Genomic DNA, 252064 nt, shown 5'->3' with positions numbered 1-252064 from the left:
AACATTTAGAACTTTGTTATGAATCTATATCAATTTTATAGTATAATATGTCTTCATATGTGAACAGCACATAAATTGTTAACTAGTACAGAGATCAGATTAATTTAAGCTTATTTCTGAATAGTTGAGTAAAGTATCTTATTTAGAGTATGATATACGGTTTAGAGCAGGGCGGCAAGTGTGGCCCACAGACCACATCTGGTCTGCCACCTGTTTTTGTAAATAAAATTTTATTAGAACACAGTCATGCCATTCATTTACATGGTGTCTGTGGCTGCAATGTGAGGGCTGAGAGCCCCATGGCCTGCAAGGTCTAAAATATTTCCTATCTGTCCCTTTACAGAAAACAGTTTGCTGACTCCTGAATATGATGAATGAGTCTGACGGTGAGTTAAATATTTCAGTTGCTATTCTAATAAATGCCGTTTTTACCTACAGGAATTCTCTCTTCTAGTTTTTGACTAATGTGTCTAAACGATAGGTAAGATAGCCTAAATGTCCACATTAGTCCATTCATAGTATATTTACTGCAGTAAATGTTTTTTATGACCTCGTTATAGCCATACCTATGTATATTATCTATATATTGAGTATATATATATGCATATTGCACTTTTGCGACTTATCTCAAGGACTTGTGGCTCATCTGAAATCATGGTCTCAGGTTTTTTTCAAGTCTGTGAGCCATAGGTTGGTTTTCGATATTTCGAATCATACTTCTTTGGCTGTGAGATAAAATACATTTCATGGGAAGTTATATTATAGTTCAAGAACTGGAGGGAAAACAATAGCCCACCCTCTTTTCTCTGCAGTTTTTAGTCCTCACGGAGTGAAATATAAGTCATATGACTTAAGGAAACCTAAACAGAAAAATCATGGTAGCTAACATCTACTGAGCCTCCATTACATGCCAGGTGCTGGTCGGTACTCTATAAACATTCTCGCATTTTATCCGCATATGCATAAGAAACAGGTTGGTGTGTTTCCCCATTTTACAAAACAGGAAACCAAGGCTTAGTTAAGACACTTGCCCAAGATCACACAACCATAATCCACATAGCCAGGAGTCTCACATAGACTGTCAGATTATAAAGTCAGGGCTCTTAATCTTTCCATTAAGTAATAGGTGTAAGTATTTCTGCACTTTAATATACCTTCACATGTCGTCTAACATGTCAATACAACCAAGCCTGGGTAATGGAATTACCCAGTAAATGGACATGGTTTTTTCCTCTCACTGGTAAATGTCAGTGGGAGAATCATTCCTTGTTCTCATTCCTTCCTTCCTTGCCTTGTCTTCCTGTCCACTCCCAGCACCCTAACCTATATCATCTGAGACAAGCCGGGAAATCCTGCCTTCGGGGTCCCTGGCATCTCATCCTACTTATAATCCTCAGCCTGTCTTTATTCACCAGCTTCCGAAGGAGAAGAGATGCTGCTTTTTCTATGGTGAAAATCACTAGCTAGAAGGCAATTTATTACAAATGGGCAGGGTGGTCTGTCTGATGGAAAGGAGCAATTGTGTGGAGCTTACAAACCCACTGACCACAGCAGCCCTTGTGGCTAGTGAACGTGAGAACAGGTATCTGCAGGGTTGGGGAATTCTAGGTGATCTGGCTTCAGGACCTGAAGACTATTACCAAGATGGGAGGGCATTTACAGATATTCCTTATGGTATGCACTTGGATAATGCATATTTAGGGATACGGAAATGGACATAGAGTGTTTCATGTGAGAAATTTTCAATCTAGAGACCTCAAAAGCAAACAGGATAAGATCCTCTCTTCTGTAGCTCATTTACTTGAAAATGGTACTATGGCTTCCTTAGGCCCAGCCAGTAGAATGCCTCTTACACTTGTGAACCCTGCCGTTTATTTCAGGAATGTGCAGATCGTCCCTCTATTCATGTAATTGTACTTGGGGATGGAATGGGTGGCAGCCTAAGTCTGCATCCTACTTAATGGATGAACAACACCAAAGGTGTACCGATGTAGAGAAACATAATAAAGAACCTGTCACTACTTCTATTTACCACTGAACATTGTACTAGAAATATTGGCTAACACAATTAAGCAAGAGAAAGAAAGTAGAGATAAAAAAAAAAAAATTCAGCAAGGACAAGATAAAATGATCTCTATTTGTGGATGAAATCTGATTGTAAACCTAAAACCTCAAAGAGAATCAACCGATAAAGTACAAAGAGTAAGAGAATCCGGTAAGACAATCCAGTTTAGGGAAGGGGTCCAAAGTTAATGAGTAGCAACTAACAGCTATTTTGAAATGGTGTCTCTGACCCACCTGTTGATAACTGTCTCTACAACTGACTGTTTTGTTTAGATTTTCTGATTCAAAAACAAAATGTTTATCTTCCCAACTGTTCAAGTCCGGGTGCTCAAATTACCCAGCAGAATCTTCCTGAACCAATACAGAGAGCAAGGTAAGCTAATTAAGCATTTTTCCTAAGCAGCTTATTAAAAAAACAAAAACAAAAACAAAAACCTGACGGAAGTTTCGGCATGTTCTTCATCAGAGGGCCACCGCAGTTTGTTCCTGCCCCTATCATAGCGTTGGTTCCCCCAGAGCCTTGTCCATGTATGTGAATTGGGTCTTTTAAGCATTTTCAAAGAAAAAGTAACTTCCCAGGCAAGGTGGTTGTAGCTATTTCAGTAATCATTGTGCATTTGTCTCCTGTAATAATACTTAAAATCAGATGATGCTGACCCAGTTCGAGCTAAGGATTAAAGAAATCTGCTTAGAATTGAGCTGAGTCCATTGGTGCAACTGCCAAGAGAAATGCGTTCCACAGAATGCCCTTCAGAGAACCTCTCACTAGCCAGACTGCAAGGCTTCGATTTCTTTTCACTTGCTACACAACTGCCTGGATTTTGTTTAAACATGGATGTAATACATGCTCATAGGCGTTCACAGCATATTTGTTTAAGTCTTTCATTTCTCCTGGACAATATGTTCAGTCTTATGCAGAATTCAGTTATTTGTAGCTTTATCCTACAATAGAAATTGAAGACCATATAATTTTAATACAAATTGTATTTGTATTAATGCTCTGGCTACTTCCTTTGTGTGATTTTTATATAACCACCAATGCATCAGAATTATGAAAAAGTTAAAGCATTGCCTTTTAAACTAGAACCAGGTCTTGACTATAAGCTTTTAATTTGAAATTCAAAAAAAAAAAAACAAAAAACCCAGCAGAATCTATTGCTCCTCCCATCAACCAGATGGGACAGAATCTGCCCAGAAATCTGTGTTTTATCTAACCACTACCAATTCTGCATTTATCCTTCCATCTATGCATTGCTTTCTATGTAGAATTAGATGTGATCTGTCACAATTGTGTTTTGTCTATAATGTGTTCTTAATACATGTCCCCTGCCAGATGTATGTATATCAGCATCATCCAGTGTAAATTAAAATTCTAAGAAGGTAGGATTTTTAGCACCATGGTCTTGAGCCTTGCATTAAACACACTTGGGGCGGTTTGTGCATTGAAACACGGGTGTTGCCCCCAAAGATTCTGATTCAATAGATATGAGGTGAGCCCTTTCTGCAATATTTTGAAAAAGCTTTACCAGTAATTCTGATGTCCAGCTAAGAGTTAAGGGGCCCTCTTTTTAATATGATGTCTAGTTTTATCCATAGTACCCAGCGTACAGGCCTGGCACAGAGGCAACCCTCAGAAACGGGGTCTGTAATTTGACGGACTGGTTTGAGAGAGAGCCTCACTTGAGGGGCACTCACAGTCCTTGCTTAAGTCCAGCAATTAGAAAGGTCTAGAATGTTGACAAAGCCACAACTGTACTTGCTTCATTTGTGTCACTTGAGCCCACCAGATTATTGATTTAACCCGGATAAGAAGAACCTCTTTTGTAATTAAAAAGGTTTTTTGGGGGCGCCTGACTGGCTTAGTTGGTAGAGCATGCAACTCTTGATGTAAGGGTTTTGAGTTTGAGCTTTGCATTGGGTATAGAGATTACTTTAAAAAAATAAAATCTTAAAAAAAATTTTTTTTAATTAAAAGATTCTGGTTGCTAACAATCTAAGATTGCAGAAAGAACAGGCTTCTGTTGTCATAAAACATTCTTTATATTTATGGAGTTCTTTCCCTTAACTTAAAAATAGATAAATAACCATCCATTCCAATAAGAGGTTCACATATAAGATCCCAGAGTTGAGTTATGTGACCCGGTAAGTTAAAATTCCCAGAGGTTGGGATGCCTGGGTGGTGCCGTTGGTTAAGTGTCTGACTCTTGATTTTGGCTCAGATTGTGCATGATCTCAGGGTCATGAGATGGAGCTGTCCATAGGGCTCGAGCTCAGTGTGGGGTCTGCTTCAGATTTTCTCTTCCTCTGCCCCTCCCTTCCCCAAATAAATAAATAAATCTTTAAAAAAAAATTCCCAAAGATTTACCAGTGATATAATGGAAGTCAGTATCACATTTTCTTGCTATAAATCAGTTCCACCCTTGGTGGCTCCTACAACAGCAGTTCATCTGTAGCCATCCTAAAGCCACAAGAATTAACTGGACTTAGATGACGGGGCCGGAAGGCAGCCCTGGTCCCCCAGTGGAAGAATGGCCTGTTTTTCTGATCTCCGTGGTGCTTCACAAATGCTAGCGGCATCAGAATCGCCTGGAAAGCTGGTTAAACCTGCAGATTCCAAGACCTCACCCTAGAGATTTTCATGGAATGGCTCAGCCCCAAAGCCTGGGAATCTTCATGCTCCGCGGCCACTTCACAGTGATTCTGAGGCAGGGGATGTGACACCTACAGGAAGACCATGCTGGGTTGTGCTTTGTTTCCTTTTGTTTTGTTTTTCACTTCCGGGATCTGAAGGAAACTTACAGAAGGCCTTAACAACCTAGACTCGCATGGGAGTGGTTCCTAAGCTAGGCGTGTATTCAACTGTTTTTCTAACCTGTTTTCTAACAAATGTATTTACACAGCCAAAGAACCTCATCTGCCCCTCGGAGACATTTATTTCTGGTTGAAATTCAGTTTCAGAGCCAATGTTTTCAAACCCAGTGAATTAAACTGTCTTACCAAAGCTATTGGGAATGTTTTTACAAGTTCTACCCTTAAATCTGAGTGAAAATGACATATAGACTCCACTAAAACAACTTCAAATAAAGCTCATCATCTAAGCAAGAGAGAATACTGCTAAGTTCATCTGACAATGTGTTTTCTGTAGTGGGCAACAAGTTGGTAAACGGTGTTGTGAAAATGCTCAACTCAAAATGGTGGTTCTGGCTGTGAGGTCTCTGTGGGAGGAGAGGAGAGAGGAAAAGGGCCTTTCCATTGGCTTCCATATCACTGAGATCTTCCCTCCTCTGGGCTGAGGTACTGGGACATGGACCTAAGGTAATACCCTTCCCCACCTCCACATCTGCTCCTTTCTCCCCATTTACCTCTTCGCTCTCCTGTCTTGGTTTGCCTTACTTTTTCCTCGGAGGTGTAGTGAAGTCTGGGACCCAGAGCCCTTGACCTTTGAAAAAGATGGCGGTGATAACAATTACATGCAGGATCTCAGTCCAACTTCTCATCTTCATGACTAAAAGGGCACAGCAGCTTGGAAAACCAACCCATCTTTTCCTCCTTTTGCATGCTCACAGTGGTAGTTAAAGTCTATCGTGATACTTCCTGAAATGGAGAGGAAATGGGAAATTAGTATCCCAAAACTGAATTAGAACCTCAGACAAGCTGCCAATGTGCGGATGAGTCACTGAAAAGTCTGGGAGCTATTTGCCATCTATCAACACAGAAGGAGGTTAGGATGGAAATAAGCGAAAAACAAATGACTCAGTTTTCCTTTTTAGAAAAGGCTCATTTCCAGTGACCTGAATTCCCTGTTTAAATAAAGGGGATAAAACCATGACCAGCCAATGGCAGTCCAGGTTGGAGTTAAGGACACCTTCCTAAATTGGTGTTCTTCGAAGAGGGGATGCTATCTGCACCCAAGTTCACTGGGTATCTTTTTGCAGAAGCTAATGACATTTCTGTACCAGGAAGAGGAGATGCAAGTCAAAGGAAGATTCAACCATGTATTTATTTCCTGCTTTGTCGGAGACTCATGTGGTTGGAAAGAATGAGAAGGCCGTGCGTTTCCGTCCCAACTTTTCTGTTTACACGCTATGTGACCTTGGCAGGTCATGCAACTTTTCTGAGAGCGTTTTCTCATCTGTGAAATGAGAATGGCATCGGCATTACAGGGCAGCTGTGAAGGGTAAGTGAGTTAGTATACCTGAGTCAGTGCACATTTTTAAGTCCTATAAAAATGTAAAATATCTTTGCAGCCGTGAAGGTATTTGGAATGATGGCCATGGTCACTGGGTCATGAAAATGAGGCAACAGAGACGAGAGTGCACTATGGTGGCTTTGAGGGGAAATGGTAAACATTTGAATGGACATCCCCATTATCACAAGTACGTTTTCCTATGCATGAAGATAGGCATCCATTATAAAAGCTCAATCATGTCCATCGTTGATTTCAAATTGTTAGGTAGCCAATGCGTCAACAGCAGACCTTTCTGATGAAAGTAATAATACTTCATACTCTCTTTAGACCCAACACAGAGAGAAGCTCATTTTTCAGATTATCTCACTTAATCACAGCCCTGTGAGGTAGGAGTTTCTCACTGACAGCCTTGTGCATCGAGTGTTATTCCCACTTTACAGATGATGAAACTCATCAAAATTAAACTTTTACAAACGTTTCCAGGGTCATACACTATTAGGCAGTGGAACCAAGTTTCGAACCCAAGTGTGTCTAAAGAGGTACATATGCGTTAACCACCAAAATCTTGAAGAGAATGGAAGCCACACTGTTTTCCACTGAATTGGAAGAGAAGTCCTATCTCCGTGACAAGCTGGCCTTGACTTAAGTTCCTATCTTTGAAATGGGTGCATGATGATGACCGTAAAACACGGGAAAAAAAGATCAACATAGAGGGCAGGTGCCTTTAGGAAGCACTGATAGGACTTGCTGCATTTGGAAACAGACTTCTCTTGGAGGAGTTTGTCCAGGTTCTCTGTACCTGGTATCTACTGATCTCTGCATATGTTCACCAGCCAACATTGTAACAGTAACGAGGCCTCTGAACATTCTTCCCAGAGCTCATCCTGCACCCACCTCCCCCTGCTCTGGCCCAAAGCACTCCATATAGAAGGAAATTCAAGCCCAAGGGCTGCTTTATTCCTTCTCTAAGAAGTTGTTTTTTCACCCTGCATGACTAAGGGGATCCAAACCCAGATGTACCTTTTACACAAAACATGAGTCGAGTTTAAAAATGTACTTTTGATATGCTCAAAGTCCTGATTCAACATGTTTAAGAGAGAAAGCCCAAGTGCTCTGGAAAAGGTTTATAACAGCCCTGCTGGGATTAATTCCTCAGTTTAGGTCTTAAGTGTTTGGCCATTCTCCAGCTGCAATTTAGCTGCTGAAGGTTGAAAGCCAGTGATAACTAGTTTACTACAAGGTTGGCTTTGTCTTTGATGACAGGACTTCCACTAAAGATAGCTTCTCCAGGCCTTGTTGAGAAACCAGGATTGACATGATATGGCCTCTTAAAATGGCAACATCGTTTTCTGTATTAAGGAACTTCAGCAGACCGTGTCCCATCTTTCTCCAGATATAATCTAATTATTTAGAAAGTGGCTGAAAGAAAAACAAAGAAGCATCATTTATTAAGAAACAGAAACCTTCATGCATTTTCTCAAGGAGCTCCTAGTTTAATGCAGACATTTTTTCTCATCATCTTAATAGCAACATCTGGATTTAAGACCAAGGGAGGTCTAGGGATTCGTCAGCAGCACACCGATAAGGGGCAGCTCTGAGATCTGAGCCCAGTTCTTTTGGCTTGCAAAGACTGTGCTGTTCCACCACACCACAGTTTTCAACTCCTTAGTGAGTGATATCAGGCATAGCGTTTTTAAAGAATTTAATTTCATTAAGGAGTAAAGAGAATCAGAATTTGACAAAGCTATGGTGATGGAAGCCACATGCATGCACACCATTCATGGGCTCTCCAGGATGATCACAAAGGGGCAGAGGGTGCTGCCCGGTCCCCAGTGCGGCCATGGCTGTCTGTGTTCACTAATACCTCGGAGCAGGGTTCCCACCGGGTCTGAGCCGGAGAGGAGTCCAGGCCAGGAACAAAGGCTGACACACCTCTTCCCCGTTTCTCCTTACCCTGCCCAAAGGTATAAAGAGAGAAAGAAGCAGAGGGCCAGGGGTGCTGTGAGTCATTGAGGAAGGGAGCGATAGGGCACTGTCTGAAGGGAGAGATTTCCTCACCCAAGAGAGGTCCCCCCACCCCGACAAATTTAGCTGAAGGAATCTGACAACAAACCACAAGATTTCTTTGTGGGACTGAGCAGGCGAGAGCCATGTGAAGTATTTCCCATGCTGCTCCCACCCCCTCCCAGACTCCTGCCTAAGTAATTTCCACTTTCCTTCTGTTCCCTCCATTCTCAAGGTCAAACAGTAACCGCAAGACTATGTTGCCTTTGGTCATTGTTTGGTTTTGTCACTTAGCCAGTGAATGGACAGGAGCGCCTCCAGACCATTCTCCTGCTGCCGGGCTGCCCAGGAGGCGGGCTCCGCACCTGTCATGGAAAGTCAGGCAGACGCCTGCGGCCCCGGTCTGCAGAGATTGCCGTTGCCTATCTCCTGATGGCAAATTCCCAAGGGTGGGAATTGGTTCTGAATTAGTCCGGGTCCCTGGTTTCACAAATTATTTTTGGCCCTCAAATGGCTCTTTTCCTCTGTTCTCTCAGTTTGTCTTTGGTTGTGCTGCTTGCCTCTAGCCAGAGCCCTTTGGAATGCCTGTCCCTTGCAGCTGAGCCCTTGATGCCCTGAAATTGCAGAGTGGCAGGACTGGCCCCAGGAGGGAGTTTACTCAGGTGTTACCAGATGCCATGTTCAGCCCATGGCTCAAAACCCCACAAGAGCTCACGTGATACCTGCCCAGACTAATGGTCTGCTAGGAAACACTCGCCAGCATTCCCCTAAACTCTGTTATCTGCGAAGTACTTTGCACTTGTAAAATCTCTGGGCTCTGGTGGGTATTCCAAATATTAAGTCAGCAAAACTCAAAGCAGCTTTTGAAGCAAGTGTATAAAATGTGCTTGGAATAGTAATTTGCCTCTTCGTTTTGAGTAGTGGCTTGACTGTGTTTTCTGCTAGAGCAGTGTTCTTCACACTGGGGTATGTGCACAGCTTTCCCCACCACCACCACCACAAAGTCTGCAAGGACTTTCCAGAGGTACCAGGCAAGATAGTTTACACAGATGCATTGCTAGACCTTTACTTTCCATACGAATAATTTCCCCAAAGTCATCTGCCTTCTGAGGTAAGGGTGCCCTGGTGCAGTCTAAAGAATGAGAAATAAGTGGAACTGACTTCAGAAATGTGAGCTGGGCTGGTTATCCAGGAAAGAGAGAAATACAGGGAAAGCAACAGAGGGGCCTTGTGGGGTGCAGCATAGGTAAGGTGGAAGGTGAGATCCAGAAACTACGACCTTGTCTTCCTTTGAAAACAGCAGACCTTTGAAAGAGACCAGTTCTCTTAGAGCAGAATTAACTGTAATTGGGAAAAGAATCTCCAGAAAACATTCCTGTTGGTGCTGATTATTGGTTTAAACTGTTAAGCTGAACCGAGTAACAAGATTCTACCTGTGATTTGCCAACTAATTAGATAAATATAATAGAGAGTGGGGGTGGGGTAATCTACGGTGGGAGAGCCGTTATCCACAACTCATTTGGCTCCCAAACACATTGTCTATAAGTTACTCTCCCATTATATACCCTCCCTATAAATTGGCGGGTGTGTTATAATTTCTAATTCACAAAGTATTTTCACATTATCTCACTTAATCTCTTTATTCTTCCTCCACCATAGTGAAGACCAGAGCCGCTAGGGTGAGCTCCCTTGTCTCCCAGCCTCACCTTTCTGAGTGAATCTGCACCTGCACCTCCCTGGCCTCTTTCCCTGTGGTGTCCTTGGAATGCAGAGTGCCCCATCTCCTGCCCAAGGCTAATTCCAGCCCCTCTCCTTCCTGGGGTCCCCATCAATCATCCCCCACTCACTTCAGCATCTTTCTTTCAACTGGCTCTTTCCCACACACTAACATGGCCAAATCTCTCCTGTCTTCGGGGGAAATGAAGACCCGATGTTCCCTCTGGCTACTGTCTCCAGCATCTGCCCACTCAGTCAAGCTACGTGACGGCAGCTGCCTGCTCCCGTCTCACTCTTCAGCTCCCTGCTTCTGGGTTCAGCCTCCTCAAAGCCGTTCTCACAGGGGCCGGTCATCAAATCCAGAGGTCTTTATGCTACCTGCTCTCCTCCAGCCATTTGCAACTGAGGAACAATGCCTCCTTTCCATGGCTTCCAGGGCAACCTTCTTTCCAGACTTTTCCCTTTCATCCCTATCTCCTCTAGCTCAGGCTTCTTCACTGAATTATGGTCCTTCACCTGCTCTTTAAAAAAACGACAATTATTAAAGTACGATATACATACAGAGAAGTGTACAAATCCCAAGTTTACAGACTGATTTTCACCAGCTGAACACACCCAAGTAACTGACGCTCAGATCAAAAGAAAAACTGTTTCTAGTACCCCCAGAAATACCCTTTGCACCCACTTACAACCCTCCATCCTCCCAAAGTGTAACCACCATCTTGATTTTGAACATCAGAGATGCGTTTTGCTTGTGATTGAACTTTATGAAAGTGTGGACTATAAATGTTTTGTGTCAGGCTTTTTTTTTTTTTTTTCCTCAGCATTGTGGTTGGGAGAACTATCCATATTTTTGTAGGTGTAGTTTGCTCACGCTTACTGCTATAGACTATAGGAGCTTTGACGGAAAGAATACCCCATAATTCATGTATCTATTCTGCTGTGATGGGCATTGGGAGAGTTTCCACATTTTGCTATGAGCAGGTGTGCCAGATAAAACACTCAGTTGCCTGCTTCTTAAATAGTGAGCTCCCTATATTTCCATTCTGGACTGTTCTATGTGCTCCCTCAGAGGGGCTCTAGATTATTTTGGAGACAAAGATTGCTTAGACATGAGATCAGCCTCTTCCTCCTCTCACTAAGTAAGAAAGAAAGCCCATAGAAATGTTCCAGGTAAATATGTTTTCAAATGGTACTATTTTCACATGCTAAAATTTAGTATCTGTAGACCATCTGAACAATAATAACAACCTGAAGTCCAAAATTCTTACAGGAAAGATTAAATTAGTGCCAACTATGTGCAAGATTCTCAGAGGAGAGACTGAATTAGTGAAATATAATTTATTTCTCAGTCTATGGAGCCAATGATTCCATAATGCCACTGAAAAATGCTTAAGTTCTATTTGTTTGGTCTTAATTTCTACTCCACAATAACTAGTGATGGGACCTGGACCTCTTCTATGACACTGTGTAAATGTTTTTAGCAAGGCAAAGGAGAAACTGTGCATGTCTTTCTCACTGCCTTGAGTGGCCATGTCAAAGCGACAGGCAATAGCTCCAGGCCCCAAGACTCACCAATGACACTATGTCAAATAAGAGTCAAGACTGATTAATACATGAAATCAAACTGTAGAATAGTTTAGGTAAAAGCAAAGTTCAGAGGTCACACTCACATCAAGTCTGTAAAGAAATTTTGGCATTTTGCTATTGCTTAATAATTCAGAAACTATTTTTATTTTGGTATAATCATTCTCAGTAAAAATATAAATTTAAACCTAGCAATTAGTGCTTCATAGTAATAGACATTAATTTTATACTATCCTGTGGAGGTAGGGAAATGTGCACTACCTCAGTTCTCATGATTTCTAATTTTTTCTCCTCCAGAGATATTTTTAAATATGGGACTTTTAGACATTATTTTTCTGGAGAATTTCCTCTACTCAGTGCCAACTGGTTTTGAAATAGTCATCATTTCTCTCTGATGATAAACTGTGGTATTACTTCCACTTTTAGAAACAAAGGGGAAAATGTGTTTACAGTTTCACTTTAAGGCTCTTTAGAGAGAATTCTTATAACAGTGAGTGGTAAATAAATTTTAGACAAAAAGTAGTTCAAAACTGGGAACAAATATCCATAGCCCACTTGACTCACTGGCCACCAAAGTGTTTGGAAAATCAGTTGATATAATTCTCAATGTTTGGATCAATTGGAAAGTGGTTTAGTCCCAGCTAATAATGCCTAACGAATGATGTGTTTTAAACCAACCACACATCTTCCCCCTTGTTCTGCCTTCACATGGCTTCACATGTTTTAAAACATTGTCAACCCTTTCCTAATAGACACAGGGACTGACAATATTGAATATGTTGGAGTTCTTCTGCTTCCTTAAAAGATGCTTGTGACAGTATAGTTCATCTCTTTTCAACTTTGCTGCAACTCTTTTGAGTTTTCTACTTGTGTTAATAATGCAGTCATGTCCCTACCGAGGAACTGTATTCAGATACATTCCAATAGGCTGCAAATAGTATTTTGGGCTCAATGTCAGTTGGACCAGATCGGATCCTCTCCTTGATTAAGATAACTCACAACAGGCAGAAATCTTTTGGTTGCCATTGATAGGAGTTGCATGAGCTAATTTAGGCAAAGGGGGATTTTACTGGAAGGATTGGGGGTAACTTACATCTAAATTGCCTGAAAGAAGAGCAGGGGAGCAGCTGTGTCCCAAGGACAGCTGGAAACGGGGACAAGGCCGCAGCTGGGACTCTGCCTCTGCCTCTCTGTGCATTCCCTTCATTCCCTTTTCCTGCAGATCAGATTTCTCCGGTGATGGGGTCCACAGCCTCGGGGCTCTGCCCGCCCCTATGGCGCTGCTCTGGGTGGAGGCCACCTCACATTCGCATCACATCCTTTGGTGAGCAGAAGGCCCCTTTGTGAAAAGAAAGATGCAGTCCTCTAGCAGGGCCCACGTTTCAGTGGGCAGAAGCAAGTGAGATTTCAACCTGATCTCTGCTCCTCGCCTGGGGGCCTTTGCCTGAGGACCCACCGAAGCTAGGGTCCCCACACAGCTGGAATTTCTCATAGCTTCTGTCCCTTTGGAAGGGGGCTCATGCTTCCTCGGTTCCCCATGAAATGCCCCCAACTCCATTTACCAAGAGCCCAGCAACTCTTCACTTTCTCTTTCTCTTCCTAAGAAGGAGCCAACAGAGTGGCAGCCTGCTTTCCTCAACAAAGGGTTTATGTGAATTAAAAGGGATTATGCTTTGAAGGGGGAAACGAGCCTTTAATCACCCCGAGAAGGACACAGCAGCCCAAGCCCGAGGTGCCCTTAGCGCCATTTATGTCGGTCGCTGTCCCTCCACAGACCGAGGGCTCCGAGGGATCTATCTCCTACTCGTGCGGCTCCCAAGCATGGGCTTTGTGAGACAGATCCAGCTCTTGCTCTGGAAGAACTGGACCCTGAGGAAAAGGCAAAAGGTAACAAGTGCAGTCTGCGGTCTCAAAGTGAGGTGTGGAGCAAATCAGCAGGGTGGGGGTGGGGAAGGCAAGCTCTCTCATGGGGCTCCTTGCTATTTAGCTCTAAAGCAAAGGCTTTAGGTGGCTGCTCCGTGAACCGCTCCGACAAGTGTCCTTCGCAGGAAGACCTGTTTCTCTGTCCAGAGAGGGACACTTTGCACTTGCAGCCCAGCACGGCCACAGTATAGACTCTTCTTTCTACCTTCCTGCACGTGAACCTGTTGCCTGGCCCTCCCTTCCCCCCACCGCCTGGTTTTGAAACCTGCCAGTCCAGCCCACAAACTCTTGAGCGTCCTAACGGTGCTGTGGGAAGATCCTAAGCCCCGGGAAGATCCTAAGCCCCGAAGAACGGGCTCAAAGGAAAACAGAACTCTCAAAGAGCCTCCTAGACCAATGACGCTATGTTTCATTGATTCTGTGCGGTACACTGGCTTTCCCACATTTTCACATTTCTGACATAGGTCTGCAGCTCGTATTCAGGTGACAGTTTAACTAGACACGTCTGTTTCTTTCTTAGTGTGCAAAAAAATTTACAATTGATGGTGTCTTAGATTCAGTGAGCTGCAATAACTTATCAACCAGCAAGACGTTTACCTGAGCCCTTTCAGGGAGCAGAAGATAATGGCTGGGCTGGACCAGGGATGTAAAAGCAAAAGGAAACAGATTCAACCCTGGACTCATTTCTAGTCTGGCTGGGGAAACCTGAAGGGTTTTGAGACCAAGAGTAATAAATGTACCAAATACCCTCCAGGAAGTTCCGGCAAGAGGCACAGGTGAGCACAGGACCCCAAGAGTGTACATACAAACGCCAATGGGCTTCTAATTTTTTCTGGAAAGGGGTGAAGAGTGAATATGTGACTATATGGAAACATACACTTTGCTGCAGCCTTGCAGTCTTGCAAACACTAAATGACCCCAAATGACTAAAGATGCCAAAAGAAGAAAGCGGGGGAGAGACGGAATGAGGGGTGAGTAGAACTGAGATTAGGCAGACAGGATGTAGGCAAGGCTGGGAGATTTTTGGAAGGAGAACACGGAAGAAGATTGGCTGTGAGGAGGAGGAGAATCGATTTGTTCAAAGCCTCGATTTGAGATGGGTTTATGCAGGCAGGAAAGGGTTTTTCTGGGTGTGGGAAAAAATGTTAGGGAAGAAGGGAGCCAAGGAGTGGAACATCTGAAGGCCTGTGATGGAGTGTCTCGGTCAGGGTTCAGTCAGAGAGAATCGGGAGTATAAAAAGGTGTTAGCTAAGTACAAGGCTAGTCACTGTGAAAGAGGACAAGGATCATGGAGGCAGCTATTGTAGGATGTGGCTTCCATCCCCAGAGTTGAGGGAACCAAGGGAAGAATATGGAACTCCTAGCACTTGGAAACACAGAGGAGATGTTGGTGGAAACATAACTCAGACCTGTGGGGGAGGGGCACAGTCAGGCTGCTGTTTGGGTCTCCCACCAAGACCCATGAAGACAGACCCTGGCTACGTTTGGAGTGAAGGGACAATAGCTTAATAATTAGTCCAGAAAAAAGCAAATAGCAAAGGACATACACAAACCATGTGCACAGACGGTCAGTCCTTTCTGCTGTGTGTCAGTGGGACAGGACTTACAGAGGCTACAGAGGGAAGCCAAGTTAGGACCCCCTCGGACATGGGAGACACCGCTGTCCTCAGGCTGCTTTCCTTGTCAAAGTTACTCTGATTTTCAAATTAGTGTTGAAGTCATTTGTCTCCTTCAGGAGCCAAGAGCTAATAGTCATCCGAGGCTCTGTCCCTTGCTTCCAAGAGCTTCCCTTCCTGAATGAAAATAGATAAAAGTTAAATAAGATTCACTATTAAGTTCATGTATTTATTAATGTGTCCCTTCAATCAACAAATACTTAATAATTACTAGGCACTGTGCCAGGTCCTAGGTACCCAAAGGGCAAACAAGACAAGCTTAGTCCTTGTCCACATAGTCTTTAGAGTCTGTGAAATGCCAAGGAAAATCCAATCTGCAACTATTTCTTTCTCTCTTTCCCATAAGAAATTAAGATTCAAACTTAGTTCTACTCTCAATGTGCTCTTTGCAGCCCTCAAACAATATCCTTGGGGACTTTACTTGATGACATGATTCCATTTCTGTGGCAAGCATGTCGCTATTACAGAGAATGACCCTATCTTCAAAGACCGTGTTTAACTCAGAGGCCCTCACCGCCCCTTCTCCCTTTCCCTGGTGTTGGCCAGTGTCCCCTGTTCAGGGATTCCATCTTTCCCAGAGTGTGCTCCAAGGGGGAACACGTTGCCAGCCTCTCTATGGTGAGACAGGACTGCTCAGGCTGAGAACCCCGGCTGAGCGAAGCTCCCAGAACTAGACCTGGTCTGGGCTGACATTCATTTGATGCCATTGGGTGGCATCGTTGGGCAAAGCTCGTTGGGTGTGCCTCCTTTCCCTGAAAGCTCCCCGTGTTGGGGCTTCCGGGTGTCATCCCCTTGTCCCAGCTTCCATGTTAGTGCAGGATGTTTGGGGAGGCCTGAGGACTCATGAGAGTAGGGGCGTATTATGTCCTGGAGAGCTGGTGCGGCTGCAGGCTCTGAGCCGGGGCCCAGCATTAGGCGAGGGTGCAGGGAGGCTGGGCAGCCTGCTGCAAGCGTGCCCAGGTCCTAGGTCTGCATTCATCCAGCCAAGAATCCTCGGTGGGTTGTGGGTTCGGAAGGGAGAATTAAACAGCTCGCTTCAAGCCTCAGTTACCCACCTTTAAATTGGAAACAGGTGAGGAGGGACGGAAATCTAGCTGGCTGAGATTTGAAACAACAAGCACAACGCTGCCCTTCCCAGCAACCCCTCCTCCCCTGTGTAGATGGAGTAGTAAAGAGGGGGAGGGGAAGCAAAAAAAAAAAAAAAGAGAGAGAGAGAGAGAGAACAAGGAAATACCAGTTTGGGGGGAAAAAATTTCCATCGGCCCCTTCTGAGCCTTGGCTGGGTTTAATTAAAGTTACAGACATGTTTAAAGGGAAAGGGTGGGGGGAGTCAGAGCCACCCTGAAAACATGTTTTTAATTACGCTGTGGAATTTCTCCCTGGGGTATGCCTGCGCACAGTTGTGCATCAAGGACAAGGATGCCGCTTCGGGGTGGGGCTGCGGAGCACGACTGGGGCGGGGGCCACAGCGAGAGGTTGCTGGGAGGACCTGCCAGGCCGGAGAGGAACGGCCCGTGGTCTTTGTGCAGGAGGGAGTGTGCAATGCAGCCCCTCCAAAACAAACCCTTGCAGAGTCAGAACAATAACAGTGACCTCTCAACAAACATTTGCCCAAGATTACCGAGATGACCTACCCCAGGGGGTCTCAGCCCCGGCTGCACGTTGGCATTACCTGGAAAGTGTTAGAAACAAACAGGAAGCAACCTGTTGTCCCACGCCCAGAGAAACCCGGGTAACTGATGTGGGGCATGGCCTGAGCTCCCCCAACCTAATTCCAGCTGGCAGCCGCCTGGGAGCTGCCTTCAGAGAAGGTGGTCAAGTGAGGAGCAGGCACTCGGGGCAGAAAACAGCAGCCATAACTCAGAGATTCGGGGAAGGTGAACACCTGCAAGGTCCCACTTGTCCCGGGCCCGGGAATGAGAATTCTGATCTGGTCTGCCACTGAGGGGGGCTTCCAATCACAATGCCTTGTAAACACCAGATGCTTCAAAAATACAAGAATGAACGAGTGAGTAGAGGAGAGTGCATGTGACGAACACGCCGAAGAGGGTGGGGGTGCACCAGCTTGCACCAGTTTGGGTGTTTTATCCGTGGACTCCTCCCCCGGTCCAAGCCCGCACACAGGTAGAGCAGGGGACAGTGGGTGGTGAGTGTCTCAGGAAGCCCTGCGTTTCCAAACTGGCAAATGAGCAGTCTTGAATCCAGAAAGGGAGAAGGGCAAGAAAACTGAATGCAAGTGGGGGGCCAGCCTAAGATCTTACTGGTCATTTTAATGATACCCCCTTCTTCTTCAGCCTGTACAGCCTGTCGTGACCTAGAGCGTCCTCACGGTCTTTGTGGGAAGTGTGGGTCAGGAATAAAGGGCTTGTGTTTAACTGAACATTACCTTGTGCCAAATTCTGCTTTGGGAGGTGGTTCTGGTACCAGCCCCATTTTACAGACGAGGTCCTGAGGCATGGAGTGACTAGACAGGGCTACCCAAGGTCATACAGTTAATAGGGAGCAGAGCAAGATAAAACCCATAAGACTGACACAGTCAACTCTTAGGGGATACTGAAGGACAAAATAGTCTCATTTCACAGATAGGAAAACTGAGCCTGGGTGATGAAACAAGCCCTAAAGTGATTCTTAGCCCAGATTTTCCTATTCCCAAACGTCTGACATACCAGACTACTCCCAGACAGACATTGCTACATGGAAGGAAGCAAACCGACTTGGGAGAAAGCCAAGGTTGCACACAATTGTCTTAAGGGGAAGAATCAGATGTGTGGAATCTGGACTGGTTGCCTCACTTCCTCGGCGAAGACAGCACAAACGACTTCCGGTTTCAGCGCTTGCTCCTATCCCTCTCCCTGTGATCTTGCCAGGCTTGTTCCCTGATCTTACTTGTGGACAGAAGGACCTGGGATGGAAGGCATGAAGCCAGTGTACAGAACATGCCTCCGGGGGTGCGGTTTGTTACATCAGTTGGTGACCTGAGCCTCACCTTCAGCTTTCCAAGGAGCCTCCTAGACCCGTCCCTCACAAAGGCTCACTCATTCCTTATTTATGGGGCACCTGCTGTGAAGCTGGCCCTGTGTCTGTCAGGGTGCTAGAATCACAGTAGTGACAGGGAGAGACATGGTTGCTGCCCTAAGGCAGCTCACCATCAGTGAGGGTTCCATTTTCATGGAGTGATGACCCTCATTTACAATGAGTGATAAGACAAGGGAAGTGCAGGGTGCTGTGGGAACAGCTGTGCTGGTCTGGTAAGGGTGAGAGAGTGTTAATAGTGAGATAGGGTCCCTGGGTGGGGGAGAGGCTCAGCCCCTCCCCCCCCGCCGGGGGTGGGGGGTCGGGGGGGTGGAACAGCCAGCATTCCAGTGGCTAACCAGGGCGCTTGGGGTCAGTCCCTGTAACAGGGGATGAGATTGTCCCATACTGATGTTTTGCCATCTTGTAGGAGCATGTGTAGGGAGAGCCCTGAAAAGTGAGTGCCTTAAGGAAAATCTACCTCATGAATAATATATAATAACATTTTGGTGTGGTTCTCTAACATATCTTCCCTAGACATATTTTGAAGAAAACATTGAGTAAAACGTTACAACTGCTTAATCACCAACTGCCCTAAACATTTTTTTGTTTTTTCTTCAAGGCCCTATCTTCCCTCCACCCCCCTGCCATTACTTTATGTTACAATTTGCAATAATTCTGTAGCCAGCAGACTCTACGAGAAGGAAAAGAATAGGCATTTACTGAGTCCCTGCTATGGAGTCTACCACTTTGCTGAGCATTTATGTACATTTCTTTGAAAGGAATGACAAAGGGTTAAAGACTGTGCAAATGGCCCCTAGCTGGTCTAGATATATTTACGTCTCTCTCTTAGCCAGCGGAAGAAGTTCTCCTTCGGATCTCAGGAGTTTCCTTCCTAGGGTTTGTTTCTGGAGTGGGGGTTGGGTAGAAAAACTATTTCATTCCCCGAATTACATTCCCTCCTCCCAGCCCTCCCACACAACCCTCCCACACCTGCAACCTACCCCTTAGGAGCAACACCATGGAGTGTGGCTCCAACAACCAAGTGTTTCTTCCTTTGGAATCAAGGGTCCTTAAAACTCTTGAGTCGAACCTAATTTAAGTACTGGCTTTCAACCATAGGTCGTTATCAGCAGCTTCCGTCAGTACTGTAAAAACTGACCGCCGTATGCCCTGCTTTCTTCCTTTAAGCAATAAGAAACTGTGCAAGGAAAGATGTTGGTAAACCCTTATTGACTTTGCTATGGATCACAGTGTTCAGAGTCCTTGGCTCATTCATTCAGTGGCCATGTATGCAAGGTCTAGTGGGAACTAGAAGAAGCCAGGGCAGTAGGGAAGGGCAGAAAGTGCACATGAGACATGTGAGAGCTGGTGCCCTACAGAGCAGAACCTGGTTTCAGGTGCACAGCAACATCTGAGGAGTTCTGAAGCACACATCTCCATCCTTGATGAAAGTCTCAAGTCAAGGCAGTTTCCTGAAATAGAGTAGAATCCAGATGGACACAAAGTCTTGTGAGCCTAATATATCAGGGTAGGGATAGTAAAGGAAATGGGACAAGAGAAGGAAGTCTGGGGCGCTTGGGTGGCTCAGTCAGTTAAGTATCTGACTTGATTTTGGTTCAAGTCATGATCTCAGGGTCATGAGATCAAGCCCTGTGTCAGGGCATGGAGCCCGCTTAAGATTCTCTTAGATTTTTTTTCTCTCTCTCTCTCCCCCCGTCTGTCCTCTCCCCCCCTCCCCTGCCACCCCCAGCACTCTCTCCCTCGAAAGAAAGAAAGAAAGAAAGAAAGAAAGAAAGAAAGAAAGAAAGAAAGAAAGAAAAGGAAGTCCTTTAGGAAATATACCACAACCAAGATCTATGGCACAGACACGTGCTGAGCTGTGTGTCCACTCTGGGTGTGTCTTCTGTAATTTCTTGGCATCACTGGTCTTTCTCTCTTTTTGTCTTGTTTTTCCAGATCCGCTTTGTGGTGGAACTTGCATGGCCTTTGTCTTTATTTCTGATCTTGATCTGGTTAAGGAACATCAACCCACTCTACAGCCAACATGAATGTAAGCATGAAGAGGGCAGAAGGGGGGAACCCTGGCAAACCTTTCATTTAGAAAGGTCTTAGGTGGGGACGCCTGGGTGGCTCAGTTGGTTAAGCAGCTGCCTTCGGCTCAGGTCATGATCCCAGCGTCCTGGGATCAAGTCCCACATCGGGCTCCTTGCTCAGCAGGGAGCCTGCTTCTCCCTCTGCCTCTGCCTGCCATTCTGTCTGCCTGTGCTCGCTCTCTCCCCCTCTCTCTGATAAATAAATAAAATCTTTAAAAAATAAATAAATAAATAAATAAATAAATAGAAAGGTCTTAGGGGTTTGGGGTGCCAGGATTGGATCTACTTATCATCATTTCATGCCTCCGGTGCAGAAAACAGATTCATTGGCATGATACAAATGAACTTTTTAATCCTACATCTTTGCAAATACTTGTATGTGGTTACTGAAGAATTGTGAAATTAGTTTTTGTTTTTGTTGATTTTTTTTTCTCTTACTAGTTTTAAAGGGAGCATATTATAAATGGGCTCCCTAAAATATTCTGGAGACCAGTTTAGGGAGTTGATATATATAGTGCTGGACAAAAATGAGAAGGGGTAGTACACAGCCATGTGTAGTAATATATCATTTCTTGGATCTCAGAGGTATCCTGGGACCTGGGATGAGCCTGTGAATGCCCCTTTTATTCTCTGCTCCTGGTTTCCAGCGAGGATGACATCTTCTCCCTCTAGGTAGCTGATGTGCAGACCTCAGGAACAATATGAACATTCTCAGTGCCTTATTTTTACTCTTCTCCTTCTTGTTCATGAGTTTTAAGCCCCAAGTTCTGGATCAGTCTCTTGTCTATCAAACTCTTGCTCATTTACCTTGCTCCTCCTGCCCCCTCTTCTCCCCAACCCATCATCCCCCCCACCACCACCACCACTGCTAAAGGAGCCCATAACTTGCAACCTTCTTGTGTGCTTGGGGTATGTGCTCATAAAAACAGTTGTGGAAAGAGCAGGTGAGCCTCACTTCCTAAATCATCTGAGCAATGTTGTGGAGCCATCTTGGGCTAACATCCCTCCACCATACCCCCCTCTATTCCCCCCCGCGCTGCCCTTCATGCCTCCATCAATTGTCTATCACCGCACTGCATGGGGAGCTTGAGAGGAGAGACCCTGTCTCGGGCACTGGGCACATGGCCTGGTATATATTAGATGCTCCTGCTTCTTAAATGTTGATGAATGAAAGAAAACACCTGAGGGCTGGGCTCCTTCCTGCAGAGGCCCAGCAACTAGAAGTGGCATCCCACATGGTTTCCATAAGTAACTCCTTGTCTTCATTTCCTGTCTTCAAGGCCATTTTCCCAACAAGGCGATGCCCTCAGCAGGAATGTTGCCGTGGCTCCAGGGGATATTCTGCAATGTGAATAATCCTTGTTTTCAAAGTCCCACCCCGGGAGAATCTCCTGGAACTGTGTCAAACTATAACAACTCCATGTAAGTATTGAGATGCCCCAAATCTCAGGATAGGGCTTGAGGGCATTGGTTCTAAACCTGGGGGCGGTTAAAGACCATCCCTAGAAGCTGATGAAAACCGATGGCCCCTCTTCCCCCGAAAATGGACACACACACACACACACACACACACACACAAAGCATTACATTGTGCATAAGATTTCTGGGTACTTGAGGACTCCAGGTTAATGACCTCTCCTCTGGGGTCTATTTTTAAGTCAAATCCCATAAGAAGAGAGTCTATCTTTGAAATTCCCTTTCAGAGCAGGAGGTAGGAGAACACGATATGAGCATGTCCTAGAGATAGAGGCTCAAGGATGTGCACAGGGTCATCCTTCACCCCCTGGGCTGATCTTGAGTTTACCTGAGGGACATCAACAAGGCTCATTTGGGAGTGGGCTTCACTGTGCTTATATAAACACCAGGTCAGATGGAAACAAGATACCGGGTTACTCCAGTTTTTTTGTTTTTTGTTTTTCCTTAAAGTAGCTCTGCATATAATTCCTCTGGGACAAACCTGCATTTGACTCAAGAAAAGGGATACTTGACAAGTCAGCCCCATGCTCAGAGGTAGCCTTCCCCACTGGGAGCAAACTATGATTGCTTTTACCCTATCCTGGCAGAGTAGGGTAGTCCTGATAGAGACTTGTGCCCTGTAAGCCTGTAATACGTATCTGTTTGCCAATCTTTGGAATATAAAAAGATGGAAGAGGGAGCATCTGTCTTCCTGAGACTGTCTGGAAGGTGACATTTTAGCTGGGAGTGCAGGGCTACAAACACTTCCTGGAGGCTCTAACTTGCAATCTCTAACTTCAGCTTGAGTCCCCTAGAGGGGTTTGAGAAGGAACACTTCCCCATCCATAGAGATGGCGTGGGGTCGCCCAGAGGGATCAGGGAGCCTGGAAGACAGCTCAGTGGGGGCTAGCTGGGGCTTTGGACGGACTGGCACTGGTGGTGTCTAGAACCTGAGGGAGTTGGGGAAGGACGGCTTCTGACTCCAGCTGTACTCAGCATTAGAACCAGGAAATCCAGGTTTCACATTTCGCACCCTCATTATAGGTGAAATACTGGCTTATTCAAGGCTCTTTTGCCTGCAAGCCACAGAAGCCCATTCCAACAAGCTGTATGTAGCCCTAGAGGGAAATAGATGATATGGACACTAGACCTTCTTGCAAAGCCAGGGGAAGTCAGGCAGGCCTCAGGAGGGGTGGGACAGGAGCTGGATGGCCACAGACCTGCTCTCCCCTCTCTGGGCCTGCACGGTTCAGCCTCTGTCCCTTTGTCTGTGCAACAGCTATATTTACCTCTCTCCACCGACCAATGTCCCTACTTCTCAATGCCCGTGCTGGCTCTGGTTGCCCAGTTCAGAGCACCTTGCCTTGGGCAACTGGAAGGACATCTTTCAATACCATTCAAATTCCTGGGAGCAGAGATGTTTGGTTCAACTTCATTTTCCTCATCTGGTCAGCCATGGCAGAGGGCATGTGAGTGTGTATGGGTGTGTGGGTGCCCACTTACAGGGAGGAACTTGTGGATTAAGCATGGCTGTCCATGCCTATGAATGGCTGGCCAGGTGAGGTCTCCAAGAAGTGGCAAACTCTGGGAAGAACCTCCTTTGAATGTCATCTTTGAATGTCATCCTGCTGAAGGCTTCTCTGGGTGGGAAAGACATAGAGCATGGGGTTAAGAGGTGAGTTGGCCCTGCTGAAGCTGGAAAACTGAACAAAATGCTCACCCGCCCTATGAGCCTGTTTGTACAATGAAGTTGAAATAGCCTTTTCTCCTTTGGCCTTGGTGGTATTAAAATGATACGTAATGTCATAGCTAGGGCAAGCATATGGGGTCTCCAAAACTAGCAAGCAGTATTATTACTATTATGAAAATGACAATATCTTTGCTAACGAAGCTTTGTCTTTCTTACAGCTTGGCGAGGGTGTTTAGAGATTTTCAAGAACTCGTCATGAAGGTACCAGAGAGGCAGAGCCTTGGCCATGTTTGGAAGGAACTTCAAACCTTGTCTCAACTCATGGACACCCTCCGGACTCACCCCGAGAGAGTAGCGGGTATGCTGGGCTTGCTCCTTCTCATCCATCACTTGCCTCTCCCTTGCCTTACCTGTCAGAGAGACCAAAGGCACAGGAAAGAGAAGGAGATTTAGTGCGGAAAGATACTAGAGGTGGCAGGAAGGAAGGGCTCTAGAGGTGGCATGAAGCTCACCTTGGTGAGGACTCCTCTTTCTATCAGTTTAAGAGTTAGGAAGTTGAGGAGGGCAGGAAAGTTCTCGTTCCCAGCAAGTCTAGACTCAGAAAGGAGAATGCCGGAGTGGTTGCGCTCTGGGAAGGATGAGGCTAGGTTAATTCTGGAAGCAGGAGGAAAAGGGTAAAGGGAAAGGTGTAGGAGTATTTTCATGGAGCACTAGAGAGTGAGCTAACCAGGACTGCGTGGAAGCAATGCCAAGTAAGGGGCCAGAGAGGTCAGAATGTGTATGTTTAGCATGGTGTAAATACGCACGATCATTCCATTTCTTCCAGGGATATTCAGCCTCCCGGGCCCTGAGGCACAGCAGATGTAGAGGGAGATGATACGGGGCTGGGGGTTTTAAGGAGGTACTGCAGAAGGTCCAGGAGGCAAGGGTGGTGACTGGAAAACAGGCATCGGGTCCAGGCTGCAGAAGGATGGATGGGGAAACCAGAAGTACTGAAATGGCCTGGGGAAGATCAGGGGACAAGGGAACAGAGGCCCCTGGGAGTTCCATAGTCCTGTGGACAGTCCCCTCTCAGCCCCTGTTTAAGGACGGGTGTGCTGAGCGGGATAGAGGGCTTGATGACTGTGGTCAAAGAGTGAGCTCTGCAGATCCAGGATTTCAAAGGTAGGCAGGAGCAGGGAGAAGAAGCCCCTGGGTATGGCCGGGGTGGCTGAAGCAGGGCAGAAGTGAAGGTTGAGCTGATGAGGATACCAAGGGACCAAGAAGCCAGGCTGTTGGGAAACTGTTTGTGTGGGCAAGTAGGGGAGATGGTTACCAGGGTAGGACAGTCACTTGGGCTCAGGAGCAGTGAGGGCCGGACGTGGCAGAGGCTTGGGCACGAGCTGGAAGCCTCCCCCCACTAACCCTCCACCATCCCCAGGAGGGCAGATGAGCAGCTGGGAGGGAGAAAGCCCCGCCAGAAATCTAGGGCTCTCTGCAGTCCTGTAGGGGAAACGTGACCACCAATGGGGGAAGACTGTGAAGGCTGGCGGCTTAGAAGCAGTGAAGAGGTCCTGCATGCATCCTATGTTGCTAGGACAGGGGGGCAGGGGGGACTCTCGGGATGGCCTCCGAGGATGACGGGGATGAGCAAGGGGTCTACCAAGGGGACGGAGAGGCTGGATACAACCGTTCCTGTTCAGGGTTCTGAACAAGAGAAGTGGGAGAATGGTAGGAATCAGCCCTCCAGGGGTCCTCACCCATGCAGCTGGAGAGACGGATCAGAGCGGGTACCCACACTGAAGGCTCCCAAAGCAGAGGTGGAAGGACAGAAAGAACAGTGACCACACCTTGGGGGGGAGGGTGGGGGAGGGATGTGGGGGGGGCGGGGCTTCAAGAGAACAGAACTCCAGAGGGGCAGTTATCTTTAGGAAAGTATTATCCTCTTCCCACCTGGCCACCTTTTCCCTTCTCTCCCTGTGGGAGCAATGAAGGACAGGAGTATGTTCAGAGAGCATGTTGAGATGACTTCATTACATTTTAATTCTCTCCAAAATAGTAACACATGGACTGTAGGTAGTAATATTCTACAAACCAGATTATAAACATGACCTTCTGTGCTGCCCTGGATAGAAGAGTTTACTCAGCTCGAGCTGGAGGACCTTCTAAGGTGTGAGCACAAGCAGAATTTTCGTAGTAAGAGAAACAGGGGAGAGGCAGCAACCGGAAAGCACTGTTTTCCAGGATTCAAGAAGCAGATGAGACCATGGGCTGTCTAACCCCTGGAGTGATTGCCTACCTCATTCATCCTGTGGGATCTGGAAGGAGGCAGACATTTCGTTTTGTTGTCTCATTGTCAGATGGAGTCCAGCTGGGAGGACATGTAAAGGAAATCATTTCAAACCACAATTTCTCTGCGGTCTTTATAGTGTGTATATGAGAACCAAAGTCACAGCTTCCCAACCTCAACGCAGGCCTAGTTTTGAATTGGCATACAGGTGGTTCCTTCTGCGGGCCTTCAGTCTGTGGAGGGAAGTTCTCTAAAGGAGAGCAGCTTCAGAGGTCTGGAGAGACAGGGTGGGAAAAGGTCAGCCAAGGCTCCCCAAAGGAATCTGGGGGCTGGGAACAAAGATTCCACAGCACCCCTGACCTTGGTGGCCATAAGAGGGGACAGGGGGCCATCCCCAAAGTCTCTGAAGGAATTCTAGGCCAGGCATCTAAGATTTCCCAAGTATCCACCATCAGGATGGCGGACTATTTCAGGGTCCATCCCAGGGTCACTTGGGGACTTGCTCACTGTCAACACTGAATCCTCGGCCCAAAGCCCCTGTGGAGGGTAAAGCCTTGGGGAACGAGGTGGGCGGCTGTCATTGGTATGTGCTTTTGCCTGTCAGTTTCCAGTCACCTGGGAAAGTATGCCGATGGCTGACCCAGGTGGCCTTTTCTTTTCCTAGCAAACCTGTTGTACAGCATTCTCCCCAGGGGAGGATTAATGGTAAAACACCAGACATGAAGCCCCCTCCCCTCTCAGCCCCAAGCAAGCACTGTGGTCTCTCAATCATCTTCAGACACCTTCTTCCCACGAGCCCCACATGTTCTCCTGGTTTCTCTCCCACCCCAACCCTCAGGTCCCCTCGGCTCCGGGGGCCTCAGCAGCCCCCTCCCCCAACCTCTTCCCAGGGAAGCGAACAAGAAGAACCACATTTTAAACAAAATTTATTTTTCTTTCCTCAGGCCCCCAGTTCACATTTCTCCCTCGGGAGTCTAGTGGAGCTTCTGTCTGGTATCAGCCACCTCTTACATCTTGGGCCCCACACTCTCACTACAGGGTGACCCCCACCCCTCTCTGCGGAACCACCATGCTCCTGCCCCTTACCCCATAGAGCCACAGCAGCCCAGTCACCTGGGTGAGGCAGAGGGAATGGCTTCCCTCCCCAGCAAGATATTCTTAGGCAAGGTCAGGCGAGTGAGTTAAAGAATAACGAATTGACAAACAGTCAGATGGGTTGCCGACTCTCAGGTCACAACCACAAGTATTTATTGGGTGCCTCCTGTCATTCCACAGGTGTTCGTCGAGGCCCTGATTCCACGTCAGGCTCTCCTGCTTCGTGTCAGAGAGAGGTGTCCTCAAGGGCTTACCTCTGTGCGCCCAGCATTGCTAGCATGATGAGGGATAAAATGAAGGCAGGGTCCTTAGCCCCCTCCTCTCCAGAGACTCGTGTGTGTGTGTGTGTGTGTGTGTGTCCAGGGAGCCCCTGAGGCCAGTGTAGGACATAATGCTGACTATGAAGTGATTGTGAGAAAGAAGAATGACCGAGCTGGGGTCCAGCAGAAGGAAGAAAGGAAGCTGGGTTTGGAAGATGACAAGACTTATGTTATCAGAAAAAGGGGAAGGCAAGAATAAAATAGAGCAGCCCTTTTCAGACCCCCTCCTGCTCCTGGGATCCCTCCTATATTCTGGTTTCCCAGGGGCCTTTGGGCTTTCCCCGTGGGAAAGGTGGTAACACTGCCTGGTAACACAACTCCCCAGAGTCTGTCGTGAAGCGGAGACTCAGGTCTTATTGTCCCTGCCCTAGCTACATGGGCAGGTCCCTGACTTGACCCATCCCCTTTGAGGAGGAAATGAGCAGCAACCTCCATCTGGACCAGGCCCTTCAGGGAAGCACACAACCTGAAGACAGAAGGGAAGGCTGTCAAGCGCTCAGGGGAGTAGGTAGGCCTCTTGGCTGCCTGGTGAAGGAAGAATTTGGGGGAGAGAAGATGGGGTGCTGGGGTATTAGGAGCAGGAAGGAGCAGGAGCACTGGATAATTAGAGTTAGACAAAGGAGAACTAAGAGGTAAGTAGTCAGCCAGGCTCCTGGGGAAGTTGGGATGTACACATGGGCACTTTCATGAAACCCAGATGTTTTCCCTTAATGTTGAAATGATTTCCTAAGCATCTATGAAGGGGGCCCATGTTTTCAGGCCTGGGAGGCCACTTCACAGTCCTTAGCCCAAGTCACCCTCACAATATCCCTGTGAGGTGTGCAAAGTACAGACACAAAGCATTCAATCACTTGCCACGGGGTCACCTTAACAGCTAGGAGTCCTTTATGCCTCCTTATAAAAAATTTCTGCTTTTAGTACGTCCCGAGGAAAGCCAGGGAGAATGTAACTGGGGCTGATCAAGGCACAAAATTATAAGTCCAGGCAATAGACCATCTCCTCTTTCCCTCCTAAAGCTTTTCTTGCCCCAAACAGGCCCCTTTCTTCTAGTCTATGTCAATACCCCAAGCTTAGAGTCTTAGCTGAGATGACAGAAATGCCAGGAAGAGCCGTCTAACCCATGACAACACAGTGTGGACACGGCATGTAAGTCCTCTCATTCCACACTAGGCTTTTTCAGCCTTAACACTAATGATATTTTGGACCAGATGGTTCTTTGTTTTGTAGTGGGGAGGGAGTTATTCTGTCCACTGTGAATGTATTACCAGCATCCCTGGCCTCTACCCCGTAGCACCTCCCCAGTTGCTGCACCCAAAAATGTCTTCAGACATTACCAAATATTCCCAAGGGAGACAAAATTACCCCACTGTACTTCCTCACCCCCATCTGGTTGAGAGTCGCTGTTCTAGACCAATTCTACAACACAGCTGAGGACCTCTCCCCTGTCCTGAGCTAACTTCTTCCACTTTTTGTGCCCCCTCACTAAGTTTTGCCTGGCTGCATCATCAGTAAACGCTGTGACTGTGTTGGTGACCGCCTAGGGGCAGGTGTCCTGACCTCCAAGCTGCCTTGGAACCCAAGAACAGAACCTTCTGCTGAAAGCTGATTAGAAATGCTTCCAACATGTTCTACATGTTCTCCCTTTTTTGACTTATTCCCCATTTGACACCCTGTTCTTTCATTCATATACAGGAAGAGGGATACGAATTCGGGATGTCCTAAAAGATGAAGAAACACTGACACTATTTCTCACGAGAAACATTGGCCTGTCTGACTCAGTTGTCTACCTTCTGGTCAACTCCCAAGTTCGTCCAGAACAGGTAGGTGGAGATCACTGGCCCCTGGAGGGGAGGGGTGAGCCCTGAGCCTGAGAAAAAAACAGGGGAGACCTTGCATTATTTTTCCTTCTTGTTTCATGTTCAAAATCCATGATTTGTTCCAAATATTCAGAAAAATACCGGGGGGCGGGGGGGTCAGTTGAAATAACGAGCCTTCCTGGCATAGGATTATGAAGCAACCCATCCTGGCAGCACTTCAAACAACTCAGATTTGTATAACTGGAAAGAACCTCGGAGAACACGTGGCTCAGAATCCTCTTAGAACTGAGGAAACTGAGGTTTACTCACGTATTCATCAAATATTCAGGGACATCCTAGGTACTAACATACAGTGTGAACAACATAGGCAAACCCTTCACGCTGGGAGCTTATAGTCCTGCCGGGACAGCAGGTGATCCTCAAATAAGCAAAGATACATATGGAGCATTTCCGGGTCAAGATAGGTGCTGAGAGGAAAATCTGGCAGAGCTGGGTGTTGGGGAGGGTCTAGGAGGCGTGGGATGGAGGCAGTCTGAAATGAGATGGTCAGGGAAGGCCTTCCTGCTGAGATGGTATCTGAACCCACCTGCCTAAGCAGAAGGCAGCGGTGGGAAGCGCTGGGAGAAGAGAGTTCTCGGGTGAGAAATGGGCTGCGCATGCGCAGTGTGTGAGTGCACGGAGCTGATCTTCCCCTGGCTACAGACCTCTGATTGCCTGCACGTTTTCTTCTCAGTGCCAGGCAAGCTCCTTCTTCTGTCCCCACTGCACTCTCTGACCCATGCTCCTCAAAATCTGTCTCATGCATTTCATAATCTCCTATATGTATTCAGAGTGTTTTTAAAACCCCTAATACATGACTTTCCCCATCTGTGGGAGTTCTGGGCCTCAGGGGCTCCTGCCCAGCCTCCTGGGCATGCGGCTTTCTGGCTTGATGAACAAAGTGAGAATGCAAGATAAGCAGGGGCCCAATAGAGCAGACACCCCTCCCGCCTCTCCTGGCCAGGTCTGCACCTCCTCCAGACTCCAGGGGAGACTGAGACATAAACAGAGAATTTCAGGGCCTGTGTCAGTACTGAGATAAAAGTCTGCACCCAGAGGAGGGAGGGGGTACCCCAGACGCCTGGGCAGGGCTGGCTCTGTCCAAAGGGGTTTTCGGGCTGGTCCCCTGCAGCGTGGTGAAGAAACCCATACCTGCTTTTCTGGCTTCTTAGACTGTGAGATTTCCCCTGAAACCACATGAGGGGAACTGAGGGTCAGCCCTGAGACAATGTGTCAGAGCCTTTGGGAGAGCAGGGCCTGCACTGCCCGGGCCCTTGAACTCAGACCTGGCTGCCCTGCTCCACTCTCCCTCCCACTCCCACCTGGGTGGGGGCAGGGCAGGGGACTGGTGGGCCAGCATCCACAGCTCATTCTCCGCTTTGCTTTCTCTTAGCTCATAAAACTCAAGTCCTGGAAATGCCTGTGATGACTTCCAGTTGGTAATAAAAGGGAGATGAGATAAGGGCAGGAATTTAGGGGAAATTTCTTTCCAGCTCCTCACTGACAGGACATTTGGGTCTCAGTTGCTGTGCTGTTGGCATCAGAGCTGAGCCTTTCATGTGGGGGGAAGGGGCCAGTGTCACTGGATTTTGCTATTGTGTAGGGTTGCTCCCTCTGATTAGCTGGTGCTTCCCTGATTAGCAAATGTCAGAGCTTAAGAGGAAGCACAGAGCTCCTGCTGCTGGAAGAGGCTGGTCCTGTTGTCCCAGCTCCTCTGGGCCCTATGCCCTCCCTGCTTCTCAGCATGGTCGCCAGCTGCACCTGCTTCCCCATCTCTGTCTCAGGCCTCCATCCAGTTGTGCCACTCCTTACCAGCACCGTCCACCACCGTTTTCCTCCACGATGGAGGGGGCTCACCGTTATCAAGCCCGGCAGTTAGCCATTTCCATAGTGGTTTCCACTGTTAGCCACAGTAGCTGAGGAACTGAATTTTAAATATTATTTAATGTTGATTAAACTTAAATAGCCACATGGCGCTTACAGCTCTCTGCTTAGTCTCAGCAAACATGGGATTTTGTTCTTCATCAGGACTGCGTGCCTCTCTGGGGTCCTCTCTGCCTGGTACCGGAGATCCCCCTCTCCCCATCTAGGAAATTGTTAGATGATGAGAGTGGAATCGTTGTTTGGCTCATCACTCACTCCACCCCCCAAGCCCAGCCTCGAAACTCCTGGACTTGCTTCAAGGCCCAGCTCAAGTGTTGCCTCCCTGGTGAAATCATTCATAAACCCTCCCTTCTTTGTTTTGCCCACTCCCACTTCCCTACTCAGCAAAGAGCTAACGGGTAGTGATGAAGCACAAGCTCTGGGTTCAAATCTCAGCAAGGCCACGCAGTTAACTGTGTGACCTCGAGCAAGTTAAACAACCACTCTGTGCCTCTGTGTCCTCATTTATAAACTGGGAACAGCAAAAGTGCCTATGATTGTTATGGGGGTCAAAAATAATTAATATATGTAAAGCACAAAAACGGTGCCTGGCACACAGGAAACACTGAAAAACACTGGCTGTTCTTAACACTCCCTCTTCTGTGCTCTGGTTTCACTACGTTCAATTTAACACTTACCACTCTTTAAATGCCTGCATGTCCAGCCAGCCGGTAAGCAGCTTGAAGAGCAGAAAACTCACCTTATTCTCTGTATCCCCCGTAACTGTTCTAGTCCTTGCAGAAAGGGACTCAGTGAATAGGCATTGAATGAATGAGTCACTTTGTGAAAGAAGGAGCTGGGACCTTCATGATGTTCCAGCTTTCCCACTAGCCTGCTGTGTAATTTCTCCTCCATCACATTTCTCCCCTAGAATATTCGAGGTTTGGACAAAGTGAGCTCATTGATTCCCTCCACCTCAGAATGTTTTAGACGCCAAGATTAGGGTTGGGGCTGTGAAGCAATGTGTGGCCAAAACAGGAAAGCTCTGTTGGAACGTGAGCTTGGTTACAGTCCCCTGAGATTGATGGAGTCCACACCAACCCACTGTCAGCCGTGACCTCATTTAGTGGGAGGTAGGGTTGGGGTCATCGGATCACCCTGAGAACTGTGTCATCAGAAGCCCTGGGGAGACTATAGAGGCCAGGGAAGGCCATGAACCTGTTCATGGTACTTGGGGGTTGGGAGTCCAAGACTCTAGGAGGCCAGTTACTATACTAGGTGGCCAAGGATCTCTAGCTAGGGTTGTGGCCTTCTTGGTCTTGAGGCCATCATAGGGACTGTGATTCAGTCCAAGGGTGATTGTCCTTGAGCTCCATAGGAGCTAGAGGTTGTGCTAGCCAGCAGTTGGGTGTGACCCAATAAATACAGGATACCCACTTTGGTTTTCATTTCAGATAAATGAATAATTTTTAGCATAAATATATCTAATTTGGACCCTATTTGGGACATACCTGTACTAAAAGCTGTTCACTGTTTATCTGAAATTTAGATTTAACTGGGTATCCAGGATTTTTATTGGTTAAATCTGTTGAGAAAGGAGAATGGGGGCTGGTCATTTGCCATCACTCTAAATCCATTCTAGCCACTACCTGTCCTTAGCTTCAGGGGAAAAGGTCCTGTTGGTACCTTAGCATTATGCTAAGAAAGAAGGCTCATCTATTAAGTGGCTTTCTGATGCAATGAGGCTTGGGAGTGTGTTAATTTGCTGTGACTGCTGCAAGAAACCACCACAAACTTAGTGGCTTCCAACAACACCAATGTATTCTCTATGGTTCTGGAGATCGGAAGTCTGAAAGTCCAGGTGCTGGCAGAGTTTCATTTCTTCCTGGGAGATCCAGAGGAAAATCTATTTCCAGTTTCCAGAGACTCTCCAGGCTCTCTGGCTGGTGGCCTCCTTTCATCTTCAAGTCCCACAGTGGCCAATCAAGTCTTTCTCGTGTCACATGACTTTGACATTTTTTTCTTCTTACTTCCTCTTCCACCAGCTTTAAAACAAATAAGATAAAACAAAACAAAACAAAAACCCTTGTGATCACATTGGGCCCACCTAGATAATCCAAAATAACCTCTTTATTTTCAAGTTGGCTGATTCGAACCCTCAATTTCATCTACAGTCTGAATTCCCCTTGCCCTCCAACATATAATGCTTTCACAGCATCTATGGGTAAGGACGTGGCCATCTTTGGGGTAGCTGGGATTCTCCCACCCAGGGAGTTTTCCAGTGTTGCTTCTCCTCCCTGCAGTTTGCTCACGGAGTCCCAGACCTGATGCTGAAGGACATCGCCTGCAGCGAGACTCTCCTGAGACGCTTCATAATCTTTAGCCAGCGCCATGGGGCACAGACGGTGCGTGACGCCATGTGCTCCCTCTCCCAGGGCACCCTGCAGTGGGTGGAAGACACTCTGTATGCCAACGTGGACTTCTTCAAGCTCTTCCGTGTGGTAAGGGAGGTATTTAGCTGCTGACCCCTTGGAAGGTGATTCTTGGGTGCAGGGCGATCTGGTGGCAGGTCATCGGGGACTCGTGAATTGACGGTCAGGAGGGCATGAGCCTGTTGTTCAAGACAGTTCTTGAGGAAGCTCCAGGCTCCAAAGACCCAAAGAATCTTTACCGATATTATTTTTAGAGCAGCAGCCCAGGCACCCAGGAGTCACTTTAGGTTCACCATTAGTTATGCAGTTGTGGCAGGTCTGAGTCCTTCCCAGTGTGGGATAAATCCTCTCTACCACCTCTAGCGGTGTGGAAAGGAGGAGTCCTGATTTGACTGCCTGTCCTACTATTTTCTAAGACAGTTGACCTTTGCTGGCCCCATCGCTCATCTATGTAACAAATACAATACTTTATAGAATGGCAGGAAAGGATACATAAAAAAAAAATAGATGCAATCATTAAATAAATTTCAATACATCAGAGCGTCACACTCTGGGTCTGGTCTTGACCACAGAGATTGCTGTTTCCGGGTAGAAAAAAATAACAGAAAATTCCATAGTTTCAAAAAGTTGGAACGCCCTCATCTAGTTCAACCCCGTGTTCTAGAACTGCATCCTAGATACACTTCTTGGGACCTGATAATACTTCCTCTTTTGCTAGAAGGATGAGAAGGAATTATAAAAAGGAGGTGAACAATAGCAGTTCTTACGCTTCGAGTGTATGAGCATCACGAGAGAAGCTGGTAAAAGATGCAAATTGCAAATTGCCATCTCTGGAAACTGATTCAGAAGGTCTGGGCTGGGCCCGGCATCTGCCCTGTTAACCTTAGGTGGTTCCAGTGGAGGTCATTGTAGGCCATGTTTTCAGAAACACTCAAAACTAAAATTCTTCAGAGAAAATGACATATGTAAAAATATACATATTGTTTCTATAATTATAAAATGTTTCTAGGATCCAATTTTTTTTTCTTGTGCCATTTTAATTTCTGAAACTGTTATAGGGTATGCCAATCATGAGAACTTGGTTCAGGAATTTGTGTTTTGCCTTTTTATGGTTGCTCTCTCAAGTCCCAGAAAACCCACTCTCAGCTCATCTTAAAAAGAAAGTTGAAGGCTTTTAAAAACAACAACAAAAATAAAACAAGACCCCTCAGTTTCTGGCAGAGTCCACACTTGATTCCCTTCAAAACGTGACTTGCCTTTGGAACATTCCTCCACAACGTTCCCAGTTCATCAGGGTGGGTCTCCAGCATGGCAAGAGGGGTTAGTACTTACCTAAGCCATCACCCGTGAGAGCCCAGGACCCCAGATGCAGGGAGAATAAAAAGGCCTGTGGTTCAAATGTCTCTGTCTAAAATTCCAAAAGGAAGTCAATTTTATACGTACTGCTTGGTTTGTTTTCAGAATCATAAGTGTGAGTAAGGTAATAAAGGTCCTTTATGCTGGGCTGCTGAACAGCAGCAAAGCCAAGGACCAGTACCTGTGTTTGCAGAGGTGTTAATGTCCCTGGGCACCCAGGGTCGTGCAATCCCCTGGGCAATAGAAAAAAGGCAGAGTTATGCATCTCTTTTTTTTTTTTTTTAAGATTTTATTTATTTATTTGACAGACAGAGATCACAAGTAGGCAGAGAGGCAGGTAGAGAGAGAGAGGAGGAAGCAGGCTCCCTGCTGAGCAGAGAGCCCAATGCGGGACTCGATCCCAGGACCCTGAGATCATGACCTGAGCCGAAGGCAGTGGCTTAACCCACTGAGCCACCCAGGTGCCCTATGCATCTCTTTTTAAAGTGCCTCAGCGGCTGGTGCCAGAAAATGTAGCCTTGGAGTATAGCCGGCCATACCGGGAGAACAGTTCTGGCTGTAGCAGGATCAAGGGAGACCTGGGTAAAACTTTCCATGAGGGGCTGGAACCAAGCTCAGATCACTAGCTTCAAAATGCTTATCACAGAAGAAAGACCAGAAAATCTTTCCTTCTACAATTGCTAGAGTTCAGGAACCAGAGAACTTCGGCCGGTGGCCCTTACTGACCTGAGACACAGTCCATGTGCTTGCTCACTGTTCATGAGTGCATGCCTTCAAACCTGACCCAGGTACCTTCAAGGGGCCAGGCACTGTGCTGAGGCTGAGGCTCCAACCATGACCCTACCACCTTCACTGAACTCTTAGCTTGAGAAAAGCAAAAAGGCCATGTCATAGCAGTTGGTGTTAGAAACACCAAACACCGATAACGTTTGGGTGCTGGAGCAATGGTTCCCAGCCTGGCTGCACACGGAACCACCTAAAGAGCTTTTAAAAACTACCAATGCCTGTCCCCCAACCCCAGAGATTTTGATTCCATGGGCCTTTAGTGTTGTTGTTGGTTTTTTTGTTTGTTTTTAAGATTTATTTATTTATTTGACAGACAGAGATCCCAAGTAGGCAGAGAGGCAGGCAGAGAGAGAGGAGGAAGCGGCTTCCTGCTGAGCAGAGAGCCCGATGTGGGGCTCGATCCCAGGACCCTGGGATCAAGACCTGAGCAGAAGGCAGAGGCTTAACCCACTGAGCCACCCAGGCACCCTGCCTTTAGCGTTTTTAAAAGCTTCCCAGATCATTCTAATGTCCAGCCGGGTTGGATTCACTGACCTAGAACATAGGAGTTTGGTTCCCAGGTTGAGAATCACTGATCTAGAGCATAGGAGGTTGATTTACAGTCTCAGTTTCCATATATCGAGCAAAATAATAATACCCCAAATGCCACCAAGACCTCAAAGCACTTTCATTTGATCACCCATGAGACCAAGGTGCTGTGGACCAATCCTCCCTGCCATTCTCTTAACAAAAGTAGTGTGTCGCCCCAGAGATAGCCTGGAAGGGAAAACCCAGCAGGATTACTGCTACCTACCCTCTTTTTGCTCCGGCTCATTTCTGTGGGGAAAGACCAGACCAAGACAGAATCCATGGAGCACAAGCAAAGAAGACGGCCACCCTTTCCGGTGCCCTTGAAATGTGTTTCTTCATTTGACAAGTGGACAGAGTGGCTAATCATTTTTTTTTTTTTTAATAAAAATTACTAATAAGGAAACCCAAGAGAAACTGCAGGCATGAAGACAGGATTTTTGCTTTTATCACTCCTGTAACCCATCTTATCCGCATTTTCAGAACAACCCTGAGGCACACAGAAAGGCTCACGGAAGATCTTCAGACCCTGGGAGAGGGACATTGAGAGGGACTTCGGGGAAGCAGCGGCAGCTTAGAGGCCAGGGGCGGGGGGCCTCTCTGGACTAGACTGTTATTGCAGCTGGTTGGCGGGCAGCCACGCTTAGCTCCAGTACCGCGGAATGCAGTGCCTTCTGTTCTCCTGGACTGTTTGTTTCTCATATGCATGTATACCAGTGTGCAAATAAGGTTTTATTAAATGCCAAGGCAGTGCTCATTAACAAAGAGGGGCAATGTCAGTAAGCTGGGGTGATGGCCCTGGGTCCCGCTGTGGAAGGAGCTGGGTCCCAGGTGGGTGGGAGTGCAACCTCCAGACCTGGCCCTCGGAGCTTAGGGGATCCCAGAGGACGGTTTGGCTGTTAACACCACCTGGGGCCAGCTGTGTTTTCCCTCGGACCCATGGAGATCAGAAGCCAGTGTTCTCATCCTCAAATAATCCCAGCACAGTCCCCGTGGCCTCACTCCACCCCACCCGTCCCCATACATACAATCGCGCACACCCAACGCGCGTGCCTGCTGGGGCACGCGCACAGGCACACAGGCGCGCACGCGCACTGGATGCGGGGGTGGAGTGGGGGGCGCGGGGGTATCTAGGTGGGCTGCCAGGTGCTCTGCTGTTTCTCTGAGAAGCTGTAGGCACTCTTGGTCGGCGTGGCTGAGCTTGCCTCCACCTGTGGTCCCCTCGGACTTGACGCCCCCAGCTGGAAAACCGGCAGCGCCCCCCCCACCCCACCCCCACTCCCACCCCCACCCCGGTATCGGTATCATGTATCATGCCAGCCAACACTACCTGAAACATTTCACACCTCGTAAAAATGGTATGTCAGTTTCGGGTGAGGGGTTGGGACGCTTCCCATCTGATTTGGCCCAGGGCACGAAGGCCCCTCCCCCTCCCCCTCTTCCCTCTGCGGTCCTTCCTGTTTTCTCTCTGACTCTGGAGCCCAGCTTTGAAATCTTGCTGAGAAGCAAATCTGTCCCTTCTGCTCTGAATGTTTATTTGTGGAAGTTCGGCAGGGGAACGGAGGCTGTGCCAAGACCTGCCACACTGCTGGGAAATCTGAGTTTCCCTCCCTTCCCCCTTCTCAGTGGATGTTGATAGAGGAAATCTGGCCTCACCGGCATTTTGGCCCCCCCGTGTCCCCCCTTCGCTTCCAGTGTGGCATGATTCAGTTTTCTTTACTTGCCCTCAACCACTGTTCTGTCGCAGTTTTTACTTTTCGGATTTCATTTCATCTGTGTCTCTTTGACGGTAGGGTGGCTGAATATTGATTTGGGAGGGGCCACAGGACCCAGTCTTGGGGGTGCTGACTACATGTGACTTTCAATGTCCTGCTTTGTTCTTGGCTCTGCTCCCTAAATTGCGGAATAAATGTGGGTGGACTGCTTGCTGCCCAGGGTGAGCTGGCCATGGGTTCTCTTCTCCGGGATCTTTCATTGCAGTTTGTTAAATTCAACTGAACCATTTCAATTTTCGGACAATATTGCCGTGTCATAATTCTCTGGAAAAGCCCCACATCTCCAGGAATTTATAATGAGGTCCCATTAATGGCTTAACCTCATGATCTCCTCTCTCTTCTGATTCTGAATCTTTGGGTTGTCAACTTTCTCCCACTTCTGTGTGAGGGTTTTGAAAGGGAAGAAGGAAAGGAGTGATACCCAGTGCCAGCAGTGTGAGGTGAGGGGTGGCGGTGGGGGCAGCAGGGCTGTTGAGTGGAAAATAAAATTAAGTCAGAAGATAGGTTTTTTGGGACTCCTGTGTGGCTCAGTGGGTTGGGGCCTCTGCCTTCGGCTCAGGTCATGATCTGAATGGAGCCTGCTTCCTCCTCTCTCTCTGCCTACTTGTGATCTCTGTCTGTCAAATAAGTAAAATCTTTAAAAAAAAATAGGTTTTTTTGTTTTTTTGAAAATTATGAAGCCCACAAAAAGTATATTTGATATAGAGCATTAGTATTTATTCTGCTTATAGCTATGAAACTTTGTGTGTGTTTTAATCAAAATCTTCCTTGTGCAAATGAATTTCAGTAAAGAAGAAATAAAAAGGAAATAGGAAAGAGAAATATTAATATACATTAAATGGGCCTTAGGCATGTGGGCCTGATTGTCATTGGCCTGCTTTGATCTCTTCTGGGCTCCAGACACACAGGAGGCCACAGCTTATTTCATGATAGATTAGGTGTTGTTTTTATGAATTTAAAAAGAAAAAATATGGAGAAGCAAAATGAAAATGACTTCAGACACAAAAAGACCCCTGTGAAGGCTGCTGTTTCCATAATGGTTCCTGGGTCTTGGCCTGTATTTAGCTGATAAAAGGTTGACAACCAATGTTCTGTGGATGGGGTTCTCTCCAGCGTAAACTGGTTTTGAGAAGGATTTCGTCTCTGATAGTTGGTCAGAACAGTACTTCTTCACCTTTTTATGAATTAGGATTACCTTTGAGAATCTGATAACAGCTCTAAACCTTTTCTCTAAAGAAACACAAGTTCACACAAACAAAGTATAGGGGCTCATGGAGCCTCTGAAGCCAGGCCCCAGCTAAGAACTTTTGTATTAAAATCTCTTTCCTGCCTACCATTAATATATGCTCTTTCCTAAAGTGCCTCGCTCAGGATAGCCACAGATTCTCCCTTAACTCCACTTATGAAGTAATCAGCTTCTCCCTGTGAGCATGGGACCCAAAGGTGAGAGGCCCAGCTGGGCAGCCTGCTGGAGCATACAGAAACCTGGTGGTCAGGACACTGGGTTCTGGCTCTGGGTTGGCCTCTAACATGCTGTCATTTAAGTGACCCTTGCTTACTTGCTTTACTTGCTACACTCCCCTTCTGTAAAATCAAGTTAGCAAGAGCTACGCTACCTATCTCAGAAGATGATAGCAGAAATTCACATTAGAGAAGAGATGGAAAAGCACTTGGAAACAAAAAGCATTTTTGCTTTTACCAAAGCAAGAATGCAGCCGCTTGGCAGAGGCCCCATTGTTCCCTTGTCATTGCTACACTCCCGGAAATGTTCTTCTCAAACACTTAGGTGGGATGTTCTTCTTTCTCAGACCTCTCAGACTAGCATGAGTTCTGTCTCATGCATTGACCTTTTGGCTGCCCCTAGATTCCAAACGCTGTTCTGCTTTCATCAACCACAAATATCAAGACTGAAGTCACAGCAGAGAAAAAAAAGGCCTAGTTTCTTTTGAGCCAAAGAAAGTCCCATCACTTGTCTGTTCACATACTCCAGAGCCCACCCTCTCATCCAGATGCTCTGTCCCCTTCAGTCCTGGGAGATGACATGTCTCTGTGACCTCTCCTGGTAGAGACAGTTTGGCATTTCCCCCAATCCAAGTGATTTAGTCTGAATTCTCCATTCATGACGCATTTCCTGGTACTAAGGGTGTCCCCTCCTGGTTGCCCCCTCACCACTGAAGCCCGGCTTCCTCTCTTTTCATCTGATGCTTAACAACTGTCAGGTTGCAACAAACATACTTCAAATCCACATTCTCCCAGTTGCCTAGCAACAACTTCCCTCCTGGATAAATCTGGATTTCCTGTAGCAGCGGCCTAGGACTGAACACAGCAAGCCTGTACTGCCTGTCCACAGCGTCGTCTAATTTTCAACTTGGTTTGGGTGCTTTTAAGACAGTAGTTCATCCTTCCATCAGCTCCCAACGGCCATGTCATCCATGTACACACACTTTTAACCAAAAGCTACCCATTTATCCTTGTGTTAGGTACATCCTCAGCTTAGAAATAATACTGTTTACTGGATGGTCTTCTTGAATCAGAGAAAGTAAAACACAACAATTTCAACTCACAAAACATTCTTTTGTGTGCTGGCAGAATGGCATATGTTTGATTAATCTATTGGGTCTAGAGCATCATCAAATATTGCTCAAACAAGATTTTTTTTTTTTTTTTTTTTTGTAGCTAACATGCTTCATTCTGCCCTAAGTAAAAACCATTACATAGTCTCATAGGAGAGATATATTTCTTGTTCCTTGAGAACCCAAACGGAGATCTAGTGTAGTCAGAATCTTCTTGATTGCCAGCTATAGCCTTCAGTCCATTTCTTTGAGTATAGATCAAGGCCCAGGAATTGCCCTGCCCCCAAAGGCCAACCATGGCTGATGGGAAATGATAGAGACACACCCTTTCCATGGCCTTATTTATATATCCAGTCTTTCTTCAGAGGCCTAATCAGACCTTGAAATTGGGTTGACAGGGCTCAGTCCAGTTGTGATATGGAAGGGTTACTTGTTATTCAGGAAATCAAGAGAATTTATTGACATAGGAAGCACTGGTATGTGTGTGTGTGTGTGAGAGAGAGAGAGAGAGAAAGAGAGAGAGAGATGATACTTGCCATTTTCGTCTATGACCTTTTTTCCAGAAATGTTTTTGCATTTCCATTCAAATAAACTTAGAGCTTCTTCTGGTTCTTTTGGCAGGAACAATCCATGTGAATTTGAATAGAAAATGGGGGAAGGAACTAAAGGAAGAGGAGAGCCCTGGGAAAGTTATTTTATAATTTATGGCAACATCTGTCAGATGGTTGGTGGCCAGATGTATATGGAAGGGTCCCTAGGCAGGCCAGGCACTGTTCTGAGATGTAAGTGGTAACAGAGATGTGAATCCAAGACCCTCATCACTTACTATCTCCACCAGAAAAAGCCAGGAAAAGAATCGCAACTACGGTACCAAACACATGGCTATAGAGACATACCTCATGGGACCTAAAACCTCAATAGGCTCTGTCTTTTTCCTACAGGATTTTAGTTACTCATTAATTAATATAACATACTTACTGAGCATCTACTTTGTACCATGCCCTGAAGACATAAAACAAAATAAAACCTATCTTTATGCTTATTGAGTGGAAAGACAGAAAGTCATAGCAAACCAATACAAAAGTGATAAGTGGATGCACTGAGAATTCTAGTAGGGGCTAGGAGGAGGAAGGCAAGGAAGAGCATGGAGTGAGGGAAGGAAGGCTTTCTGGAGAAGCTGAGGTAGTTTCGGATGAGTTGACTCTGGCCTCTGGGGGTGGTGATGAGGATGAAGTGGAATGGGGTGAGTTGGCGGTTTTATTTATTTGGCTCTAAAGTAATGGGTGTAGTAGCTTTGCAGAGGCCTACAAGAATGTTTGAGACCTGAAAATTTTAAAAATTATGGCTCTGAAATACAAAGAAAATCTTTAAACTGAAATCAATAAACATTGCATTGAATGTTTTAGGAAGGTAATATTGTTCAACTTTATTGTTAAATCTAGTGTTCATAAAATTTGAAATTCAAAAAACCAGTTTATCGTTCAGGTTTTCCCACTTTGCAAACATTCCTAAGTGTTTACAGTGATTGCGGAGAAATCAGATCATTCATTAAATGAGTTACTCAAAGCCAAATAATTTCAAAAGCAAAATTAGAAGCCCTTAAAAATACACAGAAACCTATCTATATTGATATGTAGATATAAGTATTTATAGATATGACAGAGACACGGGTGCTTTTCAGTGTGTTGAATCTGATGCAGGGCAGAGTTTTAAGACCAGCATGTGCCTACAGGCTATGGAGGTAAAGGAAAGGAGCTGGAGAGAAGATGCCCACTTAGTCAGAAAACAGTCACGGATCATTTCCAGCTCAACGCCATGTGAGGAAAACAGACAACAAACTCACAAAGAAAGGGAAGTAATTAAAAGCAATTGGAGCCAGTGACTAACTGACGTCCAATCTCTCTGGACACATGAATGTGACATGCCTTTATTTTCCATGCTCTGAGTTTCTAATGCCTCTTAGGTCCCTTCCCATTATGTAGGATCTGGTGATTTTTTTCTCTGCACAGCTCTTGGGACTCCAGTCCTGATTCTAGCTTCCTCCAGTTTTTCAGATACCCCTTGGCTCCCCTCTTTGCAGAAAGGGGGCTCATCCTGCCCCACATCGAGATCCAGGATCAGTTCCTAGGTCTCCAGGCTGGGGATTGTGCCAAAGGGATAGGGATGGGGAAGAATCAGTGATGACTTTCAGACTTTTAGCTTTGGTGACAGGGGAGAAGGTGATGCCACAGCGGGAGAGGGTGCACAGGACAGAAACTAGTTTGGGAAAGGTGACATGATCAGTTTAGGGTGAGTTGGACCAGGCAAAGGTCCAGCTGACACAGGGGGTTAGAGGTAGATTTAGAAGTCACCAAAAAGGTAGCAGATTAAGTGATAAAGGGATTGAGACTATCCAGGGAGAGTATGCAGAGTGAGAGGAGCAAGGCCACGGAGCCCCTCAGGAACCTCAGCGCTGAAGGAGAAGGTGGAGACAGAAGCTGAGAAAGATCAGAGCAAACCAGACAAGAGCAGTGTCACTGACATGAAGGGGTGGGAAGGACATAATCAAAAGTGTTGAGAGCAGAGAGATCTGAAAAGACAAGCACCTCCTAGACTTAAAAACTAGGAGGAAACTGGGAATTTCACTAGAATGCTAAAGTGTCTCCATTGAGCTGTGAGTGTGGAAGACAGGGATTTTGGTGAGAAACTGAAGTCCCTGCGCATGGACTGCTCTTCCAAGAAGTGTGGGAATAAAGGGTGGAGGAAGGCAGCTAGACTGCAGCTGCAGGGAATAAGGCATCAGGAGTAATTCTTTTTTTCACATGGGAGAATCTTGAGCACATATATGTGATAACAGTGAAGGGAAAGCTGAAGATACATCAGTGAGACTCTTGAAGGTAAACTTCATAAAGGGAGAACTTTGTTTTCATCATTGCTATGCCCCCCAGCCACTGGCACACAGCAGACAATCTGTACATATTTGTCAAATGTTAATTATGTCATTTAGAAACTATAATTGGCTACAACAGAATGCTAAAAAGAGTGACTTTCCTATTCCTCCCAAAGCCAAGTCCTGTGGTGGGTCATTCAGGAGTGGTGTGGAGGCTCCACAGATTTTCTCAAGAACCCAGGCTCCTCTTCTTTTCCATCACCCGTCCCTAGCTCGTGGTTGGTATCTGGTGATCCTGAGATGTCTGCTCTACCTCCTCCAGCACATCAATGTTCCCGGCAGGCAGAGGGTCCTCCTTTAATAGGCCTTCCCCCAAATCCCCAGTGTGTGACTTCTCCTGATATCTTATTAGTCAGGATTTTGTCATGTTACCATCCCATGTACAATGGAGGCAGAGAAATGTCATTTTTTAGTCAGGCATTATCACCATTAACAAAATTAGATAGACATACGTATTAGGAAATGTAGAAGGAAGTCCAGCCTGATGGAAGAGAAGCAACAGAAAAGGTTAGAGGTGAAACCATGTATGCCCAGTGCTGGTACTGACCTTCTCTTCTGGAGGCAGTAGGGAGCCATGTAAGATCTTTGAGCAGGAGAGATGACATGGTTCGATTGGTCTGTTAGGTAACTCAGGCTACAGTGTGGGGAGTGCATTGGAACGGAGAAATCTAGAGACAAGGGGCCAGCAAGAATGGTATTCTGATGAAAATGTTCTGGGAGAGAGGCAAGGAGAGCATGAGCAAAAGCAGTCCTAGTAAGGAAGAGAAAAAAGAGAGGAGAGAGTATTTATCTAGTATTCATTCATTCAGCTATTTATTCTTGCACGCAAAAAGCCTCTTTTTTATTTTTAAGTTTTTCTATTACAGATGTAAGTATAAAAGAGACAGTGTAATGAACTCCCATGGATCCACCAGACAGTCAGCTGTTTTCAACATTTGTCCATTATTGTTTAATATGCCCCTCACCTTTTTTCCCTAAAATCTTTTTTTTAAAGATTTTATTTATTTATTTGATGGAAATCACAAGTAAGCAGAGAGGGAGGCAGAGAGAGAGAGAGAGGAGGAAACAGGCTCCCCACCGAGCAGAGAGCCCGACGTGGGGCCCGATCGCAGGACCCTGGGATCATGACCTGAGCCGAAGGCAGAGGCTCTAACCCACTGAGCCACCCAGGCGGCCCTCCCTAAAATCCTTTAAAGCAAATCACAGACAATATATTCTTTCACCCTTAAATACTTTCTTATGTAAAACTTGTGTGTTTTAACAAAACCACAATTCTGCCATCACACCCAACAAAATTAACAATAATTTCTTAATATTATCTAATACCCAGTCATGTTCACTTTCCTCTGATTGTTACAGCTGATTTGTTCAGATCAAAATAAAGTCCACACATGGCATTTTATTGCTGTATCTCTTAGATCTCCTTTCATCTCTACTAGATCTTATTGGAGTAGTCAGGAGGTGAATCACAGGAGTTGGTGATAACTTGCCACTGGCACACATTTCTACCTGCTGGCTTCCTCCCTACCTGCGTTCTCAGCCCCACCCTCTCATGGAATTAAAGCAGGAATTAAAGTGCTTTGCCCAGCTTTCCCTGAAACTATTTCCAAGGAGTTTGAAAAGAAGTCCTGGCAAGACCAATATCTAGGGCCAGTGTGAAGGTTAAATAGAGAAGATGCTTCTCAATGGTGTAGTTGCAAGGGTGGTTTTGCTGCTACTTCCTCTGGCAAATTATTCTCCCATCTGCTTTGTGGCCCTCATAACAAAGCCTTTCATTTAACAGTTAGGAAATGAACCAGAAATGCTGACGTTCCATGAAGTGTTCCCGTATTCATTCTTCAGTATCAGGGCCAGAGAGACTGCGAGGGCCCCCCACCCCTACAGCAGGGAGAAGGGAGGGCAGGACCACTGCTAGAAATGGGAGGCTGGACTGTTCAAAACCTAACTCCACCTGCTTCTCAGCTGGGCTGCAACCTGGTAAGCCCACCCATCACTGAGGAGAACCACCCTGGCAAATAGAAAGCTGAGGCTTGTGGCTTGTGGTCCACAATCTTTGAGTCAGAATTACACATCGATCTTGTGAAAAATGCAGAGCCCTTGCAGACATACTCAAGATGCACACTTGAGTTTGAAAACCACTATCTTAAAGCTTAGCATTCAGCCCTAAAAGACGGAGGATCAGGGAGTCCATCAGTTTTGAAACTATCAAGAACAAAGTCATTCATTAAGGACTTGAACTTGGTTTCCAGAAACAAGTTGTTCACACTGGGCTCAGGTTTGCAACCAGCAGACTTGTGGGCTTCCATGTTCCCTGTGTAGGTGGGACGTGCTTGAATAGTTCTGTATTGTCTCAAGGGCCTGGGGTCAGCAGAACACTGCTGTCTATGGATAATCTGCAAGAAACCTCTCTTCAAAGCTGCCAGCAGCAGCTTCAAAAGAAAGATGATATAACTAGCCAAATGTTCCATGTAAGAAAGTAGTGTTGAACAGAGGAAGAGTCACAATCTACCTGAAAAAGCCTCAACGGAGCAAAGATGTGAACGGTGAGGAAGCCTGAGTGTGTCTGAGGAGCCCAAGGTGCCAAGATGGGCACCTCACCACACAGCACACGGCCTTCCTTTACAGTCCGGCAGCTGCATTGGTTTCCTTCCTTCAGGAGGCATGTTTGGTGTTGCTAAAGCAGCAATCAGAGTCACTTTGGCATATTTGATATCACTGTGAAATTATTTGTGATTGACTAGCTCAGCAGGGAGCTGAGCCTGGAATCAGACTTGGAATAAGAGCCTTTAATTTTCTCAACTAGATAAAACAGTGTTTTTGAAAGCAATCTAGCAGAAGAGGTCCTGTGATCACAAAAAAAAAAAAAAAGGAGGTAATGTTTTTTCAAGTATACAGAAGATCAGATAGCACCCATGTGTATATGTATAACTTAATACATGTATGTGTATACACACACATACATTTTATATTTTTCCCCTATCAATTACAGCTTCCTACACTCTTAGACAGCAGTTCTCAAGGTATCAATCTGAGATCCTGGGGAAGAATATTTTCTGATATGTCGCCAAGAATTCAAGAGGTAAGTGGCCAAATGATACTAATGATAATGTAATACCTAGTGATAATATCTTTCCACCATTTTACCACACTTGCTATGTCAAACAATCTAATTGTACCTCAGACCTGTTCAAGGAGAAATACATTTGAACTTTCTGTCTAGCAGTTTCAAAGCACCTGTTCGTATCCTAAATTATCTGTGCTCCTGAGTTGGAGGCAAAAGGAAAGGAACCATCCTTCTGACTTCACGCCTAGGAAGAAATGCCACCATGTCTTGTGTGGCAGAGTATCAGTGGACTTATACTGAATCGAGGTTTTTCCAGTATTGAAGTGGTCCATCCTATTATTCTCTTACAATCCACCTAAATCTATACTGCTAAGAGCAATAGCATTCACTTACAAGGTGCTTACAGGCATCATTTTAAAATGTCTTAAATATATTGACTCATCCCATCACACACACACACACACACACACACACTCACAAATCCCAACATTTTTGTGTTGTTTTGTGAAGGATGTGCATGTTTCAATTAACATCTGGTTGCACAAGCCTTTACCTGTATAGAAATTGATTCTCCACTCATACATGAGAGGTGCTGGGGGCGTAATGATGAAGAGGCCGCTATGGCCACTTCCCTAGTGAAACATACACTCAAATGGGGAAGAGTAATGTGAAAGAAACAATTATCTTTAAGTGATGTGTACTATGAAAGGGAGACAAAAGGCGGGAAGCATAATTTTCCCCAAACGTTCTCCCCTCCAATATCCTCAGCTGATTTGGGCTTAGCCAATCTTGAAAATTACGTTGTGGAATCTGTGTTCATAAAACTAAGATCAGCCTGGGCAGAGTGTAAGTGCTGCTGGGCAGGGAAGTTAGAGAAGGGCCCATTGTACTGATGGCCACCTGCTCTAGTGGGAGTCTCCGTTTAACATTCTTTTCTTCATGAGCATTTAAGAAATTCTTATCAGTATAATAGGGTTGAAAATGATGGAGAATGTGAAAAAAAGTCCCCAAAGCATATCAACACTCCTCCGTCTATGTGGGAGTTCCAAAATGTTTCTTGCCTGGCTAGATAGCAAGTGTAAGCATTTGTGAACTAGGTTGTAGCAGATGGCTCCGTTTATATTAACTGATACTAGACCATTTGACCCCAGAAAAGCCCCTTCATCTCCAAGTGCTTTGCTTAAATGAACAACATAATAATGATAATAACCCCTTACAAGACTGTCATAAGACCTACTGTTGTCGAAGCAATTTGAGATTCCAAGTTTATTATTGAAGCCTAGACTGTGATTATAGACATGACTCACAGTGTGGATCCTACACAGCACCCAAGAGTTTCAGAGGGCAAGTGTTGGCATGTGGACAAAGAAAAGGGATGACAGGTAAACATCACTTATTGAAGTAGGGGAACTGTTTTCAGTCTCACCTGACTGAACCCTAATGCTTTTTTAAATTCCCAAGTGCCTTTGAAAATTACTAGTAAGTGTGTTTGAGGAATAAAAGCGGCACTGTTTTTATTTTGCATATTCCCCTAAAGGAAAGCCAGATGACATGTGGGCGCTGAAACCCTGGTGACTCTGGCAGTCCTCAGCTTAGTTCTCAGCATTACAGATCTGCCTTCAAAGGATGAGTCCAGCAAGGGCCATGGGTACTCATATGGAGAGAAGACTACCAGCCTCTTCTTAGTCTGGTGCAGAATTTAAAGGGTTCTTCCAAGGATGCCTGGGTGACTCAGTTGGTTAAGCACCTGCTTTTGGCTCAGATCAAGATGCCAGGATCCTGGGATCAAACCCTACCTTGGGGGGCCTGCTTCTCCCCCTCCTCCCTGGTGCTGCTACTCTCTTGCTATCTCTGTTTCTCTCTCTCCAATAAATAAATAAAATCTTTTTAAAAAAATTAAAATTAAATAATAAAGTGTTCTTCCAAGAATGGAGACTTCATCTGTCCTGTATTTGCTTGGATTTTAACACACACACACACAGAGGAACCACAAACCACACATTTCAAGGAAATGGAAGAACTCACATTTGGTAAAATTAAGCTAATAAAAAGATAATTCTCTAAATATAAGAAACTAAATTCTAAAAGACTTGACCAAAGAAATTTGCTGTGATCTTGCTTTTCTAGGGCAGAGCCATTCCTCCATCATTTTATTTCCCATTTTTTCGCCAGTATTCCCATCTTGATGGGATAACCGAACCCAAGAACTGGCTTATAAAGAAATACTCCCTACATTTGTCCAAGGACACATTCCCAAGGAATTCAGATAAAGGCGACTAGAAGGAAGATATTAAAATATGTTGGGATTTACTCTTTGATTTTATTTAAGGTTCATTCTAGGCACATTTTAGGCCCTGAATAGATGGCAATAGATTATTTCACAGCTGGATTAAGAACTACTGAGAATATGCATGTTTTCTTTTAAAATGTGGAAGTCAAATGCATATGTGGAGGTCTCCCCATACTTTGGAGCTCTGGCATCAGAGTGATGATGATTCTAGCTGCCTTAAAATAACCTGAAGTCTTTGCCTTGCTCTAGTTCATCCATCGACCAAGTGTTCAAGACTTGCTGTGGGTGGCCAGGCCTCTCATGCAGACTGGTGGTCCAGAGACCTTCACACAGCTGATGAGCGTCCTGTCTGATCTCTTATGTGGCTACCCAGAGGGAGGAGGCTCTCGAGTGTTCTCCTTCAACTGGTATGAAGACAATAACTATAAGGCCTTCCTAGGGATTGACTCCACAAGGAAGGATCCTATCTATTCTTATGACAAAAGAACAAGTAAGTTTTCTGGGTCATATATATAAAACGGCATCTGATGTGAGTGAAGCTGATGGTTTAACACTTCCAGGGAAACCCAGTCCTGGAGTTAAATTGGTCTTGTTGAGGGGCCTTGAGCAGAGAGGATTCCACTCCCAGAAAGTCCGCTTCCCCTTGTGGGAAAGGGGCAGTGCTCATAAAGAATTCTGGATATGAGCCATGGAAAGAACTGAGACCCACTTGGAAAGGGAACAGAGGGGACATTTCTCACTGATCTGATTGAACTAGGGTTAAGTTCTAGAGGAAGGGAAGAAAGATAAATGAGGAGACAACCCAGAGTTGCAAGCAAAGCTCAGGACCCTGGCGAGTAAACATGGCTGTGGGCTGTTTTTACAAACAGTGCAGTGAAAATCTCTGTGTGCTCTACTGAGTTACGTTCCAAATGGTAAGTCCTTGACAAACCATCTTTCCTACCTTTTATTATTTGGGGAGGGGAGGCTTCTGTGGGGTAAAGGAATACAACTAGGTGAACTTTGAGTTAAAAGTTAAAAAGAGGCAGCAAGGCACGCACCAAAAGTAGTTGGACCCTCAGATAGCCCACATGACAAAGAAATTAAGCAGCTATGTGAAGGGAAATTATCGAGGCTGAAGCTGAGATTCCAAGGGGAGGCCTTATTTGGCCTCTTGTCCCTTTCATGTGAGAATGGCATCCGCTCCTTGCTGTAATCCCAGGCAGGCTTCTTAGCCTCCTTCTAAAGCAGAATAAACCACAGGGCAAGCCCTGTTCTTTGTTTCTCTGATGAGGCCCTTATTGAGATGCACTGTGGCATTTTGTTACTTACTAATGATGAGCTTGTTATTGGTGGGGTACAGCCTGTTAATTCAGGTTATTTGTCAAATCCTCCAGCATAGAGTTGAATGAGACATGTGATTTAAACACACTAATGACTATGTTTAGCTCTGAGCAACAGGGGAGTTTCTACAAAATCTGTCCCTTCTCTCCTGGCAGCGACCTTTTGTAATGCATTGATCCAGAGTCTGGAGTCAAACCCTCTCACCAAAATAGCCTGGAGGGCAGCAAAGCCTTTGTTGATGGGAAAAATCCTCTTTACTCCAGATTCTCCGGCAGCACGCAGAATACTGAAGAATGTAAGGTCCCAGCTGGTCTTGTCCTTTTTACCCTGGACCTCCCGGAAGAATGAGAGAGTGGGAGAGAGAGAGCGTGCTAGCGCATGCACTCGCGCCTGCTCCTGCTCACGGCTCATAGGCTCCTGGTAGCAAGCCGTGTGTTTGTGTTGTGCTTACTGGAGTCTTGGGTTCCTCCCCCATCCACATTCATCCTTGGAATGCTTTGTGCCCTTGTCCCTGCCTGGGCCCTCCCTTCTCTACAAAACCTAAGATGAGGTTTTCTTCCCCAGCACCTGAATTTTATCCCTAATGGAAGGGCTCACAGTTCTCTGAAACTTGGCTATCTGTAAGAGACAAAGGCATGAAGGGAGAAAGAGCATTTCCTTACAGGGTGTCCAAATCTAGTTTAAATGAGGCTCTGGGACAATGACATCATCAGTATTACATGTGTCTCTGAGATATTAAGAAACTAGATTCTGGCAGTGTGGAAGTTAGGAAACAGCAGATTGTTCTGGGAAATATCAGTAGACTAGAAAGTAAAGACACTCCTTGAAAAGACTTTCCCAAACACTGAGGGTTTGTGACAGGAGCAGGGAAGGCACAATCAAAACTGCTCTCTCACATTTTTCCTCCCTGTTCTTGTCTCTATATGTCTCTGTCTGGTTTTAGGCCAACTCAACTTTTGAAGAGCTGGAGCGCCTTAGGAAGTTGGTCAAAGCCTGGGAAGAAGTAGGCCCCCAGATCTGGTACTTCTTTGACAAGAGCACACAGATGACCATGATCAGAGTACGGATGGGGGAGGGGAGGAGAAGAGCCAAGAAAGTTCCATAAATTTCCTTTTCTCGGTAAAGGGTTTGATAAGCAGGGGCCTAAGGCGCTAGTTCTGGAGGCACCAAGTGGAGATGCTGACTTTGGGTGGGAAATGTTCTTTGAATTCTGGGGGAAATGTAAAAACTGATCAATGGCTTCCTGCAGTTTCTTGCTCTTTTCAGTTCACTTGAGGGCCTCAGATTCAAAGGGACATCTCCTCAGGTGGCCAGCTCTGTAACTGCAAAAGTAGTTGAGTATGTCTGAAGGCTGTCATTTCCAGCTTTGCAAAACCAGGAGATTAGAGTCCTATATAGCAGAGATAATTAAAAGAGAAAAACAAAAAAACATTAAGAAAGAAAGAAAGAAAGAAAGAAAGCTTCCTATATTACCATTTTCCCTGTCCTTCTTCCCCAGCCACAACATTTACATTTTCCTTCTAGAGAGAACTGTGTATTCAGGGGAAATGGGATATGGATAGGCATGCCTTATCATGGTATAAAACCCACTCACTTTTTAGGGAGGATTAACATCTATCAAATGGCGTGAAAACAAGACCAGAGATCCTGTGGTATTTCTAAATACTACAACTGTCTTGTTTCCTCCCAAGGACACTCTGGAGAACCCAACAGTGAAAGCCTTTTTGAATAATCAGCTTGGTGAGGAAGGTATCACTGTAGAAGCCGTGCTGAACTTCCTGGATAGAGGTCCTCAAGAGAACCAGGCCAATGATGTGGCCAACCTCAACTGGAAAGATGTATTTAACATCACGGATCACACCCTGCGTCTGGCTAGCAGATACCTAGAGGTGAGGCATCTCCTTTTCCTCTGCTAATGAACCAAGAATTCTCACAGCTCCCAAACAAGGTGGATCCTGTTCCCTAATAGCTCATCCACATGTAAAACAGATCCTTTCCACATCTCTGCAGACCGGCTCTCCATGGCTCCCTGACTCCTCCTGGGCTGGTCCCCCTCCCTTGTAGCCTGTGAAGTAGTTGTGTCTGTCCTCCATCCTCTCTTGTCTGCCATAGATTCCATCATCATTGGCCAGAAACCGCAAGTTCTCAGGTCCCACTCCTTGCTGGAAACTCTCACCTCCAGCTTTTACAGGCATAGCATGCTCTGTGTAGCTCAAAATAGATTTGTGTTCTCCTTCTCATAGAACCTGTCTTCCTATAGCATTTCCTACCCTGATCTCTGTCCTCAGCCCTTATTCCAAATTATCAAGTCAAAGACTGTGGGGTCATCCTTAGTTATCTTTCTTCCTCCCCTTCCACACAGCAGCATTATTTATTGAGGATTTCTTTGTGCCACGCTCTGGGCTCTGCTTTCGTACACAGTAGCTCATTTCATCCTTGCAAGAGCTCCATGAAGTGTGCGCTGTTATCTTTCTTATTTTAACAGATGCAGAAGCTGAGGCTTAAAGAGGTTAAATAAGATCCCATTCCATAGCTGTTCTGTGTAGCAGAATACATCCAGATCTGGGTGTGCCTGAATTCAGAGCCTGCCCTTCTGACCCCCCTACTGCCTCTTTCATGTCCGGTCAATGAGGACAGTTATATACCAGTTCCAAAACATGATGGTTTTTCCCATACCATCAAGAGATTCTTCAACAACAGCTGTGTGTCCTGTAGTTCAACTCAATGCTGATGCTACCTGGAGATTGCTTCAGAGCCCCTAGGTTAAGGGCTCAGTCCCATGACACTGGCACCCACCCCCTACTTCTGCTCACAAATTTAGCAGGCAGGTTCCCATGACCCCTTCTTGGATTCAATTAACTTGCTAGAGTGGCTCACAAGACTCAAACATTTTACTCATTAGATCACTGGTTTATTATGAAATGATATAACTCAGGAACAGCCAAATGGGAGAGATACGTAGGGCAAGGGATGAGAAAAGGGTGTGGAGCTTCTGTGTCCTCTCTGGGAATACCACTCTTCCCAGATCTCCACATGTTCACAAACCGGAAGTTCTCCAAACCATATGCCTTTGAGTTTTCATGAAGACTTCATTACTTAGGCATGGTTGAGTAAATCATGGCCATTAGTAACTGAACTCAGCTTCCAGTCCACTCCCCACCTCTCCCCTCCAATCCTATAATCACACAGTTGGCTCCTCTAGCAACCAGTCCTCATCCTTAGGTGAGGTCCAAAAGTCACCTCATCAACATAATAAAGCACACCTTAAGGCTGTTCATCGCTTAGGAAATTTAAAGTGTTTTAGGAGCACCACCAGAAACAGAAAAAGACAAATACATATGTCTTATTATAAATCATAGTATTACACTGAGGTTTGTCTCTCTCCTAAACATGTCTCATCTCCATCTCTTACTTTTAAGGCTCTCTGAGTTCTGGAAGCATTGTTGTCTGTCAGCCTGTTCCAGTGACTTCCTCCTTGGGTTCCAGGGTCCAGGATCTGTTGGCTCAGACATTTCTCCACACTACCACCACACCTACATTTCAAACACGGCAGAGTATATGCAGTCATCACTCTCATGCTAAAAATCTCACCGAGCCAGTCCCCAGGGACCACAAGTGCCTTCCACAGCCACTGCAGCCCACCCGCCCAGCCAGCGCTCACCCACACATCTGCTGCTCTGCTCCACTGACCCTTTTGCCACCCTCAGGCACACCCTAACTGCTCATGATCTCGCTCTTTGCAAATGCTGCCAGTGATTAGAGCTTTTTTGCTTAAACAAAAAAGAGAGTTTATTGATTGATCTAACCTGGAAATTCAGGGGATCTAAGGACTAAATGCCACCATTGTGCACGACCCTTGTGCCCTTCTATCTCATGGTTGTGCTTGCTTCTGCCGGGCTTCGATCTCAGCCAGGCCCTCTCCATTTGGTGGTGTATCAGCTGTTCACAGCCCTCAGTAGTCAGCTCTACCCCCAGAAAATCTGCAGAAAGGAGTGGCTTTCCCATAGCATAAGCTATACTCCTGGACAGTTTTCTGATTGGCCTGACTCTACCTATCTCTGAGTCTCTGTGGGGGGTCATGTACTATGATAGGGAAGTGTGGGTCATACGCTCACCATGAAGTAAGGAAAGCCAAGTTAGCTTAATCTGAATCTCTGGGACAGAGCAGGATTACTGTGAAGTGGGGGAGACTGTTTCCCCCCAAAGAAGAAACATAAGGCAGAAAATCCTGAAATGCCTTTTCCTTCCCCATCTGTTGAGCTTCCATTCATTCGTTCTTTGAGACTCAGCTCTCACATGTCACTTCTGCTTCCACATAAGGTTAGCCATTCACTCTTCCAAGCATTCTCTACTCCATGTGTCCCCATCCCTGGCCATGTCACTACCACCCACCTACTACAGTTATAACATAAGCAGGGCTCTGGGAGAGGGTGTGGATGGGAGAAAAGAGCGCCGTTCTTTTACTCTTGCAGAACGGAGTTCAGTGGTTCTCACAGTGTTTTTGCTGAGTACATCAGTAGTAAAGAATACCTCTTGTCTTTTGTTTGACTTGACATTTGCTTGGTGACATAAAGGTCTCATTTCTTGTAGGATGATTTTTTCCATGTAGCTTATGTTTCATGTAGTACTAGGTACCCAAAAGGTACTTAATATATACCAACTGCTTAGATGGATAAGAATTCAATTTCTAGAATCAGACTGCCTGGGTTCAAATCTCTGCTATTTGTTCTTCAGTTTCTGAATCTGTAAAATGGAGATATTAATAGTACCTAGCTAATAGATTTGATGTGAAAATTAACATCAATTCACAGTTAATTCATGCAAAGTACTTGGAACGATGTTTGGAATATAGTAAGCTCTTTAATATTAACTTTTAACAAAATACAAACCAACCAAAAATACTGTTAGGAGGAGGACAGTGGCATTAGTGAAATCAGACCCAGCCACTGAGCTGTTCCTGGTGCCCCTCTAGGGATTATGAGCAGCTAATTATATCCTGCCTCAGCCACCAAGGCTTCCAAGGGCCTTGCAATCCCATTAACTGAGCCAAGTGCTCCTAAGTAAAAGCCATGGTGGCCACAGGTCAGTGGCCTCCCACAGGGGTTCTGAAGAGGGGTTTTGATGGAGGCAGAAGTCCAGCAGGTGATTATGATGAGGTTTCTGGTCTTCCTGCTCTTGCAGGGGTCAGAGGGAGGAAGAAAGCAAGGGAGTACTGAACTGAAAGAAGAATGTAGGAGGGAAGACAAGGTGATCTTTTGAATCAGACATATAGATATTTGTGTACTGTCTACTGCTTTCTTCTGTTGATTCATTGGCTCCAGATACGCATTGGGAGGTTAGAGAAAAATCAAAGGAGAGGTAGAAAGGGTGCAGAAGTCCACACCACAAGAGCAGTGTTATTTCAAGGGCCATGAACTAGATCACATGCAGTGACCTTATTTTATTGCTCTTCAGTTTTTCAGAAGCATAGAGTGGGACTGAGGCAGGAGAATGCAGGTGAGGTGTGGGCTGGGTTCATGGGTGGAGGGAAGGGACTTGTATCTGAGGCTGATGTGCCCTCTCATGCAACCCTCTTAACTGCCTGCCTGTAGGTGCAATTGTTTTCATTTTACAGAATTAAAAGTGGAGCCTTAAAGACTAACTTGCCCAACAGCACAACAGATAAGTGTGGGATCCAGAATTAGAATCCAGACCTGTCTGGCTCTAATGAGGAAGTTCTTTCCTCCTGTAATATGGGGGGCACATTAGTAGAGGCTCAGTATGTATTGTTTGGATAAATTATAAAATGAGTTGGATGAAGATAACAATTATTTTGTAATACTCTGAATAACACACACTGTTCTGGCTGGGTCTTTTCTTCATGAAACAACTAGATTTAGAGTACGAAACCAAAAAGATTTTGGCTGATTTGGTCATTCATATATTTGCATGCATTGAACCATCTACATCTGAATAAATACCCGTGATCCCTGGTCCCTAGAAGCTCATATCTTATTGGAAGAGTTAAGCATGTTATTAAATAATGCCATATTAATGATCTCTCAGAAGACTACTAGAACAATAATTCAATCAGATGGAATAGAAACAAACTACACAAACCCAATTTCAAGTGTCACACGTCATCTAAGAACTGTCAGTTCTTCCTCCAAATTATCTCTGAAATCCCTGGTTCCTCTCCCTCTCCACGTATGGCCTCTTTACAGAGTTTGGTACCATCTCTCCTAGCTGGTCACTGGACCTCCATTCTCTGCTGCTTCTGCTCAGCTCCCACATTGCCTCCAGCAGGATCTTTCTAAAACCCATCTCGCCATGACATTCCTGTTTAAAGCTCCTTAGTGACATCTGGTTGCTGTAAAGGTGAAGTCACTCTCAGTCTAGCCCCTTCGCAGGTCTTCCACATTGTGTGAGCTGGCATGCTGCGGGGCCTCCAAACTGTGCCAGCAGACTCCTGGCCTCCTGCACCCCTAGCTCCCTTCAGAGCTCGGCTCCTGTATTTCAGGCCTCCCACACCATACTCCTCCATCGTAGCCCTTGATAACTGTTCATACACCTCCCCATCCTGCTAGACCTGAGCCACTTAAGGGCTAAAGCTCTGTCTTACTTATCTTTTGATTTCCCATGTTAGGTTGGTGGAGCTGTAGTGACATAAAGTAGACACCCATGCATGCCAAATTAAGACTGAAAATACATTTATGCTGGGTCTTAAGGACTGAACTTGCTAGCTAAGCAAGGCAGAAAGACAATTTCAGACAGAAGGAGAAACATAAGACCCAGTGCAGAGGTGTGACTGTAACATTAGGGTAGTAGGTGGTAGGTGGGGTTGGGGAGGAGCATTAGGGTCCGGAGATGCGACTAGAAAGGTCAGCTTTACCCTGCAGGCTTTGGGGTGCCATCTCCAGCGCTTGCTTATGGGTTCTGTAATTTGGGGCGACAGTGCTGTTCCACTGCCTGAGAAGTGAAAACGACATATTTTGCTACAGTCCGGGGAGGGCTAACCGCTAGGGCAGAACTGGCTATTTGCAACCTGAGTGTGTTCTCATTCGTCAGTGTCTGACTCTGTTGATCATGAAATATCTTTAATATAGTAACACTGACCTCCCAGGGTTGGTGGAATGATTAAACCAGAAAGCTTTGAGAGCTAGCGTCTTCTGCAGTTACCAGCCAGGTTATTGCGTCTTCCCTAGGACCCAATTAGAGAGAAGCATTACCTGGTGGTGTACATCTTGGCGATCCAAGTTGACTTTTTGTTCCATTATTTATTTATTTTAGAAACAGACGTATTTTAACAGCTGTGCATTTCCTGTCCCTTTGTTTTCAAGTTGTGGTGCATTTCCTCAGTCTTTGTGGTAGAAGGTTTCAGATGTCTGTTTCTCAGTGCCTAGTGTGTTAGATAAAATTTATGGTAGTGCCTTTGGCCTCTGTCTCACCATCCCAAACAACTCAAACAGCTCAAACAACTCAAACAACTCAAAAATATAAAACTATTGTATTTAGTGGCTTTTTCCATGTGGTTGGACATGAATCTTGAGTGTTAGAGCCTAGATCTGCCAGGAAATTCATTCTGGGATGTTTGCCCACATCCACTGGCGTTTTTCAAAAGGAGCCCCAGGTATCTACATTAACACCAGCAGGATCACTTCAGGCCTCCATGGGCATTCATCAGCTGCTTTGTTTTCAGCCTACGTATGGAAATTAAAGATGTAAGAGGCACGATTATAGAGCCAACGTCTCTAAGGGTGCAGCCCCTCCCTTATCCCTGGACTCTCCCCTGATACGTCCTGGGTGTATTAGTCAGAATATGTCAGCACAGGGTGCCATTCTCCTTTGATTATCAAGTTCACACAAAAAGGGAGATTCTTTTTTTCTTTGCCTCCACTGGGCAAGGTTTCCCACTTAATATATAATTTAATTCATCTATTACTTAATGTGTTTGAATTTAGAGTCTGGCAGGTCAGAGTCGAAGAAGGAAGCCTGCTGCTACTGCAGCTTCTCCTCCCAAGGTGGTGGTTGATTTATCCGTGTAAACAAATGACTGCATTCTCAAGAGGTCTTGAGCACAGCTGTCTGCCCCGGAGAGAGCTCGAACCTCTTCCGCTAGGATGAACTCTGCTTCCTGGGGAGTACCAGCAAAACAACAGATGAGGAAATGTAGGACTTGTGTGGACTTCAAATAGCAGTGGCCCTGCCACCAGTATTTAGCTAGAGCAGTTGGGAAAGGAGGAGAACAAGGAAACCTCTTTCTTTTCTGCCTTTTGCTAGCATAGGGCAGGCAGTGGTTCTCTTTCAGATTCTGAACTCCAGTTGGAAAACTTGCTCAGAATTTGCCTCTGAGGCCATAAGACACTGTCTTTTTATTCACTGAAGATGCCCTTTGAATTTTTTCCCATTAGCAGTGCCATCTTTATTTTGTGCCCCCTAAATTAGCCTTCTTATCTACTTATATTATTCTTCCCTAACATCCATGACCAGATGGTTTCTCTCTGAATGGAACCAAACAGCTTTTTTATAGACTCCATGACATCAGCCTTATTAGAACCTACTATGTTTTCATTTGTAAGCTAATCAGACCAGAACAAATATGTCAAAATCCATGACCCTGGCTATGGGTTGAATCATTCATCCTTGCCTCCCAGACACACTCATGCACATACTTACATAAATATATGTGCCTGTTAGCCAAGATTTTAACTCAGAGACCAAAGCAGTTACCACTAGAGAGCAGTTACCACTAGTCCACTTTTTCTGAGGGAGGTGACTTCTCCGTGAGAATGCAAGGGTATATTATGAGTCATACCTCAGAGGATGACCCAGGAACTTCTGAGTTATCTCCAAAGCAGTTTCCATAATTGCTGTGCCTTTACTTCAGGGAGATCTTTTGAGGATGGCATTCTAGATGGTCTTCATAAGCCTTCCTCTGGGTAGAGTTGTCTGACTTTCACTTAATGGCCAATCAGCAGCTAGTGAACACCAGTGGTTTAGGACTTACCTCATCCCTATCCCTACTGTCCAGGTGGGATATGAGACTTTGACTTTAGTCTTTAGCATTGTTCTAACCAGTTGAGATGCTGTAGATCAGCTTGGGATGGTTTGTGTTCCTAGACATATTGTTTGAAGAAAATAACTGCCTTCCTCCCAAACAGCTGTTGCAAATGAAAGGTAATGGGGCAGGGGCTTAAAAGCCATTAGACTTGTTGACTTATAAGATATTTTTCAAAAACAGTAATAAAAATGATATTTGTCAAGTTCTCATTATTTATGAGACAGTTTAATATCCTCCAGAGGAAGGTTGCCCTGTTATGCCTCCTCAGCAAGCTTGGAGTGATCACTAACTGGCCTCATAAAGTGGTGGTGAGGGCTCAAGGGCCCTTGGGCCACGTTGGGTGCATAGTGAGCCTCAAGTAAGCACCAGCTTTTATTCTTACTGGGAGGCACTGGCTGGCCCTTCCCAGACTTCGTCATGTGATTCTTAGAACACACATATGGGGTAGGGTATATCTCAGTTCTGCAGATAAGGAAACAGACCATACAGTTAGAAAACAGCAGAGTAGGGATGGCACTCAGGCTGTCTGTCTCTTCAACTCTACACCATACCACTTTCCAAGATGAGGAAAATAACCCAACTTTGAAAATGAGTCGAGTGTTTCAGGATAGAAATGAGTGTTTGAGAACCTTTTTAAGTTTTGTTTTTTCACAGAGTATCAGGGTACCAATGTAGGGGGACACAGCAGGAAACATGACTATGAATCAGCGGCCTGATAAAACAGCCAGGATGGGGCCCACGTCATTGTGGGGCTCAACAATGTCATTGAAAACATCAGCTGCTTATTCCAGTATGGATTTCCCTTTAAGACATGAAAGGAGAGTTCAAAGAGAATAAGCTCGATGGCTCAGAAAGCCACATTATTAAAATTTATTTGTTTTTGATAGCCTTTTTGCTTCAGTGAAAATTATATTCTCATTAACATTATACCAAAAACTTACTTTTCACTGATTATTCCTAATTCCTAATTCCCTGAATCAGGGTGTACAGGGTTATGTTCGAAATACAGGAGGAAAACTGGATTTCTTGCAGTGATCAAGACTTCTAAAATCAGTTCAATTTAGTAAACACCCACTGAGTCCTTTTCATGAGAAAATACTTCTCCAGAGACCACAATGAACAAGAATGGCCCCTGACTTCCAGGAACTACTGTCTCTAGAGCAGTGATGACCAGCATAGTAACCAGTGGAGTATGGCTTCCTCTTAGAGTAACATGTGGAAACAGCACCACCCTTCAGACTTGACATTTGAAGACATGGATTCAGAGTCTGCTCCTGATCTGTACCGACCTTGGGCAAGGCTGTTTCTCCCTCTGAAGCAAGACATTAGATCATAAAACCTCTCTGACTCCTGTCTAAATGCTCTGTGATGCTGTGAGTGAATTGGTAGAATACTCCATGTGTGTGTCATAACTCACCTCCACTAAAAGAAACCACAAAGAAGAATTTCCATCTCCAAAATAACTTTTTCATTTTAGAAAGTTAATTTCAAATTCACTTTAATTTAAATTCAAATTAAATACTAAAATTCTATATATGCAGACCTAAACTTGCTAAACCGATTTATTTATTTTAAGATTTTATTTTTAAGTAATCTCTACACCCAACATGGGGCTTGAACTCACAACCCCAAAATCATGAGTCCCATGCTCCATCAACTGAGCCAGCCAGGTGTCCCCAAACGGATTCTTTTTTTAAGAATGAGATTCCCCTATTACTCATTTTTGTAGAATAACCTCTCCCCAGAGGAAACTTAAACATGTTTCTTTTTCTTTCCTTCTTTTTTTTAAAGTACCGTAGCAGTTTAGTTTTGATGCGTCCTTGCCCAAGCAGGTTGCCAATTCTCTGTCTCCGCAGTGTGCTATTAAGTACTGACAAATCCTAAGAGCCAGGCCCTTGATCTTCAACTGTGGTGAAAGTCTATATTCCCCACCAAAAAAAAAAAAAAAAAAAAAACCAAACCTAAAACCATGAAATAGCAAACCCTATGTTATTCTGAGGAAGAAATAAACATGTATTAAGGACTTTCGGTGTCATGAGGTACTTAAGTCCTTTATCTCATTAAAGGACTAACCAGCATTAGACTGGGTGAAGTCTGTTTGCATAAGAAGAGCTGGGTAAAGAGAATTTCCTATTTTTCTTGGTTCTATGATATGTGACTACACTTACTGGCATTTTTTAAAGAAATTCCACTTCCATTTAGAATATCGATCTTCTTAGTATGGTGTCTCTTAAGCCTTGGCCCTCTGTTATTTTCTCATTACCTGTGTTCCTCTTTCCCACATCAGCTATAATGTTAACAGTTTCTTTTATTTTCAATCTTTTTATCTAGAAGACTGAGAACATTACCTGGGACCTTCTCTTAGGATATGAAGCCTGAGGTGGGACAGTTTAGTTCCAGAGGCCCAAAGACCAAAGAGGGTGTGGTTTGCAGTCCTTTGTTTTGTTTTGTTTTTAATATTTTATTTATTTATTTGACAGACAGAGATCACAGTGGGCGGAGAGGCAGGCAGAGAGAAAGAGGAGGAAGCAGGCTCCCCGCTGAGCAGAGAGCCCAATGCAGGCTAGATCCCAGGACTCTGGGATCATGACCTGAGCTGAAGGCAGAGGCTTTAACCCACTTTAACCCAGGCGCCCCAGTCCTTTGTTGTTCAGACTCAGCTTCTCAGCACGGGGAGGCTTCTGGCTCACCCTCTGAGGCTGCCTGAGGGGGACTTAGCAGTGAGGGGGTGGGTGAAGGAATTGGGCTTGCTTGCTTTTTACCAGGTTGGCGTGAGCTCAGCCCACTGAAAAGCTCCTTATGACTTGTCCACCTTCCTTGCTTCTCTACTTCTCCTTGTATGAGTTGTGGGATCAAATGAGCTAGGCTTTGACCCTAATCCACCACTTTGGGGAAGTGACTCAGCCTCTTGGAGCCTAAGTTCGCTGGGCTGCAAAGGGAGGATAAATAATAACTGTGCTACCCTATAGGACAGTTGGGAGCACGTGGAGGGTAGTGGAACAGGCTGTATCCGTGCTCCTGATATGGAGAATGGGTTGGGGAGAAGTCGGGACCTCTGGCAGCTGGGGAGGCAATCCAGGGCCAGCCACATGCTAGCTGTATGACCTCTGGCAGTCTCCTATAGCTCAGGTTCCTCTTCAGTAAACTGAGGATTCCAGGTAACGCACAGGCTCTGCATGAGATAATGTATTCCTTTAAGCCTGTATTACAACAGTCTACTAACCAAGCTTCCTGCTTCCCCCCCTGCCTGGACCAGCGATTGTTTAGAAACACAGTTGGATCTCACATGTCCTACCCTTGCTTAAAACCCTCCACTGGTTTCTTAGGGCCTTTTAGAATTTGCCTGGAAAGCTCCTGATTTTAGCATGGAAAGCTTCGTGTCCTAGGAAGCCCCTTGTTGATTGGTTACACTGCAAGTCCAGCAGGGCAACGAGGGGGTCGCCACCCACCTTCCTAGTGCTCACCTCTCGCCGCTCATCTCCGGTTACTTCTGCTTCTCGGCACAGTGCAAAGACCTAAAGAGCATTCAAGAGAAGCATTCTGAGAACATTACCTGACTTTTGCTGATGCCCTGGCCCTGACTTTTGAGACTCTGATTTCATTGTTTGGAGTGGGCCCTGAGAGTAGGTGTCTTTTTAAGGCTCCCCAGTGGTTCTAAGCACAGCCAAGGATGGGAAACTCTGCTCTCTTCTTACAGGTCTCCAGAAACCCCATCTGTTGTTCTCTGGGCTGGAGCTCACCTTCCCCTGCTCTCTTCCCTTGGCTAATTCCTTCTCATCCTCGTTCTCCTCAGGAGTCCCTTCCATCAGGCAGCCCTCCCACACTCCTTCAGGTAGACTTAGCTACTACTGATGGCTCCCAGACCACTCTGGGCTTGCTTTCATCAGAGCCCCGTCATTTTTGCATTATGATTGTTGGTTCCTCCACACCCCTCCCTCATTAGGTCTAGAGTTTCTTTCAGGAAGAGATTTTATCTTTCCTCCTTGTATCCTTGGAGCCAAGTAGGCTCTGGCACATTACAGGCCTTCAGTAAGTATTGGCTGAACAAATTAATCAAGACAAGGCCATCTGACCTCTTGTGAGTTACATTCTAAGAAAGAAACATTGACACAATAACCCTAGTGTATTATAGGAACAAGAGGTTAAGGAAAAACCAGATCCCAGGTAGCCTAATACTTTAACAAATCTATAGATTTATTGGACAACCCCAATATTCAAATTAAAAGAAAATCTTAGTTTTGCTCTTCCGTAGATAATGATTTTAAAGAAGACCTATTAGGAAATTCCTCACCTGCCCACATTACCAGTCAGAGCTGTAACTGGAAATGATTTCTCTGACTAAATCGTTTTGGTTCTCTGTTATTTTCTTTCTTCTTCCTTGCCCTTCCCTCAGCTGGCCACCACTGAGTGTTTGCTGAGAAGCAGGAAGGTTCACTGCTATGACTGCTTCTCTCTCTCTCCCTTTAAAACTCTATCGGCTTGCTTTCTGATCTTCAAAGCAGCCTGTATCCCGCCTGACCCCACTCCCTTGCCTCCCCATCCTGGGGAGTGAGAGCTGGGAGTCTTTTTGTCATTTTGAAGACTTGCATATTTGGACAGCCTCCAACAGCCCTCACTAAATCTGCAGGGGTGAGGGCAAGTTGACATTTGTAAGCCCCCTTTACCCCCAAATCTAGATATAAGGACAGAGTGACACCAGACCTCACAGTGGAGCAAACAGTAAGTTTCTAGATCTCCTTGCATTTGACCCATCCCCCCCCCCCCCCCCCCGGGCATCACCCCTTATCCCCTGCCCTTTTCCTGCAGTTGAGTCTTTGCTGTTGATGTTCTTCAAAGCTCTCAACCTTTGTGATTATCCGTAGTGCTTGATCCTGGATAAGTTTGAAAGCTATGATGATGAAATTCAGCTCACTCAACGAGCCCTGTCTCTGCTGGAAGAAAACAGGTTCTGGGCTGGTGTCGTGTTCCCTGACATGTATCCCTGGACCAGTGCCCTGCCGCCCCACGTGAAGTACAAGATCCGGATGGACATCGATGTGGTGGAGAAAACCAATAAGATCAAAGACAGGTGATGTGTCAGGCAATCTCAAAGACCCTGTGCATCCCAGGAATGTGTGTGGCAAGGAGCAGAGGCTACTCTGGGCTCAGGTCTCCTTTTCCATGTAGGGAGGAAAGGCACAGAAACACTTGGGTATCTGAGAACTAAGCTCACTAACCAGTTGGCACTGTTGGTTGGTAGAACCAGGAGAACTCATTTACCTTGTCATCACGCTCTCAGTTTAGCACTTGTCCCTGGCTGGCCTTTGGGCAATTTGAAGTTGGAAACCTCTAGGTATTGAATTATCTTCATGTAGATGTTCTGCAGATGAGGTTTCTCCAAAGTCACTGGGAAATTACATTTGATACAAAGTGAGGGATTGAGACAGGACTCAGCCTAAAAGTCAGTAAGATTAAGTTAAGAAGAGATAAGATATTTTATAAAGCTGATTGTAGAGTCCTTGAATTAAAGCCATTACAAGTAACAGTGGGCATTATTCATAAATGAGATTTAAACTATGACTAGAAAACAGAATTGATTTGGAACATTTTAGGGGAGAGGTTTCACGAGTGAGTTTCGAGTCCCCTTGTGCTGTGCAGTGTCAGTTAGCTGCCATTCTTATTCACAACCATTGTCCCACCCTCTGGTTTCTCTGTAGGTACTGGGATTCTGGTCCTAGAGCTGATCCTGTGGAAGATTTCCGATACATCTGGGGAGGGTTTGCCTATCTGCAGGACATGATTGAACGGGGGATCACAAGGAGTCAGGCCCAGGTTGAGGTTCCAGTTGGAATCTATCTCCAGCAGATGCCTTACCCCTGCTTCGTGGATGACTCGTGAGTCAGAGGCTTCCAATCTCCCTCCCAGACACACTAATCAGGTTGCTGGGGTGGGACAGGAGTACTCCCCAGGCTTCAGTCTCTTTGGAAAGAAACCCAGGGAGTGGAGCCAGCTTGAAGTGAATGGAGCTGTGAATGATGAGCGGCTTCTCCCAGATCACAGGCAGGGCCAGATGGGCAAGGGAAGTGGTAGGGAGAAAGGAGTTGGTGTTGTGGGTGGGAAAGGGAAGGTGAAAATAAAAGCAAGGGAAGTGAGGTTGGGAAAGGGGACAAAGGCTATTTAAGATTCCACTACGTAGTATGTTTGGTATGTGGAAGAGTTCTGGTCAGAGTGTTTGCCCAATGATTGCCAAATCAGCAAATTAGAACTCTGCATTGCAAGTAGGTCTGGTTCCTAGGAGCCTCAGAATAATGCAGCTCATTCCCTAATTAACATTCCCATGGTGCATGCTTAATGAGAAGGTAGAGGAATGTGTTGGATGAGCTGGAACCCTCCCTTCCTGCCCACCCTCACCCCCAGGCTTATACATCTGTTGGCCAGTAGCAAGCTAAGCAAGTAGGCTACTATTTTCTCAAGGTGTTTTGGGGAGATGTTAGAGAGAGGGACAGAGAAGAGCGGAGTAGGTGGGTTCATTTACCATGGTGGATGGGGGCAGGAATACACCCAGGACAGGAGCCCAGACCGACAAGTGGCTTAGGGTTCAACCTCTAGGGAAAAACTGGGAAGTTCACCGTAGTGCACATTGTGTCAGTAATGTTCAGGAAGGAGAGAAACACTCACAACCTGAAGAAAGGAAAAGTTAAATTGCCACCTGACCAACAGTTAAGATAAAGCCCAGTATGTGCACAGGAAACCCTCCCTCTACACCGTAGTGCAATTGGTTCCCTTCCTCAAGTCTATCGAAGACTAAAGAGGTAACAGCGGCAGTTCTGTAGTCAGTTTGGGTTTGGACGATAGAGATGGAATGCGGAGCCAGGGGCAAAAGCCCAGTTCTACGTTTAGGATCAGCAGGGTAGTGGGGTGCACAATAAGGAGGCAGTGGGGAGTCTAGGCATTTAGACTGGGAGAGCCCTCTGGTGGCAGGTCCCAGAAGTGCAGGCCTTATGAATTTCTGGTTCTCTCCTTAAGGCCATCTTGAGAACCCTCCTGCTCTGGAATCAGCCCTTCCTGTGACAACCAACAATTTGTACTACATAATAATCCCAAGGACTTTACTAGCACATCAAGCACAGAGGAAATATGTGTAAAGTTCACAGTAAAGTAATTCCAGAATACCAAATCTATCCTGCTTGCTAGAATGAATATCCATGGAATTACTCTACTGGTACATGGCTGGTAGAGTTAGCCGCTATTGGATCACTGATCGATTTATTGATGGGTTACTTGTCTTCTGAAAGAGCCACACTGAATAGTTATTTTGTGCCCCTTCCTGCATAACTTCAGTTTGATCCTTTGGGATAGATAGTGCTAAGGAGAGCATTCATCTGGACTAACCAAAAAGCTACCCTCTTGCTCTAAGGAACAAGTAATCCTTTAGGGCAAAGTGCAGCGTATTAAAAGAGTCAAGCCCAGTGAATGCCTGTGGGGATTTTCTGCCTTTCCCTCCATCTGGGCTTTGTTCTCAACACATCCAATCAACCAACATTTACTCCACCTCTACCAGGTACGGGGCATTCTACGATTCTGCTTCTCTCCTCTTGCTTCAGTTTTATGATCATCCTGAACCGCTGTTTCCCTATCTTCATGGTGCTGGCCTGGATCTACTCTGTCTCTATGACTGTAAAGAGCATCGTCTTGGAGAAGGAGTTGAGACTGAAGGAGACCTTGAAAAATCAGGGTGTCTCCAATGCAGTGATTTGGTGTACCTGGTTCCTGGACAGCTTCTCTATCATGTCAATGAGCATCTTCCTTTTGACCATATTCATCATGGTAAGCCAGATGGAGAAGGCCCAGAAAATCTTGAATAATGTTGTACCTCCCACTTTTCCTCCTGTTAATGAACTCATGCCTGCATTAGTCATCTGGCCACCAAGGATGGCCTGACATGTAACTAGCCAGCCATTTCAGCCAATGTGGCCACATGCAGCTGCCCAGTCATTTCAGCCAAGGTGGAAAATACTCAGAGTGTCTCCGTCTGCCAGGAACCCCGGTATCATGGCATGTTCCCCACTCCCACTTCCTGCCCAGGGAGCCGCAGTCCACATAGATTATCTAGCCCTATGCTGTGGACTATCTGGAGAAGCTGCTGTTCGGAGAGCCCACTACAGCGTGACTGTATGTGCAAAGGGTTCTCTCTTTCCAGGCAGAAAAGAAATGAGTACAAAGAGTGTTTTCCTGGGATTACTGTCTCAACTGGCAGCTGAGATTGGCATGTGAAGAGCCTTTTCATTGTATTAGGAGAGCAGAACTAGACTGTTTATTCATTACCATCATGGTCACACCGTTCATGGCTTGACCAAAGATGTTCTGCTGTCTGAAAAGGGTCCGAAGCATTTTAAAGAATAGAACTTAGAGTCTGTCTTTTCTCAGCGGTAGGAATTCTTATAGCTGCAGGCAGTACACATAGGCCCATCATCTGCAAACCTGCAGCTCCCTCACAAGCTAGACTTGGAAATAAAATATTATTTCATAATATGTTCTTTCCCCCATTTTTAGTTCCTCCATAGTAGATGATCTTTTATACTTGTTAGATGACAAGTTCATAAATTTGGGTAGCTTTTTATATTTATTTGATGGGATTTGGTATAAATGTCAGATTTAGGCTTTGCATGTTCCTGTTATGATGTTATCAAGCTTGTTTCATTTTTCTACCATAATCATATTAGTGCCCTTCTACACTGAGCAATATGTGTGCTGAACCATAGACTCTCGCTAAGGGTGTGTTTAATCCCATGCTGGACCATACTAGTGCCAGGAATGTTCCTGTCCATCCAGCAGATATTCAGTTAAACCAGATCCTACCCCATCTCTTTGCAGTAAGATGTACTAATTCGGAAGGGATTTGTTTTCAGCCTTAGTCAAACCCTGTGCTAGAGTCCTATCAAAACCAATGCTGATAGAGAGATCATTCTGCTCAAGCAAACTAGCTTTAAATTTGTGGCTTTAAATTTGCAGGGTCCTTGAGATCCACAAAGATGGGAGGAGAAGCTGCATTCCTTGTGTTCTTCTAGGGCTCCTTTCTTCCTTCCCATCCTTCAGTCTGCCCTTTTTCCCATTTCCAAGATGTTTTGTGCCCTCCTAATTAAAGCAGTCAAAATGCTACGCGTCTGACTTACGCAAAGTGCATAAACATGTATGATATCTTTAAGTGTCTGTTCAGTGACATGGAGATCTGCCTTCCTAAGAATGGGCATTAAGACTTCAAAGCTTTTAGGACGTGAGGTAAAGAACGTTCACCAATAGTTTCTTGCACAAAGGGGTTTCTCCTTGTGGGAACCAGAATATTGTTCCAGGGATGACGGAAACAGAGCTTTGCACACAAAATAGGATTCCTTACAATGACGCTCCCATCTTTGCCTTGTCCTTCCTTCCCACCTCAACAGTGCAGGAAAGAAGCTGGAAGCTAGGACAATGGGAAGGTTCCAGTTATTCAGGCTGTTAGGAACAGAAAAGAAAAGTGGTCCTTAGAGGAAGCCAAGGCCTGTGAGGCTATTGGGTCAGCCCAGTGATTTTCTTTCATCTCTGCCTGAAGTCATTGAGAGACTGTAGGGGCCTAGAAGCTTGTGGAACTTTGTTTTGAGCTGGGATAAGACACGGATTTTATTCTTCTGAGAATACCAACAACCATCTCAAAGTTCTTCCAACCATAGTCAGGTATTCAGCTGTGGGCTTACTTTTACTGGGCTGTGAGATTAAGTAAAAGGAGTGAGCTTTCCAGGGTGATGTGGAGAGCTCTTTGACACACAAAACCAGGAGCTCTGAGTCCCAATTTTGATTTTCATGATAGAGTTCCTCAGAGTTTGGTTCTAGTTAAGCATAGCCCTCCTCCACCCTCCTTTGTCATTTGTTTTGTTCTATTTTTCAGTCTGTTCCGTTTGTGCCTGGCAGGCACAAGAGTGTGAATGAGGGAGAAAGAGTAGCAATGGCAGACAGGTGACACATTTGTGCCTCTCAGCTCTCGCACAAGCAGGACAGATATTGCTCATTGTCTCTTTTTTCTATTAAGATCCCAGTGCTTTAGGACGCTACTAACAATTGATTAGAACCCATTCAAGAGATGAATCTATGTGTACCTTTATGTTCCCCAGAAAAGAACAAGATGATGTATATGTATTTGGAGTTCTGCTCAAAGGGTAAAATTCCTCATAGGAGGTCTGTGTAATAAAGGAGGAACAAGAAGACCTAATAAATTTGAACATTTCAGTGTATCCTGTAATGGAAGTAGGAGCTCACTTAGTGAAAATGGCTAATTTGGTCGTATTTTCTACAGAGCCAAAGTGATTGACTCATGAGTTAATAATGTCCAAGATACTGAATATTGCCCCAGGTTCTATGTATTTGTATGATAGTGACAAAGGGGGAGGATTAATCTACTTTCAAGTGATATGGATTAACTGCTGATATTTTCACTATTGTGAGTGGTAAATCTCAGAATATAACTACACATGATTGAGTCAGGCCAGGCCTTAAGCAAAATGTTACAGATTGTTAGGGGGGTCTCCTACCTCCTTTTTTGTCCCTCATCTACTCAGTGTATCTTGGAGCTATTGATGCTCTAAGATCTTTTTCCCCTTCCCCTAGCCCCTATAGGCTTAATTCTCCCTTCCCACCAAAGATTTGCTTACTTAATACATACTTAATTCATAATGATTACTCATGCTGATAGGCAGCCTAATGTGTTGCCCTCCCAGGGACACCGATACTCAGAGGAGTAAAAGAATTCAACAGCATTGAGTCTTAACTGTGGAAATTTGGCACCCACGAGAGACGGTGGGAGAGGTCACTCTGGAGTAGAGGGCTTCTGAAGGCCCAGAATCACAGCACAGAGGTTGCCCCCTGGGAGGGATGTGCCCTGGATATGGGTGGAAAGTACTGACTCAGATGGTCTCTTGGTTTCAGCATGGAAGGATCCTGCATTACAGCGATCCATTCATTCTCTTCCTATTCCTGTTGGCTTTCTCCATGGCTACGATCATGCAGTGCTTCCTGCTCAGCACCTTCTTCTCCAGGGCCAGCCTGGCAGCAGCCTGCAGTGGCGTCATCTACTTCACCCTCTACCTGCCCCACATTCTCTGCTTCGCCTGGCAGGACCGGATGACGGCTGACCTCAAGATGGCTGTGGTGAGGGACCTCAGGCTTGCTCCTAATATGCAAAATGTTTTCACAAAGGCATCTGTAGTCATTCTGGAAAACTGGCCTGCCCTTTGTGGGGACCCATTTTGCCTTTGGGACCCAAAGGACATAGGTATAAAAAGGCACAGGGGCAAAAGTTGGGGCTGCCTTCATCCTGAGCTACCCAGCAGCCCCTCCTTTCCAAACCTGCCTGATGAGTCTGTCCTGGGAAGCAATCAAAAACCAGTTTAGGGTGCCTGGGTGGCTCAGTGGGTTAAGCCGCTGCCTTCGGCTCAGGTCATGATCTCAGGGTCCTGGGATCGAGTCCCGCATCGGGCTCTCTGCTCAGCAGGGTGTCTGCTTCCTCCTCTCTCTCTCTCTGCCTGCCTCTCTGCCTACTTGTGATCTCTGTCTGTCCAATAAATAAATAAAATCTTTAAAAAAAAAAAAACCAGTTTAACTCACTGGTCCTTTGTGTTCCCACAAGAGGGAAACCGCCTAGGACGTTTCACTCACTTTTCTTTTTACAGCATGTGAGAAGATGCCAAGGGAAAGGAGTGTGCCCCCAACTGCTGGGTGCAGAGAGATGTTTCCATTCATTAAAAGAGTTTGTTTCTCTCCATAAACACCTGAACCCAGTAGTTTACAGGGGATCTTTGCCATGCTGTACCACTATATGCAGAAAGGAGTACAGAAATGAACCAGTTAGGAGCCAAGCCCTCTTGCCAGGACAGGACTCTAGAAATGGACTTTTGATTGTTTGAGAGACAGGCATCTTGGTTCACAATTCTCAAACTAACATCACTGTCTTTTTCTCTAATCAGTTTCAAATAGGCCATTTCCACCCTCTTCATTAGCCAGGCTTAACTGGCTTCTGGGTTCTCTAGGGTACAGCTTTCCTTGTCCTCCAGAACTTCCCTCTACAGTTCTTTATGCAGTGGTGTCAAGAGAAGACTACCACCTGCTTCTTATTGGGAAAGATCTAAGATATACGCTGCTCTAATAACCCAAACTGATTAGGCTACAGAGCTGCCAGGGCATCTGCCTTTTACTTCCCAGGTTAAACAAGGAATCAATTGCTGCTATTTATAACACCAGTTTTCTAAAATGATCACAATGGGCTGGTAGCAAAAAAATCCTTATGACTCAGCCTATGGGCAGAACTGGGCTAACTTAATATCATGGGTAGATATCAGTACTTTGAGGCCACAGCTATCTTCATGGGAGTGTGGATCCACCAAGAAACTATAGTTCTCACAGTGTGTGGACTGGGGCTGAGCTGAGACTTTTTAAAATGGCTTTTGTGAATATACAGCTGGGGAATCTCTTCCTTCTATAGACAGTTTGAACCCCACCCTGAGTCCTACAAAGTGCAGAGAGACCTCTGAGCAGAGGAAATGAGAATGGCCAGTTGCTCTTTCTGCCATGCTGGTGACCGCCTGTGGGGGACTTGGCTAGGGACCCTCCTCTTCAAACTCCTTTTGCACACCACCTGTTTAGTTGACTTGTTCTCTCTACCGAAAACCCAAGGAAAAGATTGGTCTCAGTATGGAGAGGAGAAAAGATGACATCAGTGGAATCTGAGGTTCTTCTGGCCTCACTCTTAGACCTTAGGAGGTCATAGGACCATCCCTTGCCTGGCACCCTAGGACACTAATGATTTTGTGGACCCTTCTAATGGGAGTCACACAAAATAGCTCAAGCTATCTTCTTTGTTCCATCAAGAACTGTGTGATCTCAAGAAAGAGGTAGGAAGAAGGGGGAAATGGTAGGAAGGCGAACCTGAGCTCCTTTGGTCCTTTGGTACGTTGGGCTTTTGTGGTGTTTGTTTTTCCCGTTACACGACTATCTTCCATTGAACAGATGGGAGGTGGCTTCGTGAGTATTGTGTGAGGTCCCTGGGCATTTCCAGAATTCCCTTTCCTGTGGGAAAACTGCTTTATGCCCTCCCTGGGTTATCCTTATACCTGGACACGAGCCGGACCGCTCTTTGGGGCCTCGTCCCTCCCCTGTGGACAGCTGGTGGCTGTCGGGTGGGTTGGAAGTCCGCCGCTCATCTAGTGTGCTCTCTTTGTCTCACTGCAGAGCCTGCTCTCTCCTGTGGCATTTGGGTTTGGCACTGAGTACCTGGCTCGCTTTGAGGAGCAAGGCCTGGGGTTGCAGTGGAGCAATATTGGGAGAAGTCCCATGGAAGGGGATGAATTCAGTTTCCTGATGTCCATGAAGATGATGCTCCTCGATGCTGCTCTATATGGCCTGCTTGCCTGGTACCTTGACCAGGTGTTTCCAGGTAAGGGCCAACTCCCATAGGGTAAAGGTACTGATATCGGGTTCCTCAGATCCCCAGCCTTCCCCCACCTTTCATCTAGTTTAAATCTTATCCTTTCTAAGCTCTTTTAATTTGGGCCTTCAGAGCCAGCATTTGAAACTTAAGCTTAAATCAAAAATCCATCAGTGAGTGCTGGTGTCTATACTTGAGAATTAGGTCCAGAATCTGATCCCTTGTCACCACCTCCACCCCTACCATCCCAGTCCAAGCCTCCATCCATAATCATTGCTGCCAGTCTGTTCTCCACACTGTGTTCAGTGACCCTTTCCGAAGCTGGGTCAGACGATATCTGTCTTCTGTTTGCATTCCTGCGGTGGCTTTTCCTCTTGTTCAGAGGAAAACCCAGTGTCCCAGTCCTGGCCTCTAAGATGCTTCATTATCAGCAGCCAACTAACGGTCTTCCTCATTTCAGGTCTTTCCCTTCTCCCTCATGTTCTCTGCCCCAGCCACATCCACCTCCTTAATGACTGTTCTTCAATACACTCAGTGCATTTCCTCCTCAGGACATTTGTACCTGTTCTCACTGCCTGCAGCAAGTTTCTGCATCCCCCATACCTGCAGGCTTACTTCCTCACTTCTGTTCAGATCTAAGTTCAGATGTCACCATATCACTGGGATCTTTTCAGATTGCAAATATCTAAATAGCTACTCCTATATAAATCACAGTTCTTCAGTGCTTATGCCCCCTTTACCCAACTTTATGTTTGCGACATCACTATCTGACATGACATATCTTAACTTGTTTGCATGTTAACTCTCTACCCCATGAGAGCAGGCCCAGTCTGTTTTGTTTAATATTATAGGCTTGATGCCACAAGTAGTGCCTGACTTTTGGTGGACATTGAATAAATACCTGACTGATCTGCAGCATTGAAAAGCAACTCCTGAATCAAAGTTGGGTGTTCACACAGTTTCATAGTTGCTTTGTAGAAATCAAATTTTCTTTTGGATTATTATTTCCTGGTAGCTGGAGAAGTCTCACTTCCATTTGAGTGGGCTCCAAGTCAACCAACAACCACCTTGTGCTGTGGCAGCCGTGGCCGGGAGCAGGCAGGGGAGGGTGAGGCTGGGTCCAGTCTCTGGGGAAGGATGAACTCACATCATCTCAAGGCAGCCTTTTTTGGGAGAAATATATTGGCAGCAACCCTGGAATAGGAGAAAGATTGCTAGGCTGAGCCAGGAGGCCTGAGTTTGGATCCTCGCCGTGTAATTATATTAGTTTCCTAGGGCTGCCATAACAAAGCACCACAAACTGGGTAGCTTAAAACACTACTTTTGGGGGGGGGCGGGGGTGTCTCACAGTTCTAGAGGCTAGAACTAGAAAATCAAGGTGTTGGCAGGGCCATGCTCTCTCTGGAATCTGCAGGGGAAGGAGCCCTCCCTGCCTCTTTCAGCTTCTGGTGGTTTTTCAACAAGCTCTGTCTTCACCCGGTGTCCTCCCTGTGCCTGTATGTCTGTCTGCACACAGCCATCTTTCTGTAAGAACACCCGGTCAGATTGGATTAGGCTCCCACATAGTCTGGAGTGACTTAATCTCAACTAAGCACATTAGCAATAACTATTTCCAAACAAGGCCAAGGGTTAGGACTCTGGTATCTTTTTTTTCTGCTATCAAATGTGTCAACCCCTCCCCTTCCAACATCAGCTATTTCTCTAATGGCAACCAGGTGTCCAACAATCAATTCAGTTTTACCCTGTTCAGTAACCCCCCAGAATTAGCACAGACCCCACAGAAAGATTCAGCCCTACAAGACTGTTCCCACTTCAGGGGCCAGATGCAAATACAGTGCCCAGGCTCCACACGCTTTTGTCAGACTGACTACAAATTCAGGAGTTCTCACAGCCACCACCCACCTGATTTAGTAATTCACTAGAACGAATCACAGAACTCAGGAAAAGTAGTCTACCTGCAGTTACAGTTTATAATAAAGAATACAGCTCAGGAGCAGCCAAATGGAAGAGATGCATACAGGGAGGGGCAGGAGGAGTGGTGCCTGGAGCTTTCAAGTGCACAACCCTTCCAGGGCCTTGATGTGCTCAGCAACCTGGAAGCTCCCTGAATCTCATTCCAGAGTTTTTATGACTCAATCTCCAGCCCCCTTCTCCTCCCTCAAGATAGAGGGTAGGGCTGAAAGTTTCCATCCTCTTTTCCCAGGTCTGGTCTGGTGACCAGCCCCATCCTGAAGCTATCTAGGGACCCTCCCCTGAGTTACCTCATTAGCATAAATTCAGGTATGGTTGAGAAAGGGGCTCAGCTCTTTGTGAACAACAAAAGACATTCCCATGGCTCAGGGAATCCCCGGGGTTTTATAAGCTGTGTGCTGGGAACTGGGGATAAGACCACGTATTATTTGCATTCTTCCATGGGCCTCAACATATCTTTTTGATGATTTTGGGGGGGGGGGCGGACACAATGCAACCCATAATGCTGATTTTGAGCAATACATTTGACCTTGTCTTCCATCATCTTTTCTATCTTACTATGCCACTAGAAGGAGATACAATAAGTGAAAACTAGTTGGATTGAAAATGCAATTTGTCTGTAATTCAAGAGCTTTATTTTAGCGAAGCTAAAGCTTTAATTTGTCCAGTAACTATTTACTGTTAATTTGTCCAGTAACTATTTACTGAGCCGAGCCTGTATGTGAGGCTTAGCACTAGTTTTGGGGAACTAGACAGACCCAAACCTGTCCTTGAAGGTCTGACAGTCCAGTGGCCATGGAACATGGGATAATATTAAATAAGCAAAGATCATGTGTTCTCACAAAATTAACACTTTATAGGGAGCAAAGTCTGCTAAGAGAGCTAGCCAAGAAATTTGGGAGTCTTTTCCTTGGGATCCAGTACAATGGGGTGGTTGAGATCAGGGATATTAGAACGAGATTACCCATTTCAGTACCTCTCTCTGTTTAATTAGCTGTGACCTTGGGCAGATGATTCAAAGTCAATGTGCCTCTGTTTCCTTATCTACAAGAATACTACTACCTATCTCTTAGGGTTGTTTTGAGGATTAAATTTTTAACTCATGAGAAGTGCTTACAACATAATGCCTGCCATGGAAAGAGCATTCAACAAATGTTAGTGACAGTCATCATCGTTATTATTATCTGGTAATTGTTGAGAAAGGGCATGACTAAATTCTTTTTTTTTTTTTTAATTTTTTAAAGATTTTATTTATTTGACAGAGCGAGATCACAAATAGGCAGAGAGGCAGGCAGAGAAAGAGGAAGGGGGAAGCAGGCTCCCCACTGAGCAGAGAGCCCGATGCAGGGCTTGATCTCAGGACCCCGGGATCATGACCCGAGCCGAAGGCAGAGGCCCAACCCACTGAGCCACCCAGGCGCCCCTAAATTCTTTAATAAAATGTTTTTTTTGGAAAGCTGTTGCACCCAAAAAAAGTGCCTTTTAAATCAAAACACATTGGGAGGAGTAGTCTTTGTGTCGTAGCCCATGGATAGCTATGTAATGCTGATGAACTATGGCTATCTATAGCTATACTCTGAAGTTCAAATAGAAAAATTCTCGATTTTGTAGAGCTGTAGTAGGACTACCAAAGCTTTTTCCTTATTTCCCTGTCATATCTAGGGGACTATGGAACCCCACTTCCTTGGTACTTCCTTCTACAAGAGTCCTATTGGCTTGGCGGTGAAGGTGAGTTATTTAAAATTTTTCAATTAAAAGCAACGCCCCCCTCCCAAAACCTTTAGTGTTTGAAACTAGCTCCTTTGGCTATGTCCTGGATATGTGTGGGCTGTAGAGGGGGCTCCTGACATCAAGTGTGTGGCTCCTGCCACTGTGGTGCAGTATCATAGCCTCTGGGAACCCACTTTCTGTAGGTGGCCCTTCACTAGGCCAGGGTGAAGGGCCGAGCGCTGATAAACCCTTGTTTCCCGTCCAGCTGGTGCCTAATGGATGAAAGAAATTGCCCTTGTGAAAGAAGGCCAAACCAGTTTAGGGTGTAAATGACTTTTGCAACTCCTTAATTTGAAACAGAGATCTGCAGAATCACGAAGGAACCTTTGCACTGGTCTTCTTATGCCTCCTCTCCTGCTTTTTTATTCCTTTTCAAAATATAAATTAATTCATTCTCCTAAGGTGAAGGCCCAAACAGAGGCTGGGGCAGAGCTATGACCTTCAAGGCAAACACTCCTAGACTCTCCTAAAATTCATCTTACTTTGTGACTGGGGAAGAGGGCCAAGGAGCATTTGCCCAGAATCCTTCTTAGATCAAATTTACCTTTCCTATTGAACAGGACAGGAGGCCCCGGGAGAGCTCTGAAAGCTCTATAGACTCTATTGTGACGTATGAGCAAGCAAGAAATTCCTGGCCTGAGAGCTTGGGGACTTCCTTGGAGCTGGGAGTTTCTGGAAGCAAAGGAAATACTTTCCAATCTGTTTGTTCCTCACCTACCTACCTTTTACTTTGTATTTTTGGATCTGAGCCAGGATTTATCCTTTAAGCACTAAGATAGAGGTTTGTTTTCTCTAGGGGGTTAGCCTAGGGCCTTTAAAAGGCTTGGGCCTTTGTTTTGTATTTATGGTTCAAACAAATAGCACTTTGACAGCTCAGTATTTTTCCATTATGTTGGTTTGTCTGTCTTGTCTATGAACTTTTAAAATTTCTACTACAGTAAGGTTATAATCCAACGGGGATTTTCAACAGGGGAATATGTTTTTGGAATATTTCTAATTTCAACGAATATCAGGACTTGTGGACATTTTGCCCCCTATAATCTCAGCAGATAATCTGCCTCTCAAAAGAGAAATTCTTAAGACAAATGTGCTCTTTCAAAAATGAATCACATATATTTTTGCCAACAGAAGCCAAATATTTTTCTCCTGCTTCACAGGCTAGACTGAAATAGATTCCTAAATCTCTCTAAAACCAAAAAAAAAAAAAAAAAAAAAAAAAGGAGCACCTGGGGGTCTCAGTGGGTTAAGTGTCTGACTCTTAGTTTTGGGGCTCAGGTCGTGATCTCAGTGGTCCTGAGATGGAACGCTGCACCAGGCTCCACTGAGCATGGAGCCTGCTTAAGATTCTCTCTCTCCCTCTTCCTCTATCCCCCAGGCTCTTCCCCAACACTTGCAAGCACATATGCCCTCTCTTTCTAAAAAAAAATAAATAAAATCAGAAAATAACTGAGTTTCCTCACCAAACACCCTCCTCTCACATACGAAGAAATGGAGCCCAAGAGGACGAGTGTCTTGCCTGTGTTCCTGCTGCTCATTTGGGACGAAAACCTGAAACTGGGAAACACGTTTCCTGGCAAGGAACTCATCCCATGACTAAACTATGTAGAATATTTTCCCCTGCTATTTTGTTGCATGCCCGTGCAGTCGGAGAGCTAGTAAAGTGATCAAAGGCATTGTGGGCAGTAGAGTTGAAAATCCTTCAGGAGGCAGAAATAGAAGTGCTGGAGGAGGCAGGTCCCTGACCACAAGGCCCATTCCTTGCTGCTCCACCTTCAGCCTGCAGATCTACGGAGGGCAGCCAGGGTTGAGGGAGGCCCTGGTGGGCTGCCTCATTAAAAAACTCCCCCTGCCCACATCTGTGCTCTGGAGGCCAGAGCCTTTAGATGCGTGGTGACAGTGGTTTCCTCCAGCCCCTGCTTTCTTCTCTTGCTGGTTCCCTCCACTGCTCCTCTTCTCCTTCCAGGATGTCCTGATGTTCTTTTAAGCATCAAATGCCAAGTTTATTAGAAAAACAAACAAGAACAACAACAACAAAACGACCTGTGTGTGTGTGTATGTGTGGGCATGTCTGATGTGTGTGAGAGAGTATGTGTGTATGTGTCAGTATGAGAGTGTGTGTGTGTGTGTGTGTGTGCATGTGTGTGTGTTTATACTGCACTGGACAATTTATATAAGCCTCTACCTCAACCAGGTTCAATTCTGGTGTTAGTCACAAAAGACTCGAGTACCCATAAAAATGCTCAGGTGAATTTTGTCTCAATCAGTAATTTAAGCTGGCCATCCATCATATCACCTTGAAGGAGCTTTTCTCAAGGCTCAATATGACTTTGACACGTTTTTTATTGGAGCAAGAAGTACTGTTAATGAAGTAAAGAAAATTAACCCATTGCAAACTCAGTCCTGGTTTTGTGAATTTTTTTTTTAAGATTTTATTTATTTACTTGACAGACAGAGATCACAAGTAGGCAGAGAGGCAGACAGAGAGAGGAAGAAGCAGGCTCCCCGCCGAGCAGAGAGCCCAATGTGGGGCTCGATCCTAATACCCTGGGATCATGACCTGAGCCGAAGGCAGAGGCTTTAACCCACTGAGCCACCCAGGTGTCCCTGAATATTTTTTTAAAGTTATAATTTCTAAAATGGTGGGCCTTTGCTGGCATGTTAAGAGGAGGAGGTGAAACACCTGTTATAAAACTCCATCTGGGCTCAGCAAAGCTTGATAAGCCAGCTAGCCAGGAGGCACTGGCAGCCATTTTCAGGACTTTACAGGCTCGCAGGTCAGTGGGCAGCAGGACCAGGTTTGGGTCTGGTCCCCCAGAATGCTGACTTGGCCTTTTGAGGGAACTCCACAAAGTTGCGGTAAGAAACTCTGCCACCCCTCCCTTCTCCCCTCCTTTTCCTGCCTTTACTGCTTGTTAGCTCTCACCAAGGGTAACAGTGGCTTCTGGTTGGTGCAGCGTGTTCAACCAGAGAAGAGAGGGCCCTGGAGAAGACGGAACCCATAACAGAGGAAATGGAGGACCCGGGACACCCAGAAGGAATAAATGGTAAAACAAACAAACAACAAGGAGGAGGTGCAGAGTACTGTAAAGGATGGAGAAATACACTTCATGACTGGGGTGCTGTGGACCCCAGGAAACAGACTCTGTTGACAGGAGTTAAACCTGAGAAGCTTCTCAAGGGCCAAGCCGCACGTGTGGGGAATGAATGGTCCAGCCAGACATTAACGCATATTTCCTGGAGAAAGCAAATCCCAAGTATGTGGTGTGTTTGTGCCCTTGTTAGGCAAGTCCCGAGTGAGTTGCACAAATGTGCTGACTTCCGAGGATTTAGCAAGAACAATAACTTGGGTCACTGGGACTTAAAGCGGATATGAGCTATAAGGAAAGACAAAAATAAATGCTTCTGTGCAGAGGAGGAAGGAGTCTAGGGGAGCTGACTACACTTCACTCGTGGTTTACAAATCTACAAATCCATTCATTCAAACCATCAAAAGCCTTTCCTGACTGTGGAAGTTACCTAATAATTCCTGAAGTGATGAATTAGGTCTGCAAGTTGTTCCCTGGCTTTGCCTTCCTTACCTACTCTCCTAGACCAGTTCTGTACTTCTCCCCATGTTCTTCCTTCCCTAAGCATGCATACTTCTCTGTAAATGCTACAATGCCCTTGCTGTCCTCTCCTCTGGACTTTGCCTACCACTGTGTGAGAGGGCCCAGCCTCCAGGCCTCTGGGCCAACCTGGTGCCATTTCACAAAGCTGAGTTCAGTGACCTCTGGCTCCTTGGAGAGCTGGTCTGCAGTCAATAGGGCCTCTGGGATAGCCCTCCTCCCAGAATGGAATTCCAAGGTCAAAATCAGAGGGCTGGTCCCCGTCTTAGTTACAGGAAAGACCAGAAGGCACACATAGGAGAAGGATGTTATTTTGCAAGGGAGTCAATGTTACCCAGCTACAGTGTTAACAAAGTAAGTAGTACTGTACAGAGTGTACTCAAGCAGAGGGGGACTGGAAGTTGGGAGAACTAGACAGCACGGTCATGAGGGTCTGCACTGGAAAGGCATGGATGAGTTAGAGGTTTGGAGTTCGAGGGACAGTGATGAGAAAGAGTGGACCATCCTACTTAGTAACTGAGAAACTCTCAAGTTCTAAGGAGCTGGAAGTCCCCTTCAGACAAAATTAACACAAGAGCTTGAGCCAAGGTGACCAGGAGAACAGTTACAGGAATGGACATGGGAGAGTCTGAGGGAAAGTTGTTTTGGGAGGAAGATAAGGAGCCTGAGCTGCTACCAGAAGCCCTTGAGGGTATACCCTACAGACTGTTGGAAATGACAGCCTGAGCTGAAGATTGAGCTTCGGGCTGACTCTCCGTATATATGGTGAGTGCCCTCTGGGTTCAAATTCCAGCTGTGCCTTTCATGAGCTGCGTGACCTTGATTGGATATTTGATGTCTCTGTGCCTTAGGTTTCCCCATCTATAAAGATGGGCATAATAACCTCTATCTCCATAGAGCTTCTATAAGGGTTAAATGAGGTAATCCATATGAAGCACTTAAGCAATGCCTGGCACATAGTAACTGCTCAATAAATGTTAGGTACTATTATTACCATGATTATTTTGTAGTCATCCTTACAAAGGTCCCACCTAAAGTCATGGGGCCAAAAGACAGTGGTCTGGAGATCGAGCCTTGAAGGATGTGTACATTAAAGCATTATATTTACATCATGTTCATTTTTTTCTTCCAAGATTCCTTCTTTGAACGTGAACTTCCAGGCTTGGTTCCTGGGGTGTGTGTGAAAAATCTGGTGAAGATTTTTGATACCTACAGCAGACCAGCTGTGGACCGTCTTAACATTACCTTCTATGAGAACCAGATCACGGCATTCTTAGGTCACAATGGAGCAGGAAAGACCACCACCTTGTGAGTTTTCAGGCAAAGAGCCTGGATTGCTCTTCTGTCGTATCATTTTCTGGCTCTGTTCTGCCTCATTAGCTGCAGTCTACTCTTTTCCATCGAGTGTTAGTGACAAAAATGTACTATGTATTTGTGTCTGAAGAATGTGTAAAGCACACCGCAGTATTCAGAGTTCATTCGTGTATGTTGTTTTATTTGATCCTCACAAGAAGTGGGAGAGGGAGTTGAAGTGAGTTTACTGCCCTCTTTGTGTGCTGGGAAAGTGGACATCTAGGGAGTTGAACTGACTTCCTGGGGTCATCGACTTGAGGGCAGGAGGCAGGTTTTTTCAGCTGTGTGGTCTCTCACACTGTAAACCTGTCCGCACATCCCACCCTCTCCAGAGTTACCGCCATCAGTGATGGTGCTAAAGTCACGGCCATCACCATCACATGCCCTTGGTCCATAGAGAACTACTTATTTTCAAAGAGGATTCTTTACCTACCTGTTTTGGAGAAAGTAAAAATGGTATGCTCGGTAGAGGGCCCTGTGAGGTAACACCAGGCAACTGAAGATAAAGTTCAGGGAAGGTGCAAGCTCTGCGCTGAAAGATCTGGAAGCTTCCCTAGCTTTTTAAGGGCCCAGAGCGCCATCTGCTGAGAAGGAGAACATGGCTAGCTAAGGTGTCCTAAGGAGCGGCAGAGGCAGCCCTCTCAAGGTGCAGGGAAATCCTGTGTTACACGGTCTTCAAGTCCTATGACCTCTTCCAGAGCGCCAGGAAGGAACAGCAGTATACACCCTACGTTGGAATGTTCTCTGAGGGAGGTTCAGTGTGAATGGAATGTGGGGCTGGTGCCATTACATTTGGTTCTGTTTCCCTCTAGCGGTTGATCAACAGAGATTTCAGCTTCTAAGTACAAGTTCAGGTAACCCGAGATTGTATCTGAACTCGCGGGAGGGAGCTGGCTGGGCCAGGCAGCACTAAATTCAACTGACTGCTCACCTTGTTGACTCATACGATCAGAAGGCCCAGAGCACCACCCAAGACCTCGGGGCTTCTCACAGCGAACACAGTCCTGCATCAACTGCTCAAAAGCCACTTCTCCTGGGGCCTGAAACACACTGTTCAGTAAGAACAGTCCTAATACTTTCGAATTTTGCTTTATGCTGGCCTGGCACGGTTCTAAGTGCTTTACAAGTATAAACTCATTAAACCCTCACAACAAACCCATGAGGTGTGGGCACCATTATTTCCCATTTTACAAAAAAAAAAAAAAAAAAAAAAAAAGGCCGAAGTGGATATCGAGCTTTTTGTTTTGAATCCAGAAATGATATTGTTGGTGGTAATTCCTCTGCCTGCCTTCAACCACTTCATCAACAAATACGTATCGAAGGACTGAGCTGTCACTAAGACCCTCCCCTATGCTTCATAATCATGATACCAGGCACTGTACTGACCTATGCTCTGCACACCTTCCACTGAGCCCTACAGCACCAGGCTGTGATTACCGAGCCAGACAGGGTTGTTCCGTAGGGAATGTTGGGAACCCTGAGGACCCATCAGGGCCTGCCTGGGGCCCTAGGAATTAAAGAGAAGCAGAGAGGGCAGATGTGGACATCCGCAGTAGGAGCTGGATATACACACTGAGTCTAAGGCCTGTCTGGGAAATTGTTGGTCCCCACAGCTGATCGTGGTTTGGGTTCAACTGAGAGTCAAGGCAGAAGTCACTGTGAGAGTCCTCAGCAACTCTGGAGTCTGGGGCTGCCAAAGGTCATCTTTTCTGCCACTGACTCCTGCATTTGGCAGGTCAATCCTGACGGGTCTGTTGCCACCAACATCAGGGACAGTGCTCATTGGGGGAAAGGACATTGAAACCAGCCTGGATGAAGTCCGGCAGAGTCTTGGCATGTGTCCGCAGCACAACATCCTGTTCCACCAGTAAGTAGTACAGGAACTGAGACCCTCTCCATTCCTTATTCCCACCCTGCCCCCTACCAACACACATGTTCTCTAGGCCTGAGCTCGAGGATGCCAGTATGGGGGCCAGGAGGCAGTATTCTTGTTTGCTTTCCCACTGTTCAAGGTCCTTGGTCGTGCTTGCTATGAGAAGTGTCCTTCAGAAAGTCAGACTATGCCTCTGGCACTGGGAGTAGAGGTCTACCCCCTCAGAAGAGTAATGCACCCCACTCTCTGACAGATGCCCCTCACTCACCCTGAAATACTCCTTCTCAGGGAACAAGAGAAGAGACCATTGTTCCTTTTTCTCTCTTAAGCCAGGCACTAAAAACTGACTTTTCAGGAGGCTTTTCAGTTGCTTTTTCCCCAAACTTTTATTTATGATTTAAAAGGGGATATATGGGGGCGCCTGGGTGGCTCAGTGGGTTAAGCCGCTGCCTTCGGCTCAGGTCATGATCTCAGGGTCCTGGGATCGAGTCCCGCATCGGGCTCTCTGCTCAGCAGGGAGCCTGCTTCCCTCTCTCTCTCTCTCTGCCTGCCTCTCTGTCTACTTGTGATCTCTCTGTCAAGTAAATAAATAAAATCTCTAAATAAATAAATAAATAAACGGTGATATATGGGGTGCCTGGGTGGCTTTGTCAGTTAAACATCTGCCTTTGGCTCCAGTCATGATCCTGGAGTCCTAAAATTGAGCCCTGCATCAGGCTCCCTGCTCAGCGGGAGGCCTCTGCTCCCTCTCCCACTCCCCCTGTTCGTGTCCCCTCTCTCACTGTCCCTGTCTCTGTCAAATAAATGGATAGAAATCTTTAAAAAAAAAAAAAAGGAAAGAAAGAAAAGAAAAGAAGGGAGGAAATACAGATTAAAAGAAGAAAATAGAAGTCACCTGTCATTTCACCATCCAGAGATAACTATGGTTCACACCTTGGTATATGATTTTTCAGAACTTTCTCCTATGCATGTATACATATATATATATTATTTAACATGATAAAGGAGAGTAAAGCTCTGCATATAATTTTGTAATCAGCCATTTTTAATGCGATTGTGTTTTTTTACTCAAGATACGAGCATTTTCATGTTATTATATATTCTTCAATAAAATAATTCTTATGTTTATATACTACACCATTGTATTAATGTACTGTCCTCTCTTGTTAGATATTTAACAGGATCTGGGTTTTGTATTATTTTTTAAAATATATTTTATTTATTTATTTATTTGACAGAGAGAGAGATCACAATTAGGCAGAGAGGCAGGCAGTGGGGTCAGGGGTGGGGGCGGGAAGCGGGCTCTGCCGAGCAGAGAGCCCAATGCGGGACTTGATCCCAGGACCCTGAGATCATGACCTGAGCTGCAGGCAGAGGCTTTAACCCACTGAGCCACCCAGGCATCCCTTGTTTTGTATTATTAACAACACCACAATGAACATCTTCACTGCTAAAACTTGGTGCTCATCCTTACTTATTCCTGTAAGGTGAATCATTAGAGGTGGAACTGCTGAACTCATTGCCTCTCTCACTGCCCTGTCCCCTAGCCTCACAGTGGCTGAACACATCCTGTTCTATGCCCAGCTGAAAGGGAAGTCTTGGGAGGAGGCCCAGCTGGAGATGGAAGCCATGTTGGAGGACACAGGCCTCCACCACAAGAGGAACGAAGAAGCGCAGGATCTGTCAGGTGCTTGTAATTGGAAAAAGAGAGGGCTACAGATGGCAAATCCATTGTCTTCCAGGACACCGACAGAAGGGGAGGCTTCTAAGAAACCTCCTAAGAGCAGGAGCATGTCTCTAAAGTTACTCTGTGCACCTTAGAGGAGCCTACCTCTGGATCATTTCCCTCATGGAACCCCACTGTCTTGTAGCAGCATAGGCTATATTTGTTCTGATGTTCGTGGGTTTGAACTAAAATGTGAGAATAGCCTTTAAATGGTCTTATCTGTTCCTGCACTTCTGCATTTCTTGCCTTTTCTGCATTTAAAGAGGCCTGCACACCACTAGGTTTTGAACGCTGTATAAACATCTAAGGAGGCAGCATCAAGCTGCTTCTGGACATAAGGCACGGTCCCCTTTATGCCACCAGCCCTGGGCCTTTCTCCTCCCGTCCTCCATGGCCCTGTGACCCTGTTGCCTTGTGTCAAACTCTAGGTGGCATGCAGAGGAAGCTGTCTGTTGCCATTGCCTTTGTGGGAGGTGCCAAGGTTGTCATTCTGGATGAGCCCACCTCCGGAGTGGACCCCTACTCACGACGCTCAATTTGGGACCTGCTCTTGAAGTATCGTTCAGGTAATGGCCACTGCTCGGTGCTCTGAGCTCTCACAGTGCCTTTGTCTGTGACCCTGGCTCTCACCATGGTGCTTTGCACCTGAGCATACTTAACAGCCATGACTACACTCTGACAGGGTGCAGCCAGTGACCTGAGTGAGCCAGAGTCCCATGGAAGCCTCCTGAAATATTTACACCAATAGAGACAGGAGGTCACTGATGGAGCAGCCTACTTCCCTAAACATTCTAAAAGGTTCTCTCAACCTGCAGCCTCTCTGTCTGGAGCAAGGTATGCAGCTCTAGGTGAAACTCCTCTTTGACTAAAAAGATGCAAGTCACATGCAGACATCTAGAAAGCTCCATGGCTGTCAGAAGGTCACTCAGGACAAGGTGTAAGGATGGCCTGCACATGTCCAGTGCTCCAGAGGACCACAGCAGATAGCAGAGTCTCAGAGGGGGCCATGCTTCGCTCTCTCCCAGCACCTTCTAACCAGAGGGGGTAGGTCCAGAAAGATGGCAGGCAGAGCTCAGAGGGCCTGTGAACGTGATGGCATGGCTCAATCCCACGGTCAGTTTGCCATCCTGGCATCCTCACTACTGTTTTCTTCTAAGGACATCTCCCATTGGTTTCCAAGTATGTGTGTGTTCTTTGCAAAGACTGTAAGTGCAGTGCCTAATGATCCAGAGAGTACATACATATGGCACTCAATAGATGGTGACTGTAATAAATATGTCCCCTACACAGTGATTTATTGGAAGCAGGTCCAAAGTCAGAAGAGGTACTGCACGTGACAGTGCTTGACAGCATGCAGGATGCTAGAAAATGTTATTGTTCTAGTATTCTGGACTTTGCTGCTGAATACTCTTTTTTATTGATCCACTTCGAGTTTTCATGACCATGTCACAGAGAGACTGTTCCACATCCTTTTCCCTCCAGCCCTGCCCGGGCCCGCCTGGTGATCCCCTGACCTCTGCCTTTGCAGGCAGAACCATCATCATGTCCACTCACCACATGGATGAGGCCGACCTCCTCGGGGACCGCATTGCCATCATTTCCCAGGGAAGGCTCTACTGCTCGGGCACCCCGCTCTTCCTGAAGAACTGCTTCGGCACGGGCTTCTACTTAACCCTGGTGCGCAAGATGAAAAACATCCAGAGCCAAAGAACAGGCTATGAGGTATGTGTGTGCCCAGGACAAGAGCCCATGTTGGGTCAGGAGAAATGCGCGGTGTGGTGATGCTATCCCTGGCATCTCTACCCCCGTCGGGTTCTAGTGCTCAGGATCAACCTCCTTGTTCCTGAAACTCTTGGCAGATTTTGAAAAATGGACATTCTGAGCCCTCCTACAGAGATGCTTTACCCCACATGAAACAAGCTGAGATTACGGTACTCTAGAACGCGGCATACTCATGTGGCGTGTAGCCACAGAAATGTCTCGGGCTGCAAGGTGGCATGCTGGGAATCTGAGAGTGGCTACTGAGGCCTCCTATGTTTCATTCCAAAGCTGATGTTCCCTAACTAAACCCAAAGTCCGCTGGGAAATGAAAGCCAAGGAAAGGCGTTCTTGGGAACTATATAACCTGAAAATGATAGAGCCAGACAATACCCTTTAGCAGAGACCCCCTCAGCATTGGCAAGAGACCAGGTTTGGGTCTGGGTAGCTGAAAGGTGGAGGACTGTGTCATCACAGGCAAATTCCTTAATTGCTTGTCAGTGTTGGTTCTTCACACACAGTAAAGGAAACCGATCAGTTCAGCTTCTGCTTGTCAGGGACATGGAGACGATAAGTGAGAGAAAGCATTAGGAATGCCCTCTGGCCTCCTGGAGACCAGGCACCGTTCCTGGAGTGGTCAGGCTGGTTACTTTGTAGCATGACCTAGGCCTCCGGCTCCCATGATATTAGGGTCAGGCTGCCTCCAGGTTTTCCTGTCCTGGGTGGACGTCCACAGGCCAGTGGGCATCCACAGGGCCAGAGGAGCAAAACGTCTTGCATAGGCCGCCTACAGCTGTCGCAAGATAATGACAAGCCAGGGGTGCCTTTCAGGTGCTGTTACTCTCTGTGCCTGACCCATACACTCAACCAGGATAAAATCAAGTAGCCACACCCTCAGAGTGCTGAAGTAATATATAAAAATATGAGGGAGAGGGCGCCTGGGTGGCTCAGTGGGTTAAGCTGCTGCCTTCGGCTCAGGTCATGATCTCAGGGTCCTGGGATCGAGTCCCGCATCGGGCTCTCTGCTCAGCAGGGAGCCTGCTTCCTTCTCTCTCTCTCTGCCTGCCTCTCAGTGTACTTGTAATTTCTCTCTGTCAAATAAATAAATAAAATCTTTAAAAAAAAAATATGAGGGAGAGGGGCAAAATCTGTTGACCACTTTTGGCAGCAAGAAACAAATGAGGTGCAGTGAGGAAGGCATTTGGCCTCAGGAAGATGCTGTTGTTCAAGCGACTGACGCCTGTCTGTTGTAGGGGAACTGCAGCTGTGCGTCTGAGGGTTTCTCGAGCAGGTGTCCAGCCCACATAGATGAGATAACTCCGGAACAAGTCTTGGACGGTAAGGCCCTGGGGCAGACTGTGTCTTGGTTCTTGTTTTGTGATCATCTCTTGAGATGGTTGGGTGTGTCCTGTTGTCAAACATAATGGGAGAAAAGAGAACACTCTGTGTATCTCTCAAGCCCATGGTCATGAAGTTGCTCATCTTTCCCTTTGACCTTCTCTTCCATTCCCAAAGAGACTTTAAAGCCCTGGGCCTAAGGGCCTCCTCCCTTAATTGATGAATCCAGTGTTTGTTCACTGCTCATCAGTGGCCCATGTTAAGCCTCCCTCCTTGTGTTCTTCTGTCCTGGTTCCAAGCAGCATTACTTAAGTATGGGGAGAAGGGCTACTGTAGGTCCCAGATGAGGCCCTCGGGTGAAGCCATAGTGACAGACGGCTCTCAGAGTGAACTTTTCCAGAGAGTCGGACTGCACAGAGTAGACAGCAAGTCACGCATCCTTGTTACACTCCTGACTTTTGCCTCAGTATCCCAACTTCCTAACAGTTCTCTCTTGAGTAAGGGTGTGTTAAACCTCGTCAGGGGCTCCTCCAGGAGATGTTGAAGAGGCTCTCGCTGGAAGCACTCATCCCACAGGATCTGACCTCAGGGACCCCAGGGACCCAGAGTGCTTGCCAACAACTCTTGCTGTCTTCCATGAAGGCTCACTTCCATCCAACATCTGGGGTGTCTTTGCAAATGGAAGACCACACACCCCACATCCCTAAAAAGGAGCAAAATGAGACCCGTGTACTGACCCAGGTTGATGATGCGATGGTGGAGGAACTATCTGCTTAGCAAAGAAAATACAGAGTTCTCTATTTAGCACAAATTTTTTTTTCTAAATCTGGAGAATTTGCTAACTGAAGTCTGGTGAAAGAGGAAAAGTAGACACTATTTATATACCATGCTTGAAATTTGAGGGAAAATGCCCAGACCTGCATCACATTCACTCTGTTACCCATTCTTTGCATGGGCAGAACCTGCGGCACCCAGGAACACATCCTTTCAAGGTGACAGCTCTGTGTCTTTTCCCTAGTCTGCCTTGCCGTGGGTCTTTCCCCGCTCGCTGAAGTTCCCTCCCAGGACGAATCTTGGTCAAGACATGGATAATTTTTAAAAAACCAATACAGGAATGTACCAAAATCAAGTTGGAAACAGGGCCTGCTGGCTAGAGTAATTTTTTTTAAAATATTCCTTTATTTCTAAACAAATGTCTGTTTATTTATTTATTTTACTATAAGAGGGATGCTGTGAACCACAGGAAGGAACACAGTAAGTCATTATGTAACAAATAAGAGAAAGAAGATCATTCTGCTCCCCAGCTAGTTCCTCTCGAGGCTTTTCCTTCTCACACAACCGTCCACCACACACACGGAGACCTCCCTGCCAGGCACTACAAGCCTGCTGCCCTCCAGGACTCCCTCTGGAAGGCTGACACACACGACTAAGACACAATTCCTGGGAATCCAGCAGCTTCAGCTCGATTTCCTTCCTCAGAGAACAATGTGCATGACCCCTGGAGAGCTGTTTAGGGCAAAGCTGCTTCCTCACACAAGGAGCCCCCCAGCCCCTGTGTGAAGTCATCCCAGAGCTAAAGACAATTGAGTCCTCTTTGTAAATCTGACATAAAACAAGCCTTCCAGTCCAGTTAGACAGAAGGACATGGATTGAAAGCCATGAAATCCCTCCACATGGGTCATTTTTAAAACAAAGGAAGCAAAGAACCCACCATGTGGCCTTAATTGAGAGGACTACTTGGCAGAAATGCATGAGACCTGGGTTCTGAGTCCCTAGAATCCCTCTCCCTTTGACCTGCTTCTCAAGATAATAGGGAACTGTCTTTTCACATACAAGCTTTAAAATTTTTTAACTAGATTTTTAATTTCAAAGTAATACATGCTTGTGCATAAAAATAAAAATTCTGACTGTATGAGTGTGTCGGGTAAGTACTTGTTACTGGACATTTCCTCATGCCCCACATTGTACACCCCACACTCCATCCCCCCCACCCCAGTCTGACGCCACAGCTTCCTGCTCCCCTTCATCGTTTCCTGGATCAGGGTGTTAAGGTTGGTTACTTTGTTAGTTGGAACAGGCAGGTGCAGTCTCAAGGGAAGCAGCTTATTCCTTCGAAGAATTAGACCAAGCACTGGTGTATGATTTAGGAAGGCGAGTTCTTCTCCAGCCCAGGTATGCATCTCAGGCAAGTGACCTATAGCTTGGACCAGACAAGGAAAATGAAAGCAAATTTGACTTAACCTTCAAGCCTGTGTTGAATTAAAATGAGCAACAATAATGATAAGAACTTTCTTACTAGAGATGATGTTCATGATTAGGGTAGCCCCTAATATTTACCTAGGCACCAGACATGTTATTCCAAGTGCTGTGTGGGTATTAACTCATCCAGTCCTCATAAATAATAAGAGTAAAGTGAGTGGGTGCCACTGTTTTCCCCTTTGAACAGATTTAAAAAACAAAACTGCTTGATGTTACATAGTTTGCAAGGGACAGAACATTTGATTGCACAAAGGAGAAAACTAGCAGAGGAGCATTGCATGACCTCCCCAAGTTTTCCTGACTGGTTAAGTGGGGAGTGTTGTGGCTTCCCTTTCCCTCTCTCTCTCAGTGCCCTTCACAGGGCGAAATAAGCCAAAACAGAAGGGAGGCAGCATTATTCCTCTGCAGGAGTCACTACTGAGGAATGAAATGCCCCTTCCTCAAATGGGAAGTGGAAGAAAGTAGGGGATGTGAGCAAGCTCGCAGTCTCCCAGGTTCAGTTCTGGAAGACAGAGTTGATGTCAGTCTCTCTCTCTCTCTCTTTTTTTGTCCTAGGAGATGTGAATGAGCTGATGGATATGATACAACACCATGTTCCAGAGGCAAAGCTGGTGGAATGCATTGGTCAAGAACTTATCTTCCTTCTTCCAAATAAGAATTTCAAGCAGAGAGCATATGCCAGCCTTTTCAGAGAGCTAGAGGACACACTAGCCGACCTGGGGCTCAGCAGTTTTGGAATTTCTGACACTCCCCTGGAAGAGGTAAGCCAGAGATCCCAGCTGGCTTCCATCAGGAAGCAGAAAAGGAGCTTCTTTGCAGAAGTCAAATACTAGGGGGACGTTTCATAAGGGCCAAAAGCCATAACTTCCCACCCAGGTACAGCAGCTAGTTTCATTTTTGGCTCACTCCCTCAGGCCTCTGTCCATACAGAAACAGATTTCACGTGGCTGAGGTCCCTGTGTGCATACACTTTTATATTGCCAGAAGACTGTGTTCTTAGATTAAATCACAACATATTTTCCTTCCATTAGGAAGTAGTACCCAACAAAACTGAGCTAGGGTTGGATTTTTTTCTGAGAATGGAATTGCCTAAACCAAATGTTCTCTTTTTCCTTTTTTGACAGATTTTTCTGAAGGTCACGGAGGATTCTGATTCAGGACCTCTGTTTGCTGGTATGGTTCCAGAGTGTGTTCCCTCACCATACACCCCCAAGCTCTGTATTGAAAATCAAAGGAAAATTTTATGAAACATCAAAGCAGGAAATTCTCCTCCGTTGTATTTATCTGACCCTCCAATATCCCACATTTTGCATTCTTAGTTCCTTTAAATGACAGAGGAATGACAAGTGGAATTAGATCTGGGTAGAAAGACTCTAGATGAATCAGGATTCTTAAGGCGGTCAAGCTGGGAGCTTCACCACCCCGAAGCTTCTCATCCCACTTCCGGGTCTCCTATACCTGCCACCTCACCATCCTCATCTGCTCCTCTTATCTCCACCAGGCCTCTGATCCACTCCTGTCTGCATGAGTGACAGCTCACGGAGTCCCTAGAGATAATGGTGACAGTGAATACAACCCAGATGCCAGCTGGCATCTTCTGGCCTCTTTGAGAGAGAGATAAAATTATTCTGAACCTTCATTTAGTGCCCTATGGAAACTTGCCACTGTGGAAGTCATAACTTCTGCGGATTTGGGGGTCTCTCTTCTACATGTGTGAGCTCGGGCACCAACTAGCCCCTCCTGTGATTTCTACCAAAACCCCAGAGGCACACAAAGCATTCATGAGTCAGTTTACTCTGAAGCATAGGGTATAGGGAGAGGGACATACAGGTGGGATCACCTGCCATGACACAGGCCACTTCTGACAGAATAAAAGGCATCCACCCTCACTGATAAAATCCTCTGTCTGGCTCCTCACTCTCCATTCTGTTTTCCTCTCTCCTGTTCACGGGCAAAGCTGCATGCCATTCTCCTCTGATGCCTTGGGCTCCTGCTACTGGTTACCTTTTTCTACCCAGTATAGTAACATCATAGTATTTTCCTGTGCAAAGACCATTTCCTCCCTGTGAAGTTTCTGATGCCAACTCTTAAGATATATGGTTTTCATCTTGCTTCATAAGTGGTCTCAGATGTCTGTTTAGCAGCTATGCCTAGAGCTACCAGTGTTCAAATACACCAGCCCAAATGTGCTGCCTGGCCCAGATGAGTCGTGTGGTGGCCAGAAGAAGCAGGAATCCTGACAGAGTTGGGAGGGAAGGGCAGTCTGCCGGAGAGGGCAGGGGCAACTCACCATGGGACCCAGGTGTTCTTTCCAGCTTTAAAGACACAGAAATGGAATTTTCCAGGTCACCCAAAAACGAAGGCTTACATTAACCAAGACGAGGATGAAAATATACAAATTTATATCAGAAGCTGTGATGTTTTCAAGAGTTGGGGCTTTCATCAGCCCAAAATACTCCTTAATAGTTAGATCTTCTCAGGTGAAGAGAAACTGGACATCAGAAGACTGGTCAGCCTGGGCATAGAGTAGGGTGTTCCAAAGAAACATGCAGGGATTGAGGTTAAGAGTGTAGCCTCTAGAGTAAGAGAGATCTCCATAATTGGCTCCACAATTTGCTAACTGAGTAGCTTTGGATAAATGCTTAGCATATTTGTACCTCAGATTCCTCATCTGCAAAATGGGGCAAATAATAGTACCCAAATTTTAGGATTATTCAATTGAATGAGTTAATATGTGCCAAGTTTTAACACAGTATGTGATTTCTGATTAAGATTAAGCAACATCCTAATTTACAACTCATCTTTTACTTCAAAAATTTTAGCCCTTTATACTGCATAGAGCATGTAACACCCATTGTTTTGATTGTTACTATAATTGCATGAGGCCGCTAAGACAGGGGTTAGCCCCATCTGGGGGAAACTGAGCTCACACAGATTGGATAACTTGCTTTAAAGTCAAACAGCCTTCTGAGTCTAACTCCCTGGCTTTAGCTCTCAAACTAGGACCAAGTCCACACTCTCACTGCCTCCCATTTTTCAGATGGATAAATGCATGTTTAAATTGGCTCAGTTTTAGAGGATGACACTTTCTGATCTTATCTCCAAAGTCTGAAGGAACTTGTAGCTATCCATTGGGGTACCAAGTTTCAAGGTACCAAAAGGCTGTGTGACCTCACAGCCACTGACCACTAGAGGGCAGCAGGAAGCCAGGAACAAATGGGGTTTTGACTGCCCTCCACTGGCACCCTCAGCTCTTGCCTCCACAGTGGTCTCCAGTCTGGATGGGCCATCAGAGAGCAAAGCTCATGGGATCCTACCAGAAGAAAGGCCAACCACAGCACACAACACATATGAGCTCATGGGGCACCTTAGTGACTCTGTCAGTTAAGCACCCAACTCTTGGTTTCATCTGGGGTGATGATCTCACAGTAGTGTGATCTATAGCCCTACATTGGGCTGCCTACTTAGCAGGGAGTCTGCTTCTTCTCTCCCTCTCCTTCTTCCCCTCTTCTGCTCGTACTCTCTCACTCTCTCTTTAAAATAAATCCATCTTGGGGCGCCTGGTGGCTCAGTTGGTTAAGTGACTGCCTTCAGCCCAGGTCATGATCCTGGAGTCCTAGGATCGAGTCCCGAGTCAGCCTCCCTGCTGAGCAGGGAGGCTGCTTCTCCCTCTGACCCTACCCCCTCTCATGCGCTCTGTCGAATAAATAAAAAATCTTACCAAAAAAATAAAAGAAATCTTAAAAATAAAAAAAAATCTGACCCCAAATTAGGGAAAGGAGGTAGGAGCAATGGGGCTCTGGCACTAGATCATGAGTGAACCTGAGGAAGCCAGGTTGCGGCATTGCAGGTGTCCATGCGTGTTAAGTGGAAGGATGACTGGGCTGACCCAACTCCCTTTGCAGCTGCCCTTGTGCTGGGGGACTTTAGGACAGGTTAGGAAAGCAGCTAGAGACCAACGAGCGGTCCTCTATGTCCAACAACACTTTCTACAAAATTAACATTAATCAGTGATGATGAACTATAGCTTCAACACAACTAATGACTTGCAGTGAGTAGTTCTTAAAGCATATTTACACATTAGCTCGTTTAATCCTCATAACAATCCTGTGAAATGTTTTTATTTTCATTTTACAGAGGAGAAACCTCGGATTCAGACAGTCCAATTTATGTATCTAGTAAGAGTCAGGATTCAAACCCAGGTCACCTAACTCTTAGCCTTTCCACCACTTCTCAGTGGCCTCTAAGAATTTAGAAAAAAAAAAAAAATCAATTCTGACTTTTACTTAAGTCCACAGGTTACACATGAATGTATTGTGCTGTTTAAAAATTCAAATAATACAAAAAAGGCTAAAATCACCCTCCTCCTTCATCCCCACCCCTTATCCAACTCTCCTCCTGCAGTGGTAACTTCTATTAATAGTTGGTAGGTGTTCCATAAGAGCTTTTCTCTTATATATGTATGTGTTTATATGTGTATAGCATATAATTTGTTATATATGATATACGTGCTCTCTAACACAAATGTGATCTTATTACACATATTGCTCTGTAACGTTGATTTTTTTTTTTACTTAGCTATATGTTTTAGACCTCTCTGTCAATGCATTTATATGGTCTTCTCTTTAGCTACTGTAGAGAATTTTTAAAGGATTTCAGGTAATTCTGTCTATAGATGATTTACACTAAAAAATAGAATTGTCATTTTATTTTTGTTTATTTATTTTCTTTTTAGTAGGCTCCACACCCAATGTGGGGCTTAAACTCATGACCCCTGAATTTAAGAGTCATAGGCTCTGCTGACTGAGCCAGCTAGGTGTCCCCCAAAATAGAATGTTTAAAAGCGTATTAACAGACCTGGCCTGATACTTTGTTGCTAATTTAAATGAAAGGGAAAACCAGAGCAGTAAGAAAATAAAGAGCACATGAAAGCCATAACCTGCAAGTAATTTTCTAAATTTATTAATTCAATCTTCCAAATCAGGTGGCACTCAACAGAAAAGAGAAAACGTCAGCCTCCAACACCCCTGGCTGGGTCCCAAAGATAAGGCCAGACAGATTCCCCAGGGCTCGGATGGCTGCTCTGCGGAGCCAGCTCCTCCCCGGGGGGGCCAGCCCTCCTCGGAGCCTGAGCCTGAGCACCGCAGCCGGCTCAACACAGGGGCACCCCTGCTCCTCCAACATGTGCAGGCGTTACTGATCAAGCGGTTCCACCACACTGTGCGCAGCCACAAGGACTTCCTGGCCCAGGTATTACTGTCGGTCCTTGCCTGCGCTTGGCTGCCTGCCCTCTCCTGGCCTTTCCCTCCTCTCCTAGGCTTTCTCCTGTTGGAGCTTCAAACAGGGATGGGCACTCTCTTTAGGTCTTGTCAGCTTTGCTTGCTCCTTGCCACCTTGATTTCAATTCTTAGTAACATAAAGATTCTTCGTGTTCGACCTGCTTAGCAGAGAAAATAACAGTGAATGTATTAAGACATTTCACTTCTGGGTGCCTGGGTGGCTCAGTGGGTTAAAGCCACTGCCTTGGGCTCAGGTCATGGTCCCAGGGTCCTGGGATCGAGTCCCACATCGGGCTCTCTGCTCAGCAGGGAGCCTGCTTCTCTCTCTCTCTCTCTCTCTCTCTCTGCCTGCCTCTCCATCTACTTGTGATCTCTCTCTGTCAAATAAATAAATAAAATCTTAAAAAAAAAAAAGACTTTTCACTTCTACAGTAAAGGGTAAAGCCATATTTGCATTCATTTTTGCTATGACCCTACATATCAACGTTATTGGCCTCTTTTCTCTTTTTACTCTTTTCTTAAATTAACTTCTTAATTTTAACTCCAGTATTATTAACCCACAGTGTTATATTAGTTTCAGGTGTACAATACGGGCAGTGATTTCTGCAATTCTGTATGTGACTCAGTGCTCATCATGACCAGCACACTCCTCAGTCCCCATCACCTATTTCACTCCCCACTTTGGTAACCATCACTTTGTTCTTATAGTTGAGAATCTGTTTCTTGGTTTATCTCTCTCTTTTTCTTCCCTTTGCTCATTTGTTTTGTTTCTTAAGTTCCACATATGAGTGAAATCATATGGTATTTGTCTTTTACTTATTTCACTTAGCATTATACTCTTTAGCTCCATCCATGTCATTGCAAATGGCAAGATTTCATTCTTTTTTATGACTGAGTAATATTCTATTATATATGTCTCATGTCTTCTTTATCCATTCATCTACCCTTGGACACTTGGGCAACTTCCATAGTTTGGATATTGTAAATAATACTGCACTACATACAGGGGGCCATGTGTCCCTTTGAATTAGTGTTTTTGTATTTGGGGGGTAAATATACAGTTCTGCAATTACTGGATCATAGGATAGTTCTATTTTTCTTTTTTTGAGGAATCTCCAGACTGTTTTCCATAGACGCCGCACCAGTTTGCATCCCCACCAAGGACTCCTTTTCCTCTACATCCTTGCCAACACCTGTTTCTTGTGTTTTTGATTGTAGCCATCTGACAGGTATGAGGTGATATCTCACTGGGGTTTTGATTTGCATTTCTCTGATGATGAGTGCTGTTGAGCATCTTTTCATGTGTCTGTTGGCCATCTGTCTTCTTTGGAGAAATGTCTGTCCTGTCTTCCGCCCATTTTTAAATTGAATTACTTGTTTTGGGGGTGTTGAGTTGTATCAGTTCTTTATATATTTTGAATTCTAACCTCTATCAGATATGCCACTTGCAAATATCTTCTCCCACTCCGTAGGTTACCTTTTAATTTTGTTGATTACTTCCTTTGCTGTGTAAAAGCATTTTATTCTGATGTAGGTTCAATAGTTCTTTATTTTTGTTTTTATCTCCCTTACCTCAGGAGACATAACTAGAAAAATGTTGCTATGGCCAATGTCAGAGAAATGACTTCCTGTGCTCTCTTCTAGGATTTTTATGGTGTCAGTTCCCACATTTAGGTGTCTTATCCATTTTGAGTTATATCTGTGCATGGTGTAAAAAAGTGGTCCAGTGTCATTCTTTTGCATGTAGCAGTATAGTTTTCCTAGCACCATTTTTTGAAGAGACTGTCTTTTTCCCACGGCTTATTCTTTCCTCTTTTGTCAAAGATTAATTGAGGGTTTATTTCTGGGCTCTCTATTGTGGTCTAATGATCTATTTTTCTGTTTTTGTGACAGTACCATACTGTTTTGATTACTACAGGTTTGTAATATAACTTAAAGTCTGGAATTGTGATGCCTGCAGTTTTGTTTTTCTTTTTCAAAATTGCTTTGGCTATTCACGGTCTTTTGTGGTTCCATACAAATTTTAGGATTGTTTGTTCCAGCTCTGTGAAAAATGCTGTTGGTATTTTTTTTTTAAGATTTTATTTATTCATTTGACAGAGAGAGATCACAAGTAGGCAGAGAGGCAGGCAGAGAGGCAGGCAGAGAGAGAGAGAGAGAGGAGGAAGCAGGCTTTCCGCTGAGCAGAGAGCCCGATGCGGGACTCGATCCCCGGACCCTGAGATCATGACCTGAGCCGAAGGCAGAGGATTAACCCACTGAGCCACCCAGGCGCCCCCAAAATGCTGTTGGTATTTTGATAGGGATTGCATTCAACCTGTAGATAATTTTTGGCACTTTTTTAAAAAATATTTTTTAATTTAAAAAATTTTTTTTTTATTCAGATGCACAAACCAACAGACACAGTTCACTTCTGGCTGAACATTGATTGGCTACCTCAATGCTCAGTGTTGGCCTACTTCATTCATTCCTCAGTGGCCACCAGAACAGTCTGTTTTCTCCTACACATCTTGCCTTTGTATGTCTTCCCTTATAATGTTCCCCAGAAAACTGACCTTCTGCAAGATAAATGCTTAGAAGAATGAGAATGTGTGTGTTGGGTGTGTGTGTGGGGGGGTGTCTTTAGCATACCCAGCTCACATTGCCATGTTTATTTTCCAACAGATTGTCCTTCCAGCCACTTTTGTGTTTTTGGCTCTGATGCTTTCCCTCGTCGTCCCTCCCTTTGGTGAATATCCGGCTTTGACCCTTCACCCCTGGATGTATGGGCAGCAGTACACGTTCTTCAGGTGCGTAGACTCATCCCTAAAAGTTATCATTCACCCCATGGGTTGTGGGGCTCCCAGGTCAGCCTGCTTGGAGGGACCTTCCCCTTTCCACAGCAACCAATGTGGTAGGGGGACTGGACTGCCCTCCAAAAGGAAGTTCATGTACCTGTCACTTGGGAAAGGTGACCCCAAGTGGACAACGGGGACTGCCAGGTGTAAGGAAATAAAAAGTAAAGGTTGGATGAGTAGGTTGAACTCCATCCTTTTGAGGCACAGACATGATACAACAGCAGATCTCCAGGTCTATGGGAGCAGCACCCTCCCTTCCCAGCACCCTACAGCCACCCCTAGGCAGCGTTCTGTGGCTTGCATTCATGCCCAGCATGGAACAGCTGTTCCGTGCACGCCTGTCAAGTTGCATGTTAGCTGCTTTGTCCCTTTGTCCCAGTCATGCACCTGTCAAGTAAGCCCCCTCACTCTGTCTAGTTTGGACCAGCCAGGCAGTGAGCAGCTGGCAGCACTTGCAGACATCCTCCTGAACAAGCCGGGCTTTGGCAACCGCTGCCTGAAGGAAGAGTGGCTTCCGTAAGTCCCTGAGAACCCCTGTCCTCCCATCAACGACTGCCCCAGGGGAGCCCTGAGGGTGGGGTCCCAGGCTGGCAGGTCAGGAGAGGTCCCATCTCCATCCCGCTCTCTGTTACACAGGTGCTTCCTCATCCCTGACCTTCACCCGCCTCTCCTTCAACACCCAGTGTAAGGGTGTCTCCACCTCTTAGGAATCCCCTGCACTACTGGGCAGCTCTGTATTTCTAGAACTCCCAATATAGAAAGATCCGTACTAAGTTGACATATGCTTCCCACAGTGTATTTGAAAGGAATCTGAACAGGGAAAGGAGGGAGATGGGGGGTGTGCTATTGTTGAACTGGACCTAGAATGGCATTAATTACACAACTTTCAATTGCTGGAAGTACAGAGACGAGAGCTACAGAGGGCAACTGAAGCCCAAGAATCCTTAAATTTCAGTATAATTGTAATGGCTTCTCTCATTCAGTAGTTTTCAGAGCTGTAGGTAAGGACCCAAACAGACGCAGCTCCAACTCCTCTTTTATTGGTTCTGTTTCTCAACAGCTAGAGGTACCAGGAGGAAGAAGGGAGATAAAACAGTCCACAAAGTAGATAGTTATTGCCCAGCCCCACGCCTAGTCAATCAACAAAATTCTGGTCTTGAGTTTTTTTGAGCAGAAACTACCTTCCAAGAATAGAAGAAGAAAATATGTGGGTCTGCGGAGATAGAGGAAAGGCTAAGGAGAAGGTTGGGCACTATTTCTCATTTTTAGGGATTTTTATCAACTGGAACTACTTGTGAAATATTTTCTTGCCTTCCATGAGGGAGTACCCCTGTGTCAATTCAACCCCCTGGAAGACTCCTTCTGTGTCCCCGAACATCACCCACCTGTTCCAGAAGCAGAAATGGACGCCAGAGGACCCCTCGCCCTCCTGCATGTGCAGCACCAGAGAGAAGCTCACCATGCTCCCTGAGTGCCCTGAGGGCGCAGGGGGGCTCCCACCCCCTCAGGTACCTCGACCCTTGATGGGAAGCCAGTGGCCCCGAGTCTGCCCATGACAGCAGGGATTGGGGGAAATGCACTGTGCCTCCTGAGTTTCTAGCTGACTAATATTTCAAACTTAGAGCTGAGGGAGGACCCAGAGGAGTCCTTGGGTCCTCTCAGAGGGGCATGCTTAAAGGCACTGTCTCAACTAGTTACTCCATTTTCCACCAGGCACTCCCTCTTCAGTCTAATAAAAAAAAATAAAAAACAACTTTAAACATTAAAAAATATACTAGTCAGGTTGCCTGGGTGGCTCAGTAGATTCAGCATCTACCTTTGGCTCAGGTCATGATCCCAGGGTCCTAGGATCAAGTTTTGCATTGGACTCCCTGCTCAGCAAGGAGCCTGCTTCTCCCTCTGCCAGCCACTCCCCCGCTTGTGCTTTCTCTGTCTCTGACAAATAAATAAAATCTTTTTTTTAAGCATTAAAAAAAGAAAAAATATATGCAAGTCATGAGTGCTTGTTACAGAAAAATTAGAAAATATGGTTAAGTCCGAAGAAAAGAAATCATCCTATAATTGGAAATAACCAATAACATTTGCTTTTTATCTATACAGGCTTATATTCAAAACACTGTTTTGAAACCTGCTGTTTTCACTTAGAAACATATCATGAACATATGTTCATGTTAATAAATATATACACATCATCACTTTTAATCTCTGCATACTGTCCCATAGTTTTATTTAATTTGTTTAACCTCTCATCGAACATGTGAGTTTTCAATATTTTCCATTTTAAACAATGTAGTGTCCCTTCAAATGCATATGTATTTGCACACTTGTTAACAACCTAATTAAGACATTTGGCACACGCTGTGTAACCAACATGCATACGCTGCTTGCTTGCATACACGTGCGTGTGCGCACACACACAAACATAGCCAGTTACCTACATTTGTCTCTGAGCAGCATCCTCTTTTGGGAGTTCTTTTTATTTAAGATTTTATTTATTAATTTGAGAAAGAGAGGGAGGGAGAGAGAGATCACGAGCAGGCAGAGAGAGAGGTAGAAGCAGAGTCCCCACTGAGCAGGGAGCCCAATGTGGGGCTCAATCCCAAGATGCTGGGATCACAACCTTAGCCGAAGACAGCCGCTTAACTGACTAAGCCACCCAGACGCCCTCTTTTGGGAGTTCTGAACTTGATGTATCACCCCAGTGAGCCTCTCCCAGGGGCATCAGAGATAGTGAAAGGGGTCAGAGAAGCCTTCCTCTCTCTTCAGTTGCTAACAAGCCTCCCATCTGACTGGCATGGAACTGGGTCTTGTGTGGCCTTCTCTAACGATCTGCCAGTGAATGAACGATTCCCTGATAATCAGCATGTCCTAGTGGGATGAGCACCAGCATTGGTGTCAGAGAGCCCCAGGCTAGTTACTTGGCCTCTCTGAGCCTCCATTTCCTCATTCATAAGTTAAAGATAACTACTTATTTCATAGTGTTATCATGAAAAGTCAATGAAATAATGTGGGTAAAGGAACTATATTATTTAGAAGTAGATTCAGCTCAACTGAAGACAACTTCAAACTGACGGAAGACAATCTCAAACGGACCGTGGATAAAATAAGACACAGTTTGTATTCCTCTCAAGTGAAAGTTCATGGAGGCAGTCTGTCACATTGTGTTTTGTTGCTTCTCCCTGGTAAACACGGCTTAGCCTCATTGGCCAATCTGGCAGAATCTACTTTCCTGGTAGCGGAACAGAAGGAATAGAAGACAAAGAGAGTGCACAGTGTACTGATGCTCTATCTTTTAAGGAAGATTTCCAGAAGCTACCACTTTGCACTTTCTCTTATACACGATTAGCCAGAACTAAACATCAGGAAAGACTGGAAACTCTGTAGTCTTTATTCAGGGAGGCCTTGAACCCAATTAAAAAAAAAAAAAAAAAAAAAAGTCCGTTACTATGGCATACCCAGAAGGGCAGAGCGCATAATGGGGGACAACTAAATTTTGCCATAGCATCAGTCACAGCTGCTGGCCTATAAGTGAGTCTGTGTTTGTGAGCATCCTCCTATCTTTCTCTTTTTTTATTTGCTAAAAGCATATACCTTTGTATTTCTCAAGCAGTATGTTTTCCCTTTGAATCACAACTCAGCCACTGCAGCATCACAGAGATCTCAGAAGAGGGAATCAGGGAACTTGTTCCAATTCTCTGTACCCCAAGAGGAAGCTTTGCTTCTTCTAGGATGACTGAGGGAACCTCGGCTGCTTCTGTTCAGATACATCAGGCAGTGGGACACAGCACAAGAGTCCTTGGCTGGGAACACAGGGGAGGAAGGCGAAGCAGAGCTACGTGGAAATTCATTTCCTCAGTGGATCCTACCTTCAAGACTTCCTGCCTAGCTAAGGAGCTTTTCTTTTCAATAATGAGTCCTTGGTTCCTGGTGGGAAAATTTAACAGATCTCCATAGCCAGAGTCCTGGAAAAAGGCAAGCCAGTCCTGTGATTCTATTTTTTTTTTTTTTAATCACTTTTGCTTTTCCTCACTATCACTGATGCTTCTCTTGGGAGCAAAGTTGAATCTCAGGCATCAGCTCAGGAGGTGCTGTGTGTATTTGTGTGTCTTTTACACACACACATACACCATGCTCACAGTTAGTCCCACTCACCCCACTCATTCAAACACACTCTCCTATTCAGCCTGGAATAAAGCCAAAGTGTATGGGCTTCCCTCAGAGCTAGTAAACTGTACACATCAGAAAAATGGGGGTGGTGATGCAGTCTTCCCTAGGGTTCCTTCCTGTCCTAACAGTCTTTGAATGATGGCAGGTCCTGATGTGGAACTGCTCCATTCCTGACTTCTAGAATACACAGAGATCAAGTTGTAGGAGTCTTTTATTTGGTAGAATTTTTAGAAAATAATTTATCGCAAATTACCAGACACCAGCAACTCTCCCAGCCTAGTTTCTACCAGGGTAGCATGGCAGGTCCCCCGGGTGCCATTCTTAGCTTAAGAAGCAGGTGATAGAGTGAAAAGAGCAGGGCTAGGGAGACAGACCAATGTAGGTTCAAATCCTAGCTCAATCCTAGCTCAAATCCTAGCTCAACCCACAGGTCACTTCTGTGACCAGGTGCAAGTTAGCTGAGCTCTCTCGACCTCGGTTTCTCTGACTGTAAATTAAAGCAACAGTTTTTCCCTAAGAGTATAATGATTAAGGGAGACAATGAATATAGAGCATTTAACAAAGCATTCAGTAGATGCTAGTTCTCCTAGCATTGGAGGAACCAAGTGAAGAAAGTAAATTGAAGAGAAGTAAAATGGGAAAGGGGTGGGAGAGGCAGAAAGTGTATAAGAACAAAAAGAATGGTATGTGATGGTATGTGTGATGTGTTTTTAATTTCACCAGAAATACCCTTAGCTACTCTGAGTTGTGCCCTTGACACCCCAGGTTCTTGACTGACCAGAACTGCACCAACACTGTGTAGGCCCAAATTTAAAGTAATACTGCCACCTGGTGGCCAAACTCATGCACTTTTTGAATCTTCCAAAGGTGAAACCAGCTTCCAGTTCAGATCTGTTTTAAAGGCAATCTGTAAATTGTAAGGGACTGCCTGAATTCCTTCATCCCTGTCACAAATTTATTGTTTCACCTGAATTCCAGGTACATTCCAGGTACTAGAAAGTCCCTGCTCTCTTAGAATTGATATCACACAGAGAGGTAACAGATTAAAAACAAGGAAGCGGATGAATTGGAAGGAGAATGTGAGATAGAGATGCAGATGAGAAGATATTGCAGCAGCAGGTTATGATAGAGAGTGACTAGAAATAGAAAATACTTCCCTGAGGAGTAAAATGTAGGCCGATAACTTGAATGATGATGAACTATCCATGCGAAGTTGTCTGGGCAGAGCAATGCAGGCAGAGGGCACGGCCAAGTGCAGAGCTCCCTCAGGAATGAGGGGTGTACAGGGAAGAAGCAAAGAGAACAGGTGGGGAGGGTGAAGAGTAAGGAGAGGGGTGGCCAAAGGGCTCAGAGAGCAGGGCAGGTCCAGACTGTGACCGTATCAGCCTTGATGATGATCCTCAGAGGAACCTAGGGTTTATTCGAATGGGGAAACCAAGGACTGGGGTATTCTGATCTACATTTTTAAAGCTCAGTCTGGCTGCTGGGTGGAAAATGGATTTTAGAGGGCCAGGGCAGAATAAGGGAGGCCAGTCTGAAAGTTTCTATCAACGTCCAGGTGAGGTCCGAGTGGAGGCTTGGACTAAAGTGGTATTCTGGACCTGGAGCAGTGGGGATGGAATGGAGATTCACTTTGGAGTTGCAACTATCCTATCTTGTCAATGGATTGGAGAAAAGAGAGGGATCCAAGATGGCTCCACATCTTTAATGTGGGAATTAGGAATATGCCAGTGCTTTAGTGTCTTCCCAGCAGCTGAGTCCATAAATAATTTTTAGAGAACAAGCCACAGATTCCAAGGTGACTAACATAGATGTCTCGTTGCCTCAGAGAATACAGCGCAGCACTGAAGTTCTACAAGACCTTACGAACAGGAACATCTCTGACTTCTTGGTAAAAACATATCCTTCTCTTATACGAAGCAGGTAAGAAGAGATTCTTTCATAATTTACAAGCTGGCTCCCTGTAGGAAGTACTAACTAGAGACAGAAGATAATTTATTCTCACAGCTTATTGACAATCAGGGCAGTGAAATTTTATTTTTCCTGATTTACCCAAAAAAGCAATTGAGACATACATAAGTAAAAATGCAACTTAAAATTAGTTTTGTTGTCATTTTTCATTTTATCGAGGCCAAATAGTTTTAAGTTTAACCCATGCACCATTAAAAATAAAATAAGAAAGCCCACAATGCACCCAGCAATGCAGCCTCATGTTTTAACTAGTCAGAATGAGAGACATTTTGAGGGGAGACTAAAGGAGAAAAAAGAGAGAAAAGGAGAGAAGCAAGGGAGAAAGGAGCAAATCCGACCAACATAGGAAAAAAGCAGTGTGGGATGGCAGCCTGTGAGGAAGGCCACAGGTTGGCCAAGTTTGGGTCACCTTGTGGCGCCCTAGCTATAAACCCTTCTCTGGGTCCCTGCCCTTTAGCGTGCCCCTGAGTTCTTCTGTGAGCGCCCCCTTTTGTCAGCTCTGCAGCTGCTCCTCTCTGGCCCCAGCGGGGGATGGGCAGTGTCAGCTGCCGCTGTCAGAGTTTGGCAAGAGCATGCTCTAGAAAGGGAGCCTTGGGGAACCCTGATTCAGTCCCCGTATGCTCTGGGGCCTCATAATAAAGCACATACTATCCAATTGTCATAGTCCTTTCAGTTGCTTCCTCTGCCAGGCCCTGAACAAAGGCTAAGCCGACTCGGTTAACTAGAACACGCTGCCAGTGGGGAGAGCTGCTGTTGAGAAGGCAGTGCCAAGCCAGCACGAGCAAAATGAAAAAACACCATCCAAGCACAAGAATAAGAGCAGTGTGCATAGTATTTATTCAATAATGCAATAAAACCACAACCATCCCAAACTTTGCTCTCAGCAGTAAATTTGCAATATGGAATTCTGTGCTTGATGACAGTGATCGCTGACAGGGCCTGAACTGTGAGGTCTAGAATTGGCATCTGCTCATTACTTGTCATTTTACCCCTGACTGGCTGGAAGCCAGTCTCTTAACTTTGGGCATGGACTAAGTCAGCACTTCTCCTTAGTGTACAGGTGATTGATATTAGAGTCTTGTTTGTGCAGGGTGGAAGATGGGAGGGCTGCAGCCTTCTCTCCACACTGATATAGTGGTGGCCCCATTTTCTGGGTCCAGATGGTCTGACAAATGACCTGACCACAGGACCACCCAGAAAGCCCAGAATGCAGGATATGACTTGGAGCACAGACCTTCCTCTGCATGTGCACTTGGGCTCCGCCTCGGCCTGGAGGCTTCCCCCTTGTTTGGATACCAGGAAATGCAAAACTGCCCCCGCCTCAACGCTAGACAGAGCGGCCCCAGTAAGTGTTTGGAAAGAAAGTTAACACTACCGCCTTCCTTAGGGGACTCATTGTATAATTTGTTTTGGCTTTTAGCTTGAAGAGCAAATTCTGGGTCAACGAACAGAGGTAAGAAACTACTTTTGTAAGAAATTAAGATCTCAGATTGATCCATTTAAAATAACTGCACATTAAAAAAAAAAACCACACCTGGAGCCACATGGGCTGTTCAATACGTACTCAGGAAATCGCAAATCATGTCCTAAAGGCTATGTGGCTAAGCAGTAGATCTCCTTGGAGAATATATAGGGGAGGTGGTGTTCCCTTAAGAGGTGTTCAGAGCATTCCCACTATTCCCACTCGGAGGGGGTTCTAAAACCTCACAAGGGTAACAGTGGAGAACTGCAGTGACAGGACCTGTAACCTAAGCCCTGCCACTCTGTGGCCCATCCCTCTTGAGCCTCAGGGAGTCCAAACCAGCCCCAGACTCACCCCATTCCTGGGGCATTCTCGAATCTCAAGTGGTTTCAGAGGCTTGGAGGAATATTCTAAGAGTGAGCTGACCTCCCATAGTCCCTCAGCAATAGGGCCTCTAGAATGAATGCAGAGCTGATATTAACTTGATTTCCTAGGTGGATTTTAAACCATGAAATGGAAATCCAGCCTTTAGAATTGCTCCCTAGAGGGAAATGTGGGGCCTCAGTTGAAGCAGAAATAGGGGCGTGGGGCAGTTTGAGTCCCTGAGAAATAAAGTTCCCCTCCTCTGCCTTGCCTAAGCAGCAGATTAATTTTGTTCTGTCAAGGAGTTTAGCTTTTATCCTGCCACTGCAGGGCTTTACACCCAAGAGTGACAGGCCCAGATTGTTGTTTGAGAATGATCACTTCAGACTGCTAAGCAGTGTGAAAGATGGGGGAGAGCAGGAGAGATCCAACACTAGGACCCCTGTTCAGGTTCGAACAGCAGAGTTAGGGCAGGGGATCTGCCAAGCACAGGAGTGGCATCAAAAAGGAACCCTTGGTTGGGGTGTAGGTAGAGTCAGGGAAGACCTCAGAAAGAAGATGACACGTGACAGATGATCCCGAGCAGGCCAGGTGCTCATAAAAGGGCAAGGCACTCCTGGGAAGCTAGCAGACCCATATTGGCAGAGATACCAAGGCAGCCTGGACCAGCGGGGGCTCTGGAAGTGATCTGACGTGGCTGGCTTATGCTGCTTGAGGGAAGGCATGAGAGGGGCGACACTGGAGAAGGGGGCAGAGACCAAACTCAGTAAAGATTGGGACTTACCCCGGAGGCAACCAGAAGGCGTTGATAGCTGGTTTGTAAAGTGGAGCTGTGTTGCTGACTAGTCCGGACAATTCCCCCAACGTACACACTGCCCTGCAGAACCCAAGAGAGCTTTCGACAGGTATGAAGCACCACAAGCATGGTTCGTGGCCCCGACTTGAGGACTTCTTGTTCCCTTGTCAGGTACGGAGGAATTTCCATTGGAGGAAAGCTCCCAGTTCTTCCCATCACTGGGGAAGCCCTGGTTGAATTTTTAAGCCACCTGGGCCAGATGATGAATGTGAGCGGGGTATGTAAACAGCCTGGAGATTTGGGTAAACTTCTGATGTGCTGGTTATCATGAAACAAATAATCATGAGTATTAAGTGGAGAAAAAAATCCCTTGTGCTGTTTTCTAGGGCCCTATCACCAGAGAGGCCTCTAAAGAAATGCCTGCTTTCCTTAAACATCTAGAAACTGAAGACAACATTAAGGTACTGGTCCTGCAACCTGCCCTAGAGCTAAAAATTCACGTGAGCTAGTTATTTTAGTTTTATTTCTCCAGCTTAATTACATTCCATCCCTCCTCCTGTTGAAATCTAGCCTGGAATGTCTTCCAGCTGCCAAACCCTTCCTCCTCCTCACATTCTTTCTCCTGCAGCTCATTTTTTCTTTAAACAGCTGTAGCACAGCCTAACAAAGCCCATCTCTGCTCTGTAGGTGTGGTTTAACAACAAAGGCTGGCATGCCCTGGTGAGCTTTCTCAATGTGGCCCACAACGCCATCCTACGGACCAGCCTGCACAAGGACAAGAACCCCGAGGAGTATGGCATCACCGTCATCAGCCAGCCCCTGAACTTGACCAAGGAACAGCTCTCAGAGATCACAGTGTAAGCTGCCGCGGCCCCCAGCCTCCCAGCTCGCCCGTAGCCCTCTCCCCTCTTGTGACACCCCAAGAGGATTCTCACTAACGTGAGCTGCTGGGCAGGATGGCAAGGTTGTTAAATCAGGCACACACGAACATGAGACTTTCAAGTGCCTCATGTACCAATCAGCTTGGCCATTTTTTCTCTTCATATTTATTTGGAAAGTAAGCATAGATTTGGTTCTCTTCCCTTTTGGCTCTTAATACCAAGTTCCTCCCGGAGCTTGCACAAATACTCTCCTTACCAGTTTGCAAAGTGACTGCCGGGAACTAGGAAAGTGGAGCCAATCTTTCATCTCCTGGAATAATCATCTTAGATTCCAGGAATTTCCCTCAGATGGCCAGGCTTTCAAGACGTCAACAGATTCTTGCCTTCCTCCAGCTTGGGTTTTACTGCATAGCTTCAGGCAGTGGAAGATGCCAGTCCCAGGCAATCTGTAGTATGTGTGTGCCATTCGGGGTCTATATTCAGTGGGGAGGGCTTCGTGAGTGCAAACTTCTGGGAGACTGTGAGGGTCCTCATGTTCCTATCCTAGTGTATTCAGTGCCCTCAACACTCGCCCCGAATGTTCCGTGTCATTGGCTAAAACTTGGGCCCTGGTCCCCTGGGGCCTTCCTTTGGACACCCTCTGAGGTCCTCAACTGAGGAAGAATAGTCTGTCCAATGCCAGTCCTCACTCAGCCGAGGTTTCTGCATCTGCAGCCCAGCCTCTTGAATCTGAAATAAAAAATAAGTCTTCCATGGTTATAAAAACAGTACATAAAAGAGTGTATGATTGTTAAATAAAGTGTATAGAACAGAGTTTTTAAAAACTTATTTTCTACGGCCTTCCACACACAGTTTAAGGTCTTGCCTCTAAACATTTTGTGTTTCCTTCCAGTTATTTATGCTGTCCTTCCTGCACGTGTGGATTGTGCCCTTTGTAGTTTCAGCAGGGCTGTGCCTGACACACGCGGTGCCTCATGGGAATTAGTAGGAAGTGCTCCGCTCTCTGTGCAGGCACTGTCCGGGGCCAGCGCCCCGCTCCTATGTGACGTGCAGGTGGGACTCAGCCAACCTGCCGCCTTAGCCACTCGCTTTCTCAGAGATCCAGGAGAGAGTGAAGAGAACCAATCTCCTATCTGACTGGCCCATTCTCTTTTCACTTAAATTTACATTATGAATATTTCCCCCTGTTGTAATACGTTTCTTGAAAGTGTGATTGAACAGGATTTTGCAGACCATATTCTGTCTAAACAGAAAACCCAGGACTTATCTACAGACAAATTATGAGAAGTAATAAGAACATTGTAGTATATGAGATTAATATAAGAATCCATTTCTGTATACCAACAAATAATTAGAAAAGGTAACAAAATTTGTTTAGATTATTATATTAACATGAAAAATGTTTGATATTAACATTAGTATTAACATTAGTATTCAGTAGTATCATGGAATAGGAAAGCCACAGATATCCACGTAACCTTGACCCAGTTTGACTAGCACAACTGAGTGAAACAACAAGCTTCCAGGGGATTCTGGAGGCGATTTCCTGGAATTGGATAAGGCTAACTGAGCCTGAGCCTAACTTTGTCCTTCTCCAGCTTCTGCTCCTCCTTCCCCTCTCTCTCACCGTGTCTCTCATCCTCCTGCAGGTTGACCACTTCGGTGGATGCTGTGGTTGCCATCTGTGTGATTTTTGCCATGTCCTTCGTCCCAGCCAGCTTTGTCCTTTATTTGATCCAGGAGAGGGTAAACAAAGCCAAGCACCTCCAATTTGTCAGTGGAGTGAGCCCCACCACCTACTGGCTGACCAATTTCCTCTGGGACATTGTAAGTGTCAGGTCATTGCTTCCGTGGGCTCACGGTGGGCAGGTATTTGTCTGGTCCGACTGAGGGGACCGAGTGGGGTGGGCTGTTGCCAGGTGCTGTGATGAGGGTCTTGTGTGTTCGCTGTTTCTTGGAAAGGCACAGAATTAGGAGCCCCAAGCCAGGGAATGATGTGGGGCCCAACTTAACAGCTACTGAGTTGGGGCTTTGCTTGCCCTGCCCCAAGGGACCTTCTGACCCAGTGAATAATTAGTGAGCTTCAGACATGAGGCTGCCTTTCCCGGGAATAATCTGGGACTGAGGTAGTATCGAGAGCTCCTTCATCCTACATTCTCTCCTTACATCCTGATCCACCCCTTAAGGGGGAAGCATGGAACTTCTCCTGAGGTAGAGTCACTGAATAAATATAGGACATCAGTTAAATCTAAATTTCAGGTAAAATAATGATTTTAGTATAAGTATATCCCACCTGCTAAATACTGTATGCATACATACTTTTAATAAAAAACGAATCAGTTGTTTATCTGAAATTCAAATATAAATGAGCAATCCTACATTTTTGTTGGCTAAATCTGGCAACCCTACCCAGTGGCCTTACTTTGCTTTCCCAAGTAACCAGATCTCCACCAAATCAGATTAGCCACCACTTTAGGGAATATAAGAAAAAATTACTTATCAAGTTAATAGCAGACTGCCACCTCTCTCACAACCAGGATTATTGGGGGCAGGAAGGAGTTAGGATGAGTTATCTTATGACAGACCACAGGGTCAAAATAAATTGGCAGCAAAGGCTTAATTATAATGTAGCTGGGGTCATTATGACATCAACTCCAGTGTTTTCTGCACACTGTGGCTAACAAGATCCTTTGTTTTATCCCAGCATTCTAAGATGAACGTGAGTCTCCATTTCATGTTATGTTAAGAGATATCATGATGGAAACCAACACAAACAACTTCTTCATGGTGGTTTTGAATAATGATGACAAATACTAGGGCTTATAAACACACGGTTTCTGTGATCTTAGCTTCCTAGCCACAGTCATCACTGAATAATACAAAACCAGAAACCGTCAATAACAACTAAATTCGTTCTTCTCTATGCTATCTACCTGAGAAAACACTTACACACACACAGGGAGGAGTCAGAATCTTCAGGCCTCACTTTGGATAAGGATTTTAAGCATGAAAGTGCTGGGTTTTGCATTCTACTTTTTTTTTTTTTTTTTAATAAAGATGAGGATTGTAGAATTTGTACTTTGGGCGGACCCATGCATGTGCCTAGCTACAGGGATCTCTGAGCCTGAGCAGAAACATGCATAGAAGTCTAGAGTGGGTGTCTGGTGGGAAGTAATGCTAGCCACTGTGGCTTCCCACCTCTCCCTATCTGTCCTAATGTCTTTAGGACTGAATTGTATAGGAAGGGAAGAAAAGAGATAAAGTGATAAAAGGCCTCATGAAATTCAACTATTTGTTCAATAGTTCAAATAGTTCAACTCTTTGAACTTCATGAGGCCGAGACTAAATATTTTGAGGTTTTCTGTATTCAAGAGACATGCTTAGAAAGTAGAATCAGTAGGACTTCATGACCAATTAGAAAGAGAAAAGAGAGATCAGGTGGATTTTTAGAACTCATTCTCTCAAAGATAGAGACTGAAGCTTCCCTGCACTGGGAGGTGGGTGTGGGGAGTAGTAGGAGGCCTAGGGACAACTTAATGTGTGTTGGCTGACCAAGAGCTGTTCAGACAAATACAGTCAGAATCCCAGACCATTATAAGTGCTGGAGGAGCCTGCCCCCGCCGCCATTTTATGGAGCAGGAGACAGAGGTCCTGAGAAGTTAAGTGTCTCGTTCTCCTCTTCTCTCTTCGAGATGAATTACGCTGTGAGCGCTGCTCTGGTGGTGGGAATCTTCATCGGGTTTCAGAAGAAAGCCTACACTTCTCCAGAAAATCTCCCTGCCCTTGTTGCCCTGCTCATGCTGTATGGGTGAGTTGTTTGGGTCATTAGCTAATGCCACCCAAAGGGAAGCCAAGAGAGGTGCGGGCCCTTCTGGCAGGAAACCAGGGTTTCTGGCAGGCAGGTTGGCACCCTCCGCAGGGTGTGCTGCTACCGACCAGGAATCTCTTGCAGGCTCCATGCACGGAGCTGCTTCTGAGGCTTGAATGAATGTTCTTCCACTCCAGCTGGGGCCTGACCTGGGTCTGGGAGTCCCTCATTCTCCCATCCCTCACCTGTCTCTGATTCTCATTCATCCATAGCCAACCTGTCCATCTCAGTGTCTCCTGCTGGACTGGCCAAGAGTTATTTGCACATGGAAGACTGCAGCTGAAAGGCTGCCCCTGAGCCAGGGCCAGAGGATGCCACAGGGATTAAATCTTATAGAATCATAGAGCAGGACATGCAACTTTATACCCTGGCCTACTCCCCACTGTGTATGTACTCATGGACAAGTAATTATCCCATCTGGGCCTCGGTTTCCTCATCTGTAAAATGGAAATAACGACACCTGGTCCTTCCTGCAAGGGCCAGTGAAGTCTTGCGGGAGCAGTGTTCTCTGTTCATCTCTCTGAGAAATAAAGAATTCAGGAGCCAGGACTGTCAGTTGTGAAGATGAGCCTCCTGGGATCTCAGCTTGGCTTTGGTGATCCCAACTAGAGTGGGAAGCATTGTGGATAGACACAGCCCCTCTGCCTGGTAAAAGGCATGTTAACAGCCACCATCTCACTTGCTCCTCACCAAACCCCAGTGAGGTAGCCAGGGAAGAAATCACTGTCTCCCTTCAAAGATGAGGAATGAAGACCAAGGGACGGAGCCACTTTCTGATCATCCTGGGACTCTCGCCAGGGCAGGCATGTCCCCTCATGTGGGGAAATGCATTATATCTAGTGGTACAGAAACTGCAACTCGGTCACACTGCATTGTGTCATTTCCCCTCACAGATGGGCAGTCATTCCTATGATGTACCCCGCGTCCTTCCTGTTCGATATCCCCAGCACAGCCTACGTGGCCTTGTCTTGTGCTAATCTGTTTATCGGCATCAACAGCAGTGCCATCACCTTCATCTTGGAATTATTTGAGAATAACCAGGTGAGCATGACTTCTGTGGCTTCCTTGTTGGATTACGAAAATATTAGAGAGAGTGCCTGATGGTCAAGCCGAGCCAGAAGCAAATACTGTGGCTGGGCCCCCTTAGTGCATCCGTGAATGTGTCTCCCTTCTTCCTTCCCTCTCTCCATCCTTGCTGCTTGCCTCCTTCCCTTCACGTTCCCTCTTCTTCCTCCCTCCCCCTTCCCCCCATTCCTTCCCTGTTTTCAGCAAGCTCATTTAACTGTATTTGTGTGCTCTGAGTCGCATGGTTTTCTGAGCTTGTTTTGCAAGCTATAAATGACCTTTGGGGATCCCAAGCTTTTAGATCTTCTTACACCTTCAGAGTTTCCTTGGTGACTTTGACTGTTGGGTTTTTCTACACACACACATTCACACATACATGGGTGAGTGCACTGACGTGATTTCAAAGGAACGAAAAGGCCTACAAGGAAGTCTCCTTCCTACCCCTGACTCCCAGTCATCTGCTTTGCTTCTCCAGAGATGACCTTGCATTTCTGTTTCTTAGGTGTTCTGGCAACAAATAAACAAATGCATAAATTTTTTATCTCCTACTTTCTTCTACATATAGTAATGGAGTAACACTTACTATTCTATATGAAACTTAATTCTGAGGATAGGGTTAGAAATGTACGGTGCTGAGTGAATCACTTTTCTGAGCTATGAAGTACAGTTGTCCTGTGCATGCTCCCTAGACGTCTCCTGGCCCAGAAAGAGCGGGCCAGGCTAACCCCTAAAACAATGACAGCAGCTCCGGGGCTGTCTGTGCGCCCCACCTCCATAGCCAGCTGTGTCTGAGCCTGGGTTTGGCCAGCTCAGCCCGGAACACTCTCAAGCCCCAGCAGGCCTGCCAGTGGCCTCTCTAGCCTGTTCCTCCCTCACTAGGTCTTTGAGTTCAGAGTGTGCACACCAGCCAGCACATCAGCACTGCTGTCCTGCGACCCCTGTCCCCACTTCTGCCTCTGGGCCCTGCTGGGAGGACCTCAGGCAATCTCCACTTACCCCCAGCCCCATGGCCTCCTGAGTGATGCTTCCCCAGACCTTGTCAGACTTCCTGCAACAAAACCCCATTTGTCCCATGACTTGTAAAAAAATGTACTATGTCACAGTCAGAGAAATGGATGGGAAAGAACACAGACTCTGCTGATGACAGAGCTTCCTGACATACTGAAAATGCTCCTCTTCAGAACTGTTTGTCATGGGCTCACAGCCCACTGTGTCTTAAGAGATTGTGTTACTTCAGAAAAATTAAAGAGTAAGCTCAAAACACTCTCCCTGCTGAGGGCTACACTCATCTAGCTGACATTTCTGGAGCACATCCCCTTCCCCTGCAGAAAAGCTGCTTATTTTCTTGTAAGTCCTCAGAGAGGCAGAGGCTGCAGAGATTCTGCTATGCCTCTGGAGGTCCCAGGTCCCAGAGCTGCTGTCCCCACCGAATCAAGAGGCATCAGCTAGGTGAACACCACATAATGATGGTGCAGGCGTAAACCCATGTGAGCTGCTTATCCTACCCTACAGGAACTCCCAGGCCAGTCTAGAAAGGACCTGTGCCCCAAGCTAGGAACCAATATGAACCGTAGTACCTGGCATTCCATAAGACAGCATGTGATAGAAGAGCAAGGGAAGGAGACAGATAAAACACTGCAGATAAGAATGAGCTAAAGTGCTAGGCTACAGGGCTCAGGAGAATCCAGGCAGAGGAAATTCCGTTGAGCCTGGCCTGGAATAAGAAGGATTTTATTAGCCCATTTAATAAATAATGAGGTGCCTCCTATGAGCTAATCATTGAGTAAGGAGGACCCAGCCCCTACCCTCCAAAATAATTAGGACCCAGTCCCTATCCTTCAGAGACCAGTGGCTAGCAGGCACAGCGGGCAAAGTAAGAAGTACTTAACCCTGTGACAGTGTTGTAGATACTATCAGAGAGAAGTAGGTATTTTACATAGAAATCTGAAAAGGCTTTTGAGAGAAGGGATTATTTGAGCTAGGTTTTTTTTAAAAAAAGATTCTATCTTTATTTATTTATTTATTTATTTGGGAAAGGGAGAGAGAATCTCAAGCAAACTCCACTCTATGCATACAGCCTGAAGTAGGGCTCAGTCTCACGACCCTGACTTCGTGACCTAAGCCAAAACCAGCGGCTGGATATTTAATGGACTGAGCTACCCAGGCATTGCTCCAGCTAGCTTTCCAAAGTTCTGGAATCTGCCAGAGAAGAGATGGGGAGAGAGCATTCTTTCCTAATAGCAGTCATTAATAGAAGCTAGGGGCACAAAGGCCTAAAGGCAAAAAAAGCACTGTGCTGGGAGGAGGGGGAGCACTGTGCATGGAGAGGGGAGCAAGAGAGGTCATGTGAGCAAAGGTGTGTGGGCCAGGAGGAAGCCAGTTGTGCTGTAGTGGCAGGGGTGGGGGGTGCAGATTAATGGGCAGCCTCTGCCCTCTTGGGGGAGGCTCTGGCCAACACTGTTGGGCTAAAGTAGCAACCACCATCTGACCACCTGAAAACAAGTTCCCCCAACTCAACACACACACCAGAGAGTCCCTGTTCCATTTTTCTACTGGCAACAGCCACAGACACCTAGCTGTCCTGTGGGAGCTGAGAAGCGGAGCCGGAAGACACACAGGGCCCCTCTCCCCTCTAGCACAAGCAGGGCTAAGACCAGATGCAAGAGCCTCAGAAGCTCATCACAGCTCACAGCTGCACCATAGGAGAAAAGCCTGGGCTGCACTCCCAGCAGCTGCTGCCTCTCCCAGGAGCAAATGCCTTGGAGGGCTGGTGTATAAGTGAGTCTGCCCTGACAGCTCCCCATGCAGGCTGCCTGCCTAGAGGCCCCTCCTGTGAGTATTCTAGAACCTCCATATGTGTGTGACAGATCCTTCCTGCGGCCAGTCTGGCTGCTAGGTCCCCTCCATCTGCAGGCCTTACCCTGGTCCTGCCCCACAAGGGCCTCCAGGCCCCACCCTGCTTAGGAGGGGCAGGTAGGGTCAGTCCCCACAACTGACTGCCCTGTTTTTCTGTGTTTCAGACACTGCTCAGATTCAATGCCGTGCTGAGGAAGCTGCTCGTTATCTTCCCCCACTTCTGCCTGGGCCGGGGCCTCATTGACCTGGCGCTGAGCCAGGCCGTGACAGATGTCTACGCCCGGTTTGGTGGGTGGCCTTCGAGGCCCCAGATCCTCTGCGCAGGGGCGGGCTGCCTGGGGAGTTCCTATGCCAGACCTGAAGCTTGGGCTAGAGCAGGGGGACACCTGGTGGGTCTGGGAGTATACTTCTGCCCACAAGGGATCAATTGCCTCTGTCTCTGTGGCTGAGGAGCCACAGGAGATGTCAGGAGCAGGCTCCAACTCTTCTCTGCTCTGACTAGAGCAACTGAGCTGGGGCCTGGGTCCAGCTGTCGCTTACTCCTTTGCATCAGGCCTGGTCCAGCTGGGCCAAATGGTGTGACCAGGTCTCTGAGGGCAGCTGGGGCAGCTGAGTGGACTTCATTCTTGTCCGCAGGTGAAGAGCACTACACAAACCCATTCCAGTGGGACCTAATTGGGAAGAACCTGGTTGCCATGGCCGCAGAAGGGGTGGTGTACTTCCTCCTGACTCTCCTCATCCAGCACCACTTCTTCCTCACCCGATGGTACGTTCAGGCCGCTGCCCTAAGGCTGCCAAGGGCGGCGTCTTGCATCTGTCCAGGGACTTGGCTTCACATCCATGCAGTCCTCTCTTTCCTCACCAGCCCCTCTCCACAATGGTTCTCTATACCCTTAAAGGCTGGCTTGTTCTGAATAACACAAGGACAGAGACACTAAAATAGGTACTTTGGAATTTGGAAGAATCTAAGCTTGAAAGTATTTAAAATACAGCTGTGTTTTTTTTTTAATATTTTATTTATTTATTTGACAGGGAGGCAGAGAGGCAGGCAGAGAGAGAGGAGAGGAAGCAGGCTCCCCGCGGAGCAGATCAAGCCCGATATGGGGCTTGATCCCAGGACCCTGGGATCATGACCTGAGCCGAAGGCAGAGGCTATAACCCACTGAGCCACCCAGGAGCCCCTAAAATATAGTTTTTCATTTCATTCACTAATATTTAAAACCTCTCACCTCATTAACAGATACTCCTTTTAAGTTGGATAATCATGTTACAGATGATGACAATTAAGGGAGATCCAAAGTACTGGGAAATAGATTTATGCGTTCACAAGAAAACAGACAAGGTGGGCCCCTTTGCTAATTAGAGATATGAGAGTGGGGGCAGGGAGTAACATAGGATGACAACCAGGGTGACTGAAGCCAGGAGCAGTGTGAAGAGTGGGTGCAGGGATTGTGCCCCTCTGGGTGGGAGCAGTGGAGGCAGTGACTGCCAACCGTGACCCAGCCCAGTTGTGCCATTTTTTCCTGGCTTCTTGACCCAGGCCTTGCCTCCTTCTGACATGAGCTCTCAGGTTTCCAGAAGGCTGTCCCTCTGCCATCCAGGCTGACCTTCACTATGGCTTAGCCCAGGGCCCCCAACTGCAGATCACTGGGCCCTTGGAAAGTGTGCTTTTCCAGACAGTGTTTTGCTTCTTATCCTTTCATCATCTCGGGCTGAGTCTGGCTACATATAAATAAAGACACGGAGGACTTGGTTTGGGTTTTAATCCATAGGGAACTGAGTTACCAGAAACAGATGTAGCTGGGAGGATTGAACGAGATAATGGGTATCAACACACTTGGAATAAAATGACGTGACCGGGAAGTGGTGCTATTATGGGGGACGATGGGGTGGGGGGTGATGTCTGTGGAACCCTCAGCTCCCACAGGCCTCCTTCTACAGCTTTGGCCACTTTTTAGACCTTGGGATAGAAGGGAGGAGGCAGACTTGTTTACCAAAACAGACTAAGTAGTTTCAGACTCTGGTGTCAAAAAATTGAGCACATCTTCCCACGTTAGGCCTGAAATCACACCAGAGAAGTATTCCACGATCTGTGGCTTCACCACAGCCACGCTCATGCTGAGAGGCAACAAACAGGCAAAGAGAAGGGCAGAAGAAAGGGAGTTTTTGGTAGAGGACATGCTAACATGTGGGGAGTTCACAGAAGGGTAAAAGTGAGGGGGTGAGAGAGGAGTCTGGAGAGGTAGGGAGAGCCAAGTCCTGAAATGCGCATTACCTTGGTGAGGACTTCAAGTTTAAGCCTGAAGGCAGCAGGGAGCTGTTGTAGTGTTTTAATCAGGCAGGTGAATGATCTGCCCAGTCTAGAAGGAGAGAGACCAGACAGGAGGCCATTTTGGCACCCAAGCAAGAGTCAGTGGTGGCCTGGATAGGAGAGGGGCCATTGGGGGGTGGAGAAGAATAGGTTGATTGGGTAAATGGTAGACAAGACAAGATTTATGATGAATTAGAAGTGGCCAGTGAGGGTGCCTGGGTGGCTCAGTGGGTTAAGCCGCTGCCTTCGGCTCAGGTCATGATCTCAGGGTCCTGGGATCGAGTCCCGCATCGGGCTCTCTGTTCAGCAGGGGCCTGCTTCCTTCCCTTCCCCTCTCTCTGCCTGCCTCTCTGCCTGCTGTGATCTCTCTCTGTCAAATAAATAAATAAAATCTTAAAAAAAAAAAAAAAAAAAAAAGAAGTGGCCAGTGAGATTGTAGGCCAAAGTGGTCAGGGAGGGTTTCAGAGAAGACGCTGTGTTTTTAAGGTTGGGGAGGCTTCTGTTTGGCAGAGCAGAAGGAAGAGGACGCTGAGGCCCTGGACATGCCTCTAGAGGCTGGGAGTCAGGAAAGTCTAGTAGGTACTAGGGACCAAGTCTTGATCAGATGGTTGGGAGAGGAGTTAATTCAAGAGATAAGTGGGAGACGGGTGATGTTTACTGAGTGCTTACCATAGATGAAGTGTTTTAATAATGATAACAGTTGCCAGGTTTTGAGTTCTGACTCCATGCCACATGCTGTGCCAAGTTCATCTCCATAGTCCTGTGAGGTAGACCCTCTTTTCCTCTCCCTACTGTATGGTTGAAGGAGGTGAGGTTTAGAGAGGTTCAGTGACACATCCGGGGTCACACATGGGGAGACCAGGACTGGAAAGCGTGCGCTCTGCACGCCAACCCATTCCTCTCCCCTTCCATCCTCTAGGATTGCCGAGCCTGTGAAGGAACCCATCATAGATGAAGATGACGATGTGGCTGAAGAAAGACAAAGAATCATTAGTGGGGGAAATAAAACTGATATCTTAAGGCTAAATGAACTAACCAAGGTAAGGGAGTAGGTGCAGATGAGTTAATCTGGAAGTGCCAGTTGGATCCACAGATGGTACAATGGTAATTTGCCTTTTGCAGACTAAGCAATGTGCCTATGCAAGCAATTCATTTTCCTAATTCTATGTGAGATTGTCATCGCTATGTTATAGCTTGCCTTCCAAGAACACCTAATTCCAGTGCGTTCACCCCAGTATTCATCTTGGGCTCTGGCACAGGGCCTCAGTGGGAGCCCCTACACCTGAGCCTCACTCACCCTTCCCCCTTCCGTCTCTGCATGGTGGGTCAGCTTCAAGGTTTCCCAGGGCTCACAACGCCTCTCTGAACACCCGTGCCATTACGTAACCTCCTTGTGTCGGTAGTTCTCCCCTAAACCACCCTTTGCTCTCTCTTCCCTTCCCGCTCGAACCCTCTCGCTGTTCTCAGTCCAGTTTCTCTGCATCTTGCAGATTTATTCAGGCACCTCCAGCCCAGCAGTGGACAGGCTGTGTGTCGGTGTACGCCCTGGAGAGGTGGGTACCTTGCAGACTCCTGTGTGTGCTGCTTCTCCCTGCTGTGACAGGGATCTCGCAAAGAAATCAGAGGCAGCCACAGAGGTCATTTTAAAATTTCTAGCAGCCCACATGAAAAAAGTAAAAAAATAAAAAATTTTAAAAAACAGGTGAAATTAATCTTGATGATTTATTTTTCCTAATATATCTGAAGTATTGTTGCCTTAATATGTAATTTATATAAAAAATTACTGATGCAACATTTTACATTCTTTTTTTGTTATTGCTTTAAGTTTTCAAAATTCTGGGTGTTTTATACATAATAGCACATGTCAGTTCAGACCAGATGCATTTCAAGCGCTCAGTGGTCACTGTAAGAAAGGAAAATCCTCTTTCCTCTACCCTCCTGGGTTCTCTGCTTAGAGCTCTGCAAATTGGACTGATTAAGAAGAAAAAAAAAAACAAATTTATTAGGGAATGATCAGAGATAAATGACAGGAGAGGTGGTTAGAACTTGGGCTTATATAGCATCTTAGCAAAGGAATGATACATTTTTAGGAAAGTGACAAGACAAAGGGAAAGGACCTTGAGTCAGTGGGGTTGGAGAATTATAGAAAAGGCAAATATGGGGGAAACCAATAGTAGATAAAGGCTGGTGAGTAGTTTGTTATGTAGATTCCTCTGGTGCTGTCTCCAGGCTAAGGCTTGGAAGCTGTTTCTGGCAATTAACTTTTATTCTTCCTGTTAGGGCAAGAGAGGATACCTTGTAAATTTATGTCGTGCTTTGAGGCACAGGAGAGGGCAGAGAAATTTCATTTTTTTTTAAGATTTTATTTATTTATTAGAAAGAGAGCACAAGCAGGGGAAACAGGAGAGGGAGAAGCAGACTCCTGCCAACTAGGGAGCCCGACACAGGCCTCCATCAGAGGAGCCTGGAATCATGACCTGAACTGAAGACAGACACTTAACCGAGTGAGCCACCCAGGTGCCCCCAAAGAGCTTTTCTTGTATCTGCTGCTCCTTAATTGCCTTCAGCTCAAAAGCATCCTGAGGCTAAAGTTGCATATCTTGAGGTGGCAAATTCTGCTAGCCTGTACCACACATGGCTAGTGGTCTTCGCCATGGCAGCCAAGTTGAAAGTGTTTCCCATCTACCCACACACTTGCCCTAGGGCCTCACAGTCCTCACAGTCCCCACTCCCTGGGCTGCTTGGGTTGTAGGATGAGGCCAGTTTATATGTTCTCCTATAGTGCTTCGGTCTTCTGGGAGTGAATGGAGCTGGCAAAACAACCACATTCAAGATGCTTACTGGAGACACCACAGTGACCTCTGGTGACGCCACTATAGCAGGCAAGAGGTGAGTGTCCTGCTCTTCCTGTCTTGGGGTGTCTCTCACAGGTCCTGAGCCATGTTCCTGTTCCAGCATAAGGAGAGTGAGCATCAGACCCTGTAATAAGGATGATCCTTAGAGCTTGGCAGATCTGTGCAGAGGAGTAGGCCTCCCAGAGAGCATGGTCCAAAATGTACCAGATGTAGACTTTCTGGGAAATTGAATTGAACTGTGATTGTTAAGACATGCCCCCTGTAAGCATGGATTCTTGGAAACTTCTGGGAAGCACTATGTCATGGGTTCTTAGTCTTTTTGAGGTTATAGACTCCTTTAAATGTCTGATGGACATTTGCGCTTTCTTCATAAATATATAGACCATTATTGGGGCACCTGGCTGGCTCATTTAGTAGAGCATGTGACTCTTGATCTTGGGGTTGTGGGTTCAGGCACAACATTGGGTGTAGAGATTACTTAAAAAAAGAAAAAGTCTTAAAAATACACACATACACACACATGCACACACCATTATCCCCCATTATTTCCCTCCATACATTTTCTACATTTTTGCAAAAAGTTCACTTTTTTCCCAGATTAAGAACCCCCGTGGGGAAGTACCCTTTCTCTGGATCGAGTTTCTAGATGGGGGTTGGTTTAAGAAACTTCAGGGGCTTTAGTCTGATTGGGCTGTTTTTGTACCAGTGCTTGGCCAAGGAGCCTTTATAAAGGGAAAACTGGCATGTGTCCTTGGATTCTGGAGGGTGCCTGCTGCTCTCCGGAACAAGGTGTGCGTAAACAGACTGGTCCTCTATGGCACAGGATCAAGAATATGAGACTAGGGGCGCCTGGGTGGCTCAGTGGGTTAAAGACTCTGCCTTCGGCTCAGGTCATGATCTCAGGGTCCTGAGATCGAGCCCCGCATCGGGCTCTCTGCTCAGCGGGGAGCCTGCTTCCTTCTCTCTCTCTGCCTACCTCTCTGACTGCTTATGATCTCTCTCTGTCAAATAAATAAATAAAATTAAAAAGAAGAAGAAGAAGAATATGAGACTACACTGTTTGTCACTTTCCAGGCTGCTCCCTGAACAGCAGAGCTCACAGGCATCAGATGTGCCCAGACAAACACTCTGCCTCAATTTATAAGCAGAGTTAGGCAGTGCTGACTTCTCAGCAACATGGCTGAAGGCCCACTGGACATGGCTCAGACCAGATGACTTTGGTTCTTCGGCCTTCCCCAGCCATCCCTATTGGGTCTAGAGCAAAGGAACAAGCAGGGGTAAAGCCAGGCCATGGCTGAGTCGGTCTCATCTGTAGATCCAGCTTAGCCTGCAACCAAGCAAGTAACTTGACAGTGGTAACAAAAGGAATCTTGGGGGACCAAGGGATAGCAGGCAGGAGGATATAATGGGATTTTCCTTAAGACATCAGAGGACAGTCCAAGTAAGACACAGCCTGATGCCTAGGAGACAGAAGCTAGATGAAGTGAAAACTGGAACACAGCTGTAAGTTTAAGATGCAGGATTGGGTTCCTCTGGTAGGACAAGCTCCCATGAATTTGGAAAAATACTCTCCTTGCTTCCCTGGATGGCTTTAACTGGTCCAGACATACCTGAAGTACTTTGTATTACAGTGCGGGGGCCGCGTGGTGTCTCTCTGTCCCATCCTGTCACACCCATCTTTTATTCATAGATCCTAAGCTACAAGGGAAGCAGGGGAGCAGGGAGAGATTAGACTAGATTTGACAGTTTATTTTTTCATCAAGGCAATGTATTTTCTAGTCAGGGAGAACATTATCAGTCAAGGGGAGTTGATAAACTCAATTCACTTTCTCTCTGCTCCCTGCCAGTCTCTTGCTCTGGGTACGAATCTGACTGGTTCCCCTTTCATTTACTGTATCTCTGCCAAAACCCCAGATGGAGAAGTTTACTTCCTTAAGGGTGCATGCATCTTCTCTGATTATGTCCCAGATGTCTGAAAGAGATCAGAAATCACTGGTCATTTTCTTTTTTTTTTTTTCTTTTAAAGATTTATTTACTTTTAGAGAGAGAGTGTGTGTGCACTGAACGGGAGAGGGACAGAGGGCAAGGGAGAGAGAGAGAATCTCAAACAGACTCCCCACTGAGCAAGAAGCCCAATGCAGGCCTTGATCCCAAAATCCACGAAATCATGAACTGAGCCAAAACCATAAGTCAAATGCTTAATGGACTGAGCCTCCCAGGCACCCCTCACTGGTCATTTTCTAAAGCCTGATCTTCCCTTCGTTTTTAAATCCACATATGAGGTGACCCACTCCAAAACTAAATCTGACTTGGGTAACAGAGATTCAGTTTATCCTAGAAAGAGAAACTTGCAAAGATCTATTGGATTCAATGCTCAGAATTCCAGAAGTTCATCAGTTTCTAACCAAAGGGCCCCTGCTTTGAATTATAAATGTTTTGCACATTTGTGAAGCAAAGCAGAATAGAAGAGGTAGCTTGTGTATCCCATTGACCGAAGCTCTCCAGCCTCAGTTCTGTTGTCACCACCCCCAACCCGTTTGAAGAAAACTTGCTGATTCCTTTTTCTTCTTGCAGTATTTTAACCAATATATCTGACGTCCATCAAAATATGGGCTACTGTCCTCAGTTTGATGCAATCGATGACCTGCTTACAGGGCGAGAACATCTTTACCTTTATGCCCGGCTTCGAGGTGTACCAGCAGATGAAATTGAGAGGGTAAAAAATGGTTTCTTGTAGCCACTCAGGAGTTTAGCAATTCCTAAGCCTTTTTCATGGGAGTGAATTTATTTGGGGATGGGAAAGCTGAAACATGCTGTCCATTCAACACATGCTTTTTGAGTGTCTACTGTATGCCAAATACTGCTATATTTGGGTGAATAGCAGTAAACAAAACAAGAAAATCCCTGTCTTCCTATCTAACAAAGCAATGTATGTATTTACCCTTGGATTCAGCAATCTCACTTCTGGGAATTTACCCAAAGATACACCCTCCCACAGTGCAAAATACACATACATGAACAGCTTCTTCATCACATTCGTAGTCACAGAACATTGGGAATTACCTAAATACTCAAGCATAGGAGATTGGTTGACTCATTTATGCTCCATGTACATAAGAAAGTCATACGCAGCTGTTACACACACACACACGCATACACACACACACACAGAAAACCTCTGTGAACTGATAGGGAGTTATTTCCTAGAGTTATTGTTAAGTAAAAAAAAGCAAAGGGCTAAAGAACACGGGCTGAATTTTACTTTTCTCCTCCACTATTTTCTACTGAAGTATAGTTGACATACAATGTGACATTAGCCAGAAGGTTGTAACATGATTTGACAACTCCATGCATTATGCTATGCCCTCCAGAGTGTAGCTCCCATCTGACACCATGCAGTGCTACTGTAACACTATTGCAATGACAAATTCCACAGCTGGGACAGTATAGGTATAAAATGAGCCTGAAACATCTTATTATGCCAGAAAGTAAAGTGCTTAAAAAAAAAAAAAAAAAAAGAGGTATGTCGGAGCTAGGCAGGAGCCATCTTAAAGGGGTTCCCAATAGCCAAACAGGGTACAGTTAGAACATCAAAACAATAAACACCATGATAAATTATAAGACATTGGGGGAAACAGAGGAATTTATAACTCTATACTGGTAAATAGATAAATAAGAGAAAAAGGATGGTTCTTACCTACACACAGGTGCTGAGAGCCAACTAATTAGGGTGGAAGAAATTCTAGAGTTGAAAAATCATTTTGTAGTGATCATGGATTGCACAAGCATCATTCATGGTTGATAAATCAAGATATTTGTAGAGCTTGAAAGTATCTCCCATAGATTGCTTATTGGTTGTGAGGGAGAAGCATCATAATTTCACAATGAAGAAATTAGACAGCACCTTAATTGGGTGATCAGAATTAACATTCCTTATAAGAGGTGCTTGGACATGTCCTGACCCTAGAGGTGATACCGTGAGAAGGACACAACACAGGATATTCTGACCAAGGACATATAACCTGAATCTTGTCATGAGAAAACATCAGACAAACTCCAAAGTAGCATTCTATTAAAAAAAAATATATTGGGGCCATACTCTTCAAAGTTATCGAAGTCACAAAAGACAAAGAGAGACTATGGAAATGTTCCTGATCACAGGAGCTAAGCAGACACAGTGACTGAGTAATGGACACTAGACTGCTTCCTGTACTGGATAGAAAATAATGCCATGAGGCCACCATTGGGCCAGTTGGCAAAACCAGACTATGAAGAACAGATCAGAGGACAGTATCAGAACAATGTTAAATTTAGGGACATTGATAACTGCACAGAAGTTATGTAAGAGTATTTCTCTTCTCAGGAAGTAGACACTAAAGTATTTAGGAATAAAGGGTTATGATATATAACTTACCTTGAATGGCTCTGAAAAAATCATATATGTGTGTATATATGCACATGTGCACACACACATGCATAAGAGGGAGAGAGAAAAAGAGAGTAAAGTGTTTATGAATATTTTTGTATTATTCTTATTTTTAAACATTCCTGTAAGCTGGAAACTATTCCAAGTAAGAAGTTAAAAGTGAAGCTTACATTCTAGTGGGAAGGACAGATACTAAATAGATAAGTAAGTAAAATATACAGTGCATTTGCAAATGAAAAGTCAGTAGGGGAAAAATAAAGCAGGGAAGATTTTTAGATAGGGTGGCATAGTGACCTCTGAATGAAGACCTAAAGGAACTGACAGGGAGTCGTGGGGATGGCTAGGGGAAGAACATTTCAGGCAGAGATATAGTAAGTACAGAAGGCAGAAGCCTGGTAGGCTTGTCTCCAAAGACTTCTCTAGTTTTCTTTTTGTGTGTGCGCTCCCCCCCCCCACACTCCCCTACACAGTATTCTTTGCCATCATTTCCACTGATTTTTCTCAAAGCACTTTTATAATCTGTCATTATTTCGATTGTGTGTCATCTCCCACTCCCATCTGTGAGTACAACAGCAAGGCTATGTTCAACATTATTCCAGGGCCTAGTGCAGTGCCTGACTCATAGCAGGGCTCGATAAGTACATATTAGATGCACGAGACTTCAAGTATGATCCTGTTGAAGGGTGGAAGCAATGGGTCTGAGACCCACCAACAGACCCTGGGACTCTTCCACCCTTACCCGTAGTCTGGGACAGTGGGTGAGAAGCACTATCTTGCTCTTTGTAAGGCTGAAGGTCATTTCTCTGGGGACTGTACCAAGCCACACTGTGATGTAAGGCACAGTATGGAAAGGAGACGTCTGGCCCCTGAAGCCCATGAACCCCCTGAACCTCCATATGTCAGCCTACCTGTGTCTGTCGTCCTAAAGTGAGATCTGGGAGCCTAAGACTTTGAATTGGTGGATGTTCGCTTGTTTTTCTTTTCACAATGGGTTTTCTTCCTCTTCCCTAGGTGGCAAACTGGAGTATTCAGAGCCTGGGCCTGTCTCTCTACGCAGACCGCCTGGTCGGCACCTACAGCGGAGGCAACAAGCGGAAGCTCTCCACAGCCATCGCACTGATGGGCTGCCCGCCTCTGGTGCTGCTGGTGAGGGTCACCAGGACTCGTGGGGATAGATGATCCTAAGGGCTTGAACCAAGAGCTGCACCTCTGTGATTAGGCCAGCAGATTTAGAAAACACAGTGATCTGTTTTCGTCTAGACTGTTTCCTGTACTGCTTGTTTTGAGCACATCAAGCCAGTGTTTGGTTCACAACTCTTGGGGACAACAGGAGTCATAACATATTCTCACGCTGAGCCCCTGGGAGGTGTCTTGTGGGCCCACAGGCTCATAGCAGGGAAGTTTAGCCCCTCTGGTCAGAAATTACTACTGCTGGAGGATGTCTCTTCAGGATACAGAGTGGGCAAGAACACTGGCATGGATCAAAGGCTTGTGTGATTCTCACTGGAGCTGCACTACACCCAAGGCCCTTGTGCCGGTGCAGTCAGGGGTTTATGAGGACATGGGCTGCAGGGCTGGGAGGCGACTCATACAAGTCACCTGGGCTATGTCTCGGCCTCCTTGCAAGTGTATGTATAAGGTTGTTGGTTTTTTCATTTTTGAGATAATTCTGCCATTGTCTTAATCTTAACCCATTCGTGGGCTGAAGGGGGTCAATGGATATGCATAATGTCTCTTTACTCTCCTGGTTGATCCCCTGCTTTCCCCACCCGAAGCCTGGGTTCCCCAAATCTTGCCCACTTGGGGAGGCACTTTGCGTATTGTCTGCCAGAGAGCAGAACTGCTTAGAGGGGGGCAGCCAAGGAGGGTACAATAACCAGGAGAGGCAGGCTCCAAGCCTAGCTCCCTCCCCTCTCTGCCTCCCCACAGGATGAACCCACCACGGGCATGGACCCCCAGGCACGCCGCATGTTGTGGAACACCATTGTGAGCATCATCAGAGAAGGGAGAGCTGTGGTCCTCACATCCCACAGGCAAGAGATTCCTGGGGGCTGGGGTATAACAGGTGGGCAGACTGGAAGGCTCCGCACACCCCTGCCCCTGCTTACTTCCTCTCTCCTGCCCCACAGCATGGAAGAATGTGAGGCTCTGTGTACCCGACTGGCCATCATGGTAAAGGGCACCTTTCAGTGTCTGGGCACCATTCAGCACCTCAAGTGCAAGTAAGGATATATGCTGGGGGTCACCTTTGTTACCTTCTTTGGTGAGAGAGGATGTCGACAAGGCCCTGTGCTCTCTACTGACATTTGGGAGGGTCCTGCTCCCCTTATCATGTGGGCAGAAGCATGTGGTCTGGGCCTTGTGTCACAATAGCAGACAGAAAAAGCTGCTGTGCTGAAAGAAACTTCTCTAGGTTGGGCTAATTACCTGCAGTTGAGGAATCCCTGAGTCTCCAGAGGGGTTCTGATTGGGCCTGGAATGAGGAAGGGTCACTACCACAGCCTCATTATCCCACCACTTATCCCAATGGATCCAGCACCTATGGCCTATTTAATAAGAAATAGGGCACCTGGGTGGCTCAGTGGGTTAAAGCCTCTTGCCTTCGGCTCAGGTCATGATCCCAGGGTCCTGGATTGAGCCCTGCATCAGGCTCTCTGCTCAGAAGGGGGTCTGCTTCTCCCTCTCTCTCTCTTCCTGCCTCTCTGTCTACTTGTGATCTCTCTCTCTGTGTCAAATAAATAAATAAAATCTTAAAAAAAAAAAAAAAAAAAAAGAATCCATGACCAAAATAGGGATCATTAGGAGACCAAAGAGCCTGAGAATCAGTTTTCCTTTAAGACATGTTTATGCTTTTGAGTTTGAGAAGTGACCATGAAGTATATGTCAACCAACAATGCCAGTGTTCTTCAGTAGGATTACCCTGTCCCCATAAATTGTAAACTGTCATAAACAATGAATTATTTATAATAGTTTATGTCCCCAAACCACAATTAATCAGCTAAAATAAGGTTATGATAATAATGCCATGCTTCCTTGCATTCTGATACACTTGATAAACTAGGAAGGGTGGATTCGTAGTTATTACTCAGTTATTAAACAAACGCTTTTTAAGAGCCCAGAATATAAAAGTCGCTGTGCTCGTTGGTAAAAAGAACAGTACATAACCTACCTCACTGAGGCCAAAATGCTTAGTCTTGTACCCATGGAACTGTTACCCAAGACACATCATCCTTCGTATGCATCAGGGCAGATGAGTGATCGAGAGGAAGGTCTAGTAGGTTAGCAGCATTTGAGTGACGCTGCACAAATATCTAGAGGGACTGACATCCACCTCAGCATACAAGGTCGCCAGAGCCATAGCAGAGCTTCCTGGGTCCAACGGCAGAAGACATGGATGGATTCCCCATTGCTTTCCCTCTGATCAGTATCCTCATGGTAGAGCAGGTGAGAAGGGAATATCTCCCATGTGGAGGGGCAGTCAGTTTTCCAGAGCTGCAAGGAAAGATATTTTATTGTAGAGGGGAACAACCCTTGGTCATAGAGAGAGCATTGAGGTAAATTATAACTAACACAGAAGGGGGAAGAGTTGAGGGTCCTGACCCTAGCAGCTCTCACTTGTTCTGGAAAAAATTTCCACAGGGAAATGCTGCTTCTCAAGTCTTGGTGCCCTCCTGGGGATCTCTTTGAAGAAGGAGGCAGCCTTTCCATTACTGAGTAAATACTAGTTCCAGAGGCCTTTGTGGGCAGGTTGTGATCTCCACAAGGGGCTAAATCCACCTTTGGCTTCAGCAGGTAAATGGGAGGGAAAGGAGCAGGGAGCATCCATGCCTACAGGAGTTGGACCCAGGAAGCTGTGACACAGGTCTGATGACTCACTTCACCACACAGACATTTGGGCCTCTACAGACTAATACCAGACTATTTTTTTCTGGGAACCATCACAGGTTTTTTCCTCCTAGTGTTAAACATGCACACAGGTTCTATAGTATGGGCCTATCATCCTCAATATTTTTGATGAATCTATTCCTTATTTTGGAATTGCCTTAGACCCAGCTACTAACGGGCCCGTGCCGGGCTACCCTGCATGTCACCTAGGTTTGGAGATGGCTACATTGTCACGATGAAGATCAGATCCCCAAAGGAAGACTTGCTTCCCGACCTGAATCCGGTGGAACAGTTTTTCCAGGGGAACTTCCCAGGCAGCGTGCAGCGGGAGCGCCACTACAACATGCTCCAGTTCCAGGTCTCCTCCTCCTCCCTGGCCCGCATCTTCCGGCTGCTCATCTCCCACAAGGACAGCCTGCTCATCGAGGAGTACTCCGTCACGCAGACCACGCTGGACCAGGCAGGTTGCCCGCCGGCCCCGTGTGTGTGGCAGGGGGCTGCACACAGTCTGGGCTGGAAGCCACATGAGTGCTGGCGCCACACGCCTTATTTTTCATGCTCTGGTGCCTCCATCCATTAGGGTAAAGCTTGGCAGATCCAAAATTGTTTTCCAACAATATTTTAGTCATCAGCAAATTTCATTGACTTTACATCATCCTTCCCCACTATACTATGATCTTTTTTCATTCTTCCTGGTTGGTGGTAGTGGCTCTTTTTTTTTTTTTTCCTTTTCAGATCAATGTTATCGATGCTTAATTTTCATACAATCAAATGCACCCATTCATTTCAGTTCAGGGATTTTTGAAAAGCCTGCGTGCCATGAATCAGGGTATTTAATGTGATCACTTTTTTTTCTTATTATGGCAAAGTATATATAACATAAATAACTATTCTTAAGTGTACAATTCAGTGGCATTGAGTATAGTGAAATGGATCACCATCTCCAGAAATTTTTATCTTCCCAAACTGAAACTGTATATCCATTAGATAAGAATTCCCCATTAACCACCTCCCCCAGGCCCTGGTAACTACTGCCCTACTTTCTATTGACTACTACACATACCTTATGTAAGTGGAATCATATAGTATTTGTCCTTTTGTGTCTAGCTTATTTCCCCTAACATAATGTCCTCCGTTCATTGACGTTGTAGCATGTGTCAGAATATTCTTATAAAGGCTGAGTCATATTCCACTATATGTATATACCATGTTTGTTTATCCATTCGCCCATTTGGACATTTGAGTTGTTTCTGGGGGGTTACTGTTGTTGCCATTTGGTTTGTTTTGAATAAACATCCTTAAGGCAGCTTAATAAAGCAGTGGGAATAGGCAAGTCTCCATATACCCTTTGAGGGGCTGGCTCACCAGTACCTTTTGGCCAGCAGGTGAAGGCTGGAGCAGGAATCATAGCCATAGCGCACATTGAATAAAGAGCAGAAAAGAGGGGAGATCGGACTCCTCTTCTGTTTTTGCTTTTTTGTTTTCAGTTTCTTTAGAGGGTTAGGAGGATGCTGCTAGCTGAGAATCTACCTGGAGTCCTCTGAATCTTCCCATGGGAATTCCTTTGACTCAGCGCAGAATTCTAAGAAACGAGCCTATCCTGGGCATGGGTGGCTAGGCTTTGTGGGTGGGCCACCCTCCCCTCCTGCAGGACAGAGCTGCTCTAGCAGGGCCATACATTAACTGTAGAATACAGACAGAAAGTGGGTGGGTGGATGGGTCAAGGATACCATTTTTCTGGGAACATCTACCTACTCTTGCTCTCCTACTCTTGTCTCCAGGTATTTGTGAATTTTGCTAAACAGCAGACTGAAATTCATGACCTCCCTTTGCACCCTCGAGCCGCTGGAGCCAGCCGACAAGCCAAGGTACTCCTGCTCCTCTTTCACAGTCCACTCTCTGAGGCAGATCCTCAGCTCAGGGACTGGTACGCTGGGTCTGAGGGACCCCAAGGTCCAGATATGCCTCCCACAGAGAGTCCCCCCCATACCACATCCCCACCACATTCCTGCTGCTCCCCACCACTTCTGTGCTGAGGGACTGTTCAGTCAGTGGTTGTGGAGGTTCCTTTTATAATCAAGAAGCTATCTAGGTGGTGTGGGACAGCATTTTTGAGAACTTTCCCACATGCTTTTCTTATAGTGAAAAGACTTGGTTTTGGAAATATGAAGCAGGGGGGCCCCTGGGTGGCTCAGTGGGTTAAAGCCTCTGCCTTTGGCTCAGGTCGTGATCCCAGGGTCCTGGGATGGAGCCCCGCATCAGTCTCTCTGCTCTGCGGGGAGCTTGCTTCCCTTCCTGCCTCTCTGCCTACTTGTGATCTCTGTCTGTCAAATAAATAAATAAAATATTTTTTAAAAAAGAGATTTAGAAATATGAAGCAGGGAAAATAAGAGAGTATTACAATGTTTGGGTTGTTAGGATACTTGACATTTATGTTTTTGGCTGTATATTTGAGTTTAAAGGAAGGAGATTAACTGGCACTTCATTTCAATGGTGGACATATTTGGTTAGAGAAAAGATTATTGTCTGTTTTAGGAAGAGGACTTATTTTTCTGTATAAAAATATCAAGGGGTGCCTTGCTGACTCAGTTGGTGGAGCATTCTATTCTTGATCGTGGGGTTGTGAGTTCAAGCCCCACACTGGGTATAGAGATTACTTTAAAAATTAATTGATTTTTAAAAATCTCAAGGTGGTGAAGGAAGAAGCAATAAGAAATGTGTATCCTGGCCTGTGATAACTCTTGGGATAGGTGCTTCCAAGATCCATCCCTGGCATTGTGCTCCATGTAAGGAGCATGTCTACCCCACCCCAGTTCCCCAGACAGAGAGCACTAGAGAAAGCACTGGAAAAAGCACTGTCCAAGCACCTTGGCTTATACCAGGGAATTTTTTTTAAAATTTGTAAGTAGGCTTCAGGCCCAATGTGGGTTTGAATTCATGACCCTGAGATTGAGGGTCACATGCTCTACTGACTGAACCAGCCAGGTGCCAAAGCTTGGGATTTTATCTTTTTTTTTTTTTTAAAGATTTTATTTATTTATCAGAAAGAGACAGGGGGAGAGAGCGAGCACAGGCAGACAGAATGGCAGGCAGAGGCAGAAGCAGGCTCCCCACTGAGCAAGGAGCCCGATGTGGGACTCGATCCCATGACGCTGGGATCATGACCTGAGCCGAAGGCAGCTGCTTAACCAACTGAGCCACCCAGGCGTCCCAAAGCTTGGGATTTTAAAGGGACAGATTAATTCAGCTATTCTGTCCAAAATTGCATAGAGAATAAAATCAAGGCATTTCTCCAATAAGCATTAATGTACAAAATCTTATTTCCTAGCAAATTCTCATTCCTTCCACCAGTTTCTTTTTTTTTTCTCAGTTTCAATGTTTCACCCCATTTTAGTTTTTAAATAAGTTTGAGACCTGTTAAGTATTTGACTTCTATTTTTTATCCAATGAAAGAACTAAACACATATGGGCTTTTTGTGCACTTCTTAAAATTGTATATCCTTATTTCTGAACTTACTAAGAAGTTTTAAGTGATCTCTTATCTACACTTGATATTATTAAATCACCCAATTTCACATTTAGACATTTCTAAACCAAAGAATTCATAGGACAAGTTTTCAGTTTCAACACATATAGGTATACATGCCATATGGTGATTTGTTCCAGAATGAAGTTATAATAAAGGACTCTACTCCTAGATTCTAGATGACATCAGTTATATAGAATAATAGATGCTGTATTTATACTCAGGGTAGATACTTACATTCTTCTAGTAAGTCTGGAAAAGTTTAAAATAATCTATTTGGAATAATGGAATTCAAATTCTATTTTTGAAGCATAAAGACAACATTGGAACTTTGCCCAAAAGAGGTAGATGATAATGATTGTAAATAGAATTTATGAAATGTAGATACAGTAAACATCCTGAAATTATCTACTTCCAAAAAACATGATGGACAGACTTTTGGCCAGTGCTAATTTGTCTTACTGTATCGATTCAGGTTTTATTAAAACTCTGTTGTCTCTTCAAGGGTGAACCTAAGTGTTACATGGAATAGTGAAGCCATATTCAGGATACTATTTACTCATGAATCACCCCGTACTAGCTGCACTGCTTTGACAATGCAGAACCTAAAGTATCTTTTCCAAATAGCTTAGCAAAAGGTATCTTCCTTTATATATAGCAGTGAGACTTGTTTTGTATAATTGCTCCATAGTATAATCACATTTGAAAACTTAAATGTACTCTACTATTTTAGATATGTTCCTTTACAGCTGAACCTCCCACCAGTTTCTTAATTGCAAAAAACCTCACAATTCTTACCACTGGTTGAAACACTCCTTTTCAAGGCCATGCTTGCAATGAATTTTTCCCCTTCCTCTTGACTAGTAGAGATCTAAAATTTACTTGGCAAGGTTAACCTTGTATCCCATCTCCCTAGAGGACCCAGAAATGCCTAAGCAAAGGCACCTGTCCAGAGAATGATAGTTCTGCTAAGATTTTCTAGGCACTCCTCCTCATTTGCAAATCTGATACTTAGTGTTTATACCTCTAGAAAATTATTCTTTGAAAGCCATTTGCAGTTATGAGCCTCTTTTATAACTCACTGGGTAGCAGAAGTGTTTCCTAGAACTAACAGTGGTCTCCCCACCCAAACCTGCTATATTCTCTCTCAGAGGGCTAACACCAAGTCATCTCTGGTACAGGTGAGGGGCACTGATGGCCTGTGATCTGCAGCATTTAATTCCAAACTTTTCCCCCTTATTGGATGTGACCCAATTTTCTATGTTGTTTGTCACATTTTAGTATAAAAATATTACAATAGAAAACCTACTGCAACACCTTTATTAAATTGGTATATTTTTACAATAAATTTGTGATTCAAACTCTAACTCTGACTTAATGACATACTACCTTTACAAAGATTAGAGAGAATTCTCTTGTATAATGTTGTATGTAAATAAATGTCATGAAACAGATAGTAATTACAGTCTTGTTTACATTATACCATTTTAAAATAGTTTCCCCTAATGTCTCTTACAAACAAGAAAAAGGTTGTTTCTCTCAGTAATTTATAGAAAACATTCACAGCCTGCCTCCAAATACATGTGACAGTGCAGTTACAGGAAGTTCAGCCTCTGGTGGCTTTCCAACCCCACTCGTGAGTGAGGGCTACCACCGGCATTTCATTATCTAGAGAGCAGTGTGTCTGGTTAGCAAGAATGCTTTGAATTCTTGACGGACTCAGAACTGGAAAATATCCTTTGGATGAGGTTTGTGGAACGTCACAATCTTTTATGGAAACGAGTGAGGGTCAAGGTTTCAATAGATAACTAGGTGATAAATGATCAGTCAACTTAGAAACATCTTAAATGGGCTTATAAATTAGTGACCATCATGTTTGTTTTCCAGAAGCAGGAACAACTCAGATAAGTTTCTGGCCCTTAGCCTTTTTTTGACTGCAATTTTATTATTTTTTAAGATTTTATTTACTTATTTGAAAGAAAGAGAGAGAGAGAGAGAGTGAGAGAGCAGGTCAGAGGGAGAATCAGACTCCCCATTGGGGCTGGGAGCCTGATGTGGGACTCGATCCCAGGACTCCAGGCTCGTGACCTGAGCCAAAGGCAGTCACTTAACCAACTGAGCCACCCAGGTGCCCCTGCAATTTTATTTTTTAATTGAAGTGTCATTAACATGCTGTATTATATTAGTTTCAAGTATACAGCATAAATTATTGTAAAAATGTAGTGATTTGGCAATTATATGCATTACCAAATGCTCACCATAGTCACCATACAACATTGTTATAACATTACTGACTATATTTTTTATGTTATACTTCTCATCCCTATGATTTATTTATTTTACAACTGGAAGTTTGTATGTCTTTATCTCCTTTACCCATTTCATCCACCCTCCCACCCCTCCCCCTCTGGCAACCACCAGGTTATTCTCCGAATTTATGAGTCTGTTTCTAGCTTGTTTATATGTTTTGATTTTTAGATTCCACATATAAATGAAATCACATGGTATTTGTCTTTTTCTCTGACTTACTTCACTTAGCATAATACCCTCTGTGTCCATCCACATTGTCTTGAATGGCAGAATTTCATTCTTTTATGACTGAATAATATTGCATTGTATATATGTGTCACATCTTTTTTTCTTTAGTTTTTTTATTTGGGTATAGTTGACACACAATGTTACATTAGTTTTAGGTGTACAATATAATGATTCAGCTTCCCTATACGTTATGCTATGCTCACCACAGTACACCACGTCTTTATCCATTATCTATCAGTGGACACTTGGGTTGCTTCTATACCTCAGCTATTGTAAATAATGCTGCAAAAAAAAAAAAAAAAAAGAATGCATGTATCCCTTTAAATTAGTGCTTTTGTTTTCTTTGGGTAAATACCCAGAAGTAGAATTACTGGATCAAATGATATTCCTGTTTTATACAGTGTTTTCCAGAGTGGTTGCACCAATTTCTATTCCCCTAGAACAGTGCACGAGGGTTCCATTTTCCCCATATCCTCACCAACACTTATTGTTTCTTGTCTTTTTGATACTATCCATTTTGACTAGTGTGAGGTGATATCTCATCGTGGGTTCAGTTTGCATTTCCCTCATGATTAGTGATATTGAGCATTTTTCATGTTTCTGTTAGCCATTTCTTTGGAAAAATATCTATTCAGGTACTCTGCATATTTTTAATTTATTAATTTATTTTAATCCATTACTATTATTATTATTATTATTATTATTATTATTAAGTAGGCTCCATGCCTACTATGGAGCCCAATGTGGTGCTTAAATTCACAACACTGAGATCAAGACCTCAAATGAGACCAAGGGTTGGAGTTTAACCTACTGAGCCACCCAGGCACCCTCCGGTCTGTTTTTGAATTGGATTTTTTTGGTTTTTTGGTGTTGAGCCTGATCCTTATGTATTGTTAAAGAGTTTTCATGTATAATTTATAGCCTTATCAATTCATTTCTGAAATACCTGCAGTCTTGCCTGGGATTTTTGCCCCACCTCAAAGCATGTTCTTAGCCCTTAATACTAGGTTAATTGTCTTCTCAAGAGCTTGTGTGATTTTTAAGCTAGATAATTGATAAACCACATTTTGTCTGGATGTAGGCAGACCTACATTTAACCCCCCCCCCTTGCTGACACTCCTCCCATCCCCCACAACTGGTACAGGAATTCAGCCTTCTAACTGGAGACCTTGTCTCTCTAGTTAGAAAGGTGTCCCCTTCTTCAGGAGCTGGATATAATGCTTGAGTTTTGATCTAGAGCCTGCTGTCCTAAATCCTAGCTCCAATTTCTCCCACCCTTCCATGCCCTCATCAGATTTTTGTGCTTCCCAGGAGCCACCTCTTTGGAAACTACACAAAGGGAATTCTGTACCTCATGAATCGCCTAAATTATGACTTCTTGGCTTATAAGACAGGAAGAGCATGGTAACATTTTTAAGCTAAAAAACAAACCAAAAGATACCATGACAGCCTTTGGGAACTGTACGGAAAGCATAGAGTCCCTCAAAGAGGCAAGCATGTGCACACAGATGGCATGAGCTTTTATAATGTCTACACCTAAGAGGTCATCTGGTCCAAGCTTTTCACAGACAAGGAAACAAGCATTGCTCGTAACCTTGGTGATCTGACAGAATCCCAGGATGCTCCACTGAGCTTCCTTCAGCAATTGACAGCTGTTTAACTTTGAAAATTTAAAAGCTGATATGCCATCTCTTCACAAAACCAAGATGACAAGAATCCATCTGATCTCCTTCCACAGGTCTGATCGCCATACCGCTCATTCCCTATTGCTGGAGAGAAACTCTGGACAGCTGGGAAGGCAGGAGACTTTGCCATATGGTCATCTGATTGGACCGGTTCAGCCACCGAAACAAACCCAAGCAGGCCATACCGCAAACTCTGAAGGGGACTCTTTCCAAGAGCAACCACAGCTGACCTCCTCACCTGAAACACCTGATGAGGAAACTGACCCAGCCAAATGAATGCAAAAACCCTTCTAATCCAGCCCATCCTACTAGTAGCTCTAACTCCATATCACACTCACTTGCAGTGGATCTGCTGTCCTCTGTGTGTGTGTATGTGTGTGTGTGTGTGTGTGTGTTATTTTTAAAGAGAAAATAAAGTACAAATGTACTTATCACAGACTGTTTGAATCCCCTCATCTCCCTGGTGTGCCCCATCTGGTATTTAGACATCCCTTTGTGTGGGTGTAGCTTCCTGTCATGGCGTGAGCTTCTGTGAGCACTGCTACCACAGAAGTGCTAGTCATGGCAAGGTTCTGCAATGCTGGGGTGGATGTGAATGGCTTGGTCCTGATGTTCCATGTCAAGTCTGCTTTGTAGGGTTTGAAGAAAACGCCCAACTGGCAATACACATAAACATTATCCATTGTCAAAGGGTATTAGCCAAATCTAGGTTTCATGACTGTTTGCCCAGCTTATTTGAGTGCCTACCTCATAGGTATAATTAGGACAGGAGACAAAGAGGCAAGAACAAGTGAGCGTGGATGCTTGGTTGGACATGAGATCCAACTTGTCTCTGTAACTGTTTACAGATGTCATGTAATACTGTGCCATTTCCACGGTGCTGATGTGTGCATCTTCTGCAGGGGTGTGAGGGAGTAGTGGCTCATGAGACATCTAATTATTTGCAGAAAAGCTCACGAAGAATCAGAACATAATCGTTTTAAACCAAACCATTTTGGGGGCGCCTGTGTGAGGGAGGGGGCCATAAGCACTCGTTCGTGGTGGGCTGTGGTCGTTTTAGGAAGGCTTCTAGGACTGGAAAGAGTCAGGTATGGGGGAAATTCCACACTGCCTCGAGAAGGGAAGCTCACTTTAGCTGTCTGTCTCTACCATACCTGAGCGCTCCATTGGCAATGTCTGTGTCATTTTTAACATTTTCCCCAGCTCCTGACACACAAGAAACACTCAACAACTAATTGCCAAACTGAACACTATAAAAACCCAGCAAAGAAAAGTATATGGAAAAGAAGTAGGTCCAGGAACATGAAACCTCAAAAAGCTAAAGACAGCAGCAAAGGACGGGTAGAGCAACAGGGATGCTGTGTTTTTGGTTTTTTTTTTAAATACCAATCACAAAACACAAGCAGGAAAAAAAATCAAGGAGGAGGAGGCATGTCCACACTTCATTTGGGTTTGAGGAGAATTCACGTTGGCAGTGTAGCTCAAATCTCCTGAGAATGTGTTACTCTATTGAAACGTCTCCCAGTCTGGTTGAATAAAGGAGATTTACCAAGAAGAAGAAGAGAAAATGGAGAGTCAGTTCAGAAAACAAGACCACTCAGGAGATATTCCAGGAATATGACTTGTCAGATCTTCTCAGGTTCCAATTCTTTGGGGAGTTCAAGACTTTGGAATAGTGGGAATCTAAAAAGAATCTCTTTCACTGTGAGTAAAGGACTCATGGAAAGCTTCATTTGTGCCTGCTATGATGACTCTTCTAAAGAGACAGTAAGGGGAAAGTGGGGCAGACTTCAAGCTTTGGATTTGAAAGATTCTTTGTGACACACTGGGTTCCTTCCCAGAGACCAGTAAAGACAGAGTTCTATCCCAGCAGGGCTGCAAAGCTTAAATAGAAAAGAAGATGTTCCCTAGAAATATGACAGTGTCACGTGGGTGGGACAGCTGTTTCAGGCACCGGAAAGAATTAGCCCACAGGCCTCAAGCTATGTGAGACTTGCTTTCCTCAATGTGGTAATTCAGTGCCTCAGCAGATCCTGAGATAATAGTTTATGACTCCTGATGTTCACAGGGCAGAATTACAACATTTCGTCCAAGGTGGTTGTCAAGTTGGGGAAAGCTTAGTACTAGAAGTTTCAGATTCATAGAACCACAGGTTTGTAGAACTACAGAATACCTCCGTGCACAAAAACTAAGCCCTATCTAATTGTTTTGTTTTGTACTGTTTTATTGGAAAAGGAAACCAAATCCAAAAGATTAAATTACTTGGCTGGCCCTGCAGCTTTCCCCATAGGCCCCACTCTGGTTCTTTTCCAGTTAGTTCACTCCCATGTCTAATGAAACAAAGTCTGCTTATAGGGCCTGTGTGGACCTCTTTCCTGGGTCATAGGTAATCCTTGATCATGTGTGCTCATGTCTGTACATGGCACATGAGGCCTCTTAGGAAAGCAAGAAAGGGAGGTGAGCCATGGGGCAGCTGGCTCCGTGGCAGCATAGCACAATGCGGAGCTCCATGGAAACCAAGTCAGAATTTGAATCTGCATCATCATGAACGTCACTATTTAGTAGTTTGTTAGCTTCACTGATATTCTTAAAGAATTGAGATATATATATGGCATGGGGTATCCTAAAATGTCCTCTCCTTGGAGCCTTTCCCAAAGCTCACCATGACACACACTCAGCTTTCTGGGCTGGTGCCTGCTATTAGGGTTCCCATCTTGTGGGACTTTGCCTAAACTCTTGATCTTGTACATTTGTAACATTCGTAAGGAATCACAGCTTACTATCACCATAGTCTTGGGTCTTGGTGAGTTTCAGGAAGCACGTTTCATCTTCAAAGCCCAGCACAGAAAGCACCTGGTCAGACAGCATTCGGGGCACCCAGCTGAGTAGCTGTGCTCTGTTTGTTTTCCATCAGAGCCTGGCATTCTGTTTGTTCTTGAATGACACTGACTGCTGCCAGAGAAGCAAAGGGGTAACAGAGAAGAGAAAGAGGAAAGTGGGGGCAGAAGAGGAACAGAAAAAATTTACTGGTCCTTTTTCTGGGAATTAAGTTGCAGAGAAGATACAGCCTCTATCTCCATGGTGTTAACATTCTCAAGCAGGGATCAGCACACTTGCTGTAAAGATAGTTGACATTTTCCACTTTACATGTCAGACAGTCTTATACAAGTTGAAACCCTCAGCTTGGCCATTGTGGCACAGAAACTGCCCTAGACAGGACCTAACAGAATGGCTGAGGCTGTTTTGGCCACAGGCCAAATTCCATTCCCGTGAGTAAGCAGAGTTAGAATTAGAGGCATGGCAAAAGCAGCTCCGGACACCTATTAGGGACCCCAACCCCCTGTCAACCTTCCCCCCGCAAACTGAGCAAAGATAATTCTTAGGATGGAGAATGGGGATCATTTTTGAGCTCAGGAACTATCATCTTAGATCTCCAGTCTTGACTGATGCTCCAAAATACAAGATAGTCCTTATCGCTAACAACCAACAGCAGCCAGCCCACAGGAAGGTGTCGCTGCATTTGGCTTCTCACCTGCTTCACATCCACTGCATCTCATGCAATAAGATATCAATTCCTGCATAAAGCAGCATCTAAGGGACCAGCTCCAAATATCCAAGTTCGTCTCCTCAGCTGAGGAGGAAGCTCTACAGAAACAAAATTGCATGGTCAACCGATTGACGACTTTTTAAATTTGAGCTCTCAGGCAAAAATTTAAGGGAAGAGCCAGGAAATCTGCACATATTTCTAGTTCCCTCTTTGGTGCAAGTTTCCCTTTCTTGGAGTACCCCGTGCTATTTACCACTATAAAGCTAAAAGCCTTGAGAACTACAGAATGCTAAGCAATTATAAGTTAACTTTATACTTGTTTAAAATTTTAATTATCATCACTTGCTGAGATTCTGACCTGATGTGTTTTCCTCTACTTATAGGCATGACTTTTCTCCCCATCCTGAGGCTCAAAATCTCAGAGTCACCCTCCTCCTCCTCCTCCTTCACACTCTGCATTTGGCCAGGTGCCAAGATGCAGCATTCAACGTCACTACGTAATTCCCGGCTGTCCCTCTTATTTTGCTTTTATCACTGTCCCTTCTCCGCTACCTTTACTACCTTTCAACTGGGTGATGTTCCAGCTTCTAACTGAGCTGGACTGTCTTCTCTCCCACCCATTGATTTTGTACTCTGCTTCCTAAAATTGAGCTCTTGAATTGTTCAGTCATCATTACTGAGCAGCTATTTTGAAACAGGCACTGTGCTAATTACTGGGAAATAAGAACAGAGCTTCAGCACCCCTCTCGTTGGGAAGTTGTCCCAGAAATAGATCAGTTCAGTGCGGTAGGGAAAGAGTGCCATAGACTGAATGTTTATGTCCCCTCAAACTTCATGAGATGAAATCTAACCCCCAATGAGATGGTATTTGGAGGTAGTGGGGCCTTTGGGAAGTGGTTAGATCATGAAGGTAGAACCCTCATGAATGGGATTAGTGCCCTTATAAAAGAGACCCTGGAGAGCACCCCCTACCCTTCCTGCATTGTATGGTTACAGGAAAAAGGCAGCAGTCTGTGAACCAGGAAGTGGGCCTTCACCAGACACCGTATCTGCCAGCACCTTGATCTTGGACTTCTAGCCTCTAAACTATGAGAAATAAATCTCTGCTGTTGATAAGCTACCCTAGTCTATGGTAAGCGATGGGAGCAGTCTGAATAGACTGAGACAGAGGGAAGAGAGAAAGAGAGAGAGGATATGAATGAATGACTTACAGGAGCCCAGAGAAAGCCCATTCAGTCCTGACAGGCAGAAAGTAGAAAGGAATAGGGAATTCTTCCCAAAACGATCACTCACCTACTGAAATTTTCAGTGATTTTCATACCCCTCAGAGTACGGTTCAAAAACCTTCACCTTGGCATTAATAGCCTTTCATTTATCCCCAGTTTACCCTTTCAGCTTTATTTCCTGTCAGTCCCCATTATGTATGTATAATCCAGCCAAACCAAATCCCTCCAAGGTCTTCATTTTCCTATCTCCGTTTGTTTAATCATTCTCTTCCCTCCTAGTATCCAGATATAAGGAACTCCTAGGATTCAATAAGAAAAGACAAACAGCCCAAAGGAAGAATGAACAAGGAATATGAATAGGCACTTCATAGAAGAGGAAACTCAAATTGTCACTAAACATATGAAAAGATGCTTAATCTCACTAGGAATCAAGGAAATAGAAACCCACAAAACAGGATGCTACTCCACACCTATCAGGATGGCAAAAATTAGAAAGTCAAATAATACTGCTTTAAGTTGGCTTGGGCTGCTATAATGTAGTAGCATACACTGGGTAGCTTATGACCAACAGAAACATATTTCTCACGGTTCCAGAGACAAAGCCAGGGGGCCAACCGGATCGGGCTCCAGAGAGAGCAGCCTTCTGAGTTCCAGATTGCCGACTCTTTGTTGGATCCTCACAGGCAAAAAGAGAATGATCTAGCTTTCTAGCCCCCTCTCACAAGGGCACTCATCTCCTTCATAAGGGCTCCACCCTCGTGCATAATTACCTCCCAAAGACCCCTACCTCCTAATACCATGCCTGCCACTGGAGATTAGATTTCAGTGTATGAATGTTAGGGGAACACAAACATTCGGTCCATACAAAAATATCAAATCCAGCAAAGTATGGGTTATGGGAAAACTCTCGCAGGCCACCCTATGTTCAGAGATTGGCTGGAGGACATACAGGATTCACCATGTAGTTGTAGTCATGGCTAAGGTTTATTGTGGCAATGTAATTTCCATTTTCTTTTTCCATAATAACAGGGTCATGGCGTGTGGGATTGCCCAGGGAGGGACTGCATTCCTCAAGACTTGTAATAAGGTGTGGTCTTGTCACTGAGTTCACTCTGGCAGAATGAAGCAGAAGGGATCGTGTGCACCATTGGAACGGGAATGCCCCTCCATGCTCTCTTCCCTGATCTGTTGTCTGGGCTTGGTCTTGTGCCAACCCAGCTTCAACAATGGAAACACTCTCAAGGACTCAGGGTGATAGAGCTACAAAACAGAAGGACTCTGGGTTCCTGAGTATGTGTATGTGTAGCAGGGAGCGTTGGGCAGGAGCAGAGCTGCCCAGCAATGCAGGACACATTCCCCACCAAGTATGAGGTGGCCCAAACTAGTTCATGTCTTGGTTTTAGTGGCCTAGCTTGGTTGACTTAAGTAATGTGATAGAAATATCATTTTTGACTCACCCAACAGCCAAAAATGAGTCCTTCTAGACTCCAGCCAAGAAGCCAGTGCTGTGGCAGGCCCCCAGGCCCTGTGCATTGGCAGCAAGAGGCCCTGGATCAACCACAAAGGAGTTTGCTTAGAGACGTAAACTGCTCTCCATCCCAGGCGGGGAAGCACACTCTCCCTCCAAAGAAACTCAAGCAGCTGCTTGGGCTTGCTCTCTGGAGAGCAAGCCAGGAAACCCCAGCTCAGAAGCATAGTCATCCTCAGGAGAACCCAGAACCCAGAACCCTTCCTGCAAGCCACCCCAGCAGCCAGCTCAGCAGCCAGCTCCACACTAACCATTTGGAACTTTTTTCCTAGGAGACACAGTAAGCAAGATCACTGGACCCAAAAACCAGCTGGGCGGTATCAGATGGACCAGGGAGAGAGGTTGTTTATCAAGCAGGATCCAAATTCCATAGGATTATCTTGGCCCCAAAAAGGCTACATACAGCTCCCAAGGCATGTGAGCCCAAAATCCAACCAGCTACTCACCAGGTAACATCTAGGGATCAAAGATCAGTTGTTACATAGCACACACACACACACACACACCACTTTTCTTTGACAACAGACCTTGGCTTTTATAACCACATTCCACTTGAATTTGCACCGGTGTGTTTTTTATGTTTAGTAACTACCAATAATGAATGTCTATTTTTGATGTTCTGTTAAAAAAAAAAAAAAACAGACCTGCGATCTGAAGGTGCTCAGGCAGAGGGAAACTAGAGTATGTGACCCTGGACCTTGCAGAAAGGAATGTGGAATTTGCCCAAAGATGCAGCTGTGAAGATATTTTCGATGGTTAGCATTTTCAACAATTTTTCAACCTGTCCCTAAGAAACAGGCTGGACTCTGCATTAGAGCCAGTTAAAAAGAGAAGATTTAAGGAACTTGCCCAAGGCCAGAGAGAGCCAGAATTGGGCTCAAGTCTTGACGGCCCCCAGCCCGTCTTCAGCCCACACTCACACCTTCTGCCCTTTTAATTAAAAAGAAGAGCAGGGAAACAGATGGGTATCAAGCAAAGGCCAAAACTGCATGTGGACGCTTGTCAGACCCTCTGCTCAAAAGGAGTAGATTTCTGTAATTATCCAAAATTGCTGGAAGGAAGGAAAGAAGGGAAAAAGGAAGGGGATAGGCTGCAGTGCTTAAAACACTTACAAGAAGCAGGGTTTGGAAATTGAAACAGGAGGCGAGGTGGAGACAGGATTTGAAAGAGTGGTGTAACTGTGAGCAGAGAGACCAGGTGGCCGAGGTCATGCACCTAGAGGGGCAGGGAGCATCAGGCCCAGGATGAAGCCAGCGCACACTGGGACAGTAGCACCTCACAACACTCGCCAACAGCATGGTTCCACGGCAAATCTGATGAACAAACCCTGTTTTATTCAACTTTGTGATGAAGTGACAAGCATGGCAGATACTGGCCCAACTAGAAACAAAGAGACAAAAAGATTTAAGCTAGTTTAAGAAGCGTTAAGCCCAAAACAAGACCTTCGTTGCCAAACCGCATCACAGAAGCCTGCCACGCTGTCCCCAGAGCTCCTGGAGGTAGTGCTAGCCCTACATTTTCCAGACTCCTCACAGTTCTTCACCCAGTTTTTGTCTGGCTCCTGACTCTTCATGATGGTGATGTTCACGGTCCCTTCCACAGTTGCCACCTTTGGAACTTAGTGGCACTACTTGTTCTTAGGAGTGCCAACCCTTGGTTTGCCTGCCAATGCTGACCCAGACCTCTGACTTCTTTCTCATTGATAGTCCTAGGGTAGGACCTCTATCTTAGTTTTAGCCTCTAGGTTCCCAACTCCCAGCTATAGCCTACCCTCCACCACTGCAGTACCCTGCCAGTCCGACCCTAGACCTCTAACATGGTTTTGCCCAGTTAGGACAGGACCACAGTGGGACTTATGGTTGTACCTCCATTTGTAATTTGTTGTATATATTATGCCTAACAATCTCTACTAAAGTGCACATGGTTAGTCTTACTGCCTTAGCTTCTTCTGCATCAATCCCTTCATTGTCCTTAAGAGAATTTAAACAAGTACTAGAGTTCTTAAACTTTAGTGTACATAAGAAGCTGTGGGGGAAGGAGGTCTGGGTGACTCAGTCAGTTGGGCATCTGCCTTGGGCTCAGGTCATGATCCTGGGGTCCTAGCCTCAAGCCCCGTGTTGGGTTCTCTGCTCAGTAGGGAGTCTGCTTCTCCCTCTCCCTCTGCTCCTTCACCTGTGCCGCCCACTCTCTCTCTCTCTCTCTCTCAAATAAATAAATAAATAAATAAAATATTTTTTAAAAGAAAGAATCTGTGGGGGAGTTTGTTTTAAGTGTGGTTTAACTGTGGTTTCCGAATAATGCATGCAGAAATTGAGATTCAGCACATCAGGGAGTGGACCCAGGAATCTGCATTTTAATAATCACTGCCTGTGCTGGGTGAGTTTGTTGAAGAGGACGATTAGGCAACACTTTTCTAAATACAGTGGTAGGAGATGTAGAGCCATGGAGGGGTGGCGTGATCAGATTTGTTTCAGAGAAGTCACTCTGGCAGAAAGTACTCCGTCCGTGCTCACTCAGCAAAGCCCCCTAATCCTTTGGTAATCCCCCAGCAACCTCCTGCTGTCCATGGGTTGTACAGCTCAGAGTTGGCTCTGAAAGTACTGACAAGAGAGGCCCCTGGGAGGGTCATGCCTGAGTACTCCTGAACTATTTTCCTTGTGACATCTGTAGTCCCAAACCCGGGCAACAAGGAGTGCTGGCTGTGAAAACAGGAAAGCCTTGGGACCCCAGCCCAGGTCCATGGATGGGCTTCCTCTGGGTTCTAGAGATACAGGTTCTGCTGGGGCCTGGCACCTGGAGTAGATCCATGTCTAGTTTACTCAGGGCTCCAGGAGCTCTGGACAGGACAGAACCTGTGCTCATTTGGTTCACAAAGGCCCAGGGGGAATTTGGGTGCAGGCCAGGTCAGCTATTTACCTGAAATGCCAATTATATCATTTCAGAGAATGGAACCCACCCTGATTATTGTAGCCTCATTTCCTGCAGCGAGTGGTGATAAATGCACTGATAAATATTTTGTGGTGGCTACAAAAATGGCATTCTGACCAAGAGCCTTCCCGCTCATTCCTTGGAACTGTCTAACGATGGAGCTGGATTTCTGCACAAATTGCCTTCTCATTATCCAGTGATTCTGAGCCTGGTAAGAAACCCAAGCTGACTGATGCTGGCTGACAGCATGGAGGCCTAGGTAATATTCCCATTACCTCAGAGCTTGCCGCCCCCAGGCACCTCAGGACGAACCTTCAGAGCCCAGCACCAATCCCATCTTCCCTGCCTCTCCCATAGCAAAGCAGCATCTCCCCACAAGCTGCAAAACTTGCCATCAGTAACATTTCCTTTCATAGTTACCACCTCAGAGGGCAAGAGGCTTCTTTTTTCTGACTCCCTACACCCAGCACAGCCACTTAGAGAGACAGATCTGAAACAACCACAAGGCCTCTGTCTGGCTCATCTTCAGCCCCTGAGCCAACGTCCTAACAGCTCAGCTCTGCAGCGACCCAGACACCGGCCTCTAGACCAAGACATCTGTTTCCTAAACACTCCTAGGTTTGGGGGGGGGGGGGCTGGGGGTTTTATTTTTGGCTTACGCTTAACTGGATTGCCTTATCACTGGTTGAATCCTGACTGGCAGTTGCTGAGACTAAAAGCCTCATTGACATTGGTGGAACACTACTAAAGATCTAGAGAAGAAAACAGAAAAATAATCATGTTCACTTGCCTTAAGCAGGCAGTAGGAGATGATTCCATTTAAAGGAGCTATAGGTCACGGGGTGCCTGGGTGGCTCAGTGGGTTAAGCTGTTGCCTTCGGCTCAGGTCATGGTCTAGAGAGGAGGGTCCCATGGGATTGAGCCCCACATCGGGCTCTCTGCTCAGCAGGGAGCCTGCTTCTTCCTCTCTCTCTCCCTGACTCTCTGCCTACTTGTGATCTCTGTCAAATAAATTAATTAATTACTTAATTAATCAAATAAATAAAATAAAGGAGCTATAGGTCCCTAACTAAAATATTCTGGCTTTCTGTGTCAACTTGTCAGTCAGTTTCTAGGCCATAAACATTTAAACATCATTTGTGTGTGACCTAATGACATCTGTGAGTGTGTAGTCAATACCTAAAAAAATCTAAGAAACATCAACTTGATATTGTCAATCAGAAGGTAAGTTTCACTATAGATATCAAAAATATTTATCATTAACGATGAGTCTGTAGAGAGTCAAGCGTTTGTAACCAACTTTCAATACCATGATTAAGAGATGGCTATCAAAGACACTATTCTACTCTAAAGAACTAAATGAACAATGGGTCATTGCAGTTCATTAATGTGAGGAGCTGAATAGTTGGCCTTAGTGAGACCTGGTCAAGTGCCCTATGTCTTGGTATAGAGACCAAGAGGTCAGAACAATCCAGTGATGATGGTCTCTCTGCTGTCTATGATGCCTGGGGACAGGGGTTTTTGACTTACGCAGATGATGGACACTGTCACCACCTACTGTGATGTGGAATAAAGACCTCTGAAGGGGTCCTGGGTGGCTCAGTGGGTTAAGCTTCTGCCTTCGGCTCAGGTCATGATCTCAGGGTCCTGGTGTCGAGCCCTGCATTGGGCTTTCTGCTCAGCAGGGAGCCTGCTCCCCCCCCACTGCCTACTTAGGATCTCTCTGCCAAATAAATAAAATCTTAAAAAAAGAAAAGACACCTGAAGCCTCAGGAGAACTTTAAGATTTAGGATTCAGAATTAGTTTAATTAAAATAAAACTTAAAGTAGTTCTTCAGAATGCAGTCTTCAAATGCAGTCTTTTATAGTTATTTTGCCAAAAATAAGGACATATGTGTCAGATACGTTCACACACACAAAATTCATTCCATGTCATTTAATTGTAGGTATTATTATCCCAAATTCTTTTTTTTTTTTAAAGATTTTATTTATTTATTTGACAGAGAGAAATCACAAGTACACTGAGAGGCAGGCAGAGAGAGAGAGAGAGAAGGAAGCAGGCTCCCTGCTGAGCAGAGAGCCCGATGCGGGACTCGATCCCAGGACCCTGAGATCATGACCTGAGCCAAAGGCAGCGGCTTTAACCCACTGAGCCACCCAGGCGCCCCTATCCCAAATTCTATAAGAGGATTGGCCGGAGGCTCAGAGAGACTCAAGATCATATAACTGGTAAGTCACGGAGTTGGTATTCCCAGATCTGTCTGCTCCAATTTCCATATTCTTTCCGCTGTACTTCCTATCACACTACACCTATGGTACCTAGGTTTCCTCCTTTATCCAGAAGGTATAGTTGCTTCTTTATCTTCTGGTCAAAAGTTTCCAGCTGGTGTAAACCAAAATTATAAAAAAAAAAAAACAAAAACCTCTACATATTGGTCATGTGTGTCCTACTGGTCTAGTATGTCCCTAGCATGTTTATACCAGTGCCATTAAGAGCAAAACTAAAGGTCAGGGGGCCCTACTGCCACACCTCTATCCTTTCCAAGTGCCTCAGCTCAGGGACACTACTCAGAAGCACACAACAAGCTTTCAGACACCCAAAGACAAAAGTGAGTTTCAGGAGAGCACTAGTTGCTCGTGCCACACGAACGGCTGCTCTGCCTTTCATCTAACAGCCATATGAAAGGCTTTATGAGCACCTGACTGCTTCCTCTTAGAGACTGTCTATCAGACAGGTGGGGCCGAGCCCTTCCCATTTCAAACTGTCCTATCTGCTTATAAACTCCAATTGCCCCAAACTGCAATAATTGTATGGCAAAGGCTGTCACCCCATGGTGGACAGAGAAGGCTGAAGAGACATAATAGGAATGACAGGAACACTAATGTTTCTCAAGTTCCCATGATGAGCCAGAAGCTTTCAAAATAATCCTGTGAAGTAGTTCTTCTAACCCTGCATTTTAGGTGAGGCCACCCAAACTCCAGGAGACAGAATTATCTACCAAGCTCCTAAAGCTAATGAGAGGCAGGGATAAGATTTAAACATAAGTCTGTCTCTCTTAACACCCATAGGTTTAGAAGGATGTGTTCAGTGGAAGAATCACTGTAGACCATGAGGACTGTGTTTCAGAGGGGGCCAGGACTTTCCTGCCCACAATGCCTAGCCCTACCTTGCTGGGGTAGGTGTGAGTTCTGAGCAGCTCTGAGACCTAAAATCCTTGATGCCTCCTGGCTAACCTCATCGATGAGGGTACCTTATTCTATTCTTTCTTTCTTTCTTTCTTTCTTTCTTTCTTTCTTTCTTTCTTTCTTTTTTAAGGGTGAGAGAGGGCAAGAGAGAGAATTGAGGGAGGGAGAGAGGGAGAGAGAGAATCTTAAGCAGACCCCACATCCAGAGTGGAGACCAACGCAGGGCTCAGTTTCATGACTCTGAGATCACGACCTGAGCTGAAATCAAGAGCTGGACATTTAAACAACTGAGCTATCCAGGCACCACTACGTTATTCTATTCCATTTAATGGTTGTCTCTTTAATGGTTTTGTAGTTATCTTATTTCATTTCATTTAACATAATTTACTCTTCTTCACATAGTGATGAAGGTATTCCTATTCATAACATACTCCTTTCTGACCATAGCTAAATTTATGCTGATGAGGTGACTAGTGGTGGGGCCCTAACTCAGGATGTGGGAGAGCCAGTCATCAGAGGGAGGGGAGATTAAATCTGGGGTGGGAAGAGAGGCTGAAAATTGAGTTTAATCACTAATTGCCATGATTTCATCAACCATACTTATACAGTGAAACTCCATATAAAAACTCTAAACAATAGAGTTTGGGGAGCTTCTACCTCTTACACATAATCACATGCTGGGAGCATGGTGTGCCCCTATTCCACCAGGACAAAAACTCCTACACTGGAAACCTTTCTGGACCTCATCCTAGGTACCTCTTCATCTGGTCCAGTTATATTCTTTACAATAAACTGTGATCATAAAAATAAGTTCCTGAGGGGCGCCTGGGTGGCTCAGTGGGTTAAGCCGCTGCCTTCAGCTCAGGTCATGATCTCAGGGTCCTGGGATGGAGTCCCGCATCGGGCTCTCTGCTCAGCCGGGAGCCTGCTTCCTTCTCTCTCTCTCTCTGCCTGCCTCTCAGTGTACTTGTAATTTCTCTCTGTCAAATAAATAAATAAAATCTTTAAAAAAAAAAAATAAGTTCCTGAGTTATGTGTGTTGTTCTAGAAAATTATCAAACCTGAGGGGGTGGGAGGATCATAGGAATTCCCAGTTTTGTAGTCACCTGGTCAGAAAAGCCAGTAGCCTGGAGATCCCACTTACACTTGGCATCTAAACTGGGGCAGTCTTATTGAGCTTTTAATCTGTTCAGTCAGCACTAACTTGCAACAGTTAGTGTCAAAATTGAGCTGAACTGTTGGACACCCAGATGGTATTGGATAATTAGTTGTTGGTGGAAAATGACACACTTATGTTCCTAGAAAAATGCCTGGCACATAGTAGGCACTCAACAAATATTTGCTGAATAAATGAATGAAGGGATGTCATTTCCTCTACTTAGAACTTCCATTTAAAAAAATGCCATTAAAGTTCTCTTTTGGCCATCATCTTCTTAGGTGTCTGTATTTCCTTCCTAATGGCAACAAGTTCCAGGTACAGAGAGGTACCATCATTGATGAAGTTAGCCAAGAGTCACTGAGGACCTTACGATTTTAGAACAGCTCAGAACTCATAGTTACTTGCCCACCCCACCAGGGGAGGGCTGGACACTGTGAGCAGAAGAGTCCTGGCCCCCTCTGAAATGCAGTCCTCATGGTCTACAGTGAATCTTCAGCTTGCCCCCACATGCAACAACATGAACACACCCAAACTTCTGAAGCCTAAACTAACATCACACAGAAAATACTGACTCTAAAGATACAAAGTTTGAGAGTCATTCTCAGCAGGAAGCAGATGGAATCACAAGCTGGCCAAGAGCACACTCTCCTATGTTTTCATCAAACAAGCTTCTCCCACACAGGCCATCCAAGAGCCAGCTGAGTCTCTTGGTCTATCTCATTTTATCTTTTAGCTTCTACACCCAACTCTTTAGGGAATTTTAAAGATTTTATTTGTTTGTTTGTTTGTTTGTTTGTTTGAGAGAGAGAGAGAAAGCATGAGAGGAGGGGAGAAGCAAAGCAGCAGAGGGTGGGGGGAGAGAGAATCTGAAGCAGACTCCATTCTGAGCATGGAGCCCAGTTCAGGGCTCAATCTCACAACCGTGAGAACATGAGCTGAGCAGAAACCAGGAGCTGGAGGCTTAAAAGACTGAGCCACCCAGGTGCCCCTGAGGAATTTTAAAGAAATTCCACTTACCACACAATATTCACAAGAACAGTTTCCAGATAGGTGAAAGTATTTAATTTAAATATACAACTCCTACATTATTATAAAAGAATAGTATTGAATCTTGCAGTGGAAGAATCCTTAACACAGAGGTAATAAAGGAAAAATTAGGTAGATTAGACTAAACTTTGAAATGTCTTAAGGACAAAGGATAAGACTAACAATGTTAAAGATAAACTGATACAAATATTTTCAATGTAGATTAACGGTGATAATATGTAAAGGCTAATAATATACAATGCTGATAATATGTAAAGAATTGCTGCAAGTTAATATAAACCCTTTGAAGACAAAGGATAAGAAAGAAGAGACTTTTCTTTGTGAGGGTGGGCAGGGGCAGAAAAAAAGGTAAGGAACAATTAAAAAGAAGAGCATCTCCCCTTTCATTTGATGCCCAGACTAAGCTTGAGGACCTTACTGGAAGGTTTAGCAGCAGAAATTAATGGGACCATTCAGGAGAGATGTCGAGACTCAGGATTGGAGCAAAGCAGCCTTGGAGTCCCTGGTGACAAAGGGTGGTTGGCACATTGTGAGCAGATGGCCTCTTCACCTCATCTGCTTAAAACTTGGTGTCCCAACTCTGCCAATCAAGGATTGGAAACTTTGGAAATATGCAACCCATGGCATGGACTTTGGTGTCTGGCTTCTGTGAACTTCTTGAAGCTTTTGAGAGCAGTGGATATAGAAGAAACACAGTAGAGAGGACAGAGAAGTTGCTGTGTGGAGGGACAACTGACTGGTTTATGGACCCAGGTGAGGCACCCTTTTGGGGACTTCCAGAAGGATCTGGAGGACAGTTTAAGGAGCCAGAGAGCTTGTTTTTGCATGGGACCCTGCAATAGAAAATGTCTGGGTGTTCACAGATATATGCATTCCTCTTAAATTCTGGAAGGATAATGGCTTTCTTAGGGAAATGGGACTATAAGAGGAGGCAGGAAAGCCCACCTTCTATTGTATACACTTCTGGGATGTTTAATTTTTTTGTAAGGAACATACATTACTTTTTTTTTTTAAGATTTTATTTATTTATTTGACAGAGATCAGAAGTAGGCAGAGGGGCAGGCAGAGAGAGAGAGGAGGAAGCAGGCTCCCTGCCGAGCAGAGAGTCCTACGCGGGGCTCAATCCCAGGACCCTAGGATCATGACCTGAGCCGAAGGCAGAGGCTTTAACCCACTGAGCCACCCAGGTGCCCTGAACTTACTTTTGTCATAGTAACATACAAAAAGACAGCCCCATTTATAAAAACAAACAAAAAATGCACTGGATATTTCCATCTGGCCTTCAAAGATTGAGTGTGCGCTGGTGACAGCATGAGCCCACATCGTCGAGTGTGTGTTGCAACCTGTGGCAGGGAACATAACACAGAGCAGCAAGATGCTCTTGAGCTTCCGTAGCCCCAGGGTCTGGAACTGAACCATGTCCAAGGGCAAGAGCAGGTTTGGCGGCCTGTGTGGAGTGCCAGGGTTAGTTATTATCCTTGGCGTAGAGGCCTGAACTTGTTCTGCCTCCAGAGTTTAAAAAATACAAAAAACCTTCTTTTGTGGGCAGTCCTCATAGGGTCCAAAGGGTTTCTCTCTCACACACACTTAGGCCCCAAGCAAGAGATCGAACCCAGGTCTCACGTGCTGCTGCTCTCATGAGGCTGTCTGATCAAGAATCACCAGGTATGGGCCCTGACTCCTTCTCCAGCCCCTCTCTCCTCTCTTCCAGCTCTTGCTCCAGGCAGTAAACTAGCTGCTGTCCCCAAACTGTCACCTCTTTAACCTGAAGCCCCTTAACTACCCTTTCACTCCTTCCATTTCCTGCTGCACTATTAACCCCTTGCAGGAGTCCTGGGCTGGGGCGGGGGGGGGGGGGTTGCACGGAGAGGCATGTGACCACTGAGTGCAATCCCATCAGCTGTGCTCCTGGAACACCCTGGGTCATCCTGGGAAATACTACCAGTCTGCAGAAAGGTTGCCTGATGACATGCCCATGGCTCCCACCACACCGATAGGAAGGTCCTGGCAAGGGGGATAGTCTCACCACAGTAACTTCCAGGTCTGGGCATCAGGTTCTATAAACATTTGCTAAAATGAGTAACCTGCTGGCCTGGTCTGATGCTTCAGACATCTCCCAGTCAGGTACCACTGTGCTCTTACCAGCTCACCTGCAAGCTCCTCGGAGTTCCCCAGGGAGTGATGGTGGCAAGACTCCAACAGGTGACCACACTCACTGACGCATCTCACGCTGGAAGAGAAACTTCAGCACCAAAAGAGAGTGGCAATTTACCAGGAGTTACAGGGTCTGGCAAGGCAGAGAAGAGCATAGCAAGGGACTGGAGTTGGGATTCTGTCTTCACCCCGCAGCACTGTGACTCTGGGCAAATGCCTTCACCTTTCTGACCTGTCCCCCCTGGGCCTGTGAAGTAAAGGGCTGGGCCAGGTGCTGGCTAAAATCCTGGAAGGGAAGGTAGGAGAGAAGCTGGCCGGTCCCGAAAGCACATTAGTTGGGCTCTTCAGCCCCGGATACAGCCCAGCTCAAATCCTCCTTCCTAAAACCAACCCCCCTACAGTAGACATTTACAGTCTGAGCCCCTGGGGAAAAATCCCACCCTGTGGTTGCTGCTTTTTACAAGCAAGCAAATCCAGACCAGACTGGCACCTTTCCTTTAAAAGGAAGGGCACATGCCTCCTCACACCCCAGTCCCCACAGTACAAGTTGTGCTCGGACTTTATTTCCACCAAAACCAGGCATTACCAGCCCCACAGTGGTGGGCTGCGTCAGCAGCCTGAGCCTCCCTCCCAGAGACACACACCTCTGGAGGCACTCAGGCTGCCTTTCCAGGGCACTGGGGTTGGGAGTTTGCTGACCACATTATAAAGAAGAGGGGAGCACCTCTATTCCCACTGATTTCACCAAGCCCGGTGGTGAGAAGGGAGGAGAGCATATGCTGATGTTTTTCCTCTATCCTACCAAGCGCACTGCTACGGCATTGATCAGATGTGAGTTCGAGTCCTGATTCTGCCACCCTCTACTTATTTAACTTTGGATGAGTTACCAGCCTCTCTGCATCTGATTTGCATCTGTGGATTAGGAGTGTAATGCCCACCTGGAAGGCCCACCTGGATGGGCTGTTACAAGCATTAAATGAAATGTCTGTCACGAGGCCAGCATGAGGCCTGCCCAGCCCACACTAAGTGCTTAGCAAAAGCTAGCAGCCTGAAAATATCTGGCATGGAGCAATGGGGCTTATGTCTCTAGAAGAATTTCCCCATGAATTATGGTCAGGACCAATCCTGATCCCACAGCCCAGAATTCAGGTCCTGTCCTGCCATCCCCTCACCCCCACCACCCTGCCCCCTAGTTGCAGCTACTTGTGATTATACAACCGAGCTCAGAATTATGACAATGAAAACCCCCCTGCAGAGACAGCAGGGCCCCAAGCCTAGGAGCGCACACTGCACAGATCCGTCAGGCAGCACAGCCCTGCGATCAGGCTGCCCCATTTCAGGTTATTGACTTGGAGCCTGTGGTGCCTCTGACCCAGTGAGCTTTTGCTTACTCACAGCAGAACCTTGAAAAGTTACTTTTTAATCTCATGAAAAGTCCCCACAGCCTGCTTTGTAGGGGAGTGGTGAGTACTAGGAAGTTAGGAACACCTTCGGAATGTGTGATGATGAATGTCCCTTGGACAGAGAGGTGAGTCCTCAGGCGCCTCAGCCAGCTCTGGGCCAATAAGCTTTTTTGTTTTGTTTGGGTTGGTCTCAGTTTCTTATATTTAAATAAAACCAAAGGTTCAAGATAGGGGCAGGTAATAGAGCGAATAAAGACTAATGCCCCACAGGTCGGCAAGGGTCCTCAGCCAAACTCTCCTTGGCTTGGTTAATAAATAACAGTGATTAAGCTGCTCAAGCACATTCTATTCTGCAGCTCAAAAGGGATCCTCCTCATTACAAAGGACATGAACGTTGGATTAGTCGCTTCAGTCCCTATCCAGCATCCCTGTGTCTGTGTCTGCTCTGTGTGGTAGGTGACAAGACCACCTCCGACCCCAAAGTCACTTCTGGGACACCTCCAGGACCAGAAAGGATCCAGAGGCCAAGAAAAGCTTCTGGGGCCCTGCTGAACCAAGTTGGTCCGTGAGGGCATGGTGTATGGCTGGCAGCATGCCAACCACCTTCCATAGATCTCCCCAGTTAATCCTCATAATACCATACTGCAGAACTGTTGGTAGTAGGAAGGCTCAGAGAGTTTAAGCGGCCTGCTCCAGAAACCAGCAGAAATCATCTCTCAAACCTCTCAGTCTGATGGGGGAGAGTAGCCGACAACACTGCCTTCACCATTTTACTAAAAATTGGAAATGATGGAGTCTTTCCAAAAATTAGGAACTTAGTGAGCAGTGGAGTTATTTGGGAAGGTTTGGAAAGGGGAGAGGATTTGGAGGGCCCCAGGGGAAGGGGAAGAGGCAAGCATCCCCCTGCTGGGAAGGAGCCCTACATGTGCAAGAGGCAGGGGTAAGACCAAGCACAGACTTTCCTACAGCAAAGTTGAATCTAATCTATAAATTAAAGGCTACCTGAATGTGTGTGAATGAGAGCTGTCAAAACACCTGTTAACAGCTGGTATAAAAGCCTTGGCCCGACACTGGGGATGAGGGAGCCGTGGAGCAAGCATGTGTCTTCCCAAGCGGTTCTCCTCAGCCAACCTCTGCCGACATTCCTTTCCCTCCATAAACCTCACGCACTGTGACGCGGGGCCACTTGTGATAGCTTCCTCCACAGAAGCTCTTTAGACCCATAATCCTTTTTTAAAAAATGTTCCTCTTTCTTGGCTCTTTGGACATCCCATTGTTCAGACAGTTCTGCCAGTTTAATTTCTTTCACTCCTTGGCACCAAGAGAAAGTTTTGGTTTTGTTTTTAATAGACTTCTGCAAATCAAACTCTTCATATTTCTCTTAAATTGAGGTCCCCTGGGTGATGAGTTTGAGATTCAGAACAAGACATGGTCCAGGTTGTCCTGACACAACCAGAGAGGACTGTCACTATGTGACTGCACCCCCAGGTCCCTGTTGGGGGATGTTGCGCCCACTCAGTCAGCCCCTCACCTCCCAAATAGCACGAGTCTCTCCCTCCTCTGCAGGCCCTCAGCCCCGGGTCTGTGCGTCTCCCGAAGTCTCTGCCTCACATCTCTCTGTGACCAGACCACCATGCAGGGAGTTTCTGGAGGCGAGTGTCATGCTTCATCCACTCTTCCAACAAGTATGCTTTATTGTCTTCCAGTGTAAGGAAATTGCTGGGCCCTGGAACACAGCCATGAGCAAGACTGCCCTGGTATTGGAAAGGCATCTTACTTAAGAGTGTAGTCTCTGGAGCTAGACTGCCTGGATCAGAACCTCGGCTCCCCACATGCCAACGAAGTGACCCTGGGAAAGTCACTTAACCCCTGCGTCTCTTAGTTTCCTCATTTATACAGTGGTGATGACAACAGTACCTACCTCAGAGCAATGAGAGAGGTAAGTGAATTCATATTTATGTGGATTCGTGTGTAAGTGAATTCACTGTGGGTGACTGAGTGGCTCAGTCATTTACATGTCTGCCTTCAGCTCAGGTCATGATCCCCGAGTCCTGGGATCAAGCCCAGTGTTAGGCTCCCTGCTCAGCAGGGGAGTCTGCTTCTTCCTCTCCTCCTGCCTGTTCCCTGGCTTCTATGCTTTCTCCTGCTCTCTCTTCCACTCTAATAAATGAGTAAAATCTTTTTTAAAAAAATTTAAAAGATGGGGGTGCCTGGGTGGCTCAGTGGGTCGAGTCTCTGACTTCGGCTCAGGTCATGATCTCAGGGTCCTGGGATCAAAGCCCCACATCGGGCTTTCTGCTCAGTGGGGAACCTGCTTTCCCCCTCTCTCTGTACCTGCCTCTTTGCCTACTTGTGATCTCTGTCAAATAAATAAATAAAATCTTTTTAAAAAGTTTAAAAGACATAAGTGAATTCCCTTTGTTCCCAGTGTGTCCCATGTAAAAGTTTACTACAGAATAGTCCTAATGAAACAAACCGATACAATAAAATGGAAACGCTCTCTCTGCATCTCTACAGATGCAGTACAAGATATTTTAGGAGGACACAGAAGCATTGCAGAACCCAGACAGAAGAGCTTCCCAAAAGATGTCACACTTGAAGCAGAGACTGACAGAATCAGGTAACCAGCCAAAGTGAGCTGAACGGATGTGAGGACAGGGAGGAGAGTGCTCCAGAGTGAGGGAACAGCATGGGCGAAGGCACAAAGGCAAGAGTACATGGCCAGTTTACTTCATTGAAAGAAATAAACCATAAGTCAGTCACCAGATGACCATGTCACACAATTTGTAACGTGCCTTAACCATCAATGTCCCAGCAACAAAGAATTCAGATTCAGATGACGAAGAGCAAATCTGAACTGAATTTATCTTTGACGGTTACACCAATGAGTTCAGCACGGCTCAGGAGGTTCTCTTCATTTTCAATAGGAAACAGACATTTATGGACCTCACAATTCTGGGTGGTTAACTAGATCATTTCCTGGCAGATTTCTGATCATAGCAGAGTCTTGATTTTTGCTCCCGCCTCTGTCCCTAGCTCAGCACCTTGCATGTGGGTGTTACACAACAAATGCCTTTTTTTCTTTTATACCCAAATGCGCTGAATTTTACTTTGTATCTTAATTTTTATTTTTTTTAAGCAAATGCTTTTTTAGACAGCGAATGTTACACTGAATTTTGCGAATGCCCAATGCTTCTCTTCTTACTCCAGTAGCACAGGCACGTTTGAGCCTGCCCCTGATCTCTTGGAGCAGCAGGCTAATCTCCAAGATGACCTCACTGCAGAGCTGTGATTTATGATCAGCTAACAAATCTCAGCGTGAACCAGGAGGGAAGGTTAGAAAGACAATAAAAATACAAACAAGCCATGATCGTACAAGTCAAGTCAGTTCAGAGAACCAGCTGGACTTATAATTAGATTTTAATTTTAAGGAAAATATAGGAGGACAAATCTTCCCAGGAGGCAAGAATCCTTCTCAGAAGGCCAGCAAAACCTATTACTTTTTTTTTTTTAAGATCTTAAAAATGTATTTATCTACTCATTAGAGAAAAAGAGAGAGAGAGAGCAGGGGGAGGGAGAGAGAGAACCTCAAGCAGACTCTTCACTGAGTGAGAAGGAGCCTGTCACAGGGCTCCTTGATCCTGAGATGATCATGATCCTGAGATCTGTATCATGATCCTGAGATCATGACCTGAGCTGAAATCAAGAATCAGATGCTTAACCAACTAAGCCTCCTAGACAACCTTTTTTTTTTTTTAAAGATTTATTTATTTATTTATTCGAGGGCAGTAGGGGCATAGAGAGAAGGAGGATCTTCAAGGAGAGTCTCCGCTAAGCACTGAGCCCAACATGAGACTTGATCCCAGGACCCTGATATCGTGACCTAAGCCGAAATCAAGAGCCGGCTGCTTAATAGACTGCCTCACCCAGGCGCCCCTAGCAAAGCCTTTTTCTCATTAACAAATAAGGATTTATAGTTCCTGAGAAAATAAACAAAGGAAAAGGATTTCGAACTCCATCTAAGCCATGGATTTTCAAACAGGTTTTGCCTTAAGGAAACCTTTGTTCAAACTGGATATTACCAAGATGTGCAAACAAATAAAAACACATCAAGACAAAGCTGCTCTGGTGAAAGGCAGGATCCAGGTCCCAATTCTAGCTGTGGCCCCCCGCTACCCTTGAGCACTTCTGAAACCACTCATGGTAGTCTAACCCATTGCCTAAGGCTGAGAAGAAAATATTTGACTCCCTCTAGGCCACACAGCCAGTTGCTAGCAGAGCCAAGGTAAGTTGGAGTAGGTCTACTGCTCCAAATACAGTGACCCTTCCATGACACCCTTAAGATGGGAGGGGAAAATCTGCTTACTAATATGGGGAGGTGGGCTGATGGGAAGCAGAGAAGGAGGAGGCTTACCTGTCAAAAGCACAGAGGGATGGGCAAAGGCATGCAGTAGCTACTTGCTGTTTGGGAGCCCCAAGATGCCTACTTAAATGAGAAGTCATCGTATCCCCATCTCTCTGCAGGATCACCGGCCCCCCAATGACTTACTTGCATGTTCAAGTGCGCAGACATTAGCCGAGCACCTTCTATTAGGTGCTGGGCAGCATGCCGGGTACCACAATCCTAAAACAAGTAAGCCAACCACATCCCACATCCCTTCTGTTTAATACAGAAGACAGACTGGAAATCCCAACTACAGTGATCAGGAGACTGCAGTCTCAGACCTGCAGGATAGCTACGCAGGTAGAGGGAGGGACAAACAGATGAGTTCACTAGGAGAAGCAGATGGTCCAGAAGACAAGATACCTGTGCAGGGTTTCCAAAGATGAGTTTGTCACCAGGCAGACAAGAGAAGAGAGCCTTCTCTTTCAGAGAGTACAGAAACAGGATGGATGGATTGATTGATTGGTTGATTTTATTTAACAGAGAGAGAGAGAGAGAGCACAAGCAGGGGGAGTGGCAGGCAGAGGGAGAGGAAGAAGCAGACTTCCTGCTGAGCAAGGAGCCAGATGCGGGGCTCTATCCCAGGACATTAGGATCATGACCTTAGCCAAGAGCAGTCGCTTAACTGGCTGAGCCACCCAGGCATTCCTAGAAACAGGATTTAAACAGAGAAAAAAGATGCCTATTTGCAGTTTAGAAAGATCACCAAGGTGGCACTGTGAAGATCCACGGCGCAAGGAGGCTTCTGCACAGGTTCAATGGAGGGGGCCAAAAGCAGGGATGGAAAACAGTGGTGGTTTTCACAAAGAAAATCAGCATGGGGGGGTGGGAGCCATAAAAGAGGACTGGAGGGCTCCCTTGGCTCCCATGGTTCCTGGAGAAACTTCTATAAGGTGGTGCACCAAGTGAGATACAGAACAGTTTAGGAGGGAAAACAGGGAGCCAGCTTTAGCTGCCAAGAGTTGGAGGTGCCGGTGGATCTTCCAAGGGAAGGTGTCCAGCAAGGAGAGGGGTATAGGAATGGTCTGATGGGGCACACAACACAGGGCTCTCACTTCTAAAGGACAGACCACTTGCCTGTTTCCCCTTGTGCAGACAGAGCTTGTTTAGGTCCCCTCTCCAAGGGACTTTAATATCTATCATTTACTGAAACTGTGTGTTGGGTGTTTTCTTTTTCCCTAAGCTATCTAGCAGAATCCAAACCCTATCAACTTTTACCACAAGGTAGCTGGAGAATGCAGCCACACCCCCAGAGTACATGGCAATTAGCAAGCACATTTATTTGAAGCAATAATAAAAACACAACACTGGAAAGTGCTTTCCAATTCGCTTTGTCCCATCCTTTTATGGACTGAAATTATCACCATGTTGCAAGCCAGAAAAGTAAGATATAAAGAAGGTAAATATATAGTTGCCTAAACCAGGAAATCCTACAATTACTCTGAATTGAATTAAGAACACCATCAGTCATTCAATCGTGTCCTCGCCAATAACCTACTGCATTCAAATGGTCTGAAACTCCCGAGGATGGGAAAGATTAGGATAGAAGCAGTGTAAGAAATAGCTCCTCAGCTCCAGAAGCTAATAATTGATTGGCAAATACATAAATTAGAATTTAAGGACATACGTGACAAAGGTTCATAGAAACTAAATGTCACAGAAGTCCAGAGGTAGGAATTGGGTAATTTGGAGGGGTTTGGGGAGCTTATTTTTAAGTCATCTCTATACACCATGTGGGGCTTGAATTTACAACCCCAAGATTAGGAGACCCATGCTCGGCTAGTCAGCCAGCCAGGTGCCCCTCTGGAAACAGAAAGTTTAGCCAGAATTATGAGGAACCATTCTGTGGAGAAGAGGTACCACGGAAAGTTAGTATGGAAGGAAGAGCTGGGCTCACCCGGCAAATAAAGGGGAGGGCAGCTAAGGTGGAGGGGAGAACAGTCTGGGACATGGAGAAGAGAGTCCAGTTGGAACAGAAGATTCCCACAGGGGAGTGACCTGGGACAGGACTGGAGGGGGTCTGAGGGCCTTAACCCTTTTGGACATTATCATGGAGGTCATGGGCAATTCCAGAACCAGCTCTGAGCAGAAAAGGGCACGGAGCATCTGAGGGGAATGCTAACTAATACTGCCTGTGGGGAAGAAAAGAGTGGGAGCATGGGAAGTGGCACAGAACAGGGCGAGGGGAGCTTCACGAAGAAGAGGCCTGTGAGATGGTTGGAGGTGGGGCTTTTTTGGATGTTGAGATAGGAGAGGAAAGTCGGGAGGCTGGAAACGTGGCCCATAGAGTCCAGCCACCTTAGGTGTAGGGTGCACCTAGGAGTCAAATGTTCGAGGTCCATAGAGTTCACATGTTGCCAACAGCAGTGAGATTCCCCAGAAGTGGGTGGCCAGAAGATTTACTGGGTCTGAGGGGGTGTGTGAGCAGTCCTGGTAATGGGGGTCCCACTGTCACCCCAGCGGTGTTCTGGCAGTTCAGCTCAGTAGGGAAGAAGATAGTAAGAATGGCCAAGACAGACCAGGCGGGCACCTGGGTAGCTCGCTGGGAAGGAAGGGGACCCTTGATCTCAGAGTGGTGAGTTTGAGGCCCACCTTGGGTGTAGTTAATTTAATTAAATTAAATTAATGAATAAGCTTTTTTTTAAAGGGAAAAAAGACAGACCAGGGAAAGCTACTGAGGTTGGGCAGAAGGAGTAGAAAGAGCTGGACACAGGGTAGTGCTTGCCTAAATCAGAGTGTGGACACTGGGAGGAATGGGAAGGAGGGTCATGGGGGACATCTGAGGGCCTGACCTCAAAGTCTGAATGTGTTGAGGGAGAAGGTTTGGAGGTTTTGAACAAACACCCTTGCAGACCTCCTGCTTCTGTGAACTATGAAGAATTCCAGAATAATATAATGTTTCTATCTATGTCACCCAGCCTTTCCAAGGACAGTTGACCCTTGAGTAACAGGGTTGAACTGTGGGTCCATTTATGGTGTGTGTGTGTGTGTGTGTGTGTTTCGGTAAATACAGTATAGTGCTGTAAATGTATTCTCTCTTGTGATATTCTTAATACCATTCTTTTCTCTAGCTCCATATTGTAAGAATATAGTATATTATGCATATAGCATGCAAAATATGTGTTAACCAACTGCTTACATTCTCAGTTAGGCTTCTGGTTGACAGTAGGCCATTATTAGTCCAGTTTGGGGGAAGCCAAAGGTTGTATGTGGATTTTCAACTTTGTGCGGGGTCAGCACCCCAACTCGTATGGTGTTCAAGGTCAAATGTATAAGGATCCACCCCCTAGGTATTTTAAAAATCCTCTCTAAAAAAATGTTTGAAAGCTACTCTGAGTGCAGTAAGAATTTCTAAGATCATTCCTAAATTGTGAGACCTCTTCTTTACAGGAAAGGTAAGTAAAACATTGGTGCGGCTTGAATTATTGTAAGGTGAACTCCTGTGTAACCTTCCCCAGATCAGAAAGTAAAATTTCCACAGCATTCCAGAAGCTAGTCATGTGCATCTCTCAATTCACAACCCTGCCCTCACTCTCCAAAGTGGTCACTGTCCTGAATATTGTAACAACCGCTTCTTTTCTTTACTTTCTAATTGTAATACTTATGTATGTAGGTATTCCTCAAATGGTATAGCATAGTTTTATCAATGTAAATGAACTCATACTACAAGATTAAAATAAATGAAATAAAGTAACATGAGAATGTGCCACTGGATGGAAGATAGGCAAATAGAAGAGAAATGAGAGACTAGAAACAAACCCAAGTATGTATATGAATTAGATGGACCTATTTCATATCCTGGATCCAAAAAAATCCAAATGAATAAAGATTGAGTGTAGAAACTGGGGCAGTGAAAGTACTAGCAGAAAACAGATGTTTCTGTTACCTTGTGGTACAAAGGCCTTTCTAAGCATAACACCAAAGGCTGAAGTTGTAAAGGAAAAGAACGTCAGATTTGTTTATAAAGAAAAAAAAACAGCTTCCATAAATCAATAAACACACTAGCCAAAACTAGAAAGAAAATGCCAAATGGGAGAATATATGTGACATAAGACTAACAAAGCAATTATGTCCTTAGTTCTTACAAATCAATAAGAAAATAAGACATCACAGTAGAAAAGTGGCCAGGGCACTGTATCTCTGTTAGCTATTGCCACCCAAATCAATAATAAACAGTCCCAGAATTCACTGGCAAGAAACAACATTTATGCTCGCTTCTGTTGTGTTGATCACTTAAGTTGTTTGGGCACTGACTTCAGCTGGGCTTGTCACAGGCTTCAGGTTGGCTCCAGGTGTGTTCCACGTGTTTCTCATCCTTTTGGCCAGGAAGCTGGCCGTGGCATGTTCTTCTCACAGTGATGGCAGAAGACCAACAGAGCACTCCCCACCACCCAAGCACATTTTAGACCTTTAGTCCCGTATCTTCCACCAACATTGTATGAGCAAGTCACATAACAAAGTCTAACTTTAGTGGGGTGTGTAAACAGACTCCGCTGCTCGGGGGAGGGAGAGCAATCAGTATCTAATGAGTAATCCAAACCATGCCTGGTACCGCAGACTGAATGCTGTGCCTCCCCCCACCCCGAGATCCGTATGCATCCTAACCCCAAGGTGATGGTATTAGGAGGTAGGGCCTTTGGAATGTGATTAGGCCATGGGGGGTTAGTTCTCATGAATAAGATGCATTAATGTACTTATAAAAGAGATCCCAGAGAGCTCCCTCACTCCTTCTGTCCCTTGAGGACATTGAGAAGAGGGCATCTGTGAACCAGGAAGCAGACCCTCACCAGACACTAAAGTGCTCATGCCTTGGTCTCGGACTTCCAGCTTCCAGAACTATGAAAAATAAATTTCTGTTATTTGTAAGCCCCCCAGCCTATGGTAATAGACAACAGGTATAAATAAGGGACATTAACAGGATACAGAATTATGTAAAAAAAAAAAAAAAAAGCAAGAATTTAGAACCATTTGAAATTGGAGATAATGAAAGAAATTATACTAACCATGTTGTCAAGAATATATAGTAAATTTTATGTTATTTATGTATTACCACAAAAAACCCAAAAACAAAACAAAGAGTAAAGTGAGCAAAGGCCTAGCTACAAAGGTAATCATCAATATAATCACAGTAAGTTCTTAACAATATGAGATTTTTCTAAATCAGTTATGCCTTCTCCATAAAATGGAATCTATTCCATCACTAAAAATATATAGATGAATGTTAACATAAAAATACTTGCAGTATAGTAAATACAAATAGATTACATAACAGTTCAAAAGTTTTGTGGTAAGACTTTCGTTTTAAAAATAAATATATTCCAAAAATAAACATATACATTATATATATAACATATATATAATATATGTGCCCCCAAAAAAGCCTAGACAGAGATATATCTTAGTACAATGGTGATTTCCAGAGGGTAAGATATGAACTTTATTTTCTTTATTTGTATATTTTAATTTTTCTATAATAAATAGGCATTGATTTTGTCATAAGAAAAATGATGGTTTAGAAAAGTTAATGATGCTTAAAAGTAGGTTTTCAAAAAATATTTATTTACTTGAGAGAGAGAGAGAGAGGATGTGGGGCAGAGGGAGAGGCAAAAAAAGTCCCAAACGGACTCTGAGCTGAACATGAAGCCAGACACCGGGCTCCCCTTGGGGCTCGATCTCATGACACTGAGATCACTACCAGAGATGAAATCAAGAGTCATTCTATTAATCAACTGCACTACCCAAGTGTCCCTGTTAAAAGTACTTTTAATAACATAGAGAAATGTCTTCAATGATATTAAGGGTTTTTTTTTTTTTTTTTAATAAAGGAAGATAGTTGTTGACAGCATGAATGGTATTCATGTGAAAAACTGTATTTAGGGTCACCTGGGTGGCTCAGTGGGTTAAAGCCTCTGCTTTCCGCTTAGGTCATGATCCCAGGGTCCTGGGATGGAGCCCCACATCGGGCTCTCTGCTCAGCAGGGAGCCTGCTTCCCCCTCTCTCTCTGCCTGCTTCTCTGCCTACTTGTGATCTCTCTCTGTCAAATAAATAAATAAATATCTTTATAAAAAAAAAACTGTATTTAAAAAATCGAAGTGGGGGCACCTGGGTGGCTCAGGCATTAAGCATCTGCCTTCGGCTCAGGTCATGATCCCGGGATCCTGGGATCAAGCCCCGAATCGGGCTCCCTGCTCAGTGGGAAGCCTGCTTCTCCCTCTCCCACTCCCCCTGCTTTTGTTCTATATATATATCAAATAAATAAATAAAATCTTTAAAAAAATTTTTTTTAAAAATCAAAGTAGGTACGTTTGAGTACTATGATTTTTCTTCTTTCTACTTCTCTGCATAGCCCAAATGTTCTGCAATGAAATCACATTCTTTTTATATTTTTAAAAAAATTAAAGAAAACACTGGCAAAAATATTAGGATTCCTTAACAAATTGAATTGTCTCTGTGGTCAGTTGTCAAAATACATATAGAAGACCAATGTTTCTCGGGGCGCCTGGGTGGCTCAGTGGGTTAAGCCTCTGCCTTCGGCTCAGGTCGTGATCTCAGGGTCCTGGGATTGAGCCCCGCATTGGGCTCTCTGCTCAGCAAGGAGCCTGTTTCCCGCCCCCCTCTCTGCCTGCCTCTCTGCCTACTTGTGATCTTTCTCTCTGTCAAATAAATAAAATCTTAAAAAAAAAAAAAAGAAGAAGAAGACCAATGTTTCTCAAATTACAGGGGCCCTAGGAGACACCTACAAGACTAAGACAATCAAAACAGTATAATGTGGATATGAATAGCTCAACCCAGTATCTTCTAATAAGGACAAATTTCCCGTTATATCTTTAAATACTATAACAGTGTTCCTTTTTTATAATCTCTTAATTTCAACCCTTGTGATAATAAACCTTTGCTTTCTCAGCTGCCAGTTATTCAGAGAAGTCCCTCTTTTTGGGAAGTGGGCCAGTCCTCGGGAAATAGCATCATCCAACCAGTTCCTTCACTTCAGAAATGAGATTCTGACACACCTGCCCAAGCTCCCTCAGCTGTTCCCTGCTGGAGCCCCTACTGCTGCCCCTGCTCCAGATTCCACAGCAGCTCTGGGGGTTCCCCAATGCCTTCAGTTTTTCAATGGTAATTCTTCATTTAATGGTAATATTTTATTCTGACTTGGGTCTGCGTTCACCTTGGGATGGGGTCGCTGCCAAGAACAGGTCAGACAGAATCTAGGCTACCACACTGAGCTGTACGCTGGCAGCTGAGACTGGAGCCACACGACCACAGGTCCCCAGACTTATATCCGGCAATTAAATGAGAGCCCAAAGGCGGCTCAACACTCCTAGAAGATTTTATTTTTTTTCTTTTGCCTATTTATTTATTTGTTTATTATTTTTATTTATGACATATATTTTAAAGATTTTTATATATTTATTTGAAATAGAGTGAGAGAATACAAGCCAGGGGAGAGGCAGAGAAAGAGGGAGAAGCAGGTTCCCCATGAGCAGGGAGCCCAATGTAGGACTCCATTGCAGGACCCTGGGATCACAACTCAAACCAAAGGCAGATGCTTAATCTACTGAGCCACCAGGTGACCCACTATCAGATTTTAAGTACAGCTTGTATGGTATTAGTAAGTATTAGTATTAGTAAGTTTTGAATACATTTGAAGGTAATTTCTCTCATCCTCTAGTATTTCCTTGGGAATCCTGGATGACTCTTTGAGGAAGGCAGCCAGCATACCCTAGATCATATGAAGTAATATAGAGAAACAACTAAAACTAGAAACTGGTAAGTATAGTTTCCTTGCCAGAAAATTTTAGAATCCTTGTCCTAATAGTCTTGTATTTTCTCAGGGAAATATGCAATAAATATTTATATCCCCATGATAGTTACCATTTATTAAGCTAAATATGCCATACATTTTGCTAAGAATTTAACAAATATTATCTCATTTACGTAACAGCTGTATGAATTGAGTGCTAGTGTTAGCCCAATTTTCTGGAAGAGAGAATAAAAAACTTACCCAAACCTATGTTGCTGCCCAGTGTTGGAGCCAGGGTTTGAACTAAAATTATCTGATACAACGTTCTTACTCTCTTAAAAATTCTACTAGAATGTTCTTCTGGCTAGCCATCATCTGTCATTCACCTACCTATAAATATAATCCTCAAAATGCACATCAGAATTATGAGTTTTTCCCTACTTTTAATCTTCCCGAACTTTGCTGTCATATTTTTATACAAAAAATATTTTAAATATTTGTGTATCATAGAGGTGTCTGGTTGACTGTTGGTTAAGCATCTGCCTTTAGAGCAGGATGATCCCAGGGTCCTGGGAATGAGCCCTGTGTGGGGCTCCCTGCTCAATGGGGAGCCTGTTTCTTCCTCTCCCTCTGCCCCTCTCCCTGCTTGGGCTCTCTCACTCTATCTCAAATAAATAAATAAAATCTTGGGAAAAAAAATATATGTGACATACTTATGAATGCTCTTTCGAGTACACAGTTGTGAACTAAAGTTATTTTGCCCAAATGTGTAAACTTTTATATCAATGGACACTTAAAAATTATAGGATGATGTTTATCAGAGATGAGAAAAAAATTTATTTTACGTTTTCAATGTAGTAATACGTCCAAATGTGATTATAAGAGCAGAAATGGTATCAGCCAGGGGTCAAGTGCAGGAACAGAAACCACGCTATTTTAAGCAGAGGATATTTCGTACAGGGAGTTACGTGCTTACAAAGCTGAAGGTTGGACGAACAAGCTCTGGACTGGGTCTCTAGGAATAACTCTAAGAACGATGCTGCTAAAAGACTGTCCTTCCAGGAGAGCTCATCCTGTGTCAAACTAAGAAGGGTGAGCCATCAGGAGATTGCTATTTGATTATACTTTCTTCCATCCAGGGGTCAGTAAGTGGCCTGAACTGCCTCCGGACATCTGTAAAGCTGGGGATAGGACATCAGAGCACGGCTGTTGCAAAACTCAATAGCTGAAGATACAGAAAGATTCTCCCCTACACACTTCTACCTTTGAAATCTAAAACTAGCACATGGAGTTGAAGTAACCTCATCTTTACCTAGAAGGAGTGCTGCAAGGGATGCTGAGAATTACAGGGTTTAGCCTCCAGGCTCTGTTGTGGAGAAAGGCACCCTAGAAGGAGTTTGGGGATTGCGTGCCAACAGAAGTTTTCTACCATATGGCACATAATGAAACATAGCCTGGAGTTCCTACAGCAGTGAGGCAGACCACAGTCTGTGGCTCACGGGCAAACCACCGCCTTGGTAACTGATAGAGCAGCCCACAGTCCTTCATGGAATGTTGTCTAACACACCCCACTGGAATTGCTACAGAAACAGGGACCAAGAGAAAAGAAACCAGGCTTGTGGATTTTTTTTAAAACATGTCTAACTTGCCCCTTGCTAAAAGCCTGTTTGTCTCCAGGGGTTACATACTGGCAAGAGACATGTGCTAGTTGCTTTGATGAAACATGTTTTTTTTTGTTTTGTTTTTAAATTTATTTGACAGAGAGACATCACAAGTAGGCAGAGAAGCAGGCAGAGAGAGAGAGAGGAGGAAGCAGGCTCCCTGCTGAGCAGAGAGCCCGATGCGGGACTCGATCCCAGGACCCTGAGATCATGACCTGAGCCGAAGGCAGTGGCTTAACCCACTGAGCCACCCAGGCGCCCGATGAAACATGTTTTAAGGCCAAAACAATTGACGAGAATTAGCGATGTTCTTGTCTGTGTGTCAACACAGACCAGAAAATAATTCAGTGTAATAACATGAGAAAAATGCTTAGGATACAATATTAATTTTAAAGGCATGTAAAATCAGAGTATGATCACAATATATCATAAAACAATGAAGTCCTACCAACAATCAAAGAATAATGAGATACTTATCCATCAGTGTAACAAAAATTGAAAAGACAGATAGTATTTAACGTTGGTGATTATGGGAAGAAATAGGTAGTCTTATGCAATTTAGATTTAAATATAAATTGGTTCAGCAGTAGCTACCAGATGTGAACACCCTTGAAGACAGTAATATGTAACATGTAGTTATCAGAGAAAAATGTTCCTCCATGTACAAACAGGCAAGTACTAAGAATGTGTATGGCCACAATGGGTGTTCTAGCAAGAGCCTGAAAGCTCCAAATATGGCCATCAAATGCAGAGAATAAATACATTATAGATATTCATATAATGAAGTATTAAGTTGTTTTTAATATGGATGAGATAGACATCTTTGTCCTATATTTTCTGTTATAAAGAATATAATAATATATTATTAAATTTAAAATCAATTGCATAAAATATTAAACCAAAATCTGATCATTTAAATCCATTTTACCTTATTAAGAATAAGATGCATCAGGTCATCCCTTCATAAGGTAAAATGAATTTTAGTTCTCACATTTTGTTTATTCTTGTATAAAGTGCAAGCAGACTGTGAGTAAAAATGTGATCACTTCCTGTAAAAATTCATCCATGAGACCATTTTTGCTGTTTGCTTTAAATTTAAACACTTAGACCTCATGAGCTCCTACTGGGCTTCCAACAGTTCATTATGATTTTTTAAAATGTTCAGTGATCAAATCTATTGTGGAAACTAGGGTGCAGTGTATTATAAGCCAGTTGAGGAGAGTGATTCTCAAAGGGAGACAGGGACAATAATATCAGATCCTGGAAAGAGAATGAAAAAAGAGCAGTGGATGTTAGTGATTTTTATATTTACAAACAATTTCTGAAAAATTTTAAAGCACATAAAACCAGAATCACACCATTCTCAAAGATGGAAATGTCAGCAATATTACTCCTCCTCTATAGAAAAGATTCCTTCAAAGTAACTATACAATAAAGTTCCTTGGATTTTTCTTTTTTGTTTTTGTCACCAAATAAATTGAAAAGATTATGTTTCCCTTTCTCAAAACTATGGTTCTATAATAAGGGTATCAATAACTATAATATATATTTTAAAAGCTGTACAGGCATAAAAAGCATAAATCATGCACACACACATTCAAGAATTAAAATTACCTCAATAAACACACTTTTTGTGTCAAAAGTAAATTGTAGCATGCAAGAGTAAGGAGATTGAAGATAAAGGATCTAGGTTTTGATTGGGCCCCCAACACTTACTAATAGTGAGATTTTCAATAAGTTATTTATCTGAGTTGCTAAGAAGAGTAAATGAGTTTATATAATGTAAACTTTAAAACTGTAAACAGAAGGCTGCTGTGATTTCACGTCATGAATTTGCCAATGTTGTGAGAAGTGGACTGTAAGGGAGAAAGAGTGGAAGCATTACTAATAGGAGCTCTCACTTACTGAACCTTTGACATTAGCCAAATACTCTACCAAGGGCTTTTAGTAAGCTGATTCCTCACTTCTACTCAGTGTGGTACATACTATATCAGGGGGAAATATGGCACCTGGCTGTAGGTCAAAATGGTCAATTATCAGCAATTTCATATGGTTTAAACTATCATCTGGCCCAGATTCGAGAAAGGGAAACAGAGAGACTAAGTGACCTAAGTTAAAATAGCCAGTACTTGGTAAAGACAGGTTTGCAAGCCAAACAGCTTTATGTCCGTGACCGATAGGCTATATACATTCCCAGAAAGAAATCAGGTCTAATAGTTTAGGAGGAACAACCTCTAAATTTTAATCAAGAATTATTTCCATGGGGGGGAAAAATAATTATTTCTGTGGTATTAGAGAATATACAAGGAGTCAAAATGTGATGCCACAGGAAATTCAACATAAGGATCAAATGTTTATATTAATTAAAATACCCCATGCTTGTTCCTGCTTCTTGGCATTACCCTTCTCTTCAAAGAATTTTTACCTTCATTCAGCCAACAAATATTTACTCAAAATCAGGCTCGGTCTCTAACCACCTACAAGAAGGAGCTTCTTTTCCACTTCACCCCGAATTCTTACCAACTGGAATTTATCCTGTAATAGAATTTTACCTTTTAATAGACCTGATTTCTTTTAACAAAGGTAAAAGTTTCTCGGGGAAAGCTCAATAAATGTTCAATTTGAGAGTCTATCACGTCTACCATACATGAAAATTAATAGGAGGAAAGAATCACAACCATGTCTAGGGGAATGGCTGGTAAAATCCCTGATCTCACCGGATGCAGTGTTCTCTTTCATCTGAACTCATCTGGAAACTGCCCTAAGATACTCTTTCATATGCTTAGGCCTTATCTTTGGAACTGGAGTTTTAGCTTCCCGAAGGCAAAGATTAAGTCTTACTCGTGGACTTCACACCCTGTCCAGCAAATCGTGTAAGTCATTAGACCTGTAATGAATGAACATGAAGAAAAACGCGCAGCTCCCGGGGAAAGACCGTGAGAAAGAAAATGAACTAAGAGGGTAAAACAAGCAATGAAGCGGCACTTTGCCTTAACACCCGCTTTTGAGAACAAAAACCAGCTAATATTTCAAAGCCTTGGTAGGGGATTTCGCTGTCTTTTTAAAGAGGTGTGGAAGGAAATCACCAGCGCGACCGCCCATTGGCTGGGAGGCGAGATCGCGAGCGCCGCGGGCGAAGCTAGGCGGAGGGGGCACAGGCCAGCGCGCCGTCTTCTGACCGGCAGGGGGAGCCCTGCCTAGCGCCGAGCGCCGAGCGCCGCGTCCCGCGCCGCCCCGCCCCGCGCGCCCCGCGCTCGCGCCGCCGCGCGCCCTCCACCCGGCGCCACGCCCGCCACAGGCCAAGGGCCGGTCACCCGCGGGCGGGCGTGGGTCCCGCTGCTCTCTCGACGCCCCGCCCCACCCGGCCCCGCCGTGGGACGGGTAACGGTTACCAAGCACTTTCTCAGGCGCGATTTCTGCTTAGTCATTGTCTTCCAGGAAACGGTCCCTTCAGTTGGGAGTCAACTCTAGGGCGGCCGCCGCAGTAGCAGCAGCAGCCGCCGCCGCGGCCAGCGCGTCCTTCCCTTCCGCCACCGTCCGGCCTCCCTCGGTCCCGAGCGCAGGCCGAGGTCCCGCCGCGTGGGGCGGCCAGCCTCGCGCTCGGCTCTCCGGCCTCGGGCACCGCGTCCTGCGGGGCGGCCTCCTTCCTCGCCTGCGGCCCCGTCACCGCCTGGCCCGCCTCCGTCGGCCGCTGCCATGGGCACGGACAGCCGCGCGGCCGGGGCGCTGCTGGCGCGGGCCCGTACCCTGCACCTGCAGACGGGGAACCTGCTCAACTGGGGTCGCCTGCGGAAGAAGTGCCCGTCCACGCACAGCGAGGAGGTGAGAGACGCGGGGCTCCCGGGGCAGGCCGCGGGCCGGGCGGCTCCCAGAGGGAAGCAGCGCTTGGCGGGGAAGGCGGGCGGGCTCCGGGTGAGGCGCGCTCCTGGGCTCCGCCGGCGCGGGGAGGCTGGGGCCGCCGGGGTTGCGACGTCGCCTCCAAACCTGTAGTGGGGCCCGCGTGCCTTAAAACGCTGGGCAGGTGCAAATTCATCCCGAGGGACGCGTCCTTCGTGCTCCCGGCCGACGGCCGAACTCGCCAACGTACTGGACCCCTCTTCGTTGCGAGGGCCAGGGGGGTGCAGAGAGGACCAGCACCTCCCTCCTGGCCTCTCCCCCTCCTCCCCCCCCACACCGCGACAGGTGAAGACGTAGCGTTCAGAGGTTCGCTTTTCTAGGATTCAGGTGAAGGTAGTAGTAATAATCCACTTCGCTCTGAGGCCGTTGGCAGTAGTCACTCTGTTGCTACGAGATAAAGGACTTAATTCGACTTTGGAATAAGGTATGCATTTTTCTTCTGCAATTTAATCTTCCTCGCCGTATTTGCCTGAAGACTCATCGCTAGTTTAAGGTGGCAGAAACGAATCTGGAATTCTACCTGTGCTACATATTCGGGCCGCAGCGGCTCCTTCCTGAGCAGAGAGTCAGAATGCCCAGTGAACTGGGGAGGCGTACCGCTGGTATGGGACGGTGTGGGTGCTGAAAAATAACCGTGAATAAAAGCAAACCTTTAATTTAGGAGCTGTGTGACTTTGGGAAAGTTACCTTCTCTGAGTCTGTTTACATAACTTCGAAGTTGGATAATGGTAGTCTTCATCAACTCACTGTGAGGATTAAAAGAGGTAATCTAGGACAACGCTCACCATGGAAGCATTTATCTCCCTTTTAACCAAGATTTTATCTGTTTATTTGATAGAGCACACGTAGGCAGAGCAGCAAGCAGAGGGAGAGGGAGAAGCAAGTTCCCCCCTGAGCAGAGAGCCCGATGGTGGGGCTGGGTCTCAGGGCTCTAGAATCATGACCCTAGCTGAAGGCAGATACTTAACCGACTGAGCCACCCAGGCACCCCTTTTTATCAAGATTAATCTTGATTAAAAGAAAAATGTCCTATGCCATATAATAGTATCAGCTGTATTCCTAGGCAGTTTGGGCTCTTTTATATATGTTGGTGATATACTATGCAGCAGCCCATGGCATCCCTCTGAGTATGCTCTGGGCCTGTGACCACCCATCAGATGAGAACTCTTGGTCCTAACTTGAATAAGAACCAAACTCTGTACCATTATTGGTGACCAGGTTCCATCCCTCTCAGTCTGTATACCTTTTTTGTTTAAACCGCCCCCACTTTGACTATTTCTCCCCCCCAAAAGTATTTCTAGATTTAGTTCTGTTCTTTCAATTTCCTCCCAGAGATCCTGGTTCAATATACCATTTTCCATATATACTGACTACTGGGTGAAATTTTTGCTCTCTTGTTTCACTACAGCAAGCTTTAAAGTAGTGGCCTTAGAAATGTTTTGACTTTCACAAAGCCAGTAAGAAATTTTGCCTTACAATCTAGTTCATAGTCCATAAGGACAGAAAGTAGGATGAGTGGTTGCCTTGGGCCGGAGTAAGAAGGGGTGGGTAGTGATTGCTAGTGGACACATGGACATGTTCTAAAATTGGATAGTGGTGATGGCTGCACAGCTCTGTAAAACTCTTCACAAACCCTTTAGAAAACATGGAATCGTGCACTTAAAATAAGTGAATTTTGTGTGTAAATTATACTTCAATAAAGTGCTAAATCTATCTCAAAGGTTTTATGGATATATTAACCTTTAGTATATACAGTGTATTCTGCCTTTTTTAACCCTATTTTAATTTTTAAAAACTATTTCTTTTTTTTATTTTTTTATTTTTTTAAATATTTTATTTATTTCTTTGACAGACAGAGATCACAAGTAGGCAGAGAGGCAGGCAGAGAGAGAGGAAGGGAAGCAGACTCCCTGCAGAGCAGAGAGCCCGGATTTTTTTTTTTTTCCACTAGAACTTTATGAAATCAAATCTTGTTTTTTAAATGAGCCATTATAGAACTGTTTTGCTCAGTTCTTTAAGAGTATTTGGGCAGGTGAATCATAAAATATATTTAAAATTCTTATAAGGGGCGCCTGGGTGGCTCAGTGGGTTAAGCCGCTGCCTTCGGCTCAGGTCATGATCTCAGGGTCCTGGGATCGAGTCCCACATCGGGCTCTCTGCTCGGCGGGGGGGCCTGCTTCCCTTCCTCTCTCTCTGTGATCTCTTCCCTTCCCCTCTCCTACTGTGATCTCTCTCTGTCAAATAAATAAATAAAATCTTAAAAAAAAAAAATAAAATTCTTATAAGGTTCCAGATTTTTTGATATCCTACATTATGATGATATTTACTTCAGTGATCCTATGCATATTTGATAAAAATGAAGAGAACAAAATACAAAGTTAATGATAAGTCAATATAGATAATAAAAGATTAGAAATAATTATGTTTGTGATACAACCAATGAATTTCTCATCATAACATTGTTTTGTGATTTGTCCTGACATTTTGCCCAATCCAAGATTAATTAAATGATTTCAAGAGGGGGCTGAATACTCTGAAAATGTACTTACCTTCCTGAATTGAGCTTTTTATCAGGAAAGCCTTAAGTATGCAAGTAAGCCACCCTTCCAGAGGAAAATTCTTAAAATTCTACCAAATTTGAGCCAAATTATTCCTGATAGAATTGTTAACTTCTAGTCCTCCTGCCCCATCTTTTACCATTTTTGAAAAGAATATTGACTTGTAATTCTGTCTGAAATAATTATCAACTAATTTTTATTTAGTATCTTAAATTTAGTTATAAATACATTTCCCATGAAGATAGAGACATTGTAGATTGAATTCATGTGGGTTAATATGGATGGAACATACTGTTTTTGTTGTGGTTTATGAAGTGTAATGTAGATGACTGAGCTCTCAAACTGATAAACCACTTATCCCTTGTAATTATCTGTACTAAGATAAAAGCAGTAGAGTGCTGTGTCAGTTTTTATCACCAGAAATCATAGATCAGTGAGTTCAGAAGTTTAGTCCTTGTTATTGCTACAAGGAAAGTGCTTTTGCAGTTACTCATTTATTTTTTTCATTGATTGACCATAGAATGCAAAGCACCTTGTCCTCGATGTTCATAAAGTAGTGATTTCACATTGTTCCTGTTGCCCATTAGCGGTCATAAATCAGTTTGGTGAGCCATAGAACAGCATGTTTTTTTTTCTCTAATTAATAGAATAGAAGCCATCAGAGTGCCTCACGTGCAATGAACATAATGTTTTGTAAATTTTTTGTTCTGTTATATGTATTTAGGTCCTTACTCTCTATATGAATGTATGTAGGTCTTAACTTTGGTGCTTTATCAGACAAGTCTGAAATACACTGTCATAAGAAATGAAAGATGCATGAACAATTCAATGGATTTACAACATACTATAATGTTAGTGTAAATAAGTTTGTACAAGAAAACACTGAAGACCAGTTGGAGGTACACGTGTTAGGAAATGATACATGGACTGACATTATGCAAGTTGACTTACGTAAGATAGGACTGTGGTGGTTGTCAGACGTTACATGCTGATTTCTTGGGATGCTTGTTAAAATGCAAGTTCTGCTGCCCTTAGAGTAATTCAGCAGTCTAGGATGGGGCTCAGGAACTGGAATTTTTAATGAACACGTCAGGTGAATAATGGAGTTCTTCTGACCACACTTAGAGTCATTTATTTGTCTTTAAGGATTCTCTCATAGTGGTTAATATTAATTTTAGTCAGGCTCCCTGAGCTTGAATTCATGTTCCTCTATTTATAAACTTTATTCTTGAAAAATTTCGTTTCATTGTGAATGCTTTTATGTCTCAAAGCCTTATTTAAACTTTCATTGGTACAAAGACACTTTAAAAATAGATTACTGTTTTACTTCAACATTTGAAGGTTAAGATGAAAACAGTTATAAACTTGTCCTTGTTGAATGTAAACCTTACAGAACTAAAATTTTGGTTTTTATGGTTTTTCCTATTCACATCTTTTTCAACTAATTTATCAAATTAGTATATTCTTGCTGTAGAGGTACAGCAGAGTGTATAGAGTTTGATTAATGGTTTCAAAATGCATTCCTTTTACAGCTTCGAGATTGTATCCAAAAGACCTTGAATGAGTGGAGTTCCCAAATCAGCCCTGATTTGGTCAGGGTAAGTAAAATGTGAATGAAGAAATTATGTAGGTCAAAAGGAAAATGCAGTAAGCAGGAAATTAATTTCCCCAATTTTGATGGGGAAGTCAAACAGGCAATTAGCACAAAATTCCCTGTAGCTGATTTACTGAGATGGCTGTCTGACCCAGTATGCTTAAGCATAAAACATAAAATCCAGGATGTGTCACCAACTCTGCAACTAGACTAGATACCAGGATTCTCTGTGCTTAATTCCCATCACACTTTCTTCACACTGTGTTCCAGTTTATATTTGGTCTAATAAAGAAATGACTATTTAACAGTTTTGGTTGTTAAATTGCTTTGGTAGAGTATCATAATAATATAGTGACTAGAAATAATTTTTTAATGTCAGTTTTGAGGGAAACACTGGTTATTTCATTAAGTCTTAATAAATGACTTATCATAAATGTTAATATACAGACCACCTGTCTGCAAACCATTCTTTGGAATCCAGCTGAGCCAAAGGCTCATAACAAATTACGCTGGCTACTTTAAAACTATGAACGAGGGTATGTGCTGGAAGGAGTTGTTGCTGTGGGCATTCTGCAAGTGTAAACTATCTATAGCAGCTAGGCAGATGTTAATTAATGTCTTCTATCAGTCTCTGTTTCTCTGAAATGACCATTTGCCTCTATTTATGCAAGACTGACAAACACTTACTAAGCCCTTGATATGTGCCAGGCATTGTAATGTGCTCAAGAATTATAGGAAAGTCCTCACTGTTTACTTTGTTTCAATCTTGTAAATGTGAGTTAATATAGTTCTGATTTATATGTACTATCATCTTAACATTGTCCTCATAAATTATTAATTATAATGCATTGGAATTGCCTTTACTTTTTTATTGCGCTCAGAAAAAAAGTATTGGTTTAAAATGTTTGTGATTAATATAGGAAGCTTTTAACATGTCTTTATGCAGAGTGGGTAAATATTTATTATTTTTCATTGCTTTCATATTTTAAGTAAAATTATATACTGTGTTAGTAGTTCTAACTCCTCACATACTGCCCCCCCCACCATTTGTTAGGGTTTTTTTGATCATGCATTCCTTTGAGCACCTGATCAAAATGAGATCCTCTTCCCCAGAAAATAGACACACACAGAGCATTTTACTTTTGTTTCAGGGCTTTACAAACCTTATGAAGCCCATCCAGACATCAGGTAAAGAACCCTGTTATCTTATGGGTTCCCTGTTTCTAAAGGGCATTATGGACAATAGAAAACATATAGCTAATTAAAAACATTAATTTTATATTTATTGTAAACATTGTTTATTATAGGAATTTCCAGATGTCTTGGAATGTACCGTATCTCATGCAGTAGAAAAGATAAATCCTGATGAAAGAGAAGAAATGAAAGTTTCTGGTAAATCCAGCCTTTACAACTTATTTTCTTATGCAGTGGAAATGATAGTGAGGTTTTGTCAGGCAGGGAGGAAAAGCCTTTCTTTGCTTCTGGTAAAGAGTGACTCAGTCACTAAGTGTGAGAAATATAAAGATTCTTTTTTAAAAACATTTTATTTATTTATTTGAGATAGATAGCAAGTGAGTGAGGGAGAGAGAGAAAGAGAGCACGCGAGTGCGCACAAGTGGGGAGAAGTGGGAGAAGCAGACTCTGCTGAACAGGGAGCCTGACATGGTGCTTGATCCCATACCCTGGGGGCATGACCTGAGCTGAAGGCAGACACTTAGCCAACTGAGCCACCCAGGCGCCCCTATATATTCTTTTTTAAACATAATGGAAAGCCCCAAGAGAAAGTTATAGGAGGTCAGTTTTGGCTCCTTAAGTGGAGTCAGAAGAGGACTTCACCTTCCTGTTCTTCATCATGGTCTCATTAATTTATATGTCAGACTTCAGGAAAACTAAGGTGGAGGAAATGGAAAGAATAAAGGGAAGGCTTATAAGAGCAGTGTCTGTCCAAAGCAAGCATAGGCCCTCCCTTCCTGGTGGAAAACTGCTGAGCAATGGCTGAAGTTGCCTGGAAGTATAGACGGAAGTCTGGGCAACAAGTCGCATGAAGAGAAATAAAATCCATGTTATACCCATTCAACAAATGTATTGAGTAACTATTTATGAGAGACCATGCTAAGCTCAAGGAATGAAAAAAATGAAGAGATGAGCTGTTCTTGCCCTCAGCTTACAGTCAGCATAGAATAGTCATAAAAGCTTAAACTTAACTAGATTGAAATTCTTTGGTATGCAGATTACTGACTGGTATAATCTTGGGCTAACAAGTTATGTGACCTCTCTGAGCCTCATTTTCTCATCTGTAAAATAGGGATGCGTCTGTTTCACAGGATTATTTGTAAATTAGATAAAATTTTTTAAAAATGCACTTAGCACAGTGCTTAGCAAAAAGTTAAATGCTAAGTAGCTGTTAACTTACTACCATTTGTAGTTTCGTGTTGGTTATTATTTTTGATTAGCGTGGACATGTAAGATGAGATAGGGCATTGTTTTTTTGACTCCATAATTACCATTTATTGGGTCTTGTTTTATACCAGGCACCATACTTAGTGCATTTTGGTTACATTTCTTCACATGATTCTCAAAACAATTCTACAAGGTAGAATTATCCCCATTGCACAAGAGATGTTAAATAACTTGAAAGTTGTCATATAACCAGTAAGTGGTTGAACGGGGAATCCATCCAGGTATGCCTGACTCCAAAACCCATTTATTTCTATTACTTTCACATTGCGTTTTGTGTTGGAAAGGAACTAAAAGCAACCTCTTCTCTGTGGTTGATTGCAGTTCCTCATGGTTTAGATCCATCTTGAAGCTCTTACGGGTTGTTCTCCGTTCTTAGAAGGCTTGAAATTTTTTATATTATCAAAATTCTCCCCATATGAAGAGCTTTCCTTTCTCTACCAAGAATGCCTCTCATTTCAGAGAAAGGAGACCATTTCTAATGGCACAAATTCATGGCAAGAGGGATAGTGGTAGGGAGGGTTTCATGGAATATAATTATTGGAGCTATGGATAAATTAAAGTGGTTAAGATTGGGGCGCGTGGGTGGCTCAGTGGGTTGGAACCTCTGCCTTCGGCTCGGCTCGGGTCGTGGTCCCAGGGTCCTAGGGGTTCTCTGCTCAGCGGGGAGCCTGCTTCCTCCTCTCTCTCTCTCTCTGCCTGCCTCACTGCCTACTTATGATCTCTGTCAAGTAAATGGATGGACTCTTTTAAAAAAGAGTCATTTTAAAGTGGTGAAGATTGACTCTCACCTGGTTGGTAGGGGAGTGGTGATGACTTTTAAATAGAGAAATCCAGTGAGGAAAACAATGCTTTAAGAAGATTATCTAGCAGTAGAAAGGAAAGGACAAATAAATGTACAAGGTAAATTTGTTATGTTTATTGAATACATATTTACACTGTATACAATTTACATATAGATATTTCATTAGCCCCCTTTTCTCTCCATTCCCTTTTCTGATTTTCTCTACTACTACTCTACCTATTTGTCTACTGAGTAAATTTAGAATTTGAACAGTGAATTTACATAAAGTAAATCTATATAAATAAATTTGAGTTTGAATCAAGTTAAAGTTTCAATTTTAATAGAAAACTACTCTGCTTTCCTGGTAACCAAAGAAATGCCAATTAATGCAGTCCTGGATAAGTATATATTATACATACTAAATTGGCAAAAACTATATTTTTGATAGTGTCGTACGTTGTTAGGAGAGCATTTTTTTTTTTAAGATTTTATTTATTTATTTGACAGAGATCACAAGTAGGCAGAGAGGCCAGCAGAGAGAGAGGAAGGGAAGCAGGCTCCCTGCTGAGCAGAGAGCCCAATGCAGGGCTCCATCCCAGGACCCTGGAATCATGACCTGAGCTGAAGGCAGAGGCTTTAACCCACTGAGCCACCCAGGCGCCCCAAGAGAGCAATTCTTAAGTTTTAATTAAGTTTAGTGACTAGTTAAAGTTAAGTTTTTAGTTAAGTTTTAGTTGGCTAGTAAACTGGTACAAATCCTTTTATATAAAAGTAGGAAGTAAGTAAAATAGAACAAAATTCAGGACACCTGGGTGGCTCAGTCAATTTTGGCTCAGGTCCTGATCTCAGAGTCCTAGGGCCCACATCCTGCCATGCTCAGTGGGGAATCTGCCTCTCCCTGTCCCTCTGCACCTCCTCCAGGTCATGCTCTCTCTCTCTCTCTCTCTCTTTCTCTCAAATAAATAAATAAAATCTTTAACAACAACAACAGAATCCACAAAGAAGAGCATACCTTTTGACTCATACACATTTCTGACAGTTTGCCCTTGGGAAATGCTTCAGCAGAAAGTTGAACAAAGTAACAAGATGTTTATTTTAGCATTGTATGTAATTTTAAAAAACTGGAACTAATGTAAATGTTCAAAAAGTAGGAAATCATTTGAATTATACCTTATCAAAATTATAGAATAATGTTTAACTGTTAAAAATTAGTATGTAAAATTATTCATTAAAAATAGAGTAAACAAAAACCTAAAGAGTGACTGCATTCAGTGATGAGACTGTTGGCAATTTTTTTTTAGTCTATCTTTCTACTCTTGGGTTTTTCTCATTTCTGGTTTTTCCCCATTTTTTAAAATTTAAGTTCAATTAATTAACATATAATGTATTGCTAGTTTTGGAGGTAGAGTTCAATTGAGTCATCAGTCTTATATAAGTAAGACCCAGGGCTCCTTTACATCACTTACCCTTCCTAAAGCCCATTGCCCAGTTACCACATTCCCCAACTCCCCTCCGCTCAGTTTTTCTCATTTCTAGAGTGAATATATATTACTACTATGATTTAAAAAAAAAAATTCAAAAGAACTAAAAACTTCATAAAGTTGTAAAAAAATATAAATGTAAACTAAATAGAAGTAGAATAAATGTTATACCCTGCCCCATATGACCAAAAGCTAGAAGCTAATGTCTAAACATTAAAATGACTGTATTAGGAAGGTGGGATTGTGAGGTTTTCTTTTTGTTTTTCTTCACATTACAAGCAATTTTAGCATAGCCTTTTATTTTAGTTTATTGGAAAATGTATATAATATGTTCCATTTCCAATAATATTTAATTCATAAAAATGTACATTTTGAGTAATTTGTATATTTGTATATTAGACCTGCCTTCTAATAAATGGAAAATTAGTATTTGCTTTTTTGTTTTGACAAATGGATATTTTTTGGCAATTGGCATGTAATTTAAAAATCACAATGGAAAGGTACTTTCATATCTTAAAATGAAAACCATAAAATTATGTGACTAGGAAAGAAAAGATAATTCATTCAGGATTCTCTGTCAACTTAGTGTTGTGGGCAGTGTTGATACTGTCTAGTAAAATGTTACCAAAATGTAGTAATCAGTTTTGGTTTTTTTGTTACCCAGCAAAACTCTTCATTGTAGGATCAAACTCTTCATCATCAATGAGAAATGCAGTTGACATGGGTAAGCAAAAACTTCAACTTTTTTTTTTTTTAAGATTTTATTTATTTGACAGAGAGGGAGACAGCAGGAGAGGGAGCACAAGCAGGGGGAGTGGGAGAGGGAGAAGCAGGCTCCCTGCTAAACAGGGAGGTGTATTAGTTATATCTTGTGTTCAGGACCAGGTGAAAAAGAAGATGAGCTCATTCCAACTTTACTTTTTAAAGTTCTAGCCTAATTTCTTAAGACTTCTGTCAGATCATATGGACTTGTAGGTTCATATTTTGATATATATGAGGAGTATAAAAGATGTAATGTAATTGTTAACTATATGTTTGGAGATGAAGTTCTCCTTAACCATTTTTCTTAGCCCTTATAGTGCTATAGATAAAACCCCATGACCTACCATCGCCACAGTAGTAAAGCAAACATTCTCATCTTTGTTTACTTGGTTAGATTATTGTGATATTACAACTCAACGTTTTTTCTTTTAAGATATTCTTCCAGTATTATAGGTGTTAAACACTTAAATAATTAGCTCTTTACTGTAACTATGGAATAAACAATAATCATTTAAAATAAACCCTTTAAATTATTTTTACAGAAATTAAATTATCTACCTCTATAAATATAGATTAGGACCATAAATTTAGTTTTTCAGTCTCAAAGCTATTGTTTGCCATGACTATCAGTTACAGAATATGAGGTCAGAATTCTTGTGATCATCCATACAAGATACTATTAGAACTGGAGAAGAAAATTTGAAGATAAAGAAGTTACCAAAAAATTCTTGGGACCTAGGAAACAAGGAGATTGTTCCCTTTAGAAGGACTGTCAGAGCTGTGAGTCCCTAGGAAGGAAGCAGGTCAAAGAAACTGATCGGTCTGCCACACAGACCAAGTAGATGAACAGGGATTTGTAATTTTTTAAGGGATGGCAGAGTTCCAAATGGTAGGTAAATTATGAAATTGAATGAAATAATCCAAATAAGAAAACCAGTGAACTTTACAGACAAAATTTAGTGGGATACATGAGAGACATTAGAAATACTTGTTTTCATTATGTAGCAAATATTTATCCTATTTTCCTTCACATCAGCCTGTTCAGTTCTTGGAGTCGCACAGCTGGATTCTGTGATCATTGCTTCACCTCCTATTGAAGATGGAGTTAATCTCTCCTTGGAGCATTTGCAGCCTTACTGGGAAGAATTAGAAAACTTGGTTCAGAGCAAAAAGATTATTGCGATAGGTACCTCCGATCTAGACAAAACCCAGTTGGAACAGCTGTATCAGTGGGCACAGGTAAAGTACAGCTGGATCACAAGTGCTCTGGGAGGGGCCTGTCCTTTAGTCTTTGCTTCACACTGTTCAGTGTTGTGCTGGACACTCATGGGGGGCTATTCTAAATGCAGTTTGGCAAGCTTTATCTAAAGCACTGGCCTTTTTCATCTCAAATGTATATTTAATTGACCTTAGTATTACTCTCATTTAAAAGGAGTGAAAAAAACACTAGAAAATGTTTGCTGAAGTGTTTATAGCCAAAATGAATTCAGACTATTTCCTTCAGTTTTACTTTTGTTATAAAAATACTATATTTTTCCTTAGATATGGTTAGGTCTTGGTTCTGATTTCTTAGGTGAGGGAATATCACATGGAACAAATAATTTGCTCTTATTTGAAAGTGTAAAAGACTTTTGGTTCATAGAATTCAATAAGGAATAGGCGTCACAAATTAATCACTACCACCCTCTGGCCTCTAATAACGTACAATATTATTTAGGGAAGGTGCTTACCAGTATTTTACCTTTACTCTTTGTATTTTTCTTTATTCCTTTTACTTGATCCCCAGCCTTCTCTTTGCAGAGCTTTCAGTTTCTTATAGACGGGAAGACCTTAGAGAAAGTATTGTCCCTTCTCCCTTTAATTTAGTGAGAGCCAGAATATGGCTAAGATTCCACTAGAGAGACTTGGGTGATCTGAAATGTATCTGTAAATTAACTAGAGCAGCTATTAGAAATTATCTAATTCTTTTTCAAAATGGGCCTGATTTATAACCGTATTTTATACTTTAATGCTAAATGTTCTTATCATTTCTATTTGATTCTTTACCTTTAAGGCCTGTTCCCTCATTAGCTGGAATCATCACTTAGAACCATGTTTGTTTCTGAGGCAAATGTATTTGATTGCAGGAAAAGAGTTTCTAAGAGTATAGCACTCTATTGGCCTTCCCCCGCCTCCTACAGCTTTCCTTTCCCTGTTACCACTAACATGAGTTTAAAAAGCATACATTAATAAGTATATTCATATAACAATGTTTTATAAATTTTAAGCACTATAAAATGGAGTCTTTCATATTTTCTAAAATTGTGTTCTTTCGTTGCTTTCCACTTTTTGTAGTACTTAATTTAGTGCAATGTCATGATTCTTTTTGCTTCTAGGTAAAACCAAATAGTAACCAAGTTAATCTTGCCTCCTGCTGTGTGATGCCACCTGACTTGACTGCATTTGCTAAACAATTTGACATACAGCTATTGACGCATAACGATCCGAAAGGTAATACTGAGATTTTCATCTGTTCATTGGTCATGAGCTTTTATCTTACAAGAAGCTACTTGTTAAAATGTAATTTTTAAATTTTGTACAATAAGTGTTACCTAGAACTTGTCTTCATAGTTAGTCCAAAATATATATACATTTAGTTTCAGAAAACTTTGGTCTATCAATGAGAAAATTGAAGAGATCATTTTCTGAACATCCAGTCTGTTGAAGTTTATAAATACTGTGGTACACAAAAAAGACCTTGTAAGATATTCTAAATAGTATCATATAAAATCTTGTGTAGTACAGCAAAAATTGTACCAAACAGCCACTTAGTTAAAGAGGGCAAATATTTGAAAGAGAGGCAGATAAAATTTAATTTGAAATTAAAGCATCTTAGGATAGGTAATTGATTAGGTATTTTATTAGTCATTACTCTCAAGACCTGTATGTTTGGTACTAGTCAGAAACACTATTTGATTAATGAGAATGGCTTATCTGCCTTCTATAGTGTGTTTTATCAACATTTTACAGGATAAGTAGGAAAGCTAGGAAGAGAATGTTTTACATTTTATACTTATTTATTTAGCAGTCTGCCCCATTCTCATTTTTTCACTGTTTTGTAGGAAGAGGAAGAGTTTTAATAGTTTTTGCCCCTCAGATGTTAGGCATCATGCTAAATGCCTTAGAGGGATAACCTGTAATCCTCACAACAGCTGAAACTACTGTTGAGGAAGTAAGAGCCTCAGAATTTAAGAAACTAGCCAAGGTCACCCAGCTGGCATGGGGCAAAGTTTAAACTTGGACTTGGTTCTGGCTGAATTGGGACCTTTCCCCCTATATTGTACTATCTTTTTGATTTGAGACATTAGCATTGTAGTATTTCAGTATGAAAACCTTACTTTCTTATTCGTTTCCATTTAATTGATACCAGAATAGGAGATAATGACTTTTGCCTCTCCCTTCATTAATTATTTTCATAAGTAATTTGGAAAAAAAAATGTCATTGTAGTGAAAATTTAACAAAGAATTTCTATGCCTAATTATTCTGAAACATAAACCATTTAATTTCCAACTCTCTGTATGTTGGCAGATACCATATCATTTATCTGTTTACTTTTGGAGGGGCCTGGCAGAGGCTCTTCCAATAGTCATTATTATCAACAGCTGGTGGATGCGCCTGCATCCCCTTCTAGCTCCACTTGAAAAAAACCCTTTCCTTTTTCTAGTAGGAAAGGAAATAGGAAAAGACTAAGGTGTCTGGTATTTTATTTCATTGGTATCTAGATATTAGCTTGAGAGTATGTGCTAATGCATTGTTGTTATTACAAAATATTTTGCATATATATATGAGAAGAGAGGTTTAATCCTTTTTGGTATGTTTTTGCCTTAATGACATAACTTGACATTTGAATGTCTTCCTATTTTAATCCTAAACCCTTTGATTAGAATTTATAGGGTGATCCTGCTTATACCATTAATGAATCCATGAAGCAGTTCTTTTTCTTAAAAGATTTATGGTGTTTATTGATTCTAAAGAGCTCATATAGTTAATTTAAAAGTATGTAGTTAAGTTGATGAAGAGCATAGCTCTTATGTGTCACGTTTTATTTTTTAAGCAATCAATTTGTAAAACATTTAACTCTACTTGTCATCTAAAAAGGAGTTATGTTTATAAGTCCCCTTTAAAGCCAATCAGCTATGCTAAAATTACCCTATTCTTCAGAAAGTGCTTATTTTCCATTATTCTTTGTCCTAGAAGTTGTGGTAACAGTTTAACTACAGTAAGGATGAAATTGTGAAGTAGGTGATCCTGACTCAGAACCTTCACCCTCCCCCCATTCCCATTAAATCTGATCTGCCTTATGCCTTATTCCCTCCAGGTCCTGTTCTCTGTCAGATAGACTGATAAATTCATGTTCATGTTACTTTTCCAAAGAGATGCTTGCCTTCCACTTATGAAAGCTGCCATTTACTGGCTGCATGACCTTGGGCAAGTTATCTAACCTCTCTGCCTCAGTTGCCCCCTGGAAAAGGAGAGAATGTTATCTAGTAGGGTTAATATGTAGATTAAAGGAGCTAATACATGTAAAATACTCAGAAAAGTGCCTGGCACATGATAATAGCTAACATTTACTGACAGTTTACTATTGATGTTACTCAAATATCACAGCAGTTCTTTTGGGTCTGGCAGGTCCTTTAGCACTCCCAAACCATACTGTATCGATGGTCACTTAGTTTCTGTCTGGGTTGTGGGTTCTGACCTGGTAGAATCTTTCCGTATTACTTGATTGATTTAACAGACATTGGGTACCTACAGTGTTTCATTATTCAAAGTACTAGGGCTATAAGGACCAAGACAGATAAATTCCAACCCTCATGCAATTTATATTTTGATGGGAGGGGATGGACAATAAGGTAAATATTAAATGTGAGAAATGGTGGTAAGTGCTATGGAGAAAAATTGGCTGAGGGAGAAAAAGAGTGCCCAGCTTAGGGGTTGTTTTATATAGGGCAAATCAGGCCTCTCTGCTAAGGAGACATTAATCAGACCTGCAGGAAGGGTGAAAGCCCTGTGAGAATCTGGAAGAAGAGTGTTCAGGGAAGCGGGAGCAGCTGATTCAAAGGCCCCGAAGTGTGAGTGTGCTTGAGGATTTCAGGGTACAGGTATGAGGCCAGTGTGGCTGGAGAAGAGGCAGTGAACAGGGGAGTAGTACATTGGAGCATGAGTCAAGGGCTTGGACATCAATGTGGAATTAGAAAATAATTATCTCATCAAAGCGATGAAAGTAAAAAGATAACCATTGCCAAAGAGTTTTTGAATGATTGCTGGTACTCATGAGGATATGGTAAGATGGGGACTCTAACGTTATCAACTACTAGTAGAAGTATCTTTTTGGAAAGCAATTGGCAATATATCAAGCCTTCAAAATGTACTTGTACTTTGACTTTGTCATTCCATAGCCAGGCATGCATTTTAAAGATGTTCAGCGTAGCATTTTATTAACAAAATACTATGAAAAACCTAAATTTTCTCGTCAACAATGAGGAAATGTATAAATTATGATATCTATGTAATGTAGTATCTGGATAATTATTAAAAATGATGCTTCCACAGACTATTTAATTACATGGGAAGATTCATAATAAAAGTTGAAAAGATAAGTAAATTAGGTTGTAACTACAGCATGACTTTCGTTTTTTGAGATATGGAAAGGTACAGAAAGAATGTTGGAAGGATATACATGGCAATGGAAGTAATCTGTCTCTGGTTCCTTTTTCTCCTATGTATGTACTCTCCTGTATTTTCACTGAATCTACATTAGAATTGCTTGAAAGTCTTTAAAAAAAAAAAAAAAAAAAAGCAGGCTCCACTCACCAGAGGTTGTGAATCGAATAGGTGGACTAGAAGTGTAGGGACTTTCTGAAGAACTGCCTGGATCTTCTTGATATTCCGGTTTAGATTCATAGCATACATGAAGGAAAAGCATATTTTATATATGATTTTGAATTGTTTCTTTGGTTGTATTTAAATGCTTACCTACATGGTAAAGTGCTGTTATTTCCCAACTTAACACTTCGCGTTTTTACTTGTTTGTTTTAAGAACTGCTTTCTGAAGCCAGTTTCCAAGAAGCTCTTCAGGAAAGCATCCCTGACATCCAGGCGCAGGAGTGGGTGCCACTGTGGCTACTGCGGTACTCTGTCATTGTTAAAAGCAGAGGAATTATCAAATCCAAAGGCTACATTTTACAAGCTAAAAGAAGGGGTTCTTAACTAAGACTTAGGATCGTAACCTACTGACTTATATTTCCTTGAATATAAGATAAAATTGAGATGTATAAAAATCAGTTACTGCTTGTAAATGGTGTCATGGAGGCTGATATTCTTCAGTTATATTTGACAATGTGTTATCTGTCAAGTTTTGAATACTTTTCTTGCCTCCGTATCAGTTTACTCATGTGTTTTCATTAAACTATCATTTTCTAATTGAAATTGCCTATAAAGAAAATACTTGCAATATATTTTTCCTTTATTTTTATGACTAATAGAAATCAAGAAAAATTGTTGTTAGATATATTTTGGGCTTAGGTATCAGAGTAATGTATATACATATTTTTTATTTACAAAAATTAATTAATGGCTTCTTATTCTATAGAGTAACTAAGCAATTTAATTACAATTATAAAAACTTAAATACTGGAAGATATTTTTTCTGTTATTGATAAGATGATTATATCCCAGAGTAGCTGGAGTGGCTTGGTTCTACTAGTAGGGTAGGTAAAATTCATTTCTTCAATACATGAATGAAAACTTAAACTTAACTGTCCTATCTGTAGTTTACCTATAATGATTTAACTTCTATTGTTGTGCCATATTTTCCTTGCTGTTATTTCCAAGACAAACCAAAGTAAATCTGAAAAAGACTAGAAGCTTTTAAATTATTATTTGGGGGTTTTATAAAAGCAACTGTCATCATCTCCAGATTCTTTTTAATACTTGATCCCTCCTTAATGTTTTGCTGTTCATTCAAGAATACTCAGTAAGTATTGAGTCTTTATCTAATGTGCTGGGCACTGTGGGCTCTGGGGAGAAGGGGGGTCACAGAGAGTCAGAATCAGTTGAGTAAAATATGTAACATTTGCTCCTCACCAATAACTGACTCGGAGGGACCAACAGCCAGAAAGGAGTGAAAAAAATCTTTAACTCAAGGGCAACATTGTCTATTGAGACAACTTTTTTTGAGACATGGTCTTAACTATATTAAAAAGCAAAATGATATAATCAAAACTTTTAAACTAGGAGTGTTATAGATTATTTATTATAATTCTGCATTAGTTTAAGAACCAGAAAATAGCAAATAAATAAGGTGTGGCCTTTGATATAGACTACAGGTCTCCCTAGTTCTGTAAATTTGTATCTGTAACCCAAATAGTTAGAAAAGTTCTTCAAAAACTTCTTGTATGTCAATCAGTACTTTTAAACCGGGTGTCTTAATACATGGTTTATTTAAAAAAAAAAAAAAAAAAGTACCATAGAGCGCCTGGTGGCTCAGTCAGTTTAGCATCTTCCTTTTGCTCAGGCCATGATCCCGGGGTCCTGAGAGTGAACCCTTCATCAGGCTCCCTACTCAGCAGCGAGTCTGCTTCTCTCTCTGCCCCTACCTCCTGCTTATGCTCTCTCTCACTCTCTCTCATGAATAAATAATAAAATCTTTAAAAAATAAACTAATATATAAAACTAATTTTGCCCAAGTTTTTTCAACTTAAAAGGAAAGTGTTCCATATTCAAAATAAATACACTAGGGGCACCTGGATGGTGCAGTTGGTTAAGTGCTGGAGTCTTAGTTTGGCTCAGGTCACGATCTCAGGGTCATGAGATCAAGCCCCACATAGGGCTCTGACTCTCAGTGCCAGAATCTGCTTGGGATTCTCCCTTTCCCTCTCCCTTTGCCTCAGTGCATGTGGGTGTGCGTGTGGCAGGTGGGGGGCTCTCTCTCCCTCTCTCAAATAAATAGATCTTTTAAAAAAAGGTGAATACACCAGACTTTTCCTATCCTAAATAAGGTTTTGTAGTTTACTGTTTGGATAATTTGATCATTAAAATTATAACATGAATTCAGCTGACTTACTTGCTATAGAATTCATTTATATATAGCCTTATATAGCCTTTATATTAATTGTATGTAATGTTATTGAATGTATATAGTTAACTTTTTTATTTGGAAATGTGCAACATTTTTTCATACAACCTAAGTGTTTAAACAAATGCTTATTTTAACTTAAGCCTAAACAGTGAATTGGTCAAGATACTTTAAGAGGGAACTTTATGTCACATTTATTCCTTTTTAAAACCCTAGACTTATAAAAATGGGCTGTTCAAAGGGTTATTTTGAAAATGAAAAAAAAACAACTTATGTTACTATTTGATCCATATCTCTCTTCTCTTGACAAAGGAACAAGATTATAGATTCATTTTGTGAAGGAGATCATGTGTGTATGGAATTTTAAAATGAGTTTTTTGTATGTTTTGTTTCTGTACCTTTAATTTCTGTTATTGAATAACCATTTTTTAAAAAATGATTTTTCAAGACTTGACAAATTTCCAAGCTGGTGTTCACATTTTTTTTTTTTTTTTGTAAACTATCAGAATATAGTGAATGCCTTTCAAATATTTGAGGACTTAATGTTTAAAAAGCCATAAAATAAAGAACAGTAATACTACCAAATAATCACTTAAAGCTGAAAGCTAAGTTATCAATAGTGTATATATAACAGATATGTCTTCTGGGGAGAGGTGTATCCAATGACTCAATGTAGAAAGAATTTATATAATTGGGTTTTTTTCCAGTAAACATGAAAAGAAGCTACAGTCTATTACATTTCCAAAATACACTGGAGCCTTACATTAACACAATGTACTGTAACTTAGAATTTGTTCTGTAATGAGTCTATCTTATATTCTCATTCAAGAAACTGTAGTCACCAGAAGGACCAAGATGTCTTATAAAATATGTTCACATGGTGTAAATTTTGTAGACTATGTTGTGCCAGTATGCTAGAAGAGTATCCATTTAGAGATAGCCAGTGCTAGGTTGGATCACAAATAGCTAATAATTTTTCTGTTCTCAAAGAAGATCTTTTAAACAGCTATGTGTGGAATGGGAAATAAAGTTACTCTATTTTGAATGAATGATCAAACTTCTCCTTACCAGAGTCAACTAGTAACTCAGTTTTCAGTAATAGAAGGTCTAAGGTTCATTTAATTACATCTCATTTTTGAACAAATTTTCTTCCAACTTTTCCACCCAGCATTTTCGGTATTGGGGAAGTGAAATGATCAACAGCTCATCTCTCTGCTAATTGTGCATTTAGGGAAATTTAATGAGAATTTCAACCATTTGTTTTCATAATCAAATATACCAACTTATGATTCTGAACATATTTTTATAAAAGTAACTTCCTAATATACCGGAACTTGTACCTATCATTTCCCCATAAATATGTTGTTGATGGGATATGTCCTATTTTTGAAAACTGTGTAACATAACTTTTGTTAATATTTTTTATAGTTTTCAGAATTAGAAGTACACTTAGGACAGGAAAATGTTTTCATTAGATAATTCTACTTTTATGTGTCTATAATGGTGTATTATAAATTACAGGCAAAATATACAGCATTAATAAATATTTATAATAGTCTTTAATTTCACCTATATTTTGAGTATTATGAATTACTTAATTAAAATAAAGTGTATATTGTTTGAGTTGTTTGAATAGTTGAAAGCATCCTGGAGTATTATATTGATTTTGACCTATTTGAATTCAAATTGAGTATGATTTGAAAATAAATTATGAATAATTTTTAAATATCCAAGCCATAAAGCTCTTCATGCATTCATTCAAAGATTTATCAAAAGCTTACTATATGCCAGCAACTGTAAGATATTGGCAGACAGACACAAATAATAAAGAACCTCTGTCTTCAAGGAGCATATGGTATATGTGGTAGAGGGAGAGAGATCTGTACATGAACAGGAGCAGTAGAAGCCATCTATTAATGATCAAAGTGGGGAAAAGGGATTGGGGGCATATAGAAGGAAGTGGGGCTAGGGAATGTCTACTGCTAGGAGGCTCCCCTTGAAAAAAAATTAGCCTTAGAGTAGGATGAGACAATGAGTGGATATTCTGACAGAGACCTTTGTTTGCCTTGTTTGTAAATAGGCTTTTACTGAATATGGACAATTTATATGTAAATTTTAGAAATTCAGTGAAAACACTTTCTTAAAGAGCTTGCCCTATGGATAGAAAAGTACCACTTCTGTTGAGACAAGAGTGAGTAAGGTTGGAAACGTAATATTTTACCTTAAACAAAAAAAAGAGAGGCTAAAACCGATCCAAATCCCCCAAATAGAATATGGCTGTTATAGTCTCACTACCAGAAAAGCCAAACAAAACTTTAATATGTGTCTCTCAACAGTAAATAAATGTATAAAATGTCATACAAGATTTTTATGTGTGTTGGTCCATTATTTTAAGAGGTTCATGTTTTACAATATCCATTACTTTGACTCAGCTCTGTTTTTCTTGTTTCTCTCCTCACTGTTGATTGTTACATCCTATCTACTCCATTTAAGTTTTCTTTTTTCTTAAGTGTGTCATTAGTAATTCTTTCACTGAAGGTCTTTGGCACAGTAAGCTTTCTAGGTCTTGTTTGCCTGAAAATGTCTTCATTTTGTTCTCAATCTTAAATGATCATTTGACATTGTCGAATTCTAAGTTTCCAAATACTTTGCCTGAGCAATTTGAAGGTAATATTCTATTGATTTCCAGCATATATACTCTTCCTGATGAAACTCAATTTCCTTCCGTAGATGGAAATGTCTTTTTTCTTTTTAGTTGAAAATATCTTCTTTGATGTGTATGAGATTAGAACAAAGCAGGAAAATTAAAACTGGCTGCAAAGCTTTTTTTTTTTTTAAGATTTTATTTATTTATTTGACACAGAGAGACAGCAAGAGAAGGAACACAAGCAGGGGGATTGGGAGAGGGAGAGGCAGGCTTTCCACCAAGCAGCAAACCGGATGCAGGCCTCAATCCCAGGACTCTGGGCTCATGACGTGAGCTGAAGGCAGACGCTTAACGACTGAACCACCCAGGCATCCCATGCAAAGCTTTTTGATAAAAAACCATAAAAAGAAAACACTGATAACTGGATTTAATAAAAATTTAAATCTTCTGGCCCTCAAAAGACACTTAAGAAAGTGAAAATATGGGGCGCCTGGGTGGCTCAGTCAGTTGAGTGGCTGCCTTTGGCTTGGGTCATGATCCCAGGATCCTGAGATCGAGCCCTCCATGGGCTCCCTGCTCAGTGGGGAACCTATGCCTCCCTTTCCCTCTGCCTGCCACTCTGCCTACCTGTGTTTTCTCTCTACCCATCTGTCAAATAAATAAAATCTTTTAAAAAAAAAAGTCCTTCCTTTAAAAAAATAAAGTGAAAATATAAGCCACAGATTGGTAAAAAAAAAATAATAATAATAATACATATTTCTGATGAAAATAAAGGCATAATCAATTTTTTAATTGCACTTCAAAGACACTGTCAAGAAAGTGAAGAGATACCCCTACAGAATAAGAGAAAATATTTGTAAATTGTGTCTATAATAGTCTTGTATTCAGATTGCATAAAGAACTCTTATAACTTCTTAATAGGACAACCCAATAAAAAAATAGGCAAAAGATTAGAACAGATTTTTCTCCAACGAAAACTTGAATAGCCAATGAAACATTAAAAGTGTTTAACACCATTATTAGGGAAATGCAATTTAAAACCACAAGGAAACCACTGGAATACAAAATAGCTACAATTTTAAAAGACTGACAGCAAGTGTTGACAAGTATGTGGAGCAAGCAGGACTCTCATATTGCTGGTGAGGATGTAAAATGGTATGACAACTATGGAAAATATCTTAGCATTTCTTACAAAATCCAATATTCACTTATATGACCAAGCAATTATTCTCCTAGGTATTTACTCAAGAGAAAAATACTTGTCCAAAAAGGACATCTATAAATGTATACAGCACTTTATTCATAGTAGCTGAACACTGGAACCCATCCAAATGCTATTAACAGTGGAATGGATAAATTATAATCATACAATGGATAATAAGCAATAAAAATTATATACAGTAACAGATGAATCTCAGACACATGCTGAGTAAAAGAAGCTAGACATGAAGGAGCAGACAAAATTATTTGATAATGACATTTATTGCTGTTTCTGTTTACCTTATGGTGTCACAAAAGGTTGCAGTCAAAGTGTCTGCTGGGACTACAGTCTCACCTATAAGCTTGACTGAGGTGGGTTTACTTCCAAGCTAGCTCATATAGTTGTTGGCTGGACTGAATTCCTTTTTGGCTATAGGCCAAGAGGCCTCCCTCATTTCCTAGACACATGGCCCTCCATAGGATGGCTCATAATATGTGACTAGCTTCCCACAGAATGAGCAGATAAGAGGGTGCAAGATGGAAGCCAGCTTTTTTGGCAACCTAATCATGAAAGAGATACTCATCGCTTTTGACATTCTTTATCACCTGGTCAAGCCCCCACTCTAGGGTTTGAAACAGTGATGGGATCACTGGGGACCATCTTACATGCCAAATTTTAATGTTTTACATGTAATAACTAAAAGTTTTATTTTTAGAAGGTTCATGAACTAAAACTCTCATCCTTTCGTTAATGCCTGAAATTTCAGGGAGAGTCAACCCTTCGGTTTAAGGGTTTAATTAGTAAAATACTGACTGTCAAGGGAGAGTTTCCCTTTGGGCCTGAGTGATAACTCCTGTATTTTCATACTATATTTACCTAAAATTGGGTATTTGTCCTAAATCCATAATGGGTAAGGAGGTGGCAAAAAGATAGAAACGGAAACAGGGCAGACCTGGTAAACCCACATAAAACAAAAACAGAACACATTGCAGTTTTGCCTATTATCAGCCAACCTGTTGATACTAGACCAGTTCAGTCTTCTCAGATTATGAATATGTACTGACATTTTAATTTTCGTATTTTGTTTCTTAATCTTGTTAGATTGTAATGTTTGGGAGTTTTGTTTAAAGTGGCCATGCTTGGGAGTGAATATTACACATTGATTTTCTAAAATTCTCCAATTTTCTATACCCACTCCTGTGATCTTAATTTCATTTCCATGCATTTGCTGATATGGAAGTTGCTATATAGTTAATGAGTTAATGCATATAACTCCAGTAGTTTCACTTTCCTTCCTCTACAGCAGTTCTACCTTCTTGTGAAATCTAGTCTGTTTTATGTTCTTCTTCTTACATAGTCTCATTGCTACGTGGCCATACTAAAATTCCTTCGTTGAGGTGCCTGGGTGGCTCAATCAGTTAAGTATCTGCCTTTGGCTCAGATCATGATCTCAGAGTCCTGGGACTGAGTCCCACGTTAAGCAGGGAGCCTTTCTCCCTCCCCTCTGCCTCTCCTTGCTACTCATGCTCTCTCTCTCTCTTGTTCTCTCTCAAATATATAATCTTTAAAAAAAAAAAAAAAAATTCCTTCTTTTTGTTCCTTACCACATTCCCCACAAGGGTCAATCTAAACCTTTTCCATTCCTCTAAGCAGATGAAACTTCTATCTATGGAGAAGATTGAGGTTATCCATCCAAAAGCCCTTCTTTTCTTCCCCCCACTTTACTTTCCTTGCATTCACATTCTCTCCTTCATATATTAACTCTTCCCTCCTGCCACAAAGGAGCATTCTTCTCTGGCTAACTCCATCTCTATTTTTTTATTCCATTCTTCAGTTAGATTTGGCTCAGCTGCAATAACAGAAAATCCCCCAAATAACAGGGACTTTAAAAACATGGGTGTGGGGGCGCCTGGGTGGCTCAGTGGGTTAAGCCACTGCCTTCGGCTCAGGTCATGATCTCGGGGTCCTGAGATGGAGTCCCGCATCCGGCTCTCTGCTCGGCAGGGAGCCTGCTTCCCTCTCTCTCTCTCTCTGCCTGCCTCTCCATCTACTTGTGATTTCTGTCAAATAAATAAAATCTTTAAAAAAATAAAAAATAAAAACATGGGTGTGTTTTTTAATCACTAAATTCTACACCTGAAACTAATATTATACTGTATGTTAACTAACTGGAATTTAAATAAAAACTTGAAGGGGGGTAAACAGGTGTTTAAGGTGAAACAGATCCAGAAGTGGGCTGTTGAGAATAGGGCAGCTCCATCAGTTGTCAGGGACTCATGTTTTCTTTCTCACTGCTCTGCCATCCTTAAAGTGTGGCCCCTCTCTTCATTGCACAAACTTGCTGCTTGTAACCTGAGAATACAGCTTTCCAGGGAAAAAAATGAAGTTAAAGAAAGTAGGGAGGGGCGCCTGGGTGGCTCAGTGGGTTAAGCCTCTGCCTTTGGCTCAGGTCAGATCTCAGGGTACTGGGATAGAGTCCTGCATCTGGCTCTCTGCTCAGCAGGGAGCCTGCTTCCTCCCCTCTCTCTGCCTGCCTCTCTGCCTACTTCTGATCTCTGTCAAATAAACAAATCTTAAAAAAAGCAAGCAAGCAAGCAGGGAGGACCTCCTCTTTCCCTATGTCCCTAAAGAGCTACACAACAATTTATACTAACTGGCCAAAATTTAGTCAGCCCCATTTGGCTGCAAGGGAAACTATGAAAGGACCTATTTAGTTGGATGGCCATGTGCCCAATGAAAAATCTGTTTTGTGACGATAAGAAAAAAAAAAAATGGTTTTCTGTTATATAGATTTGGTGAAGGAAGAACTCATCCTTTCTCACCTCTAAGAATATCCCTTTCCGCTCCCCTAAAATATATTCTAATTCGCCATACTTCATCCTAAAAGAATACCAAACATCTCTTGATTCTGGTCATTCTCTTCACTGCAAGAATAACAACAAAATTTTATCGCTCTCCTTTAAAATTTAACATTTCTTGGGACGCCTGGATGGCTCAGTTGGTTAAGCAGCTGCCTTCAAAGGCACAGGTCATGATCCCAGGGATCCAGTCCCACATCTGGCTACTTGCTTGGCAGGGAGCCTGCTTCTCCCTCTCTGCCTCTGCCTGCCACTCTGTCTGCCTGTGCTCACTCTCGCTCCTCTCTCTCTCTCTCTGACAAATAAATAAATAAATAAAATCTTTTTTTAAAAATAAAAGTTAACATTTCTTTTCCGCTTATTTCTGATCGGTAACCATTACCTTTAGATAGCTTCCTTGTCTTTGAGTTTCTGTAACGTTTAACAAATACATCTTTACCCAAACCGAGTCTTTCGAGTTTATTAACAAAATAATAATATTTAATTTCACGAATAAGACAAGAGTACATCGTTACCAAAAAAAAAAAGTGTTATAAATAATGGAAACGCCTCCTTCAGTCACACCCATGACTACATGAAGACCAAATACATGAGAGAATGGTTAAAGTTGGAAAGAAGATGCTATTTTCCTATTGGTTTGTGTGAAACTGGGACGAGGGCCCTCCATCACTGCGGGCCCGCCGCCCTCACGACTCTCCCTCCCGGCCAGAGCCCGTGCATCTGACTTTCCAGGGCACTGGAGGGAAGACTAGAAACCTTGGCCTTGGGAATCCCAAAGGCCGGAGGCCGCAACGAGATTCTCGTTAGTTCCGGGATCCTCGCTGAAACTGCGAGCGAGACGCTTATTTGACGCATTTCCGGGGCGCCGGAACAGAGGCAGGCCGGGGTGGCCGCGAGCAGGGAGCATGGTGGTGACCAGGTCCGGGAGGCCTCAGGCCACCGTCCAAGCGTTGGCTGAAAACTCCCAGCGGAAGGTAGGAGATCGCAGGGCGGCCTCATTTCTGCCGCTGCTTCTTCACAGAGCGGCGCTTATTTAGGGTGGTAGGGCGGCGGGAAGGGCCCGAACTTGTTGCGCGCGCTGCCGTGTCGCACCCAGTGCTAACCCCGTAGCTTCCTCTTCGGTCCTCGCTACGGTTGTTTAAGACAGTCCTTAGCCTGAGGGCGCCTGGGGGACTCCGTGGGTTAAAGCCTCTGCCTTCGGCTCGGGTCATGATCCCGGGGTCCTGAGATCGAGACCCTCATTGGGCTCTCTGCTCGGCGGGGAGCCTGCTTTCCCCCTCACCTTCTCTCACCCCCCGCCTCTCTGCCTACTTGTCAAATAAATAAATAAAATCTTCAAAAAACAAAAACAAAAAAACAGCCCTTAACTTGGAACAGAGAGGTCAAGTAACTTGCTCTGGGTAGTTCTTTGTAATGGCAGATGCACAGCTGAGGCCTTCTAACCTGTTAAAACCGTATGAAGGAGGTTTAATTTCGGCTACCAAGTGTGAGTCTTAATTATAATTAGCAGGATTAGAGAGAAGGTTACCGTTGTCAGGTGGGGAGCTGGTAGTGGCCCCACAGCACTTTATTCTGGAGTGAGGAAGGCTGCAGTGATGCCTCCTGGTGACTATCAGTAGCTATAGACGTCTGTTGGCTCTGATTCTGCGACAGAGGGAATAAAACGTGAATTCATTTATGTATGTAAAGGTAAGGGCAGCGACTGATTCCGTTGGTGTGTTCCTAAACACATCTGTGCTTAGAGTTAATACTTCCTTTCTTATCTCTTCCCCTGACTGCGTATCAGTATGTAGGTCCACCTAGCGTATTTGGTATGTGATACTTCCGGGCAGAAAATTTTCTTTTCAGTTAGTTGTTTTGCTCCCTAAAATTATATCTATGTCTTGGGCGTGGCTAGTGGGGCAGGTCCTGCAAATGCACAGTCAGATACAGTATCTTTTTTGTTTTTATTGTTAAAAATCATGAGTAATGGGTGGTTGTGAGGCAGGGCCTTGCAAATCTAGTGTTAGATCCAGTATTTAGTGTTCAAGTTTTGTTTTTTTCCTTTTAAATGGGTGCTGGTGAGTTTTTTAGTACCCTCTTAAAATGTGTTCATGAGAGGAGTGCCTTAGTTTCAGTCCTGCCTAAATCACAGTGTGTTTATTCTGCTTACAGAATTCTGCTAAAAGAATTCATGCACATCCAAAAAGCAGAAAGGAATGTCTACCTGTTGACCCAACTACTACTGAATCACAAACCACTAGGAAACAAAGTCCAGTCTCTAGAACTCCTAAAACCAGAGAGAGAAAGAATGGAACTACAGTCTCATTATCTGAAATGAACAAACCATCTGTTGATGGAGAGACCTCTGAAGCAGAGTCCAATTGTTCTTCTGTGTATGAGTGCCAGGATTCCATTTTAAGAGTAACTAGGAGGCGACAGATCTTAGTTCCATGTACCCCAGTGTCCAGTGTTCGAAAAAGGCTTAAAATAACTCCAGTAAATGAGTCTCATATTGAAGAAGACGATGGTGACTCTGAAGCTGAATCACATGTTTCAGGTATTTCTAGAATTGTGCCACCTGCAATAACTACAAATACCAGACGAAGTAAGGCTAAATCTGTAAGAGACCCAAGCCAAGAATTATATGAAGAAGCTATTTCTGATGCTGAGGCATCGTACTCAGACATTTCTTCATTGTCTGGAGTTGCAACTATGAGAACGAGAAGTATGCAGAAGAAATTACACACACAAACTGAGGAGAAAGATACTGATATTGCACCAGAAAATGAAAAGCGAATCATAAATACAACTATGAATTCAGAGGATTCAGATACCAGACAAACACCTTGTTTACCAGTGAGATCTCTTTCTCAGATAAATAAGCCAAATTTCTGTAAAAATGAAATGTGTAAAGACTTTGATGATGATTCCTTCTGCAAAAATTCAGAAAAAAAACGAACAGTGCAAAAACGCCAATGTTTTAATACAAGAGAGAAGGAAAAGGCCAATGTTGCACCTCTCAAAGAAATTACAAAGCAGAATTGTAAGAATTTAGATGAAGAACCCAAGGGAATAGTAGATGAGGAAAAAGAAGTAAGTAAGAAAAATTCTCAGTTGGAGAGCCTTTCTGAACCTCAGGACACTGGCATTCAGCTGTCTGTTTCTCAAAGGCATTCAACCCCCCGAAATAATAAGACCACGTCAGAGCCCTCAAATCTGAACTGTGAGGCTATAATAAAATCATTAGCTCAAACATTTGCAGTGGTAGAAGTGGACAGATGGAATGAAGAGAGAAAGAGCACCATAAAAACAAGTGACTTGACAGAATTTGGTGATGGTGGTAGTGATGAAGAAGAGTGCACCGTTACAGGTATCAGCGAAGATAGGAATGAAGGAAGGGACGTAGATTCTGAGTGTGCAAACAGACTATTGAAGTCTGAGCTCCACACATCGCTGGACAAAGATGATTCTGTTCTGTTAGTTCTCAGCAGTGACGAAAGCCAGCAGTCTGAAGATAGTGAGAATGAAGAGGACACTGTGTGTTTTGTCGAAAATAATGGTCAAAAGGAGTCTTTACATGGAGAATCAGAAAATATGTCATGTGACCATGCATTGTTTGTAATTGACAAAACTCCTGGATTGAGTACTGATAAACATTTTTACTTGGATGGGGGAGACAAAGCAAGTGAAGTTGCCACTGAGGAAAAAAAAGAGGAGGAAGAGGATGAAAAAAGTGAAGAACAATCAGACCATGACACAAACAAAGATAGTGAGTTTAGTGATGAAGATGACTTCCTAAATAGCACAAAGTCTAAACTGTAAGTTTTGCCTTTATTTTTATTAAAAACTTTTAAGTTTAAAGTTTTAAAACTTTTATAGTTTTAAGTTTTAAAACTTTTAAAGTTTTAAAAGTTTTTGACACATATTTCAAGTGGCTGATTATCATAAAAATATAAAATATTAGAGAACATGGAAATTGGGGCGCCTGGGTGGCTCCGTGGGTTAAGCCTCTGCCTTCAGCTCAGGTCATGATCTCAGGGTCCTGGGATCAAGCCCGGTATAGGGCTCTCTGCTCAGCAGGGAGCCTGCTTTCTCCTCTCTCTCCCTGCCCATCTGCCTACTTGTGATCTCTCTCTGTCAAATAAATAAAATCTTAAAAAAAAAAAAAAAAGAAAAGAAAAGAAAACATGGAAATTGAGAAAACTACTGCCTCACGTTCTTTTTTTTTTTTTTTTTTTTTAAAAGATTTTATTTATTTATTTGACAGAGAGAGATCAGAAGCAGGCAAAGAGGCAGGCAGAGAGAGAGAGAAGGAAGCAGGCTCCTGGTTGAGCAGAGAGCCCGATGTAGGGCTCGATCACAGGACCCTGCGATCATGACCCGAGCTGAAGGCAGCAGCTTAACCCACTGAGCCACCCAGGTGCCCCTGCCTCACGTTCTTTATGGAAGAACTCTTTTATCCAGCATATCCCTAGTCTGTGGGTGCCTTTGTTAGTCATATTTCTCCCACCAGTGATCTATTCAAAATCATCTGTTAAGATTTTCCTACATGATTGTTAAGGGCAACATAAAAGGGAAGGAAAGGAACTTTTATCTTTTCTCTATGCTAATTGTAGAGTTGAAAAATAGGGAAAAGGTGGAGAAAAATAATCACCTATAATCCTGTCTAGCACCCATTAAAAAATACTGACTTTGGGACTGTTTTTTTAGTTTCTTTTTTTCTGTTTTCAATTTGTTTTTCTTAGGCACAGGGCTCTGGTGGCCCTGTACCTAGTGGAAATACGTCCTTGGCAAGAGTCTATACATTTAACAAATAAGCAGTTTTCACTCGAAGCCAGTGAAATAAATCTCTGAGGCCAGCCTCAAGCATACTTATTTTTTAAAAGGCACACTGTTTCCCAGGATAATTCTAATGTATCTTTTTAGGGTTGAGAATCACTGCTAAACCACTGCAGTAGAATGATTTCACTTTCCGGTAGAGACTGATCAAAACTTTAAACTGCTCAGTTTAAATAAATAATTAGGGAAGAAGGTAACTATATTTGCTTATAAAAAGGACCTTCCAGTAATATAAAAGTAGAAATTCTTACTATATAAATGTAACAGGAGCCCAGACCCAACTGGTTTGGTAGATGAGGGGTATGACTTCTGTATTTTTTAAAATCTCCAGTGAGAAATAGAGATGTTCACTGCTGTTTAAAACTCACTGATTTAGAAGCACTACCAAATACCCTTATTCATCCAGAAAACATTCTAAGCTTAGATAACTGGGAAGTTCAGAACCTGTCTTTTTCATTGGTTTTAGAGATAGAGGTTATGTATGTTTGTTGACTCAACACCTGTATATGAAGTTGAGCTGAATTGCCAGATGTATCTCCTCTTCTCTGCAGTTCTTTTCTTTATGAAGTCTGCTGACATATAGTCTTAATCCTCTTTAAGTTAATCTGAGGAATAAATTTTGATATGTTCCCAAAAAACTTACTCATTATTTATCCTGGAATTTTCTTCTAAATGATTTTATTAGATTTAAAACATGTGTTTCAGGTTTTCAGAAACTCCATTGTAAAAATAAGATTTCCTTTTTTTTTTTTTTTTTTTTTTTTTTTGTCATTGGCAGTAAAAGGGTAGAAGAAAAAAGTGATTTTTAAAAAGAACAGTCTCACTTGCTTCCATTTTGATGTGATTACTTGATCTTTAAGTGATCATTCTCTTTCAGTCTGAAGTTGACAAGCAGCAGCATAGACCCTGGTATGAGTATCAAGCAGTTGGGTGGCTTGTATATTAATTTCAATGCGGACAAACTACAGTCGAAGAAGAGAACCCTGACGCAGATCAAGGAGAAAAAGAAAAATGAGGTAAGTTACATACAGTGTCATGTTGGGTTTTCATAGAACTAACCAATCACTTCTAGACATGATTAGTTCTTGATAACGGACTAATTTTCCTGCAGTGAAACCATGTTAACCTGCTGTGCTCCTCTTTTCCTCTCAAAGTCCTAGCTATAAAAGATAAAATTGAAAAGTAATTTATACAGGGTCAGCATTCCTCTTGCACCTACCAGTTATCCTAGGGGATGTGTTTTCTTCTTTTCTTGCTTCATTTTTAGTTCATAACAGTTCTGGATGCTGTTAAGAATCTGAAAACTGTGGGTGCTGCCCCCCTCCCAACTAGGAAAAATACACATGTGCATATATGCATAAAATTGTACATATAATTTCAGAAGGGAATTACAAGTTAGGTAACCTCATCCAAACCCTCAGCTTAAGTCACATGGCATGACTTCCCCAAATCTGTATTCTCTAGCCTTAACTGTGCCTCCAGGTCTTCAAATTCTCTTGTGCCTGTTGACTGTTTATTGAGATGTGCTCAGCCACTTGACCTCCCTAATTGCCCTCGTTCACTTCCCTGCCTGAACCAGCTACTTCTTTAGTATTCTCAGGGTTGGTTAATGATGCCAAACTCTTTTTCTTTTGCAGTCCATCACTGACCTACCTTTCCATAGAGGCTGATCAAAGCGGAACCAAGCAGATACTGCTGCTTACATACTCTACTGAGTTCCCTCCTTTTCACCCCACTGTCACTGGCTAGTGCGGGGCTTTATTTCTCATCTAGAATTCTGCGGTAGCCTCCTTACTCTTTTCTTCAAGCCATCCTCTATACTTTTGATAGATTTCTATTTTAAAAAACAAAAAAGGTACCTGGCTGGCTCAGTCCGAAGAGCATGTGACTCTTGATCTCTAGGCTGTGAGTTAGAGCCCCAGGTTGGGGATAGATGCTACTTTAAAATGAAACGAAACTCAAACCTGACTATGATATTCTCCTGTTTTTAAGTCCCTCAGAACATTCAAGGTGCTTCTCTTCCTTCAGCTCTGTCCTCTCCACCACCTTCTCTGCACACTTGTGATTATTTCCCTAAGATTCCAAAATATATCACTTCAGGTTTGACAGGTACTGCTAAATTGCCTTGCATTCAGGTAATGTGAAGTCCTACCACAGTTAATCCTTGCTCTTTTTCTTTACATTGTGACCAGCACTGGGTATGATATTTTTGTTTGTTGTTACTGGTGCCTCGTGGCTGTTTTTATTTGCTGTTGATCATCTTTTTGTGTATTTATTAGCTACATGTAAGTGTTCTGTGGAAGATGCCTATACTTTTGGGGGTTCTTTTTCATTTTTAAGTGATGCATTTTTGGAATCTTATAGAAAATAATCACAAGTGTGCAGAGATGATGTTTACAGTTTTCAACAGATAAAGGTTTGGAGACTTAAAACCAAATGTTAGAAGAAGAATGTTAGTGCATAACAGCTATTAAAAAGAATGAATTTGATCTGTGTATGAATTGATATTGAAAGAAAATCTAAGACTGTTGAATTGCAAAAAGCACATTTATCTAGATAGATGTATAAGTTTAATCAAATCTATTTCATTGTACATATTAGTAATAGAGTCTTCTCAGATCAGAAGCTGTTTACCAACATCAAAAGAACTTATTAAAGACTAGTTAGGGTTGTTTGTTTGTTTTCAGAGATTTCAAGAGCCATTATGGTATTTGTTCCTGTTGATTTTATTTTCCAGTTGTTTGGCTGGTTGTAAGCCAATAAATACAGGTTAGACACATTAATGTGAATCTGATACATGCTGATTCAGTTTAGAAAAAGAAATGTAAGATGAAGTTTCCTAAAATAATCTTTTCAGTTTGCCTTCTAAAGCATTTTTATTATGATACAATTTACAAACTTAAGGACCAAAACAACTTTGCAGTGGTATGGTTGTGCATAAAGAGGGTTAATATATTTGGAGTAGTCTTCAGTGTGGGAGATATTTCTCTTTTAAGGCAAAAAATGTTGGAAAAAATTATGATATTCTGATATTATTTTAAAAACCACTTTAATATTTTTACAGCTTTTGCAGAAAGCCATTATTACTCCTGATTTTGAAAAAAACTACTGTGTCCCACCATATAGTGAATCAAAGCATCAACTTCAGAAAAAACGCAGAGTAAGTATAGTGACACTCATTATTTAGATTATTGAGGTGCATTTGACTGTATATATTCAGCTTATACAACATAGTTGTATAAATAGTTGTAATTTAAAAATATGTATTTTCAGGGCACCTGATTAGCTCATTTGGTAAAGCATGTAACTTGTAATCTTAGGGTTTTGAGTTCTAGCCCCATGTTGAGTATAGAGATTACTTTAAAAAATAAAATATTTTTTAAATAGTAAAAATAAAGTCTTAAAAAAATACATACTTGTAAAGAAAGATATCACACATTTAAGGGCCCAGAAAATGAAGTTCCATAAACACTTTTGTTTTAAGATTTTATTTATTTATTTTAGAGACCGAGTGAGCAAGAGAGGGAACACAAACGGGGGGACTGGGAGAGGGAGAAGCAGGCTTCCTGCAGAGCAGGAAACCCGTTGTAGGGCTCAGTCCCAGGACCCTGAGATCATTACCTGAGCCGAAGTTAGATGCTTAACCAAGTGAGCAACCCAGGTGCCTCCATAACATGTGTTACATAGATTTTCATAAAGTGCACCAAGTGGTGCACATAGAGGACAGCTCCCCCCCAACCCTCCGCTGTCTTAAAAATTAGTGACAGCAAGCATATAAGGTCCTTGTCCACACTTGGCTTGTAGTACTTTTCACCAAGAGCTAAGAGCTCTGTTGCAGGCCTTTGTAGGGAGCTTAATGTAGCCACCTAAAAACCTGGGTGTCTGTAGTCTGCCCAGTGAGAGGATAGGAAACTTTTTTTATTTTTTTAAAGTTGGGGGTTGGTTCCGTCTGCCATTTCAAATAGTAATTGTAAAGAAGTTATCAAGAGAGTTTGAGGGAAATTGGAAGGTAGTACCCCAGTAATGTATCATCACTAATATGGAGCATGCTGGCACATGATTGACACTCCATATGTTGTATGAATGATTTAAAAGTAAGTAAATAACTTGCTAGGAGTTTCCCAAAAAATAGAGCTTATTTTTAAATTTTATAAATAATATAGATTTCTGGACTTGTTGGAGTGACTTTGAGTCACACTGAATAAAATTATTAATATTCACATATAAACTCCAGAAGTGAAAATGTTTTTATACATTATCTCTTGTGTAGGCTATATTGCCCAATAAAAATTGAAGCTGTATATTGTTCTCCCAGGAAGTCAGCAGTTTTTTGTGTTTTTTTTTTTTTTTTTTTTTTTACGATTTTATTTATTTTACTTGAGAGGTATAGAGCACAAGCTGGGGGAGCTTAACTGGCACCTCTGCAAGTCACTACGTAACTTGCTCCTGCAGGTTACTAAGATTAAAAAAAAAATTTTAAGGAGCTCTCATTTATGAAACTGATAATACTATGCCTAATTTAACAAAGAAAACACTGTGATATAGTTTCTTTTATGAAAGTGAATCCGGGGGCACCTGGGTGGCTCAGTGGGTTAAAGCCTCTGCCTTCCACTTGGATCATGATCCCAGGGTCCTGGGATCAAGCCCCACATCGGGCTCTCTGCTCAGCAGGAGTCTGCTTCCCCTTCTCTCTGCCTGCCTCTCTGCCTACTTGTGATCTTTGTCTGTCAAATAAATAAATAAAATCTTTTTTTTAAAAAAGAACAGAAAAAGGTGAATCTGGGGACTAATAATACATTCTGTTAAGTAACCTCATTTGTTTTTAATTCATGAAGTTTTTTGTATATATTAATTTTGAAGGGAATGAGCTATAGTTTATACATTGCTTATTAACGTTAGAATTCTCTGTTTATTTTTGAAATCTGAATTTCAGAAAGAACGACAGAAAACAGCAGGTGATGGCTGGTTTGGTATGAAAGCTCCAGAATTGACAGATGAGTTAAAAAATGATCTCAAAGCACTGAAGATGAGAGCTAGCATGGACCCAAAAAGATTTTATAAGAAAAATGATAGGGATGGCTTCCCCAAGTACTTCCAGGTATGAATAAACAATAATGGCAGTGATGTTATGTAGATTTTAGTTTGGAAAGCACTGTAGTGTTCCTTCTGTTTACTCTTAACATAGTTGAATATTTATAGTGCACACCTGCTTGGGCTGTATAATAATGAGCAAAACCCAATTCAGACAATCTTTTGGCTACCAGCTTGTAATGGCATTCCATATAGAGGGAAGGTGCTGCAGATGGTAACTAAGTTTCCAGGTCATACCTCTAAAAGTTTTGGAACCTCTACGTTGGGTATACCATATATGAATAGTAATAGCCTAACAGCAAGAATTCTTACATGATGGAAGAGGAAATAGGGAATCATTTGCACCATACTCTTCTCCAGATACGGGGGCATCCCCAGGCAAATGCTGAAAGTAAGTTAAAAGTTGGTTTCCAAAGTATTTCCAGATGAAAAATTCAGTTGATTCCCCCTCTTGTGGCTGTCGGCTTCATTCTGTTCCTTCTTCTCACTTCTTACTTAATTACTCTAATAGTCATTCACCTCCAGGTCTCCTCCCCTTCTAGTCCATCCTCCACATTGTAGCCAGTTAACCTGGCAGTCTGTTCATGATACACCTCTGCTCAGTGATATCATAGGTAACATTCAATGATACCTTCGGTGATTCTTTATGACCCATAGGGTAGAGTCTGTATGGTCTGCACTCAGACCAGCTCCCCAGCTCTTCTGTCACATTGCCCTCTTAAGCTCCAACACACTTGGAGGGAACCTTGACCTCCCTTAGGTAGAGTTGGTCACACTTTTTTTTTTTTTTTTTTTAGGGCATCTATAGTGTTTTGCTCAGCATAATAATTATTTTATGCTTTAATCTTTTACTTACTTGTCTGTGGATTTTTCTTAAGACTGTGGGCTCCTGTGCTCGCTTCGGCAGCACATATACTAAAATAAGACTGTGGGCTCCTTGCTGGCAGGGACCAGATATTCTTTGTCTTTATTTCCCAAACACTTAGCACAGTACTTGGCACATGGTGGACCTGGCACATGGTGGACACCAAATGTTTGAACAGATGCAGAGTGGTTCCTAAGAAAGTTCTGAGAAAGTTCTCACCTAGGAGATCAAATAGGTGGGGAGTAGAATTTATGTATCAATTTTATTAAATTGGGAAACTAAAAAAAGAATTGATATTCTCTGTCCCACTTTTCTAGTTACACTATTCATCAAGAATTTACTGTCCTGCCTAGCACTAAATTATATAAGAGGATTTTTGGCTTTACTATAAATTCTAATGAAATGTCATTGTAGGAGCCAGTGCCAGTTGAAGAGGTGACTTATTTTTGTTTTAAAAAATGGCAAAACTAACTTTATGTTGGTATCATTTAAGTTGGATTTTTCATTCTTTGCTATAAATATACTTTGTTAGAGCTACCCTGAAATGTGAATGCAACTTAGCATTCAAGTATTGCATGACTCATTTCTATCAATCGCTCATAGATTGGAACCATTGTTGACAATCCAGCTGACTTCTACCATTCACGAATTCCCAAAAAACAAAGGAAGAGAACTATTGTGGAAGAATTGCTGGCTGATTCTGAGTTCAGAAGGTAAAGGAATTTATGTCTTACTTTGTATTATGTATGTTTTCCTTTAGAATATACATAAACTTTAAATCTTCAGGTAATTTTTAAATGGCTTTAGCACAGTGTCTCAACAGCACTATTTACATTTTGGATGGGATAATTCTTTATTAGGAAGAACTGTCCTCTATGCACTTGAGTGGCTCAGTTAGTTAAGTGCCTGCCTTTGGCTCAGGTCATGATCTCAGGGTCCTGGGATTGAGCCGCGCATCAGGCTCTCTGCTCAGCAGAAAGTCTGCTTCTCTCTCTCCCTCTGCCTGCTGCTCTGCCTGCTTGTGCTCTGGCTCTCTGTCAAATAAATAAATTAAATCTTTTTTTTAAAAAATGACTGCTGACATTTCTAGATGTCCCCTGAGGGGCATAAGCATTCTCAGTTTAGAACCGCTGCTTTAGATGGAAGCTTGAAAACATTTGACTGACTAGAGGAGAATGAGCCTGCAAAGGAGACTAGGAAAGAGTGGTTAAGAGGCTATTAAGAAAACCAGGATGACTAATATCACAGAAGTCAAGGAAGGAGAATGTTTTGAGCAGATACAAACAAACTAGAGGGAGTAATTAAGAGGAATAAATGCTGCTGAGAGATCAAACTGGGTGATGGGCATTAAGGAGGGCAGGTGACGTAATGAGTACTGGGTATTACATACAACTGATGAATCACTAAGCTCTACCTCTGAAACTAGTTATACATACTATGTTAATTGATTGAATTTAAATAAAATTAAATTTAAAAAAAGAAAACTAAAACTTTGGATATACGTGGAGGTCAAAACATTCTTGCCAGGAGCGATGAGGAGGAAACCAGACTAGAGAGGATTGGAGAGTTAGTTGAAAATTAAGAAATGGAGACAATTCTTTGAAGTTTGAGAAGAGGGGTGCCTGGGTGGCTCAGTGGGTTAAAGCCTCTGCCTTCGGCTCAGGTCATGATCCCAGGGTCCTGGGTTCGAGCTCTGCATCGGGCTCTCTGCTTGGTGGGGAGTCTGCTTCCCTTCTCTCTCTGCCTGCCTCTCTGCCTACTTGTGATCTCTGTGAAATTAACAAATAAAATCTTTAAAAAAAAAAAAAAGAAATGAAATGAAGTTTGAGAAGAGGGAGAGGGGCAAGGCTAGTAGTAGTGGGTGTGGAGTTAGAGAAATTTTTTTTTTTTTTTTAAGATGGGAGCATTTAGGAATATGTTTAAATGTCCTTGAAGCAGGTATGTATATATTACAGGAGATTTAAAAGCATGCTTCATATAGAAACCCTTGTGGAACTTTGAGATTAGTTTAATAGCAAAAATGAAAAGATTATAAAGGTTTTAAAAACTTTGTCAGCATGGAAAACAAATTTAACACAAATGTTATGTAAGCTATTTATAATTAGTATGGGCAATGGTAAAAATTTTAGAAATAAGCAATCTTCTTTCCTTACTTATTACTCTTTCCTTGGAAATCTCATCCCCTACAGGGCTTTAATTATAATCTATATACTCTTGGCTTCGAAATGCAGTCTGTCTAATCCAGATTGCTCCTCAGTCTAGACCCACATATCCAGCTGCTGCACCCTTCCAGTACAAGCTAGTCCTGTCCCAGTGCTCTGTATCTCATGACTAAATAGTATCACTAACCACCCATTACCAAGTACTTAACACCTCCTCCTCTAGTCCACATTCATTCTGTCAGTCTCTCCTATTTTCCTGTCTCAAGCCTGTTTTATTTTCCATCCCTACACAGGCATGGTGCAAGCTGAGTAAGTTTTTGTTTACTAAGTGTTAACCGTATGTTCTGGTTAAAAATGGACCTGTATTCTGTAATCTTGAGGATAGTAGTCTCAGAAATCACAGCAGTGCTGATAGTGCTTTCACTAAAAAATAATGATGTGAGGAAGTTGGGGGTGTAAACTATAAATTTCGTAGAATGAGACTCGTAAAATTGTGAATTAGAGGTAGTGTTCTTAGTTCATTGTTCCCATACTTCAGTCACTGAGTATCATTTTCACAGTGTTTGCATTATGTGTGTGCTGCCTGCTTTATTTTAAAAAGAAACTTTATATTGCCTACTGGAAATGGGTTTGTTGGCTTACAATTTTTATAATGTGCATGAAGATAAATACATTGCTTAAAGTGAATATTGTCTGTCACCTAAATTTATGTATCAGACTGTGAAACACTCTACTAGCCCATCTCCTTGCAATGTTTTAATTCCTTCTACAACATTCTCTTTAAGAGGTTTCTGGCCTCTGAACAAACACTTTGGGATAGGGAAATTCAGTAAACATACTAATGTGTCCTGTGTTCATGAGTAGGAATGCCTTGGAACAGAAGAAGTAAGTGTAATATACAGGAGAAAACGCGATTTTCTGTGTTGTATGTGGTTTTTGGTTTTGTTTGTTGGGGTATAGTTGACTTACAGTGTTTCATTAGTTCCGGGTATGCAACGTGATTCGACAGTTCTCTACATTATAAAATGCTCACTACTACAAGCGTAGTCACCATCTGTTACCATACAGTGTTGTTGTAATATTATTGACGGTGTTGTGTATCCTGTGTTTTTTGTCTCCATGACTTATTTTATATATCTGGAAGTTTGTACCTCTTTATTCCCTTCATCTGTTTCACCCAGCCCCCACCTCTGGTAACTACCAGTTTATTCTCGGTCTCTCCATACTGTTTTGGCACAACCATTGTGGTTCCCACCAACAAAAGAATAAGGGTTCCTTTTTCTCCACATCCTCACTAACACTTGTTACTACTTTTGATACTAGGCATTCTAACTATTTAAGAGTCTGTTTTTTGTTCATCTGCTTTTTAGATTCCATTTATAAGTGAAATCATATTGTCTTTCTCTGTGTGACTTACTTAATATCCTCTAGGTCCATCCATGTTGCCCTGAATAGCAAGATTATATGGCTCAGTAATATTCCAGTGTGTGTGTGTGTCTGTCTGTCTGTATATGTCTGTCTCACATCATCTTTATTCATTCATCTATTGATGGGACACTTGGCACTTGGGTTGTTTCTAAATCTTGGCTATTGTAAATAATGCTGGAGTGCATGTATCTTTGAGTTAGTGTTTTTGATTTATTGGGGTAAATACCAGGTAGTGGAATTACTAAGTCATAGTGTATTTTTGGGTATTTTTGTTATTGATTTTTTGAGGAACCTCCATACTGTTTTCAACAGTGGGTACACCAATTTACTTTCCTACAAAGAGTACATGAAAGTTCCCAACTTTTCTCCAAATCCTTGCCAACATTTGTTACTACTTGTATTTTTGATACCAGCCATTCTGACTGGTATGATGTGATGTAGCACTGTAATTTTGATTTGCATTTGCCTTGTGATTAGTGATGTGGAACATCTTTTCATGTGTGTGTTGCCCTTTTCTGTATGTCCCTGGGGAAATACTCAGGCCCTCTATTTTTTAATCAGACTGTTTGGGGGGGGGGGTTGTTTTGTTTTGTTTTGTTTTGTTTTTTGATGTGAGTTGTGTAAGTTACTTATATATTTTGGATAGTAACTCCTTATCAGATTATCATTTGCACATAAATCTTCTCCCATTCAGTGGGTTGCCTTTTTGTTTTATTGGTTTCCTTTGCTCTGCAAAAACTCTTTTTTGCAAGTAGTGTAGTCCCACTTGTTTATTTTTACTTTTGTTTCCCTTTCTTGGAGAGACATACCTATCAATATTTTGCTAAGACTTGCATCCCAAGAGATTGGTGCCTATGTTTTCTTTTAGGAGTTTTACTGTTTTAGGTCTCACATTTAGGTCTTTAATCCATTTTGATTTTTGCATATGGTGTAAGAAAGTGGTCCAGTTTCATTCCTTTGCATGTAGCTATCGTGTTTTTCCAACACCATTTATTAAAGACTATTTTTCTCCATTGTCATAGATTAATTGACCATATAAGTGTGTGTTTCTTTCTGGGCTCTCTTCTGTTCCACTTACCTGTTTTTATACCAGTACCTTACTGTTTTGATTACTATAGCTTTGTAGTATATCTTGAAATCTGGGATTGTGATACCTCCAGCTTTGTTATTCTTTCTTAAGATTGCTTTGGCTATTTGAGGTCTTTTATGGTTTTGTATAAATTTTAGGATTATTTGTTCTAGCTCTATAAAAAATGATATTGTGATATTTTGTTAGGAATTGCATAGAATCTCTATATTGCATTGGGTACTATGGACATTTATTTAAGAGTATTAATCCTTCCAATCCATGAGCTTGATATCTTTCCATTTGTATGTGTTGTCTTCAATTTTTTTTCATCACTGTCTTACAGCTATCAGTGTACAGGTCTTTCAGTCTCCTTAGTTAAATTTATTCCTAGGTATTTTATTTTTTATGATACAGTTGTAAATGGATTGTTTTCTTAACTTCTCTGCTACTTTGTATAGTGTATAGTGTATAAAAACACAGCATATCTGTATATTAATTTTGTATCCTGCAGCTTAACTGAATTCATTTATTCTGATACAGTTTTTGGCAGGGTCTTCCGGGTTTTCTCTATGTAGTATCATGTCATCTGTAAATAGTGACAGTTTTACTTCTTCCCAATTTGGATGTCATTTATTTTTATTTAATTGCTGCATCTAGGACTTCTGGTACTGTATTGAGTAAAAGCAATGAGAATGGACATCCTCGTTTTGTTCTTAATCTTAGAGGGAAACCTATTGGTTTTTCACCATTATGACGTTAGTTGTTTATTTTTCCTATATGGCCTTTACTGTGTTGAGGTATGTTTCCTCTAAACCCACTTTGTTGAGAATTTTTAAATCATGAATGGATGTTGTACTTGGAGTTTTCTTTAAAGGGGGTGGCGCAGAGGGAGAGAAAGAAAGAATCCTAAGCAGGCTTCATGCCCAGCAAGGAGCCCAACACAGGGCTTGGTCTCACTACCCTATGATCATGACCTGAGACAAAGAGTCCAACGCTTAACCAACTGAGCCACCCAGGCACCCCAACAAATGGTTTTTTGATTTGTTGTTGGGTTTTTTGTTTTGTTTTGTTTTGTTTTGAGATGATCATAGGGTTTTATTCTTTTTCTTGTCAGTGTACATTGATTTGCAAATATTGTACTGCTCTTGCATGTGTAGATTAAATCCCACTTATCATGGTAAATTATGTTTTCAATGTATTGTTGGTTTGCTGATATTTTTTTTTTTTAAGATTTTATTTATTTATTTGACAGACAGAGATCACAAGTAGATAGAATGGCCAGCCGAGAGAGAAGGAAGCAGGCTCCCTGATGAACAGAGAGCTTGATGTGGGGCTCCATCCCAGGACCCTGGGTGGGATCATGACCTGAGCGGAAGGCAGAGGCTTTAACCCACTGAGCCACCTAGGTGCCCCATGTTTGCTGATATTTTATTGAGGATTTTTGTGCCTGTGTTCATCAGGCATATGACCTGTAGTATTTTTGGTTTTGTTTTTTTGCAGTGTCTTTGGCTTCAGTATTAGAGAAATGCTGGCCTCATAAATGAATTTGGAAGTTTTCCTTCGTTTTCTATTGTTTTGGAGTAGTTTGAAAAGAATAGGTATTAACTCCTCTTTTAAATGTTTGGTGGAATTCCGCTATGAATCCATCTGGTCTTGGGGCGCCTGGGTGGCTCAGTGGGTTAAGCCTTAAGCCGCTGCCTTCAGCTCGGGTCATGATCCCATGGTCCTGGGACCGGGCCCCACATCGGGCTCTCCGCTCAGCGGGGAGCCTGCTTCCCCCTCTCTCTCTGCCTGCCTCTCTGCCTACTTGTAATCTCTCTGTCAAATAAATAAATAAAATCTTTTAAAAAAATTTAAAAAAAAATCCATCTGGTCTTGAATTTTGTTGGGAGTCTTTTGATTACTGATTCAGTTTTGTTAATAGTAATAGCTTTCAAATTTTCTATTTCTTCCTGATTTAGTTTTAGAAGATTGTCCATTTCTAGCAACCCATTTTTTTTCTAGGTTGTCCCAATTTGTTGGCATATACTTTTTCATAGTATTCTCTTGTAAATATTTGTATTCCTGTGGCATCTTTTAGTTCTTCATTTCTGATTTTGAGTTCTCTTTTTTCTTGATGAGTCTGGCCTTTTTTTTTTTCTGAGTTTTTGTTGTTGATGTTTAAGATTTTATTTATTTATTTGTCAGAGAGAGAACACAAACAGGCAGCATGGCAGGCAGAGGCAGAAAGAGAGGCAGGCTCCCCATTAAGCAAGGAGCCTAATGTGGGACTCGATCCCAGGATCCTGGGATCATGACCTGGGCCGAAGGCAGCAGCTTAACTGACTGGGCAACCCAGGCATTCCTGGCTTTTTTGTTTTTTAGTCTCTATTTTATTTCTGCCTTAATCTCACTTTTTCCATCTTTCTACCAACTTTGGGCTTTGTTCTTTTCTAGTTTCTTTAGGTGTAAGGCTAGATTGAAGTTTTTCTTGTTTATTGAGGTAGGCCTGTATCACTGTAAACTTCTCAGATCCATTTTTGCTACATCCAGAATTGACCGTTTTCATTTTCAATTGTCTTCATGTATTTTTTTTTGCTTTCCTTTTTGATTTCTTCATTGACCCTTTGGTTGTTTAGTAGTATGTTGTTTAGCTTCCATTTATTTATGTTTTTTTCCTTATAATTTATTTTGTTTCATATCATTCTTTAGAAAAAATGCTTGGTATAATTTCAGTCTTCTTAAATTTATTGAGACTTGTTTTGTGGGCTAGCATGTGGTCTGTCCTGGAAAATGTTCCATGTGCACTTGAAAAAAATATGTATGTATTCTGTTGTTTTTTAATGGAACGTTCTCTTCGTATCTGTTAAGTCCGTCTCATCCAGTGTGTCATCAAAAGCCATTGTTTCCTGGTTGATGCCATTGTTTCCTGGTTGATTTCTGTTTGGATGACCCATCTATTGATGTAAATGGGGTGTTAAAGTGCCCTACTGTTGTATTACTGTTTGCTTCTCCCTTCATGTCTGTTAATTTTTGCTTTTTTTAGGTGCTTCTGTGTTGGATGCATAGAAATTTACTGTTATATCCTCGTTTGAATTCTTTATTATATAATGCCATTCTGTGTTTCTTGCTATAGTCTTTGTTTAAAGTCTACTTTGCCAGATGAAAGTAGTGCTAACTGGCTTTTTTCCCCACTGCATTTGCCTTCACTTTCAGTTTATATGTGTCTTTAAGCTTGAAGCGAACCTCTTGTAGGCACCATATAGATGAGTCTTGTTTTTGATTCAGTCAGTCCCCTGTGTCTTTTGATTGGAGCATTTAGTCTCTTTACATTTAAAATAATTGATGTTAGGTCTGTATTTACTGCCATTTTAATAGTTTTCTGGTTGTTTTTGTAGTTTTTCTCTGTCATTCTCTTGCTCTCTTCTTTTTGGGTTGATGGCTTTCTTTAGTATTATGTTTGGATTACTCTTTATTTTTTATGTATCTATTATGGTTTTTGATTTGTGGTCACCATTGGGTTCATATGTAACATCCCATGTGACAGCAGTCTGTTACTTTGTTGTCACTTAAGTTAGAACACATTTGATTTGGTTTTGTTTCATTTTCAATGTAATCTTAGGTTTGTTAGAATGTGTAAATTATGCTGGGTTCTTGTAGGATTGAGTGAGCTGTTAAATTGTAAAAGGCTTATTAAATAGCTTGTTTTAAAGAGAGTGTCAGCTAATCCTGAGCTTTAGTAATAACAGATTTATATAACACAGTGAAAGTGGTCAGAACAGTTTTATAAAGTTAAAGAATTCTTAATTTTTCCAAATCAAACTACTCGTGAGCCCTTCTTTTGAACATGTGTGGACTACACTTATCAATATTTACCATAATGACAGTTAAAATTAAGAAACTTTAAAAATATTTGTTGATTCCTTTTAAAATAAAATATCCTGTTACACATTGACATTTTCATGAACAAAACAAAAATGAGTTAGTGCAAATCTCTTTAATATCTAGCTTAAAGATAATTAGAGCCTCATACCTGCTTCTGCATCAGTCTGTTTTTACATTTTCATCCTACAAAAGTCTTTAAAGCATTTGATGTCATCTGGTAACTGGTTATGGTACATGGTCCTCTAGTGGTTGAAAGTCTTCAAAAGCCTCTCTTATAGTTGCCATTTTTTTCCCCTCACTAAACTTCCGGCTCTGTGAGAGTAGGGTTTATGGCTCTCTGGTTTACTACTTAGTCCCCTAACTCCAAATATGGCTCCACATGGTGGAATTTAGTACAAATATGCTAAGATAGTGAAAATGCAAATAATTTTTTGAGATTTAGATGTTACACCACCTCATCACCACCCCTATTAAATTAACTTCTGTTGTCATACTTTAGAACCTAAAAGTTTGGTTTTTCTTTTTAGATATAACCGAAGGAAGTACTCAGAGATCATGGCTGAAAAAGCAGCGAACGCAGCAGGAAAGAAGTTTCGAAAGAAGAAGAAATTTCGCAATTAAGATTCAGCAATCAAGCCACAGTATTTTATATCTCCCTTTATTTACTCAAGATGTTTTGAAAATTAACAAAATCACACAAATTAATATAGACCGGCCCTCTTTGAAAAAAAAGTTGACGTGAGGGAGAATCGACACATATCCCTTGGGGTAAAAGCAGGGGTGTCTACGAAAGACCCACCCATGCTTAGACCTTTTGAGGGAGAAAAAGGAAAACCTCGACCATTTTAAGATGAATACCATTTTTCTAAAGTTTCAGCACTTGGTTATTTAAACAAAATTGAATTAAAAACATTTAGAAAGTATAGTTTGTTAACATATACAGAATGCTTTAGAATTACATGATCAAAACTAAATACTACTGTAGCACATGCATGCATTTTGTGTGAGTGTGGGTTTTTGTGTGTAGGGGGAGACGGTATTCCAGAAATGCTGTGTGTATGTTTGTGTGTCTGTGTGTGTGTAGATGTAGGTGTAGGTAGAAGGGAGACAGTATACCAGAAATGCCCTTTTCTAAGTTCAGGTCCAGAAAATTGGTGAATCTGGGATACAGAAACCTGCTTGCTGTAAGCATAAAAGTTGTAGTTGAAGCCAAAGTATTTTTGGAGGAAATGTGTGTTAGTATACAACACAAGAAATGAAGCTATATAAAAAGGACTTAAGTAAAGAAGACTTCCTAGAAAGTTTGGGTTAAGGATGGACAAAGCAAGAGAACGGTTATCTTTAGCAGTTGAAATAGGAAAGATTAATTTTATTCAGAGTCAGTGTTGTGCTCCAGGTGAATTAGGCATAAATAAGACAATTTTAACTTGGCCAGAAATAATTTTAAAGTGGCTCAGTTTATTTAATCTCCAATAACAGTGCACATCCTGACTAATCTGTTTGTGGTACCTAAGGAGTATTGGCAGTTTCTCATAACACATCTTAGTGGGTTCTTCCTTTAATGTCATTGTATATGGAACCTCTATTTTCCCAGCAAACTGCTTGGGATTTCAGTAAATTTAAAATTCTGCATTTTGCATTTATTTTTTGGGATCATAACCAGCCTAGTAATAGAACTGACTGTGACATTCATAGGTGAAGTTGGGCAAGTATTTATACCTGTTCTCTTACAGAAAAACTTTTATTCCAAGAATATTAAGTTTTGCCTTCTACTGGGTAAAATAAGGACCAGCTATGAAAGAATTAAATACCAAAACAAGAAGTAACAGTTAGTTTACCCTTTACACATTTCTTCCAGAAGGAGTCATTGTTCTCAGAACACTGCTTCAACTCATGCTACTCTGCCATAAGAATGCTCAAAATTGTTCATCATTTGGTATGATCTCTGTACACAGAAAGTTTGAGGACTTTATCCAGTTTTTCTCAGGGTCAAGGTGTGGATCAACTTCTTACCTCCCATATGATTTTGGGATGGTTTCTGACTCACTAATGCTACTGTAGGTTGAATTAGTTGGTACCTGAAAACTGCAGCCATGACATATTTCTGATGTTACAGTTCATATTACAAGCAAAACAACATTAGTGACTTATAGTCTTTGCCACACAAAAAGCAGCATTAGTGCTTTCTGGATTAGAAGGCAGTGCTAAGGAAAGAGAACTGAGTCTAAGCACTAAGTCCATCTCTGTCCTTAAGCCACCTTAGGTGTATGTGTTTTGAGTATTTACTTTTAGTTACATTTTAACACGCTCTCTTTTGTCTCCAAATTCATTTTTAATTTTATTTCATTATATTCATTTTTGTAAGCCACTTAAATAACTTGGAACAAGACAGAGTTTTTAACAATTACAAAGTACTTAGTGAAATAAGCTGAAATAATTTAACTAAAAATCATTTAAAGTCACCTCTACTAATGTTTATTTTAAGGAACTGAAACTGGTAATACAGCATCTTCATCTCAAATGTGATCTTCAGAAATTTTAAGTCTTCAAAACTAAAGGCTATCAAAGTATAATTACAGGTAAAGGTCAGAAGGAGGTCTTAGTGTTCCCAATCTTCTATAAAGATCTGGATATTTGAATAACAGATGTATTTTCCTTGGTTTTTTAAGCAAAGCAATTCTGATGAGAAGCAGGTTTTGGTGACTTTTGGCTTGTGTCACTAAAGGTTACTCACTGGGACTCATCTAAGGCTTCCTGACTATGAGAAGGTACCCGGACTCCTCAACTGAGAAGCATTACAAAGCATACAGAGTGCTGACATGGTAGAGTGTGTGGACAGAAGAAGGGCCTTCAAAATACCCTAAGAGCGCGAAAGATTTCTGAAACACCCCATCTTGCTGCACAGTGCCTTTAAGACCACTTACTAGAAATTCCTATAACACAACTAGTTTGTTAAGTGAGGAAATGAGGGAGAGGTAAAGGAGGGTGGAAGAAATCAGATGGTGCCAGGGTGAAATCAGTAAAATGATTCTGTGAAATTGAGTGTAACAGTTGGTAAAGGTGGGCTCTGAGCTTCCTAGTATCCAAGACAAAAATCAGTTCTGTGTTCGCCATTGATAGAAGATAAAACCTAACTGCTTTAGAAAAAAACCATTATTCCTTATTATTAAGACCTGAGAAACTTCTCATGGATCCCCATAACAAGGATGTCTGTTGAGAGGCCTTACTTGGCTGCCCAGAGTTCAATACAATCTTTTAAATAATTTTTTTTTAGATTTTATTTGACCGATCACAAGGAGGCAGAGAGGCAAGGCAGAGGGCAGGGGAAGCAGGCTCCCCGCTGAGCAGAAAGCCTGATGTGGGGCTCTATCCCAGGACCTTGAGATCATAACCTAAGCCAAAGGCAGAGGCTTCACCCACTGAGCCACCGAGGTACCCCTGGAGTTCAATATAACCTTAAATAACTGGAATAAACTTAGGGGATCCCACTCTTAGTAAATTACAAGAAAACATCTAATGACAAAAATGTTCATAATCATTTCTGAGGTATGTGCAATTTCAGTTCAATCTCTCCGTTACAACTATTGTTCAGAGTGATTACCAGAACATTTTATTGAAAGTTTTCAGTAAAGTTTTCAGTAAGCCCTTTCGGAAAATCAGTAAGAGTTGAAACAAAAATGCTTTCTAATAAGCATCTGGCCAATTGAGATGTAAAATGCAGGTCTTTTTATGATTACACAGCTAAAAGTGAGGAAGAAGTGTTTCTAATTTTAAAAGTGAAGAAATAACACTTCCAATTATTAACAATTCCAAGAAGCAGTGTTAGTAGCATGACCTGTAATTAAATATAATAGCAGATCAGTGTTTTATAAAAGAAATGAAACCTGAGTATGAACTTAAATGTGAAGTTAGCTAACAGTGTCTCAAGAGGTCCTGAAGTGGAAAAAAGTTCTCAGTAAATCTTAACATGAATGGTGAGGAAGGCAAAATTATTTTAGATAGAGGTGATGGGTGGCCGACAGTAGATGTTTCAGTTATTAGTGCATAACAAGTTATCCCCAAAACTCTGACTCAAAAGCATCACCATGTTCTTACATATCCTGATTGGCGGGCCAGGGCTTGGCTGGGTGCCTTGTACTCTACAGGGTATCAAATGAGGTCACTCGGTGACTCCACTAGTAGAGGAATTGATCTGGAAGGTTCAAGACACTTAACTAACATGCTTAGTACCTTGTAATGTTCTTTTAAAAGTAGGAGGACATTGTGAAATTTTTCCTCAGAATAGCACAGAACTGCTATAAAAACAAAAGACCCACATACTTTGTGTGCCACTGAAGGCCACTGAAGGTTCAATGGACTGAATGCATATTCATTTAGGAAATTCTACTTTTCACCCACCTCCTTCCTTGTCCTGAAGGAGAAGGAGTTGCTAACAAGACTGAAGTAAGCCCAAGATACTGGGCTCTGTTTTTACAAATGAAGAGAGTTGGTGTATTAACAGGTCAGAAAACATGTGCTGTCACTTCGTGTTAGGGTGCAGGCCTGTCATCCTCTCTTCCAAAAAAGGTGGGAAGGTGGACTTGGGGCTTTCCTGAGCCACACTTTTTCTACTAAAGTTAAAGGATGATGAGGACATAAGTTGTTCATCACAACTTAGAAGTCATGCAGTCGGGGGTCTCTTCCAGCTATGAGCGGAGTGGTGCCTTCTTCCTCAGGACTCTTAATAGTTACAACCAGAACTGCAAAAGAGGGACTGGTAAGGCTCAGGCACCAAATCCTGACTTCAAACTCCATGCAACATACTGAAATTCTGAGGTCTGTTCCTTAGGTGTTTTCCAGATCTTTTTAAAAACGACAGGAAAGAAATATGTGCTTATAGTCATCTGTGTGAAAAGAAATGTATGCGGGTTTGTTTAGTCTCTCATTCCTTCCTACACCTACCCAAGCCCCATAACTCAGGGAAGTTCTGAAGAGTAACATATTAAAGTAGAAGTACAGACAAGACACATTGTAGTTAACTAGATTTTTTCTATATCTTAAAGTCTGTGTATTATCAGTAAGACTTATTTTTTCCGTAAATGTATATGTGCGCATATGTACACATACATGCAAAACAGCAGTAAGATGATGAGTATGTCATAGCTTACTTCTGGAATGTGAAGTTCATTAAAACCTTGGCTAATTTATCTACAATCTGCCCTTCCAGCCAAAGCTGCCACTTCTCCCCACTTCAACCTTCACAACAGGTCATCTCAGCTGCCTTAATGTAGAGGAGACCAGCTATCAAAGTGACATGAATGGGTACTAAACAACTGGGCCAGTGCCTTCCCCATGCTTTGGTGATTGCAACTGCTGCCCTTTTTACATATTTTACCTTTAGAGAGATTCTTGGTTTTCCCTATAGCGAAATCACTATCCTGATTCAATGAAAAACGTGTCAATCAAGATGACGCTACAGTTCCTCAGTCTCAAATTCAATGTCATCAATTCCAGTTACCCTTATTTCCACTCCGCTTCAGCCAATTGCTATCATTGCCTTAGAATTGTTACTTGAAACTTCAAAGATCAAGATTCTGAACTCTCAGGGTATCCCAATCTGTTAGCCTTTCCTTTTATTTTTTTTTTAAAGGTTTGATTTATTCCACAGAGATAAAGAGAATGAGTGGGAGGAGGAGCAAGGGAAGAAGCAGAACCCCTGCTGAGCAGGGGGCCTGGGTGGGGCAAGGGGTGGTATCTGGATCCCAGCACCCTGGGATCAAGACCTGAGCCAAAGGCAGATGCTTAACCAACTAAGCCACCCAGGTGCCCAGCCTTCTTCCTTCTAATCCAACCTTGGCTGCACTTTGGAATTACCTGAAGTGGCTTCAATAATATGGATGCCTGGAGGGGTGCCTGGGTGGCTCAGTGGGTTAAAGCCTCTGCCTTTGACTCAGGTCATGATCCCAGGGTCCTGGGATCGAGCGCCACATTGGGCTCTCTGCTCAGCGGGGAGCCTGCTTCCTCCTCTCTCTCTGCCTGCCTCTCTGCCTACTTATAATCTCTGTCAAATAAAATCTTTAAAAAAATAATAATAATATGGATGCCTGGGCCCCACCCCCGGAGATTGTGAAGTCCTGATCTCAAGCATTGCACCTGCTCTTACTCTCCCAATCCTCCACCCATCAGGATACATTTTCCTCCTAACCAGTCTGGACCCAATCAGTCAGACATCTCAAAAAATTCTTTGTATCCCATGGTCTCTCTGTTCTCTACTTTTTTCTGTTACTGTCACCTGTCAGGCCCAGCCAGGGAAACACCCACTCTTTCTTAAATGTCCAGATTACTGAGATTTGGGAAACTACCATAAGCTACAGACTCTTTGGCTGGGCTTTCACTGCTGCTCCACAGTTCTTTTATTCAATTCTGATTACTTTCCACCAAATTCATTCAGTCTGAAAGCCAGCCAGTCACCACAAAATTGAGTCTTGCAGGGTACACCAGTGAAGAAGACGTAGCCCCTAAACCCACATTCACTTACCAACTAGCTTCCCAGTAAGGCACTGACCCAAGACAGGATGGCAGGAGAGGGGACAAGTCAGGGTATTTCTGTCTGGCCTTAGATTGGGTTGGGGCTCTGCCATTTCCCAGTCTCCACCAGGCAGCCCTCTGCCACTGAATGGCCCAGGCTTCTGGGTTCTGGTAACACCATCTCCTCCCAAAGACTCTGTGGCACTAAGGGTGACAGGTTTCCTACTTTTCCAATCTCTGGGTTGCCACACTTTTAGCACTTCCATCACCATCAATAAAGAATCCCCTTTATTAAATTCTTCAGAGCAATGCATTTTTCTGCCTGGACCCAACTGATACATGTCAGTCAAACCAAACTAGTTGATAATGGAGTTTTAAGTCAGTGAGCATACACTGAGTTCTAGGCATACCAGCCACTCTGCCAAATACAGTGAGTTTTTTACCTTTTATATCTGTTCATATGGTTAACCCCACCTAAAATATCCCTTGCTTCTTTCCCACCTAACAAAACACATGACCTTTCAAACTTACAAGCAGCCAGCATTCTGAGCATCTACTCTGTGCAAGGCATGCTGCTGGGGGTATGTCCCAGGCATCACAGAATTGATAGTCAACATTTCTTCATAAAATGTTTTATCAGATTTTCTCTACTGATGTGTACACTCTTGAAATTCCCATTTGAGTGCTTTTTTTAAAAATTGTATTTAACAAACACCTATGTAGCACTTACTACTAGGCACTGTTCTAAGAACTTACAAATATAGTGGGTATTTTTTATATAGCAGGTTTTCATGTAACTGTTTATGCATGTATGTATCTATGAGACATACATATATAACAATTCAGGTAACCTTAGGTAAACCTATGAAGTAGGTGCTACTATTACCTTCATTTTATAAGTGAAGAACAAGAGGCCCAGAGAGTAACCTGCCTAAGGTCACAGAGCTAGTAAGAGTAACTAACACTTTTATTTTAACCTTGCATTATGGCTATCTGCATACCTGTTTCCACATCACCAGCAAAAACTGCTGAACTTTTCCCCTTTGCCAGTTACAGATGTGATTTTTTCCCCCAGGTACTTGGGGGAGGGGAGAAAAAAAAAGCTATGATTCTCACCTTTCCATGGGATGTAAATGAAAGCAGTATGTCCAACTTCTGGGAAGTGTCCCTCAGAGAAGGGTGACCTTCAAGTGGGGCTCTGTCCCTTTCTCCTCTTCCCACTAACTAGTATGTTGACCTGATGGCAGGGGAGGAGTAGTCTTCTGGTACATCAGGTAAAAAAGCTTCATTTTAAGGTGAAAGAATAAAAAGGAGCCTAGATCTCATCTCTCATGATCAAGTAGTTGCCAAAGCCTGAACTTTCACATGAGGAAGAAATCTCCATCTGGCCAAATCCATTGTTATTTTGAATTCCCTGCTACTCACACCAAAGCCAATCCTAATTAGTGGGATAATCAGTCCATGGCTCCCTGCCCCACACACTAGGGTGAACTCTTGAAAATGCACTCTGTCCCTCTCACCTTTGTATTTCTTTCCAATGTGGTTCTTTGAACAAAGCTAATACTCAAAAAAGCATATATCCAGTTGAGGACAAATGAGATTATAAAATATTTTGAAAATACTGATGAATGTAGAAAGCCCCGGGTCAGGTGGAATCACTCCTGGCCTTTGGTCCTTTGAGTCTGTTTGGACCACAGGCAGCAATATGGGAGTGTCTCTCTGTCCTGGGGCAACTCCCTCTTTGTCAATACCTTCCTGAATCCTGCGAATGTGAGGCCGAGCTGTAAAAGAGCCCAAACAGATCTTCACAACTAACACCTTTAATTGTCCCTTCATCTTCATGCTTTTATCCCTGCCCTCTTCCTACCTGCCTCCAAAGAGCAGATGTTTTCCCATCATTCCTTAGCTAATCTTTTCACCTTACTCCCATAACATCTTTGCATCTTAATTTTCTTATCTCTAAAATGGGGATAATTATTATTTAGCAGGACTTGGGGAATAATTAAATGGCAAGGGCTAACTAAACTTGTTGGTATCTAGAAAAATGTTACAGGTTTTGCTTTTCCTCTTAACCCTATTTCTCTAGAGGCAACTTGCTTGGTCAAGTAGAATACTTTCTTCTTGTTCTCTTCCTACCTCTCCTGCTGCCTTTTCCTAGACTCTGAAAAACTCGTTCTTTGCCTATCCCTCAAATGTCTGTGCTCTGGGTTTCTCCAGACCCCCTCCCTATTTCCAGCCTCCACCATTTTCTTACCTGGACAACTCCACCTGCCCTGAATTGATCTCCCAGCTTCCAGTCCTGTTCTCCTCCCACCAGGCATCCACACTATAGCCTGAGAGGGGCTGGAAGGCACACATCTAAGCTCACTGCTGCCTCCCCAAAAGCAATTCACAGTCCTTAATATGTACAAGAACTTCAGGACATGCTACTTGCCAAAACCACTATAAAGAGAGATTTTGTTTACATTTCTCCACTTTTAACGAGGGGAGCTCCTAAAATGTATACTTAGGGCTGAGATCCAGCATACAGTGAAATGTAAGGAGTCAATAAATGTTGAATGCAATTCAGAAAAACTTCAGTGGGTAAGCAGTATCAGAGCTGCCCATGTGAAAGGAACAATTTTTCCCCTTCATCATTAGTATTGGGTTTTGTTTTCGTTTTTTTTTTTAACTTGACTTTTTTTATTACAAGGATAAGATTGGCTTATTATAAAAAAATTCAAACATTAAAATGACATATAAAGTAAAACAAGTCTTCCCTCCCTTATTATCATTGCTCCTCCTGGTCCAGCACTGTTAACTGTATATGCTTCCAGAAAGTTCTTATGCACACACAATCATAGGCACATGTTATTACTATTATTATTTGCATTATTTAACACAAGTACAATCACATTTAAACATGCTTATTTTCATATCAGCTTTTTTCATATAATCTGGGATATTTTTCCATAGTGGTATATATACATCCTCCTCGATTTTAAAAGGTCTGCATTGTATTCAATTATACCACTTTACTGTACTTTTGTCAGTTTATTATTTTAAAAAATTTTTAACTGAAGTGTAGTTGGCATTTATTAGTTTCAAGTGTACAACAGTGATCAACAATTCTGTATGTTACACAATGCTCACCATAAGTGTAGTCCTCATCTGTCACCATACATATTACAATATTGATTATATGCTCCTATTCTGTACTTTTCATCCTCATGACTTATTTTAAGATTTTTATTTATTTGTCAGAGAGAGAATACAAGCAGGAGGAACAGCAGGCAGAGAGAAAGAAGCAGGCCGACTGAACAAGGAGCCTGATGTGGGACTCGATTACAGGACCCTGGAATCATGACCTGAGCTGAAGGCAGCCGTTTAACCGACTGAGCCACACAGGTGTCCCCTGCGACTTATTTTAAAACCAAAGTTTGTACCTCTTAATCTCCTTTACCTATTTCTCCCATCGTTCTACTCCCAGCAACCACCAAGTTTGTTCTCTGTATTTATGAGTCTGTTTGTTTTCAAACAGTTCAGTATTGATAGACATCTAGGTTATTTCTAGTTTGGGCCATTCTAAATAATGCTGCATTTGTGCTAGATAAATAAATGTCAATTTTTCCAAATACACAAAAATGCAAAATATTAGAATACTAAAATAAATATGCATCACAACCAAGTAGGATCCACTTCAGAAATGTAAGAAGGGTTAAATATTAGAAAAATCTGTTAATATATTGCATAGTAATAACAGATCAAAGGAAAAAACCTCCATAGATTACTGACAACTAGGGATGGTTTCTTAATGTGATAAAGTGTGTGTGTGTGTGTATGCATGTGTGTGTGTGCAGGAACACCCCAAAAGCTAGCATCATGCTTAGTGGAGAAGCATTCCTATAATGGTCAGATACAGGACAGCTCAGTCTACTATCACCATCATCACACAAATTAACATTTTTTGGAGATAATACCAGATGCTATTATAAGAGAAATAATAATGTGGCATAAGAATTAGAAAAAAAAAATTATAATCAATTGTGAGTCATATATTTCCAGAAAACACAACAGTCAATTGGAAAAACTACTTTTCCTTTTAAAAAATTGAAATATAATTCAAATACCATAAAATTCAGTCCTTTAAAAATATGCAGTACACTGGGTTTTTGTATATGCAGAGTTATGCAATTATCACTGCTTATTCCAGAACATTTCTGTCACTCCCCAAAAATCCCATTAAATATACAGTCACTTCACATTCCCCTTAGCTCTAGCACTTGGCAATAATTAACTTCTGTCTCAATAGATTTGCCTATTTAGGATATTTTATACAAATGGAATCACATAATATGTGGTCTTTTACGACTGGATTCTTTTACGTGGCATAGTTTTCAAGGTTTATCCATGTTGCAACATGAATCAGTATTTCATTCCTTTTTTAATACTGAATAATAATAAATTCCATTGTATGGATGTACCACATTTTGTTTATCCACTCATCAGCTGATGGACGTTTGGGTTGTTTTTACTTTTTGTTTATTAAGAATAATGCTACTATGAACAATCATGTACAGATTTTTGTGTTAACATATGTTTTTACTTCTCTTGGGTATATACCTAGGCATGAAACTGCTGGGTTATATAGTAACTCTGTATAAACTTTTGACTAATTGCCAACTATATTCCAAAGAGACTGTACCATTTTACATCCTTACCGGCAATGTATGAGGGTTCTAACTTCTCCACATCCATGCCAACACTTATTGTCTTTTTTTTTTTTTTTAAAGATTTTATTTGAGAGAGAGAGAGAGGCAGTGCACACACAAGCATTGGGGCAGAGGAGAAACAGACTCCCTGGATGATCGGGGAGCCCAATGTGGGGGTCAATCCCAGGACCCTGAGATCATGACCAGACACTTAACTGACTAAGCCACCCACACCCCTGTCTTTCTAATTACAGCCATCCTGGTGGATGTGAAGTAGTATCCCATGGTTTAGAACTGAAAAATCATTTTATTTATTTATTTATTTTAAAGATTTTATTTATTTATTTGACAGAGATCACAAGTAGGCAGAGAGGCAGGCAGAGAGAGAAGAAGGGAAGCAGGCTCCCCCTTGAGCAGAGAGCCTAATGCGGGGTTTGATCCTAAGACCTTGAGATCATGACCTGAGCCGAAGGCAGAAGCTTAACCCACCGAGCCACCCAGGTGCCCCTGAAAAATCATTTTAAATAGTAAAATAGTTCAATTAAGATGACTGGATATAAATTTATTTTTTAAAATATCAAAAGCCTTCTTATATACAAGCAATAATCATTTAGAACATATAATGGGAGGGGCGCTTAGATGGCTCAGTCAATTAAGCCTCTGCCTGCAGCTCAGATCATGATCCCAGGGTTCTGGGATTGAGCACTGCATTGGGCTCCTTGCTCAGCAGGGAGCCTGCTTCTTCCCCTACCTGCCACTCCCCCTGCTTGTGCTTGTTCTCTCTCTCTCTCTCCCTCTCTGTCAAATTAATAAATAAAATCTTTATTTAAAAAAAATATATATATATATATAATGGAAGAAAAGATCTCAACAAAAAAGAAACTATCTAGAAATAAAGTTAACAAATAAACCAAGATATATATATAGACAGAAAACTTTAACATACTTCTGAAGAGCACAGGACTGAGCAAATGGAAAAGTGTATGTGTTCTTCCCCCCACCCCTGCTTCTCTTAAATAGGAAGATTCAACAGTTAGTTCAATTCTCCATATATTAATCTACAAAATAACATGACTCCAACAAAGTATCTCCTAAGATTAGAACCAGATTAGCTTTAACTAAGGCTCGTGTGAAAAGACAATACAGAATTATGGTTTTACCCAAAGACCCAGGCATTTTGGCAAGCTACTTATTAGTTGTGTATTCCTGAACAAGTTACTTAACCTGCCTCAAATGCCCCTTCCATGAAAGGGGATAATACCAACCTGGTAGGGTTGTCAGGAGGATTAAATGCTTTAAAATGCATAAAGCACTTGAATAGTACCTGGTATATAACAAATGCTAAATAAATGTTAACTTATTAACATTATGTGGGGAAAAATCAAAAATACATGAGGAAAAAAATCTTTTAAAAAAGTTATGAGAAAAGATTGGCCCCATTAGATATAAAAACAGCACAGTTTTAGTGAATCAGAATTAAGACAGATCAATGGAATAGAGAATCCAGAAACCTATATGCAAACGGAAATTTAGAAAATGATAAAAGTGGCATTTCAAATAAAGGAGAAGGGAAGGGTGTTCATTACCAGTGATTTGGGGACCAAATTCCCACCTCACCCTTTATACAATAAAGTATATTCTGGAGGAAATAAATATTTAAGTACAAAAATAAGATAATATAAAATACTAAATTAAAACATGATGAAATTATTTAATAATCTGAGTGTAGTATGACCCCAAACCTGGAAGCCATAAAGGAAAACACTGATAAATCCAAATAGGTGAATTTCTGTAAGACAATAAAATAAAATACCATATATGAAATCAAAAGATAAATACATTGAGAAAGAATAATTTTAACACATATCATAAATGACGGGTTTCCATATTATGTAAAGAACTCCTACAAACCAATAAGATAAGGATCAATCATGCAATAGAAAAATGCACAAAACTGAAGAACAGATAAATAACAACAAGAAAAAAAGAAATACAAATTAGCTTACATAAGAAAAATGCTCAGCTTTCCCTCTTAATATGAGACAGGAATTAACACTACAACTGGAGACCATTTTTCACCTATTTGATAACACATGGACTGTGAGGAAATAGGCACTCTGACACATTGCTAGTGAGAGTAAATCAGGTATAATCTCTAAGAAAGCAGTGTGGCTATATCAATAAAAGAATGCACAAACCTTTGACCTAGCAATCCACCTTCCTAGGAACCTTTCCTATAGATATACTTGCACTCGTGTACAGTAATGTAAGGACAAGCATATTCACTGAAGCATTATAACAGTAAAAGACACCTAAATGTCCAACTATTGGAGGCTGTGAAATCATTACAGTACGCATATGCACACTAGAACAAGGCAGCTCACCTACATTAATAAGTGAAAGAGTTAAGTATAGCATACTACCAATTGTGTATCACTGATGTCAACATCAAACATAGAGACAATATATGTAAAAATGACATGTGCACAAGATAAATCTGAAAAATATTTCCCAGAAACCATTTTCGCTAATAGCTTAGAGAGAGAATTGCAAGCCTGTGATTTAGGAACAACGATGCTTACTTTTCTCTGTACTTTTGTTGACAATTTCGTATTTTGTATTTTTTGCAGCAGAGTTTGTTACAATGAATTTTGAAAATCCCATTCATTCATCCATTGATTCGCATTGCGTAAGAAGGAACCCAACTCTCATACAAACCCATGGGTTGTCAGGGGAGGAGAGACAAGATAGCGATCCCTGCCTGGAGGATCTGACCGGCAGAATGGACCTCAGAGCTCTTCGCACTCGAATCATGGGGGAGAACAGCGGGTATTCTTATCAGAAATGCAGATTCCTGGGCCCGGTCCCCGGTCAGCAGAACTGAGCTCCGCGGTGAGGCCCGGAAATCTGCATCTCTGACAGGATCCCTCTGGGGATTCCGGTACGTGACAATTTTGAAGCCTTCTGGGCTGGAAAGGCAACCAGCCAGCACCGTGCAGGTCACGGTGTAGGCGTGTTTTCTCATCCTTTCCTCGCCCTCCTTCCCTAGCAGTCGCGGTCTCGGTCGCGATCAGGGCAAAGGGGTGTCAGCCCTGGAGCGTGTGGGCAGCTCCTCGGAACACCCGAGACCGGACCACCTTTGGGCCGAAACCGCGAGATCTGGCTTGGCCGCCGCCCGGAGCGGCTCCTCGCAGTTCCTGGATCAGGCTCCGCCGAGAGCTGGGCCCGGACCCTGACCCACCCAGCTGAGGAAGCCGGGCGGGGGGCGGGCGTACCCGCGCGAGCGGCTAATGGTGGAACGGCCGCAGAAGCCGCTCGTAAGAGGAGAAAGGGCAGAGAAGGAGAGGCAAGTTCAACCGCCTAGGAAAAAAAGAGGGAGGAGAGAAATGACGGGGTCAGAAAATAAATAGGCGGAAGGAAAAACTGCGACTCCGCCGGGACTCGAACCCGGAACCTTTGAATGTCCTCAGCCTCTAGAAGTCCAATGCGCTATCCATTGCGCCACGGAGCCACCTGTTGGAGTCCTCGCGCATCTGCTCTGTTAAGCCAGAGGCGACGGCCCCGCGCCCTTCCCACCACCCCCTCAGCCGCCCCCCCGGCCTCCTGTCTGTGTCGCCGAGGCCAGGGCATGGCAAGCCTGGGCAGCAGCCACCGAACGTGAGCCGCAGGCGCCCGCGCTTCGCCAGCAGCTGACTCTCACAAGGTCGACCAGACCCGCAAGTCTACCGGGCCCGGGTCGGTCGGTCGGTCGGTCTGAGGGCTGCCGCAGCCCCGTCTCTGGCCTGCCCAGGACACGGCCGCGCAGGACGACTCAACCCCGCGCTGTTTCCCCCACCCGGTCCCTTACTGCCCCGAGCGCCCCCGCCTACCGGCTCTCTCCGGCGGCCGGTCACGCCCCGCCCGGGCCCCGGCCCCGGCCCCGGCGACGCGGAACCAGGCCGGCCGTTGCGCGGTTAAGCCGGTCCGGTAGCGTCCGGCACTTACGTCGCACCTTTTAGCGGCCGATCTCGAACGGCGGCCCCTCCCGGGTGCCGGACTCTTCCCCGGCGGGCCGCGGCGGCGTCTGTGTGCGTGCTTGTGCGAGTTTTATTTGCGCAGGGTTCAGTAAAATGGGGTTTGGGTTGCATTTCGCTCCCCACAGACCCAGAGCCGAATTTCTGAGGCATCCGGGCTCTGGTGGACTGAGGGGGGCGACGCGCCCCGCGCCGCAGCATCCTCTGAGAGCTCATCCAAGTGCCGGGAGCCGCCTCCACGGGTGCCGCGCAGCCGCCCCCAGCCCGCGCGCCGAGAGCACGCGGCTGCGTGGGCGGCAGCTGCGAGGGTGGCTGCGCGCGTGGGAGCGCCGGGAGCATGCGTGTGCGGGTGCGTGTGGCTGGAGGGCGCGCGCCCGAGCGCGGCCGCGGGCTTGCTCTAGGGGGGAGGGCGGCGGCCGAGACCGACGCTCTTTGGAATGGCGCAGTAGCCAGCAATCAGGTGGGTGATGGGGTAGGGGGGTGGGGTGTTCAGTGCCCCCCACCCCCTCAGTCGTCCTCTTCGGCCCCGAAGTCACTTGAAATAAACAATCTAAGTAAATACTGCGTGGTTGCTATGCAACCACTGCAGACAATATCCCTGGCTTCCCGCTCCAATCAGTTGCGGCTTTCCGAGCCCCGCCCACGTAGAAATTGCTGTGGCGCCGCTGCGCGCGCTCTCGAGGTCGCTCCACAGCCCACTTCTGCACCAAACCACGTTCAGCCACAACCCACCGTGGTCCACGCTGCTCGTCCCTGCCTAGCATCATCAGGCATCAAAGCAAAGCAATCCCTGTCAGTGTTCTGAAGAGAAGAGTTCCCAGGAAGATTCTAGTGTGGTAGGGATCTTTCCATTCTTACTTAACCCCACAACAGTGCTGTGAGGCAGGTACTCTTGTCCCCTTTATAAAGAAGGGACACTGCAGCTAAGAGGTTAAATTAATTGTGTACTGACACCCAGAAAGTAAGTATCAAGAACTGTGAAGCATCTGAGATTTTACCCTCCTTTCAGGTTAACATGTCTGCTTGTCATTGTCATGGATCCTGACCGAGCACTCGAGAGAATACCGGGTCAGAAATGAAAGACTGGTAGAGCAAAAGCAGTAGCCATAGTATCAACATGTTTGTGTTGGTTTTCTGAACCCCAGTTCTCCCAGGAATGAAGCAGATGGGTCTAGATGGATGCTTGCTCACCACATGGGTTGTGTTACAGGAGAGGAATGGTAAACTTGGGGAACGCGCTGTTATGGAGCAAGCAGTAAGCAGGCCTTCTCTTTGTCCCATGGGGAGACACCCTCATCCTTCAAGTTTGCTCACTGCAAGCACAACCCTGAGACATGGCCCACATGAACAGGGTCTTGCATTCTTAGCATATGTGGCAAGATTGTGCAAGGGTGCTAAGGGCCCATGGTAGATTGCGTCTCCAAACAGTAAATGGCCGAACTCTGCCAGGCCTGTTTCATTCCGCTGTAATACAAGTAACACTCCTTGACAACAAACATTTTATGTATAGCATTGTTATACCCCCTTTAAGATTAATGAAGGAAAACACATCTTTGCATTATCAAGGAATTCCCACATATACAAAATTAGCCCATAAAATAGAATATGACTTTACATCATATTTATGTAAACAGATCTTTGTTGAACTCTGCAATGTACCAGCCACTAGCGGCATCTCAGTCTTCACTGATCCTTGGAGTTGAACATGAAGAAACAGGGGAAGATAGGCCTCAGTGCTCCTGTGGGAACATCACACAGAGGAACTCTGCCTGGGGGCGTTGGAGCCAGCTCTCAAGTGATCAGTCATTGACGTAACTAAGTAACACTTTAGACTCATATATAAAGGTTCTAGGAAGGGGAACCTGGATGGCTCAGTGGGTTAGGCATCAGCCTTTGGCTCACATCATGATCCTGGAATCCGGGATCAAGTCTCATATTGGGCTCCTTGTTCAGTGGGGAGCCTGCTTCTCCCTCTTGCCTAGACTGCCACTCCCCTGCTTGTGTGCTCTCTCTCTCTGTCAAATAGATAAAATTAAAAAAAAAAAAAAGTTCTGGAAACTAAAAAAAAACGTTCTGGAAAGGGGGTGATTCCTCTCCCTAGTTAAGAACCCCTTATCCTGTCACAGAAAACATTACCAAGATACAGGGTTAGCAGTCAGGGAGGGAGAACAAGTCTTATGTGACAAAACCTGCTAGCGATCAAAGTTGTACTTTTTACCCCCAGACAGAAGACTGGGAAAGTCACAGTGGAACAAGCTATGGGCGTTCTATGTCAATTAGTAAGCAGGTTATAGTGAATCCAGCTTCATAGGCAGCAATGTTAGCATGTAAAAGGAATGAAAATGTATGTTTAGTTGCCACCAGAGGAGAAAGATTCAGTAAGTTTTCTGAAACTTTTTCTGACCCTGAGGTGAGTTTCCTCAGGCAGTACATGCAATAGACATCAGACATTACAGACTTTCTTCAAATTAAAAAAAAAAGAAAAAAGAAAAGATTTACTTCTTCATTTTTGCCGGCAGAGGGAGCAAAAGACACACTATAATCACCTCCACGGCGACAAATTGCCCAGGGGCATTTTGAGCTTCCTGAAGAGCAAAACTCTAAATTAAATACAAGTTCAATTTGGTGTTTTAAAGTTCAAATGCATTATACACCTCTGGGAGACTGCAGTAACACTTTTCATGTTTGTACAGTAGAATTATTTTTAAGTTGCTATGTTGTTCTATTTGCAGGGCTTGGTAACAGCTCCAGCCTGCCCCAGAAGGTCTAGAAATCTATGCTGTTAATATATTTTCGCTGGCTTGGCTTTGCTTCAGCGGGAGAAGGTCATTAGAGTATCGGTTTAATTCAGTTCAGTGAGTATTTAGGGAGACTTGGGTCTGCTGTAGGGACAGAGTGGAAGTTTAAGACACAATCCAAAGAGACTTCAAATTCCTAGAGAGAAATATGACCAATGAAAATGAGGCAAAAGCAAATAATGCAATACAACACATGAAAACCAGTGGTGAAGTGTGGTGGACACTCATGCCAGTAAAAGGTTTTTGAGTTTGCACTCCCAAGTAATAAGCATGTATGACAATATTCCTTAGGAAGCATACCCCAAAAAAGAAGTTTTAAAAGGATGAGATTTTTAAAAAAACAAAGATGTGCTCTGTGGGGCATAGACTGTGGACTCAGACTCTTGGTGTGCACATCTTGGCTATGATTCTTTCTTGCAAGACATGCTTCCCAACTTCTCAGAGATTTCTTTTCTTCATCCCAAATTTGTTGTGAGGATTACAGGACTTAATCCTTGCAAGGCTTTATCTCAGGCCTGGCACATAGTAAGTATGTAACAACTGTTTGCTGTTATTATTAGCAAGCAACTCCCCATAAAGAAATCCCACACTCTGCAGGAACAAACCAAAGTTCAGATACAGTATCAGCTAAATTTGTTGCAACTCAAGACACCTTATCCATCTCCCTACCCAGTTTCTACTGGACTGTAGACATTGTTCTGTTACCAAACAGAACACCCAGCTTCTCAGACTGAAAACTGCAAACATTTACCTTCAGCTTCATGATCTCCTCAGGATTCTGTCCCAGGAAGCTTGAATGGGTTCTCATTTTCACATGTGCAACCGATGATTTTCCAAAACGAGGATTTTTTTTTTGTGCCAGACAGAATCTCCCAGCATTTCCATGATGGCCCTTCTTATTCTAAAAAATCTTAGCACTGAGTTCTTAGCCAGACCAATAACCAAACCACACAGGTGGCAAGATGTGAATGAGGAAGGGAAAATAAAATTTCCCAGGATGAAGATCTACTCTAGACATTAAGATAGAAAAGAGGGACAAATCGGCCCTTAAAGAAGTACTGCTGGGGGTGAGGACTTGAAAGCGTCGGGAGATGAGGTGGGACAAGTAGGGACTGAAGCCACATGTGGCAAAGTGGCTGGGGGAAGGCTTGGTTCAGGATAAGGAATGTGGATTTAATGCTACAGGCAATGGGGAGCCACTAGTTTCTTTGGTGTGTGCTATAGAATGACGGTGCTTTCAAATGATTGACGGGGGGGCAGGTTGAGTTGGGGGGAACAGGCCAAGCGTCAGGGAGACCATTCAATTTCACTTAGTTTATGCTTGGTGTTTTCTTGGGCTTCTTCATCTCTTCAGCAAGCGGTGATGGAGGGCCTCCTTGAGATACAAAGAAAGATGTGTGCCTGGTTACAGCCTACTAGAAATGACCACAGGTAAACAAACAACTGTGATGCAAGGTCAGGAGGTCTCCAAGTGAGGTGCAGGTTCAGGGACTTCAGAGGAGAGAGGGCTTACATCCAGAGAGGGGGAATGAAGGAAGAGGCTACATTTGAAAAAACTCTCTAACCTGGGGACAACTTGTGTGAGGCTACTGGCTAGGGTGAGCATAGGGCCTGGGGAATGTGAGGAGGAAGATAGGACAGGCTGGGAAAAATGGGAGAGGCTGAGCAGTCCAGGGGCACGGTGTGAAAAAGGGTCTAGCTAACTTGGCCTTGATTGCAGTAGGTACGAGAGGAGAAGGTGCTACCGGAGAAGGCTGAGGTCAGTTCTGTGGTTCTGCACCATCAGCCCATTCTCAAGAGGACAGAAATCGCAGCTGAGGGTAAATGCAAGGAGATCCAGTCCCCAAAGGGAAGGGTTTGGGAAGAGCTGGTTCAGAGTCTCAGACTCAGGCTGGTGTTCAGACTCAGGTTTGACTAGACGGGGGTCTAGTCAAAAGGGAAACTGGGGTAGAAGCCGGTGTGTGGTGTCTGTGGCAGGCCCCGCCCGTGAGAACTCGAGGCTGGGTTGACTGGGGGGCTGAGCATGCTTCTAAGCAGAGCTCCGGAAGGGGGCAGTTACCACCTGCTGGCGAGCCGGCTGCACGAAGGCCATGCCTGGCCTGAGTCTCTGAATTTGGTCAAGCTTTGAGCCTGCACACTGCACGTTTATTCATACGAGCCTTCAGCCGGGCTTTGCACTGGTCTCTGTGGACATGGGTGAAGAGGATACATGGTGTACTGCTCCCACGTACCTTGCAATCTTGAGCAAAGTCGGACAGGAGAGCGTGGATAGGCACAGGAAATGGACTTGACCCGGCAAGACAGACTCCTGGGACAGTCAGTGGGGCCAAGATCCGGAAGGGCTTCAAATGCAAGGCTGTTGCAGCCTACCTCTCTTCCTTCAGGAACATTCCCATCCACTCTTCTTTCTGGGGTGGCAGGAGGCTGGGTGTGTGTGGGGGGGGTGAAATGACTCCTTTTTGGATTCCCAAAACACCTTGGAAGCTGTACACTTTTCTATTTGCTTTTCTGTCTCCTTTCCCAGACTATAGAAACCTTGTGGGGAAGGAACCAGGCTTTCTGTAGGCTCGCTGGTGGCAGGCTTCTGTAGGCACCCAGTAAATGGCTGGGTCCTACAAGCAGTAAGGAGGCTCCGCAAGTGCGTGCCTAGCCTGTCTTCTGTGGTAGACTAGGAGCTCTGGAATGTGAGACACCCTGGCTTTCTACCTCAGTTCTCCCTGAGGTTTCACCCAATGCCCTGTCCATGGCGGGCACTCCTTAAATACTGCCTGAACAACCATGTGGAAGGACGAGTTGACCTGCTGTGTCCTAATTCTGCTTTCAGGGACCCCAATTGGGGGAGCAGGTCTTGAACCTCTCCCCATCTCTTTCTTCCAAATTTTCAACAAACAGAGGCATTTCCCCACTCCTGGGTCCAACAACGGAAAACCATTTACTAAAGTTAAACTAATTTTAATCCCCTAGCAGTTGGGAGTAATGATGAAGTAATAAATCATGCAGGCCCCATTCTGAGTTCTCGATGTGTATGCAGATGGGCCCCTTGCTTACAATGACCCTCCAAGAGGCATTGGTCCTGTCCCAATGGGAAGGCAGACACAGGGAAAGCAGCAAGACTGGGCCAGGCCCCTTGCCTCCAAATTCACAGTTACTCTGTACTGTGGCAGCTGCTGTGTGGAAGGAAATCAGGAGGGAACTAGCAACTGGAGACAGACCTGTTAGACCAGGGGCCTCAGACTTGGCCACGTGATAGAATCTGATGCCCAGGATGCTCCCAAATCCAAGGAAAATAGAGTCTCTGGTAGTGGGGCCCTGGCATCTGCCTTTTTAGAAAACTGCCCAGTTGATTCTCCTATGTGGCCAGGTTTAAGAACAAATGCTTTCTGCCCATTCTTCCTCAGTGGTGACCATGGCCCAGGAGCTTCCGCAGAACCTATGAACTAGAGAGAAATGTAGGCTCTCAGACCTGCTCCAGACCAGACCTGCTGAATTCAGAATCTGCATTTTTCTTTTTTTTTCTTTTCTTTTCTCTCTTCTCTTCTCTTGTCTTCTTTTCTTTTTTCCTTCTGGGAGGTTGGTGTGAGGGTCCAGGGAGGCAAATTGGGCTCTTGGGGTATAGTATGTGGCTTGGGTATGTGGGATGGGGTTGGGGGGGAGGCGGGAGGATGAGCTGGACTAAACCAGAATCTGCATTTTAATAAGATCTGCCAGGTGATTCATTTGCATTAAAATTTGAGAAACGGGGCACCTGGGTGGCTCAGTGGGTTAAGCCTCTGCCTTCAGCTGGGGTCATGATCTCAGGGTCCTCTGATCAAGCCCCGTGTCTGTCCATCAGGCTCTCTGCTCAGCGGGGAGCCTGCTTCCCCCTCTCTCTGCCTGCCTCTCTGCCTACTTGTGATCTCTCCCTCTGTCAAATAAATAAATAAAATATTTTAAAAATTTTTTGAGAAGCACTTGTTCTCAAACTCTCATTAGTTCAATTCCAGCTTCTGTTATCACCACCGATTTACATCCTTGAGCAGATCTCGAAACTACATCAAAAAGCTCAGAATCAGGGTCACCTGGCTGGCTTGATCGTGATTCTTGAACTTGGGGTTGTGAGTTTGGGCCCCATGTTGGGTATAGAGGTTACGTAAAAATAAAATCTTAATGACAACAACAATAAGAAAAGCTCAGCATCGATCTGATTTATTGGCCCAAAACATTAGCTCAGAGGAAATTATGCCCTTTTAGTTCCCACTGTGTGGGGAGTCAGGGAAGAAAAGTTGTATTGCTAGTGACGTCCAGCAGAATCCAGGTTGGGTCCATTCTAGAATAGGCAGAACCATCCCTCCAGGCTGCCTTTCTCCTGAGTCAGACTGGGGGACAGGGTTTAGGACCTCAGTTCCCTCAGGGCAGCACCTGGGCCCTCAAGCTGAGTTGAGAAGGAAATCCCTCTGGCCAGAGGTCTCCAATTTTTCAGGGCCTCAGCTGTTCCCCCACAGTGTGTCTGTCATAGACCCACAAATGATACCAACAGCCCTTTTTCTCAATGGTGGTCTTGTTATTTGTCCGTCAGATTTCTGACTCTAATTAGAAACATTGTCTAGGGGCACCTGGGTGGCTCAGTGGGGTAAAGCCTCTGCCTTTTGCTCAAGTCATGGTCTCAGGGTCCTGGGATTGAGCCCCGTATGGGGCTCTCTGCTCAGCGGGGAGCCTGCTTCCTCTGCCTCTCTCTCTGCCTACTTGTGATCTCTCTCTGTTAAATAAATAAAAATCTTTATTTAAAAAAAAAAAAACAACTCTTAGAAACATTGTCATTTTTTTAGTTATTTTGTTTATTGGTCATTACTTTAGAGATTTATTTATTTATTTGAGAGAAAGAGAGAGAGCGTGCACATGCTTAGTGAGGAGGGCCAGTCTGGGGGGCAGAGAGGGAGAGAGAATCTCAAGCAGAGGGAGAGAGAGAATCTCCTTGCTGAGAGTGGAGCCTAGTGTGGGGCTTGATCTCATGACCCTAAGATCATGACCCTGAGATCATGACCTGAGCAGAAACCAAAAGTCAGATGCTTAACTGCTTGAACTACTCAGGCATTCAAATTTACCATTGCTTTAGAATGCCATTTACTTCACCTTGTCTCCCCTGAGTTCTCAAAACTGCTTCATGGGTATGTAACAATAAAATTTTTGTAGGCAGTGGTAGTTTTCAATTCCTCATCCACCCCCACCCTATGATGGTATAATCTTGTCATTAGGTAGGACAGCCTGGCTCATCTCTGGAGCTCAGTGGGAGGAAGAGGGAGAAAGCCTGAGAAGGTGTGACTGAGTGAGGCAGCACGGTTTAGTGGGCTTTGAAGCAGCTTATGACCCTGGGAAACTACCTCTCTGAATTTTCACACCTCAAAAATGGGGAAAATAATCTCCATTTCATAATACTGTCATGGGAATTAACTTCTAATGTGCACTGATGTGACGATAAGGGATATAATAGATGTCTGTTGCTGTATGAACATATCACCCTGGACCTTAGCTACTTAAATTAATAAGAATTTATTACCTCACAGTTTCTGTGGGTCAGGAGGCATGTGCTGAGTGGTTCACACTCAGGGTCTCTTGTGAGGTGGTTTGGGATTGTAATTATCTGGGGCGCCTGGGTGGCTCAGTGGGTTAAGCCGCTGCCTTCGGCTCAGGTCATGATCTCAGGGTCCTGGGATCGAGTCCCGTATTGGGCTCCCTGCTGAGCAGAGAGCCTGCTTCCTCCTCTCTCTCTCAGCCTGCCTCTCTGCCTACTTGTGATCTCTCTCTGTCAAATAAATAAATAAAATCTTTAAAAAAAAAAGAGGGGGGATTGTAATTATCTGAAGGTTTGACTGGGGCTGGAGGATCTGTTTCCAAGATGAGCCACACCCATGGCTGGTGGCAGGAGGCCTCAGATCCTTGGCCTCTCCACAGGCTACATCCCCCAGGGAGAGTCATCCAAGATAGAAAGCGAGCAAGCAAAGCAGAAACCATATGTCCTTTATGACCTGGTCTTGGGTCATTCCTGACCATCATTTCTATTATAGTCTATTGGTCACACAGAACACCTCTAATACAGTGTAGGAGGAGACTACATAGTGGTGTGAGTATCAGGAGTAGGAATTTTGGGGTCAATCTTGGAAGTTGGCTTCCACAGCCTCTATATTTTAACATTCATTCCTGCCCCCTTTTTAATATGACAGCTGTGTTTTTGCACCTCTACTTCAATCAATAAAGACTTTAGAAAGGAAGACTGTTGAAATGATTCACCTTTGTTCTTCTCACATTAAATTACTTTGAGCTGGAAACTTCCACCCTCACATCAGATTTGCCATATGACTCAGAAATTTGGGACTAGATTCCTAATTTCTCCCAGTTCATCTGAAGGACATGGAGGCCCACTGGAATGTTCCTTGTTTTACTCTTCTTTGGGCCTTGCCCACTTTCCCCTTCGAATGATTCATCCTATGCATTTTCTTATATTCTTGAATTGTCTAAAATAGATAGTCTCAAGCAGTAGCAAATATTCTGGCTGAGTGCCTCATCCTTGTTCTAGAATATTTGCTCTTGAATACACATGATTTACTCTTGGATCCCTGATGTTGTGCTTATAAAACCGTGAATTCATTTGTATAGTGGTAGGTCACCATGACTTTTTTCTCAGCTCTCCAGCTGAGAGACATGAAATTCCCAGAAAGGAAAGGGCTAATAAATATCAAGTTCTTCACTAGCAAAGAGAAGGCACAACGAAACATAAAGAGAAGGGTAGCTCTTGTCCTCTCTTTTTTTGGGTAATCCTACTTGGTTGCTAAGGTTTTGTCACTTTTAAGCCTGTGTAAACAATAAAATAGACCTCCAGGGTATTGTCATAGCAGATTCCATGCCAGAGTCTTGAACATGACTCATGCAGGTTTGGAACAAATGGAAGCATGGATGGATGGATGCATTCTTCAGGTATAACATGACCAGGGCTGATAGCTGGCTGGTAGTGCCTGTGTGGAGTAAGGGCCAGGGTTCATTCCCGTTGGTCAAGTCTCCATTTAGCTAGGTTGGTGCCCATATTACCCTGGTCACTAGAACTAGCTCTATGTTGCAAACTGGGTTACAAAGAAATGTCTAGAACCCAAATGATATGGCCAACTCATAGAACTGATTAGAGCTCAGTCGGCTGGGGATCTGGAAGGAGCAGAACCTGATAGTCTCGGAGCTGAAATAAGATGGCTCTTGGAGCAAGTGTCAGAATTCAAAGTAGAAGAAACTGAGAATGAAGGAAGAGAGCTGTCATGTAAATCTGGGGGCAAAACCTGGGAGTAACTGAGGAGTACAAAGGGAGGAGCGATGAGGAACAAGGGCTAGGTGAGCAGAGGCGCTTCGTAGTTGACACGAATGGAAAAAAGAGCGAGAGAAAAGTATATTAACTGAGTTCAGCTGTAAGTGACAGAAAACCAAAGCAGCAGAGACTTAAATAAACTAGAACTTTATTCAGTTGTAGGTGACGAGGTCTGGAAGAGAGCTGTCCCTAGCTGGGGTGGCAGTTTGGGGATCATTAAGCATCCAGATAACTTCTCTCATTGCTTCACCATCGTCAACATGTGACTTCTACCTCATGGTCAAAGATGGCAGTTCAGACTCCGGCCTTCACATCTATAGTCCTGTCAGGACTATGGGGGAAGGAATGAGATGAGCATGCCCTCTCCCTTTGAGCTAGGATTTCTCAGTCGTGGTACTACTGGCATTTGGAGTCAGATCATTCATTATTATAGGGGCTGTCCTGTGCATTGTTGGGTGTTCAGCGGTATCCTTGGTCTCTACCCATGAGATGCCAGTGTTAACTTCCTCCTTCTCAGGTGTGATAAGCACACATGTCACCAGACATTGCTAAATGTCTTCTGGGGGCCCGATCTCTCCAGCTGGAGAACCACTGCTTTCAGGTGACTTTCCTGGGCTGCATCTGATCCCTCTACTTACATGCCTTTGATTTGAATTTAGTCACAGAGGTACCTCAATGGCAAGGAGCTGGGCAATGTAGTCTTTATTCCAGGCACTCACGTGCCAGATAAAACTCAGGAATTCTCCTACTAGAACAGACAAGACAGAGACATGAGAGGAAATACGAGTGTGAGGACTCAGACACACTGGCTATTTTGTCCCTGTCCCAGCTCCTACCTCTTGGCTAAGGATGGAACAGCCTTAAGTAGGAGGATGTGTGGTCCCACCTGTCCCCAAGGGCATCCTGGATCTATGAGGTAGACACTCTCCTCCCAGAGCTGAGCCTTCAGGGGAGAGACGAACAGTGGGTTCTCTTTTACTGCCTTTTAACAGATCACTTCACTTGGGGTAGGAGCGTGTTAAAAAACAGTGCTTCCTAGTCCCTCTGGCTCACCCTTCTGCCCCTGTCTCCTACTATCCTCTCTCCCTTTCTTCCCTTTCGATGTGCTTAGACGAGGTCCCTATACGGAACCAGGAGGCTCAGAGTCAGCCTGGAGGGTAAACTCTCTGATTCTAGTGTCCTTGTGTATAAATCGAGAGACTGACCAAGACCCCCAGGGCCCTCCCTGGCTCTGAAATGCTTTGATTCTCCAAAGTCCACAAGACCGCAGGGAGTAGAAGAGGAAGCCCCTCTCTGATGAGTAGCATCAAGACAGCCTCTGGCTGGGTCCCTGTCTGCCAGACTTCCCTGCCGCGTCACGTCCCAGCCTGGCAGATGTCACTGAGAGTCCCCCCGCTGACTCCAGAGAACCCTGCTTTGCATACCTGGCACATTTATCTTGCAAAATCTGACCAAATCAAATCATGCCATATGCGCTTGTTACAAATCTGTCTTTGCGTCAGTCACACAGATGTGCTGCTTCCTGGGCTCCCAGCGAAGGGTCAGAATAGCACTGCCATCCTTGAACGCTGGTTTTATTTCAGTTGTCCCATCTCCATGTCCTGTTTAAATTATTTCTCTAGTTAAAAGGTTTTCATTTCTTTCTTTATTCAATAAACCCTTCTTGAGCACCTGTCACTCTGTGGGGCCCCAGGAATATAAAAAACAAATGAGAACCTCCCTTCCTGGAGCTAGCATTGAATGTGGCCTTTCCGGGTATCCCCTGACCTCCTGAATGTGTGTTCTGCCAGGTTCCTCCTGCATGGCACACTGTCACTTTCCCTGGAGAGGTTTTCCTCATACGCATGCTCAGTGTGAACTGGGACCCCACCCCCCTCACACACACATACACACACGTGTGTGCATGTACACACCCCTCTCACTCTGGACTTCTTCTTTCTCTACATTTCAGCTTAAATGTTGTGTCTTTAGGGAGACCATCCCTGACTGTCCCACCCCAAGCCCGGACTAAACACATTCCCCTCTTATGGACTCCCACAGCACCCTGACCCTTCTTTTGTCTTTTTAAAAGATTTTATTTATTTGAGAGAGAGAGCAAGAGCATGCATGTGTGGTGGGGAGGGGCAAAGGGAGAAGTATGCTTCCCACAGACTGTGGAGCCGGGGGACAGGACTCAGTTTGGGGCTCGATCTCAGGACACCAAGATCATGACCTGAGCAGATGCTTATCTGACTGAGCCACCCAGACGCCCCAACCCTCCTTTTCAAAACGGTTGCCATCTCAAAAGTACTCCTTAAATCTGCTCCTCCAGCACTGTCCTGGGAGCTCCCTGGTGGCCCTGGGGAGCCCGGTTTGGCTCTGTCACTGGGCCAATTCCAGGATGAAAGAGGCATCAATATGTTCATGGATGAGCAAAGCTGTGAAGCAGAGAAATGTGGAAACAAATATATTCAGTCAAGCGCTAGTCCAAGAGTGTGGGCAAGGCTGATGGCCCGCCCAGTAGGAGGAGCCCAGCTGCTGGGACTGGGGAGGAAGGGTGGGAAGGTCTCACAGGACATTTGTAGCTGGTCTTGAAGGAGTGGGAAGTGTATTTAAGAGGAGAGGAAGGACAGCCCAGTAGAAAAACAGGAGTGAAGACAAGAGGTGTGGCCCTGGTGTCCCCAGGATGCGTGCAGAGGGGCTGAGGGGCAGGCACTGAGCAGCCAGCCCTTGGCGGCCTTCTTGCCCAAACATGGTTGGCGTGTCCCTTCTGCTTGGCTTCTCCCCCTGCCTCCACCCATCCCAGACATCTGGCTTAAGAGTTTTCAGAGTCTGTGGTTCAGGGGTCCTTTGGCTGGCAAGGTACTCCAGACAGCAGACTTCTGACTCCCTCTTCTCCCTCCCTCCAAATTCACCTTATGTTTACTGAGCTCCTTCCATGTGTTCAGAGTTAGAGAATTTTCTTTCTTTTTGAAAGCTTTGAAAAATGAATCCAGCCAATACCCAGCAATGATCCCACTGGGCTGGGACTGTGGTCAGGGACGCTGAGAAAGGCTGGCAGGTGGGCAGACAAGGGCAGAAATGGCTTCTGACTGGATCCCAAAGTAGGCACAGACTTAGAGAGACCAGGTTAGCTGAGTCGCCTGGAACAGAAATGGGGCAAAGATAGCCAAACAAGCCCCCTCATGTTGCGTGCCCCCTCGATGACCCTCCTCTGTTCCATGTGGATGTTCCAGCCGGCCCTGGGGAAGGAGGGAAGCTGAGCTCAAGAGAGAGAAGGGGGCCGTCCTGAATCTCCACTGGAAGGGGCGGGCAGGGAATGCTGAAAGGCAGGGAGCATGGCCTTGTTTGCTTGCCACGGGAGGAATATTACTCTCTCCTGCTGGATGACCTTTGGCTCTCTCTCTGAAGAGAACTTGACCTTGAAAAGACCTGTTTGCTTTTCTCTACTGCGGAGGAGCATAAACCTGCAAACTGCCTTACCTCTGTGTGGAGGAAGGAGAATCTGCCCTTGGAGGTTGCTTCTTAGCTCCTGAAAGCAGAGCAGAGTGGGTGGGGCAGGAGGAAGTCTAGAGGCCCCTGCTGCCTTCTGTGAGTGTGTGTGTGTGTGTGTGTGTGTGTGTGTGTGTGTGTGTGAAAGAGAGAGAGAGTGTGCGTGTGAGAGAGAGAGAGTGTGTGTGTGTGTGTGTGTGGGAGAGTGAGTGTGTGAGTGTGAGAGTGAGCGTGCACGCATGTGAGAGTGTTTGGGTGTATGTGTATGAGAGAGTATGTGGGTGTGTGAGTGTGCACGTGTGTGAGAGCATGTGTGAGTGGTGTGTGGGTGTGAAAGTGTGAGTGTGTGGGCGCGCACGTGCGTGTGTGTGTGAGAGAGAGAGTGTGTGTGCATCCGCATGCTGAGGGAGCGAGCTGCCAGCTAGACTGAAGGCCTGGCAGCAATGGCCCTGGACAAGAGACTGTAGGCCTGAGGTCAGCTTGGGAAAGTACATCAAGCCCTCAAGTGTTTTATCTTGTACGACTGAGTGGGGTGTTGTGTGTACCGGCTCCTAACAACCTGAGTGTTGAAATAATGTCATCCACGAACACGTCACCCAGAGAATTCATCCCAGAGCTGACTAAGGCCACTGCGGGCTCTCAGTCAGGAGTTGTAAGTGGGGATGGGCTGCAGGAGAGGTGAGGGAGGGCACGGCCCAGAGCAAGGTCAGGTGTGTGGCGCACTGCCAAGCTGTGCCTGACGTCTCTCACAGAGTCTGCCTCAGGATGGCAGAGCTGTCCTGTCGGAAGGAGTGCCCTTTAGGCCACCTGGGCACGTGGAGCCACCTGCCCCAGTGGAAATTTTAAATCTGGATTAGGTGCCTTTTTTGATGAGACAGAAGCAAGGAGGAGGAAGAAAGGCCCTGCGGGCAGCTTTGGGCTTACAGAAGGCGCGCGCGCACACCCACACACACACACACACACACACTCACTCACACACACAGTCCTTTGAGGAACCGGGAGGCGAGACAAAGACTGTGTGTGGGGACGAGAAAAAGTGTGCCAGGAAGGCGGGGAGGAATAAAGCTAGGAGGCAGAGTAGGAGGGAAAGAGGGCCACCAAGAGAAGACACTTGCCAGGAGGAGGCAGAAGAACAAGAGTGAAGGACGGAGCACGGAAGCACACGGGTGAGAGCAGGGGAGGCTGCTGTGGGAAAGGAGCAGCTGGATCCTGGGCAGGGCTTCTCCCAACATGGAGGCCTGGGAGTGCACCCCCCCCCCCTTAGCCTCCCTGGAGGGGTCCAGCCCCTCCCAGCCCTCTCAGACAGAATGCCCTGCACAGAAGAAAGGCCAGGGCCCCGTGGCTGAAGGCGTCAGCCTCCACCTGCCAGCCGGCTGTGGATGACCTGCTGCTCCTGGCCCCAGCCCTAAGCATGACGGCCAAGCATCCCTTCACAGAGACAGGTGCAGCAGCACCATGAATTTGGAGGGAAGATATGGAGGGAAATTGTTTCTGTCCAGACTATTTTATTCTTTGGGAGTCCTGAACAGACTGGTGGGGACGGTTCAGAGAGCCGGTGCAGGGGCACTGTGGGCAGGGAGTACGCAGGAGGGCAGGGGTGCAGTTGGCCAGGCCATGTGGGCGGGGCCTAAGGTGACAGCTCTGGGGTCATTTGTTCATTCAACAAACATCTGTTGAATGTCTACTGAGAACAGAGCAAACAAGACAAAGTCTCTCTTGGATTCTAGTTTACATTCTAGATTACATTCTAGTCAGAGGTGCGGGACCAGTGAACAGTAAGATGACTCTGTAGGTATGTGAAGCAAACTCCTCAGTTCTTTTGGTTGTTGTCACTCACTTCCCTTTTCTTCACTTCCCTTCACTTCATGTCTTCACTGGAACCAGGTCTTCTCCACTCTGGTGGCAATAATACGAAGCAAAAACCTGGGTCACTACTTTTTTGGATCACTACTAACTTAAATTGTAAACACTTTTTTGCATTTTTTTCTTTTTACTACTTTCAAGATACTCTCACCTTTCCGGGGTGAAAGAGAAAGAGAAAGCCCACCTGAGGACGGACACCTCCAGGAGAAAGAGCAGCTGCCCCCCAACTGGTGTTCCTTCTGTCAGGGTCTTCCCCTTGCTCACTTTCCTCCTCGAGGAAGCCTTATAACAGGCTAATGTTGTGTGGCTCCTACGAAATAGAAAGCCCTGACTCAGCTGGTATAGCCAGAAGATGCCAATCATCTCACCCAAAAAGGAAGTTGGAGAAGGTGGCCCCAGGAGACGAATTCAGTGGTTCCAGGCCTGGGAGCCTCAGCGCTTCCCTTCCTTCTGCTCTGCCATTCCTAGGCTGGCCCCCTTTGGGGTGCACAAGGGCTGCTGTGAGCAGATGCCCCAACACCCAGTGGTAGGAGGCTGTGTATCTGTGTATCTGTGACAAGGAGGAAAGCCCTCCCAGGGCCCCCTGAGGACTTGCCCTCAGGACTTGTGGGTCTCCTCCTAAACCACTGGCAGGGGACTGGCATTTCCATGGTTATCTCTGAGAAGCACAGGACCATGTGGGGAGTTGGTATTCTGACCGAAGAAAGGGGTTCTGTTAGTCAAGGAGAAGAGTGTGAGTGGAGACTGGTTGACAGGGAAGGTAACCACAGGTGTCTGTTAGAGATGACTTCCTCTCACTTTCAGGACAAAACTCAAACTCGGTAGTAGGATATCAAATGTGCTTCATGAGCTACTCCCTGCTTGCTCCTTTGGCCTTATCTTTGTCAAAGCCCAGCTGCCTTTCTGGAGTGATATCAAAGTGTTGTGATGCTCCAATCCTGCTTTGTTCTCTGGTGACTCAGGGCCTTTCCCAGACTGTCCCTGGACCTTCCCTGCCTTGTTCTCCCAGCCAACCCTTCCCCCATTACCACCCTGGTCAAGCACAGATGTTCCCCAAAGCCTTCCTTGGCTCCTGCCTCCAGGTTGAGTTAGAAGCTGCTCCTTTGCAAGTGGCTTAGTTACAGCAGATGGCTATGGGCTGGCTGGCAGGCATCCAACACGGACATGAACCAAAAATCTAACATACACTGATAATACCTAATATCTAACAACTATGTAGCACTTACTATGTACCACGTGCTGTTTTAAGGGCTTAAATTCATTGGATCATTTCGTCTTCACAGCATGTTATGGATCTGTGTTCCAGGGTCATCTTAACCATGTTGTTTAAAAACCACAGTTCTGGGACACCTGGGTGGCTCAGTCAGTTAAGTGTCCAACTCTTGATTTCAGCTCAGGTCATGATCTCAGGGATTTGAGATCAAGCCCTGTGAGTGGCTCTATGCTGGGTGTGGAGTCTGCTTGAAATCCTCTCTCTCCCTCTGCCCCCTCCCCACCCCATACCTCCCTGCTAGTACACATGCACGTGTTCTCTCTCAAAACCAACCAACCAGCAGTTCCTCACCCACCTGTTTTGTTCCCGTCCATAGCACTTACCACTTCATTTTACTTCATTGCTTGTCTGCGTCCCTCTGCTAGAATGTAAACCTCCTGATGGTCAGCGTGTTTTATGCCCAGCATCTAGGACAATGCCTGGCACATAACAGGTCCTCAATAAATAGTTGTTGAATGATTGAGAGTACTCTCATCCCTCTTTTACAGATGAGGAAACGGGGGCCCAGGTAAGCACCTTGATCAGATCACAGCTAGGAAGTGGCAGAACTGGGATTCAAACCCAGGCAGTTTGGCTCTGGGACCACGTAACTCTAACTGCAGACTGCGAGCCCAGGTCCACAGCCTCATGCCTCAAGACCTCCTGAGTTACCACGACGTCCCAGCAGGGATTCCTTGATCAGCATGGTGTTGGTTTGACAGGATACGAAGGGACCAGGAAACAGATGTGGTACAATCTGGGAGGTATTGCTTTCTCAGGCTCAGGACAAAGTACTTTTTTAAAAAAATTAATTATTTTTGTTAACATATAATGTATGATTTGCCCCAGTGGTACAGGTCTGTGAATCATCAGGCTTACACACTTTGCAGCACTCACCATATCACATACCCTCCCCAATGTCCATAAAGGACAAACTCGTTTTATTATTCTAACTTCTTTGCAGTTTCTTAATGTACTGTTTGCTCACCTGCCCCTCGAGGCGGTTTCAGGACTTCAGCAAAATGCAAGTTACCACCTGTGTGTATAATTACAGCTAAGATAGTTGCGGGGGGATTATTTTGTTCTGTCTTCTTTTCTTTGGCCTTCCTATTTTGGCCCTAGCTGTGCTGGAGGTTTTGGCATTGTCCATCAAGGACTCAGCTGGCAACAGCTTGAATGCTGTCAGTATTACCATCAATCGCTTGTTTAAACAGTTTGAGTTTCTAAAGGATTTTATGAATTACCAATTAAAACAAAGCTGGAAATTGCAGCATCATTTCAAAGTATTGCTTGGGGCATAGGGTTGTGAGAAAACATGAACTCTAGCCTCCCGTTAATTCCTGAGAAGAAGTTACACTACGATGATAGAATAAAGTAGGTCAGGGTGGGCCTTCCACTGCAGCAATTTTTTTTTTTTTATGTGCTTAATATTGTCCAGGTGTGGTCCTATTCTCTGGGTGTAAAGTGATGAATAAGACAGCATCGTCCTTACCCTCATGGAATTTTCTAGTGTACTTTCCCAAATAGCAGCCAGTCCTTTGCAGAGCAGGATGACCCAATTATTCACCCACTCGTTCTTTGAGAAATAACGATGCATTTGTGAGTGCTCCGTTCACATTCTTCCTCAGCATCCTTCACGGATGGAGCATACACCCAGGAATGAGGAGGCAGGGCAGATGTGAACCGACCAGTGTAAACCCGACACAGGCCATGACCATGGGTGCTTGATCTGCACTCTGTCCTAACACGCCCCGTCCGATGGCAGACAAGCATGTTTGCTCCCTAGGCAACCACGGCAAAGTTACACTGTGAAGTGACATCTTTTTCATGTTTCTGGCCCAAACATGTTCCCCATGCATCTGTCTGCTTATAGGGCATCTTCATACCAATGGTACATGGTATGTACCATTCATTTTGTTTTTGCTTGATTTTGTTTTTCCTCAGAAGCAACCTGTGAGGCAGATGGGTCTGCCAATGGTACCTCCCCCGTGCCTGAGAGGGGATTTTCCATCCGATGAGAGGGAGATGGGCAGGCTAAGCTTCACTCCTGCTGGGGCTGCCTCCCAGCCCACCAGTACCTTCTGGCCTGACCTCCCACAGCGCAACCTGGGCACCAGCTTTACCAAATGAAGTTCACCCGTAAGTCAGCCTACACGGAGCGCCCGTCTGTCTGTATGACACTCATTCCCTGGGCAGGCTCAGAACTCCACTCACTGACTTACTGGTTCTGAAGAATCCTAAGAACCGCCCCCCACAAACATGAAGAGCCCACAGATGCTCCAGAGAATAGCTCAAGTTTATTACTGCAGATGCCTCTGCTCCAAAGAGTAAAGTTAAGTAAGGAAAAGAATTGACTAATTGATTCCATGCTGAGAAATATTTCTCTCCTCTCTTTCTGTCTTGAGCTACTCATCTCTCATAGTTCTCCTTCTCGGAGCTTCTCCTTATGGCCTACAAAAGGATTCTCTCTGGTGGCCTGGGGGAAGACTCAATAAAAATAAAGTCCTAAGGAGGAGGCTCTGGGCCACGTGGGAGGTACTGAGTGTGACTCTGCTTCACGCAGGACGTGACAAGTCTGCCTTAGAAGGCACAAGGATCTCATTGGTGATGTCACCGCTGCTCCGCTTGTCTCCATCACCCCCTAGTCTGTCAGCTCTGTGGGCTGGTGTTCATCTTCCCTCTACGTAGTCCCAGTACAAAGCCTGGCATATAGTTGGTGCTCAATAAATACTTACTGAAAGTAGGAAAGAAGGCAGGCAGGCAGGCAGGAAGAAATGTGTGTGGGGTTACCAGAGCTTCTTAGAAGGACCCAAAGAAAATGTGGAGAGAGACCTGAGGTCCGGGTAAGAATAGGTCTTGTACAATTCCCCAGGGTGAGCGCAGGTGAAAGCCTGGAGTCTGGCATGCCGAGAGCACACAGGTTTGCTGGGTTTGATGGCAGTAGGAGGACGCCTGCTCCAGTCCATGGAAGGGGAGTGCTCACAGGTCCCCGAGGCTGGGAGCAGCCATGTGGCAGCAGCTGCTGGATGTGGGTGTAAGGGCTGGTGTGCAGACCCACAGGGACCCCCCAGACGGGCCCGCGGCACCAAAACACTGAAGCCCAGGCCTCCCCGAGTTCCTTCACAACACATTCATGGGAAACTGCTGTTCATGGAAGCCTCAGGTAAGGAGGCGTCTCTGCCTTGACAGCCAGACGAGAGCCTTTGGGGGGCTTGCAGGTAGTGGATGTGAGTCTGGAAGAGCAACTTTGGCCCTCAAGGACCTCCTTGCCACTCCTGCAGAGGAGTCCTAGCATCTGGTGTAGACATCAGCACAAGACCCAACCCCTTTGTTTTTTGTTTTGTTTGGTTTTTTAAGATTTTATTCATTTATTTGACACACACACAGAGATCACAAGTAGGCAGAGAGGCAGGCAGAGAGAGAGGGGGGAAGAAGGCTCCCTGCTGAGCAGAGCCCAATGTGGGGCTCAATCCTAGGACCCTGAGATCATGACCTGAGCCGAAGGCAGAGGCTTAACCCACTGAGCCACCCAGGCGCCCCGTAAGTGAACCTCTTTGTAAGTGAAGCAGGGCAGGGACTGTCAAGCTCTTTCTACAGATGAGGAAAACAAGGTTCAATGGCGCTGAATAACTTTCCCAAGCTCTCACAACCCAGAAAA

The 252064-nt window shown here is 43.9% G+C and overlaps 3 protein-coding genes and 2 long non-coding RNA genes across 5 annotated transcripts; 4 read left to right on the top strand and 1 right to left on the bottom strand.

Moving 5' to 3' along the window:
• Nucleotides 1-13381: 13381 nt before the first annotated feature.
• Nucleotides 13382-137234, top strand: ABCA4 (ATP binding cassette subfamily A member 4; the record flags this gene model as incomplete). Its single annotated transcript, XM_082688820.1, has 49 exons — nucleotides 13382-13447; nucleotides 20131-20224; nucleotides 21548-21689; nucleotides 23631-23770; nucleotides 28789-28916; nucleotides 33119-33316; nucleotides 46223-46312; nucleotides 48837-49077; nucleotides 50066-50205; nucleotides 50854-50970; nucleotides 51602-51799; nucleotides 63813-64018; nucleotides 64647-64823; nucleotides 66534-66756; nucleotides 69886-70107; nucleotides 72184-72388; nucleotides 76013-76078; nucleotides 79075-79164; nucleotides 80859-81033; nucleotides 82814-82945; nucleotides 84499-84638; nucleotides 85106-85243; nucleotides 86206-86399; nucleotides 87689-87773; nucleotides 90588-90793; nucleotides 91157-91205; nucleotides 95017-95282; nucleotides 97976-98100; nucleotides 98566-98664; nucleotides 99470-99656; nucleotides 104144-104238; nucleotides 105707-105739; nucleotides 107079-107184; nucleotides 107294-107368; nucleotides 107595-107764; nucleotides 109438-109615; nucleotides 111481-111596; nucleotides 112550-112697; nucleotides 115742-115865; nucleotides 116214-116343; nucleotides 118808-118928; nucleotides 119379-119441; nucleotides 120671-120777; nucleotides 123318-123459; nucleotides 126181-126315; nucleotides 127099-127391; nucleotides 129265-129514; nucleotides 130836-130922; nucleotides 136857-137234. 49 exons carry the CDS (start codon nucleotides 13382-13384, stop codon nucleotides 136860-136862), a joined length of 6918 nt encoding a protein of 2305 aa, XP_082544946.1. The 3' UTR covers nucleotides 136863-137234.
• LOC309843368 lies at nucleotides 50599-64325 on the bottom strand. The gene is made up of 4 exons (XR_014300100.1): nucleotides 64210-64325; nucleotides 62415-62465; nucleotides 53323-53443; nucleotides 50599-51300 (listed from the first exon to the last, which is right to left on the bottom strand). It is a non-coding gene; the product is annotated as an uncharacterized lncRNA (long non-coding RNA).
• Nucleotides 137235-159199: 21965 nt separating the features above from the next.
• Nucleotides 159200-168932, top strand: LOC309843324. The gene is made up of 3 exons (XR_014300065.1): nucleotides 159200-159266; nucleotides 166331-166542; nucleotides 167099-168932. It is a non-coding gene; the product is annotated as an uncharacterized lncRNA (long non-coding RNA).
• Nucleotides 168933-172038: 3106 nt separating this feature from the next.
• Nucleotides 172039-192846, top strand: GCLM (glutamate-cysteine ligase modifier subunit). The gene is made up of 7 exons (XM_082688738.1): nucleotides 172039-172653; nucleotides 176819-176884; nucleotides 178188-178272; nucleotides 182267-182326; nucleotides 183401-183603; nucleotides 184740-184854; nucleotides 188445-192846. The coding sequence occupies exons 1-7, from the start codon at nucleotides 172528-172530 to the stop codon at nucleotides 188612-188614; spliced, it is 825 nt and encodes a 274-aa protein (XP_082544864.1). The 5' UTR covers nucleotides 172039-172527; the 3' UTR covers nucleotides 188615-192846.
• A 5186-nt stretch (nucleotides 192847-198032) lies between these two features.
• Nucleotides 198033-219131, top strand: DNTTIP2 (deoxynucleotidyltransferase terminal interacting protein 2). The gene is made up of 7 exons (XM_082688737.1): nucleotides 198033-198161; nucleotides 199342-200987; nucleotides 202886-203024; nucleotides 205073-205168; nucleotides 206942-207106; nucleotides 208568-208677; nucleotides 217015-219131. Exons 1-7 carry the CDS (start codon nucleotides 198093-198095, stop codon nucleotides 217106-217108), a joined length of 2319 nt encoding a protein of 772 aa, XP_082544863.1. The 5' UTR covers nucleotides 198033-198092; the 3' UTR covers nucleotides 217109-219131.
• Nucleotides 219132-252064: the final 32933 nt, after the last annotated feature.

Source organism: Mustela nivalis (genome assembly GCF_964662115.1).
Source record: "Mustela nivalis genome assembly, chromosome: 10".
NCBI lineage: Eukaryota > Metazoa > Chordata > Mammalia > Carnivora > Mustelidae > Mustela > Mustela nivalis.
The sequence above is the reverse complement of the archived record's forward strand: the minus strand, read 5'-3'. Positions and strand labels throughout refer to the sequence as shown.

What these genes read in the sequence shown, in the direction of transcription:
- GCLM (XM_082688738.1), top strand. Translation starts at nt 172,528, where the DNA reads ATGGGCACGGACAGCCGCGCGGCCGGGGCGCTGCTGGCGCGGGCCCGT. An exon ending in GAGAAATGCAGTTGACATGG is followed by an intron (nt 182,327 to 183,400) that starts GTAAGCAAAAAC and finishes CCTTCACATCAG; the next exon opens with CCTGTTCAGTTCTTGGAGTC. An exon ending in GACGCATAACGATCCGAAAG is followed by an intron (nt 184,855 to 188,444) that starts GTAATACTGAGA and finishes GTTTGTTTTAAG; the next exon opens with AACTGCTTTCTGAAGCCAGT.
- DNTTIP2 (XM_082688737.1), top strand. Translation starts at nt 198,093, where the DNA reads ATGGTGGTGACCAGGTCCGGGAGGCCTCAGGCCACCGTCCAAGCGTTG. An exon ending in AGGAGAAAAAGAAAAATGAG is followed by an intron (nt 203,025 to 205,072) that starts GTAAGTTACATA and finishes ATATTTTTACAG; the next exon opens with CTTTTGCAGAAAGCCATTAT. An exon ending in AACTTCAGAAAAAACGCAGA is followed by an intron (nt 205,169 to 206,941) that starts GTAAGTATAGTG and finishes TCTGAATTTCAG; the next exon opens with AAAGAACGACAGAAAACAGC.